We start from the raw sequence: 288,358 nt of genomic DNA, 5'->3' as shown, positions 1-288,358 counted from the left end.
AGTTATGTATTTGGAATATACAATACAACATATATACTTACTTATTAACACATTAAATACCAAGACAACATAATACAGGCAAGTTGGGGTTATATTTATTTTTTAAGAGGCATGGCAATGCAGTCTCTCGTTGAGCATGTAAAATCACACTAAACTCTGGGGTGACCATTGACTGAAGACACGCACAAGAAGTTGGACGTGCAACTAATTTTTTTTGGTTTTTTTTCATGCAACTAACTTTGACTTTTTGTTTTAATGATTACAAATGTTAAAAATTCTTCAGAAAGATACAATATTACAAGTAGAATTAAAGTTTTCATAGCTCACTTCACAAGATCAAGGTGAACTTCTCCCAAGAAGCTCCAAAGTTTGTCAAGGCTGTTTGAAACTTCACCTGTAGTGAGTCTTTGGTCCTATGATCAACATGTCTCTCTTTGGTTTAATCCACACCTTCGATATATTTATATCAGAAAAAGAAGGACTGTGAATCCCTAAATCAGCTGCAGTGCCATCAAGATAGAGATACGTTTTGCAAAACTTCTGAAGAGTTTCCAGGCATCTTCTGATTTTTCAAAGAAACTGACAGAGAATTTTGTATCTCAACTTCATCTTTAAAAAGCAACTCCTCCAGCAGTTGAAAGTTTGCAAGGACACTGGCCTTCGCTTTTTTCCTCTGTATAAGGAGCTAAAGCAAGAAAGTTTTTTCCAATTTTTCAGCAGCATCCACAATGATAACTTTAAGACCCTGAATTCAAGTATTTCTCTTATTTATATAGTTAAACGTATCTGCAAGGTAAGCCAGTTCATGGATAAAATTCTTTCAGAAAGGTTCAAGCATGGGTTTTCTTTTTCTCTGAGAAAAGGTAAAATTCTGGCTTTAGTTTGCTAGCCATGGCCAGAAGGCTCTCCTGCCAGAGACCTCTGTGTAGGAGAAAAGTTCCTCATAGCCTGCTCCCATTTCTGGACAAAATCTTTCTTAAGCACTATGATTCAGAAACCACTCCTGATAAAGTTGATGCCTTTATGGCTGTTTACCAAACTTCTTTCAGGATTGCTGTCAGAATCTAGACATGACATAAACACACGCCTGTGGGAAATGGAGTTAGTGACACAAATGTAAGGAGCTTGCAGCTTCACTATACACCAAAAGCAGATGCACCATCAGGTATTATAGAAGCACCATCTGGGCAGAATCTGAAGCTTTTATTTCTAGGCAAAGTTTTGTTTTTACCGTTTCCAAAATACTGAAGGGCTTTGTAGTTTCCGAAAGGGACTCACAAAATAAGAATTCTTTAAATATTTCAGCGTGCACATAGGGAGCAAAACTGGGGAGCTGGATACTGTGCTAAATGCCTGTTTGCATCTGGCCATGTACTGAGTGCAAACAGCAAAGTTGCCAATTCTCAGTGACAGGCTTCAGAATGTTTTTTTAACAAAATCAACTATTCCAGACCAGATCTCGCCATTTAACAAGGGTGTTACTATCAGCTTCTCTCTTCTGCTCCGGTCCACAAACCAGCCCATGTTTGTCTAGTGTACACTGCTTTACCACCATCTCTCCAATGGCATGGGGCTTCTTTATTTGGCAAATCCAAATGTGGAAGTATCCTACACAGAATTAAGAATTCTCACTTGAACCATCCAGTTTTTCGAACTCTTAGCAACTCTGAAAATGACTATTTTCACAAATTTATCAAACAACTGTAGACAGGAAATACTGAAGAGCATCATAGGTATCCGGAACACCAGAATGAGAACAAGTCTACCTTGACCGGCACCATCACATAAACACACGGATATAGGAAGATTACGATCATGTTTCTTCCAGCAACACGTCTAAGTACTGTTATATTTTCAAAGTACTGATGCATAGATGATATTTTAAGATATCCACAAACTGTACTGTGTTATCAAAGATTGTGTGATTTTCATTCATTACAAAATCACAGGTACTACTAACACTAACATGGGTTATTAACTACATTCATGATCAAAAGAAATTCTAAAATTCAGTTAGATGTTAGTGAAAATGGAGGTTTAATTTTTTCCCCAACCGTGTTCATGAACTCCCTGAAATATATCCATATGCCAAGATTCAGTAACCTGTAGAAGGAGAAACGGCCTGAGGTTCTACTCTGTCTCATGGGAAGTAGACAGGATGGCTGGTCAGAACCAACTTAGGAAAGTGAGAACAGGAAGTCTGAAAGAGAAGTATGGGGACAAGCCCCTCAGAATGGGTAAATAATAGAAAGATACATGTAACTTTAAATGCCCACCAGAGGCATCCACAGTGAAGGCAGCCTTCAATAATAAGGTAGACAAGATGACCAATCCTGTGGATGTCAGGCAGCCCCTTTCCCCAGGTATTTGGTACCTTCTCAATATGCCTGCTCATGTACAAAGTGGCTTTATTTGCAGGGATGAAGACTATGGATATTCTGAACACCACAGTCATATCCTCATCAAGGCTGATCTCGTTACTGCCAGTATTGAGTGTCCAACATGCCATCAGCAAAGACCAATGATGAGTGACACTCATCCCCAGGTGACCAGCCAGCTACCAGGTGGCAAGCTGATTACATTAGATCCTCCTGATCATGGAGTGACCAATGATTTGTCACCATAGGATTAGACACACATTTTACGTACATATTTGCCATTCTTACCCAAACTGGTCCTGCTAAAGCCACTATTGATGGACTTACAGAATATCTTATCCAAGACTGTAGTATGCCATACGATATTGCCTCCAACCAGGGGACATATTTTATAACAAAGGAGGGCCAGACATGGGCTCACACTGAGGAGTTAATCGGACTTAAACTCAGATGCAGCTAGCTGGACAGACGTTGAATAGCCTGCTAAGGGTCTAGTTAAATACCAGCTGGAGAAACACCCTGTGAGGTTAGGCTACCCTCCTGCATGGTGCAGAGCACACCTTGGACCAGCAGCCTCTATATGGTTTCATCTTTACTATAGTCAGGAAACTTGGGTTCAAGAAACTAGGAGCAGAGTTGGGAGTAGTTCTCCTATTTCTTTTTTTTTTTTAATTTATTTATTTTTGGCTGCATTGGGTCTTCATTGCTGCATGTGGGCTTTCTCTAGTTGTGGTAAGTGGGAGCTACTCTTCGTTGCAGTGTGCAGGCTTCTCATTGCAGTGGCTTCTCTTGTTGTGGAGCACGGGCTCTAGGCGTGTGGGCTTCAGTAGTTGTGTCACGTGGGCTCTAGAGCGCAGGCTCAGTAGTTGTGGCACACGGGCTTAGCTGCACTGCGGCATGTGGGATCTTCCTGGACCAGGGCTCAAACCCGTGTCCCCTGCATTGGCAGGCAGATTCTTAACTACTGTGCCACGAGGGAAGCCCCGTTATCCTATTTCTAATAACTCACTTAAAGAATTTCTGCTTCCCATTCCTACAGCTTTGGGCTCAGTGAGTTTGGAAGTCATGGCCCCAATGAATTGGAAGCTGCGATTCCCCTGACCATTTTGAGCTCCTCATACCATTGAACAAAAAGCAGTTTAAAGGGGTTATTCTAATAGCTGGTATTCATGTGCATGATCCCAACTGCTGGGTAGAAAACAGACTGCTGATACCCAATAGAAGCAAAAAGGATTAGGTTTGAAATCCAAAATATTCACTGGAGTGCCTTTTAGTAATCCCTTGCCCAGTGGCCTTGATCAATGGAACACAGTAAAACCAAGACTGCCAAGGCTTTCTAATCTTACAGGAAAAAGGTTTTTGGTAACCTCAGCAATAAAGTAAGTTAAAGAATCCCATCTAACCTATAGGTCTGGAAAAGGGTAAAGGCAACATGGAATTGTGGTGAGAGAAAATAGCTATGATTATCAACGTGGACCTCAAGACTAGTTCAGAAGTAAGGACTGGAACATCTGTGTTTTAGGTTACTTAATATTTATTTTATTTTTTTATATATTTTTCTTTGTTTCAGAAGTTCTTTTTTTAATTAATGAATTTTTGGCTGCCTTGGATCTTCACTGCTGTGCACAGGCTTTATCTAGTTGAGGGGAGCAGGGGCTACTCTTCCTTACGATGCGCGCGCTTCTCATTGCAGTGGCTTCTCTTGTTGCAGAGCACAGGCTCTAAGTGCACGGGCTTCAGTAGTTGTGGCACACGGGCTCAGTCGTTGCGGCACGCAGGTTTGAGGGGGCAGGCTCAGTAGTTGTGGTGCACAGGGTTAGTTGCTCTGCGGCATGTGGGATCTTCCCGGAGCAGGGCTCGAAGCCGTGTACCCTGCATTGGCAGGCAGATTCTTAACCACTGCGCCACCAGGGAAGCCCCAGGTTACTTAATATTTAGTTTCTCCCTCTGCCCCCACCCACAACTACCTTATACAAAGAATATCAGTAGTGGTTAGTGGGTTAAGATTCCCATATAAGTAAAACAACTGATGGAACTTTTGCATTTGCTGCTTGGAGAATATGAACTTTTCATACACACAAAGAATGAATGGATTCTGCATGACAAAAGGGGTGGACTGCACTTAGGATTTTCCATTTCTCCTCCAGATCTACTCTCATTCCTCCTCTACCTGCCCTGCTCTCTGCCCCTAGGCTGATCCACTTGGATCTCAACAAAAAGACTCCCATGCCCTCTGGCATCTGCTTGGGTGTTGGCTAATGAGGAGCTTTAGGAGGAGATCAGAAGGGAAGAGAGAACATCCAGAGTATTTGATTAGCTAGGCCTGATTTCTCTCCAGATAGCCTTTTATGCATAACTCTATGCATACGGGTTTGAGTCCTTCAAACTCCTTCCTTTTGTCATCCTTTTGGATTTAGGGATGCTGATGTGTCTACACAGTGTCCATTCTTCTTTGAATAGTACCTCTATTTTTTCTATTGGTAACTTTCATAAACTCTCCTGGAATTACCCTAATGTGAGTACATCCTTTGTTTCCTCTTGAGTCTTGTCTGATATAGAGATTCCCTGAGGAGGTGAATGTCAAGCTGGATCTTTCCGGACACGTGGAAGATCACCAGGGCAAGGCATGTATCACAGAGAAAAGCATCTATTTCACCAGGATTTCAGTACCTACAGGACTGAGAGAGCCGAATATGTTCTAGAAACCACAAGGTTTGCTGGGGCATGATCTTGGCAGAAACATGATGGAAGATGAAACTGGAAAATGCATAGATCACAAAAAGCCTCAGCGCCAAAGCATAGGATATCATCCCAGGAGGGGCAGGAAACAGAATCCAAAATTGTTTACTTATGTTTGTCATTAAACTGTATTATCTTTCCTTTCTGAAAGCCACTGCCTTACTGGAATTAAATCCACGTAATGATTTTGCCTCCAGTGAGTAAAAAAGATAGTCACTTTAAAAAGTGCAATGACATCCCCTGTACATTTGGCTCAGAAATAACTCTTACCCCGTCAGATGGCAACATGTTACATGGAATCATCACAGCCCTCTCCGGTCTGCACCAAAGGAAAAATTTCCCCTCTTTCATCTTCCCTTCTCCACTGAGCAGCTGAGCAGGCCCCTGAGAGAATCCTGACTCTCTTGACTTGGCAGGGTCTGTGGATGTGTGCAGAATAGCATTTTTGCTTTGTTTAGAAACATCTGTGGGAAATCATGGGCATCAATATGGCATATATGGCAAGAGTTCGGGCTTCTGATACAAAGCCATTTCTTTGGCCTGAGTGGCAGCCCCTATAATCCTCGGGATTCCTCTGGTAGATTGCTGACTATCTCCAACACCAGCTTGTTTCAAAGCACTTAGCTGGCTTTTACAGAGTTCCTGGTCTGATGTTCTTAAGTTCCCACTGTGTTTTCCACGCCAAGCATTTCTGGACTTTTTGAATATCCTTCAAAGTATGTGGACTGTTGAGGAGGCAAAGTGTACCAAGATTTTATTAACTGACTAATCCCCTCTCTTGGTAAAAAAGTGTTTGTTTTTCCAAATACCTAAATGACCATCTGCATTCCATTACCTTAGGCAAATCTGCAGATTCAGGGCCCTCCTTATCACTCACATTACTAATTAGCACAGTTACTCTCTTTGAGATGCTGGACGACAGGATCAGTGTGGCGTCCAGACACTGGAAGCCAAGGCTCTCATCTCTAATGCGTCCTTGGCCTCCTCTGCTGCAGAGTGGGCTTCGGCCCATTAACGGCCCTGTTTCTTAGCTGTCCAAGGACTTGACTTAATTATACTGCAAGTCTCTGTCTTCATTGGAAGTCTCCACACATGCTGTTTGCTCTGTTATTATGGATTGCATTTCCTCTCTGCCGCAATGTCTCATTCTTGTCCTTCCTTGGGCTTTAGTGGCTAACAGACATTTGCATTAATTTTCATTTCTCCTGGTGCTTAATAAACATCCTCTTGGGCACTCATCCTGAAAGTAGGAAACTGTCCAGTTCAACCAAAAAGCTCCAGACTTCCTAGAACCAAAACTTGTCTCTCTATTGGTACTGTCCCCCTATCTCTCACATCCTCCGAGGGACAACTCCAGGGACCTAGCAGAGACTCTGTCCTTGCCTTATGTGCTTACACTTACCTGAGGTTTTCTGGTTGCCCTTCATTAGTGAACCTCGTAAAGTCACACTTACACAGACACACACACGCATGCATATGCATGCAAACACACGTACTCTGTGAATAAAGTCCACTGCTGCATCCAATGACCCAGGAATGGTTAACTATACTATGATTCTCATTCAGTAGAAGAGTGTGCAGTTACTAATATGATGTATATAAAGATTACATAAAATACTATGAAAAAATATTCACGTTGTGCTGTTAGCAGGAAACAAAATGCGACATACAACATTATCACCATTATGTTTTAAAATATACATACATATTTACATCCCCATGGCTAAGAAAAAGACAGGAAGGAGATATACCAAAATATTTACAATGGTTGGGTTGGGAATAGAATTTCTTGGAAAGAATTCTTTTTTTTTCTTTCATTTCAAAGAGAGAATATTTATTTTTAGGACAGAAAATAATAACCTAAAAAATAAAAGAGAATAAGCAAATATATTTTCTCATCATTGGAGATTCCCAAATAATTAAGGTCAACGGATGTAGAGGATAAAACACAGAAAGAGATGTAAACTGGGACCACTGGACAGATAGCCAGAAAATTTAAGAGCAGTGTCTTCGAATCAGGAGGATTCCAAGAACTTTATTTAACCACTAGGTCTGTCTCTTGCAGACACACCACGACTGTGTTAAAACTATCAGTGGAGGGAGCTGGGAGGTTGCTGACCTCACCATTATGTAGAGGAGAATGGGGGTGAAGCTATGGAGAAAACAGTCCCTTTCATAGCCACCAGGCCAGGGGAGATGGAAAGAATGCGACGGAAACTAACATAGATAACAGACACCACCACTCTGACTACTAGATTAAGAATACAAATTTAAGTATTACACAAATGAGTATTCATTTAAAGTCAGAGAAATCACCACAAATTACAAGTAAAAGAAGTTGACAGTGGCGCACTGGTTAAGAATCTGCCTGCCAATGCAGGGTACATGCGTTCGAGCCCTGGTCCAGAAAGATCCCCCATGCCGCGGAGCAACGAAGCCCATGCGCCACAACTACTGAGCCTGCGCCCTAGAGCCCAAGAGCCACAACTACTGAAGCCCGTGCGCCTAGAGTAGAGCCCGTACTCTGCAACAAAAGAAGCCACCGCAACGAGAAGCCCGTGCACCACAGTGAATAGTAGCCCCTGCTCGCTGCAACTAGAGAAAGCCCGAGCGCAGCAACAAAGATCCAACGCAGCCAAAAATAAATAAATAAATTCTTTAAAAAAAAAAAATGCAGGTGGATAAGCCTTTAAAAAAAAAAAGTTGACAAATACAAAGCACCACAAAATCCATAAAAATAACGTTTTGCTTACTTACCTGCCCTAAACATCTCTATAGTATTGTTCCTCCTACAATTTTGACTGTATACTTCATTATTACCACTTCATGTGGCAATTATTTTATAATATTTCCTAACTAAAAATTTTAAAGGTAATTCAGTCTTTCCTCTGGTGTGGTTAATTGAAACCTTAAAATAATTTCTATTTTGAGATAATTTTAGACTTACAGAAGAGTGGCAAAGATAGCACGAAGAGCTCACCCGGCTTCCCCTAATGTAAACATTTTATGTAGCTCTAGGACAATTATAAAACTTAAGAAATTAACATTGGTACAATGCTATGAACAAAACTATGGACTTCACTTGGATTTCACTAGTTTTTCCACTTACGTCCTTTCTCTGTCCCAGGATTCAATCCACATTGCATTTAATTGCAGTTCTTTAGTCTTCTATCTGTGGCAGTTGCTCAGCTTTTCCTTGTCTTTCATGACCTTGACCTTTTCGAAGGGCAATGGTCAGGTACCTTGGAGAAGGTCCCTCAATTTGAATTTCTGGGGTTTTCTCATGATTAAATTGAGCGTATGCATTACTGGAAAGATTTCCATAGAGGTGACATCCCCAGTGCATCATTTCAGGAGGACATGAGTTGCTCTGCCTTATCAAGGTGATGTTAACCTTGATCCTTGGTTAAGGTGGCACGTGCCCAATTTCTCCACTGGAAAGTTACTATTTCTCCATTTGTATTTAATAAACATTGGGGAGAAGACACTTTGAGACTATGCAGAATTCCTGGTTCTACTTAAGCTTTCATCTCAAATTTTATTATCCACTGGTGGAACTTGCTTACAGCAATTATTATTGTGGTAGTACTGTGGTTTTAATGGTGATTTTCTATTTCTCTCATTCCATCTTTATTTATTAAGTGGCATTCTTCCCTATGAAAGAGTTGTCCCTTCTCCAACATTCATTTATCAGTTACTTTTCATATGCGTATGGACTCATGGCTATTTATTTTATTCTTTGGGTTATAATCCAATGCTATCCTAATTACTTTTTGCTCAAATTCTTCTAGCTTTGAGCACAGGGAGTTCTTTGAGATTGATTCCTGTGCTCTTCAACATGCTCCCACTTTTTTTGTTTGTTTTTTTAGGACTTCCGTAATTTTTGTTAGACGCTCAACTTGTCTGTTCCCCATCCCTGCCCTGGAAATCTGCCACTTATCCAAGGAACTCTGGTTCCTTTCCATGGAGAACAGTATTTAGAAACCAAGATGTGGATAGCAGACTTGCTCGTTGCTCCTAAGGCATCACTGCTTCCAGGCCCTCTCCGCGGACTGAGGAAGAAAGTATATGCATGTACATTAACCCTCACATGCGTGCACATCTAATTTCTGTATCTGTGTATTTGCGTATTTACGTGTGTATGTGTATATTATATACACACTAAGAGTTCCTAATAATTTTCTGAATCCAATCCAGCACCACAATATTCATTCTACACTTTCCTGTTTCCGTACTTATAACTTCTTCATCTTACAGTAAGAAAGCTGGCTCTCATTACTGACAATACATTTACTTATTTGTTCAACCCTAATATACACAGGGAGCAGTTTCAGGATTGCTAACCCAAATCCCCATAGGAAAAGTGTGTGTGTGCACAGTACTTTCTGTCTTTAGTTTTATGGTATCAAGTCAAAAACACAGATTTCCAAAAGCACTTAAGTCAGCTCCTTTCTTCTCAACCCCCCTTCAGCGTAGTTATGTCAGTGGTTCTCAAAAAGAGCTATTTTGCCCCCAGGGCACATGTGACAATGTCTGGAGATATTTTAGGTTATCACAACTGGGGAGGTAACACTAATATCTACTGAGTAGAGGCCAAGGATGCTGTTAAACACTCTACAATGCCCAGGGGAGCTACAGGTAAGAATTATCTGGCCTTAAGTGTCGTTAAATTCAAAAATATATCTTTTTTTTCTTAAAGATATTCTCCTTCTAATAGAATGTGAATTTTTTTTGTTCAGTATTCCAACATAAGGAAGTGAAGAATTTTTGTTGATTTAATCATGTATCATTGCTTTCATTTCACAGTCTTAATCTACATCTGAATTTTCTCATAGTTCTTTAATAAATGAAGACAATGAAAGAATATAATCTTCTTATAGGCCCAAATCAGGAATCTGTAAATTCTTACTTATGTATTGATATGTTCCAAATGATCTTTGCAAACTGCAGTCAAACTAGCATATTTCCAGACAACTTTCGTTTAGCAGAATCCCAAAAGTGTTCATGGCCACCTCAGGCTACCTGGACACAAAGGGAAGTGTGATGGAGGAGAAGCTGGATGGAAAGAGACTGTGGTTTTAACCAAATGTTGTTAAAATGTCTTACTTTTGTGAATTTTACAAAAATATGTGAACATGTTGCTAGGGATTCTCCTAGGGCCTTGGATGAGATCGGAGATGAAGGACCTTCAAAGCTTACACTCTATTAGTTTCAAATAATTCTTTTCCACCCAGAAGATGGAGATGGTTACAAAAAATCCAGGCTCTCAAGGACCTTGTGGTTTAGGAAAGAAGGCAGATCTGTGTTCAGAGGTGCCTCAGCAGACAGGAACAGCCAGACATTTAGACCAGAACCTCGTACAGCCCTTCTCACACACCCCGTGAAACTAAACACCTGTGAGATCTTTGTTTCTGCATGTCCACCCATCCTCATCACTCCCCAAGTGATGGCCTTCTCACACTGACCCCTAGGTGGCTCTGGAGGCCAAGGCAAGGCTGACTCCTGAGTTTTCCTTTGCCCTTTCTTTTTTACACAGGAGTGTGGGGTAGAGTAAGAGCTTGAAAGAGGATAAAATACATCAAAAATATCATCATCCTAAACGCTGTGATTTGAAGTCATTTTTCACTGCCAAGAAAGGAAGAAAGAAAAAAAAAACACAGTAGTCATGCTTCTGATGGCAATGTTTACTCTTCCAGGGAGAGGACATATGGGAGAGCTTCTGACAAGACTGTCAAAAGTGTGTTCAGCAATTTAACTAGTAATAATAGTGAAAAACAACAAATAAAGCCTTGAATTAATCCAGCATCTTTCATCTCCATATATCAAAGGGTGTTGCCAGTGTTCCTGATAACAACATGTCTGTGAAACACAGAAGTGGCAGGCACTGTCATTCCCCAGTGACAGATGAAAGAACAGAGAAGCTAAGAAACTCTCCCCCAGTGCATCAGCCAGGGACCTGCGGGGGCAGATCAGCCTCTCTCTGAGGTATCAACAACACCTCCCTGGGCTGATGGAGCACTTGCTCTGAGGAATTTGGGTTTAAGAAGTGCTGGAACATGAGCTACACAGAGCATCTGTGGAAGGCATCGAACCTGCGTTCTCCAGAAATTTGTCAATAAAATGCATCCACCAAGATAGCTCTGCATCTCTGCAGCTGGATCAGCAAGACTCTTTTTAAAGGTCAGCTGTTCACAGACCTTGCTGGATATGCTCTGGGAAGGCACTGGTCCCACAGAGCCTACCATTGGGGAGTTCATAATACATGGAATCAATTAAGGGAAGATACACACAATCCCTTCAAAACCCACACTAAAGTCACAGGAAGCTCCCTTCAGTTTCCCCACATGCAAAAGCATGGGCTTCTGTGCCTTTGTTTATGCTGTTTCCTCTCCTTTGCTTGTCCCCCTCCATGATACTATGGAAGCATCACCTACACTATCAAACCACATACACACACACACACACACACACACATCTTTCCTTCCTTTCTGTACCTTCCAGATTCTATACAGATCTCTTCAAGGGCCCTGTAACTCTACTGCATATACTTGTTTACACATCTGTATTCCCTACCAAATTCTCAGCTCTTTGTCAGGGGAATGTATTACAGTTATCTTTGTATGTCCAACGAAGCTCATACCAGATGTTCAGTAATTGTTTCAGGAAAGAAAGAAGGAAGGAAGGACAGGAGGGAAGGAAAAGGAACTAGTATCTACTGCACAGCTATTTGTTTGCCAGGCCCTGTGCTAGACATATATTTGTTCAGCATTTAGTGTGTGCTTCTCATCTGAGAACTTGTATCTTTTTTCAATTTCAGAATTTTCTCAGCTATTACCTTTTTGAAAACTGCTTTTCTCCTATTCCTTCAAGTCCCTATTTCTGGAAGTCCATCTGTGGAGACTCTCGGTCTGTCCTTCACGTCTCTTTCTTGTTTCCATCTCTTTATCTCTGTGCCACATTCAGGTGACCTCCCCAGTGTTAATTCCCAAATCACTGATGCTCTCTTGGGCACATCAAGTCCAGAGTCGATCTTGTCTCCTGAACCTATTTTTATTCCAATTGCTTGATTTTTCATTTCCAGTGCCTAATTAGTTCGTTTTCACATACACCTGTTCTTGATTTCTACCTGCCTGTTTTTGTTTCATGATTTTACGCTGTTTAGGTGTTATTCCTTCCTTTATATCTTTAGGAATCTCAAACGTACTCATTTTAAAGTAATTTTCAGATTGCTCTATTATTCACTTTCAATGGGAGTGAATGCTACTGATTTTTGAGCTTGTTGACTGTCTTTCTCGGTATTAGTTTTCTTCATGTGCTTTGGGACTTTCGTTGGCAAGTTCATTTGGAATGTTTCCCTCCCACCACCTCTCTCCTCTAATCCTTCCCTGTCTGGAAGTTGATCAGTCTCCCCCTGTTAGGACTCCTAGTCCAGAGTCAGCTCTGATAACGGCTCAGGTTTCCTTTTCCAAGGTGATCTTGGGGGTAGCACAGATCTAGTCACTGGGCCAGCAGTGGCTACTTGAGGTCCTGGCAGTGTGGCTTCCTCTGCTTCTTTCCTCCACCTAGGCATTCAGCTCTGCAACATGCTGCATCTCCAAGCAGTGACTGAAGTTTCTTCTAGCCCTTTCTGAAGACCTGGCAGTGAGCCCTTCAGTTTCACCCATGAGCTTGGGTCCAGTCCCCAGTCATGAGTCCAAAACTTCTGGTCCCTGTCATCTCACAGCAGCTGTATTTCAAGTCCCCTCGCCTATCCCAAGTCCAAGAGCCCAGCAAGTCTACTGTGTTGTTTCTGGCCCACAGAGGTGTTCATCTTGTTGAGTGTGGCTATGTTTGAGTTCTTTTTGAAATATTTCATCTCACATTGCAATGCATTTGACATCAAGGGAACTTCAAGGCATGAACTCCCAACACCATCTTGGCTTCAAGTCCCAGTCTAGACATTTTCACACCATCAGTGACTTCATGAGCAATGCTCCCCAGATGCCCAGAATGTACGCTGTCACCTGCAGGCCCAGCTCTCCAGGCCTTGGTCCTGGGCCAATGAAAGCCAGACCTGGGAACATGCAGAGCCCTGCACATGAGCTAGCATAGTCTGCAAATAGTCTCTAGCTCTCCTGCCTGTGCACCTCAGGGTGGAGCCAGCTCGAGTCCCCACGCAGAACTAAGCTGCAGCTCCCATAAAGCCAGCACCCAGCATCTGAGCGAGCCCACACTGCCCAAGTCTGCCTTGAAGGCTCACTCCCTTTGTCCTCTTGCCTAGCCTTGTCTGGATTTTGTCAAACTCTCACTGAAAAAAACCTAAAGTCCCACCTAAGGCTATCACTTCTCCGACGTCTCAGACCAGACCCCCAGAGCACTGAACTTGAATCGAATATTCCCAGACTTGGTCCAGACTTCAGACTTCTCTCAGGCCCACACCACACTCCTCCTGACCTGGTCCCAGCTGATGCCTTCCCCCTGGCAGCTCTCATCCCCACTAAGCATTCTACGCCCAATTACAATGTGTGTGTGTGTGTGTGTGGAGGGGTGGAAGTTCCCACAAACAATGCTCCCACCAGCTGGGTGCCCTACAATTCAAGTCAATTCTGACGCTGTCTCCCTGGAGATGGGATCAGATCCCACAGGTTAAGGGCTCAGTCCCAACCAGACTGCCCCCACTCCTACTCCAGAAGCCAATCTCAAGAGCAGCTTGTCACCTGTGCTTCCGGCCGACTTTCTGACAGACTAATCAAGGGTTCCAACGACCCCCTCCTTGGGTTTGATTAACTTACGAAAGCAGCTCACAGAACCCAGAGAAATATTTTACCTACTAGATTACCAGTTTGTTATAAAAGGACATAACTCAGGAACAGCCAGATAGAAGAGATGCGTAGGGCACCGTATCAGGAAGCTTCACAGAGCTTCCATGCCCTCTCTAGGCGCACCACTCTGAACTCCATCTTTTGGGGTTTTTATGGAGGCTTCATCACATAGGCACAATTGATTAAATCATTGGCCTTGGCAATTGAACTCAATTTCCAGCCCTTCTTCCCTCCCCAGAGGTTTGGGGGATGGAAGTGAAAATTCCAGCCCTCTAATCACCTGGTTGGTTCCCCTGGCAACCAGCTCCCATCCTTAGGTGCTTTCCAAAAGTCGCCTCATTAACATAACAAAAGATACCTTTATGGGTCTCATCACAAGAAATTCCAAGGGTTTTGGGAGATATGTGCCAGAAAAGGCCACAGAGACCAAATATATACATTTCTTATTACAACTCACAATATCACGCTCACCCATCTGGGGCTGGACAAGAGACAGTGTTCTTGCATGCTCTCACGTAATTCTTAAGTAGATATTGTTACCATTTTTATCTATCATAACTTCAATAGTAATATTTATTCTCTGCTCACAATGTTCCAGGATCTGTGCCTAGTACCTCACTGGCAATAATTCACTCAATCCTTGCAACAGTCCTATGAAGTGGCTACTTTTATCATCTTTCCATTTTATGGATGCAGAAGCTGAGGCTCAGGCTTAGTATCTCTAAGACCCTAGAGATACTAGGTGCTGGAACCAGAATTTGAACCCAGGTTCACCTCACCCCAAGGCCCATGCCCTTAGCCAAATGCTTCACTGCCAAATCCATCCTGGCATTGATCTTGCCAGAACTCTTTGTGGCATTTGACACTATCACCAATGTCTTCCTCCTAAGAAGTGCCTCCTCCTTTACAGGCTTCCAGGTTACTGACCTGGACAGAGTTTCCTCTCACCCCGATCTCTTTCATAGGTGCTCCTTGTTTTGCCCATGAATCCTGGTGTTCCCCAAACTCCCACCTTCTTAGACACAGACTCCTCAATTTCCACATTCAACACGTTCAATTCTGAATTCATTACTTACATCCCCATCTCAGTTCCTGGCAACACCATCCACCCAGGCCCCCAAACCAGAAGCCAGAGTCAGCCCTATACAGCCCTGTCACTTAATCTCACAGCCCATCAATAGATGCGGCAGCAGACTCTCCCTCCTGAACACCCTGAGTCATTCCACCTGACATTCCCAGAGCCTACAGAGGAGAGCCCCAAGCCCCCACCAGGCGCCCAGGGCCCACTTCTCCATCCTCATCATTTACTCCCAGCATCCACGCCTAGAGCCCTGGAGCCCTAGCTGCCTCCAATCACCTGCCACTTTCCACTTTTCTGCCCAAAAGTCTTTCTCTTGGGTTCTGAGCAAGGACAGGGCACTGCTGTCTCTGCCCTCAGCTCTCCGGGGACTCACCAGTGTGGCCTAGTTGGACTTTCTTCCGACCATGCTGCTCCAACAGCCCATGCCAGGCATCAGGACCTCTCCACGAGGGGAGGGAGCACAGGGATCCCCCTCTTCCTTTCTGCCTCCAGCCCCGCCCCACTTCTAGCCTTCATCCAACATTCAGGTAATTAACCAACAACTGGCAACAGATACAAAAAAGCAATTTCTCACCCCAACAGGGGAGTGTAATGTTCAATTCTATTTTTCTAAGGGCAGTGATCAGAAACCTGTGCACACAGAAGAGATGCTTTGATAGAGTCGCCGACATCTGAAGTCAGCAAGGAGGCTTAAATGAAAGAATTGAGAGAAACAGATCTCAGCTGGAGCTCTATGCAGAAGGCTATGATGCTAAAATTTGCATTTAATAGGGACCACATGGCAGAAACGTGACATCATGACTTAGAGTGCCACAGAATGACATCAGTGGTGAGTCCCCAGTTCCCTAAGGCTGTGTCCCCACCTACAAACACACAACCCCCCCCACACCCCACACTGAGTCAGTTCCAAACTTTTGACTGTTTGCCCCCCAACAGGTTGTTAAACTGCATCTACTGCTAATCCCCAGTCTATTCCTTATCAGTTCAAATCCAAATGTTGAAATACTTCAGGTGGAAAAGGCAACCAAAAAAGAAATACAAATGGCGAATAAACATATAAAAAAATTCAACCGTAGGAGTAAAGAAAGAAATACAAATTAAGACATGATATTATTTTTATCTATAAAATTGGCAAAGTTAAAAGCAATGATAAAATTCCTCCCTGCTAGAGAGGATGCTGGTGACCTCAAGGAGCACCCACACCCCAGGGCAAAAGAAACCTCGGCAGTCCCTCAACAGTCTTCAAGAGTTAACTCATCAGTGTCCTTAAACATTTCACCGTTAGCAGAGCCTTGCTGAACATGAGGTGGCTTATGTGCGCGAATGGGGAGGGTGGAGAGAGGAGGGCAGGGAATGACCACACACACACACGCACACACCGACACATCCACACTGTCGGACCATGAACGGGGCCATACTGCACCCCACCCTGCCACACTGGTCTGTTGAGGAGGGCATGACCAATTCTGCCTTTATAGGCTTACAATTTAAAAGTGCAGTGAAGACTCATACCCAAATCTGCAGAAAACAGGCAAACAGAATTAGATGCTGTCAGAGAAGAAGAAGTGCTGGGTGCGTTCAGAAAAGAGGAGATTATTTCCAACTAGGCCATCAGGGTGGAAATGAATTTTGTCAAAGGTATAGGGTGAAAAGTATTCTAGGGGCAAAGGAAAGATTAAGGTCACAGTCAAAGACATTTCAATATGCATTAATTTAATCACGGCGGTCCTTTCCAGCCTTTACATTTTTATAATCTGACACTTCCTCTCATGTTAGTTGGGTGAGTTCCAATGACCCCAGAAAATGGATGGACGCTGCAGTTATATGCCAGGCACTGTCCTTATACACTATACAGATACGCTTGTTTAATTCTCAAAAAACCTTTAGAGTAAGTATCCTTAGGCCTGTTTTACAAATGAGGAATCTGAGGCATAAAGAAGATTTGATTGCCCAAGATCACAGAGCTAGTCAGTGCTGGGAGCTCAGACATGAACTGACGTCCACCTGACTTTGAAACCTCCATCCACTCTTTATTCTATACCATACAGCCTCGCTTCAAGATCACTTTCTTTTTTAAAGGTAAAGCCCCCAAACTGATCTATAAATTTGATGCAATCTTGATCAAATCCCAGTAGGCTTTTTTGGTCAAAGTGAAAAGTTGATCCTAAAATTCATATAATAATTCAAGGGACCCAGAAGAGCCAAAATAATCCTTTAAAAGAACAAAGTTGAAGAACTCACACTTCACAACTTCAAAACTTACTACAAAGCTACAGTAATCAAAACCATGTGGCATAAAGTGCTGACATAAGGATAGAAATAAAGATCAGTGGAACAGAATTAAGAATCCAGAAATAAATCCATACCTTTAAAGGGCAACTGATTTTTGACAAAGATGCCAAGACAATTCAATGGGAGAAAAAAATAGACTTTTGAACAAATGGTGATGGGCCAACCAATACCCACATGCAAAAGAATGAAGTTGGAACCTTACCCTACATCATATAAAAAGTTGACTCAAAACAAATCAAAGATATAAATGTAAGAGCAGAAACTATAAAACTCTTAAAAGAAAACATAGGGATAAATCTCTGTGACCCTGGATTAGGCCATGGTTTCTTACTACCTAAAGAACAAGCAACCAAAGAAAAACAAAAATAGATAAATTGAACTTTTGATAAAAAATCAAAAACTTTTGTGCTTCAAAAGAAATTGTCAAGAAAGTGAAAAAGACAACCTATAGAATCTGAGAAAATATTTGCAAATCATATATCTGATAAGGGTATAGTCTCCAGAATATGTAAAGAACTCTTATAATGCAACAATAGAAAGACAACCCAATTTTAAAATGGACAAAGGATTTGAATAGACATTTCTTCAAAGAAGATATACAAATAGCTAATAATTACATGAAAAAGTACTCAATATCATTAGTCATTAGGGAAATGCAACCTGGAACCACAAGGAGATACCACTTCATACCCAGTAGGATGGCTAGAATAAAAAAGAAACATTACAACAAGTGTTGAGAATATAGGGAGAAACTGGAACCCTCATGCATTTCTGGTGGGAATGTAAAGTGGTGGAGTTGCTGTGGAAAGCAGTCTGGCAGTTCCTCATAAAGTTAAATTTAGAGTTACCATACAATCCAGCAATTCCATACATAGGTATATATACCCAAGACAATTGAAAACATACGTTCACACAGAAACTTATACATCAATGGTCACAGAAGCATTATTCATAACAGCCAGAATTTAGAAACAACCCAAATGTCTATCAACTAATGATGGATAGACAAAATGTGGTATATCCACACAAAGGAATATTATTTAGCCATAAAAAGGAATGACGTACCAATACATGTACAAAATGATGAACCTTGAAAACATGATTTCAAGAAAGAAAAGCCAGTCACAAAAGACCACATATCATGATTCCACTTTTATGAAATGTCCAGAATAGACCAATTTAGAGATACAAAGTAGGATGGAGGTGGAGGGGGAAAGTGGGGAATGACTGCTAATGGGTACAGGACCTCTTTTTTGGGGTAATGCAAGTGTTCTAAAATTGATTGTGGTAATAACTGCACGACTCTATGAATATACTAAAAAAAACTGAGTTGTACACTTTAAATGGATGAATTATATGGCATGTGAGTTATAGCTCAAAAAAGCTGTTTAAAAATAAATAGGCCATTGTAAAGCAATTATATGCCAATAAAGATGTTTAAAAAATAATAATAAAAAATAGAGGTGATAATCAGAAAAATAAAATACATAGACCAAAAAATTAAAAAGGAGCACATGCTCACTAACAGTTGGAGTATATGGAAAAATATAACAAAGGATGGAGAAGTCACTCAAGACCACCAGAGCTAAGTGTTGCCCACATTTTGGTTTCCTTCCTTCCCAAATTTATCTTCAATGGTTATTTTTATGGTTGAAGTTACCCGTGGACACTATTTTACCTGAATTCACTTCTTGTCTCAGAATAACCCCTGGTGATACAGTCTCTAGACACAGGGTCCAACCTTTGTCCCCACCTCCACCCAGCCAGTTCCCAGGGAACGTGCTCTCACCCAGATGGTGTCCTCTGCCTGGAAGGCCCTTCCCCTGATCGCCTGGCTGGAAACTCCCTACTTTTCCCCTCATCGTCTGCCCCGACGCCTCCTCAGTGAAGCCTTCCCAGAGCGCTCAGCATTTGCTGCTATTGATACGTCTGTCACCTATCCACCCTTTGTTCCTATGACTGGCTTCTGCTCCTAAACTGGGCTCCTTGGGTGCAAATTCAGGATTTACTCCCCTTTAGGAGAGAGGGGCCGAAGGGAAAGAGAGCATTTGTGGGAGGATATGGCGTGGGGAGTCTGACCCTCCTCTCCTCAAGAGCTCCTCCTTCCTTGTGACTGATGTCCCTCCATGCACACAAAGGCAGGTGAGGGCCCTGCAGCCTTAGCCTAAGCGCCCCCTCCTCACCCTCTAGCTCTTCCTGGATTTCCTGCCCCGCCCCACCTGGGCGTTGCAGCCAGTGGCTGGCAGGCCCTCCTCCCAGGCTGGCCTCCCCCTTGCCTCCACCCTCTCTCTAAAGCAGATGGATGTCCACCACTGACCCCCAGTGAGGACTGGTTTGGGGGGCCTAGGAAGAAGCCAGGCCGCACGCCTGCTGACCCCACCAACCCCTCAGGTTCCAGGAAAGGGGCCAGGTCAGTCAGACTGAGTCCCTCGTGCGTCTGCTTGACCACAAAAATCTGGATCCAGTGTATTACAACTAACACAAGAAGATCAGTCTCCCCTTCTCTCTCAACAGAGATGGACTTACACTTACATCGCAGAACTCAGGAAATGGAGCCCATCTCCTTGTTATCAATGTAAAAACTGAGCTGAGCTATTTGTGATCTAAATCAAAATAGAACTGTGTCTGGCAAACTCATTTTTCTCAGGCCCCGGCAGCTCCCCAAGATACATTGTCTACTGATGGGGGGGGAGAGGGGGACAGACAATGGCAACTGCCAGGAGCCATTGATCACTTGTTTTATGTGCAGAATGAATCCTTAATCACTGTCGCTTCAGAAAGAAAGGGGAAATTGAGATGGATTCTCAAGTGCCAAAGGCAGGGAGCTTGGTAATTGTAGCTCTTTCATTAAAACTCTGGAGCGTAATAAGTTAGTCAGTGGCTGTGCATCTCCGCATTGGCCTCCGTGGACCCCATCTTGGCTCATTGCTAAGAGGCAACAATGAGGAGCCCTGAGAGCCACAGGGAATATCTCCTCCTGTGAGCTGGGAGGTTCTGAATCTCATGTCACCTGGAATTGGACATCTCAGGCTGGCATTTGAGGACCTAATTACTGGACCCAACTTACCCCTCCAACCCTATCTCTAAGCCTGGGTTTCCTTATTTGTAAATGAGAGCAAAGCCCTGCATTGCCTCATTCACCTATGCTATTCTATTCTTTTGCCTCACTTCTTGCAGTAGTTCTTTCTACTGGTGGTGACATTTATTTACGTATTCATTCGTTTTGCAAATAATGATCAACAGCTTTATTATGGGCTCAATGGTTAGCAAGAAAAGTTTCAACGAGGGGCAATATTGCCCCTTTGGCTCTGGGGAGCAGAAAAAAATCATACTCTTTTTATGTATGAAGTCCAAACATGCATGCAGTACATAAACAGATATGCAACCTATTTTTACATTTCATGAAGAAAGGTCAGAATGATTAGGATAAAGATGTCCGAAAAGGTTCCTTAGGGGAGCAATAATGAAAAGAAAGTCACTTGTCTACACTGGCTTAGAGTGGCTTTCTCTCCCCCTCATCTACCTCATGCATCAGAACTCAATAAATGTCTCCACCTCCAAGAAACTTTCCATGATCAATCCCCCATTCCTCTTTGGCCCTCCTCTTTGCTCCCCTGATGACCTCTACACAGCTAGTTCACAGCACTAATCTCTGCGCACCCAACCATGACTCTGACCCATGGCTTCGTCTCCCATACTAGGCTGGAGGATGCACTCAGACAAGACTCTTGCCTTAGTCTATTTTAAACCTTTAGGGCCTAGGAAGGTACCCTGCATAGTAGCTGCTCAATAAATGTTGAATAGATGAATTAACGAGTGACTGACAATACATATCTCACTTTGTTATTCTCAAGGTAGAGAAAGGCAGAGTTAAGGGAACCAACATATACTAAGACCCTTGGGTGTGCTAGGCACCATGATAATCCATGGCCCATCCTACCACATGCCCATATTTACCACAGCCCTGGAGATTCCAGGGCAGAAATTATTACCTCTGGGGAAATAAAGATTAAACAGCGTTCCAGGCAGAAGTGTACTGAAACCAGTCCCTGTGGCTCACCAGAGCCTACTAAATTTTCAAAAACTTTTCAGGCCAGGTTTTAAATCATTGACAGCTTGAAATCAGCCATGATGAGAGTATTTATACCATGGAAATTGGCAAACATTACAAATCAAGGCTTTCTCTTTCCCCTCTGAGAGCCAGTTTACCAGCCTATCACTGCTTCCATGGCTGGCAAGCGGCTGCCAGGAGAAAGTACAGAGTTTTTCCATTGTACCATGCTGCCTGCCTCCCAGTTGAGGGGGAGTGGTCAAAGGGAGATGTCCATCTTTGCATCCTAAGACTTCATCCAGGATCTCACCTGATACCACTTGTCTTTCATTGAAATGCCTTTCCTTGCCCTTTAGTTAATTATTGTGAGGAAATAATCAAAGAAGACCCTTGAAAACTGCCCTTTTGAAAACTTGGGGTCACCACCGCTTTCTAGGAGGCAGAGGTCAGAGGAGAGAGTTTCAGAACCCTGCTCCATAATTGATGCCCCAAAGCCGAAGTCCAACAGGTCTTCCAGTTACCCTCACAGGGAGCCCTGCAGAAGCCTCACCTAGAACCTACAATCATTTATTCTGCCCATCTCTCTTGAGAGCACAGGTCCTTTAGGGCAGGGACCAAGGGTTTTTGACCTCTGCATCCATCTCTAGAATGCAGCCCAGTCCCTGGCATATAGTTAGCACTCAGTACATGCGTGTGTTGAATAACACCCACCTGACCCAGACGCAGCTCATCAGGGGACTGTCCCATATCAAACCCAGGTATTCCAAGCAATGCCCCAGTGAAATTTAACCCACTGAGTCCACTTCGAAGCTCAAACAACTCTCTTAATTCCTTGACCCTTTTGCATTTCCCGTAAGACTCAAATGAAACTTTAAATGCCTTGAGAACGCTCTAGCTGTATGTTCTAAATGCTAAATGTCTTATTAGACACAGGAGTGTGGGTCTGACTCCTTTAGAGTACAGACCTGCTCGGAGGAGCATCGGCAAAAGCTGGTATTTCACCACGTCACAGTATCATTGACCACCAGAGTTATTCAGTGCATACCTTTTAATGTCAAGTCTCCGTTTTCTGATTGCTTGACAAGCCAGAGAGGATAAATAAAGCAGGCTCCTAGTGCATCTGGTTTTCTCTCACATTAGGTTCTCTGATGGGATCCCTGATTTAAGACCAGGATCCAATTGAGAAGCTGTGCTGACAGCACAATAAATAATAGGAAAACATCAGGCCTGAATTGGTGTTCTGTGTTCATCCAGGACCATGTACTGTGTCATTATTTATATCAAGCAAACCCTTACTTTGGTCTCTAGAAAAGGGCATCACGGAGAGAATTAATATTGAAAAGGAAAGAAAAAGTCATTCATGGGAGGAAGAGTGTTTGTCCTTGTTGGGGAATGAGAGTCAACAGGTAAAGATATTTTCTATGGACGTGTTCAAAATACTTATAAGGGACAGAGAAGGTTCTGTTTTTCCTGGTTGCTTTTGTCATGATCTCTACCTACAGCCTTTTGCAACTGACACTAGCAGAAAAGAATTAAGAGGATTCGTTATCAACAGTGATCAAACAGCGTAGTTTTTTTTTTTTTTGCAGAATTCCAAAGTGCTGTGAGTCTCTGAAACAAAGATTATTCATTAAATTATACCAAAATACAGTTTAATTCTGTCCCTAAGACTTTTCACAGCAATATATTCACAAATCAGAAAAAAAAAAATCCTAAGCCAGTTTTTAAAAAACTATATGGCCTCAGTCTTTTTATTCACCCTTTTATTCTCCCCTCCTTTTAAAATCTGTATGACAACCTGTGGGGTACACGGAGAATCACAAATGCAGGTACGGGGGTGCAGAGGTGTTGAGTTAATTGCACAAAGACTCACGGCCAGCAAGTGCTGGCCCTGGGCTTCAATCCCCAGCCGCTGTCTCCAAGCACGTGACTCCCACCATCCTCACTTCCACCTGCACCCCAGCCCCTGACGCCTTTCAGCCCCACTTGAGGGAACACTAGAGGTGCCCCACAGAGCCAGGGCATTCTGGAGAGCCCCTAGCCTCTTCCTTCGGCGGTGGTCCTGCCACTTCCAGGGAAGCCTGGGACCCATGCGTGTCACCCCAGTTCTTCCTCACGACAAGGCTGTACAGTAAGTGGTATCACCCCTATTTGGTAGATAACGCAAACGAAGCTCACAGGTGTGGAGTCACTTCCCAACGTCACACAGCAAATGGCAGGCAGAGCCAGGACTCAAACCCACACCTTGGATTTCAAACTTCCCCCATTTTTCCGCAATAGTATATAAAAAGTCCCAGTGTGGGCGACTTACGGGCTGGAAGGGCCAATTCTCTACACCTGTGTGGTTAGACCGACTGACTACAGGCTGTGGAGTTACAAGCCCTGAGGCGAATGAATGCTGCTCTGAGGCCTGAGCAAGTTCCTCATCCTCTCTGGGCCTGAGTCCCTCATTTTTCAAGGGAGGCGGTAACACCAGCCGCCAGGGTTGTTGTGAAGCCCTCGGACGACACCCGTGACACCCCAGCAAGGCCATGCACGGGCGCAGAGGGAGGGGTGCTCACGCCATCCCCCTCAGGTCCCCGCCTCCTGCCGGGACGTGGGGTGTGTGCAGCAGCGGCGGAGCCTCAACCCGTCAGAGGCAGCAAGTGGGCACACACTGGCCCTTCTCACCTGCACTGGGTTCCTTCTGAGGGACCTTGTCCAGGTCTGATACGGGGCCGGTCCTCGCAGGAAGATCCCAGCCAGCAGCCGTCTCTCTAACCAAGGAGAGAAAACGAGGGAGCCAGAGCCACGTTGACGCGGGACACCTCGGGGCTGGGGATGTAGCCAGCCGTCGCTTGGGGCTTAATTATCCAGCAGTCAAAGCCCTGGTGACATCTGAGAGCCCTATCAACCCTGAAACACCCTCTGCTGCCTTCCTAGTTTGAGTTCTCTCTTCAGGCATCCAAATGAACGCGGCACGAGGTGGCTACGGTGGCCTCCAGGGGCCAGTTCTAGTGCAAGCGTTGCGGATCGCGGACTCCTAAAGAAGCCGCAGGTTTGGGTCTGCAACAGAGAGGCGCCATCAAGCAGGAAAGACCCAGAAACATAAAACAGGCGCCCAGAGCACATCCAATTAAACCTCCTAATTAACAGGTGAAGAAACTAGGACCGGGAGAGGGAGGTACCTAGTAAGTAAAGCACAGCTTAAAAAGTGGCACAGCTGGTACCAGAGCGCCCAGCCCAGCCCTTCCAGCAGGCCTCCTCCCCTTCTCCACGTTGCCTCTTTGGTACTTAGATCCTGCTCTTGGCAGAAGCCATTGCCAGATTTGCTATCACAAAGACTCACTCTTACCTTATCATCCTCTGCCCAACATTTTCAGTGGCTCTCCCATGAGCTACTCAGTAAAGAACAAAACGCCTAGGCCAGCATTCAGGGGTCTACCTTGGTGGGCTTGATACTGCGTTTCTAGCCTTATTCATTCATTCATTCACTCATTCCACAAGTATTTATTGAGTACCAAATTGAAGCAGGCACCGAAGGATAAAGTATTCAAGAACAAAACTGTTCCTGTCCTTTAAAAGCTAATTTAGTTCCAGAAACAGCCACAGAAACAAAAAATTACCATATAATGTGTTAGGGCAGGGAAACAGACATATTTGCAGATACATGAACCCAGAGAAGGAATGCAATCTGAAGACAGAGGTTACATTTAGGAGAGTCTTACAGGAAGAAAGATGCCTGAGTTGAATTTTAAAGTGAGCAATGGTGAGTTTGCAGGGAAGGAACAGAGGGGCACCATGAGAGGGCATAGCTGAAGTAAGAGAAAGGCACAGAGAACGTAAAGCCCACATCACATTCTTTTTCACCTCTGTGCTTTTGGTGACTCAATCTAAGGAGTTTGGTTCTTCATAAATGGTCACCAGGTGAATAGATGACTCATGTGAGGAGCTTCAGGAAGGTCCATGTCATTGTGACACCAAAGACTGAGCCAGGTGGACATGATTACAGGCAAGGCAAGGCCATGGAGGGCTATGTGTATTATTCAAAAAGGCTTACACTTGACCGTGCAGGTCAAGGATTTTTTTTTTTTCTTGAAGTAGAGTTGATTTACAATGTTGTGTTAATTTCTGCTGCACAGCAAAGTGAGTCAGTTATATATATGTATATTCTTTTTCATACTCTTTTCCATTATGGATTATCACAGGATATTGAATATAGTTCCCCATGTTATACAGTAGGACCCTGTTGTTTATCCATCCTATATATAATAGGTTGCATCTGCTAATCCCAAAGGTCAAGGATTCTTGAAGCCTGGCCTTCAGGGTCCAGCGTCCTCTCCCCTGAAGCTGTCAGCAAAGTTTTCTGTATGAATTCAGCTTTTATCAGATTTTGAAAGGGATTCATGACTGAAAGCATGCAAAGAATAATTGGGATAAGGATTGAAACATGTCAGAAGGTTGTAAGCCAGAGAGGGCCAGTGTGAGATTTATTAGTTATGTGGATCCTGCTGACGTATGAAAATAGGGTCTTTGCCTTTTTCACTGTTGTATCCCTAGCACATATCACCATGCTTGGCACATGATAGGTGTTCGATAGGGAAAGACTGATAGCACTGCGGAGAATGGACTTGAGGGTACAGGAGCAGAGGCAAGGGACCTGTTAGGACACTGCCGAAGTAAACCTCAATGGGAAAAGGGGGAGAGGATGGTTGTCGGTATAGAGTAAAAATGACATATTTGAAAACTGTTTTGGAAGTAAAATTTATGGGACTTGCTGATTTACTGAATATGGTGGGGGGGTGGGGTGAGGGAAACAGAGAAGTCAAGGATGACTCCCACTTTTCCAGCTTGACAGACTACCTAAATGGTGGTGTCATCAAATCAGAGAAATAGGAAACGGAGCATGTTAGGAGTGGTTGGTGTTTGGTTCTGCTGGGATGTGGCCAGCAGGGGGCGCCTGGATGACATCCAAGGGGAGATAAAGTAGACAGTGTCCTTGAGGCTGAAGTTTTGGAGGTGAGATTTGGAGCTGGAGACAGAGGTGTGGGGATCAGGAATATAAAACCGTTGAAACCCTGAGGGTGAGTGAGGTCACCTAGGGAGAGTGTAAAAGGAATAGGGAACAGCCCAAGGACAGAACCCTCAGAAAGAACCAGCATTTGGGAAGTGTGGAGAGGATCAGGGACCTACAAAAGAAACAGTTTCCACGGGAGATACAATGAAATCAAGAGACGGAAGCACTTGATGAAGGAGGAAGAATCCAATTCAGGCAGATGTGGCTGAGGGTTCAGCAGCCTAAGGATAAGAGCTAGACACTGATCTGCCAATAAAGAGGTCATCAGGGGCTTTAAGGAGAAGGATTTCAATGGAGCAGAAATGAAAGTCAAATGGTGTGGGATTAGATGGGTGGTGAAGAAATGGCTACAATTCAAGGAGCCCATCCTTTCACAAAGTTTATATATAGACCAAAGGTGGAGGGAATTAGATTATATCAAGAGTGGGCTTCAGGATAAAGGATGAACCTTCTTCAGATGAGAAAGACTTAACTTCTTGCTGTATTTCTCTCGCTAGATTATCTATTCTTTAAAAGCAAGGATTGTAGTTAATGCTTTTTTTAAATCCTCCCATGGTACCTAGTAGCATCTGCAGAGAAAATGTGAGCGCTCATTCATTCATTCAATATTTATTAAGCATCAACTATATGCCAGGCATATAGTTCTAGGCACTTGGGCTAAGTCAGAAACAAGATAGACTGCCCTCAGGGTGCTTAATTCTAGGGAAATGGGGTGGTGACGGTAGGAAGCAGTGGGCCTCACTGAGAAAGCAAGAGTTAAGCAAAAGCCTGATGGGAATGAAGGGGTTTGGCTGGTAGGAATGTTGGAGAGGCATGTTCCAGAGAGATGTAGGATGATCAACGGCCTCAATTTACCCAGGACCAAGAGGTTTCAGTACAAAAAGCCTAAGACATAAGACTTTCAATACCAAAAGCCTAAGAGAGAGACCAGCTACAGGGCCAAGGCAGGAGTATGGCTGATGAGTCCAAGGCCAGTGTGACTGGAGGAGAGTGAATGGGGGGGAGGGGGGAGGGCAGAGGAAGAGGCAGCACAGATGCTCCAGACCCCCTGGAGTCATTCACGTGCCAGAGCAATTAAGCCCCTGTGCGTGTCCGGTATGTATACTGAGCCCAGAGAATACATCTATTAATAAAACAGAGGAAATACAAGCTTCACACACAAGGGTGAGGGGCTGTGATGACCCTCAGGCAAATACACTCACCTTTCCCAGCAACTTCCAAGTGTGTCGCCCGCATCCCCCCACCCCCACCCCGGGCAGCAACCCCATCCCATCCCCATGGGCTCCACGCACAGTTCTGCCGTCTTAGTGAGACTACTGTTCACCTTCTCATCAGCTCCTTGGGGGAAGGGTCCTGAGCAGCAGGGCCAGCCTGACCCAGAGGCAGAGCAGGACGTCGCCTGTCACACACTTGTACCCTCCCCACCCCACCCTGACAGATCCCACTTTGCTGGGCTGCGTGGTCCTTGGGGGGAGGCATACGTTCTTACAAGGGGTCTCCAGACATCTGGTGACCCATTCAGATGGCACTGAGGAGGATTTATTATGAAATTTTCAAGATTTCAAATAAGGCACAGAAATAACGCCCACAAATTCTCTTTTGTTTCATAAAGTATAAAGATGCACGCATGTGTGGATCCAATTCCCACAAAGTTTGCTTCTTTCAGAAACATCTCATAGAACATGGGGCTGGTAAGGAGAAAGATAGTGAAGGGGATCCCTAGTGTCAGCAGATTAGGAAATTCTGAGTTAAAACTTCAGCTAAAATGAAAGTGTGTTATGTGAGAAAAGCAAACGCATTAGGCTATCATCATTTATTAACATTTGAGTGTAAATTAGCTGGTGAGATTAGCTGTTTACAAATCAAAGATTCAAGTAGCACCAGGAAGGGAGAGGGAGGATGATTGGAGACTGTGAAGAGCCAGGACAATCCCAAACAGGAAACCAGGAGGAGGCATGGACCCAGGGTTCAGAGAACCTGAGGTCAAAGTACCCTAAAAATAATCACACAGGCCACAGAGCAGTTTGACATTCTCTACTTCATTTGCCCCTCACACTCCAGGATGGTGAGAATGATAATTATCCTCCAAGGAGCAGCACAACATGGCAGACCCAGACTGGATCTCAAGGCCCAGCTCTGCCACTCAACTAGCTGTGTTATTTGGGAAACTTACTTAGCCTCTCTGTGTCTCCTACTCCTTACCCTAAAAATGGAGATAATTATACTGCCAATCTTACAGGGCTGCTGTGAAAATTAGATGAGCTAAGTCATGAGACACTCTTAGAACATGCTTGACACATGGTAAGCACTCAATAAACGTTAGCTATTACTTATAAATGAGGATACAAGCCATCACCAGGTGGAGATAGTTGGCCAAGGCCACCAGCAACAAAGCAGCAAAACCTAGATTAGGAGGCTTCACCTTTCCTGGAATAAGAATCATCTGGGAACCTAGTTGTGAATGCATATTCCCAGGCCACATGCTGGACCATCTGTGTGGGCGGGGCAGATGGGCTGGTGGAGCAGGTATGCTATGCCATAGGAGGGCAAGAATCTGCACTTCCTTAAGACAGGTAGTGCCCAGGTGGTTCTGATAGAGAGGCTCAGCAGAGGACAGTCTGGGGAACACCGGCTGGGACTCAGAGACCTCTTCCACCGCACATGCCACCGTCCAGGAGACAGTGGGACTGAGGCCAACCTCCTCCACCCAACCCCTTGACCAACAGCCGGCCCCACTGCTCCTGACTCACTGTGCATTTTTCTTTCTCTAGTTTCTAAAGGGAAAAGTGTTATACGGCCACTGTCGGAGAGAGTGAGAGAGAGAGAGAGAGAGAAAGAGCGTTTTCTCCAAGACCAAGAGCTTTCAAACCAAGCCCCACTTCAGAGTGGATTTCACCACCAGGTTCTGTAATGGAAATGCTGACATAATCTTAATTATGAGAGAGAATGTCTCCCGGCTGGAAATGCGGTGACCTAGAAGACTCCATTTGCAAGTCCTCCTGACCTGTAAGAGAAGATGCCTGCTGGAATATTTTGGGTAATATATTATGCATCTACTTATCCTATGATCCCCATCTGTGGGCTTAGCAAGGTGGTATTTTGAAGACAGGGTGAAAAAACTATCAACACCAGGCTTGAGAACACTCGCCTGGATCACAGACCAGGGTGAGCTTTCTACTCTGCAGTGTTTTTCATTTCATATGAAGTGAAATCTATTTCAGGTGCTGCTGAAAATGCAGGAAAAGTACCAGGGACTAGAGCCCTAGGAATTAAACTGGCCTCAGTTCAGAGACATGGAGTGGTCTCACACCACCTTTTCTGCATGTTCATAATTCGCCAATGTGAAGAGGTCTTTGTTACCAATAAATAAATAAATAAATGAAAAGAAAGAAAGGAAAGGAAAGGAAAAAAATTCCTTGGAAAGCAGCATCTCGTACAAATGAGGTGGTCCCCTTCACCCCAGGCCCAGAGGCTACCACGTGTTATCAGCATCTGTCCTCTAGCATTTGACTCTGTGCTACCCCTGCCCCCTGCCAGTCCCGTCCTTGCCAGGACAGGGATGGTGTGGGCTGCAGGCGGCATATATTTCTCAGAAAGCAAGGCTGCTTCCCCAGAGAGTGGGGCAGTATTTGAGTATTTAGCTCGTGGCTAGGATAACAGGGCAGAGCCCCAAGCTGGGATGGATAGCCACTGTGACTCCATTTCTTAACAGAAAGTGTAAACCCGTGAGGCCATGCTGTCCTGAGAGTGGAGTCATCAGTGGGCATCTGGGGTAGGCTACAACTGCCTGGAAGTCTCTATCGATTGTACATCACCTAAGTAGTATTAAGTCACCGCAAGATTTTTTTTTTTTAAGCATACAGTTCGGTGAATTTGAGCAGATCTACACGTTCATTTACCAACACCCCAATCAGGATAGAGAACATTCCCATCAGCCCGGAATGTTCTCTCATGCCACTTTTCGGTCAATCTCTTCCTCTCCAGAGGTACCACTGTTCTGACATCTATCCCCGTGGATGCATTATGCCTGTTCTGGAAGTGATGTCAGTGGAATGATGTAGCCTGTGCCCTTTGCGTCTGCTTCTCTCATTCAACATGACATTCTGCAGATTCACTGTGCCATGGCATGTGTCAGTGATTGGCTTTGGACTACTTTTTAAATATTGTAGTGGGACTCCACAGTCCCACTGCCCACAGAGGCATCCATGTCCCCAAGCAAACAAAGCCTCGGCTTCCCAGGAGCTCCAGGATCTGTAGCAGCAGCTCTTCTGGTTGCGGAGCTCATGGGGTGAGAGGGATCCCAGCTTTCAGGGAGCCCTTAACTTCCTGCCTCTTCTCCATCCTTCCCACAGCTGTTCCCCAGTTCTGATGTGGAGCAGGGGTTTCCCCAGTATCCCCTTCCAATCCCCAAATAGTTCATGATCTTGACCCGTGCCCCGTGAGTGAGGAGGGCAGGTGCTGACAGGGAAAGGTCTTACTAGATGTGATAAGAAGCCAGCGGTGGGGACCAGGGAGGGCATGCTTTCCAAGGCCTCCAGAGTCTGTGCTAATTTATCCTTCCTCTCAACTTGCCTTCAAACTTCGGTAATAAGCACGCACGTAGTTCACTGATGAAACATATTCTTCCAAAGCAATTTTAAAATAATCGTAGGGTGTGCTAAACCCTAAAAAAAAAAAAAAAAAAAAAAGAAGAAGAAGAAGAAAGAAAGAGAAAACCCTGCAGCCAAGTCATCCTAGACTGAGCGGCAACGACAGAATTTCATAATTAGGAAATGCAATGTCATTTCTGAACGTTATTGCACCTTTGAAAAAACGGTATCAAACTGAGGCCTGCATATTTGATACCCAATTGATTTCAGGTTTCAAGTCAACTGCAGCAAAATAATGAGCTGCCTCTGTCGTGAGCGGCTGAGCTCCAGCTCAGAGGACCTGGGAGGGAAGGCATGAAGGGGTACCGAGCCCCAGGGCCCCAAGGCCTCAGAAACAAAGCTGAAGGGCCACTGGGCTGGCGGGCATGCAGGATCCCACACTGTCTCCTGCGTTAATTTTTTTGCCCGAGGGGCTGATTTTGAACTCTTTCATTGTGCTTCAATTTTGCTCACCAGGGCTGATGCTGGGAATCAGAGGATCAAAGCCCTGGATGGGAATTAGCCTGCAGTTCCCCCGCCTCTTATCCAGGGCTGTGCCCAGCCCAGGGGACAGTGTGCACAGCATGATCTCACAGACCTCCAACCCTTCTCCATCACCACCAGGCTCATCACCCACTACCCATTGCTCCAATGTCCATTAGAATTTCATTCATAAAATGAGAGCATCTTGGACCCAGAAAGGGACAGTGTGTCATTCTTCTCAACACTCAACTCAAAGCCAGAATGTCTTCACATTGTTTCCCAGATCTGGTCCCTCAGGCCCTGCTGCTGGGGGCTGCACTGCCTTGTGATGTCACCAATTCATGGAGCTCCAACTGTTAGAAAAGACCTCTTTCCCTTCACCACACATTTGCTTCCTGTAATTCTCACCCACATCACAGCCCTTCAAACATCTGAGGACAGTTCTGATGCCTGTAGCACATGTGTTGGTACCATGCCCATAGAGCCTTCCTACTATCAGTGTCCCACCTCTGAGTCTGGGGCTCTCTCTGAAGTTGTGGAGAGACCCCTGGACACAGTCCTCAGTCAAAGACAGATGCCCCAGAGCCCCCAGCGCTTAGATGGGATCACTGAGATGTATGTTCTATGCCATTTCCCAGTTTCTCTGCAGAATTAAGCCCCCAGATACCCACAGTGGGAGCTGGCTGGATAACACCCATTACTGGTTGCCTTCCCTTCACTGTCTCCCTTCTCCACTCCCCTTCCAGGGTTTTCTGTACTTCCCAAATAAAGCACGTACACCCAATCCTTGTCTCAGTCTATTCCTGGAGAACCCAACTAAGATGATGCTCTATTTAAGTTCTCTTCCTCAAGCCAAACAGCCCTCATGCCTTCTCCTATTCCTCATGTGATATTGTTCCGAGACCTATAACCTATAACCCTGGCCAAGCTTCTCCCCGGTTATTTCACTTGCAAATTTCTCTCCTACAATGTGGAGCTGGGACGGGACATGAAGCTCCCAGCACATCTATCTAATGCAGTGCAAGTTCTGGGATGTCTCATGCTCTGAGCACACACTTCTCTTCTTAGTCTTGCATGATATCACACTCGTGGTTTATAATCTCCTCCTTGTTGGTGTGAAACTCCCAGACTTTTGACTTGAACTGCTAACAGGCCCAGTCTTACTTTACTTTGGACTAGACGGCCATGCTCTCTGTGTCTTTATCCAATTTGATGTAAATGCTAGCTAGGCTCAAAGACATGACCCCCCGGCACGGTACTAGAGACCTTAGGATGATGGCAACTCATTAACCAAATCCTTCCAAAGCAGTTGATCAGCCAGGACACATATATCTAATTTTTATCATCAAATCCACATTTTCGCTATTAGATTCATAGGATATCATGAGAGACTTTGCAAAGGCCTTACTGAAAGCCAGGCCCATAGTCTAAAAGACTAGAATAAATCCCAGAATGTTCCCTCATGCCACCTGTCTTGTCTTCCTGTGCTCCATGGTGTCACCTCCCTCAAGCTACTCTAATATCAAAAATGCTTTTTATATTTTTGTTCCCAGGTTCTGACATTTTTTTCAATGCATATGCTTTATTTTATTTTATTTTATTTTGGCCATGCCTCTCAGCATGCAGGATCTTAGTTTCCTGATCAGGGATCGAACCCGTGCCTCCTCCAGTGGAAGTTTGCAGTCTTAACCACTGGACCACCAGGGAAGTCCCCCGACATGTTTTCATAGATATTCTCCGGTGGGACAGTAACTGTTAACATAGGAGCCCTAGAAGGACTGACCGAGAGACGGAGAATGGGTGTCAGCACACTTTTTCTGTAAAGGACCAGAGAGTAAATATTTTAGGCTTTGCAGGTCAGGCGGTCTCTGTCACGACTACTCAACTCCACTCTTCTCACCCCAAAGCAGCCATAGACAGTGTATACACAAAGGGCATGGCTGTGTTCCAACAAAACTTTATTTATGGGCACCAAAATTTGAATTTCATATCATTTTCACATGTCGCAAAATATTTCTTTTTCCCAACCATTTAAAAAATCCATTCTTAGCTCACAGAACATACAGAAATAGCCAGGGGGCTGGATTCAGCCCATGGCCAGAGTTTGCCAGCCCTGCTATAGAGTAAGAGAAAGAACACAAGCTCCACTGATGTCCTGGATCCTGTATTTCCAGCTGTGGGATCCTGGGCTCTGACTGTGCCCTTGCCCTCTGACTGTGCTCAGCTCCCAGAAGGGATACCAAGGGGAATAAATGAAGGCAGCCCCGTGCCCAGGGCTGCGGTGAGGAGTCCCTATGCACAGGAGGTGATACATCTCAAACCTATTACCCCAGGCTGGCTCCACCCTCCGCGACCTTTATTTCTAAACACTCAGAATTTCGGTTCTGAGCAATTTGGGTTGTAATTTATTTTAGAATTTGGCTAACAGTTTATATCCAGTATGTTCCCTGCATGAAAAGCCGAATGCTAGCCTGCATCCCTCTCATGCCCTCTGGCTTTCTGTGATCTCTCTAAATTCTCAACAGGAGTTCATCAAACACATCTCCAGAACATTCCAGCACCCTGAGTTGTAGCAGATCTCAGCCTAGAAGCTGGTAGATTTCAAGGTGCTCAGGTCTCTCTTCTTATCTTCAGCCTCAGCTATCTCTCTCTCTCTTTTTTTAAATAACCTGCTTTTTTATTTGACCAAATGTTGTAAACAACATCCGTTCATTAAGAAATCTTCATATCATTTTTAATGGTTGCATAGTATAGTATTCCCTTGTGACAATATCCCATAATTATTCACTTAATATCCTTTTATTGAGATATTTAGGTTCTCTGCCTGTCTTACTATTATACACAATGCTTTGCAGCAAAATCTTCGGACATATCCATGATTACTCCCTTAGGATAAATTCGTGACTGTGTAATATTAGTGAAACATAACTTAAACAAACAAACAAACAAAAAAGGTCCTGTTTCCCAGATCTTCAGTTATCCTTACACACAAGCTGAAGCTGAGGGTTCTCAACTCAACAGTGCATCGGAAATAGATCAGTAACTTTCATCATCTTATGTGGTGTCAGATCTCTCTTATACACTTACGTTTTCCCTATCCAGGTTAGAGATACTTCTCAGCAAAGACAGAAGACAAGCAATCTGCACCCTGCTATACACGGGACCCCCGCCACTGGCCGCCCACTAATTCTCAGTGTCCCCACCATGGCGTCTAGATGGTCCTTCAGCCATTTCCAACTTAGCCTTCCTGGGATTCATCCTGTGGCCGGGCGGTGCTGTTCAATTGGCCCTTGGCTACATGCTCCTTGCTACGGTTACTTATGTGTCAACGGGGCTAAGCTATGGTGCCCCATTGTCTGGTCAAACACCAGTCTCGATGTCACCGGGAAAGTAGTTTTAGATGAGATTAACATTTAAATCAGTACACTTTGAGAAAAGGAGATTCCCCTCCATAATGTATGTGGGCCTCATCCAGTCGGTTGAAGGCTTTAAGGGCAAAGACTGAGGTTCCCCAAAGCAGAAGGGAATTCTCCTCCAGACTGCAACGTAGGAACCTTGCCTGAGTTTCTAACCTGCTGCCCTGCAGAATCTGGACTCAAGACTGCAGAATCAACTCTCACCTGAACTTCCAATCTGCCGGCTTGACCTATGGATTTTGGACTTTCCCGCTCCGCAATCACGTGAGGCAATTCCTTAAGAGAATTACGTGTGTGTATGTATGGAGGTAGGTGAGAGAGTTTGCGTGCACACACGTCTGTCCTATTTGGAGAACTCCAAGACACTCCTCCCCCCCTCTTCCGTGTAGCTGTACTGGTTTCTTTGCGAGCCTTCTCCACCTCTTTTTTTCTGGGTCGCTTACGACTGCACAAGCAGAATGGCCACGTAGAGGCTCCTGCCCTTGTTAACCAGGATCATCTTTTAACACTTTGGGGGGAATCACCCCTCTTCTCTCCGACCCCTTTGCACTGGGTCCTGCTCACATGTGCATGACATACCCAACTCCACTCATTCTCAGCTTCTCTTCCCTCCTAGGTGGATGCCAAGGCTGGGGCCACAGTCCTTTGGGTTCTTGTTTTCTCCCACCCCAAATAGACTCCTTCTGGTCCCAATTACCAGTTTTCCTCTTTGCTTTCTCTCCCTTGGGAGATGAAATTGTCAGCAAGACAAGACAAGACGTTATCTGTTTTTAGCTGCCTGAGACTCCGGCTGATGCCCAGATGGTTGAAGTCTTCCTTCACTCCTGGATCTTGCCTCCATGCCAGCTTTGTGTTAGGCCTTTAAAAAGTATTATCCATAGGCTCCGAAAATAGGACTCCTGTTGCTCTCTCCACCAGTGCCCTCCCTTCAGGTTGGGGTTTGCAGTCCAGTGAAAATTTGCTAGATTCCCACTCCCCTTCTATGATTCCGGTTCTATTACTGTTCAACATATTTTATGATGTCTTTCCCATTAATATATTCGACTGCTGAGTCCCAGAATCAGAGGACGCCAGGGTTAGAAGGGGGCTTACAGTCATCAGACCCTGGGACCCCATCTCCTCTATCAAAACCCCTTCAAGAGGTTTGAGCACCTTCAGTGACTAGAAACTCACCTTCTGCCACCCATTTTTTATGGGTTTTTCTCACCGGGACTTGACAACAGTGGCATAGCCTAGAGGAGGGCAGACAGGGTGTTCACAGTTAGAACAGTCGAGCCACACTTTCCAAAATCAGTCTTTTCAAACCCAAAGATGAACAGAGAAGGTAAGAAAATACTGGAGGGCTTTTTGCATTAAGTTCCCCCCTAACAAAATCTGGCCAGACTTCCATTTGGCAACACCTGTGAAATTTGTTTCTCCTTTGTTACATTCTTTTTCACTTTGTCACTCAATCTCTATTTACTGGTATCTCTGAGGTCCTACAGATTCTTCCTAGCTTTCTGTAGCATTAATTTAAATGTAAGAATATGGGCAAAGAATTCAGCAAGGGTGGTACATTGTATAAAAACTCAGGAACAGAGAAAACTGGAATGAATTAACAGAGTTTACTGAATCAAAATGAAAACCTTATTTGAAAAGTAAAAAATATAGTAAAATAGATTATAATGCTCCAAGTGCTTCTATGTCTTATACAAAAAGATTTGTAATAAATATATAATAAAAGTAATTTATGGAAAAACTAGGTAGAGGATATGAACAGAAGAGGAAATTTAAATGGCCAATAGACAAATGAGCAGATTCTCTAATTCATATCAAAAAGGTAACCAAAAATAATATGGAGGTTCCTTAAAAAACTAAAAATAGAGCTGCCACATGATCCAGCAATCCCATTATTGGGTATATATCTGGAAAAGATGAAAACTCTAATTCAGAAAGATATATGCAGGGCCTCCCTGGTGGTGCAGTGGTTGAGAGTCCGCCTCCCGATGCAGGGGACATGGGTTCATGCCCCGGTCCGGGAAGATCCCACATGCTGTGGAGCGGCTGGGCCCGTAAGCCATGGCCGCTGGGCCTGCACGTCCGGAGCCTGTGCTCCGCAACAGGAGAAGCCACAACAGTGAGAGGCCCGCGTACCGCAAGAAGAAAAAAAAAAGATATATGCACCCCAATATTCATAGCAGCACTATTTACAATAGCCAAGACATGGAAGCAACCCAAGTGGCCATCAATGGATGTTTGCCTTAAGAATGTGTGAGATATATATATCATATTATATTACTATCATATTATATCACATATCATATTACTCAACCATAAAAAAAATAAAATATTGCCATTTGTAGCAACATGGATGGACCTAGAGATTATCATACTAAGTGAAGTCAGAGAAAGACAAATATTTTATGATGTCACTTATCTGTTAATCTAAAAAATAATACGAATGAATCTATATACAAAACAGAAACAGACTCACAGACATAGAAAACAAACTTATGGTTACCAAGGAGGGAGGGGGAGGAGGGATAAGTTAGGAGTTTGGGATTAACAGATACAAACTACTACACATAAAACAGACAAGCAACAAAGACTATATAGCACAGGGAACTATATTCAATATCTTGTAATAACCTATAATGGAAAACAGTCTGAAAGAATATATATATGAATCACTTTGCTGTACACCTGAAACTAACACAATATTGTAAATCAACTATATTTCAATTTTTAAAAAGATGATCAGTGAAACGTATATTTAACAAAATACCACTTTTCACTCATAAGTCCAGCAGATCTTCTTTTTGAAAATGATAACATCCAATAATGTCACAGTCATGGAGAAATAGAATTGCAAATAGAAATTTGTGCCATCCTTTTGGGTGCTAATTCTGCAGTATTTATGAAAATCAAAATGGAGATGAATTCTGGTCCAGACACACCCACTTATAAGAATGTACTCAACAGAAAGATATGTAAAGATTTTTTACATATGTAAAAATATGTAAAAAATGTTTAATGAGGCATTGTAATAGCAAAATGATAATAATAATACCTGAAACAAGCAAATTAATAACGGAGAGGTAGAAAAATTATGTTGCATTCACACACTGGAATGCTAAGCAGAAGTTAAAAGAATCAAGAAGATCAATTCAACGATCTGGAAAGAAGGATGTCTATATATGCTAAAAAGAAAACAAAATAAGACAAAAACAGTTGCAGACCAAATGCGTTTGCAAAGACATGTCTGTTACTGACATAAATACATCTGCGTCACCTGAAAGTCAGGAAGGACGAGTCCAGACTGCTGCCTGAGATCCCTTTGGACCATGAGACACGATGGCCCAGGTGAAGGCAGGGGGCTCTCCTATCTAACTTCACAGAATCATGCCCACTACCCCAGAATAGCAGGGGATTGTAGGACATTTTAATTTTTGGTGTTTTTCTCTATTTTTCAAATAGAAGGGTGGTCGGGAATATTAAAGAAAATAATGGAGGTAAAAATGCCTAGCACAGTGCCTGGCACACGATCAGCACTACGATGTTAGCTCTCAGTCCTCCACTCTACTATGAATGAGTGTGGAACCCTTTCCTGGCAGGTAGTCTTGAAAAGGGAGGGAGAATGAGAAGCCTGTGTGTCTCAGGGAGGGAGCATCCCAACCGGGGAAAGGGCGAAGGAAGGACTGAAGTCCAGCTTTGCTGATGTCATAGGTTTGGCTCACGGATGTCATTTGCACTGATTTGCTTTGTCACCTTTTTGGGTGACCTTGCCTCTCTTGTCCTCTCATTCTGGAGGGTAACAGTTATCCCTGAGGTAGAGAAAATGATGAGAACCAATGTCTTTTCTAAGGAGAATTATCAGCAGGGCTGCATTGGTGGGGGCTTCTCGTTTCTGGTTTGTGAGGTCATTCTTATGGACAGAAACAAGAAACCAGAACTTGGTCTCTGCCAGAAACCTAGAGGCACCAGGCCAGTTCTGAGCTCAGTTTAATTCGACCAGCCACGAATCTTTTTCAATGTTGTCCAACACATTACAGGCACTTGATGAATGTTAAACAATAACAATAACAAATCATTGCCTTCCACCTGCAGAGCCCCCTCTCAGCACCAGAGCTCGGTCCAGCGTTTTTGGAAGGAAATCCTGCTTATCTCCGTGTCCTCCCAGCACGCCACCCAGGGGCAGAGAGCTCCCAGGCTACAGTGATTACGGACCACAGCCTTGGCCCACACTAGACAGGGTCCAGCCCCTGCAGAAGTGGGCAGGCACCCAGGGAGGAAGGAGAAAGAAGTGCAGCAATGGCCCCAAGGGCTGCTACCCACCACCGGAGCCTCTTATTCCTGCTGTCATTCTGCGAACCCCACCACCATCAGCCAGAACGCCTTCATCTGCCCAGCTGCCTTTTGGCCCTGGCTTCCCCACCACCCAGGGCAGCCAGTTCATTTCATCTCACCTGTCAATTCCAATCCATCACTCATGGTTGCCTGGAGAACCGAATCAAGAAAGACTTTGGAAGAAGCTGTTGGTGGTGATTTTTGGGGAGAGGGGAGCAAGATGGCTTGGGAAGCCAGGATGATACCAAGCAGGACCCTGTGGGGCTCCTGGGCACAAAGCCTTTCTGTGTCCCCCATTTCTTTGATTACAGGAAACAGCCTTCATTCAGCCTCCATGACCTTCCCTGAGTTCCAATGGGCAGTTCAAGCAGTTGTTAATTAGGGAAGGGAGGGGATGCAGCCACCAGGGAGAAAGCAACAGTCAAGAGAAACAACAGTGCAGCCTTGGGGCAGGGTCCTGGTTCCCCAACAAGGGACACACACAACAATACCTTTGAGCTGTTTTGAAGACACTGAAACCCCCTCCAGGTGGGAGAAGTTAACGATTAACGATGGTGTGCTGCCCACAAGCACGTAGACCCCAGACTAGTTAGACCTGAAGGTTGATGATGCTGACTCCTACCTACCTCACCACCAACCCATCAGAAGAATGTCCACAAGCTGATCACGCCCTCTTTGAACCAAAACTATAACACTTCTCACTACTCCCTCCAGGTGGGGACAGTTTTGAGGGCATTAGCCCACTGTGGCCCCCTTTGCCTGGCAAAGCAATAAAGCTATTTTTTCTACTTCACCCAAAACTCTGAGATTTAATTCAGTGTTGGGGTACAGAGGTCAGATTCAGCTTCAAGGATGGCAGAAGACCCTCTTCCCACCATGCCTTTTTGCATCTTGTTGAGGTTTGGGTTATATGCCTGTATTATCTATCAAAGAAGCTAAAATTCAAACACTTTAAAGGAAGGATGGAAAAGTTACCTTTAAGAGAGATGGGACAGAGAACTGTGTTCTGTTACGAAGTCAGCCATTGTCAGAGGAGGGGCATGAGTGCAGAGATTCACTGAATTTTATGTTCTTGGTAATGGTTAACCTGAAAAAAAATCCTGGTTGAGTTACAGATGACAACATGTGTTTTATCTTCGATCCCACCCCCTCCATGAGCAGACTTTCAAACCAAGCAGAAATGTCACCTATCACCGTGGATGAGTAATGAAAGCACCCACCTGTGCCCTGTGTTTCTGTTTCTCCCTCCTTGCTCAGGAGAATAAATGATAGCAGAAATAATCCAAGCAGGGAGATTAAAAAATAAAAGGTTCATAAGAGGCAGGAAGCAAGGGAAACCAATGTTCAGAGTTTAGAATATGTCACAAAGGAGCAAAACAAAAACAAAAAAAGCCCAGTGCCTTAAGGCATTGGCCGCATGTAGTGAATTCACTTCTTGCCTCTGCACCCGGCATGGTCCTAGTTATGAACCATCCTGGGCAGAGTTGAGAAAACTGTCACTCAGATCATTTTCTGTGTTCTGTGCTGCCCGTGAGGAACCCCAGGGGAGAGGGGCTGCATGAGAACATCCAAATAAGCAAACGGGGTTCATCCACACAGGACAAACCCAGACCTTCCCAAGAAGCCATGGGGCCACAGGACAGAAGCCAAGATAACAGTTATGGAACTGTCACCACGCTAATGAATATAATCATTATAAAACCATTTCAGGTTTCCTCTGGCCTCCTTTAGACTAGAAGCTCCATGAGGAAATGGCCTTGCTCCCTGCGAATTCCCCCAGCACCCAGCCCAGCACAGGGAACATAGGAAGAGCTAAGTAAACACTCATCAGTGGAGATGAACAGTGGTTTGGCATCGGCAGATCTGAGGAACACGAGAATGGTTGGTGTTGCTCAGCTGAGGAACCCAGAGAAGTCCATTTCATAGATGCGAGAAGAAGGCCAGATGTACAGCAGTCTCTGCCCCACCAACCAGCCAATGAGCACCTTGTAGATGGTGACACATCTCAGTCACAGTTGCATCCCCTAAACCCACCCAGGACCTGGCATCTGCCTGTGTCAGCAGGACCTGTAGGACGTGGGGATCGGGGAAGGAATCTGGGGAGAGGGGTGCGGATGGAGGTGACTGATGGAACCTTGGGCAGCATGGCCAAGGCCAGGGAAGAGCCCTCAGAAGAGTCCAAGGGGTCAGAGGAATTTCTGGCCCCCGTGGCCCTTGCCACAAGCCCCGCATATCTCCCTTTCTGCAGACCTTAAGCTTCGGGCTCTGTAGAAAACGAGCTTTGGGCTGGTTGTGGGTGAGAGAGGCCCCAGGCTCAGGGGCTTCTACCCAGGATGCCCACGCCTCCCAGTCAGCGAGACGGCCAGCACGGGAAACCCGAGGAGTCTGCGAGTTTGGTTGAAGGGAAGGGTGTCAGGGAAGGCGAGGCCCCAGAAGGACCCCCATGTGAGGCAGCAGGACACAGCGAGGGACGGCGGGGGAGGGAGGGGAGATAGCCTGAGAAGTTTGCTGAGATCAGAGTCAGGCAAGTTCAAAACTCACCCGGACTTGACTGCTGAAAGTCACGCCTTGGCTGTGTGATGAGGACAACTTGGGGACACGGCCAGGTGTTCTCGCTCGGGGAGACCAAGAGTCGGAGGCACACAGAGGACATAGCGGGAAGGCCTGGCTGGACCCTGCCAACGAAACAGCCCCACGGGAGAAACCTCTCTTCAAGGATCACGGCAGCCCGGACATACCAGCTGGACTCACTGACACTGACCAGGCCCAGTGAGGGAGGCTGCAGGACAGTTTTTCTCCCCGTTTTACAGATTTGAAAACTGAGGCCCCGAAGGGTGAGACAATCTGCTGAAGGCCGCCTGGCCAACAAAGAGTAACCAGGAACTCAGGCCTGGGGTCCCTGGTACTGGTCCTCCTGCAGGGTCTCCCTGTCCTCTGGGCCTCACTCCCCATACCCCCTCCCCACCTCTCTCCAGCAGACACTTCCAGGGTGCCCCCCTGGTGCCTGGCACCCCCTACCCAGTGGATGGGTCAACTACTGCCCATCAGCCACCGCGGGCCTGGGCTTAGAGCAGCAGGAAGTCTCAGTGGACCTCAGCTCACAGCCCGTTGGAGCCGCCCTGATGGGAGCTGTCCCACCCTCTGCCCAGAGCTTGGGGTCCCTCATGCTCAACCCAGGGAACTCGGGACATGGCTCCTCCCCACACACCTTCAACACCTGGGGCAGGTGTGGCCCCAGGAAACCCTAGCTCAGATGTGTACACAGCGCCCTATCAGGGGCACCTTTGCCCCCATGGGCAGGACCTGTGTCCTGATTACCAGGCCCTGAAAGGCCACATGGGGCTCCCCGACCTGGGGCTCTCCCAGAAATGGGAGCTCAGACCAGCTCTCAAGGGCATCCCTTGACGCCCTATAATCCTGTTGGCAGGAGAAGGGTCCTTCTGTGTTTCTGAAGGTCACACTCTCCTTAAGGGACTGCAGTTTCTGACACAGAAGCAATGCCTCATTGGGTGGCCAGGCTCCCAGCCAGGCCACCCAGTCACAGGCCGGGGCCACAGCCCGTGTCCCTCACCCTCACTCCTTGCCCGGTTGGCCAGAGGGACGGCATCATCTCTGAGCTCACTCTTTCACCACCTACCCCTCCCTGGTGGCCACGATGACATGTCACCTCAGCACTCCCAGCTCCCAGGAGACACTGTCCAGTTCATCTCGGGTCCCCACCTTAGCTGGTCCATAAGAACATGAGGATGCCTGTGAAAGAGGATCCTGGGAGACTTGAGACGACAAAGAGAAGGGAAGACTAGCAAAGCTATGTATTCATTGAGTTCTTTCTACGTACACGACGAAAAGCCCTTTATCCTCGTTCATTTGTCCTGACAACAATTTATTGATGTGGGGACTGCTCTTATCCACGTATTGGGATGAGAGAACCAAGGGAAAGACACACAGATAGGAAGAGCCTGGGCCGGGATTCACAGCCAGGCAGCCTAGCCCCAGCTCACATGCTCAGCCACACGGCATGGCCCTGCTTTTCTGCCAAACAAAGGACAGATTCCCAGGGGTCTGTCTTTTTCTAAAAATAAGCATGACTCTGATTCGTTTTAATTTGCCTGGCACACAGTAGGTGTTCTTTGAACATCTACAAAAGGTTAGTAAATGAATGACATAAACATGGACACAAAAGCAAACACTGGAGGAGGAAAGAAGCTAAATATATGCAGCCTCTGTTCTGAAGCTTTAGCAGCAACGCCTCCCCCATTTTGTGCTCTGTGTGTGTGTTATATACGTGTGTGTGTCTCATACACAAACACAGTCACACACACAAGTCTATGATCTCAAATATGAGAAAATGAATATTAATCACTTCTACAAAAAATGTTAGAGACTCCTCCATCCTTCAAGTTGGGCTTGAAAAATGTTCTCACGGTGAAATTCAACATTGCCTCTGATAATCTTGCTATGAGGATCAGAGCTCATGGCACTAAACCTCTGCTGTCTTTATACAGTGGCATCCAGGGCTTGGCAGAACTGCAGGAGGTAAAAGCCCAGGGCTTCTTCGCCGGCCTCCGTGGGACCTGCCGGGCTCCTGCCCTCTCTATCTACCTGGGGGAGCCCAGTAAGGCCCATAGCATCCGGGGACTGTGGCTCACACCTGCACTGTGATGCTCACAGCAGGCCCCTTCAGGTAGAGGGTCCTCTATGCTCCCATCGTGGGGTGTGTGTGTGTGTGTGTGTGTGTGTGTGTGCGTGTGTGTGCGCAGCGCCTGCATGTCCCAGGGAGTCCAAATTAGTCCCACATTTAAATATTCTCTCACTATTCCCTTAAATACAGCCATGCATATCAGAAACGTATGTCCAAATGTGGGGTTCAGAAATGGATTGTTGTTCCATTGGACTCTGCATTATCCTCCCCCCTCACTTCATACACACTTAAACCTTTAATAAATAATGAGTTTTAAAATGGGGAAAGCAATCTATAAAAGCAGAGTCCCAGGAAAGAAAGTTCAGACAGAGGGGGAGGTGGCAGCTCTGGAATTCTCCAGGACAGAGGTCGCTCAGCATCCTCCAGGTCAAGGGCCATCGGGTGGGTCTGACTTGGCCATTCAGAGCTCCTTCCAAGGACCTCTTCCACTGCTTCGGAATCGAGCACCCCGTCTCCTCGCTCCCTTCCAACACTGATGTTCTGGAAACAGAGATCTTTCTGCTCCCTTTTTAAGAGGTTTATAAACGTGAAGTCCATGTCACTCTGAACAAACCCCTAGTTGCTCCACTTTGCTCCCTTTGACTCGAGCCCAGCTTCCTGTCCTGACACTGAAAGGCGAGTAAGAAGCTTAAGTCAATCCGCCACCCTGTGGCCACTGGGAGAACTGCACCTTCCACACGGGTCAGAAGCCGGCTCCAGAACAATGAAGTCGCAAAGCCGAAAACAATTTTTTAATCTATCATAGAGATGAGCACCTCCTAAAAGGCTCCACGGTGGTTATTAATTGGACTGGAAATTGCCTGTTTTCGTACAATTACCCATAAATGTTCCTGCGTTAAAAGGGACAGATTCGTCTATTTCTGAGTGCTTTGTTCTACAGAACAGTATGGTTAGAAGCCACCTCCAGGGTTTTGTCCAGTTAATCCTCCTGCCTCAAGGAAGGATGCCCTTCAACCTTTCCAGGAAAAAGACATCACTGACATTTTCTGAAGAGTATCTGGAGGAAATGTCACAATCTCCTGCTAACACACACACATGTGAAGGTCAGGGAGTCAGAGGTTTTCTCTGAAGTCAAACCCAAACATGAGCAATCCCTTTCGAATCAGATTATGTGAGTTCAAGTCGGAATGTCAGCACTTACTTGCTCTGAGCCTTGTTTTTCTCATCTGTGAAGTGGGAGGGGTAAAACTCATGCCTGATGGTTGTATCAAATGACATGTGTGCAAAAGTATGCAGTAAGGCACAAAGTGCAGTGGAAACTAGGCTCCTGGTCATTCTCATCAAATGTTTCAAGGTGGCAGAAGTAATTCATACAGGGGTAGGTGGCTCAAAATTAGGTCCTCAAACACAGAGCCAGGAGAAACAAAGAATGGGGGAGACCTTCATCACGTCCTCCTGCTTACAGAGCATGCTGAGAGGGAGCCCACCTATGAACCAGTGACCTGTTAATTAGAATTCTAAGTCAAGAGTGATCACGCTCACCCATAAAATGCCAATGCGGAAGCAACACTGGCAGGGGGCAGGGAGACCCAGGGGCTCTGTGACAGAGAGCTTGCCCTGATCAGGGAAAACATCTATTCTGGATTTTCCTGAGTTTTGGTTTCAAATATTCCAGTCTATTGCTCCCATAAGGACATCTGTGTTTGCAGGGGTCTGGCAATTGGGGTTCAGGAAATACAGTCCCCAAAGCCATGGGATCTGTCGTAAGTCATCCCAGCAGTGCCCCTTTGAAACAAAGAAAGACGATCGAAAATGAGAAACCCTCACTGGGGTTTCTGGGATCCCAGTCCTGAAGTGCAGGGCTCTCACAGTCCCCGCCCTCCCCAGGGAGTTGGAGGGTGACCTCTTGAGGGAGCCCTGAACCCCAGGCTGGACCCAGAATCCTCCCAAGTCTGTAGCTGGCCCCAGCTGTCTCCTTGGACCAGGATGGGAAAAGACCCCTACTTGGAGCACTTGCACAGCTGGTAGCTGGGCGCCCTCTAGTGGAAGATGAGGGAAAGACAGATGCAAAATGAAACCTAACCCCGGCAAGCCAAGTGAGTTTTTCTCCCAGATTTTCTTTCCTCTGCTACATAATTGCCAGCACAAATCCGCTTCCACGTTGACCGGAGAGTAGACCCTGGTGCCTCTTACGATCCAGTCCAGGGAACGACCTTCGATTCATAACAAATCACAGAAACCTTGGAAATTTTTCTGAACAGCAGCTCTCTCCACCTCCAAGAAAAACAATGAAGTTGGGTTTTGGGAAGCCTGGCTCCTGTGATGTGTTTCTCACATGGTTCTCCTGGTTCAGGGAACTTTCAAGTCTGGGCATCAAATCCAGACACAGCTGTTTCAAATAGGAGGTCTGAAAACTGAGACAAATAGTGGCTGTTCTTTTTAAAACGGATCATTTCATTTGCAAAGCGTTTTGGTCTTTTTATTAGTCCTTTTAAAGCATAAAATCCACTCTGCAGCGCACACCCATTCCTGTGAACTAGATTCCAGTAATGCTTCAAGCAGACACACTCTTCCTATTTTGTGGGCATGCACGGAGGTGGGCCTACATTTTCATGTAAGTTTAAAAATTGTCATCAAAATGGAATTATTTAAGCAGTATATAAGGGTTATTAATCTTTGTTTATGATATATTTTTGCATGGTTTTTGATACTGATACAACCTCAATGTAATAACCGTATTTGAATATGGATATTTAATAGGAATATTGGGTCAAATTATAAGACCAAAGACCACTAGGATTTAATTATTAGACGTCTTGTACTTGGTTCCTCTGAGCATTGAGCACCTTGCCAAACACACTGCATACACAATCTCGTTTAATCTCCCCAACACCCCCATGAAGCAGGTATTATTATCTCCATTTTATTGTTAAGGACACTAAACAGAGCCAGTAAATGATCATTCAGGGATTCACACCACACCCATCTTGTGGAAAAGCCTAGGCTCTCCCCACTCTGCTTTACTGCCTCCTGTGTAAATGCTATCAATGCTGGCAAGGACAGCCTACTTCCAAAGTACCCTAAACCAGAGGATGCTGACTGAAGAAAAAATATTTTTTTAAGACAAACAGAATTTCAAATCAGAAAAGTCAAATTAAAGTAAATGCTTAATCTGACCACAATGGCATGAAACTAGAAATCAACCACAGAAAAAGAAATGAGAAAAATATGATTACATGACACTAAACAACATGCTACTAAAAAGCTAATGGGTCAACAATGAAATCAAAGAGGAAATTAAAAAATACCTTGAGACAGGGCTTCCCTGGTGGTGCAGTGGTTGAGAGTCCGCCTGCCGATGCAGGGGACGCCGGTTCGTGCCCCGGTCCGGGAAGATCCCACATGCCGCGGAGCGGCTGGGCCCGTGAGCCATGGCCGCTGAGCCTGCGCGTCTGGAGCCTGTGCTCCGCAACGGGAGAGGCCACAACGGTGAGAGGCCTGCATATCACAAAAAAAAAAAAAAAAAAAAAAAAAAAATACCTTGAGACAAATGACAATGAAAACACAATCATACAAAATCTATGGGACGCAGCAAAACAGTTCTTAGAGGGAAGTTCATAGCAACACAGGCTTTCCTCAAAGAACAAGAAAAATCTCAAATAAACAACCTCACCTACCACCTAAAAGAATTAGAAAAAGAAGAACAAACAAAACCTAAAGTCAGCAGAAGGAAGGAAATAATAAAGATCAGAGAGAAAATAAATAAAATAGAGATTAAAAAAACAATAGAAACAATCAATAAAACCAAGAGATGGTTCTTTGAAAGGATAAACAAAATTGAGAAACCTTGGGCCAAGCTTACCAAGAAGAAAAGAGAGAGGACCCAAATAAACAAAATAAGAAATGAAAAAGGAGAAATAACCACCCATGTTGCAGTAATATAAAGTAAATGCTTAAAAGGAAAAGACTGTAGTAGTAACATTCAGCAGAAAGTTTTCATACAAAGATGTCTTTAGAAATGTCCTAAATAGTGTCTCCAATCCAAATTACACAAATAGACTTGGAACTCTGAAGACCAAAATCAAACTGTACACAAAACAGTGGTGAATATTCCCAGGAGGACACAACATCCAAATTTATCAAAAGCACAGCTTTTGAGTAACAGATTTGAAAACACATTTAGAGATGCTCTTTGCAAAAAGAAGACTTCGGCTTTTCTTTGGAACATTTTCTAAAACATTATAAATAATGTAAAAAGTAACTTAAAATGATTAATTAATCTTAAACTTCACCTTTCCTAAAATTAAATGCCTCCAGTCTAAAGGTTTGGCTGCTTGATCTAGGAGGAATTTCATTAGCATTTATAAACTGTTAGTGTAAATATCTCTTCAAGAGACACATATGATTATTTTAATTCAAGAAGCCAATTCAGCGTTTATAAAAGGTAACTAAATCCGTCAGCATACCCATCCATTTTCTTTTTGCATTTGTAAGACTGTGCTTCCTAATTTAATTCTGAAGTGTACAATTCAAGTGTGTTTAGATTAATGATAATTATGCACATATTAATATATGTTTACTTTATGGCAGTAGAATTAAAATAGGGAAATTTTAATCTCAAAATTTCAAGAGCAGTGAAAATGAGGAAGTTTCCTTAAACCTGATTGTTTCTTCCTTACATTGGTGCCTCCCTAGGCCAAATGGCCCAGATAAGCAGAGACTGGTTACTCCTGGGTCCCCAGCCAGTGCAGGGTTTGACACATGGTTGGTGCTCACTGACTGTTTCTTTAATTGACCTGTACTAACAACTTCTGGGTTGCAGTTCTGATCCCTAGCAAAGTCTCTAAATGTCACCAAGGACAAATGTACCTGCCATTCTTTAGAAGAACTCCAAGCTCACCGCAACCAGGGCTTTTTACTCTTGGGTCAAACCACTCACTGCACTAAAGGGTTGGCGGGGCTTTCAGAACCAATCTGTTAGGTGCCCATCAGGTAGACAGGCTCAGAGAGGTGAGGGCAGCCCTGAGACCCCTACCCAGGCCTTCCCATTGCAAACCGGTGCTCCTTTCTTTTTTTTTTTGCGGTACGCGGGCCCCTCACTGTTGTAGCCTCTCCAGTTGCGGAGCACAGGCTCCAGACGCGCAGGCTCAGCGGCCATGGCTCACGGGCCCAGCCGCTCCGCGGCATGCAGGATCTTCCCAGACCGGGGCATGAACCCGTGTCCCCTGCATCGGCAGGCGGACTCTCAACCACTGCGCCACCGGGGAAGCCCCGGTGCTCCTTTCTTATGCTTGTGCAGCTGGGGCCTCAGGGCATGCCCACATCCCAGCAAAGCAGCATCTTCAAGATAAATCCCAAGAGCTCTTCTCTTCCACAATGGCTAACCAGCTGCCACATTCTCTGAGTGGGGTAGTCCAGGCCGACACAAGAAGCAGTGTGATGGGCCTCGCTTCATGCCGAGGTAGGTGAGTGCAGAGTCTCTTCCGCTCGGCGCCTGGTAACTGGAAAAGGGGGCAGATTACAAAAGGGAATTTGAGGGAACAGAAGTGAAAATCAAAAGGTGCAATCAAATGCAGGTAACAGAGTCGTCGGAGCTGCCCCTAATCATACCCTCCACTACGGTCTGTGTTGGATTGGGTCTCCCGTTTGGACGATCAGCCCCACAAAGACAAGAACCATCCTGGAAGGAGACGTGCAGCACTTCTTTACGCAAAGGCACTCCACATAGTCTGTCCCAGGAAGAGTAAAAGACGTGGCAAGCTTCCTCAAAGAGCAAAGGAGGGGAAGATCATCTTTCTACAGGGGGCCACATTATCCGTGTTTATCGCTGTTTTGACAAAGAGGTTGAATCAAAAACAAACGTTTCTAGAAGCAACAAGCTAACTGGCCAAAGGCCTGGTTTCTTATTAATTCATCAGCTCAGCCCAGACATGTCTGTTTCAAATATGTGCATTCTGCTTTAGAAGGGGGAGATTTCCAATGGAAATGATTAATCGGTGGCTAAATTGAGATACACCTGGGGGCTGGGCTGCCAATGTAAATGCTAACGAGGGCCCGCAGAAGGTCAGAAGCTTTCTGAATTCGAACTAGGTTCCTGTCAGGCACAGTAGATCCAGAAATATTTTCTCACGCAGAAAACCTCCTTAGTGTGGATTGCCAAAGTGATTCAAGCCAGCCTCTGCTCTATCAGTGAAATTAAAAAGTTAGGTAGAGCTAATTAAGAGTGTAAACTATCACTTAACTTACCTTTCAAGCATTCTCAATTACCTTAGAAGCAGCAATTGACAATCACTCGCTATATGAGATATGAATCAACTTTATCTGATTCATTAAAGCAGGTCCCCCAGAGCCCTGGCCAGACCATACTTTGATAGCCTAGTTTAAGTGACTGAACCATTTGTACCTGAAAGCAAAAGAATTGACTTTCTTTAAATATCGCCTTCTGCACTGTTTTTTCGTTCCATTTTACAGCACTTCTCTCTTCCAGGAAACAAGTACCTGCACTATGTGTAGTAGCAGATGTCTGACTTCTTTTCCTTGTTCTCGTGGGCAGGCCCGCCTTCCCTGGGACCGAGTTCCTCGCTCTGTAACACGAGGGGGCCTCGTCTCCCAAGTTCATGGGTCCCCTTTGTTGCAGCTGCCATCCCCGGGTCAGAATCAGACCCAGCCCCTTTGGCTGGGAGACCCTCAAATGTCAGAAATCTCTAATGTCAACATCCCCAAATGTCAGAAATCTCTTGGGAAAATCAGTTTCTCCAGAGGAGAAGAATATCCGTCCTGACGGCCAGTGTCTGGGGAGCGTGAGGAAAGAAGGGGAAGCAGGCGGGGGTCTGCTTCCTAAACATGTTCATTCTTCCTGAGGTGCTCTCCATCTTCAGTGTAGCACCTCAAACTGAGGTCGATCTCTCTGGGGCACTAACTGCCCCATCCATCACACCTCTGAACACCTGTCTCCTTCGAAATCCAGAGAAGGGAGATTAGCTGGCTGTGAGAGGCTAGAGAGATGGGGACCTAATTACTCTTTTCAAGACTTTCAGCGCATCCCCCTCTGTTCACCTCCAACCAAAATACAGCCCTCTTTACGCTATAAGGCTTCCCAAATGCTTCTCAGTGTACTCAGCAGCTCACGACTCTTTGGTATCCTCCCAATCCCCACAGAACCATCTAAGTGTCAGCTCTATCCAGTCTGCTAAACCCGTTACGGTCAAATCTGTCACATCTCCATCCCTGTCCTCCCCTTGCAGGTCTGTTCCTTTTTCTTTGCTTTGCGTTGTCTGCATGGGGGGAGGGAGAGCAGCTCCATGCATGGTTCCATCTTGCTTTGTTTCAGCAGACATCCCCAGCGGAGATCCATTGTGTATTTGGTCCTCCCCCTCTCCCCTGCTTTCCCTCCTTGACATTTGCCAAGACCCAGAGTCACTTCAACATTCGCTGTCTCCCTCCCAGCCTCCCCTCTCACCAGGAGCCACCCCCTTGCAGGTCGGTCCTTTCTTTAGAGAGTGCGTGGAGCTCTGCGGAGAGAAAGCCCTTCCACATTCTGGGCTCCCTTCATCCAAGGATGAGGGCATCCAACTTCCCCGGCTCTGCTAACAGTTCTTCAGTCCAAATATTATCCTGGCCATCAGGCCATGCTTTTCTTCTCTCCCTCTCTCTTTTCTTCCTCCCTCCCTCCCTCCCTCCCTTCCTTTGTTTTAAATGTGACATGTTTTGTGTACATAAAGTGTGAAAAATAATCTTATAAACATTCATGTCCTTATCACCTGGATTGAACAGATACTGACATTTTGCCGTTTTGCTAACGATCTCTTTTACTTGTGAAGAACAAATCATGGCAGATATCACTCTTTGGGTTCAACTTCCTGTTTCTTGAAGGTCATCTTTTAGTAATTTTTAAAAAAAGGATCTGAAAGTGGAAAACTTTTTTTTTTCCTGAAAATGGAGTTATTTAACCCTCATTCTTGAATGATAATTTAGCTGATTAAAGACAAGTAGGCGCACAGTTGGTTTTCTCTCAACAATTTGTAGATATGCCACTGCCTCCAGGGCCCTATTGTTGAGAATTCTGCTAATCATTGATCCTTTGTCAGTCATATGTTTTTATCTGGTTTTCAATTTTTCTCTTTGTATTTGCACTGGTATAGTCTCAATCCAATGTGTGTTAGGTTTGGATTTATTTTTATTTATCCTGCTCTGGGCTCACCTTTTTTCCTGCATTTGTCAAATCAAATCTTTCTTAAACTCTTCTGGAATATATCAACCATTTCTCTATTCTCTCCTTCTAGGACTTAGATTAGAAATACGTTGGATATTCTCAGTCTGTCCTCTATGTTGCTTAACTTCTGTTTTATATTTTCCATCTCTTTTTCTCTACTGCATTCCAGGAAATATAATGAGTCAGTTCTATCTTCCAATTCACTAATTCTTACTTTAGCTATGTTTAATTTACTATGGTCGCTCTGAAACTGTGGCCCTCAGATTGGGACTTGAACCCACAGTCTTTTAACTGAGATCACACACCTGGTCTCAGGACTTAAGCTCAGGTTCTTGATGTTTCGTGGCAGAAAGAATTCAGTGAGAGACAAGGTGATAGGTAAGAAGTGGGTTTATTTAGAGAGAAACACACTCCACAGAGTGTGGGCCATCTCAGAAGGCAAGAGCAGCCCCAGGGAATGGGGTTGTCAGTTTTTATGGGCAAGGTAATTTCATAGGCTAATGAGTGGGAGGAGCATTCCAGTTACTTTGGGGAAGGGGAGGGGATTTCTAAGAATTGGGCCACCACCCACTTTTTGGTCTCTGATGGTTTGGCCTTGGAACTGTCATGGCACCTGTGGGTGTGTCATTTAGCTTACGGATGTGTTACAGTGAGTGCATGCTGAGGCTCAAGGTCTAGTGGTCTGCTATCTTGGACCTATTTGGTCCTAATCAGTTTATGTCATGTCCTTGGGCTACGTCATTCTTTTAAAGGTTGTGCCCTGCCCCCTTCCCTCCTGTTTCAGCTGTCCATTGATTTTTTTTATTTCAATGATATTTTTCATTTCTAGAAGATCTATTTGGTTCTCATTCTAATTTGCCTCTTTCTTTTTTCTTTAATAGTATCTTGTTTTTAATCCTTCTTTTAAAGCACATCCACTTAATATTTTTTATTGGATATTTCTTTTTCTAATTTCTTGATAATTTAATCCAACCCTTTTGCTGATTTGGTAAATTAACCTGTGCAAATTAATCCACACGGGTAATATCTGTAATCCTTTCTCCAAAGCAAGGACTCCAACAAAGTTTCAGATGACAGGGCTGGGCAGCAGGGGAGCCTTCTGAGGGGGTGATTGTCTCAGTCCATTTGGATTGCTATAACAAAAATACCATAAACTGGGTGCCTTATAAGCAATAAACTATTTCCCATAGTTCTGTAGTCTGGAAGTCCAAGATAATGGTGCTAGCAGATATGCTGTCTGGTGAGAGCCCACTTCTTCATAGACAAGATGGTGGTGCCTTCTTGCTGTGTCCTCACATGCAGGAAGGAGGCAAGGGATCTCTTGAGGTCTCTTTCATAAGGGCACTAATCTCATTCATGAGAGCCGCAATCTCATAATCTAATTACCTTCCAAAGGCCCCAACTCCTTAATGCCATCACCTTGTGGCTTGCAATTTCAACAACTGAATTTTGGGGACTGGTCCATTGTAGTGTTATCTCATGGAGAACCTAGGTTGGCCTGGTGTTGCGTGATGACTGCATTACACAGCCTGGATCCCAAGACAATTATAGGGCACTGCTAAGGGTAAAGCTCTGAGAAATAAGATCAGGATTCCATTTTCAGAGCAATAAGCTGGCCCTAGACTAGGCCATTCCTCTTCAGAGGCCATCCAGGGGGCTCTCTATTAGCACTCTGCCCCCTCCACACCAGACCATTCTCACACACGATGACTAGCCACATTACCTCACACTTCCTCTTCTTTTTCTATTAAAGGCTTTGTGGAGGGGAAGCTGGAGCGAAGTGAGAGAGTAGCACTGACATATATACATTACCAAATGTAAAACAGATAGCTAGTGGGAAGAAGCTGCATCGCACAGGGAGATCAGCTCGGTGCTTTGTGACCACCTAGAAGGGTGGGATAGGGAGGGTGGGAAGGAGACGCAAAGAGGGAGGGGATATGGGGCTATATGTATACATATAGCTGATTCACTTTGTTATACAGCAGAAACTAACACAACATTGTAAAGCAGTTATACTCCAATAAAGATGTTTTAAAAAAAAAAACAAAAAGATGTCCCATAGCATACCAAAATGTTCTTGTTTATTAAAATAATGTATTACTGTCATCCAACTTTTCTGGAACACATTTACCATAAAAAATGAGAACTTTCAAAATGCAAAAAAAATAAAGGCTTTGTGGTTTAAAAAAAAAAACCACACACACATACACCTCATTGGTCATTAAAACATAACATATGTCTATGGGGATATTGTGGGAAAGAGGGAATAAGCCCTCCTTGAAGTAACACATCTCACACTTGGAACTAACAATGTTAAAACCCATCACTTTGTCCATAACTGTATAATCCATGCAGAGCACAAAAAGGCAGATCTGGTCCAGAGGTCTTATTTTTCAAATGAAGAAACTGAGACTGAGAGAGGTAAAGGGATTTTTTTCAGGGTCTTTTGATTTTTAAATTTGTAGTAGCACACAAATTCACTCTTACTTTTAGTAAGAGATAAAAGGGATAATAACATTCTTATATAAATAGAAGTTACAAGACTAATAAATTATAATCAAGAGGAAAAGTAGTACAATAGTGAGGACATTTTACTTCATGTAAGTAATTAATCAGTTGGGATACTTATACTATTACTATTAGAAAGGTAGTAGAAAATATGGGATTGCCCAGGTACCAGTCTGCCTAAGTTGTCTCTGGCAACACTCACTCAGATCAGGTACCACATCTGAGAGGGACATGGATGAACTGTTGTATTTAGGGAAGTGCCATCAAGATTATGGGATGACCTGAACTTATGTCTAATCAGGGATGGTTTAGGTAGAAAGAGATGAGAACTTGAAGACTTACATGCTTTACTGAATGACTGGCAGGACATGAGGTCAGCCTTCAATTCTATTACTGAGTGTTTCCATATACAGGCTTCCATTTATATAAGGTCGTTGTTTTAAAGAATCATTCACTAAAGGATGGGTGGTTTTATCCAAGGTCAAGAAGATGGTAATATATAATTTCCTAAAGATTCTGTGATTCCATCATGAAAGGCTTAAAATATCTGTGACTAAAGGGACTTCCAACTACTCTTACAATATAAACAGTTACTAGGTAGGTTCAGTATCCAGAATTTAAAGCCATTGGATTTACAGCTAGAATTAGGTCTTTAATTTGTAATTTACATAGTTGAAGGTTTTCACCTATTATGTGGGACTAAAGGGAGTAAATGGTTTTCAAGTCTTCAGCTGTAAAAATAAAAGTTCTCAGAGTTTAATAAAACATTCCGTCATGTAAAACAAAACCTGTATTTCTTCTCTCTGAACTAGGAATACATGTGTAATGCTGGGGGGAATTCATCCCATGAGAAGGACATCAGCCAGCAGAGGAAAGAACAGTTATAACTGGACTTCATCTGTATAAAAAGTCATTCTTACTCTAATGGCCCCAAGGATTGGGACTGAGTTCAAAGGATGGCAGCCACAGGAAAACAGATCTATGCTTAATATAAGGACCTTCCAACCATGGACTATTATCAGTCTATGAACTGAAGTACAACTAAAACAAAGGCCCCCAAGGGAATTATTTTCTCCAAAAAGTGATAGTACTAATTAAAAATGAATCCACTTGACATAAAAGCATTATTGGTGTTTCTAAAAGAGCCACATTATAATTTAACATTAATTGATTGAGTCATTAGTTTTAAATAGAACAGGCAATATATTCTTATTCACCAGCCTAAGTCATGGGTAATCAGTCTTTATGGCCCTTACAAAACAATGTTTTCAATAGTATCCATTCACCACCTAGATTGTCATAATAGTCATGCAAAATTTCCACTCTGTTCGTTTGGGGTCAGCTCCGAAGGAGCATTTTCTAGGTCTCTAAACTTTAACCAAAGGAATCTTTTACATGGGCAAGCAGTTATTTCCTGCAATGTATTTCCGGTCAATAATTCCAGATATATTAAAATGTCACACAGACCTTTAACTATTCCAGAATCTCTCAGGAGTATGACTCCCTTATCTTGGCTTAAAGAAAAAAAAAAAATCTACTACTTCCATTACACAGCTACTGATATTCCAATCACTGCAGAGTCCAGGAAATCTTTAATGAAAAAGTTAACTCTGTTAATACTCTAATTCATGCCCTCCTCCCCCCCCCCCACTACTTCTGTAAGTGTGAATCACTGTGAATTGAATGAAGTAAGGAAGATTTGATCAGAAGTATCAAAGTAGGTTAAGAATCTCCAAAAGAGCTCTGCAGGGAAGGGAGATATGTCCTGTTCAGGTGTGCTTCTTAATCTAAACCATCAGTAAGTGCTTGCTTATCTCATTTGCAGCACCATCCTCTGGTGAATCTAAAATGTTATATTTTCCACTCAAATTGCAATCTTTGAACACCTGCTCATGTTACATTATTACTCTTTAATATGACCTACTATGCTTAAAAACATGTAACTTCCTCCAGTGAGCCCCTAGCTAGTTGGGATACAGTATGCATCTTGGGCATTTTTCTCATGCCTCTAACAACAGAATTTTCTAATGGCTTGATTATGGTATAACACCATAATCAAGTATTTGATTCTTCGTTCTGACCACGCATTAGAAATAGAGACAAGTTTTAGGTCCTAGCCAAAATTATTTCTTGATGTTTACACCTCAAAAGCTCTATTTTCTAGTAAACTGTCACAGTAATATCAGATCAGGGGTTCCCTGGTGGCACAGTGGTTAGAATCCACCTGCCAATGCAGGGGACACAGGTTTCAGCCCTGGTCCGGGAAGATCCCACATGCCGCGGAGCAACTAAGCCCGTGCGCCACAACTACTGAGCCTGCGCTCTAGAGCCTGTGAGCCACAACTACCGAGCCCATGTGCCACAACTACTGAAGCCTGCGCACCTAAAGCCCGTGCTCCACAACAACAGAAGCCACTGCAATGAGAAGCCTGCGCACCACAACAAAGAGTAGCCCCCGCTCGCCGCAACTAGAGAAAGCCCACACGCAGCAATGAAGACCCAACACAGCCAAAAAAAAAAAAAAAAAAAAATTAGATCATATGTAAGAATTCTCTAAAGAAAAAAAAAATTCAGACAAAGGGCCAGTTTAGATTTCAAGTGCTACTATGGGAAGTGCTTGTGTCACTGTTAGACCTAAAACAGAGTGGGCGAAAATACATAGATAAATTTGGGATAAGGGTATAAGGTTCTAAAAGAAATCCAAGAAGCCAACATCAGTCATGTTCATTCAATATTGACACAAGTATCCTCATTTCTAAGAAAGAAGGGGAAGAGGTGGAGATAAGAAAGAGAAGCTGGTAGGTGATGAATCCTAATTTCTGCTTCTATCTCACCATAGGATTTTGGTTAAATTATTTAGTGTCTTGTTTCTGTCCCATCTCTAAGATTAATTTTATATTGATAGTATAATGTAGAGGTTGATATTCTTCTGTAAAGGTTCAGAGAGTAAATATTTTAAGTTTTGCTGGTCATATTGTCTCTGTCACAACTACCCATTTCTGCCATTGTAGTGTGGGAACAGCATTACCAATGCAAATGAATTACCAATGCAACAGCATTACTAATGTGTTCCAATAAAACTTTACTTACAAGAACAGATTATTTGGGGACTTCCCTGGCAGTCCAGTGGTTAAGACTCCATGCTTCCACTCTAGGGGGCACAGGTTCAATTCCTGGTCGAAGAACTAAGATCCCACACGACGCGCAGGGCACGGCCAAAACAAAAAAACAAAAAACAAAAAAAACACCAGATTATTTGGTCCATGGGCTGCAGTGTGCCAGTCACTGGTATAATATCTATTGATACTTAATAAAGAGAATTCAATAATATCCAGAGAGGTGCCATTAAAAAGATAAAATAATGTATAAAGAAGGAAGGCTTAGAAGATGACAAAAGAGGAAAGCAGTTTGTGACAGAAAAACTAGTATTATAAGGTAAATGTTTTCTACAAAAACAAATAATAAAACCCAAAGACCAAGATCTGAAGTCTTTTTTTGATGAATATTATTTATCATGGAACTTAAACCACAACTGGGGAAATTTAAGCATTATGGTCAATCTCTGGAGAAGTCACTTGGTCATTCTTCCAGATAAAAATACTCCTAAAGAATTAAATCTTCTTTGTAAAGTGTTCACTATTATCTTAGTGGATACTGTCAACCTAGAGGATCATATTATGGCCTATTTCATTACCATTCTAATTATTTTCACACTAGAGGTCAATTCTAAAAACTTTTCATCCACCAGATATTTACTTAATTAATACACTAGGGGATAGAAATCATGACTATGTTCTTCTGTCTTTTTTTCTCCAGAGTTGTCATGAATCTTTATGAAGCACCATCATATGGCAACATTTCAGCCTCCTACATGTCGATGCCAATTACTTTGAATGCTTTATCAAAACAATTTGCCAGCATAACTAAAATAAAACATTGATACGATCTGAAGAGGGAAGAAAATCCTGTTGTTCCTCATGGCTTCTCCTACAGTTTATGACATTTCCAAAATTCGGGAAGCAGCTTTAATAAACTGATAATTTTAAGGTTATACAGATTTACAATTTCTTATCTAACTCCTGGGACCAGATGTGTTTCACAATACAGAATTTTTCAAATTTTAGAAAGGCAATACAGTTCATATACCACATAGCTTGTACCCCTCCAGTGAAGTCTGGAGCAGCACCTCATAATCAAATACATTAATTTTGCTACAGCCAAACTCATTTACACAAATAGAATAAAGACCACAAATAGCCTCATGTCAGTTCAGTTCAGATTTTGCTGTCAAATGTTGCTGTCGCAAACTTACAAAAAACCTTCTGGCTTTCAGGGCTTTTTCAATTTTTGAATTTTGTTAGGGACAGAGGGTCTGCAGTATACAAAAACAAAACAAACAAAAAGTTTTTCCGAAGGCTTTTTCAGTGCAAAGAGATGCTCAATGTTGAGTATTTGAATGATACAGCCTTGTAATGGAAGCATAAATTCAAGAACGATAAGCCTAAATTTCTACTATAGGCACAATTACTGAGAAAAATGGGCTCCCTCTGTTCCAGGGAGTCTCAATTTCTTTTCAGAGTCAATACACACATAGCATAGAATCCTCTTTCATCAGTATTAATCGTCATTCTCACAGGGATTCTCAAACAAAAGGGCTTGTGCCTCAAGGATAGATGATTTTGATATGAGTAATCTCCTATCCCTTAAAAATCTTTGGTTTTCTCCCCAGTAAAAAGATGGTTCTTCTAGCTCTGGCAGTAATTGCAATTCTGTAATTTAACTGCAGAGCTCTTCAAGAGTTTGATTACTTTAAATCCAGAGCATTAACTTTTGGGTCCCAGGTGTACCTTAGAAATATACAGAAACCACTGTGAAAAATACAGATGTCCAGACAACACCACATCAATACATTTAGAGGCCCACAGCACCAAAAGGGTGATAGTCATCTCCCTTATACATAATTCAAAATAAAAACAATACTAAATCATGAAACACGTGTAAAGAAATCCATCCTAGATCAGATTTTTCTTATGAGTCTTTGAATCTTTTGTGCTTTTTTACATTTTGATGCCCCTGTTTTGCTATATTCCTCAGGCTATTCTTCCTAGTGGATAACCCAGTACCGGGAAAGCCTTCAGACTTGTAGTCTGAGTTCCCAGTGGGAGGAGGTGGAGGACGGGAGACAAAAAAACGGAGAGACAGAGACAGATGGGGTGGAAGCCCCCCAAACTGCCGTGCAGTCTAAGAAAGGTTCTGCAAGGCCACTGAGGAGTCTTCAAGCCGAAGTCGGCTGTCAGAGGAGCTCCCTGTCTCCCAGGGGTGGGCCTGCCCAGCATCCTTGCCACCCACAGTCAGCGACTGACAGAAAGCATGGAAGACATGGCAAGTGGGGCCACAAATTCAAAGTGTGGCAGCTGGTCACATCTGTTCTCTGTATTCTCTCAGTATTGAAGATCTGTGCCACTGGTCTCCAGTGTGGTAAAGGGGCTCCACACCCCCAGGAAAAACCTTTTCCTGCCTAGCATCTTTTTTTTTTTTTTTTTTTAATTAATTTTGGCTGCGTTGGGTCTTCATTGCTGTGTGCAGGCTTTCTCTAGTTGTGCGTGAGCAGGGGGCTACTCTTCACTATGGTGCACAGGCTTCTCATTGTGGTGGCTTCTCTTGTTGCAGAGCACGGGCTCTAGGCACACAGGCTCCATTAGTTGTGGCACGCGGGCTCAGTAGTTGTGGCTCGCGGGCTCTAGAGCGCAGGCTCAGTAGCTGTGGCACACGGGCTTAGTTGCTCTGTGGCATGTGGAATCTTCCTGGACCAGGGATTGAACCAGTGTCCCCTGCATTGGCAGGAGGATTCTTAACCACTGCGCCACCAGGGAAGCCCCTGCCTAGTATCTTTTGAAGCTCTTGGGAACTAAATTCGATATCCTGTGACAAACCATAGTGGAAAAGAATACGAAAAAGAATATATATACATACATACATATATATGTATAACAGAGTCACTCTGATGTACAGCAGAAATTAACACAACATTGTAAGTCAACTATACTTCAATAAAAATTTTTTTAAAAAGCTCTCTGTAACTATTAAACTAAGTTCTCACAAAAAGTAAAAGCAAGTATTATTGAGTATGTAACATAAACCCACAAAGTTTTCACACCTGTAAACAACGCACCAAATGTTTTATTTCTCTCATATGCAAGCAGTTGACTCTCAAAGCATTTAAAAAAACACAATAGACATTATTACACTTTATTAATGAATTACTTCTGTCCCAGGGGATTAAATCAAGTAAAAATGGTACAAATATTTGGAATTTTATTTCTGAGCCAACTGAGATGATGAATTTATGGGTTTCTATAAATTACTTTTTCTTAGTTCAATGTTTTGTACATGCCATCAGTACAATATAATTACTTAAATATTTAGGATATTGTCAATAGCTGTGATTCATATGAAAAATATAATCAGATACCTCAAATTCCTGATTAAGTCAGTTTTAAAAGGCACAAAATATTAGTACACTTGAATAAAGTGCAATTAACAGAAATTCTGCTCAAACCTAGAAGTTTTGAATGTAATACTTTCCTTGACAGAAAAAAAAAGTGATGGTGAAAAAGGCAAAGACCACCATAACATATCAAATATTTAGGGCATTAGTTATTATACCCTTTGTTTTGGAGTCTACTGTAAATTTATAACTAGGAAAATTTTTTAAAGTTGTAAGGGCAGCCTTAAAAAACAAGAATAAGGATAGTAGAAACATTACCACACATATCAGCAAAAACAGAGCAAACGAAGTTTGTGCACAACTTCATTTCATCATTAATTCAGTGATTTGAAGTAAATGCCATGTTAAAAACCATGAGCAAATTTAAAGATTCATCCAAGGAAATTAAGTACTTTTGAGCATTTTTTAAAAAGCTTTAATAGGCAGTGCATCTCTGACCAGCACAAATGGGATGCAGAAAGAACAAAAATGAGAGTGTATGGAGCTGATTCTTACAGGCCTGCTCGCTCAAAGGATACTACCAATGATTTTCCTCAGTGTTGTTAGATGCCTTACTTTATTTATATATAAAGCAGCTAGAGCTCTTTCATTATTCCTACTAAGTATTTAAAATACATTTCTACATATGCATTAAAATTAAGTGTTAATTATGATGCCCTTAAAAATCTTTCAACTTATAAAATACAAGTTCTAGAAATATAAAAATATTCATTTTTTTCATGTTTCTGACTCTTGAAAAACTTAAAGTGCAATATTTTCATGCATCAGCACATTGATCATGCCATATAAGTTCATCTCGAAACAGCATGTAAATAATTTCCAAAACTTCCAGAGAACAGAGTATAGATATTTTAAGGTTTGATTTTCCATTTGTCTTTATATTACAGTGCAAGGAGGAAAAATAAGTGCCAAATCAAAACGTGTTTTTATTAGGAGAAAATAATGCTTTCATGAAAAGAAAATAGGAAACATGTCATGTCTCCCTTTAGTGGTTTTTCTTAAGTCAATCACCTGGTTTACCAAAAATGTTGTATCAGTTCAATTATTGAACAAAATATACAACATTTGTTCAAAGACTTGTCCATAAAAGCTCTCACAGAACACTAGTCATTCTAAGCTCCTTTCTTATTTTTCAGTATGGACTTTAATTAAAAACAAGCTATTACCCTTTGTTTCACAATTTTAATGGAAATTTCACTCTGAGTTTAAAGTGATATTTCTTTAAGGGTCTGACCCATCCAGGTGGCAGTGTAGAAGTGGACTACTATCATACACACAGCTACAAAATTAGAGCCAAAACTAAGGGGGAAAAATGGAAAATCCAAAACTAACTACTCTAGAAAAAAACTCCAAAACTAAAGGCTTCCTTGAAGAAGAGTGGTTTACAGACAAGACTGTGATTGGTTTTTCTCCCAGCTGCAGCCCCCTGGGATCTGTGATTAAGATGGTATTTGGGGCCTGAGAAGTTTCAGTGATGATTGCTTCATCAATTTTTGCTGTTGTCTCATTGACCATGCATCCTCAATGGCACGACATGCTCTCTGGAAAACAAAATATTTACCATGAATGGTAAAGACAAGTACAGGCTCACATGGTGGAGGAGAAAGGGACAAAACCAAGGGTATGAGCTCTCCACACAGGTCCAAAGACAAGAATACACAGTTAATACACGTCATGCTAAGACCCTTCTGCCCTGTTAAGCCCACAACATATTATTTTAAGCATATATACCCATCCAAAGCTATAACTAGTAGATCTTTTGGGAAAAGTAATAAGTATTGTTAATTATAACATTTTATTTCAACTTGCAGTGAAAACACTGAGAGGGCATTCTTTAAAATAAATCGTTTACCTCTGCTGTGGTGGTATCCTGCAGGTAAATTTTCTGGACACAGCCTTGATTGGCACTGTCTCTTTTTTGGAACAGACCTTGTTTCTGTTTCAAAACAAACAATGACAGGAAAGAAATTATTATGGGGAAGAAAAAAAATCATAACCTTTAACTGAGTGCTTAAATGTCAACTCTATTTTATAATCACTAGACTAACCAAATACACATATTCGGTATGATAAGAAATAAATCATTTTGGTACAAGGATAGTGGTTCCATATGTGAGTTGTTAGAATTTATGAAATTGGATGAGTATATATCTATCTGCATAAAATGATGGCTTTCTGCAGGCAATGATAAATAGCCTACAGAAATACCACTTGGTAACTCATCACATCTGACAAATCAAAAAACCCTTCCTTCATTTTCTTGGCCGATAGATAAAATTCTTATATAATGTAAAACACACTGAGTCAATTCTCACCACTGATGTGAAAGAAAAGTGATAACTGAGGAAACTGTAATATACATGCATAGTGACACAATCTTTCCTAGTCTAAAAACTATGTTTCATATACCAAGGCATTTCAATTTTGAAACTCTACAATGAGGTAAGGCTGAAATACAAAATGGAATGGTTTCATGGTAGTTTCTTTTACTTGTAAAGTTGTATGAAAAGAAAGTAAATTAAAGGATAATAGTACTTATATCTCTAACTACTGAATTTTATGATAAACATTTTTCAGATAGCTTCAGGAATAGAGATATTGTTTAGGAAATATCCTAAACAATAAAAAATTATTGTTTAGGAAAAAATATAGAAATTACCATCTTTGGAATAGTAATTTCTAGTTTTTTTTAAAGGGGTGAAAATAAGTTTATATCATATATAATAAAAATTATACATTTCAAAGTAAAGTGAGTCTACGAACTAAGCAAAAGATGGGGCATCATTTTTGGTAATTATTTGCTATATAATTAAAAAGTTTTTCCATAGAAAATGTAGAGGAAAGACATGAAAGCATTATTACATAATTAAAATGCATTAGCCTTCTATAAATGTCAGATATTATTAAATGTGAGTGTTTTAGACATAATATTTATAATAATCTCCTAAAAGCCTAAAATGGGGAATCTTTCCAGAAGTATTTAAGATTATAGCAAAATAGTATCCATATGAAGTTAAAAAAAAACCCTTCTACTCAATAATGCTTTATTCTACCAAAAAGTAACCTAATTCTTTCAGTGAACAAATTTAATATTTCACTCAATGCAATCAAGGACTGTCAGAAACTAAAGTACAGAACACAAATACAGCTTTCCTTACTTTTCAGCATATAATAATAATAATACTTCAAACATTTTATTCAGTTAACTATAAAACAGAGTCAGAAAGCACTGGTTTCCATTCATTTAACAAACTCCTGGTTCTAAAGGTGTGATTCATGTTTTCTTACCTCAACTGAAATTTTGAGTAGATTTCCATCAACAATAGGAGACTGTACAAAATCTTCAAATGGATATTGCCAGTCTACGGACACATGGCCTAGGATTTCAACTTCCTTTATACACAACACTCGTCTATTTTGCAAAAGGAAACAAAAACACATAGGCAGTGATAAAGACAGTTAATTACTCTAATATTTCACTCTGCTGGACAGTGTTACTTGCTCAGTAAGCATTATAACCTGGCACACTAAAAAATGTATGCTTCACATTAAAAAAAAAAAAAAGGTAACTGTCAAATAAAGAGCAAACATGGCACAAGTAACAAAGCAGACCTTCAAAAATTCCCCTTCTGCCAATCTTGCAAAATTCAGAAAAGTGTCTTTTTTTAATTTTTTTTAACTGAACAGAAAACTGAAATCATGCTCTTTAAAACACATAAGGAACAGACTATACTCTCATCTGGGAAGCAATAAAGGCAGAAGCCCCTGAAATGTTTTACTTGGAAAATTATTAATTGCTTTTTACTGTCAATCACATATGCCTTTTAATCAAGAAAGAAATGTCACAAACCTCAAATGTCAGCAAAGATTCACGTTAGGCCTACTAATAAATATCAGGTTTGAACACTTTAATACTGATGTACTATATCACAGAGTGAGTATCCCATTTTACTCAAAAGCAATTAAAAAAAAATTCACAGAATCCTTAAAGGGCATCCACATTGATTTCCCAGTGTGTGATTCAGATTTGTTACTGATGTAACTATACTTGATTCTAAAGTTTCTATTACAGAAAGCAAAACTAGGAAAGTAGAACTGTTCATTCTACAAATGTGTATGGTGCTGGAGAAACAAAGAAGACAAGGTTTCCGCTTGAGAGGTACCCATAGGCTATAAGGGGAAATAAACCTGCAAATAAATGCTACAGCACAGTTAGATAAGAACAATAGCAGAGTGTGTAGGAAATTCTTTTGGCACACGGGAGAGAGGGACTGACCGTGGTGACAAAGTAGGTAGTGTTAAGAGCTGATTCTTGAAAGGAAGAAGTTCTCTAGGTAGGAAAGGGAAATTATACTCTAGACAAAGGAAACAGTGCATTAACGTATATAGGAGTACAAAACAGGGAAGATCTGGGACTTCCTTGGTGGCACAGTGGTTAAGAATCCGCCTGCCAATGCAGGGGACATGGGTTTGAGTCCTGGTCTGGGAAGATCCCACATGCCGTGGAGCATCTAAGCCCATGCACCACAACTACTGAGCCTGCGCTCCAGAGTGCGTGAGCCACAACTACTGAACCTGCGTGCTTAGAGTCCGCGCTCCACAACAAGAGAAGCCACCGCAATGAGAAGCCCACGCACCACAATGAAAAGTAGCCCCTGCTCGCCACAAGTAGAGAAAGCCTGCGTGCAGCAACGAAGACCCAATGCAGCCAAAAACAAATAAATAAAATTAATTAATTTAAAAAATGTTTAAAATATATTTCTTAAAAAAAAAAGGGAAGATTTATCTGAGGAATGTGGAGGTCTGTAGCTGGACTACTGGATATATACAGAGGTGAGAAAATTAGCTTAGAGCCAGATCTTGAAGGATTTTTGTTTTTTGGTTTTTTCTGCAGGGGTCGGGGGGTGGGGGAGGCTTTCAAGAAATTTTGACTTTGGCTGTGAGAGGAAGAGCTAGATTCTAGATGTTTATAAGGTAGAGTTGAATGAACTTGGTGACCAATGGGGTGAGGACTGATACAGACCCCTGGCACTGTATTTTTCAGCACAGGTGCTACTGAAATTGCGGGACTGTGTTGTGCACTGTAGGAAGTACAGCAACCCTGGCCCCAGGCTACTAAGCGCCTGCAGGGCCTCTAATCATTGCAACAACTTCCAACACCCCTACACATTCCAAACAGTCTCTAGGAAGTGGACTCCACCCCCCACCTCCTGCCTAGTAGAGAATCAGATGATGGAGCTAAGAGTTAAAGATAGCTATTACAAATCACTGCATCAAACACAATTCACCATTCTGATTGTCTTAAAACTCTACTCTTGACCATCGTACTCTTGAACAATATTATTGTTCTCCTGCCACCATGCCACCTTCAATCTCCTTCACTTTCTTCCTCCTGCACCATGTTTGCCAGAGTGCAAATCTTGGTCTTCTTCTGTTTAACATATTCTCTCAGGATGGTTTCTTAGATCTCAACTCCAGATCTTTACCCAAACTCCAATTATCTGTATACCTATTCCAGGTATAACCTGCATCTATATGTCTCCCTGACTACTGAGGCACCTCTACTTTGATATCTCAAAGCTATGTCAAACTCATTAAGCTCAAAACAGAAACAAAATCATCATCGTTTCCCTCAAATTACTGTAAATGGTACTCAGGCCAAAACAGCAAAGTCATCTTGTATTCCCTTCTCTTCCATATTCAGTCACCCAACCCTGGTCTCTTAAGGCTACCCACTCATATCTAAGGGAGACTGTCATTGCATTGGTCAGGAATATTATTTTTCTAATTGCCTCCTGAAAAGCTCTATAAGGGATTAGATTTCAAATTACTATGATTTTTCAATTTATCTGAAGAAAAAACAGATGTATAATGTACACATTAATATTCCTACCAAATGCCTAAATCAAACAAGCACTAAAGTATTACATATTACCAAAAAAAAAAGAAAACAAAAAACCCCCCACTGATTTCCACTGCTTAGTGCTGAATTACATAAAAAGCATAAAAACTACTTTTTAGATTGTTTTGTGAATATTTTACTTCTTAATTAATGGGCAAATCAGAAGACTAGTTAACTCTCTCTTAGAAACAGCTTGTAGGTTTAAGCCTGAACCCTAATGCTTTCCTTTCTCTCCTTGCCACCTAAATATATTTAAATGCAATAGTAAGGAATCTAATGCAGATGTTACCTACTGTAAGTGCTTTGCTTTAGTCCTACAAAATACATAAATTAGAATGTTTTGAAAATTATTAATCTATAATTAGAATAAGTGATGTAAGGTAAATCTCAGGAAAATAAACTTAGTAGTTTACTCCAAGTTCTTTTATTGGGAAAAATTATCTACCACTCCCAAAATACTTAGAAAAAACTGGAACACAAAGAAATAATACCAGCCTTTTAAAAGGTATGCTAATCATCCAAAATAAAACCTCGTGAGAAAAAGTGATTCATGAGTTCACCCTCCATAACGGGATTTATAATTCACATATAAAGGCATCACTGGTGCACTTATAAAGTCTATTCTAGACTCCGTCTCTCAGAAGTTGTATAACTTGATTAAGCCCCTAAACCATGCTAAGTCTCAGTTTCAGCATCTCCAAAATGAGAGGGTCAGAGTCGATGACCTCAAAGGACCTATCCAGATCTGTATTTCTGTGATTCTATGACAATGAACATTTCGCAGTTGAAGCATAGTTATCTAAATCCTCTGCCATTTTAATCTCCAAAATTCTTATCATCTATATAGTCAGCATTTTAAAAAACGTCACTTGAAGTCAATACCTATTTGTAACCATAAGGTTTGTCCTCTTCCTTCCCAGAATAACACAGTGGTATTGGTAAGTCTCTCCTTCTAACTTTTTGATATGATTCTGAAAAGAAAAGAAGACTCAAGATTTGGGTTGTACATGCATCCAAATAGTATTTCCAATACTCTATATTAGCTAATCATAATAACAGTACCAGTTAGGAAAAAATTGTTAAAACCAAAAGCACAATTCTATAGATTGGCACGTGAAGCTAGAAAAATATTCATAGTATAAATTAACTTTCACTGTGCCTTAAAAGACAAATAAGTATTAAACACTAAGTGATCTTCTAATAAAATACATCTTGTTGCATAACTCAGAAGCTTTTAAATATTTACCAGAAATAATCAGACATTTTCATTAATATGAACCTATACTAAAACTGGACATTAACATTACAGGGGTCTTTACCCTGGGGTCCACGGAAGGACTTTGGGAGGTCTATGAACTACCATAACAGAATATAAAATTTTGAAAATGTATTTCTGAACTTTTTTCAAAGGACAGTTCATACTTTTCATCAGATTTTTAAAAGGGGTCTGTGATCCTTCTCAAAGGTTAAGAACCACTAATTTACAGAGAGGTAGATATACACATAATAAAATTCCAAGATAACTGATATTTAATATTTTTGAATATTTGGTCTTATACATTAAACATGCATGAGAAGTACAAGCGTGTATTGAATTATATTCCTGGTAGAAAAGAAAATTTAATTACAATCTTAATACAAACATGAAGAATTTCTAAGATTTCAAAGAGCTGGCACAACTTATTACTAAAGACAATTACAAGCATAAAATAATTCAAGTATAAATAGTAGCGCATTAAAATACATTTATTTTTTAACTATCTTCAAAACTATTGTGACTTTAGTCAACACACATTAAAATTAATGAAGTTATTTTTATAATTAATGCTAATGAAATATTATTGACATTATATATAATAATTAAAAATCAGATGAGATAATATATATGAAAATATAAAACATAAACATACCTATAAGATATTAACATTTTATAACCAAGAATACAATATCAATATTATCAAAAGGAGAATATGATCAATAATAATCACAAGCAGAGAAAGCACACTTGATTATTATTTCAAATACATATTGTTTTAAAGATCCTTGGTTCCCAGTCATTCCTTGACAATTACAAAAAGCCATGAACAAGGAAGATGAATCCCCAGAGAATGGGGTCTCAACCTTGGAATGAGTCTCAGAGAGAAGTGGAGTTTAATAGTCACTTGTTTCCCATCTTCCCTGTGTGAATTAGCTAAAATCTTTTAACATTTATACCTTAATTCCTTTAAAGAGAATATGGGAAATGAATATAACAATTTAGTGCTTTTACTTTCAGCTTTGAAATTTAAATGTTAAAATATTTAGATTTGAGATGAAATGTGCAAGAAATACTACCCACTTTCCATCTTGTATGCATTTTCATTAGTTATCAGGCTTTGCACTTTAAAAAAACTGAAGCTTTTAAAGTATATTTATCACCATAATACATTATAGAAACTTGGTTTCCAGCACTTCTAAAACCCACTGCACTCTGAGATTCAGTCTTTGTGGCAGATTAGTTTATAAAATATTTACTCTCCCTTCCCAAAATGCAACTTGAAGAATTTACAATATTTAGCAAAACCATTCAATTTTTTCAAGTAAATTCTAAGGAAATAATATAAGATATGAAAAAGCATTATGTTTAATGATGTTTATCACAGCATTCTTACTGTTAGTAAAATAACAGAAACAACTTTAATGTCAAGAACTGGGAATGGTCAAATATACGAGGTAAATTTACCTCAACAGATGGTAACGCAAGAATTAAGAATGAAGCATTTCTAAGAACATGGAAAAATATAATTAAAACAAAAAATCAAGGAACACCATTTAAAATATTATATAATCATAACTATGTGAATCAAGATGAATATTAAATAAAAATTGGCTATATAAATATATATGTCTGTGTGTAAATATATATGTGTGTGTGTGTGTCATGATAATTATCCTAGGAGAACAGAGGATAAGTAAAAGAGTATATCCTATGAAAACATAGTATATAATTCAGTAACTTTCAAAGCTCAGTATTAAATTAAAGAATACAGAGCAATACTCAGGAGAAAAAGAAAATGGGATAAATCAAAAGATTCCCAAATAAATTATTTAGAATGTACCCACATTACACTAAGCACTAGGAGGACATAATTTACCCTCAAGTGCTCTTTAATATTTACACATTTTGTTATACTAGGTCCCTTAAGGACAGAAGTCTCCTTTCTTCTCTATATCAAACACAGTCTAGATTATCAAATACTTTGTACCCAACTAACTGATTACAGCAAAGTGGGCAAGGGATGAAACAGCCTAAATTTCTTAATTATCCATGCCTACCCTTGCTACCCAAGGAAGAAAATTACCAATTCCTGTTCTTAATGTACAATCATTCTATTTCTTCCAGTTCTCATATCTTAACAAAAACTACTAAATCAGATGACTATATTTAGCTAAAATAATAGTTTCTTGAAGCTTTGTGCTTACTGACATGCAGTTGTAAAAAGGGACATCATGAGGAAAAGAATAACATAAAGAGCTAAACAATCAAAAAGTAAACAATAAAGAAAAGAATTTTAACAAGTTATAAGATTTTCCATAAGTCTCATTAAGACTGTAATATATCCAGGAAAATTAAAAATCATTAGTTTTACCTAAGAAGGAAGAATAATTATTAGTGATGATTTAAGACAGAATCTTGAATTAGTTACTGTGCTTGATTCTCACAGAAACTGTACATGAGGCAACATTTTTGCCAACCCTCAATTATTCAGGCACAAGAAAAGTCTGTCAGCTATAGTTTTAGGCTAGTCTTTGAAGGTCATTCTTTCTTCTTGAAAGAGTCCTTGTTTTAAATATGAAGGATTCAATTTATTCTTTTGATAACTATAGTTTAAAAAATATATAATCCAACTGAACAGTTGTGTTCAGTTCACATACATAAAGAACACATAATAGACTGAACATAAGAATTGATTTTTTTCCCCAACTTTACCAGAAATGCACATGATTACCGTAAGAAAAGATGAAATTCTCAAAATGATAGTAAAAGTATCCACTTGTGAGTTCAATAAAGTGTTCCTCCAACTAAATGTAAAAGAGAGTTGATTTCCTATGTCCTTTCATCTTTTATATTGACCTCTTATTCCTGTACAGTATTACCAGGAATATCATAATTTTTATCTGTAGTCAAGCCACTACAATAAAAAGTTCAGATAGAGGTGAGAAATGTAAAGAAAACTTCATTTTAATGGACTCTCACTCTAAATAAATCAGGACAGTCAATTAATACCACAGTTTGTTTTGATTTTTAAGGATGAAATCAAGTAGTAGTATAGAAAACATTTACTCCTGTATTTCCAGTTCTTGCTGTGTAGGCAGAAAAAGAAAGAAAATAAAGTTAGAAGCATGCAGAAAGATAAAATATAATCACATACTATAAAAATCAAAGTCTAAGAAAAATGAAGAGTCATTTTATTTTAAAGTCAAAGTAGGAAAATATTACTAATTTTATTTTGGAGGAAAGCTAGTCATGGGAGAATAGCAATTTACATATGTGTGTATTATTTAAATACAGTAAAATTAAAACTAAAATAAAAGCCAAAAAAATCCTTAAAAAAGTTTTTAAGGTTTAAAAACATTAAATTGTACATAATCTTTTTTTCTCTCCTCCAGCTTCTGTTTACCTGAATAAATCTAGATTTACAATATAGTCTAAATAAATTAATTTGGTTGGGAGAAAAGGAAGCAGTGAAATTCCAATAATTAGCTACAAAGTAGGAGACCAAAGTTAACAATGCAAACTAAAGGAGCTAACATACAAATAGTAATAAAGCCTATGACTTCTTTTAAGATTATCCTTTCTGCACTAAAAAGCTTTGATCCTGTGCAGAAAAAAAATGATGAGTTACTCCCATTTAATACATTATGCTAATATAATAAAACAAATAAATAATCAAATTCTACCCTACCATCATTCCCTGTGTCATCTTTAAAGAAGTTCATGAACCACGAACTTTAGAAACCACCCATGAAATCCTGATCCTAGAAATCTTTAAAATTAAATTTCACTCATGACCATGAAGAATAGAATTTATACCTCAAATAAATCATAGCCCTCAGATTCCTGTCTGTCATAAGGGCGAATGATGCCGTCCTCATGGATCAGGCGAGGGGAACGGAGCCTGGTCACTTCCTCAGTTGATTCTGCCACCCTGTGTAAGGCAGCAGAGTAAGTACATATAAGAAAACATGTGAGAAACTTTCAAAATAATACAAATATATATGTGTTGATTCAACACTGTACTATGTAACACAGTATATCAATATTTGATAAACAGAGTAATTTTAAATAACTTGCCCAAAATAATGTGACAAGTATTAAAACCAAGTAGGTTTAGGGCTTCCCTGGTGGTGCAGTGGTTGAGAATCTGCCTGCCAATGCAGGGGACACGGGTTCGAGCCCTGGTCTGGGAGGATCCCACATGCCACGGAGCACCTAGGCCCATGAGCCACAACTACTGAGCCTGCACGTCTGGAGATTATGCTCCGCAACAAGAGAGGCCGCGATAGTGAGAGGCCCACGCACCGCGATAAAGAGTGGCCCCCGCTTGCCGCAACTAGAGAAAGCCCGCGCACAGAAACGAAGACCCAGCACAGCCAAAAATAAATTAATTAAAACAAACAAACAAACAAACAAAAAAAACAAGTAGGTTTGACTCCAAGATCCCCACCTTTTCTTAAAGAAAAGAAAATGTCAAAATAATAAAGGCAGGGAGTAGGCCATCCACTCTTTGTATCTGTGGTGTCTAGCACACTGCCTGGCATATAGTAGGGACCAATAAACACTTGCTGAATAAAAGAGAAACTGGCTAATAAAAAAAATCTCTTCTTACTCCTTTCTGGGGGCACTCTACCTTGTGAACCTGTCAGAGCTTTCAATTAGACTTTAAGGTCCTCACGCACAGGCAGAGTATTTAACCTACTTATGTATTCCTGGCAACAATTGGCACACAGACACATGGCTTGCATACAGTGCGCACTTAATTACCTCTGGATTCCTTGGAAGGTGCTGCTGGCCATATCTATTATTCCACCAGTTGGACGAGCCACCGCACCCACAAGCCCTTTTCCAATTCCTTTAAAGAATCCAGCAGCTCCTTCCTTTTTGGCACCTTCATAAAACCAAAGACAATGAAAGAATAGAGATTTTAAAATAAGCAACTTTGAACTCAACAAAAGCCTAAGTCAAATACTGAACTGTTTTACCCAGGAAGTTCCTAGAATTTGACTTTCTAAAGAAGTTGAATTTAATCCTAACATGTGATACAACAGCAGTTTTCAAAGTGTGTTAAAAATGCAAATTATTAGCCCCCACTCCCAGCCAGTAATCTGTGCTTTAACAAGTCCCCAAGGTAATCCCAAGGCACACTCAAATTTTACAACTACTGATCCAGGAGTCTAGTCAGTACCTATAACTGGAAGATCTAAGAACTGACCAGAAAATATTGTGGGTTTTTTTTTTTTTGGCCAACAATCAGGAGATTTTTCAAGCAGTGAACTTTTTAAAAAAATATAAGAACTTTATTAAAATATAATTCAAATACTATATAATTCACCCATTAAAGTATACAAGTTAAATGTTTTTTATAGTATATTCAGAGTTGTGCAACTATCACCATAATCAATTTTAGAAAATCTGTTATTATCTCAAAAAGAAACCCCATACCTATCAGCAATCATTCCCCATCATTTCCCCCTAAACCCTCTTCTCAATCCTATGCAATTTACCTCCTTCCTCCCCACCCTGCAGACCTAGGCAACCACTAACGTACTTTCTATCTGTATGGACTGGCCTATTCTGGTCATTTCCTACAAATGGAATCATACAATATGTGGTCTTTTGTGACTGACTTTTTTCACTTAGAATCATGCTTTCAAGGTTCACCCATCTTGTACTTATATCAATACTTGATTTCTTTTTATAACTGCATAATAACTTATTTGTAAGGATATACCACATTTTGTTTATCCATGCATTAGATGATGGACATTTGGGTTGCTATTACATTCTGGCTGTTATGAATAATGCTTCTATAAACATTTATGTACAAGTTTTTAAAGCAAACATAGCTTTTTAATTCCCTTGGGTATATACCTAACAGTGGGATTGCTGGGTCACAATTATAAACTCTATGTTTATATTCAGTTGTCCCAGCACCATTTGTTGAAAAGGCTATTTTTCTCTATGGAATTATCTTGGCACCCCTGTCAAAAATCAATCTACCATAAAAGTAAGGATGTATTTCTGGAATCTGAATTCTATTCCATTGATCTATATGTGTACCTGTATGCCAGCACCACCTGTCTTGGCTACTTTAACTTTATAGTAAGTTTTCAAATTGGACAGTGTAAGTCCTCCAACTTCCTTCTTTTCTTCCAGATTGTTTTGGCTATTCGGGGTTCCCCAGAATTCCTATACAAATTTTAGAATCTGCTTGTCAATTTCTGCAGAAAACCTAACTGCGATTTTGATAGGGACTGTACTGAATAAAGTAATGTCCTTTTTTTTAATAGGATAAAAAAAAAGAGTCAATTGCTATTGATGGTCCAAGGGACTCTAGTCTAACTATGGCCCTGTTAAAAATAGCATCCAAAGTCTGAGACACAGTCTACTACTTAAACTCTTCACATCCTGAGGAAAGTTATGCTCATTAAACAATTTACCATGTATCAACTCCTCAGACTCTGTACAGGAAGGAAACATTCTCAACCTACCTTCCACTGGCTTTGTTATTATTCCAGTCACTCCACCAACGACTCCCTGAGAGAGAAACCAATCAAGTCAAGCCTGAAAGGAAGGTGCTTAATTTTAAACCAACCACTAGAGGTCTCTACAGACATACTAGAAATAACTTTTTTTTAATGAGGACTTGACAGAGAACAACATGCACATGTGAGCACTATGATTTTTAAAATATTACATCATAGCAAATTTTAAACGGAGCACTTTGTAGAACTTAATAATAGACAAAGGAGTAAAGCAGTAAAGGTGAAAATTTTCTACATCTGACTCTGACACCAATTAGCAGTTGATACAATCTCTTTAAGTCTCAGTTTCCATCCATATCAGTATATGAGTAAGCTGAGAAAATTATACATCTAATTATAAGTTCTAATGAGGTTACTCTATAATCTAGTGAAAGTGTGGAAAACTGAAAATGAAGGGACCTCTGAAGGACAGCAAATATCCCGACAAGTAAAGCACTTTAGAGAATACACAAAACATTACAAATCACTGGCACAAACACAGCAGCTACAGTCTCCTGAATTATCTCCAAAATTTAAAAAATAATATTTGTACATTCTTTAAGTAACTGTCAAGTAATGGTAGTAACTAAAAATACCTGCATATTACATAAACACACAGAAAAGGAACTGAAGGATATATACTATATTGAAAAGATTAGACACCTCTCAGAAGAGGTGAGGGGTAATAAAAGAGTACTTTACAGCCTTACCTATGTTTCCATTACTCGTTTAAAAAAAGAACTTATAAGTTCCTATTATTACCTATAAGGAGGACAGTCATATATTACCTGTATAATTAAACAATATTCGTATATAATTTATAATACCTGTACCTAAAAAGTAGTGAAAGGTAGTTCCTGGTTTATAACCTGTAGCTTGTATGCCTCCCTTCCATAGAAACGGTTGACTGACGATGACCTGAAGAATTCCTCCCACTCGTTACCTCCACATTCCTCCGCTCTACCTGCCCCCTCCCCACTAGTGCTAACCTGCCATCATTACAGTTTTCACTCCAGCTGAGCGCCAAACTAAGTCCAGGAATTGGGGGTAGATCTGATGGTGATAAAGGGAAGGAGAATAAAAAAGGAAACAAAGGCCACAATTTATCACTACTGATACTCTGACAGACGTTTACTCACAAGCAGTATTCCAAGTGCCAAACAACCAGTACATATTCTAAAGTGTATATAAAAGTAAGCATTTCTTGAAGATTCGGCAATAGACTTACACGCAAGAAGCCCTTTCCCCCTTTGGCCAGGCTGTCACCAAAATCTTTAGGCTGCCGACCCATCTCTTCTCTTCTTTTTTGCTGATATTCTTTGTCCATTGTAATTGCTGCCAAACCTTTTCCAACGGAACCGGTGATTCGAGATACCACTCCTGCTGCACCACCTATCAGAAGGTCAAGAGAAGTAAGTCACACTGTTTCTTTAAAGAGCATTACCACAACATACAGCATGCGGCTGCTTTAAACTAACAGGTGCTTAAAATTCTGTCTCATATACAAAAATGCATTTATTTCTTCCATTTCCCACTTAGCAAGAAGAGGAATAAAACTATTTAAAGTACATTGATTCAACACAACAAAGACATATTTAAAAAACTCAGCAGGTCAGTGTTAAATTATTTTCCACTTAAGAACAAGGGAACACATCTTTTAAAAGGATTATTATAAAAATAATCCCTCTTTTATTAAACATAATCATTTGTTTTTCATAAACAATGCATTTTATAATAACTATAATTAAAAATACACACACACACACATACACACACACACACACACACACACAAATATGTGATACATACCAACTGTGTGTCCAAAGAGACTTCTTACTCCAATTACTAACCCCTCAGCAAATTCTTCAGGGCCTTGAACAGCACCCTGGCCGGAAAAAAAAAAAAAAGTTTGCTACTTAAAATTTAAATAAGTTTAAGACTTTGAATCTAATATTTCAGGGTTTCCATGAAGATACAGAATCTGTAAAGATACATAAACATTGTGGTGACAGTTTTCACCTTCTAACCCAAATACTGATGGAATACCTATTGTGTTTGAAGATACCTTCAACCCACATGATCTCAGCAAGCCCTTTAAGATGACAAAAATTGGAGAGGAATAAATCACTGGCTTCAGTCACAATCTGAAGTTGGCCTCCCAGGACCAAGTGCCATCTGACTGCTAAAGCAAGCCACAGTGACAACGAGACTAAGAGCCCACAGTTTCAGCTCTCTTGTTCTCCCCATTTATTCTCTTTATTTTGTCCTTCTAAAACCCTCACCACACTAGGCTCCTGGATCCTTTAAATGGAGGAGAACAGGTTAGAGGAAAGCTTGACTATGAAACAAAGTCAGCTTTTAGTGCCCATTAGTCCTTTCCATAGTGGTGAAACAGCCTTGAAATGGGTCTCAAACTACCTAGCACTCTTCCTTACAACTACATTAAATCCTAGAAAACGTGGGGATGTTTTATTACCCAGACACTAGAAGTGCTCAATTAATTCTAAAACAATCTTTTAATGTCATTTCTAGTAATTTAAAAAAATATATAAAATTGATATATGTTATATGAACATTATTCAGTCCCCAGATACAATTAAAATACAAATTACTTGTCATAAAAAATAGAACATCCATTTTTCTGTACTACACTTAAAATAAATGAAAGATCAATACCTGGAAGGGTTCGTAGAATAAAGCTTCAAATCCTTCTGACAGACCTCTAATTAATCCAAATGGGTTTCCAAGCACATCTAAGCCCAATACAAGGACATACATCTGTTTCAAGAACTACAAGGGAAAAAAAATAAATGAAGTCCTTTACAACTACTGTAAGGAACAACATCATGATGCAGTAAAAAAGTGGGATACTGACTAAATTAGGTTTGTTAAAGGAAAGCACTGCAGAATAACCACCACTACGACCATTAATTGATCTTTCACTATGTGCCAGGCATTATGTTAGTACTTTTACATGGGTCTTTCAAACTGGACAGAACTAAGGTTTGAGGCAAAGTCTGCCATTTGGCAGTTATGTAACCTTGGACAAGTCCCTTAGTCTCTGTAGGCCTTCCTCTTTTCATCTATAAAATGGGAGGTCTATTATACTGACCTTGCATGGCTGAGTATGCATATTAAATGAATATATATTTCAATAACTGGTACTTACTTTTGTTATTATCACTATTTCTATGAACTAGATGGGTTAAAAACAAAAACAAAAAAAAAAGAAAAAATATCCTTATTTGAACATGTAAAAAACATAATGTCTATACACCATAAGAGAAAGGACCTGCCAGCAGAGGAAGGAAAGAGGAATGTCACCCTGGAGTTTCACAGTATAGCAATGGAACCCTAGTGCCCCAAAACAACTACTATGTCTCTGTGCATAGAACTCGAAACATGGAGTAACAGGCAAAGGGAGGAATCTGGCTTCCTCACAATTCTACTAGACTATGCTTAGAAACTATAGTCATTGAAGGAATAAAATGTATTGACTCCTAAGTTACTATTCTTTCCCAAAGTGGTAAATGTACAATTGCAAAGGGAAAAAACACTAAGGGAAACTTTTTAAAAAAGTTTATACGGGGCTGGGGAAAAACTAAAGAAACAGAAATTAATCATTCAGGAAAACTAAGTAATGAGATTGAGAACTGCAGTAAATTAGGTAAACGTCACACACTGTACAATCACATACAAATGTTTTGTTTTGTTATTTTATGAAATATATTCCTTATGAGTTACTATGATAGGAAATTACCTGTTCACTGTAATGTCTAACAACACTCCACATGAGCTGATCTCTGTTGTAAAACTGATATCGAATTTCATAATAAGCAAGTCTGGGAGGAGAAAGTGCCAAAAGTACTAAGATTATTTTTGGAAAAAAAAAAAAGAGACTTAAAATTTCAATGATAATCATTGCTAATTCACAATTAGGTTTGTACACATAATTTCAGATCTTAAATATTAGGATAACAAAACTACTATAAAAATAGTGCATTCTCATGCAAACCTTTCATAAACACATAAAGAGTAAAAAGGTTTAAAAAAGTTGACCATAATCCCACCACACAGTGGATTTTTTAAAAAGTTTTTTCTTCTTCTCATTTTCCACTTTGAATTCTTTCTTTTCTGTGCAACTGCAAAATATTACAACATTCTGTATGCATTTTTACACTCAGCATTGTGGATAAATATTCTTCTGTGTTTTCAAAATTCTATGTAACCATTTTAAATAATGCATAGCATTCCATCATGTGAACATGTCATAACAAACGATTCTTCCACAGTCAGCCATTTTTAAATTTTGACATAATAATGCTGCTATGCGCATCTTGAATATAACTTTGGTTGTGTTTCAAGATTATTTTTTGGACCGAATTCCCACCCAAAATAATTAATGAGTGAAAGACTACAAAAACATTTAAGGCTCTTGAATAGATCCCTTTCCACTGATACAAATAGTAAAAAAAAAAAAAAAAAAAAAAATAAGTGCCCATTTCTTAGATCCACCCCTCTCTAGTATTAGGATTTCTCATATTTTGAAAGCTTTGATAACTTGTTTTAATTTGCATATATTCTTTGATAAATAATAAAGCTAACCATTTCTAATATCTATTAGCCACTGTATCTTCCCTTTTGTGAATTATCTCACATTGTCCTCTGGCACCTATGGCATTGGAACTTTTAGGTTAAAAATTAAGATTATTATCTTTTGTTATACTTGTCATCATATTTTTCCAGTCCTTTGTTTTTTAAGTGTTTTCACTGATTTTATTGTAAGAGTTTAATTTTTATGTAGTCAAATCAATCTTGTATTTTTCCATTGGGATTTTTTCATGGCTTTTAAACACAGAAAGGTTTCGTTTTATTCAGAGATTTGATAGCGATTAACTTCTATTTTTCCTTAGTCTTTGTTTTTCTATTTGAATTTTATGTTTAAGCCTTCAATTCCTATGAAATTTGACAGTGTGCAAGTGAGGTGAAAATAATATTAATGAATTTTTTTCTCCAGTACCACTGTTGAATATTCAATTCAATAAACATTCATTGAATTTATATGTCTCTGGCACACACAAATATTCTTATTTTAAATGCAGCAAGGAGCTATTATCTATACTTTGCCATATAATTATACTGAAATCTAATCCTGTTGCTATATATTTCTAAATATAATTCCTTTTAAAACATGCGTCAATTTATAATATACTACTAAACTAATTCAATGTTTATACTATATTCATGTATTATCTAGATACTGATAACTGCAGAAGATATCAGACTCTTTACCTTATCTTTATGAGTAAAATAAGTATACCTAAAGGGCATAATTAGAAAGGGACCAAATTATTCAAGAATAAGTAGTAAGAATTATCATTTTTCGAAGCTAACATTCTAGCACAAATGGAGAGAATTAATATCCAGAAACATCATCCTGATATAAAAACCTCCCCAATACACTTTAACCTAACTCTTACTTGAATATAAGGTCATCCACATCAGTCAGAGTAGCACCTATGCTTTTCAATAGCAGATTGACAGAATGAATTGGAATCATTTCCTTGTTTTCTTGGTTTGACTCTTCATCGCCAGAACCCAAAGACAAACTCAAGTGCAACTAAAAGAAAAATAATGTTCAATAAATGAAAACTAAAAACAAAAATATTTACATACATAGAAGCCAGATCGTCCAGATACAAATGGTGTATCTTTCAATTAGAGTCCTAAAGAAAACTACTATTTATTACTCAGTAAATTACACTGAACAGCTCTGATTCTCATATTTACCCTTTGATAAAATACAAATCAGTCTGTCCCAAAAATTGAACTATAATTTTATTCAAAGCCTATAAATACCATTGTGTTTATATGGAGGAGACCAAAACCCTTTGCAAAAATAGCATCATCATTTTAAGGAGAAAAATGTGTCAACTGGCCCACAAGTAATCTAACACTTGAAATAATGGACAATCATTTATTTTAATCCAATAAAATAAACAACTTATGGTAACAACTAACAATAACAACTGTAGTATCATCATACCATAATAACAAGTAACAAGAACATGACAATTATGGCAACAACTGGCAAGTTCTAAACAAATTTTTAAACGAGTAATAAGTTTTTCAGCTTCCACGGACCCTTCAACTCAGTACTTAGCCATGAGATTTTCACGTTCCCATTTAGCTTCTTCTACTTTGTGCTGCATCATCATTAGTGCAACAGTGCCAGAAGGCAACAGTACCAGAAGACACAGGCGTAAGGTAATTCAACATGTGTAAGTAAAGCAGATAACTCTCCCTTCTCATTCTGCCATTCTCTAGGCATTTTCCCTCATTAACAGAGAGCTCAATAGAGGGGACTTGAGGTAAAGCCAAGAGAGCCTGGTTGTTGAGATTTTTTTCTCTGATGTGGACTTTTGCCCATCTTCAGAGTCACAGACTGCTGTGATCCAGGAAAGGTAATCTTAGGTGAAAAGAGATCCAGCTTTTTCCTAGGGCAAAGTCACCATGGAATAAGAAAATGACCATGGTTCATGATCTTAATTATTCAACTTCATGGCACAATTCCCAGTGCGCCTAAAAATACGTATATGTAAATCATCAATCTTTAATACCCCCGAGATTATAAACTCCGTAAAGTCATTTTACACCTTCCACAGCAACTCTGATAGCAGGCCTTCAGTAAATAATCTGTTGAAGGTACTGCTCAATCTCATAAAGAACTGATTTTCATTTAATAATGAAAAAGAAGTTGTGCATAATACCACATAAAACAATATCAATTTTAAACCTAACACTATGGATATGTCTGATAACACCAAACTAATGTATCAATTTAAAATAATAATTGCATTTTATAAATCTATTCATTTAGCTGAATGGATTGGTGAATGCAACTAAAAATAATGTGCTATAAACAGTTTTGGAGACTGTAAAGGATCACCAATATTTTAAAAGAGTTACTTAATTGTAAATCTGGCCCATTACACAAGTTTAGAGCTTCATGGTTGACAGCATTTGTGAATTCTCTAAGCAGTCACCTTCCCCCATAAAAGCTAAAAAGAATAACAAAAGGAGATAAGGAAATGGGTTCATAAAGTACAAAATCAGGCAAGTGAAAGGTATCCAATTTTCCACTCTCTTAGTTACAATCAAATTTTGGAAGGGTGAAAAACACCACATCAACAGTATAATACCTACTTCAGCATTTTCACATTCTGGTTAGGAAACCCATTATAGCTTTCTATTCAGACAGTGACAGCAGTTACAAAGTGCAACCAAAACATTAAACACTGGTGAGCACTTCTTTGCTTAATTAAGAAATGCTTTTGTCAGCTTTTTCCTTGAAGAAAGGGGTTATTAATTCAAGACTAGAAAGCACGCTCTGGTGGTTTCTCTGTGGGAATTATGGTTGTACATATGTCAGAGAACTGTCTTAATTATTTCAATTAATCAAACAGAATTCCCACCAAATACTTGATGCAACAAATTAAAACCCATATTTGTACACAGATCCTTTAAAAATTCTACAATACTGTCAAATTTGCAAAATAGTAATTATAACAAACCTTAATAGGAGAAATATGGAAATGTTCAAAGAAACTAAGAATGGACGTATCAGTCACTGAGGTCTCCACTAATTCTGTGTTTATAGCATCAGAGTCTTCCTGGATTAACTCTGTCTGAAAAAAATTAATCAAGAATTTCTATTTTAATTTTTTTTCCTATTACAATTAGTGCAAAGAATGGTTGATTTAATTTTTTTACTTTATAATTTTCCCAAGAAATAAAAATTATTACCCATTTTCTTTCGGCTTCAGGGTCAGCTGTTGGGGTAAACAGTGCAGTAATAGCTCCTAGAAACCCCTGATCAACTTTTAAGGCCATTTCCTGAATGAGAACCATAAAATACCTAAGGAAAAAAAAAATTTTAAGTGGAAAAGGTTTTTTTTAAGATGAAAAAGGTTTTCTATCAAACCTTGTAATTTTCCATGTTAAAACTTTGATTTTGGCCAAAAACCACATCTTGTTCCTTGATCTCTAAAAAAAAGTGTTATGTTAACAAGATCAAGGTCTACTTAGATTGAGATTTTTTTTTCATTATAGTGAAGGTTTCACTAGAGGTAATACTGCTGTATTAACACTTAGCATTTAAAGTCCCAAATTCCATATTTAAGGGACAAAAGCAAAGATGATGTAGCATGTATTACTTAATTTTTAAAGTCCACAGGAATTACTTTAAAGAACACACTTCACAAACACACTTATCATTTGTATTTCACTAACTATTTTGTATCCTAATGGAAGTTACAAAGGAGAGAAAGTGGTTGAAGGAATTTTACTTTAAAATATATATTATTAAAATAAGTTTCAATATAGAAAATCACTTAACCAAAAGTAGACTGATTATGTTCAGGTGGATAATAATTTTTATACAGAAGTCACTTTCAAAAGAGTAAAATTTATTTTCAAAGTAGATTCTCATTTTAAATTCCTTTAGATAAATAAGGGAATCTTTACTTACTTGAACTGTAAGACTTTACTGTACTCATTAAATCTTGTGATGACACTCACATCAATGAAAGGTTTGGGCTCTAAAAGGAAGAAAGAAAACAGGAAAAAGACAATCAAGCTTTATAATAGGTCAAAATAATGTCTACTCAACTTTTATATACAGGGTATATCTCAATTTAATTTCTTTTTACCTGAATCCAAAGCAATAGATTTTGGAGGGGCCACAGGATGAAATACAACAGGGAACACTGTACCTGGTAACTGACTATCAACCTGACAAAAAAAAAAAAAGAAAACTGATTCAGCAGGACTTGAAATAATTTAAATTTAAACTTTTGTTTCAGAGACAATATTATAGATGATGCCACTAATTGCATCATAAATAAGTATCTGTATGTATATGTGCTGCTATTAAAAGTTTCACTTTAAATCTAAAATTCTTATAAATCTCACCAAGGGCAAGCTTTTACATAAAGGAGTATATAAACATCCTCATAAATGCATTAAAATTGTGCAGCATGAACACCATTAATGGAAATATTTGTACCTATGGACCATGTGAGATTTCATCTATTATTTAAATAAAAATTTAAGTAGAGACCAGATATGAAATTAGAGGTTAGGTATTAAGAAAAAAATTAAAATGTCCTAAATAGCAGTAATCGGTAGTTAAAAGCAAGAGATGGAGAGACAGAGGAAAGGAGCAAGCAAACAAACAGACAAAAACAGCCTCCAATAAAGCCCCACTCATTCCCATAGAGAAGGACAAAAGAAAATCCTATTTTGGGATCCCACGACAAATACAAAGGAATATTAAAAATAACAATTTCAGTGTAAGAAAACACTCTGGCAGGCTAACTGGTCAAATTAAAGTCTCAACGGTCATTTAGCCTTGGATGGTGAATCTACAGGAATATGTGGAAGAAGGAGAATAAATGTATAAACAAAAAGAAAGATACCAACTATGATGCATGATAGAATCTTGTTAAAAAAAAAAAAAATTCAGACCCAAGATTCCCAAACTGATTAGATATATCTACTGAATAGGATGATAATGTTACCTGAAGCCAATACAATCTGGCCCTTAAACTTCTTTGGTGAGGAGACTGCTTAAATTCAACCTGAATTCCTGATAAAAAATCTCGCTTTATAGGGCACCGAACAGGGAGGCGCATTTCCATTGGGTCTTTGCCAAAATTTACCTGGAAAAAAAGTACACGTGTTTGTGATAAACTGGTAATGAGCAGTGAAGCCCATTTTATATATCCACTTACAAACTGAAAAGGAAAAGTATCTTAATCTCTTGGTCTCATCAAAAGATCTACCTTAAGATGATCTACAGTTGAGATACTGGAAGCAGAATCATCACTTTTCTACCAAGGTTATAAGGAAAACAAGAAAACAATTGGAGAACTTTTCAACTATATAAATTATACTTAAAAAAAAAAGCCATGCTTTTTACATTTTAAAAACCTCAATTGTAATGGATAATTCTAGATAACACTTAAACTTTGTTTTAACAAAGTTAAACAAGGAATAGTTAATAGCTTATTTACGTCTGACACTAATTGTAGAGTGTTTTTTCATTTGAGCATGACCAACACTTACAGGGATGGGCGTGGGGTTGGGGAGCATATCTGATGACAATGCAGACTCAACCATTAAAGACAAAGAGCAGCCCAAATTGTATGACTGAACCTGCAGTCAAGCTTCTGGGGTCTTCTCGGAGCAAAAGTGACTTTCAGTTTCAACAGTGTAGGGGCCTATGTAGAGTACACATTTACATGTGTACATCTACTCATGTCCTACAATCATTCACATTTAATGAATTTAATTAAGTTTTCTATAGAGTTTTCATCACTGATATATACAATTTTGCACAGCCTTTATTTAGCAATATATATTGGTATCATTCAGAATAGGAAAAGTTTCAATAAGCAATCTTAATTTCTCCATAATCTTCCTAAAAACAAGTTACATGAAACTATCTGCTTTACAAATAGAAGAAATTATAAAAATGCAGATAAGAAACGTATTTAGATAATGTTTCATACTATATGATTCAACAATGTACTTTAATTTAAAATGTACTAATAAATTTTACTAGTTATGCCAATCCTACAAATTAATTAGTTTCTGCATACACATTTTTACTTGGATAGTGAAATTTTATTTACCACCACCAGAAGCGACAAAATACATATATAAGAAACAAAACAAAACAATTTTGGTATACCTCAAAATTATCATCTAGTTTAATCCAGCCAAGGTCTCTTGATTCTAGATATTTCTTATAGGACTTTTCCAATAAAATTATCTGCTTTTGACTAAATGGCTTCCATTTCTGTTTTGGTTTCATCTCCCAAACAACACCAGAACTAAAACAATTCACAAAGAAAATTAATTAAATTAAATACATATTTACGTTGTGGAACTGTCATTCAACTCCAGATTGTTGCAACTGTCAACCACCTATGAAAATCACATTTATACATGAGATTTTTTTAAAATACCAAAATATATCTGTGTTATAAAAGTGCATAAGGAAAAGAGGAAGGGGAAAATCTTTTTGTCACACGTTGACATCAATGAGCTAAGGGACCAGCAAACTTTTTTCATATGGGGATATTTTAGGCTTTGTGAGCTGAGACAAAATCAAAGTTATTATGTAGGTACTTAAATAACAAGAGAGATAAAACACTTCCATACATTTTTTAATTGATGAAATTCAAAATGTAAAAATAACAATTGGGTACAATTTTTAAAAACAAGTCTATTAATGAGAAAAACCTTTCCCCCTCCCTCGCTTCCTCCCTTCCTTTTTATTGAGGTATAGTTGACATATAACATTACTTAGTTTCAGATGTACAACATAATGATTTGATATTTGTATATACTGTAAAACTATCACCACAGTAACAGTTAACTTCCATTACCATACATAGTTACCAAAAAATTTTTTTACACTTCTTTTGTGGGGGTGACAACTTTTCACTTAATTAGGGCTCAAAGTTAGTGTTCCCTATTTTCGAAATCTATTGCAAATGTTCATCTGTTAATGCTGATCTGTAATGAGCATCTTTAAAAATGTCCTTTCATGCAGAGATACTGTCAAATACTGATCTCAATCTAAGACAATATTAGCTTAACTAAGCATATGTATCGCTTGTAATACATTTGTAAAATTCTATTCTATATTAGAAAAATTCTAGATCTAATTTTAAATTCTGTTTCCTACTCTATTAGGTTCTTGTCTTGATTGTTGCCTTTTAGCATGTCAATATATTACAAATCAATCACTTACGATTGAAGGTTAGGTAGAAGCTCTTTCATTAATAGTTAAATGAATTTTGAAATGTGGAAATTTTCTTTGTACTTGCCCTGAGGTTGGAAAACATGTTGTTGGAACTGTAGTTGTAGGTCATAGAATATATCCACCAGCTCCAAACTTGTGTGGGGTTGGAGATATCACTTCTTGTTTTAACTTTGGACAGCAGAGGAAATATATAAAATAGACTAACATATTTGTGATTCAAATGTTAGTTGTCATCAAAATGACTTTGCTGTTTTACTTTCTGCTTTTAGGGTGAATTTACTATCAATTCCGCAGCAAAAGCTAACTTCCAAAGCCATTCAGTGTTCAGTAATAGTGGCTGAAGGCTTCCCTGGTGGCGCAGTGGTTGAGAGTCCGTCTGCCGATGCAGGGGACACGGGTTTGTGCGCCAGTCTGGGAAGATTCCACATGCCACAGAGCGGCTGGGCCCGTGAGCCATGGCCGCTGAGCCTGTGCATCCAGAGCTTGTGCTCCACAACGGGAGAGGCCACAACAGTGAGAGGCCCGCGTACCGCAAAAAAAAAAAAAAGAAAGCTGGAGTAGCAATACTCATATCAGATAAAACAGACTTTAAAATAAAGAATGTTACAAGAGACAAGGAAGGACACTACATAATGATCAAGGGAGCAATCCAAAAAGAAGATATAACAATTATAAACATATATGCACCCAACATAGGAGCACTTCAATACATAAGGCAACTGCTAACAGCTATAAAAAAGGAAATCGACAGTAACACAATAATAGTGGGGGACTTTAACACCTCACTTACACCAATGGACAGATCACCCAGACAGAAAAGTAATCAGGACACACGAACCTTAAATGCCACAATAGACCAGACAGACTTAACTGATATTTATAGGACATTCCATCCAAAAACAGCAGACTACACTTACTTCTCAAGTGCACACGGAACATTCTCCCAGATAGATCACATCTTGGGTCACAAATCAAGCCTTGGTAAATTTAAGAAAACTGAAATCATATCAAGCATCTTTTCTGACCACAATGCTATGAGATTAGAAATCAATTAGAGGGAAAAAAACGTAAAAAACACAAACACATGGAGGCTAAACAATATGTTACTAATAACCAAGAGATCACTGAAGAAATCAAAAAATACCTAGAGACAAATGACAATGAAAACACAACAACCCAAAACGTACAGGATGCAGCAAAAGAAGTTCTAAGAGGGAAGTTTATAGCAATACAAGCCTACCTCAAGAAACAAGAAAAATCTCAAATAAACAATCTAATCTTACACCTAAAGGAACTAGAGAAAGAAGAACAAACAAAACCCAAAGTTAGTAGAAGGAAAGAAATCATAAAGATCAGAGCAGAAATAAATGAAATAGAAACAAAGAAAACAACAGCAAAGATCAATAAAACTAAAAGCTGGTTCTGTGAGAAGATAAACAAAATTGATAAATCATTAGCCAGACTCATCAAAAAAAGAGGAAGAGGACTCAAATCAATAATATAGAAATGAAAAAGGAGAAGTTACAACAGATACCACAGAAATACAAAGCATCCTAAGAGACTACTACAAGCAAATCTATGCCAATAAAATGGACAACCTGGAAGAAATGGGCAAAGTTTTAGAAAGGTATAACCTTCCAAGACTGAACCAAAAAATTGCAGAGGAAGGAACTCTTCCAAAAAATTGCAGTGGAAGGAACACTCCCAAATTCATTCTATGAGGCCACCATCATCCTGATACCAAAACCGGACAAAGATACTACAAAAAAAGAAAATTACAGACCAATATCACTGACAAATATAGATGCAAAAATTTTCAACAAAATACTGGCAAACAGAATCCAACAACACATTTAAAGGATCATACACCATGATCAAGTTGGATTTGTCCCAGGGATGCAAGGATTCTTCAATATACGCAAATCAATCAATGTGATACACCATATTAACAAATTGAGGAATAAAAACCATATGATCATCTCAATAGATGCAGAAAAAGCTTTTGACAATATTCAACACCCATTTATGATAAAAACTCTCCAGAAAGTGGGCATAGAGGGAACCTACGTCAACACAACAAAGGCCATATACAACAAACCCACAGCAAACATCATTCTCAATGGTGAAAAACTGAAAGCATTTCCTCTAAGACCAGGAACAAGAAAAGGATGTCCACTCTCGCCACTATTATTCAAAATAGTTTTGGAAGTCCTAGCCATGGCAATCAGAGAAGAAAAAGAAATAAAAGGAATACAAATTGGAAAAGAAGAAGTAAGGCTGTCACTGTTTGCAGATGACATGATACTATATAGAGAATCCTAAAGATGCCACCAGAAAACTACTAGAATTAATCAATGAATTTGGTAAAGTTGCAGGATACAAAATTAATGCACAGAAATCTCTTGCATTCCTATACACTAACAATGACAAATCTGTAAGAGAAATTAAGGAAACACTCCCATTTACTACTGCAACAAAAAGAATAAAATACCTAGGAATAAACCTACCTAGGGAGACAAAAGATCTGATCTGTATTCAGAATCTATAAGACACTGATGAAAGAAATTAAAGATGATACAAACAGATGGAGAGATATACCGTGTTCTTGGATTGGAAGAATCAATATTGTGAAAATGACTATATTACCCAAAGCAATCTACAGATTCAATGTAGTCCCTATCAAATTACCAATGGCATTTTTTACAGAACTAGAACAAAAAATCTTAAAATCTGTAGGGAGACACAAAAGACCCCAAATAGCCAAAGAAGTCTTGAGGGAAAAAAACAGAGCTGGAGGAATCAGACTCCCTGACTTCAGACTATACTACAAAGCTACAGTACAAAGCTACAGTAATCAAGACAATATGGTACTGGCACAAAAACAGAAACACAGACCTATGGAACAGGAAAGCCCAGAGATAAACCCATGCACCTATGGTCAACTAATCTATGACAAAGGAGGCAAGAATATACAATGGAGAAAAGACAGCCTCTTCAATAAGTGGTGCTGGGGAAACTGGACAGCTACATGTAAAAGAATGAAATTAGAACACTCCCTAACACCATACACAAAAATAAACTCAAAATGGATTACAGACCTAAATGTAAGACCGGACACTATAAAACTCTTAGAGGAAAACAGAGGAAGAACACTCTTTGACATAAATCACAGCAAGATCTTTTTTGATCCACCTCCTAGAGTAATAGAAATAAAAACAAAAATAAATGGGACCTAGTGAAACTTAAAAGCTTTTGCAAAGCAAAGGAAACTACAAACAAGACGAAACGACAACCCTCAGAATGGGAGAAAATATTTGCAAAGGAATCGACAATGGATTAATCTCCAAAATATATAAACAGCTCATGCAGCTCAATATTAAAAAAACAAACAACCCAATCAAAAAATGGGCAGAAGACCTAAACAGACATTTTTCCAAATAAGACAAACAGATGGCCAAGAGGCACATGAAAAGCTGCTCAACATCACTAATTATTACAGAAATGCAAATCAAAACTACAATGAGGTATCACCTCACACCAGTTAGAATGGGCAACATCAGAAAATCTACAAACAACAAATGCTAGAGAGGGTGTGGAGAAAAGGGAACCCTCTTGCACTGTTGGTGGGAATGTAAATTGATACAGCCACTATAGAGAACTGTATGGAGGTTCCTTAAAAAAACAAAAATAGAATTACCACATGACCCAGCAATCCCACTACTGGGCATATACCCAGAGAAAACCGTAATTCAAAAAGACACATGTACCCCAACGTTCATTGCAGCACTATTTACAATAACCAGGTCATGGAAGCAACCTAAATGCCCATTGACAGACGAATGGATAAAGAAGATGTGGTACATATACACAATGGAATATTACTCATCATAAAAAGGAACGAAATTGGGTCATTTGTTGAAATGTGGATGGATCTAGAGAGTGTCATAAAGAGTGAAGTAAGTCAGAAAGAGAAAAACAAGTATCGTATATTAACACATATATATGGAACCTAGAAAAATGGTACAGATGAACCGGTTTGCAGGGCAGAAATAGAGACACAGATGTAGAGAACAAACATGGACACCAAGGGGGGAAAGCGGTGGGGGGCTGCAGTAGTGGTGTGATGAACTGGGAGATTGGGATTGACATGTATACACTAATATGTATAAAATGCATAACTAATAAGAACCTGCTGTATAAAAAAATAAAATTCTAAAAATAAAAAAGATTTTCATATTTAGTTAAAAATACTATACAATAATGAAACACATAGCCAAGAGAATATATCAGTCATATATACATAAATGTACTAATATTACATTAATGGTATGTATAATACCATTTATTGAACCCTTAATCTGTCAGGTGTTGCACAAAGAGCATGACATACATGATCTCTTTATTTCCTTAATTTTATACTTCACTGAACAAACACATGATTATCGATAGACCCTATGCTTGTTATACTTGGTAACCATTCCCCCCAAGAGTCTCCAAAGAAGAATGAGTCTTTTACTAAAGTTAGTGTGATTGAAACACCAAAACAGTTAAATTCAAATATTTTTCTTAGATAGGTATAAGCACAATCAGAGGAAATACCTGGCTCCATCATTATTAAAAAGTTCTAAATGAGTAGCCAATAAAGATTATGTACACACGTCCACTACTGCCTGCCTGCTCTATAAATAACCCTTTCTACCGGTGTACACAACTTGTCGTTGGCATCCCCCACCCACACCAGTTTCTCCAGCCTCTACAGCACCACTGCACGTGCACATACTTCTTTGTAGCTTTTCCTGGTGTTTTTATAATTCGTTCCAAAAATGTACAAACAACAAAGAAAGAAGCAAACCTCTTTCTTCCCCCACCAACTGATGAGTATTATAAGGGCAAAGACATGATCTTAGTCATCTTTCTATCCTAGGGGCTTTTCAACCAGCAGTGAAAACACTTGTTCAGTAAGTTTTGCTGAAAGAATTGCATAGTAAGCAAATTCAGAACAGGTATCTGTCCATACTCATCAAACCTGATATTACGAACTCAATGCCTTTTCAAGATTTCTGATACCTTACCCTTCTTTCATACCTGGTTATCCCAATATATGAAACTTCCTGCTTGTTTTCATTGTTAACCAGTGAAAGCCCAAGACTATGGAGAGAAAAAGTTATTTCATGATTGGCCTGCTCCATTTCTTCTGCCTGCAGTGCTTTGGAAACCAAGGCAACATCATCAGTGAAAAGCAAAACTCTCTGGCGCCCATCTAGAAATGATACCCAGTGTATCTGGATGTTTGCATCATATGGAAACTGTCCACATTCATCCTGTGGGAAAGAGAGACTTCATATTAAAACCACAAACAGTAAGCTTTTATTACATAAAGTTGAACTGTAGTAGCTGAGAAAGCATGACTATAAATCAGAAAATTATCAAAAAAACAAATTAAAGTTATAATCTGTTTTAAAACATACTCACCAATTTTTTCAAACAGTAACGAAGATTAATAGTGCTTAATTTTTTTAAACCTTAGTTTGAGTTACCTCGTTAGTGCTCAAAGGTCACTTAGCAGGGACAAGAGTATCCTTCAATGGCACCAATGCCGTAAGATGCTTACTTGTCTCCCAGATGGAAAACAGAATGGTTTAGAAATGTATTGGAAAAGTAACCTCAGATAAAACTAACCTGGTTTAATTTTAGGTTTTAATAATGTATAACACTGCAAATACATATATAAATCACATTGTTAAATAGTCAAACTATGGTGATCAGTTTGTACTAAGTTTCAATAAGAAGAGCCTTCTTGGCTGACAGTCTCACATAGCATTTAAAAATACGAGGCTTGATTTGGTGAGTGTCTTCAGAGATTTAGATAACGATTTTTCTCTCATTCTGGACATAACATAAATATAACACCAGTTTGTTTCAGCAGGCAGTATAAGTTCCTAATATGTGCTTTTCATTTCATGCTTTCTTGGAAAACAAAAACCAAAACCAAATAAATAAAGGATGTTACCAAAAGCATAGGAATGGTTGGTATTTGTTGTTATCTACAATTTACCTATTGCTTTTAACATATGTCAAAGTAGGCTGTGTAATTTTTTTACTCTAATATGATCAAATTTTGTAAATGTTCCAGAGATACCTACTAAGAAGGTGAATTCTCTCCTTGTAAACTACAAAATTTGATACATAGCTTGGTTCAGTCTTAGTTATTCAAATACTCTCTAATCCCATTTGTTTTTCATCTATTTGATCTGTTAAAAATTAAATGAGGTGTGTTAAAATATCCTCAGGTAACTGTGTTTCAGTTCACTTCCAACACTTTAAGTTTCACATTTTGATTCAATATTCACTGCATGAAGGTTTATGGCTATCATGCCTTCTTTGTCACATTATCATATTCTATTTAATGACTTTGAATGCTTTGAATTATAGTTGCTCAGAAATTAAAATCAACAATTTTTATTTTTGTTTGTTAAATCTTTACCATGTCTTCTGCTTTCAACTTTTTGTATTAGTTCAGTTAAAACAGATCTCATGTAAGTAGCATTTGGTTAGAAACTAATTTTTAACTTAATCTGAATGTGGTCTTTTAATAGGAGAATTTAAACCATTTTCATTTACTGGCATAACTGATGGGAAGCATGGTTTAGTGGGGAAAGTCCATGAACTGTGAAGTCAGACAGACCTGGTTTTGAATTCTAACCAGCAGCTCTAAGTTCCAATCATAAGAATTAATGATACTATATGACAAGCATTATAACACACGATATACATTCAATAAAAGGTATTTGCCACTTTCTATATACTTCCTTAGGTTTCCTTCTTTTACTATAAGGGCAAATTTTTCTTTATTTTCATTTTCTCAATTAATTGTTTTAGAATTCTTTTATCACTGGTTTTGGTTCTACTAATTGGTATCTTTAAAAAAAAACCCATCATCTTTGATCTATATCTCCTAAAATTTAGGATTAAAATGGTGTTAATACAGTATGTTCAGAATATACTGTTTCCCTGCTCCCCTTTCACTTTATTTTGTTGTCTTTGTCTTTTATTTCACCATCTTTCTCCTTTTTCATAGTTGTCATATCTTTATAACTTTGGGGATCTCAGGCATACATTCTGAAATTTTTCTCTGGTTCTCCTGTAGTAAAAAAATTTTCAGAAGTATAATCAGCCTCTGACTCTTTAGGATAATGTTATGTTTTTCTCCTGAACTATTTTTTTCATAAACTCCATGGTTTTTTTTATCTGTTTATTCACACTTAATGAGGAAAGTGCTTTCCAATACTGTAAGGATTTTCTCTGAATTCCCACCTGGGCCTTAGCAGAATTCCCCTCTCAGATCAACCCAGGAGACAAGGAAATGGGTAACTGCCTTGTTTCTAGCTCAAGTTTCATAATCTGGCAGATTACCTGCTGACTGAGGCACACTTATCTACTTTTCTTACTGCCTGGCTAACACCAAACAGAATAGAGACATGTAAAACCACAATCCCGTGAATACACTATTACCAGGATTCTTCGTGATTTTGCCTTCATTTACAGACCTGGATATCCTCCTTCAGGATGGCATTACCACTTCCTCTCCAGGGCCTGTATACCACTTTCTGGGAGTTGTGGTTGCTGAGGAGCATGAAATGTGAGGAGAAGGAAAATAACACCAGCATAGTACAGGGACCCCTGGTTGAGCTACCATGTCTCTGAGCCAGAGACCTAAGAGTAACAGGGAATTTAAGCTCCTCTCTACCACTTATAAACCTTGAAGGTTTTTCTATTGTAGAAAGTAAAGCATAATAAGCAGGCAATAGAGCTCCATCAAACTGTCATGGCAAAAATCACTCCAAGAATCTCATAACTATCAGTCTGATTTTTCAAAGGTGGGTAAGTCTATCTCTTTTATGGGTATTTCAGAGGGAATATAGGAGAGGATAATTCAGTCACTGTTGGCCAATTACTATTTTAAATAACCAAGAAAGCTTTTCTAACAACTGGCATTATCAGACAATGGAATATGACACTGTATGAACTTTTCAGGATAGAACACATTCCTACAGAAACTAGGTGCTCATGGAAGAGCAATGGCTATATTAGAGGGAGGCTGGCAGATGAATTCTTAAGCCCTTCCCAAAGTCTAAGACTCTAGGAAATAACATATTTAATTAATTTAGCTACCTAAATATTGTTTCAATAAATATTTTATTAAATTTCTTATATGGGATAATTTGCATACTGTCAGACTCCTTTAATTAACAAAACATATGGCTTTGATAGGGAAAACATGCCTAAAAATTCTCACAGCTAACAGTGGTACGCACATGTTCAAGATAAAGTTGTTTTTCACTTACGCTCAAAATTCCTTTCTTTAAAAAAAAGTAAATAAAAAAGTACTTTCCTGGTCTTAGGCAAGCTGAAACAGGCCTATGTTTAAAAACTGTAAATAAAGTATTGGACTGATCTAGGACAAAATATTGGTATGAACTCTTTGCAAAGCCAAAAAGTAACTTATTTTGAAAATACTTTCAATTCATTTTTAGTTCAGTAAAGACAAAGATGACTGCGTGAAGCTAACTTGTCTACTTCCTTTGTTATCAGGTAATTCATACAGCACTCATTCACATCAAATGGTACCTTTAACAGATCATGTTCCCCAGCATTTGCTGCATAACTCCATATAAGTTTTCTGGTACCAGTGGGATCTGCCCAGGCAAAGAGTCGAACTTGTCTTGGCAGCAATACCATTTCTTCCTGTGACCCACTGAAATGCAAGCAACAGAGGGAAGATTAAAACATCCTGGCCTTGAGAAACCTAGACCCGTGGTTTATTGAGGAAAGGACTGGCACAAACATCTTATAAAATTGCCTTTGTTAATAAAACACAACTCTGCCTAAAAATAAGTACCCTAAAATGTCCAATTAACTAACGATTTTGAAGCTTGAGGGAACAGAATACTGCCCTTTCTGAAGTTGCAGTATACTCTGAACTGATTTAGGCAAGATCACACTAATGAAATTCATCAGAGTTCATCTACAGAAAAGGCTGTAAATAGTAAAAATTTTTTTTTAATTAAAAAGAAAATTTATTTGGCTGTGCTGGTCTTAGTTGTAGCATGCAGGATCTTCATTGCCGTGTGTAGGATCTTCATTAGGGCATGTGGAATCTTTAGTTGCGGCATCTGGAATCTTTAGTTGCGGCATGTGGGATCTAGTTCCCTGACCAGGGATCAAACCCGGGACCCCTGCATTGGGAGCACAGAGTCTTAACCACTGGACCACAAGGGAAGTCCCAACAGTAAATTTTTTAGTAGCAGAAGAACTTTACTTGGTGCTCAAATTTAAGATTTTAATCAAATGCAACGCATAAGAAATAAGCTCAGAGGAAAAAAAATTGGGTCCACGTACCACTGCTACTCAAAGCTTGGTCTGTGGACCAGCAGCATTAGTATTACCTGGAGGCTTGCTGGAAAGTGCAAAATTCTGGGCCCCACTTAAAACCTACTAAATCAGAACCTACATTTTAACAAGATTTCTAAGGGATCTTAATATTGATACTTAAGTTTAGAAGTATTGGTCTGGATAATACAAAAGACTTTCCAGAGAACTAAAATAAAAAGTAACCCAATTAGGGTTTAATCCCAATGTATGCTTTTAAATCTCTCATCAGATTCAAGCCATGAGAGTTATGAATATGTTAAATCTGCAAGGCATTATTTTATATATATACATATATAATGTATATTACTATTTTATATATACATATAAAATAATGCCTTGAAGATTTATAATAATAATTCTTTGCAAATATATATTACATATTTTAAGGATTTAAAGCTATCTGTTATATCATTATTTACTGGCATTACCCAAGCCAAATGATAGCACAGACAAGAACAACAAAATTCCTATCAGCCTGTACTATAATACATTCAACACCACTACTTAATCTTCTACTTTAATCTTTCTTTAATCTTCTGCCCTCTTATTTAATCTTCTACTATTCCTACCAAAAAACTAGATACAAATTTACAGGGAGAGGTTCACTGAGCATCACCAGACTACAAAAGAATGATAATACTTAAACAGGTTCACAATTCCTTATGTGCAATTCTGAAGTTTAAAAAGCTCCAAAACTCCAAATATTTTTCTCTAAGTTTGGTGTCAAACGTCATGTGGCAGCAAAACTTGATCTGAACTGATGTGAAACTGTTAACGGTTTCATTTATCCCACTTACTGTGAAGGTTCACAACTTTTGCTACAGGAATACTAATGTGTTTGGTTATAGAGTACTGTCTCAAAACCTGCTATGGGTATTAGCAATAAACATCATGTATCCCTATTACCTTTCTAAAATCTGAAAATATGTAGAATGTGAAACACACCTAGCTCCAAGTATTTCCTAGAAGGGACTATGGACCAGTAAAAGCAAATCAGATTTTCCAAGAACCCTTTTTTTTCATACCTCTGTTTATATGTGAGGATGTTCCATGGTGTGTGGTTTACTATTAGGGCAGGTGCGGATCCCTCATGGTAATCAGAAAAGCTTATGACAGTTGAATGTGGAGCGGTATCTACATCCACCAAGATACCCCCATTCTATTGTAGAAAAAAAAAAGAGTATGTTTGAGGTATTGGTTTAAACTGCACATGGTACATTTAGAGTTTCAATCACTTATACAGATATTACAAAGTTGGTTTTCCTAAGTTCTTACTGAAAAGCACACTGGCTCTGATCTCTTACAAATATATGTACTGCATTATATATTGATATTTTAGTATACCTTCAATTAATTATCAGTATATTTTATAGCATGTCTTAATAAAATGTTTTAAAGCAAACTTTAAAAATCAAAGACATTTTATTTTAAAACAGGAAAACTTACCAGATCTTCTAAGCTCAATAAAGTGCCATTATCCTGTTGGTTATAAAAGAATGGCTTGGAGGATCCTTCATAGCCCACCACTCTCACACAAAGTTTGCCTGAAAATTTTTCAGGCCAAAATGGAAGGTACTGAAAATATAAAAGTTAATATCAGTCTTAAAACAATACTACAGTATAAATAAAACAGTGGCTAATAAAGTTTCCAATTCTAATTCAGATCATGATCCAATTATTACTAAGTTTCTTAAAATAGCCCCTCTCCATCTAACATTAAGATTACTGACAATATAATGATTATTTATGAAGCCAAAGAAACTCCATCAGAAGAATTGTTATATTAGTCTTTTCATACTTACAGAATAATTACAATGTGAGAAACTGAAGTGCTATTAAGAACATCTCAAGTATCTTGAATATTTAAAGATTATAATCTTAATAACATTTGCTTTTATGTATAACCCATTTTAATTCCTTAATCACCATGAATTCTTTCACAGAGTATCTTATCCTAGATAAACCAGAAGACAACTGAAGGCAGAGGACCTTGCTGGAAGTCCTGACACTATCCTCCAGGCTGTCTGATCTTAATCAAATCATGCACCTTTTTGAGCCTGTTTCCTTATCTGTAAAACTGAGATCTTAGTTCCTAAAAAGAAAGTTCCCTCTGTTGTAGAATACTGGGTAAATTCTATTTCTAAAAAAAAATACTACTGCTATCAAACTCACATCAAAGATAAAAAGATAAGGAGCATTTATTTGCTACCAAGTCTATGGAGATCATTCCAAGTGCCTTGGAAAGGCCATGCCTCTTAGAGGTCTGTGTTTGTAGTGTAACTGGAATCCTTCTCTTAACCTTTTGCTAAATATTTTTTTAATAATTTTAGAATTCTTTTGAGATGTACAGAAGAACAGTCCTATCCTTAAGTCAGGTGGCTTGGTTGAAAATTCGGGCAAATTCAAGCAACTAACACTTGTCTTTGCATCTGTCCTCTCCCCACTCTTTCCTTATTCTCTTCACCTTTCTTCTTGTTGAGTCTGCAAAAGTTTAGTTCAAATGCCAGCTCTTCTATGAAACTTTTCCTTTTGATCTAGACCACAATGATCTCAACCTCCAATAACTTTACTGACCTAAAAAAGTAAGATTCAATTTCTTTCTCTGTAAAGCAAGGTGGTTGAATTTTTGGAATTTTTCAAGGAAACTTCCAGCTCATCTATTCAGAGATCCTATAACCACCTATAACTTACCATATACTATCTTCTTCTCCATGTATTAATTTATATGAGTCTTAAGCCCTCCAACAAGATTAGATGCTTCTTGAATACAAAGACGTTACCTTGCTATTGACACAATACATAGTACTTTATGTACATTTTACAGTACATACCCATGTTTATACATATAGGAAGAACTAGAGAATGAGTGTTAACAGTCTAGACTGAGCTAGTGGTAAATATTATCCACAATTTTTTTCTTCTTTTTTAACATATGCTTATAGTATGAAATAAAAGTCTTTCAAAGCTGGCTGTCATATTTTAACCCACAAATATGGTAGCAAAGTGAGTATGACAAAGAGATATACATAATTCTTATTTATATGTCTATATTTATTTGTACATTTTAGGAGCCAGTTGTATTAAAGGAAAATATTACCTCTGAAGAAGCAATATAGTTCCATTTATTAGTTGGCATTGAGCCATCAGGTGCAATTTCACCAACTTCTAGTTCTAGTGATGACTTGTTCACAATAGTATAAAAGGGAGTCAAAGTAACTATTCGTGTGAGATTAAAACTGCTCATTTTGATGCTAACACCAACCTGTAAAAAGCAAACAAGCTTATCATTTCCCAGTACTTTACATAGCTTGAAATACACACACACACACACACACACACACACACCCTATTCACATACAGGCTTCTTAAAATATTTTAAAATAAGATTTCTTAAATAAAGTAACTGCTAAGAGCCATATTCCATGACTGATTATCTTCTCACTAAGAAGAAAAATTTTGGTTCCTTAGTTTGGCTCCATCAGAAACAAATTGAAGAAATATCACTCAGTAATTTAACTAACGATGACTTATAATAACAAACTTAATTTTAAAAAAATCCTTTACTTTTTAACATTCCAAAATAAATTGTTTTAAAATTAGTGTACAGGCTCAATTTTTGCTGCTTTATTAACTCTGCTATCAATAAAATAAAATAAAAATTTCAAAGTGGTAATAAAACAAGTCAACTTGTATCAGATTATTCAAATTTTCGCAGTCAAACTTAAGATTTAAGAAACATTTGGCAGGGAGTGGTATGGAATGCAGATTCTAGTATATTCTGAATATTTACCAAGTTGCTTACTTATATGGATTCAACTCACTGCCTTAAACTTTGACAAATTTAGGTTTTGCTTTGATACTAGTGGCCCTAGAAATTAGTAGAGAGATATAACAGTCCTCCACGTAATACTCTGAATTCACATTTCTGTACCCCTTAGGATCCAGCTCATTTACTGATGAAAATGTGAATGAAATCAAAAGTAAATAAGCAAGCAAAATCTTACCAGGTATTCCATATTGTTGGCAGGACACTTCACACATCCATAATTTCCCACTGTATCCAATGAAAAACCACTGGACCATGAACTAGTTGAAATTTTTAACTGTACCTACACCAGAGAACACAATCATATAAGAAATCTAAAACACTATATTAATTTTATTTGATGGAATGCTGCTAGACCACTAGAAATTTATTTAGTAACATGAGACAGAAAAATATAACCAAAGGCATGCTGCAAATGGGTAACAGAACCACAGAAACTCTAGGGGACAATGTAATATTTAAAAGCAGAGCTCTGACCTTCCCATTCACCTATGCAATGAGTACAGTGAATTTAAAGATGTATACCAATGCGACCTTCTGTTATTTGAAAAGGAATTATAATGTAAAATGATATTTTCCAGTGTTAGACTTTTGATACAGAGCTAACGAATTCTTAAAGTTTTAGCACACAGAGAATTTATGCTTTTAACATTATTCAGCAAACAATAAAGGAAAAGTGTTGTGATAAGCAGAATGGAAGACACAATTCCTGTCTTCAATGAGCTTCCAACTAAACAAAGAGATAGGAAATACATACTAATAATTATGATGCGAGACTCAATGTGATAACAACTATATAAAAGGGATAATATGCGATCAAGGTGAGAGGGTAAAAAGTTTACTCCTGGCTATGGGATTCAGATAAAGTTGTACAGAAGAGATCTAATTCTGCTCCTGTATTAACCTCCACCTACCCAATAGATTATAAAATACCTGAGTACAACCAGAGGTCAGACACATAAACAGGTACAATATCAAGTATTAATCAAAACAATAAGACAGGGGTTCTCAAAGTGTGGTCCCTGGACCAGCACCATCAGCAACACCTGGCAATCTGTGGAAAGTGCAAATTCTCAGACCCTACGCAGACCTACTGAATCAAACTATAGGGGTCTGACCCAGCAAATTGTTTTCAAAGCCCTCCAGGTGATTCTAACACACACTGAGATTTGAGAAGCACTTCTCTAAGAGAACATGGATGGAATATCTAGCCCCACTTTAGATGGTCAGAAAATCCTTCACACATGTCAGCCTGGAGCAGACTGCCAAAGGATGAACAGCGGATAACCAGAAAACATGAGGCAGACAGGCAAAGCACAGGGCAAGAGGCATTCTAGGCAGAGACTGCAGCCATACAAAGGCATAGGTAAACTATACCAAGATGTGACTCTGAAAAGGAAAGAAGGGACCAGAGCATAAAGGATCAGGCCTTATGCATTAGGTTTCTCTCACGAAGGCCTGCTTTAGTGCTTCACACATAGGAGGGTTCAGTTAAAATAAACCAAATTCAACTGTTCTATCTTTTGAAATGCCATTGCATCACTGGTAACCTACATAAAATCAAGGTTTCTACTTGACACTATGTCAAAAACAGAAGTAATTCTAGGGGCACCAGAGAAAAAGGTAACTCAGCCTTGGGACACTATTGTCGTTAGTCCCTAATATGCCACTTAACCGTGTATTCCTTGAAAGTCCTCTTGGACCTAATTCATACCTGTGACACTGAGCAAAGAGGTAAGCATGGCATTAGATAAACAATAAACAGGTAATTTGTTTTATCAACAAAAACACACCTTATTTTTACTAAAAATGTTCTTCTTCTTGAAAGAGAATAAAATAATATCCCTAAAATCAGCTGGATGTTTCACATGAATTTCTTCTGAACGATACTGGAGAACTCGAGAAGTCTTGTTGATTAGCCAATAGGGACTAAAGATGGATAGCTCCATCTGGCTGCCAATTCGCTTGACATGTATTGACAGGTCAACTGTCATCGCTTCTGTGGAGTCAGAAGAAAAATACACAAGAAAGAATTCGGGAAGTGTATCACATATACGGAAATGTCCGTTCCAGTTTTTGCCCTGATATTTCACCAGAACTAATTCCATTATTTCTCCACTGATTCTCGAATGTAGAACATTGGCAGCACTGCCTTCTGCTAGCTCATGAGTTTCTGCTGTTCCCTAAAAACAAACAAACAAAAACTAAATTTGCTTACCAATTTTTTAAAAACCTCTGCAATAACGTCCATATTTTATACAAATACTAAGTAACCTACCAGATTCACATTAACTGACAAGTCTTCAAGGTACCATCTTTACATATTATGAATATCCAACAATTACTAATGATTAAAAATAAAACACTATATCATAGCCAAAGTCAGAAACTGTCTTTTGGTCATCAGCAGGCCAATGGTTATAAATTTTGAGAAAAAGACCTGTGCCAAGAATCAAAGGCTGGATTCCAGAACACTGGCTGTTTTCCATTAACAGCTATGTCATTAAATGAGCCACTTAATTGCCTGGACTTCAGCTTCATCCTTTATTCACATACTACACCTAATGGTTCTCATACAAATAGAATAAGAAAAGTGATATCAAGCTATGCTGACAAGCTATCTAAGGTGGAACTACTTTAAAAATGAGTAACAGCAACATAATAAATTTGGCTTCCTTACTGAAAACATCTCTTGTCTAAACACTACTTAGTTCATCTAATTAATTTTATTCTCCGCAACTCAGGGATGGCTCATTGTCAGAAAAAGAAAATAAATTTAGGTTCCAAATACTTTCCAGATTTTTGTATTTTGATATGTTGTGGCATGTACAAATTTAAAAATATTTATCATACTTCATTACTAGAAAATGTTCCCCAATATTTTTTAAGACAGTAATTATTTTTCAGTTCAACAGAAACTTGAACCAAATAATCATCACTTTAAAACAAAAAACTTTAAAATTAACTTCATAATAAATTAAGATGAAGTATTTTCTCACTGGCATTTTCCCATACTTTAGCTAAGAGAATTATACTCAGATAATAAAGAGACTATTATAATTATTAATTTAGAGCAGATGCAGCAGAGTTCAGTGGTGGAGAACAAGGAACCAAATTCCCTAGGTTCAAATTCCAGCTCTACTATTCATTAGCTGTGGGATCCTGGACCTGTCACTTAACCCGTCTGTGACTCAGTTTCCTCATCTGTAAAATGGGTCTAATAACAGTACCTTCTTCAGGAAGTTATTGTAAGGATTAATATGTTAATACATGTAAAATACATGACATAGTGGCTGGCACAAAGTAGATGTTATACCAGTTTTTGCTATTATTAAAGCATTACAAGTAGATGAATGTAAAACACTGACCTCAACTAAAAATACCATTAAAAAAAAACAAACTAGAATTCACTCCATGTAATAATAAAAGTCAAACAAAATGCAAGAGGCATACCTCAAGTAAATATCTTAGAGAATATGGGAGAAAATTCCGCAAAGTGACAGTAGGGTAAAGATGAATGATGTAAGCTGGATCCCAGTCTTCCCTGTGTGTACATATATAGGTTAATTCATCAGGCACAGCAATTGTATTGACTATAAGAGGTAAGAAGTTGACTTCTGTTGACGGACACTGCAGCATGCATCTGACTTCCCTGCTCCGATGAAGTTCTTCCTTCCAGGAAATATATGTGGTGGATTCTTTGTACTGATTCTCTAAAATACCAGCTGGCTGAATGAACAACTGACATCTACAGAAGAAGAAAATAGAGTGGGAAAAACGTTTTTATTGAGAACGTAAGAAAAAGAATCTCATTAATTCTTCTTGATAACTCTACAAGATAAGTACTATTATTCCTATTTTTACAGATGAGAAAAACAAGGCTAAGAAAGTTTAAGAAACTTGCCCAAAGTCACACAGCTGACTCATGGAGGCACCTTCTGGGAAAAAATACTCTGTAAAAAATGACAACTTAAAAAAAAAAGTCATTTCAAATACAAAGGCAATCTAATAAAAATAAGTCTCAGAGGGCTTCTCTGGTGGCACAGTGGTTGAGAGTCTGCCTGCCACGGGTTCGTGCCCTGGTCTGGGAGGATCCCACATGCCTCGGAGCAGCTGGGCCCGTGAGCCATGGCCACTGGGCCTGCGCGTCCAGAGCCTGTGCTCTGCAGCGGGAGAGGCCGCAGCAGTGAGAGGCTCGCGTACAGCAGAAAAAAAAAAAAAGAAAAAGAAAAAAAAAGCCTCAGAAAATTCTAAAACATCAAGTATACAACAGGAAATTTCATCTGGTAAATTCAACAATATAAATGTATTTCTCTATATGTCTCAAAACTGGCTTTTACAGATCTTTAGATAATAAGAATTATTATTATGTAGAATATAGATATTTTACTCTTTTCTAGAATAAAGATTCTAATTCACAGAATTAAAAATATATACTATGAACCTTTTATATCAACATATTCAAGGAAGTATCTACCTATATGAATCTAAAGGAACATGGAACTCCTCTTCAGGTCTGGCTACTCCAATGCGCTCCAATAACTTCACATTCTTAACATATTTATAGATGATGAAAGCAATGGAGAAATGGTTTTTAATCTGTTGGACAAAAAAACATACAAGTTGTTTAAAAAGATGTAGACGTTCAAAAGAAAAATGTGAGCCACACACAATCACTTTTGGAACTAAAAAATTTCAAGCCCAATATTGGAAGATATTTTTATGGTAACTGAAAAGTTTTAAGATATTTAAGGAGCTATATATATGAAACTTGATGGTTAAACAGAAATCAAAAATTATTAGGATATTCACATGTTCATATATTACAGACTGAATTTTTTAGTGTGTATTATTATCTTTCAAATACGTATTAATCTTTGAGGATTTCAGTCATAATATTTTCCTCATTACAACCTTTTCTCAATGCACCATACAACTAAACAGAAAAGGATAGTAAAGGAAACATGAGGTAAATAAATACAGTACAATCCTTCCTTAACTACAGTGTAATATAGGTTGGAGCTAATAGTAAACTGAGAGACAATGACCAAAATTGGAAATCCTTTCATTTTTATCTGATGTTATAGGTAGGAAGAAATATTCTTCTGCTGACCATATGCTGAAATCTGTAATAATGCAGAGAAAAAGAAAAATCGATAAAGCCTTAAAGGTGGAAAAAAATATTTATACAGATTAATATGCTAAAATTTTTTTCTGGGGAGACCATTTCAATATTCCTTCATACATACTTGAAAAATACAATACAAAGAGAATGGAATGTTATCCTATTTGACAACCAGCTATTACTGCAATATTCCTCAGTTCTGAATCTTTAAAGGAATAGACAAAAAGTTTCATTAAAATCATAAGTAACCCAGGAGACAACAAAAATGGGCTTTAAATTAACAACAGCATTTCATGAGACATTTAAAATGAAGAATATTACAAAAGTAAGTTGGACAGGAAATACCCAGTTCAAACTATTACTTATTTCTGAACAATCAGTACTAACCTAATGAAGTTTTATTATATTTCTATATTCAGCCAAATGATTTAATATTTCTTGATATACTTAAAGGAACACAATTCACTTTAATGCATTACCTGCAGAGGAGAACGAAGGGTAATTACTTTGTTCCCTTCAGTTGCATCAATTTGTACCACAAGTGAGTCAAAATGACTGGCATTGGGATTCCATACATTATACAATCGCCGTCCAGGTCTGGCAACAGGGACTTTTGTAACTTCTGTATATCCATGAGGTGCTAAGTCAGAGCATAAGTGAGAAACATTCCAAATACTAATTTACCTAAATTTTTATAAGACAGATCAGGAGCAGCACCTCAGAATAATGACAAGAGTATTCTTCCTCATGACTAGAAATGCAGACTACACAAAATTCTTTTCTAAGACACAGGAGCTAACAAAGAAAGGAAACTAGTTATTATAAAATTTTTTTGACCCCAAACAACTTCTCTTGGGGTTTTAAATGTATTAAAACAAAAAAAATCCAACTTGTTCCTTATTTTCTCAACTATATAACAATAAAAATCGCTTTTTTTTTGAAATGGTGATAACTACTGTCAACATTTTAAGACTTCTGAATATAGTTATTTTCTCTTCTCACTGAACTCCAGTCCTTTTGAAGCATACTACATACTGTACTATTTAATATTTAAGCACATAGAAATAATCTAGGGCTTCCCTGGTGGCGCAGTGGTTGGGAGTCCATCTGCCGATGCAGGGGACACGGGTTCGTGCCCTGGTCCAGGAAGATCCCACATGCCGTGGAGCGGCTGGGCCCGTGAGCCATGGCCGCTGAGCCTGTGCATCCGGAGCCTGTGCTCCGCAACCGGAGAGGCCACAACAGTGAGAGGCCCACGTACAGAAAAAAAAAAAAAAAGAAATAATCTAGTTTTCTAAGGTAATTCTTAAATTAATCAAGTTTAATTTTCTCAAGTTTAGAGGAAGAAAACAAAAGTTTATCAACTATTTGTTTCAAGCCTTTAAAAATGTTGTCTCTCAAGGTTATCTACAGCAAGTATTTTTCCATATTTTATCAAAAATAAGCTGACACCAGTAATTACAAAGATACCCTTAAAAATAGCATAAATATAGCATACCAAAGGTCAGAGAGAAGAGGGAGCTCTCCTGACGGCTCAGTGTAGATAGCTTCCCTTGACATGAAAGTTCCATGCTGGCATATTCCAATTCCAATTTCTGACCGGCATCAACATCACACACATCACTTTTCTCAAGGGAGCCCATCACTCTGAGATTATCATTGGGCTGCACCTTAATGGGAACACCTACAGAATTTGTTACTGTAAAAGGTGCCCTGTCTTTTAAAGAGTAGTCAAAAGTAGAAGCAGTGCCCTCTGAAAAACCCTGAAAAGGAACACAACAGCACAATAAAATTTTTGCAAAATTCAAATTTTTTTTCAAAAACTAAATTTCAACTACACATTTTTTAGAAACGAATGTTGATGACAAACAAAAATAATGCATACGTTTCAATTTAAAATTCCATTTGAAATAGTCCAAGCAAGAACCAAACTATGAAATAGTCCAAGCAAGAACCAAACATACTTTTGCTAAATTGTTGAAAACATTAAGACAGCTTTTGGATATTGTTATATTCATTGTATCTCCTGAAGAAATATCAACTTCTGTTTCTGGCTCAGGAAGTAGAATAAAATAATCTCCTGGCATCAAACTTTTATCCTGGACTGGATTCTTCTTTACCTACGAGGATAAATACATAGCAAATTTATTAGCCAATGAATAATAAAATTAAAATACTCTCGATAGAGTCAAGGTTAAATTCTCCTAACCTTGTCACTTTGTATTACGGCTCCTCAAAAGTCTCATTTTCAAAAATATTCACTGCTTCACCCTGACTTAGCACAAATCAGCATTCTTTCTTTCAGTGTGTAGTCCACGCATAGGGAAATGTTTAGAATTGTGCCATGGAAGGACTCCAAGTGAGTTACAATATTTGTCTTTTGTGCATTCACCAGTGAAAGCTATTTACCCAGTGGCACCTAATTGGTCATTTTACTTTGATGAGCACTCTAAGAGGACCCTGAAGTCTAAACTGATCCTTATTGGAAGTAACATCTGGAATTCCTTCTACTTTTTACCAGTAACACCTATAAATAAGCAATATGATAAGCTTTCAACCAGCCATCAGATTCCATCATAGTTTTCATTCTAAAGGCATTTCAAAAGTCTTGTAAAACATTCTTTGTTAGCCTGCCTACTCCAAAGAGAGGTAGGTCAGAAATATTACTTCTACTTTACTGAGAGGAAATTAGGACACAGGTTAAGTGACAGCTCATCTTTAAAATAAGAATCTGCTAAGTCAATTTCAATGCCTCACACTTGAGTCAAGTTGCCCCAGAGAAGTGTGCTGTGATAATTTGTGAAGGGTATAAAACTTGTGTTCCTGTTAATCTAGGAAGATGTGTTTCAGTATGTAGGACTCTGCAGTGTTCTCAGGAAGTACCATGAAGAGATGACACAAAGAATTCATGAACCAGAATAGCAGTTCTTGGATTTTTTGGTCTCTTAAAATGATTGAGGATCCCAAAGAGCTTCACTTATGTGGGTTATTATCTATCAGTATGTACTCTATGCGAAACTAAAACTGAGAAAATTTAAAATATTCACTTAAAACCAACAGTTACACGTTAACATAAATAATATTTTAATGAAAAATAACCATTAAAAATACATAGTGAGAAGACGAGTATTTACAAATCTCTTTAGTGCAAGCCTTAAGAGAAGACAGGTGGACTCATTTCTAATTTTGTATTCAATCTGCTGCAAAATTGCATAGTCTCTGGAAAATTCCACTGTATGCCCATGAGAGCATGAGAATGAAAATGATATATAATGTCTGAATATTATTATGAAAAGAATTTTGATCCCATGATCCTCTAAAAGGGCCTCAAGGATCCTGGACTACATCTTGAGAATCTCTGAACTAAAATATATATATAAATGAATATACACAATGATATTATTTTATTATGATTTCCTTACAGCAAGCCTTAAATTCCATGGTCTCTTCCCCTCCACTCTCTCAATCAGTGGCTCCCATACAGCATGGGTCTCATTGTAATAATGAACCTGGAAAGGCACAGAATTATGAGAGTCTTTAAACATTAACTACATATTTCTATAACCAGTAGGAAAAAATATTAAGTAATGTTATATGCCAATAGCCATTTTAACAACATACCTAAGGACACAAAGGATATTTATAAAGAGGGTGCATTTTATTTTACTCTTACTTTGCTCCATAAACCAATTATTTAGCAAAAGAACCCTTAAAAAGTAATGACCAAATAAATAATACTATACATGAATAAATTAAATGTTAGAATGTATTATCTATTCATATATATACTTGCTATGGTCATGCACACAAAAAAGCTCAGTTTAATTCCTCCATTGTACTTTTAAGGAAGCTGCCTCTGAAGGTGGGTAATAATTCATGTGGTCATACCTCTAGTGTCATGTCAGCAGAAGCAGCCATTAGGGAAGTCCAATTTTTAATGCTTCCTGAAAACTTAGACTCCGCCAATAATAGAGGTACAGTTCGATGGCCGAGACCACATTCTAAGGTAACTTGAACTGACTGGACAACAACAGCACAATTTTCCTCTATCAGTGGAGTTTCAATGTCTCTGAAATTTTCTGTTATTTCTGTGGCCATGTCAACACCAAGAAACCAAGAGTTAAAATCACTAATAGATTTGACACCCCAAAGATGTTCCGTTTCCTTAGATATATCTTTGGATTCATCTTCTTTTGTCTTTGGAGACAGAGCAGCCATTATTGTCATCACAGTATTAAGAATTATGGGTGAAATCTTCAAAAAAGAAAGGAGAAGAAGATTTAGAATAAATTATTTCCCAGATGAGAAGAATTAATATATAACACACAAAATTTAAAGTAACTAATTAAAATTTTATATATATTAAATTAATAACTGAGGAAAACAAAAGAGAACACACAAAATCATGTGCCAAGTCAACTAACCTCAAAACAGTGATTTCTGCCCAGGTTATTCTGGAATTAAGTGACTAATGTACATGTCAATTGTCGAAACCTACAGTTAAATCAGTTAATTCAGAGTGAAACAGTGTCATGCGAACAGAAAAATGTAGAAGCGTAACTGAATTTTTCATTTTTCAACCAGCTGCATTAACTAAACCAAAGTATGTGATCCTCATCAAGATATACACACATGGTTTTCATTTGTCTTACCGACATAGGAAACTTGAGAATCACCATGGACCCCCTTTCACCCTAAGATCTGAAAATTCCACCTCCTATTATCTTTGGAGAGTATCTTTGCTCACCTCTTCATTCCAATCACTGTGCCTTAGTTCTTAGCAACGATGATGTCTTCCATGTCCTGTCAGCACCATCTCGGGCCACCCACCACATGGTTTTTCTAAAACCCAAATCTGAGCATGTCATTCCTATGTTTAAAATCTTCAACAATTCCCCATAACTTTCAGGGTAAGATTAAAACTCTCTTTAGCGTAGGACACGAACTTCTTTGTGACCTGATGCCTAATCAGTTAAGCTACCCATGGTTTCCCAAAGTTTCAGCAATACTGGGTTAAAGAAATTAAGTGGATTCCTCTACTGTTCACTTCTCACAACCCTTACTTGTTTAATATGCTAAGGAGATATGATTACATCACCAAAAGAAGGTGATGTATCTGTCAAATGAATCCTTCTCTTCGTTGCCTTATTAATGTCACCTATAATTACTGTTCTCAGTCCTATGGCTCCACCACACCGTTCTCCCCATCCACATGGGATCACCCCTCCAAGTCCTTAAAGAATTTTTCAAGCCTTTGCCTTTATGCACATTGTTGGTTCTGTCTAGGTAACCCTTTCCCTCTCTCTCCATCTAACCGCCCTCAGATGTTCAAAGCTCAGTTCAAGTAGCCCCACTTCCAGACAGCTTCCCCCGATATCCTAGTCTGAGCTGGAGGCTCCTGCCTGCACCCCCAAGAGCACCTCATGCATGCCTCTAGCACTGAAAGCTGAAAGTAATCACTCATTTACTTCTTTCTCTCACATATATCACTAAGTTTTTTGAATGTAGGGACCAGGTACCCTCAGTGCCTTGTACAGGACATTCTTCATAAACAGTAAAGCCTCAAAAAACGTGTGCTCAATAAATAAGTAGAGTGATATACAAAGAAAGACATGGAAAAACAATTCCTCAGCACCTTAACCCAGTGTCGCAGACAAAATGCATGCAAATCCAAGTTTTCTCCCCATTTTGCATTTTAAGTCTGTAGAACACCATCTAAGACAAACCGGTAATTTAAAATATTGAGAGAAAAGTGCTTTGGAGAGCAATTGCTTTTTCAATACTACCAATGTAAGAGATAAAAAAAATTCTAATAATTTATTTCTGGCATACATCTGTCATTATAAATATTTTATAAGAGAAATAAAACATTTAATCACATAATTATTAAATTCAACCAAACTACACCTCAAATAAAAGCTTAAAAATAACATTGCAAATAAAATAAGAGCAACCTCATTTTTCCATCCTTCCTTTCCTTCTCTTCCCACTTCATCTCTGCTCTCCCCACCCAAACTCAATCTCCAACACACACACAAATATACTAGATAAAAACTATGCTGATCATTTAAAAGTGCAGTTCACCCTGAGCAACATGGATTTGAACTGCGGGGGTTCACTTATATGTGGATTTTTTTTCACTAGTAAACACTATGGTACTACACAAGCCACAGCTGTTTGAATCCACAGATGTAGAACCTCAGACATGGAGGAATGCAGATTCTGAGGAACCGCCTATACCGAGGTCTGACTATAAAGTTAAAGCACTGCTAATCCCCGCGTTGCTCAAGACTCACCTGTACTCTTTCAAAGAAAACAGAAACAAACATTTGCATTAAAGAAAAGTGTATTTTAATATTAGAGGTTTTTATTGATTACTAAATATGTGACTAGCATAATGCTCTAGATGTGAGAGTCATCAAAAGATAAGAAAAATAAGAATTGATTGTGGGACTTCCCTGGTGGCACAGTGATTAAGAACCCGCCTGCCAATGCAAGGGACACGGGTTCGAGCCCTGGTCCAGGAAGATCCCACATGCTGCAGAGCAACTAAGCCCATGTGCCACAACTGCTGAGCCGGTGCTCTAGAGCCCCTGAGCCACTACTGAGCCCGTGTGCCACAACTACTGAAGCCCGCACGCCTAGAGCCCATGCTCTGCAACAAGAGAAGCCACTGCAATGAGAAGCCCGCACATCGCAACGAAGAGTAGCCCCCACTCGCTGCAACTAGAGGAAGCCCGTGTGCAGCAACGAAGACCCAACGCAGCCAAAAATAAATTAATTAATTAATTTTAAAAAAGGATTGATCTTCACCCAAATAATATGATAGGCACTAACCTTAATTATAAATTCTTCAACTTCAATATTTATATCTTCTTTTCCTGAAGCCCATGTACATTTTTTCATAAATAGAGAACAGGGCTGTAAGATCTAGAAACAAATAAATGAAATTTACTTATGAACATGTCTTACTTAATTTGAGATCTTTAACTATAGTCTACAACTAAAAGCAAAAAGGCAAATTAAATTAGCTGAGAATCTCTTGTGAGGGCTCCTCCAAACTATAACAAGTCTATGGCCACTGGAAAGGACTTTAAGCGGTTCTGATGAATTCCTTTATGCCAAATTCTTAAGTAGTAATGCACATTTACTATTAGAAGTTTAAAATGTTTCCTTTTGCTAAAATGTCTTTTACATGATGCCCTATGTAAAATACTCTTTTAAGATATCTACAAAAATGAGCTAAGGACTATGGTAAGGTCTTACATTTGCAAAGAGGTAAATGAGGAAATGGAAATGGTATTTCATTATAATTTTTATGGTCACTAAATCACTTGAAAATGTTATTCTAAACAAATAGTTCTGTTAACTCCTTTTAAAAAAAGACTATAGTAAGGTAGGTAAATGAACAGCTTCCAGATGATGAACAACAGGTCAGTCTTGAATTTCCTGTAAGGTCCTTATTAGAAAAGATTTCAAATCTTCAAACTCGACGATTTATTAAAACCATGAAGGCTATGTTATTAAATATCATTAAAGAAACAAATAAAATGCACCTGAACTGAATGGGGGAACTAGTATGCATAACTTTCATTTTTAAAAAAGTAGGATGAGCTTTAAATAGAATGATTAATATAAGCTTTCCGTGACATGTCAAAAGAAGATGATCCTGGGACTTCCCCTGTGGCGCAGTGGATAGGACTCTGCACTCCCAACGCAGGGGGCCCCCGGTCAGGGAACTAGATCCCACATGCATGCCACAACTAAGACCCGGTGCAACCAAAAAAAAAAATAGAAGATGATCCTGCTAAAAAGAATGTTTCATGATACAGTATAGATTAAGCTTAGCACTGCACTTCTTTATTCAAGTCACTTTGTCCATGAATTTTTTTAAATTTAAAATAACACTGCAAATGAGTCACATTATATAATGATGCTCTTTAACATAAAATTATCAATTTAACATTAAAAAACATTTGGTACAGTAATAAATTTAATTAACTAAAACCATATTTTTCAACTATAATATGAAAGCACAACTGAAGTTAATTTGTAATAAAGCAAAACATAATCTCTTTTGGGCACATGACTAATGAATTTTTTGGTTCATTCATCCACTCACTCATTGGATATACTGTGGTGAACAAAAGCAACAGCTGAAAAGGAATGTTGATTCAAACACTGTTCAGCAAAAGACAGTATAATGAAAATGAGTCTGGAGACAGCCTACAGTTCTGTCACTACAGACATGGCTAAATCATTTAACATCTTTGGAATTTAACAGCCTTATTTGTAAAATCTCAAGCTGGAGTAAATACTCTCTGAAGTCCTACAGAGCTCTCACATTCTGGGATTCTATGAATCAACCACATCTGCCATCCTTCAATCCAAGTTTAGAATATAAGGTAATTCTTACTGTGGTAATGTTTTCTCCTCTCTTTTCTCTGAGAAAAGGGCAAGCAAGCACTTTAAGATCTCTCACAGAAGCTTTCATTATCTGTTCGAGTTTGGATGTCGATAGACAGAGGTTACACCTGAATGAGGCTGTCAGAGCGGGAGCATCAGCCTTTGCCAGGCTGGCAACAAACACCACTTCTGGATCGGTGATCTTGGCGTTTAAAGTCATATTTGGTCTTACAGAGTCATCTGAAGAAACAAAAATAGGAACCATAAAAGTTCTAGTAAAGTAAATCTTGTCACTTGGGTACATGTTATCTGTAAGTTGCTAAGTTGCTTGTAATATCCTGCTATTATAGATATGGTGAAAGTAACAATATTAATAACTGATCGGTAAAGACAAACGATAAATGATTATTAACAAATGCTGATTACGTGGGATAATGCAATCTTGATCCCTGTTGTTAAGAAGATCATTCTCACTTTGACCTAGCAAAAATCATCTTGTTTTGAAGTTCTTTTTGTCAGAATTAACGCATATATGTGATGCATGTGTGTATACGTCTGAGTGTCCTATGTTATGCTGCAGGAGCAAGGAAGGGAAAACAGGCGAGGGGAGTATCAGGAAGAGGACAGGAGACCCTGATAAGTACACAGGCCATTATTACTTGTCTGCCTTGATTTCACCCTTAAGTCTACAGTTAGTGTCATACAATCTATAATATAAATACATTACATGCATATATGAATACAGAGATATCACATGATTACCGTTTAAGAAAGGTAAATGGAAAAATAAAATTCTGACCTTGCCAGTAAACGGCAGTTTTTCAATCTTCCTGAGTTGCACATTAGAGAGAAAAATGCCTGACCTTAGACAATCACAATTTAACAGAGAAAATCACTGATCTACTTGGCAATGCTGGAATAAATGGTTTATGGGTCAGGGAGTGGCACCAGCATACACGGAGACCAAACCTGCACAAACCCTCTGCTAACTTTAAGGAATCTAAGGTGATGTCCAGGGGTGTCATGTTGGGTCCTCCAATACTCCCACCCTCTGCTTTCAGCTGTTTAATTGCTCTTCAATATGATTTAATTCTTCCAAATATTTTCTTTGAATAAAAGATTCCCTTTTTATAAAACAGGCTGTACTTCTGGATGGGTAAAGAAATGTTAATGGCAGAGTTGGAACCAGAGCAGAGGTTTCCTGGTGCCTGATCCGATACATATTTTTACTCCACCTCTCTCTTAAAAAAATCTATGCTTGGGCTTCCCTGGTGGCGCAGTGGTTGAGAGTCCGCCTGCCGATGCAGAGGACACGGGTTCATGCCCCGGTCTGGGAAGATCCCACACGCCGCGGAGCGGCTGGGCCCGTGAGCCATGGCCGCTGAGCCTGCACGTCCGCCAACGGGAGAGGCCACAACAGTGAGAGGCCTGCATACCGCAAAAAAAAAAAAAAAATCTATGCTTACTAAGGTTTTTCTGCTGAATACATTTAAATTTGAAAGAGTAATTTTACATTCTTAAGTTCTCCAGTTCTCTTTTTTCCAGTTTGTAATTTTGGTAAAATATACAAGGTGACAGATAAATTCTGCTAACCTTTCTCCATCTTGATTTTTGCTAAGGCAGTCTGTCGCAGTGGAATCTGTGATTCTTTAGCCATATTTTCTGGACTCTGAGGTACAGCTTTGATAAAGAAATCTGCCACAGTCATCAGAAATTCCACACTGGCACAAACATACAGCTTGTCAAGAACAGCATCAATATGACTTCCATTCTTGTCTTGTGTGTAACTTATGTCAATCATAGAACTGTTGTTATCTTGGCCAATCTTCTTATCAATCATTCTGAAAAAATATATACATTCATTATTTTATTTCTGCTAAAAGAATTAAACAGATTAAAAATTTCCTATACATTTTAATAATTTTTCTTTCACCTTTCAGTTTCCAATCTGTGAATAGAAAACAGATCAGTGTTAACTCGAGTCTAATTAGCTAATCAGCAACCAAGACACGGTCTCCTAATCTCCACAGCAAGGTTCATGATAATAAGTAATTATAGAATATTTTATAATTATAATGCAATACTAGAAAAACAATGCTGAAAGGAAGTTTGGCAATTAACAAAACACATTAATGTGGTCCCACAAAATTTAAAAGACAACCTCTTTATATTATTTTACAAAATAAAACCTCCCTGAAAGAATTTGTCTCCAAAGATCATCCTATACAACTGACTCCCAAATTATTCAATGTAATTCAAATCAGGCAGTGTTCATCAAGCGTCTGCAATGATATAATAATTCCCACACATCCTCATGTGCACTGCAAAGAGCAGGCTATGAAACAGAAGGATGGCCTTTATCACCCTTGCCTAGATTGCTACCCCAAGACATGAAATTTGCAAATCAGAAAAGCTGGTTGCATGATAGCACTCTTTCCTCATTTATTCATCTCTTAGAAAAACAAAGGGCTCAGAAGTATTCAATACATATTCAACGGGTCCAACTTCAAGTAGCAGAATAGTTTTTCTCCAAAAAACAAGGACAAAAATATTATGCATCTCATTATTTGGGAAAGGAATAAAAATATAATTAGGCTATTAAAGTTGCATGTTTCTCACTTTATAGTAGGGTGATATAAATTAATCTTTCAAAAATGAGTTGATAATGTGAAAATTAGGGATTTTTTTTTTTAACCCTGTAGGGTCTTTTTTTAAGTATAGTTGATCTACTATAACTTTTAAAGAAATTTCACAAAACTGTTTTAAAATATATAGACAAAATAAAACAAAAGAAAGATCCATAACTTTAAGGCTTTTTTGAAAAAAAGATTCTGCCTACTGTAAACAATTTAGAAAAATATATCACCAATCAACCACCCCATGTGGATTTAACTATTAAAATTCTTACAGTTTCTTAGTTCCCACATTTAAGACAATACTCTATTATTAAACTCCCTTTCATTCAAACTTTAAAGCAACTGAGCCTGAAATTAGCACTACTTCTTGATGCACTTCAAACTGAAATATGACCAAAGACGTCTTTTGATAATCCCAAGGAACAGAATCCTAAAAAAGATGATCAAAAGACCCCTTCTGACAATCCTAAGCTGAGCAATCAATGCCTGGTAGCAATGCCAAGTGCAACGTCAACCTTATATAATGTGCGGCAAATTCAGAGATGACAAACCTTGATGTTGCTCTCTCAATTCCTTCTCTGAGATCATCAAGGGTGCATGTCTTAAGTTTAATATTGACATTCATTGAGCCATCCTTAAACATCTTCCCTGAAGAGGCCATAAGATGTAGTCTGAGTTCACCAAGCCGGAAACTGTCATTATGAAATGAAAGTTTGGATTCCTGTGGTATATTTTTCAAGCAAAAGAATCAATTATCTTCAGGTGTTATGTAATTACTTTTAAACATATTTCTTAACTCAGAGGTTAAAAGCAAATCCAACGCAAGAGGGAAGAGATATGGGAACATATGTATATGTATAACTGATTCACTTTGTTATAAAGCAGAAACTAACACACCATTGTAAAGCAATTATACTCCAATAAAGATGTAAGAAAAAAAAAAAAGCAAATCCATACCACAAATTTTTAAAGTATGGGTGTTAAAACTGGAACAAAGAATAATATGCATGTTTGTGACTGTATGTGCATATACAAATAAATATATAAGTGTGGGTGCTGATCTTCAACAAGGGTTAATACATAAAAATTTCTAATGTACAATTCAATGCAAATTAAAAAAACCCCAGGAAACTGTCAATCAATTACGCTAACTTACAAATATTGGGTTGGCCAAAATGTTCATTTGGTTAATGAATACATTGTTCAATAAACTTCTTGGTGAAAATGAAAAAGGTCTTTTATTTTTACTTAAAACCAAGTGAACTTTTTGGCCAACCCAATATTTAATGAGCTCTTCTGTAAAACACTCTGTGAGAGGAACTAAAGGCTTTATGAGAAAGGATAAGGCATGGTAGGTGATCTCAGTGAGCTTATACTCTAATTGAAAAAATACAATAGAAATACATTACGAGGAACATCCCAAGGAGATGCTGTAAGTTGTAAATAATTAAAAAATTATATATCGTCACTTATTTATTCATACTTATATCTTCCCATATTCCACAAAGGATATTAAGTGATTAGGTAAAGAATATAAACAGCAAAAGCTCATAGGGTCAAAGAGATCATTGTGGGCTGGGAAAAATTCATGAAGAAGGTTGAGAACTAACTGAGCTTGAGAGACTGAGTGGAATGAGATAGGCTATGAGGGGTAGAAGACATTCTAGATGGGAAAAAAACATGAGCAAACAATTCAAGATGCTCTGAGGGCACAAGGTACACACTGGCATCTTAGGCTTAAATATTCCAATAAAAGAAAGGTAGGGAATGATGTCTGGAAAGAAATGTGGAGGTCTAATCGTGGTCCCAGATCCTAAGCCAAATATTTAAACTTTAAGGAAAAAGGACCTCAATCTTTATAACCAACCAAAAAAAAAAACCAAAAATTCGGGGAAGATGATCAGTTCAGTCATAATTGCTCACTACAGACCATGGCATTGATAAAAGGGTACCGGTGATGCACAGTTCTTGGCACACTGGTTATAACTCCCTATCTTCTCTCACTCAAAAGAGTACAATGCATGTAAGTGGGTCAGAATGAAATTATTATTGGAAAACTTGGAATGCCTTTAATTTATAAAAATGTAAATAGTTCACAAACTTGTGATCTGTAACTATTAATAGAAATGACCAGTGACACGTCTACTGATCACAATATAATAGTGTTTGTGATATGGTTACTGATGTAGACAATTTGGAGCCAATGAATTTTTCTAATAAGTTAAAATTCACATAACATAACACTGAATGCTTTCTAAGTAGAATGGGAAGTTGTAAACGGCTACATAAGATTAATTGAGGAAACTGACTTGTGCCAATGTCTAGGATGCATGAAAGGAAAAGGAGCAACAAACAAGGAAGCCACTGCAGTACTGTGGAAGCTAAGAAGTTTCAAATAAAGCAGCAGTGAAAACTGCCAGGAAAGAACAAATGTTCACTCAAAGAAAAAAATGACAGTACTCTATCTAAATGAATAAAGAAGGTCTACAAAGAAGGAAGTAAAAGAAGACACAAAGATTCTAAGGCTGAGAAACCAGTAGAACGATAGTACCTTAACTGAAATGAAGAATCCATTTAACTGTTCATTTTCCATTACGTCATTTTCTGATCTTTTTCTTAACATTAAACATTAGAAATTAAGGCAGTCAACTCACACCAGTCAGAATGGCCAACGTTAAAATGTCTACAAATAACAAATGCTGGAGGGGGTGTGGAGAAAAGGGAACCCTCCTACACTGTTAGTGGGAATAGAAATTGGCGCAGCCACTATGGAAAACAGTATAGATGTTCCTCAAAAAACTAAAAATAGAGTTGCCATATGATCCAGCAATCCCACTCCTGGGCATATATTCAGACAAAAATGTAATTCGAAAAGATACATGCACCCCTATGTTCACAGCAGCACTATTCACAATAGCCAAGACAAGGAAACAACCTCAATGTCCATCAACAGATGAATGGATAAAGAAGATGTAGTACATGTATACAATGGAATACTCCTCAGCCATAAAAAGAAGGAAATAATGCCATTTGCAGCAACATGGATAGACCTGCAGATTATCATATTAAGCAAAGTAAGTCAGGAAGAGAAAGACAAATACCATATGATATCACTTATATGTGGAATCTAAAGTATGACACAAATGAACATATCTATGAAACACAAACAGACTCATAGATAAAGAGAACACACTTCTGGTTGTCAAGGGGGAGGGAAGGATTGGGAGTTTGGGATTAGCAGATGCAAACTATTATATACAGGATGGATAAACAACAAGGTCCTACTGTATAGCACAAGGAACTATATTCAATATCCTGTGATATACTATAATGGAAAAGAATATAAAAAAGAATATATATATGTATAACTGAATCACTTTGATACACAGCAGAAATTAACACAATACTGTAAATCATCTATACTTCAATAAAATTTGGAAAAAAAAATGAAATTAAGGCAGTCCATTGCACAAATGACAGACACTAGCCCAAGGCCCAACAATAACAATGTATGAATATTGTATAACATTTAGAAAATATGAAACATAAGAAAACATATAAATGGACATAAACAACAGATATAATACTTACAATCAGTGCATATTATGGGTACCATATGTATGAGTATTATGAGATATTAATTGATATAATCAAAAACATTTATTAGAAGATACTACCTATATAATAAAAAAATAGCTTTCTAAAATATCAATTACACATTATGTGGTTCAAATCATAATGGCACTAGACCCTGGTTCCTCAATTCACTCATCAGTATCCTTAATATGTATCTACTACATATAAAATTTATTCAAGAGAAATATAATTAATGCTTATATATCATGGATAATCACGAATTTAAAAATAATCCTCTAAGGTTCCAAAGCCACTACTAAATTATTTTCCTTAGTTAAATATGCATATATATCTAGCTATGTAATAAAACTGTACATATAATTAATTACTCATATATAAAATTCTTCTCCTAGAGATAGGTTGTGTTTTAGTGCTGATATTACTTGGAAAAAAGTAAGAACTTTTCCTTGGCCTAGTAAGATTAAAAACACTGGGACTTCCCTGGTGGTCCAGTGGTAAAGAATCTGCCTTCCAATGCAGGAGAGGCAGGTTCGATCCCTGGTCGGGGAACTAAGATCCCACATGCCACAGGGCACCTAAGCCCACGCGCCTCAACTACTGAGCCCACACGCCTCAACGAAACAGCCCGCATGCAGGGCTTCCCTGGTGGCGCAGTGGTTGAGAGTCCGCCTGCCGATGCAGGGGATATGGGTTTGTGCCCCGGTCCGGGAAGATGCCACATGCTGCGGAGCGGCTGGGCCCGTGAGCCATGGCCGCTGAGCCTGCACGTCCGGAGCCTGTGCTCCACAATGGGAGAGGCCACAACAGTGAGAGGCCCGTGTACCGCAAAAAAAAAAAAAAGAGCGAGCCCGCATGCCGCAAACTACAGAGCCCATGCGCTCTGGACCCCGTGTGCCACAACTACAGAGCCCACGTTCCCTGGAGCCTGTGCGCCACAACTAGAGAAGAGAAAACCCCCATACCACAACTAGAGAGAAGCCTACGCGCTGCAAGAGCCCGTGTGCTGCAACAAAAAGATCCTGCATGCCACAACGAAGACCCAACACAGCCAAAAATAAAAATAAACAAATAAAATAAATATTTAAAAAAATAAAAAATAAAAACACTACAAAATGAAAGCAGAAAGCAAGATCAAATACATATTCTCTAAGCCAAATAGAATTTAATAGACATAAATTTTGAGAAGAAAAGTCACATAAAAAAATGTGGGCTTCCCTGGTGGCGCAGTGGTTGAGAGTCCGCCTGCCGATGCAGGGGACGCGGGTTCGTGCCCCGGTCTGGGAAGATCCCACGTGCCGCGAAGCGGCTGGGACCGTGAGCCACGGCCACTGAGCCTGTGCGTCCAGAGCCTGTGCTTCGCAACGGGAGAGGCCACAACAGTGAGAGGCCCGCATACCACAAAAGAAAAAAAAAAGAAAGAAAAAAATGACAACATTCTAAAATTGAATATCAAGAGCTAAAGACATATTCCTAGATGCAGACATTAACTACATACCTGGTGGGGATCACTGTTATAAAGTATAATAGAAAGAGATTCAAAGTGAAAGTCAAACTGGAGAGTGACATTCTGGTCCAAAGAAAGCTTTGAGTCTGTCCCATCTTCTTGTTCTGAGGGTTCAAACATAAATATGAAAATTAAAAAGCTTTTAAGTATGTATATGATTTTATACATATTTTAAAAGCTAAGATTCTAAATTTATATCATATTTTCAAGGATTCTTTAAATCATTATGAGACAATTAACAAAAATGGCATGTATTCCATATATATTTAATACAAGGCAAAGTGATAGAGCCAGACTATCTACATTAAAAATAAAAAGAGAGGGGCTTCCCTGGTGGTGCAGTGGTTGAGAGTCTGCCTGCCGATGCAGGGGACACGGGTTCGTGCCCCGGTCCGGGAAGATCCCACATGCCGTAGAGCAGCTGGGCCCGTGAGCCATGGCCGCTGAGCCTGCGCGTCCGGAGCCTGTGCTCCGCAACGGGAGAGGCCACAGCAGTGAGAGGCCCGCGTACCGCAAAAAATATATATATAAATTAAAAAATTAAAATAAAGAGAGAGGGCCTTGCAAAGAGTATCGAGACAACTTTTTTTAAAAAGCCCATCCAGAGCAAGACTACTTCATTATAGTTTATAATTATCAAAGCATTTCACATAACTGGTTACAAGCCATTCTCAAGAGATTATGAAATTGGAGGTAGAGAAAAGTAAAATACTTTGTCCTACAACAGACAGCCAGTCAGTAAAAGATCTTCTGCTAGTGTAGTTCACTCTCACTATCTTTAATTACCTATATCACCCAATCCATTACCTTTACAAGAAGAACAGAATGTAATTCAAAAGCAGAGTCGAGGAGAGCTCAAATATAATTTGGGACAGAGAGCCTTCAGAATTCTGAGGTGAAAGAGACTTCGACAAATAATTCAGTCTCTCCCCTCATCTTTAGGCAGAAACTTTTTAGACAAAGAACAATACATATTGCTTTCAATCACTCTTACAAAGTGATTCTGCAATCTCTTTTGGAGATTGATTCTATTCTTTTGGTCACTTATAGGAAAGTCTATTCTTACTGTACAAGTTACTGGAAGAGCAAACACCGCAAAACTTTAACCAGATAAAGGCTTCTCCAAGTTGGAAAGCTCTAGGGTTTTTTCCTTTACCTTTCCTGAAAATAATTTAATTCCAATCTTCATCATCTTTGTAGCTTTTCCATCTGAACTCACAAGTTTTCCCAAGTACCACATTAACTGTATAGCCTGAACCAGAGACACGAATTGACCACAGCTGAACATAACGAGATCCGTAATCACATAAAGCTTGCCTGCTACAGTTTATTCATGTGTACATAGTTCCTGTCTAACGGGAGCTACAGCCTACTTATCTAGCATTTGTCTATACAGTGGCATGAACGTAACCTGGGAGAAGATGCTGACCTCGCTAAACTCATGTAGTACTCATAACTATCCTGAACGAAAAACCTTATTTTTCACACTGCTCTAGTCATTTGTTTTGTGATTTCAAAACACACCAGACCTAACTATAGGTGAAGCAGTGCTGGTACAGTGTTATTAACTGGCGGTTTTACCGACTGTTGTCATAAGTAACAGCTGATGACCTGAGCATTATAAAAGCACAGCAGTCTGGGGCCATTTATTATATGGAAAAGGAACACTTCATCTCTTTTTAGCCATGGAAATATTAACCTATTCACAGTCTAAAATAAAACATATGATATTCACATAACGATTTTAAATGATGAAAAGAGTGCAATTATAAAATTATTCGATATAATTGTTCAAGAAAGCAAAAGGAAACCTTATATTTTAGAAAAATTATCTTTTAAAAATGGCTGAATTTGAAAGGTTCAGAGCTTTTGAAAGATTCAATTTTAATAATCTGGGAAACTCCCTTATGTATCTGACTATCACACTCCCCAGTGAAGCCAGATAAGTAATGCTGTTACTAAACAAGAATACCTTCCTTTTTTATGGACCAGTCATCTGAGTATGACACCAAGGTCCTTTTCTCTCAATTAATTTGGGACCTTACTATGCCACATGCCTACTTTGCTTTTTCTCAAAGTACACCCCCTCAGTGTCCCTTGAATTGGACAAATTCACCTTTCACAAATACAGGGCAAATATGTACCATGCAGGCGATAAGAGGTGGGCCCTCCATTTAGAGCAATGAGCCTATCTCCTTCCCCTGGGAGCTTCAAGGCAGCCCCAGCTGATTTTCCACAGTAAATAATACAGTGCTGGATCATTCACACCACATTATGCTGGACAACTAAAAACAACACTAAATATGGCATTAATACTGATTTTTCTCTATAATCAAAGCAAAAATCTCCATCAATTTATACCTTTGAGGTGGTCAGGTCTACTGGAAACGTCTTTTCTTACTCTTATAGCCTCCTGGGTAGACTGTGTAGGGCTTGGCTGTGAAGAAGCTTCTCCAAGATTCTCTACCAAAATTTTCATTAAAACTGTTAAGTCATCTTTACTGAGAGCAACCTAGAAAGCAACAACAGGCTGTTGTTAATACAAAGTAATAAAAAATGCAAAATATAATATCTATGTCTTAATTTATGGTCCCTCAAATTAACTAATTGTACATCTAACTAAAAAAAAAAAAAAAGCAAGTTGTGGCCATGAATACCAGGATACAAGTATTTCATCTTGTACAGTATTAGACATTACTCCTGTGTGTAAACACGCATCTGCCTCCACTCATATCCAAGCCCCTACTTCTGGTACTCCCTTCTTCCTGCCTTAACTGCTACTATCTATCTTGTCCTGTTCCTGGACCTGTGTCCCTCTCCCCTCTCCCTAGTTCCTCATCTCCATTCTGCTTCTCTCTCTTTACATCCACTCCTGGATTTTTCCTCCACATTATTTACTCTCCTCCAAACTCAATACCGGAAGAATGCTGTTCAGTTTCCAGTCTCTACCAAGAAGAAAAAAGATGCTCTCCTGCAATGCAGCTTTTTTTTTTTAGATTTATTTATTTTTGGCTGCATTGGGTCTTCTTTGCTGCACACGGGCCTTCCCTAGTTGGGGTGAGCGGAGGCTACTCTTCATCGCGGTGCGTGGGCTTCTCATTGCGGTGGCTTCTCTTGTTGCAGAGCACCAGCTCCAGGCGCACAGGCTTCAGTGGTTGCAGCTCACAGGCTCTAGAGTGCAGGCTCAGTAGTTGTGGCACACGGGCTTAGTTGCTCCGCGGCATGTGGGATCTTCCCGGACCAGGGCTTGAACCCGTGTCCCCTGTATTGGCAGGCAGACTCTTAACCACTTTGCCACCAGGGAAGTCCCTAACTCAAGTTTCTTAATCTTTAAAATAGGAATAATATCATCTACCTCATGGGTGGCTGCATAACAACATGAAGCTGCTAGAACAAACAAAGATGCTACTGGCTGCTAAGATCCATTAAACCTTTTAATCCTTCCATCTCTTGTACACTTCCCCTACACATAGCGTGGTCCAAAAGGCCTTTTTCAAGTACCTAAACACAAATTCACACAGACACATTCATAGCACCTTTTCTTCTGAACATCAGAGTACCCTATGTCCCCCAAATTAGGTCCCTATCACCAAGGAAATTGCCTGATTCCCAGCCTAAATGAAACTGGGGAGATATTTTAGCAAGAGACAATGACCAGGGATTTCTTATTTGCTCCAAGCCCTAGTCCTTAGATAACAGATGTCACTTTAACTCCCTAGGACTTCTTTGTATATTCATTCCCACCTGTGACACCAACCAAGATATCACAGCTGCCTGAAGAACAGCTAACTTCACCACCTCCTAATATTTGAAAAGGATCAAATATTAGCTCTGAGAGCTAATCTTAGCAAGGGAGAATTTAAGAGAACAGTCTTATATTCCAGAATAGAAAAGTCTCTATCAATACCCTGAACAGATGTTCTTCTTCATATATCATATCTACTCATACTACAGATAGGGATCTTTCATTCCTACAACAAACTTCAATTTTAACATCTTCCCTAGTAGGACTCTGCTCCTTTGACCCTTCTTGTTTAAGCTTAGAACTAACTCTGAAATAATCACAGACATCAAAAACCACTAAACTACTAAATTTTTATTTGTCTTTCACACATTCTGTTTAGCCACTCCCTCCCTTTCCCTATCCCCTACTGTTTGGCTTCAACAGTTTCACCCACAGGCGCACTAGAACCGTAAGATTCCTACACTTCCATGACCATCTTCGACCAGTATCATCTCTTCCTGTGAGCCTACATATGACCTTCTAACTACAGTATTAAAAATATTGCTGTTTCCTTGGTGCTTTGTGACCACCTTGGGGGGGATAGGGAAGGTAGGAGGGAGACACAAGAGGGAGGAGATAGGGGGATGTATGTATATGTATAGCTGATTCACTTTGTTATAAAGCAGAAACTAATACAGCATTGTAAAGCAATTATACTCCAATAAAGATGTTAAAAAAAGTATTGCTGTTTATATGCTTACCAAATAAACATATTCACCTATTGAAAATGTCCACTTTTCTATAAAAGAGTGCTTCTATACATTAAAAATACTACTAAGGTGCTTTGAATGTGGTATCTAAATATCACTTTACCGTGTCTTATAATTTAACTGCCTTAAAACTTTAATAGAATTTTCTAAAATTACTAATAATATTAGTAATATTTTCTGTAGACTCCATAGCTTTTAACCTCAGAGTTCTTGCTTGGTTTTACCAAACATCCAATTAATGTGAAATAAAGAAAAGTGTGGGAAACTAGGATAACTTCATTTCTAGTTAACAAAGCATTCCCTTTAAATGTATTATCACTTCTGATGTCCACTTGAACTACACTGTGATCAATGATAAAAGCCTATCTAGCAATTTTCATGTATTTTATACATATACTTACCTGCATAGGTTTTAGTTTTCCTTTTATCTCCATCCCTGGAATTTTCACATACCATGATGCTGCTAAATTTCGCTGTATGGATAAAAGCATGTTGACTGGTTTTAAAATTTCAATGTCATGCTGTGGTAAGCCAGCCTGCAAAATTGTTCTGAAAGATAAATAAGAATTTATTTTACATTTCTAAAATCTACATTTTAAAATGAAGACTATCATACTGTGTAACAGTTTCCACGGAGCATTTTTCTAAACACTAAAGGCTGCTATCAGAGTTCTTTTAGAACATGTTTCTTTTCACAAATCAATCTGCATCAGAATAATTCAAGTTTATATGCAGAGCTATGTAAAACAAACCCTATGTAATGCTGATTTCAAAGAGACAAATTTCATGAAGTATGACTATTGCACTATTTACTATCTTTCACAAGGATATTTAATAGCAACTAGTCCAGCGTCATACAAACAAATGTTACATCCTCCTAAAATTGGAGGACAAAGAAAGTGATACTCTACTTAGCCCTTAGGTTTATGTTATTAATACTTCTCCAAACTCAAAGGGAAAAACTCACCAAACCTAGAAGTTAAACAAGCATATTATAACAGTTATATCTAGCCTGCCTACCAACAAACATTTGAACCACCAAATAAGTTACTCTTGTCATTCAACAGAGCGAACACTTTCCCATTTGGATTTGATAATCCATTAGATATCTTACTGAGAATTCCTAAATGTGACAAGGTTTGGAAATGAGAAATAAATCTTAAATTTTATTAAATTTTAAGAAGTCTTTGTCTCTGTACAGAAATGAAAATAGGTACGTGCAGAGAAAATAAATCTAAATTAAGTATTATTGAGTAAACTATAATTTTATAATAGGAAATTTTTATAAAGTGAAAAAAAACACGTTATAAATTTAGTAAGACAAAATGTAGATTCTATGAGATCCACCATTATAAACCACTAACCAAAAACCAACAGTCAAGGTTTCATAATTAGAAGAAATAAGGAATAAGAACCAACACTCACTAGAGTGTTTTACCCCTGGCAAAGATTTTATGAAAATTCTATTTCTAGTAAGTAATTTGCCATTGGATTATATATTTATACCTGGACAGCTTCAGCTGAGTGAGTTGGATGTTCATTTTATCAATGACTGGGGGAAGAGAATACTGTTCCACAGAAACTACACTAAATTGGTTTTCAACTTTGATTAAACCCAGATCTGCTATAACAGCATTAGGCGATACTGAAGACTGAGGAATGATAATAACTGGTGCTTTCAAATTGATATCCATCAAAAGGCGGAAGCTCTTTTCAGCCAAGTCTTTCATGCTGGAAGCAGCTCTTTCTGCAGCCTGGACTGTAGCTGTGCTCAAAGCTTCTTTGGCAGTTTGAAAATTGTTGAGGAAGTTCTGTTGGAAAATACTGATATTTAGAGTTCCCCCAAAACAGGATTTATTTTTAAAAGGAAAAACTTTAAAAAAGAAAAACTGAATAAAAGAGGTGATATAAAAGAAACGTTATTTATGACTGTGTACATGGAGTAAAGTCTAGAAAGATACACTCTGTGATAATTAACAAGTGGAAGAAAGAATCCTTTAACTTTCACTTTATGTATTTCAGAATTATTTGTTTTTTGACAAATTTTGGTAACAATACTTTTTAAAATATCCCTTTTACTCATGAATGTTGTCATCTTAATTCAAATTTAAATAAAAAGACGAAGGAGAACTCTTTACATCTCCCAAAGTTGCTTTAATTCTGTACCTCTAGGTCATAGGAATAAAGTCTATTAGTTTTAGTCCTTAGTTTTAGAAACTAAGGTTTTGCCCGCTTATTTCTAAAGGTTATTTTCTTAAGTGTACTCTAACATGAGCAAAGGTGCTGAAGTGTTTACAATCTTGCAATCATTAATAAGAGTCAAAAATTCTTTATTTAGAGTGAGATCTTTCACCTCAATTTCAACTAAAAGCAGAAAGATTTTTCCCAATGGAGAAGAGAACTGGAAGCAATATTCTTCCATTAATAATGTAAATGGTTTATTTAGTTTATTAAACTAACACCCCTCCAAATAAATTGCTTTCCAGAAAAATAAAACATGATGGTTTAGGTAGAAATCCATAACTTAAAAGCTTTGATTAACAGCCCTGCTAAGAGGCATAGGCAAATTAAACTCTTCAGCCCATGACACTTACATGGAAATAAATAATTAAAAGAATTTTATGGCCTTGATCATAATTATAATCAAAAGCTGTAAGCTCCAGTATTAGTCCTTCAAATGCCTGATGACCTCCTTAAAAGATTCTTTTCGCTAAGTACCTTTTAAGGGTCTCTCATAAAACAAATAACATTGAAAAGCCTAATTAAAACATCAGAAAGTACTTTCAAAATATATAACTATGGAAATGTTAAAGAATGATCATTCAAAGGTTCAAAACAATGATAATAAAATTCATTTAGTTATCCATGATGTAAAGGATTTCCTTAATTGTAATATTCTATTCAGCAATTGGGACTTTATCACACAGCCCCATTAGTAAAGATTTTGACTACCTAGGTTCAGATGTATAGGCAAAGATACTTAGGTGTCAATAAGAAATAAATATATTTAAAAAATAAACTTACCAGAAGAGACATGAAGAATTTATGAACATAAACAATTTGAATACAACCCACTTTGAGAGTAAGCTTGCCATCTACTTTAGACATATCAGCATAGGCCTTTCCTTCTGTGGCGTCTGGATAAAGAGTCATTTGGAACCTAAAGACTTCATCTCCCAAAATAGAGACAGCCTAAAAGTATTAAATTAACTGGTTATTATATCAAAAGAGCTGTATCACTGTATTATAAATAAGTTTCCTTATTACAGAACCCTTGATATATAAAGAAGCGTCACTTAAATTCAACCTTCAACAAATTAGTTAAAAACATTTAACTTGACAATAACTTTTTCCTATATCTATAAAAAAAGTTTTATCAATGGAGATATCATCACTTAATTGGTTAGAAATAACTTACAAATCACCTAGTCTATACACACTGTGAAAGCAGATGATGACCATATTCATGCTTACTCCCTAACAAAATGCCTGAACAAATGATTAAAGGCAACTCAAGCCCGCCCCCAAAAAATAAATTTCAATATAGAAACGTATCTTTTAATTACCTTTTTGTGAATGGAAGTCGAATCAACATTCATAACTATGATATCCTTAAGTCTGGCAAACATGTCGGTCTGCTTTGGCCTCACAGAAATAGAGGCATCCATTCCTGTGGGAAACACAACACTTTTCACCTAATCCAAGTGAACTAATTTAGTGGTTTTTAATTCAATAATATACTACCAAGATAGAGAATAGATAAAAATTACTCACTATTAGACATATTAAAGGTAACAACTTCTTTTTTTTTTTTTTTTGGGCCACACCAAGTGGCATGTGGGAATGTGGGATCTTAGTTCCCCGATACAACCCATGCCCCTTGCACTGGAAGTGCAAAGTCTTAACCACTGGACCACCAGGGAAGTCCCAAAGGTAACTACTTCTATGTATGAGATACCTAAGAAAGATTATAATATCTTTAAGTTCTAGAAGCATCTCATACATAAACTTTGTGGAAATTTTAAAACAAAAGAAATCAAATGTCAAAGAAAATTAATCACAGATCTCCAAACACAAGTATCCTGTGCATTATTAGTAAGATCAGAATCGGTCATTTATGGTGACACCTAACATTTGTTAAACAGTTATTTTACAAACATTATATAATGAAACTATTACTCTGAAAACTAAAGAATTGGAATTATAATTAAATATAATTTGATGAATAAATACTATTCTTTCTACAGTAAACTGTATCTAAAACACAATCTTTTAACATTTCTCTCCAAAAAAATATTTGTCATTCTCATAATTTCTAAAGGAATGATTTCTAAAACCACTCCTCAGAGTGAATGAGAGAATGCCTACAGCTAAGCCCCAAGAATGAACCTAAATCATTACCATGCTATGCATAAACAGATGCTCAGTAACATCTGTTGAATGGAACTGATTTTCTAACCCCTTGTTAACTGCTTATTATGTACGTACCAGGCACTTTTCTTAATACGTGTAAATTTGTAAACTTAATCCTCATAACAATCCCATGAATAATTACTATAACTATCTCCATTTTACAGAAGAGGGAACTCAGGCACGGAAACATTAATTAATTTGCTCAAGGTCAGCCAGTAAGTGTTAGAGCCAAAATTTGAACCTTGGCAGGCTGGCTCCAGAACCCATGGTATAATATGAACTCATCTTTATATGAGGCTGATGATGAGTAAAGCTTATAAAATTTCTTTTAGAAACTTCTCTTCCTGATGCTATATAAGCACAAAAGACAAGGGAAACAGGATAATGACATTTTCTTTACTCAGTGAGATGTTATAATGTTCATTTCTCAGTTTAAAGTTATATTATTCTGAAAATGCAAACAGAACATGAGATTAAGCCTTAGACTTATTCTGAAAAATTTTTTAAACATAAGGAATGTCTCACATCAGTCATGAATCATACCAAATTTACTTCTAACACTTCAAAGCACATCTTTGAGAAGTTTGCAAGAATCTTCAATATAAGTAAACCAAAAGACGACTCATGAGAAATCTACCGTGCAACAAGCTCATTCTTCCTGAAGGTCTATGTAAAGAAACAGAAATACCTACAGCAGGAAAAAGTTACTTACCATGTATTCTAATATCTGCAATATTATACTTCTGATCACAGACAAAGACATTAAATGCATTTAATTCAGCTATGACCTTTAAATCAAACACATCATCTTGAGAAGTGTTGCTGGATACTGAAAAGTAATAGAATCCTAGTGATTAGCAAAGTGCAAAGATGATATAAGATAAAATAATCCCAAAATTTCTAAAATAAAAGTACATTATGAACTATGAAGAACCAAAAAGGTCTCCATTAAGATTACATATAATTAATATTATTTTTAAATGTCAATCAGACATAAGTAGCATATTTCCATCCAAATTAAAAATAAAGGCAACGTTTACTAGCACCTTATAAGTGTAATTTTGCTAGATGGAAACTTTACTATAATTTTTCTTGTGGGCAAAAAGGAAACCCCCTATATTAGAATTCTAAGATTCCATTAGAGCTAAATTTTGATTTGGAACTCCTTTTCATATCATATATTAGATCAAAGAAAAATATTTCATGAAAAATTGAAATAGTGATGACAGTAAAATATGTATTATTAACTATGACACATACATGTTATTAACTATAGAGACAACTTCCCTAGATTATATTATGTTTCTCCATGAAGAATCCTAAAAAAAGTTCTATAAGAGATGAACATAAAGGGCTAAAGTTAAGGAAAAACAAAAAATTATTTTATAACGTGTATTTGTGTCTGTGCACGTGTATAAAAATCACAATCAAATGGATTCTCTTAATCTATTTTAGTCTAGGTCCTGATTGATAAATTTAAGACATAATTTCCTAGAGATTTGTCTTGACTGGAGGAAACACTTTTTCCTATAAAACTGTAAAAGTATGGGGACATCAGTCCTTAATCACCGAGATGATAAAAGGGTTTTTTTTTTTCCTTTAAGATTTAAAGTAGCAAAATCAAACCATAAAAAATAGCTATTTGGCATAACTAGAAGAATTGTTTCTTTGGATTACTATTTTTTGTAGTTTATTGTGAGCTTAAACATTGCTTTTTCATTTATTCAACTGTGTGCATGTGCGTGTGTATGTATGTATATGTTATGTAAGTATTTCCGTGGATATTAATGTAACAAGTACATTAAAGATGAAGAAGGTAAAACTCTTTTACTCTAGTTTAATGCAAAAATACTGCTCTGCTCCCTGGTTAAAAAAAAAAAAATCTCATCCTTGTATCAGATCTAATATTACTAACAGTTTTCACTTTAAAGATGCCAGTAATATAGATATAATACAACTAGGTAATGGTCTGAAAATTAAATTACCAGATGTTAGATACTCACATCATATGACATGAAAGAAAAATAATTAAAATGATATTTGGCTTAAAAACAGGCACATGTTCACTCACGCTATACCACATCTAATATTTCACGGCACAAATCGTGGCATGTGCCCATATCTCTATGTGACTTAAATACAGTTTTGGTTAGAAACCAAAGTGAGTCTGTCTCTTCCATGAGATTGTTCCTTTTGTGCTTTGCAAAGCTGAAAACTGTTGAGCACCAGGTAGTTTTAACTGACTGACTGAAATGGGCCTTTGTTACTATGCATGATTGTGTTCATATTTTAATTACTTCCTTCCTCACTTTCACTGGAGTGAAGGTTACAGAGACATCAATGCAAAGTATATACAACTTTATTTTACATAAAAGCTAGGCAGTGAAATCAAATATAAATACGTGATAAATATTAAACACTTATTTAAAATCTCTCACTAAATTACTCTATTATACCATAGGGATAAAATCTGCTTTCTTTTGAAACCAACCTCATCTGTCAAAGCAGCTAAAACATTAAGGTGATAAACAGTTATCTTAGCTTGAAAATACATGTTATTATATGATTATTAAAGTTCAGACAGAAAGTATTAAACCATGACTCAAAAGTTAATACCAGTTTTGGCAATGATACTTCTGGACTCCCCCATCAGTGGCTTCAGCTCCAATTCCTTCTTAGAAGGTTCAGAGGATGGAAAAGCAGATGATAAAAAATCCATGAAGGACAGTAAAGCTTCCAAATGAAGAACTAAGTTTAAGGATGAAAATGAAACCTAAGATAATGAACAATTAGAGAGGCAGATTTCAGATATGGAAACATTTTTATGTCAAACCTCAACATATACAAGTAGCACAAGAGTAGTTCAACTAAGGACTTCTTTTTTGAGAAGGAACTCACTATTACTTTGTTAACCTTTACCAGACAATAAACCAACACTGCCCACTCCCACACCCAACAATAATTCTAACCTCAATGGAACTTGATAGGTTTTAAGTAAAGACAGAAGAAGTATTATCAGCCTTAGGTTGGTCGGTCCCCTTACAGATGGTCCCAAGACAGACTATGCATGCTCAAATGGATGGTGACCAATGTCTGTACTGAGCCATACTTTTAGCCTTACCCTTAATTTTTTCCTAATCCTAAAGCCAATTCATTCAAATGCTTAATGCTTCCATCAACTCTACGCCAAATAACCATAGTGAACAAAATTTCCTTAAAAAATATTTCATTTGTGTACAACAAGGAATCATTAATTTATATCTGGGAAACAAGGAGTCTTTTAGGAAATCAAATCAACTTTTGTAATAACTTTATTTCAACTCTCCATCCATTTCTTTTATCTACAAAATTAAACCTATTATTATTACCACCCTTATTCTAATTTTAGGGCTCACAATCTCACAACTGAAGATGGCTTTGAAGCTAGATTTAATCATTACTATAATCTAACCTTATAGTGAATTAGAAAAGATTTACCTGAAGTCTTTGTTTGGTACTGTCATGGATGGTTTTAAATTCTGGTCCATCACTGTCCGCCTACAAATAATGGAGGATAAAGCCACTGGGTTGCAAACACTAAAAATTCACACACTGAAAAAATATATATATATTCTTTACTTTGCAAAGTATGCTATGAAAACACTATAAACATATTTCTTAAAGGCAAAGAAGAACATGACAAAAACATGACCACATAAGCATTTCTTATATTCTACAGAAGCAAAAACCCGAACTCCTTATCCTACCTGGGAGGAAATGCTAAAGGTAGGGGAAACTGTCAGTGTAGTTAGATTATAATAGATTTTGCTTCAAATTACAATGGAACTTTGTATACATCTACTTATTCAAAAACATAGGATTAACTCAGAAGTTTACTGAAATTATCCAGGATTGTCAGATGCTTGCATAAATCACTATAATTAACCAGTTTTAGGATGAAAAATTTTAGGGGAGAAAACCAAGATATTATATACAGGGGGATGACATAATTTCATATATGCAAATATTAAAGAATCCTAGAAATGAAACTACCTTTTTCAATAACATTTTCAGAAGGGGTTCATCTGTTACATTAGAAGAGTTAATAATGTGAAGAGGTTCTCCTTTAGAGTCTAAAAGAGAAAAAAGAGAGGCTAGATTCATTATTAAGTCGTTTAGACATTTCAAATGTATTTAAAAATAGACCAGCCAGTTACACAAATATATGTTTGTCAAAACTAAGAGTTGTGTGCTAAAAAGGCTGAATTTACTGTATATAAATCGTATCTCAATAAAGCTGGCTTTGAAAAAAAAATTAAAGAAACTCCAAAAAACACAAAAAAACCAGCACTGGCCAATTATAAACGCTATAACATTTGGTACTACTGGTATTACTTATTTGAGCAAATCATAATAAAGGACAAAGCTATAAAATACTTAAACTAGTGATTATTCTCAATACAAGTTTGCTTTACTTAAAGTTACCCCACAGAGTTCCTATAACTTTAAACACCCATACCACCTTTAAAAGTTGGCTTGGTGCAATTTAGAAAGTGAATTTGAAAGGCTGAAGAGACTACAAGGTGATGTTAAATTTTTCCTCTATATATTTCTGGGTTGTTTAATTTTTATTTTTCACAAGTATATATTAATGTCATTAAACACAAATAAAAAACTTATGTAATTTTAAAATAAATAAAAAACCAAAGAAAAAAAGTTACTTCCTAGTAAATTAACTCACCTTTCAAAAAGGGTCCCTGGGCTCTATACCTGGGTATTGTTCTCAGAGCACAGTTATAATGTTATGTTGCTTTTCATAAGTACTGAAGTGTTATGTACTGAAGACATATGCCTCATTTTTCTTTTAGATATATTCTACTTTCTGCTAAATATTTAGATATAGACTTACTTTATGATAAATAACTACATAAAGAATTTTAACTATCAAATTACTTCATATTAATGTAATAAATTTAAACTAAATAATTATGGTGGCACTAATAAATATGCTTCATGTTGATAAAAAGGTAGTGACCATCTGCCTATTACATGCACAATTTACAGAGACTATACTTCACACTTACCAGTGAACTCAAAGCATTGCATACTAATTTTTTTTAGATAAGCTTCAGCAGTCAGGTCGTAGGCTTTAACTCTAGCTTCCAGTCCAAGCTGCAGGACATTTAGTTCACATAAAGGCCTTCCTCTCTTTTCTGCTTTTTCCATCAAAGTAATCACGACCTAGAAAAAGGTACCATTATTACCACAAACTATTTCACTAATATACACTGAAGTTAATTTAATAATCATCCGGAATGATATTATCAAAATATTCACACAGCGTAAAGATGTTCACTTCTATTTGTGCCTGGAAATTACCTAGGGTTATTTACTTTGGAAGGCCCACTTACTTGTTCAGACTTTTAAAGCACTGTCACTGTATTTTAATGGATTTCAAGATAGTTATGAAAAAAAAAAGTTGTTCTGCCTAATTCCCGGAAGTCCTAGTCTGATGGATGGTGTCAGACTAGATCTGAAAGTCTGAGATAAACAGTCAATTTTTAAACTACTCCTAAGGCAAGGTTTCTCAACCTTGGCACCACTGACATCTGGGGCTGGATAATTCTTTCCAGTGGGAAGTAGTCCCATGCGCTGTAGGCTGTTTAGTGGCATCACTGGCCTCTACCCACTGGTTGCCAGTAGCCCACTCTCTCTCTGGATAGTGACAACCAAAAATGTCTTCAGACAATGCTAATTATCAGCTTGAGGGGAGGATGCAAATTGCTTCCCCCCACCCTAATCACTGTCCTAAGGGAAGGGAACTGTAATTGTATGTATTACAAATAATATTAAAAAGGACTTACAGGTTTTATATGTACATATGTTAATGAAACCCATTTGCAAATAGAATTATTCATTTATCAATGTTTCAATTATCAAAGCCTAAAAATCTTCAATAACTGTAACATTAACCAGAAAAACAGCAGAGGTTTAGCATGAAGGAAGTTAGTTTCAAAACATGTATTTCAGATCAAAAAAGTAGCACTCATTTGTTTAAAAGTTTATTATTTTTGACTCAAAGATAGAACATAACCTCTGCGTAGCTATTTAACAATGAAGGGATTTTGGAGAAATTCTTCTAAGTCCCTGTATCCGCGATGCTTTCCCACATACACACGTGTGTGCCTGTCCCTCTTTCTACCCTGTCCCAGCCCCTTTCCTAAACTCCTTTCCTCCGACTGTATCTTCTTCTTCTTTAAAAATTCAACTAAATCTCACTTCTTCCAGGTTATCTTCCCTGACTCTTTCAGACTGCTTAGATGCCCTCTTCCTACCATCACTGCCACAAGCTCCCTCGGCACATTTTTAATGGAAGTAATTAACAAAAATTTTAATTGTTTTCTTGTTTGAGTTCAGAGTTTATGTCTTTTACTTCTGTATCCTTAGCACTTAGTACATGCAATGAATATCTGTTATGTGTGTGAACACAGAAGAGGAAAATTCATTTAACCTTACCTTAAGAATCTGCATATGGAAAGCAGGTAATGGTAATATAACGTTTTTTAAATGTAGGCATATTGTGTTTTATTCTATTAATGGTTTCTAAAATTTGCAAAGAATTTCTCTGTCATTTTTCCCTTTCCTGCCTTCCCTATATAAAATCCAAAGCAGGCCACATTCCAACTGTCCTAAAATCATTTGAAAAGCCTGTTACAGGGCATATTACCATTTTCTCTGTAAATATTATATCCCCCAAATATAACTCATCTTTAGCAAACTCTCAAATTTTTAAACATTTCTACATACAAATTACAAACAGTCTTTGTAAGCTTTTTCTATCCATATCAATAATCTACAAGTTTACTTTATTAGAGGTAATTCCAAATATCCATTATTTATCCACCTCATTTTATAAAAACAGATGAAAATTACACACCTCTTTGATTTCAAATTTCAGCAGCATATTAATGATGTCTACAGATCTAATTTCTTCCACTCCAGCTGTTAAACTCTCTTGTGAAACATGCATATCTTGTTTTAATGTAGAGATTTCAAGTGGCTCTTTAGTTTCACCTAAAGATGTTTAAAAGAAATTCATTCACTTCTATTCACACATTTCTTACATGAATACTCAACAAGGACTTATACAAGTACTCTGGACTTGGTTCAGGCATTGAAAATCCACAAATCAGTCATACACAGCTCTAGCCCTTAGAAAGCTCATGGCTTAGTAGAAGAAACATATATACTTAAAATACAAACAAAATAAGAAGGCCCCACCTAGTCACATTAAATGGACAAATGTTAATAGTCTCTAGATAAAGTATGTAGAAAGCACAGAACTAAGCATGACACTGTCATGAGAAGGTCAAGAAAGTCTTAATAGGAGAGTTATAATTCAAGTAGAACTGAAGGAGCTCCTCACACAGAGAAGAATAAAATAAGAGGTAGTAGAAAACCACAGAGAGAGAACACATCAGGATAGGTTTTGCAAACAGAATGGAGTTTGATATGGTTACATCATAAGGAGGATAATAAGAGCTAAGGCTTGATATGAAAGAAGCGGGGGGAGGGGGAGTTAAAGCCTCTTACGCCATACCAAGAATCAAAAGTAAAACCATATGAATATGACCCTGTTGTCCTGAAATTCACGCATCCTGAAATGCAGTAAAATTGCTTTCTAAACTGTAATACACAACACTAATAATAGCTATCACTTGCAAAGTACTTAATCTCTGTGTTGGATGTTGTGCTAACAGACATTCACAGACTATCTCATTTAACTCTTATAACAACACTTTAAGGTAAAACCTTTACATTGTCCTTATTTCACATATGAGCAAATTGTGGTCCAGACAGATTCAGTACCTTGTCTAGTGTTTTCCATATGGAAAACCACTGCTGTTAATTATTACCTTTGAGAAAGCAATGCATAGGGCAAGGTTTCTTAACTATCACCTTATTTCAGCGCTGTTCCAAACATAATGTGATTGAGGGAAAATAATTCTACCAAATATTTTGCTTCTAGAAAACAATTCCTGGAACAGGCAAAGATTTCTTAAATAGGAAATAAAAAGCACTGATCATTTTTTAAAATTGTGTATTAGAATTCATTAAAATTAACTAATTCTATTAAAAGAAAACCTATTAAGAGAGTGAAAAGGTAAAGCACAGATAGGGAGTAGATATTTCTACACATACACTAACATGTATACATATAACCAGCAAAGGGCTCCTAACCAGAATGAATAAACAACTCCTATACACCAATTAGAAAAAAGACCATATCTCAGTAAAAATAATGGTCAACAGACTTGAATGATCATGTCATAAAAGAGGACATCCAAATGGCATATGAAAAGGTTTTTAATTTCATTAGTTACCAGGGAACAAATAAAAAACATAGAGATACTACTATATAACCACCAGGATGGCTACATTTTACAAGACTGAGGATAGCAAGTACTGGTGAGAATGTGAAACAACTGGAACTCTCATACATTGCTAGTAGGAAAGTAAACTGGTTCAACCACTTGGAAAACTGTTCAATATAGCCTGGCGTAAGTTACTGAAGCGAAATGTAAGCTAACATATGACCCGGTAATTCTACTCCTAGCTATATGTCCAAAAGAAAACAGTATATAAGTGTGCCTAAAGACTACAATGACATTCATAGCAATTTTACTCATGACAGTCAAATACTGGAAACAGGAATAAAAAGAACAAACTAGCGCTATAGACATCAACATGGATGAATCCCACAAAATGTTGAAAGAAGCCAAGGGATCCGCGCGTGGCAGCGCTGCAGCCGCACAGCTCTCTGCTGAGCCCCAGAAAGGCCGCGCCGACCCCGCCGCGCTCGTGGTCACGCTGCTCCCCTCGCCGCGAGGGGGGAGATGGCTCGGGGCGGCGTGGGTGCCTACCGCCCTCCGAGGGGGCCGTGGGGACGGGGCGCGGGGGCTCTGCCCCCGGCCCGTGCCCACCCCCCCACCCCGCCGGAAGCCGCGTGCGGCCCTCAAGCCCCGGACCCTGAGGTCGTCACGCGAAGCTCCGAAAACCCCGGCAAGGCTCTGCGGAGGCACGAGCTCGGGCCCGCTCTCACGGAGGTACAAATGATGCAAAATGGATACCTCGCCCCAGAGACAGATGAAGATGATCTTTAGTCTAGCTATAATGACTACAATCCAACCTATGATACCGAGGAACTGGAGAATGACACAGCTTTTCAGCAAGGTGTGAGAACTAGTCATGGCAGAAGACCTCCCGTAACTGCTAAAATACCAAGCACAGCGGTTGCTAGACCTGTAGCTACTGGGTATGGGTCCAAGACATCCCTGGCATCAGCAGTGGGAAGACCAATGCAGGGGCTCTTCAGGATGGAGTTACTAGACCCATGACAGCAGTGAGGGCAGCTAGTTTTACCAAAGCAGCTTTGAGAGGCTCTGCATTCGACCCCCTCGGTCAGTCGTGGGGCCCTGCCCCGCCCCTGGAGGCCAGGAACGAAGACAGCCGAGAAGAAAAGATGAGACAAGTGGAGAAGAAAGTAAATGAGTCAGTAGAAGAAAGCTGTATTGCTAACTGTCGTGGAGACTTAAAATTGGCCTTAGAAAAGGCAAAAGATGCAGGAAGAAAAGAGAGAGTCCTGGTGAAACAAGGAGAACAAGTTACAAGTCCAGAAAACATCAATTTGGATTTAACTTAATCAGTTCTTTTCAACTTGGCCAGTCAATATTCAGCTAATGAAATGTATGCTGAAGCACCAAACACCTATCAAGTTATAGTGAAAAATACGATGTTTAGCAATGCAGGACGGTTGAAAGTGAATATGGGAAATATTTATTTAAAGCAAAGAAATTATTCCAAAGCCATTAAATTCTACCAAATAGCCTTAGATCAAATTCCAAGTGTCCATAAAGAAATGAGGATTAAAATTATGTAGAACATTGGAGTTAACATTTATTAAAACTGGGCAGGGCTTCCCTGGTGGCGCAGTGGTTGAGAGTCCACCTGCCGATGCAGGGGACACGGGTTCGTGTCCCAGTCCGGGAGGATCCCACGTGCCGCAGAGCGGCTGGGCCTGTGGGCCATGGCCGCTGAGCCTGCGCATCCAGAGCCTGTGCTCTGCAGCAGGAGAGGCCACGGTAGTGAGAGGCTCACGTACCGCAAAAAAAAACACACACACAAAAACCTGGGCAGTATTCAGATGCCATTAATTTATTTGAGCACATAATGAGTATGGCACCAGATCTGAAGGCAGGCTTCAACCTAATTCTTAGTTACTTTGCTGTTGGAGATCGAGAAAAAAAGAAGGCATTCCAAAACTTGATGGCTGTTCCATTAGAAACTGATGAAGATGATAAATACATTTTACCAAGTGATGACCCACATACTAATTTAGTGATTGAATCTATAAAAAATGATCATCTAAGGCAAATGGAATGTGAAAGGAAAGACATGCAGAAAAATACATCATGACAGTTGCAAAACTCATTGCTCCTGTAATTGAAACATCTTTTGCTGTAGGTTATGATTGGTGTGTTGAAGTTGTGAAAGCTTCTCAGTATGTAGAGCTGGCAAATGATCTGGAAATAACGCAATTACATACCTGAGACAAAAGCATTTTAATCAAGCTGTAGAGACCTTTAAAATGTTTGAAAAAAAGGACAGTAGAGTGAAGAGTGCAGCTGCACCCAACCTCTCATTCCTGTATTATTTGGAAAATGAATTTGCAGAAGCCGGTAGCTATGCAGATTTAGCTGTGAACTCTGACAGATATAATCCGTCAGCTCTTACTCATAAAGGGAATACAGTTTTTGCAAATGGTGATTATGAGAAGGCAGCTGAATTCTAAAATGAGGCTCTAAGAAATGATTCTTCTTGTACTAAAGCACTTTATAATATTGGCCTTACCTATAAGAAGCTAAACCAGCTTGATGAAGCTTTGGACTGCTTCCTGAAACTTCACGCAATCCTAAGAGACAGCACCCAAGTCCTTTACCAGATAGCAAGTGTATACGAATCAATGGAAGATCCCAATCAAGCTAATGGTTAATGCAGCTGATGGTTAATGCAGCTGATCAGTGGTTGGTTATGGTTAATGGAATGGTTAATGGAATGGTTAATGCAGCTGATTAATGGTTAATGGTTAATGCAGCTGATCAGTGTTGTTCCAACTGACTCCAGAGCTTTGTCTAAACTGGGAGGATTATATGACACTGAGGGGGATAAATCCCAAGCATCCCAATATTACTATGAGTCATATAGGTATTTCCCGTCCAACACTGAAGTCAACAAGCGGTTCGCAGCCTATTACACTGAAACCCAGTTTTGTGAAAAAGCCATTCAGTACTTTGAAAGAGCTTCTCTTATACAGCCTACACAGGTGAAATGGCAGCTGATGGTAGCTAGTTGTTTTAGAAGAAGTGGTAACTACCAAAAAGCGTTAGATACTTACAAAGATATTCACAGAAATTTTCCAGAAAATGTTGAATGTCTATGTTTCTTGGTACATCTCTGCACAGATACTCGATTAAAAGAAGTTCAAGAATATGCAACAATACTCAAGAGATTGGAAAAAATGAAAGAAATCAGGGAACAGCGCATCAAGTCTGGCAGGGATGGCAGCGGGGGTCCCCATGGCAGAAGAGACAGGAGCGCTGGCAGTGACAGTGGCCAGAACTGTGGCTCTGGTAGCAGAGGCAAGCGGCTCAACGCCCAGCTCTGAGCCCTGCCTGGGACAGGTCTCAGAGCCTCATAATGAGAGCAGCAGTAACAAGGAGCTAGATGCCTCCTATGTGGATCCGCTTGGCCCGCAAATAGAAAGACCCAAAACCACAGCCAAAAAGAGAGTCAACGAGGAAGATTCTGCTGATGAACAGGAGATGATTTGCTTCCAGAATAATATATATTTTAATATATTATTTATTAAAGGAAAGAAATCACCTTACAAGAGAATACTCATGTTAAAGTTTGGATTAATTATCCAAACTTTAATTTTGCACACTGTCAAAACTTTAAATAAGTGTATTCTGTTCTATGAGTATGCATTTAGATTTTGTTTCGCTTTTAATGGAATAAAAACATGAAAATTAAAAAAAAAAAGAAAGAAGCCAAAAATGAAAGTAAATTCTCTATGATTCCATTTATATGAAATTCAAAAAGAGGCAAAACTAATGCATGATATTACAAATCAGAATGGTACTTAATTCTGGGTGGATTCAGGGTCAGGGTGGGTGTTTGGTATTGATAGGTAAAGGCATAGGGAGAGCTCTAGGGTGCAGTGCTGGAAATGTTCTATATCTTAATCATGGTGATTACACTGGTGTAGCCATATATAAAAATCCACTGAATTGTACACTGAAGATTTGCACACTTTACTATATGTATTAACATACTGTAAAAAAGGTTTTTCCCCCCCGGAAAAAAGCCTGTGCTCCGTGACAGGAGAGGCCACGGCAGTGACAGGCCCGCGTACCGCAAAAAATAAAAAAAAAAAAAGTCAGATCAAGTATGCTACATAGCCTAGTGCCAACTTAAAATGTTTTTTTCTCTATACATGCCAAGTTCAAAAATTTTTCCAGAATTCACCTTCTTTATGGCCTCCACCTAACTCATGCAACTTAGAAATAACTGACTTTACTCAACTTAAAAGCAAACTATGGTTTTATTCAATAGCATCTTATTTGTTTTCTTGGTAATACAAATCGCAATTTGTAAATATCTGTTTGTTTACTTCATTTTTATTGTTTGTCTCCCCTACAAAATTGTAAAAAGACTTTTATTACACCACCTACTGTCAACCTCTTACCTGTCTCTTGCACTCTTGGTTTCACTTTACTCAAGTCTTCAGTAGCCTCACCAAGATTTTCTGCTAGTATTCGAAATAAAAGATTAAGATCTTCTTGATTTAGATTAACCTGTGAAATATGATGTTCCAAGAAAAGATAAAGATATTTCATTTTAAAATGAAACAATTTTAATATGGAAAACAAATCCTTAGTAACAAAACACTAAGGACAGGATACTCTTAACATTGACTAAAAAATTATATAATCACTGTACACTCAAGTATTCCACTACTTATGTTAAAAATTTCATTTTCAAATATAAGACAGTGTTTGGAGAAAAACAATGTGATTTACAAGTCAATATTAGTTTCATCTACTTAACCAATATGACCCTTAGTGAAAGTTAATAATTATTAAAGAAATCAGATCACTTTTTTTAATAAGTGACTTTCAGAACACACATAAATTCTACTTTTTAAACAATAACAATTTCAACGTAATAAAAATGCCACCTTCAATATGAAAAATCGGCATTTCACTCAATGCTATAATTATCTGAGGGGTACTCAGATATCCCTAAAATAAAAGAGTATGTATATAATATATAGAATGAGCTATAATTATAATACACTAATAAATAATTTACAAACAGATCACTGCTAACGTGTACACATAACAAATTTAAAAGCTAAGTAACATTTAACTGAAGATTAAATTCTACTAAAATTAATAAAGATCCTGTTGGACAGTATCACACTGAAATTTTCCTTACAACAATCAGTAAAAATTCCACATTTCATTTAGATTTATAATGAGAAAGTCTTCAGAGTCTGAACTTTCAATAAGAAAGTTTTTTTCTGGGACTTCCCTGGTGGCGCAGTGGTTAAGAATCTGCGTGCCAATGCAGGGGACACGGGTTCGAGCCCTGGTCCGGGAAGATCCCACATGCCGCGGAGCAACTAAGTCTGTGAGCCACAACTACTGAGCCTGCGCTCTAGAGCCTGTGAGCCACAACTACCGAAGCCCGCGTGCCTAGAGCCCGTGCTCCACTACAAGAGAAGCCACCACAATGAGAAGCCCACGCACCGCAACTAGAGAAAGCCCGCGCGCAGCAATGAAGACCCAGTGCAGCCAAAAATAAATAAATTTTTTAAAAAAAAGTTTTTTTCACTCATATACTCACATTCATTGACTCAAGATGACCTTTAATTTCCACAACAGGCACCTTGTGGTACCAAGATGCAGCTAGATTCCGATTTACATAAAACTCCAAATTAATTGGATGCAACAGCTGAATATCAGGATGGGAGATGCCTGGCTGGATCACTGTCCTAATGAAAAATATAATTGATATATATGCATAAACATAGGGGTAAATGCAACATATCATTAAAAAAAACACAAAGCCCAAAGTTGCTGCTCTAAACGTTGATTTGAAACAACGCTGTTTTAGTGTTTTCTAAACTTGGTCAATAATTAATTTAATCTACAATATACTAGCATGGACAGATTAAAACACAGCTGTCCCTTGAACAACACGGGGGACTAGGATGACAACCCCTCCATGCAATCATGTAACTTATAGTTTGCCCTTCATATTTCGGTTCCTCTGTATATGTGATTCCTCCATAACCACAGTTCTAAACAACCACAGGTTGTATAATACTGTGTTATTTACCACTAGAAAAAAATACCTGCGCGTAAGCAGAACCATGCAGTTCAAACCCGTGCTGTTCAAGGGTCAACTGTGTATGACATACAATTAGCCTTTAAGAAAACTTTTTTCTTTAAACAGAAGATAGATGACAACCTGAGTAAATTTTTAAAAGAAACTGATATTTTTGAAGCTATGGGGGAAATCATCAATACAGTTGTTCAAGGACTGGTATGTGTGCTGGTACAGAGATTAGAGGAAAAAATGGCAAGATGAAAAGTAAGCTATTTCTAAGTTTATAAAGCTCTTCAACCAGGATTCTTTTCTGGACTTGTCTTATAATCATTCCTTTTGTATTTAAGATAATTAAATCTCCTTGGACGGGGTAGAAAATGATTTCAAAATGAACATACACACTTTCAAATGTCCTCTGGTGTGAGCCCTAGAGATACATCATTACTTACACAGCATTCCTGCCAAAAATGTATAAGCTCGATTAAATCATGAGAAATCACTCAGACAAAACTAAATTGAGAGTCATTCTATGAAACAACTAGACTGAACTCTTCAAAACTGTCATCATCATGAAAAACAAAGAAAGGCTGAAGAACTATCCCAGAATAAATGTCTATCAGTACAGAAATCTCCCTCACTAATATAGAATACAATTAAATGCCACATGTTATCCTGGATTGAGGGGAAAATTCTTGGAATAACTGGTAAAATCTGAATATTGAATGCATATTAGATAATAGATTATATCAATGTTAAATTTCCAGAATTTAATAATTGTGGTTATTATGTAAGAGGATTAATGTCCTTGTTCTTAGGAGACACATGCTAAAGCACTCTGGGGCAAAGCGTTAAGATATCTATTCTCAAATGGTTTAGCAAAAAATGTTTTAATTTCCAATTATAAAATAAATCTTGGGGATGTAACATATGGGATGGTGACTATAGTTAATAAGACTGTACTGTATATTTGAAAGTTGCTAAGAGCATATATCTTAAAAGTTCTCATAACAAGAAAAAAATTTTCTGTAAATATGTGTGGTGATGGATGTTAACTAGACTTACTATGGTGACCATTTAGCAATACATACGACTATCAAATCATTATGTTGTATACCTGAAACTAATATGTCATTCATACCTGAATAAAAATAAAATTTTAAATTTTTAAATATTTTAAATGATAATATGTATATACAGAGTTAAAGCAAATGTAAATAATTGGTGAATCTATTTGAAAAATTATAGGTACTATTTTTGCAATTTGTCTGTAGGCTTGAGATTTTTCAAAATAAAAAGCTGATTAAAAGACAGTTCTGTGCAACAGAAGTATGTTGAGCATGGATTTCAATAGTCATAAAATTTCATAGACAATGTTAAATAATACTTAAATATCAATACATAATTATTGAAAGAGCATACCTAGAAAGCTTAAGCTTTGTTAGCTGCACATCCATTCTATCAATTACTGGAGGGTCTGAGTAGTCTTCACCAGATATCAGACTGAACTGATTGTGAACTCTGATTAACCCAAGATCTACCACTACTGCATTGGTGGAAATGGAAGACTGTGGGATGACTATAACTGGTGCTTTCAAATCAATATTGATAGAAACACGAAAGCTCCTCTGGGCAAAATCTTTCACACTTGTGGCAGCCTTTTCTGCAGCCTGAGCAGTGGCAGCACTCAGAGCCTCTTTGGCTGTCTGGAAATTGTTCAGGAAGTTCTGTGGACACAAAATAAAAGGAGTAATTCAAACAGGAGGACAAGCACATCATTTCTAACACCATCTTCTTTTTATTTATGTGCTAATTTTTTTCAAATAAATAACTTTCAGTTTAGTCCTATCTTTCTAGTTAGGAAAGAATTACTGATTATCCATCCATATTTATGAGCTACCTGACAAGGGCTAATTATAATTAGACTTACATGGCTGAGGAACAGAGAAAAAAACAGTTTTAATAGTTTTTGCACTTGAGAATTTGGATTCATTATATTCCAGCAAAAATAATTCCAGTTCTAGACAATGCTAGACAAAAATCATTATATGATTCAGATTTCAACTGTTAAAGAAAGGTTTTGACCTCTACATTAATCCATAAATACCATCAATAATCAAATCAAAGCACAACCTGACATTCAAAGTTTTAAGATTTGCAATAATCATAATTATCAGACTTATTTTAAGTATTTCTAAGCCAAAAAATCTATATATAAATAGTGATTTTACCAGAAGTGACATGAGGAATTTATGGAGATAGACAATCTGAATACAGCCAACGTTCAGTGACACCACACTATCCACTTTGGACATGTCAGTATAGGAATCCCCCTCAGTAGCATCTGGATACAAATCCAAGTTAAAATGAAAGACTTCATTTCCCATTATTGACACAGCCTGAAAAGCAGAGATTTGAATGCACTCCATCCAATCGACAATGACAAAATAAAATCCCAATTTAAAAGGGTTTATAATCATTATAGAAACATTTTTCTATCAAAATATATTTTATTAGTATTTTAAAAAATAAAATATTTTAAAATAAAATCTCACATTCAATCATCAAAAAATATTAATGATTTACTATCACCTACTTTTTTATGAACTGTCTTAGGATCAACATCTGTGACAATAATATTTTCCAATCTGGCAAATAGTGACTGTTTTCTTGACTGAAGAGAAAGGGAAGAATCAAGTCCTGGAAAAGAAATTATATTATTATAATTTCTATAGATACCATAATAAGATCTGAAGATTTTTCTTCCATTGCATAACTTTATTCTGTAGGTGATATTCTTTATAAATTTAGCAATGTTTGAACTCACAATTGATAAATAAGTGCAATATTAGATATTTTTAGTTTTATGAACAATGAAACCTATAAACTCATTAAAAAATAATTATTTGAATTTTCAACCCTGTGAAAAAACTACATCTAGTGCAAATAGATTATCTTAGGATTTTAGTAAATTCTTTACACCTTATATCCAGTCATTTACATGGAGACTATAAGAGTTTCATGAATCAAATTCAGACTAGTAGATGCACTGCCAGTTTAGAAAGAACAAAGAAAAACCCTAGTTTTCTGGGTTTTAAGTTCTTCAAGAATTGTCTTAAACATATTCTTTACCTTTACCAGATCACAATGAGCTGGTAAAGACAGAGTCAGAGAAAAAAACTACATTCATTTTAGCAGATTTTGCCTAAAAGAACATAATGGACTCATAGGATTTGTTCTTCATGATAAGGTTGCTTTGCATTTGTACCAAGATAAAGTGTATTCACAGACCTTAAACTGAATTCTGGGTTGACACTTAGCTCATCAACAGCATCCCTACAATGACATTAGTATTCCTTTCACCTCTGAAACAACTCTCAAAAGGGTCCAAAACACCAGTATGTGTGGTTCAACTCTCAAAGAGTTAAGAAAACATGCAATCCAATTATGTCATAAAATAAAATAATCCAGTTTTCACAGCTCAGAGCCTTCCATTTTATATATATTTTAGCATTGCAAAAAACAAAAAAGCTTATCTTTTGAACAATTTTTAATATCATGAGAACTTTTACCTTGAATCTTGATTTCAGCAATATTGTTCTTCTCATCACAAACAATAACACAGAAAGCATTCAACTTGGCAAACAGCCTGAAGTGAATAATGTCACTCTCCTTAGAGGATACAATCACTGCATATAAACAAAGCAATTCTATCACAGTGGATTCTGGTAATATACACTCTATTAAGGTTTCTTCCGTATATTAAGTGAACCATGGTTCTGCTTAAAATAATTTTAAAATTCTCAAATTCTTAAGTATTTCAAATGCTTTTTTTTGCTTTATATATTCTTTATATATAGTTTGCATTTTTAATAGTGAGATGTACTACTTTGATAATGTAAAAGCAAGAAAAAACTTAAAATACATAAAGATAACAACACTGAAACTCAAGGAAGTTACTGAATATTAAATAACATGCCTATGGTCCCATAGTTTAAGTAGCAGAGTCAGGATTTGAACTGAGTTCTTTCTGATCCAAAAGCTGGGCTCTTATCCAATTCGATGCTATCCCTGAACCCTGGCCCTCATGTCTCTGGGTCTTGATTTCCTTATCTGTAAAATGTTAGGGAAGACTAACCCTCTATGGAGTCCTTTCAGGAGCCTCTGAGAGGAGGAAGAGCTCAGAACAAGTACAGGTCTTCTTCCCCTAATACTCATATAAAGGCATCCCCCATCACCACCAGAATAAGAACAAAAACATTTTTTTTTAAACAACAGTATTAACTACATTTATCTTACATATCAGGCACCCATGTATGACTCAGTTTGAAGGAAAGAACAAAGGTAGGCAAAATGGCATGTACATGACTAACCAGATGGCCTCTCATAAGATTCCCCATTTAGCTCTACAATTCTAAAACTCTTACTAACAAGAAACAAAACAGTGTTTTTCATACTTTTCTGCAGAGCTGAATTTTTTTGTTGCTTTTCAGTAGAAACTTGTACTTCCTTGGTATCACCCATGTTTTGGCCATCTGATGGAATTATGGTTGTCAGGTAATTAAGAGAAGAGAGAAGAGCTTGTGTATGCAGCAACAGGTTTAAAGATGAAAAAGCCACCTAGAAATATTTTAAAAAGAAAATTAGTTCCCAGGCCAATTATACCAGTAGTCTGCATGATGTATACAAAAGGCTCCTAACTAGGCTTGCATCACTGCTGTACACCACTTAAAAGGAAGAGAGAAGAGAGGAAGACTCACAACTCACAGTCCTTAAACAGGCAATATATGGAGAGTAAATTATACTTACACATTTTGGGGGTTCATTTGAGTATCAAGGTAACCTAATTACTCCATTTCCCAATCCTAATTACCATAGAGCCTACAATCTGCCTGTCATGGCCATTCCAAGATTGAATATACATATCACTTTTTTGAATCTTCAATGACAATTATTATGATTATATAAAACATATAAGTTAGAACATGAAACTCCAGAATCACCATGTATTACCACCATGTTAAGAAATGATTTCAGGCTCTGCAAATGGCTCTGCACATGGCCATTGAAGCTACAGTGTCAGCAGAAGCCGGTTCGCACTAGGAACTCTGGTGTGAAGGGCTGGGCGTGAGGCCTCTGCATGCAGCACCCTATGAGCAAGTGCATCTACACTAAGCACAAAGGAAAAAGAAAAAGCTTGTGGGACCTTGATTCCCAGGCTGGAGGTCAGGCCTGAGCTCCTGTGGTGGGAGCACGGAGTCCAAACTGCTGGACTAACAGAGAACCTCAGGCCCCAGGGAATATCAATCAGAGGGAGGCCTCCCAGAGGTCCTCGTCTCAGCACCGAGACCCAGCTCTACCCAACTGCCTGCAAACTCCAGTGCCGGACGTCTCAGGCCAAACAACCAGTAAGACAGGAACAGAGCACCACACATCAAAAAAAAAAAAAAAAAAAAAGAAACGACAAAAAAATATGTTACAGACGAAGGAGCAAGGTAAAAACCGACAAGACCAAATAAATGAAGACGAAATAGGCAACTTAACCTGAGAAAAAATTCAGAGTAATAACGATAGTAAAGATGATCCAAAATCTCGGAAACAGAATGGAGAAATACAAGAAACATTTAACAAGGATCTAGAAGAACTAAAGAGCAAACAAACAATGATGAACAACACAATTACTGAAATTAAAAATACTCTAGAAGGAATCAAGAACAGAATAACTGAGGCAGAAGAACAGATAAGTGAGCTGGAAGATAAAATAGTGGAAATAACTGCCAGGGAGCAGAAATAAAGAAAAAAGAATGAAAAGAACTGAGGACAGTCTCAGAGACCTCTGGGACAACATTAAATGCACCAACATTCGAATTATAGGGGTCCCAGAAGAAGAGGAGAAAAAGAAAGGGTCTAAGAAAATATTTGAAGAGATTATAGTCGAAAACTTCCTTAACGTGGGAGAGGAATTAGTCAATCAAGTCCAGAAAGCACATTGAGTACCATACAGGATAAACCCAAAGAAACACACTGAGACACATACTAATCCAACTATCAAAAATTAAATACAAAGAAAAAATATTAAAAGCAGCAAGGGAAAAGCAACAAATAACATACAAGGGAATCCCCATAAGGTATGGGGATATGGGGATATACGTATGCATACAGCTGATTCCCTCTGTTATACAGCAGAAACTAACACAACACTGTAAAGCAATTATACTCTAATAAAGATGTTAAAAAAACAAAGATTTCAAATGTGACATTCATGAGATTTAAATATAAAATATGCAATTAAGAGTGAGTTCTCAGTCACTAAATAATCTTCTAAAACCACAATTATGGTCCTATCATTTAAAAATAAAGAATATATAGCTTATAGGAGAAAATATATTTTTAAAAACAGTAACTCCAGAAACCTAAAATAGCAACACAAATTGCTTTAAAGAATATATGATTTTCTAATAGTGAACTGAAATTTTTTAATAATCACTTTTTATACAAAAGGACTTCTTTTCATTGCTTCAAGACACTAAGTGGATACAAAAATTATTAAAAGGAAGATTCAATATTCAACAGATTTTCCCATCTCTCAAAAGTATAATCTGGGGCTTCCCTGGTGGCGCAGTGGTTGAGAGTCCGCCTGCCGATGCAGGGGACACGGGTTCGTGCCCCGGTCCGGGAAGATCCCACATGCCGCGGAGCGGCTGGGCCCGTGAGCCATGGCCGCTGAGCCTGCGCATCCGGAGCCTGTGCTCCACAACGGGGGAGGCCACAACAGTGAGAGGCCCGCGTAGAGCAAAAAAAAAAAAAAAAAAGTATAATCTGAAACTCATTTCTCTCATTTCCTTTTTACTGTATCCTAAAATTACATTTTGCCTCTTCTTCCTCTACTTGAGTACCTTAGTATAGCTCCAGAAGTACTCAACATCTCTCCTTATATTTCACATACTTTCTGAGCCCTGCATTAAAAGACAGTATCTAGTTTGGTTTGTTCAGAATCCTGTTGGTTCTTTGTAAATCAAAGTTCCCTCATCTACAGCATTCCCTCCTTTAGAAATAATTAGGATGTGATACAATGAGTTAAATAACAGTATTATTATCCTGAATCATAAACACAGAGCATGGTAGACATTTATGAGGCTAATTTATAACTTTTAATGGTTCCTCAAAGGATACTGAAGACTTACAGAGTAGGTTATTTTCAAACAGGATCTATTCTTTTAACAGAATTTCTTACCTTAAGTGTTTGTTCAGTTTTTTCAAAACTAGTTTGAAAACTGGGTCCATTCTTATCAGCCTAAAAAAAACAAAAAAAAGAAAGAAAAAAAAAGTTCTAAAGAAGGAATTAAGACCAAAGTAAATGAATCATTTACTTATAATCTGTACTTAATTTATTTATATTTAGTTATAACTATTTTAAAATACATTATATACTTAATTTTATTATCATTATTATAAAGTTACATCCAAATCTATTTATTTATCATAAGAGTAAAAACTTGTCCTCCTCTTCAAACAGAGGAGAGCATGGCATCATTCACTTTTGGGAAACTGCAGCTAGGGATCAGAATGATAAACTCTGAGGGTTAGAAGGTTTAAAGGTAGTCTAGCCCATCTATCACCTAATGTTTAAATACCTTTAGAAAGTCTTCAGCAAGTCTATTTTAGGATATCTCCAGTGAAAGAAACCTCATTTTCTTAGAAATCCAAACTTTAGAGAAGTTTGATTTAATGAGGTCTTCACACTGAATCAAAAATCTGTCTCCTGGGACTTCCCTGGTGGTCCAGTGGGTAAGACTCCGTGCTCCCAATGCAGGGGGCCCGGGTTCAATGCCTGGTCGGGGAACTAGATCCCACATGCATGCCGCAACTAAAGATCCCACATGCCGAAATGAAGATCCTCCGTGCCACAACTAAGACCCGGTGCAGCCAAAAAAAATAAAATAAATAATCAATCGATAAATAAATACATATTTTTAAAAATCTATCTCCTATCATAATAACCAATTGGTTCAAGTTATGTCCCTTGGGAACATACACAGTAAATTCAAAGTTTTACCTCCTGTGAGAAGCCTTCTGGCTAGATCAATATCCCTGCCTCCCTGCTCCCATAATGTTTTGTGTTCTTCCTTATTAAAGAATAAACACATTATATATTTTTTGAATTTTATTTTATTTTTTTATACAGCAGGTTCTTATTAGTTATCCATTTGATACACATCAGTGTATACATTCCAATCATAATCTCCCAATTCATCACACCACCCACCCCCTGCCACTTTCCCCCCTTGGCATCCATGAAACACATTATATTTTAATTGTTGTTTACCTATCTCCCTACTGGTCTACAAATTCCTTGAGAACAAAGAATGTTTTTCATCTCTGTATCCTAACACAACCTGACACAAAAGACGTTCAACAGTTATTGAATAATTAAATAAATCAACTAATCTTGAATGAAGCTGAATACCATCAGTTCATATAACATTCTTCAACATTCTTCATATAACATATTTTTGAGTCCTTCTGGATCCAGGCAATTCTCTTCTGAACCAAATTCAATTTGACTTTATCCCTTTTGATGTAGGATACTTAGCCAAATATCACCTACACATACAATGAATGTAGGTAGGTGAATGTGCCCCAGAAGACAGTAGTAGGACCTACTTTACCCCAGGCTTCCATCTTTGTGGACAAGAAGTGTGACTTTGTAAAATCCTAGTCCTTACTTGAGTGAAAGAGAAAGAGGTGTGCGAATGGAAAGAGAAACAGTAGATATCCCTAGGATTCAAACCTATGATACACAAGAGCCTTTAATAATCTACTGTCATCTTTTTCCTTCCAGAGGATAGTTTAGAGTATATAATAAATATATAAACATTCTGTGACCCTTACCTTAATGTACTCCGCTTTTAAGAGATCTAATCCAGGTTTGTCAGAAGAGCTAATCAAGTGAAGGGGCTTCTTTTTGGACCCTAGATTAAAGAAAAAGAAAAAAAAAGTGTTTCAAATAAATTGCTCTTTTTTACATTTGGAATTTCCAACATGTCCTTTTATTCTTAAAAAATTTTATTAATTAAGCTTTAAAAAACTACCTGCACATATTTTCATGGTTATTAAATATTAAGGTCATCACTGGTAAAGAAATAAGCCAATCCAAATCCTTACCTTACCTCTGACATCCAACTTACTTAAAAACATGCATACTGTATTTATTTTCTCTGATCGTACATCTGTGTTCAAAAGTAATCAAAACTTCTCTAGATATTTTTAAGACCATACGTGCATTCGTAAGGCAGTAGAAGACTACGGGTGTTAAGAATCAGGAAATATGAATTCTAATTCATGTCTACCTTTACCAAAAGCTATTTAACTTCAGCTTTCTCAACTACATAACAATGAGGTTGAACTAGAAAAACATGTAGTATTCTGTTGAACTCTAAAATTTCATTCATATTAAAGAAATTTAAATAATTTTCCTTTGTTTAGACTAAGAGAAGGCTTACACAGAAGAGGAAATAGTTTTTTGAAGGGAGGGGAATTGTTAAATTTCTTTAAATTTAAAAACAACAGGTACCACCAGATGTCCTCTATATCCTCATGTACATGTCCCAAGGAACTACCTCCAGAAGCCATGGAGGGATAAGTGATTTATCCACTCTTTTATCCATCTTTTATTATTTGCAGTTTTATAACTCCTGTTTCTGAGATATCTCAGAATTTTCCACTGAAATAACCTTCTCTAAAGGAAAAAATAGCGTAGAAAATTTACTATTTTTATTTTTCCCCTTAAGACAATAATGTAAACTCCATCTCTCCACAGTGCTTATAGGAGCTTACTAATACATAAAACATTTTTCTTCTAAGCTGAGGTTAATTTTAGTTAGAGCTGTTTAAAAAATAACAAAAAAATAGGTCTTTATATTTGATTAAAATACTTGGCAAATATTAGGTAACCTTAATTACTGTAGATTCATCCATTCCTTCATTCCTCATCCAATGAGTATACAAGATGTACACTGAAATGCATAAACCATAAAAGCTTCTGAAAGAATTAATTTTATGTCCCACCATTTTCATAACCTGATGCTGCTTCTGATATATGAACACTACTGAATCAAAAGAATAAGAACTTCAATATTATAAGACCAGAGATAAATTCTAGGTTTTGCTATTAGTAAGATGCATGATCTTGAGTAACTCACTTAATCTCTCTTTATTTAACCTTCCTTTGTTTGTAAAATGGGAATAATACTCCCTATATAAAGGGGATTTATATGGACTCTCTGAGTAGATCATAGTAGTTAAGAATACAGACCCTAGGGGCAGATTTCTAGGGTTTTAATCATGGTTCAGCCACTAACTAACTAGCAGTGTGACCCTGGGTAAATTATGTAACCAATTTATGACTTTGTTTCCTCTTGTGTAAGTTGGAGATAATAGCATTGCCTATCTTATAGCATTGTTACAAGGATTAAATGAGTTATTATTTATAAAATGCTTAGAACACTGCTATTATTTATTATAATTATTACTATATAAATGAATGTGTTTCAGATACTCAAAAGTAATACTAAATCTGTTACTGTCTATTATTTCTAATTTTATGGCTATTACCTTGAATTTCATAGTAATCCAAGCTGATTTTCTTTAAGTAAGTTACCGCAGTTAAATCAAATGTTCTCATTGTAGACTCTGTTCCTAACTGAGTAACATTAAACACTAGAATTGTATCCTCTTCCTTCTGTTGTTTGGTAAATTCCAAAATCACCTAAAACAATCAGGACAGCCAATGAAAGGCAGATAAGTACTTTGAATCATACTTAAAAATACAAAATCCTTCTTCATATATACAGTCATGACCATAGTAGAAATTTTGCTCATACTCTTCTATTACCATCAAGTTATTTACCATGATTGAAAGTTATCATCTTTTTGGGTTTTTTTTTTTTTTGTGATATGCGGGGCTCTCACTGTTGTGGCCTCTCCCGCTGCGGAGCACAGGCTCCGGACGCACAGCCTCAGCGGCCATGGCCCACGGGCCCAGCCGCTCCGCGGCATGTGGGATCTTCCCGGACCGGGGTACGAACCCGCGTACCCTGCATCGGCAGGCGGACTCTCAACCACTGCGCCACCAGGGCAGCCCGGAAGTTATCATCTTAAATTCTATTATTAAGAATATAACTACATCTATCTAAAAATCATGATGAAATTTTATATCCTTATTGATTTACCTTTTTAATTTAGTAAAAATAGGCATGTATGAATTCTTCCTGAATATGATTTTTTTTTTTTTTTTTTTTTGCAGTACGCGGGCCTCTCACCGTGGTGGCCTCTCCCGTTGCGGGGCACAGACTCCCGACACACAGGCCCAGCGGCCATGGCTCACGGGCCCAGCTGCTCCACGGCATGCAGGATCCTCCCAGACCAGGGCACGAACCCGTGTCCCCTGCATCGTCAGGCGAACTCTCAACCACTGTGCCACCAGGTAAGCCCCTGAATATGATTTTTTAAAATCTTTATCTCAAAACTAAAAGTCATGTCTGGTGATATAAGAATCATCTCCATTAAGTCAAAAGGTATGACGACATTTACTATTACACTACTATTCAAATTTATTGTAGAAATGATAGCCAGTATATTTAAACAATGAAAAATAAAACATATATGTTGCCATTTTTAAAACATCCAAGTTCTTTGATCTCCGTCAAGAGATGGAGGTCTTTGCCCCACCCCCACAGAATTTGGGCAGGGTTGTGACTGCTTCAATCAACAGAGTACAGGGCTTCCCTGGTGGCGCAGTGGTTGAGAGTCCGCCTGCCTATGCAGGGGATACGGGTTCCTGGCCTGGTCTGGGAGGATCCCGCATGCCGTGGAGCGGCTGGGCCTGTGAGCCATGGCCGCTGGGCCTGCACGTCCGGAGCCTGTGCCCCGCAATGGGACAGGCCATAGCAGTGAGAGGCCCGCATACCGCAAAAAAAGGCCATGAAACTTCCACCTGGGATTTCTCATTCTGGGGGAAGCTAGTTGCCATGTAAAAAGTTCAACTACCTTGAAGCTGCCATGGTCAGGAGGCCGTGAGTTGGTACTGTGGTCAAAAGTCCCAGCCGAGGTCCCAGCCAACATCCAGCATCAACTGCCAGCCTCCTGAGTGAGCCACGAGGCCCACTGAGAGCTCAGGTCACTGCTACTCTAGTCAAATGTGACTGAAGGCATGTGAAAGACTACATGCAAAAATGACTAAGCTGGGCCCTTCCAGAATTCCTAACCCACAAAACTATTAGCAAGATAAAATAGCTGTTTTGATAAAAATAGTTGTTTTGAACTATCAGATTTTGGGGAAACCTATAAGCCAGCCACAATAACTGGAAAAATATAAATGCTAAAAAAAAAAGCAAAAACTAATATTATTAGCAGTGATATAATCATATACCTAAGAAAAATCAGGAGCGTCAACTGAAAAACAAACAATAAAACAGCACAGTAAGATATTCAGTACTGAATTGATATACAAAAATAAATTTCAAATAAATCAATGATTTAAATGAAAGCATTAAAATCATAAAATAATAAATAAAATCATGGGTAAATATTTTTGTAATGAAGGATAATTTTCTAAACACACACTAAAACTAGAATATAAAGAAAAAATTAGATTTCACCACAGAAATATTTAAAACTTCGGAATGGCAAAAAAAGGTCAAATTGGGAAAAATATTTCAAACAGCACTATTTTTTCTTAGATGATTTTGATGTTTATGACTTTAGTTCATTCATTCAATACTCAATAAAATATTTATTGAGCATCATCTTCCATGTATGAGGGTGTGCCAGCTACTAAGAACATCAAAATGACCAGGACAGACAAAGTCCTTGTCTTCAAGAAGCTTACATTCTAGGGAGGATGGGGAAAAGCAAAGGTTGCTATTTTGTGTTGTGTGGTCAGGCCTTTCCAATAAGATGGCATTTCTAAAGGAAGTAAAGAAGCAAGTCATGCAAGAAAAGTTTTCCAGGCAAAGGAAACAGCAAGCACAAAGAATATGCTTTGGTATACAAGAAAGTACAAAAGGCAAGTGTAAGCTCCATGTGGAAGAACTCTGCTTACTGCTGTAGCTCTAGTATCTAAAACAATGCCTGGTACATGACAACACTTGATAAACATTTATGGAAGGAATAAATGAAATATGGCTGAAGCAAAATGAGCAAGGAAGAAGAGAACAGCAGATGAAGCCAAAGAAGTCACATGGTGTGACTTGTAGGCCATGGGAAGAATTTAGCCCTTTACTGTGAGTGAGATGGGAAGCCTGTGTAGGGTTATGAGCAAAGCAATGGCATGAACTGACTTTGCCTCTAAAACAATCACTCTAGGGACTTCCCTGGTGGTCCAGTGGTGAAGAGTCCACCTTCCAATGCAAGGCACACAGCTCGATCCCTGGTCGGGGAACTGAAATCCCACATGGCATGGGGCAACTAAGACCACATGCCTCAACTAGAAAGAGAAAACCTGCACACCACTAGAGAGAAGCCTGCGTGTCACAACAAAAGATCCGGCATAACACAACTAAGACCCAATGCAGTCAAAAAGATAAATATTTTTTTAAGAAAAGATTAAAAATAGTATCACTCTAGCTACAGAACAGAGTACATGATGGAAGCAGAGAGACAAGAGGCTACTGCAATAGTCCAATCAAGATATGATGGTGACATGGACAGTGCAATAGCTGTGGAAGGGAAGAGCAATCATTTGAATACATTTTGAAGGTAAAGTCAAGGGGTTTTCTGATATGTTAGATGGGAGTATGAGAGAAAGACAGAAGTCAAAGAAGTCTAAACATGGAGAACATATCTTTCTTTAAACAAATACCAATAATACTTAGATATAAAGCAGTCAGTAAGAAATACCTCCTTTTTATACCTTTTGTGTTTTATTTCAAAGCAATGCATATTCATTTAAAAATTTTTTAATATATATAAAAGCAAACAGGCAGGAATGAAAAACTATAATCCCACCACACAGAGATGAACACTGTCATTTATTTTAAAAAAAAGTGTGTGTGTATGTGTGTGTTTATTTTCTAAATGGAATCATAATATCCTTGGAATTGTAATCGCTTTTTTTTTTCCCCAAATAAAGATATGCGTTGACCATCTCTCGATGTCGATGTTTTCTTTTATTACTACCAGACTTTCAATGGCTGTAAAAGCCGTGTTGCAAATTTAGGTTGTTTACATTTTTCTAAATTATAAACATGACAATAAACTATATTATTTGGCTTAAAAGTTGAAAAATATTAAAGTAAACATGTCACAGAAATTTTCTACAGAAAAGAAAATCCTAACTAAGAGTCTCGAGCTTTTCCAGAATAGATCAGATGTACCACAGATCATACTTGTATCAGTTTTTACAAAATAACATTTCATTTTCTTAGAAGTATATGTGTGTGTGGGGGGGGGGGTGGCAGTAGGGAAGATAGAGTACCACATTTTAAATATACTTAATGTTTGGGTCTAGCATTAGACAGTTTATAAGGACAGCAGTAACAAGAATATATTTGTTTATGGACAAAACAAATATACATACTTCTTTAACTTCAAACTTCAGTAGAAGATTAATGAGCTCCTCATTTGGGGCCTCAGCAACCTTTTTTATGTCTGACCCTTTCATACTTTTACCAGTCTGTGTGTCTCCATCCTCAGCATCAAAATACTCATCATCAGACTCTAAAGGAAGAAGACAATTGACTTGAGAGAATGTCCATCGAAAACTGCATAAAACACTCAAACTGAAATCTCTCAAAAGTAAAATTCATTTATTAGACATAACCTTCATATTCAGAATCAGAATATAGCTTCTTTCTAAGTCCCACAGAGTGACTCAACCTGGCATGGGATAATCATATATAAAATCAAACAGCCCTTCTATTTTCTTCTTCAACACTTCTGATTGTTTTTCACTTTAGTTTATTTATTCAATTTTCAATAAAATATTTACTGGGTATCATCTATCACATATCCATCTGTACCAGCCACTAAGGACACCAGGGTGACCAAGACAGACATTATCCTTGTCCTCATAAAGTTTACATTCTAGTTCAAAATGAAAAAAGATCAGTTAGACCAGAGATAGAGAAAAGAATCAAGTAGAGATCAGGGCAAAAAAAAGCAGCTTATTTAGAATCTTAAACACTGTCAATCACAAAAATACTTTTATTCAAACAAAGAAACTTGGCCTTAAATAAAAATAAATGACTCGAAGTCTCACTGTTGGTTAGTAGCACAACTGGAAATAAAGCCAGTAAACTACTATAACACTTTCACAATTCCTTTATTTTCTGAAAAGTTTATCTCTAGGTTTGGTTTAATAAAGAACATTTTACCTTCCTCCCCTGATTCCACTCCATCTAGCAACAGTGGCGTACCAAGTAGGCCTTTTGTACTAGCTGTTGTTATAGGAATTGAGGATACCTAGAAAATAATACAAAAAGTTTTCTAAACATACTAATTTAGCAGGATTAAATGTACATAAATGAGAGAAATACTGAAAAAGTAATAGAGAATAGAGAGAGATGGAAAGACACATACACAGCACACAAATCTTCCAACAAAGAACGTTATGCAATCAACTAATGGCTGGCTGGAGTTTACTTATTATTAAGACCACCACCTGCATTTACAAGGGCAGAACCATGTATAACTCTAGTAGATAAGTCTACCTATCATTGTGTGGCATTCAGTTGCTGTCTATTACAATATTAATTATACGTCTTTTTGACAGGTCCCTCGAAAATGGTATCGACATTAGTTGGCTCTCAAATTTCATTTCAAAGTAAATGGAAGTCCAACATTTATGTTGTAAAGATCAATTCCAAGTAAAGTGATCTAGAACTTTTCAGTCTAACATATAAGAAAATTTTATAATGATCATTTTATTTTGCAACATTTTAAAGAAGATTTCTATATTTAGCTTTATTTAAAACACATTTCCTAAATTTGAAAAACATTTTTCCTTTCATTTATGTATCTTTCTTTCCGTTATTCCCTATAACAGACTTTCTACCACCACTCCAAAATGAAAATAGGCTACAGTCTTTATTTATTCAATGCCATATGCAGTTCTGTACAGAATCAACCACATTAAACCTCAAAAATGTATCAAATAAAGGAAACTGGCCCTAAACAATACTGAAAAACAAAACAGCTCACAAAAAGATGGAAAAAAATCACCATATATACAAATATAAAGATATTTAGCATTTTTATTATCTCCATTTACCTGTCTCTCTGGAGACTGTGCAGATGATTTCTGTGGCAAGGGTATACTGTTAATCAAATGTAGCATGTCTTTCATCTTCTGATCAGAAATTCTCACGTGCATCAGAGGAAGCCCTCCAGATACTTTAAATCTAAAAACATAATTAATTCAACTATAAGGTATCAAGGTCCAGCTTCTCTATACTATGGAGGTGGGGAAGGGAATGGAGAAGAGACTACATTCTGGGGTCAAAGTTACTTTGGATATGTTTTAATCTAATTATATTAATGCCTCAACATTGCCAGGGAATGGGAAGCTCTATGTAAGCCAAGTTTTGTATCCTTCTTAAGCAGCCAAACCTTAAGTTAACTAATTTTTAGGAAGACATTTTCAAATACAAATTATCTATGTTTTAAAACCTAAAACACTATACAAAACATTTCCTGGTATCAAAAATTTCTCATTCTGAACATCAAAGAGTATCTACCCCATCATTCTCTATCCCTTCACCTCCCATTATTTCCTTTCATAGCATTTATCAGCACCTGACATAGCATATGTATACTTGTTTATGTCTCCTCTGGTTAAAATATAAGCTCCATGAGAAGGCTATCTGTTTTACTTACTGCTGAATCACTGTTGTGCTTTCATCAGGTGCTTACTTTTCAGCACGTGCTTCTCTTCTGCTTCCCTATTACACCTAACTGCCTGGGTTTGCTTGTCCTAATAACTTTGTGGCAGCTATCTGCTGCTCATAAAGCTCTTTCAGGTTGTTTATCTTTGACTTCGTAACTAAGCTTGAACAGCTCAAGCTGACAGATGCCTAACTACTAAACGAAGAATGATTTTTCTGTATAATGCAACCACTAATGTTCAAGAGAGGCCAGTTAGCTGTTCCTACCTCAAAGGATTGAACTTTCTGTGAAAGTACTCTGTAAATTGAAAAGCACTGTAAAAATGTGAGATGCTTCTTTATTATTTCTGAAACATTGCATAAAACTAATATCATCCCAAATAGAGGGACTAGATAAACCCTCCCTACTAAAATAACTAAAAAAATGGACAAAATATGTGAAACAACTGTTTCAAAGACACTGGACATCAGTCAACAAAGGAAAGTTGAAAGATGGGAAACAAATGACTAAAGTTGTACAAATACCCAGTCTACTGACTGAAGAGTTTCAAAATGTGTAGGGTACAGTTAAGCAGCATTTCAAGGAAAATTTGAAGCACTAAATGCCTGTATTAGAAAAGAAGAAAGGTCTCCATTGAATGGTCTCAGCTTCCATCTTAAGAAACTATGAGAGTAAAACATATGAAACCCAAAGTAAGCAAAACAAAAAAAGCAATACTGTATGTGAGAGTGGAAATCAATGAAATAAAAAACAAATACAATAGAGAAAATATTTGAAACCAAAAGCTGATTCTTTCAGAAGATCAACAAAATTGATAAACCTCTAACCAGACTGATCAGAAAAAAAAGAGAAAAGGTACAAGTTACTAATATCAAGAGTGAGAGAAACAGCAACACTACAAATTCTCCAGGTATTAAAAATGTAAGATGGAAATATTATAAACAATTTTAAAACAATAAACTCAACAACTAAGACATGAAAGACAAACTTTTTCATTGCAACGCAAGCTATCAAAGATCACTCAAAAAAACAGATAATCTGAACAGCCGTATATCTATTAAAGAAATTGAATTTAAGTTAAAGAAACTTAATTTGTAGTTAAAAACCCTCCCCTAAAAAAAAAACTCCAGGCCCAGGTGGCTTCACGGGTGAATTCTACCAAACATATAAGAAGGAAAAAATACCAATTCTACACAACTTCCCTCTATGAAGCCTGATACATTGATGCCAAAACAATAAAAGCACAGATCAATATCCCTCATAAACAGAAATGTAAGGTTTTAAAACTTCATAACAAAATTTTAGCAAGCCAAGTCCAACATTTTAAAAGAATAATACATTACTACTAAAAGAGCTTTATCTAGTAATGCACAGTTGGTTTAACCTCCAACTGATAAAGAGTATCAATGAACTAAAGATACACATACGAATAAATCTCTAATCAATTATACTGAATGAAAGAAGTCAAAAAAAAAGAATTACAACTCTATGATTTTATTTATATAAAATTCTAGAAAACTCTAACAAACCTTTAGAGTCAGAAAGATCAGTGTTGCCTGGGGATTGAGGGGAGAGGAGTTAGCAGGTAAGGATATGAGGGAGAAAATACAATGGGACACAAGGACTTTTGAGGATGATGGATGTGTTCATTATCTTGACGATGGTGATGGTTTCATAGATAAACACGTCAAAACTTATCAAAATGTACACTTTAAACAAACATAGTGTATTAAACGTCAGTAATACTTCAACAAAGCTGTTTTTAAGAAGGCAGCAGATAATTTCATAATTATCTACTTAAATTCAAAATTCAGTTTCTACTTTCCATTCCCTTAGATTATTCTCAAGATTTTATATGGTTCCATAATCAAAAGAGCCTATAATTTTTGAAGATTTTATATTTCAATATTGAACCTTGAATTCGATCCATTCAAAAAACAGGGATAACCAACTTTCACAAAATGTAAAAGCCCAAGTACTTCTGAAATAAGAGAGGTGATATATAATTCAAATAAACATTTCCTTAAAAATGCATTTCTGTTGTAAGATAATCATTATTTTTTTCTGTCCTTCAGAAATCTAGCTTTGCTTTATTAAAATTCAGTAACTGATGCAGATATATTTCACCTTGTTGATTTTATAATATGAAGGAAACTCATACATTACCTAGCCATTCTAATGTCTTTTTCCACCATTGCCTTGGCCAACTCAACATGAATATCCATGGGTTGCAATATATGCATAGTTGATGGATGCTGAAATCGACACTTTTTCCAGTTTTCATCTGAAAAAAATTTTTTTAATTAAATGACTAGTTTTTATTTATTAATTAGTTTTAGATTATCAGATTTTCTATGGAAAAGTAATCTATTAGAAAATAATTAACAAATATATTCAATGATGACTTTTACTTCTTTCAACATACAAGCTAAATGACCTATATTTTTTAACACAGATTGACAAAAGTCAAAGACTATGATATAAAAATAATTTTAAACATTTATTTGAAGAATGTTTTCTAATAACATCTTACATTTTAAAGCAAACAGGGAAAAAAACCTAAGAATTTACTGCCTTGATTCCAGAATTAGAGATCAAGGTTGGGGAGTTGCAGTGAAAAAAGGAAGATACAGGGAAAGAAAGACAAGAAAAAAAGAGGTTTCTGGGGGTCCTAAGTGCAATAATTCTAAAGCAAAAATGAGTTTTATCAAGCAAGATTTTATGACAAAATCTTCCAAATAAGAAGGTTCCAAAGACAGTCTTCCAATAACTGAAAGAACTCTACACAGATCTTAACTGATGGCAATGAATGAACATCTTTTATTGCTTATAATTCAAACAATTATTATTAAGTACATACAAAAGAAAAGGCAGCTTTAATGGTCTGTGTAGGTACTTCTCTTCAAGGAATTAATAGGCTCAATCTATAAAACTAAGTAGAGCATTATATATTTACATTTTAATAAATCTTATTACTCCCACTATAGTATACACTCTGCACACAGAAACTACATCCTTTCCTTCAGTGACCTACCACAGAGTGATATACTCAAGGATATTTTGCAAATACTTACTATTGCTTCTAGAAACTAAAGAAATACAGAGAACCAACAATCTTCATTTAAGCAGTAGAAACCACCAAAGCTTTTGGAAAATAATTAAATTCACTACTTTTAGGGTTTAAAGACTATATCCATACTTCTCAGGTATCTACAAAAGTAAAAAACATACTACCACTCAAATAAAGACTAGGCTAATAGTAAAATATTTAAAAATAAAGGCAGCAAGGGAAAACAACATTGAGACATCCCAAACACACTGGGACAGAGGAACATAAGCCAACTGCAACTTCTATTCCATATTCTGGGCAGTTTTATGTCACTTTAAAAAAAAACAGGCAATGACTGGACTTAGATTCAAATGGTACTAAGTACCCTAAGATGAACAGCCACATCTCTGTAATTGTGACAAACCTTTTCACTGATGGGCTCCTATTTGGTTCCCTTAAGTGACCAACAGTATATGTGTTCAAAATGTTATCAGGGTTGATATACACGTAAACATGCATATCTATTTACCAATGCTACTCAACATAATTTCAAGATCCTGAAAACTGAGCAACAGTTTACCTGCTCTTGCAAAGAGTAGTTGCACACTTTTTATTTCCACATCAAACTTGTCATATGCCTTATCCATTATTTCTTCCAGAGAGGAATTACTAGTCTTCTGCAAACCTTGATCTTTACTGTTAAGCTGAAATGGAGAAAAACCTTCAATTTTTTTAACAGAAATATCTTTATATCAACATACTTTAGTTGTGTTTTCTTAAAGCCTAAATAAAATTAAAACATTGCCCTTAATGAATTCACATTTTGCTTAATTTTCTAATAATTATTAGCAAATATTTTATTAGGAATATACCATTTCAGCATACATCTCTATTACATTTGGGTAACAGGTGCGCAGCACATTTATTTTATTTTATTTTTTGTGGTACATGGGCCTCTCACTGTTGTGGCCTCTCCCGCTGTGGAGCACAGGCTCCGGACGCGCAGGCCCAGCGGCCATGGCTCACGGGCCCAGCCGCTCTGCGGCACGCGGGATACTCCCGGACCGGGGCACGAACCCGCGCCCCCTCCATCGGCAGGCGGACTCTCAACCACTGCGCCACCAGGGAAACCCCTCAGCACATTTAAATTGATGACAAGATGAGTTACACAGCTGTCTATCTCAAATAACCCGTCTAGACACGCGACTCTTCCTGGTTCTCAGGAGTTCTCACCACTTGTGGCTCAAGCTTCCCTGCCAGCTATGCTAAACTCTTCACCATGAAACAGAAGGTTTTATTCCTTCCTCTCCCCACTATATAACTAGAATAATTAGGCCATTAGAATTCAGCTCCAATCTCGATTTGCTTTTCCCTCTTCCTAAAGGAAACAAGGATCAATTCAGGACTACATTTTTTGAAATCTTCAGTTTTTCTCAGAAGATTGGATTTCTAGGAGGTTCAACACCCAAACCCTTACAGTTCTCAAACTCTCGTACTCATCAACTCTTAGTTGATGTCAGTGATTTAACAAACATATATTCATATCTGTATAATTTTCTATTCTCAAGACATATAAATTAACAAAGAAAACTATGTAATTAGATTCTGGAAACCTAGGAGTGCTTGAAAACTAGGAGTGCTTCTCTCTAATTAGGAAAAGACAGCAGTAAGCCAGTCCTCAATGTCAAATCATCCACCATTTCAGGAAATGTTAGCTGTTGTTTTTTTAATAGCGGTAAGATACATACAAACTACACAATCTAAGCTAGGCTTGACAAAATGCTAACAAGAAATAAGTCTAGGCTTAGTTTAAGTGAACTCTGAGGGAAAAACAGCATACTGTCAGACAGCTAGCTGCTAAACTGAGCAAAAATGGGCAGACAGAAATGCATATACACCTACCTGAAATGTACCAAAATCTAAGATGAGAAGATCTGACTTTTCATGGTGGAAACCTGTCTGTGGAACTATTAGATACGAGGGCTTCAGATTTATCCTTAAATCAAGAACTTTTCGGGTTTCAATAATATGTGTAAGTCCTAAAAGAAGAAAAAGAAATGATGAAAGATTATGCAGTCAATTTGAAATATGTAATCATATTATTAACAACGAGAATAAGAAGATCACTTGAAAAGTATGTTGGAGAAGTTCTTTTCACAGATTAGATTCTCCATTCAGCATGTAAGGTGAAATTGCATATGGTCAATGAGAAACAATCATATTGCATAATATAATAAACCCAACACAGCTAGTATTTTAGCCAGAGATAGAAAAATTCATTATTTCTTTAGTTAAGTAACCATATACAGTAGGTGGCTTAAGATTAGAGGCCATAATGCACAAAAGTATGTATCTTTAAAACTCGATTCACACACAGTACGGTGAACAGTCGCTTAAGAACTGAGACAGGGATGTTTTCCAGCTCGAGTTCACTCTGCAGCACAGGTTCCTGAAGGTAACAGCAGACGGAATCCCCTGTGCCCCATATTATTCTCTTTCTCACCCAGTCTGGCAGGTATAGTTGACAAAAAACTACCTACACTATTTTAAACATAGTATTTACATTAGAACAGCAAAAAACTTTGAGAGTTTAGATGACATTTATGCAAATTCTTTACCTGTAGCTGTTCTCTCTTTAATTTCTTCCAGCTTCATCAATGTAGCTGATGTTATTTGCTCAAGATCTAATCCCCTATTTGACTGAAAGAATTCAACCACTGCATTGATGGTTTTCTGTGAAATCATTTAAAATATAAACAAGTTATACAGAGTACTTTGTATATTACAAAATTTAAAGTTTCAGTTTAATTCTAATCAACTCTGGCTCTGAACTGAGGTGGTACCTCCAAAGACAATCTACCCTACTACATCTCCCTCTGGAGTGAAAGGGAACCTGAAAAAAGGTATAGCCCACTTCACCTTATTGGAAAGGCAACAAATGTGTGCATATCGTTAAGGTGACCTTAAGTATGTTCTACGGTATCACATTGATGTAGCAATGGGGCATTACTTCTAGACTTAGCCTCCAGATTAGAAGGTGAAACTCCACCTCTCTATACTGCAACTGGATTCTCCTGCACTTTGAAGTTTAGAGAGAAAATAAGAAAGCTGTTCAGTCCTTACCTACACCCAAAACTTGAACTTAAATTCAGACATTTTGCAAGAAAGAATGAGTTCTGGGCATTGGATGTAAAATGGTGTGAATGTACTTAACCCTACTGAACTATACACTTAAAAAATGGCTAAGATGGGAAATTATGTTCTATGTATTTTACCACAATTTAAATTTTTTTTAATTTAAAAAAAAAATCACAGAATACAGTAAGTTCTGCCTCCCACCCACACTGTGAATTTACTTCTAAACTGTACAGTAAAAATAAGTCAGGGATCTCAATGACAGAGTGGGGCCAACCTACAAGTGATGGAACGAGTGATGCTCAAGATGAGTTAAGAGAGTCTGAATAAAGATGGAGCTACAGATACAGAACTGGAGCCAGCATTTTCAACAGCAAAGAAATGGCAATGATTTTTTCTCACGTGAACAGTATCTAAAATTCTTTCATTTGCTGCTAAAGCTTTTTAAATTGGTTCCAAACATTGAAGAGAAAGGGAAAATAAGCAAAAAGAAACTGGGGTAGGAAACTGGTGTGTAGTTATTTGTGAGTAGTTAGCCAGTATAATAAACACAGACTTCTTTAAGGGTATATTACTTTTTTAAAAAATTTAACATAAGCATACAGTACAAAAAAATCTGTAGCATATGAAAAATCAAAATTAACTGCTAAACATGTACTGCTCTTTAATCAAGAAAAAAGTGTCAGTAAACTGAACTACTAAGTAAATTAAGGTTAAATATGAAAAGGAAAAAAGAAGAAAACCATATGTCAGAAGCATAAGACGTGTTTAATAAGGATTCACTTTCTCCTTGTACTCACAGCATCGTAGATGACCTCCACAGGCTGAGACTGAACAACCAAAGTCTGGTCAGCAGTACTATTCTCTGGATTGGTTTCAAATTCAATTTTAAGCAAGGATGATGCAGTATCACCAATTGAAGCCACAAGTGATGGTACAATATCTTGCTGTCTCAGACCTGTTATATACCAGTGTTCTAATTTTGCTTCCACCCTACAATCCAGTGCAGAAAAAAGAAGTATTACAAATAAGATCCTTCTAATATAATAGGTTAAAATACAAATTTCCCTTTTAAAAAACTCCTTTGAGAGCCAGGACCATGCCCATCACCCAGAGTTGAAGTCCAAACTCCGTAGCCTAGAATTTAATTACCCACACAGTCTGGGGCTTTTTTCTCTGATTTGGTTTATTTTTTTATTTTCCTTTTCCTCATGAAAAATCCACTTTGGCCAACTTCAGAACACTGCCAAACTGCCGCACGAATACATGCTATATGGAATACATGCTCATGGAATTCATCTCCCTATTTCATGACACCCTGCACACTCTGCTCCCTCATCCCTGCATCTGTTGGTCCCTTCCATTCAGTTAGCCTAAGCCCCAGATCTCCAAGTCCAAGTTATTCCCTTCTACAACTGAGCTTGTGTAGCATTAACCCTAAGGTATTTCACATTACAGTACCTTCTTACTTATGAGCTCTCAAATATTATACAGATCTTAAATTAACTTTTTATTTCCTCTCTTATCAACTACAGCATAAACACCTTGAAAACAGAAAGTTACTGTTTCTATGCATAGCCTTCATAGTAACAAATCTATGAATTAAACAGTATACAAGAAATATTTGTGAAGGAAAAAAGGAAGGGGAGAACAAATGATGAGCTCCTCATATAGTTCTGTAATATAAAATGACTATCTTCACACACAAAAGGAAAAGAAATTAGAGACAAACTACTATTAATCAGGTTTTTTTATGCTAAGTAACACTATATTTTTTTTGGCCTGAAGTCAAACATAGAAATAAAAATTAAAATAATAAGTTTTTGAAACTTACTTAAGTGCTTGTGCTCCTGGTCGCTGAGATACTTGGGTGCCAAGGCCAATTATCTGAATTTTCAGTATTTCTGGAATATTTCTGTTTTCTCTTATTGTAACAGAGGTGCTTACTAACTTCAGTGCCACAATATAAGCAACATACTAAATGAAAGAATGAATGAAAATGGTTAAATTTTAAGTAATTCTTTCATTTCTTCATATTTAAATCTGCTAAATTATAAAATGATCTAAAAAAAGTATGTTCATTGTAAAAAAAGAACATTAGAAAACTCAATACAAAATTGCTTGCTCAAATAGGACATTTACAAAAGATTCAAAATTAATTTCTCTTAGTTTTAAAGGTAATAAAAATGAAATGTGATAAAATATTTTGTGGCCTAAAGATTCAATTCAGCAGCTTTCACTAAAGCAAATTAATTCAAACCAATCCTCTAGCTCAAAAACTGAACAAAATAAAAAGAGTATCTGCTTGATGACTTTGGAGAGTTAGTAAGACACTGAGAAAAAAATATTCTGCCCCCAAAATTGATAGGTCAAGAATACAGGTAGGACAGATAACTAAAGAGATGATTCTCATCAAACCACACCAGAAGAGAGGAAGTAAGGAACAAAGAATCTATGAAAGAGTCAGAAAACAATTAACAAAATGTAAATAGTAAACCCTTATATCTCAGTAGTTACTTTAAATGTAAATGAATTAAATTCTCCAATCAAAAGACAGAGACTGAAAGAATGGATTTTTTTTAAAAAAAAGATACAATGATCTGCTACCTACAAGAGACTCACTATAGCTTTAAGGCCACACACAGACTGAGAGTGAAGGGATGGAAAAATATTTCAAGCAAACATTAACCAAAAAAGACAGAGTAGCTATATTTACATCAGAAAAAAAAAATAGACTTTAAGTTAAAAATAGTCAGAAGAGACAAAGAAGGTCATTATGTAATGATAAAGGGGTCAATCCATCAAGAAGAGGTAACAACTGTAAATATGCTATGTACCCACTGGAGCACCTAAACATATATCAAATACTAACAGAACCAAAAGAAATAGACAGCAATAAAACATTAGTTGGGGACTCCATTCTCAACAAAAGAGATATCATCCAGACAGAATCAATAAGGAAACAATGGATTTGAGTAACACTACATGCTAAATGGACCTAAGAGACATAGAGAGAAATTCCACCAAACAGTAGCAGAATAAATACTCTTCTGGAATAAATGGAATATTTTCTAGGATAGATCATACATTAGACCACAAAAAAGTCTCAAAATATTCAAGAAGATACACATTATATCAAGTGTCTTTCCAATCACAATGAAATGAAACTAGAAATCAGTAATAATAATAAAAGTACAAAATTCACAAATACACGTAAATTAAACAATATACTCCTGAACACACTCCTGGATCAAGGAAGAAATCAAAAGGGAAAACAGTATCATGAGACAAACAAAAATGGGAACAGGGCTTCCCTGGTGGCACAGTGGTTGAGAGTCCACCTGCCGATGCAGGGGACACGGGTTCGTGCCCCTATCTGGGAAGATCCCACATGCCATGCAGCAGCTGGGCCCGTGAGCCATGGCCACAGAGCCTGCCTGTCCGGAGCCTGTGCTCCACAACAGGAGAGGCCACAACAGTGAGAGGCCCGCGTATTGCAAAAAAAAAAAAAAAAAGGGGGGGGAACACAACATACCAAACTTACTGGATACGGGAAAAACATTTTTAAGAGGAAAGTTTATAGTGATGAACGCCTACATCAAGAAAAAAGAAAGATCTCAAGTAAACAACCTAAATTTACACCTCAAAGAACTATGAAAGAACAAACTAGGCCCAAAGTTAGAAGAATAAAGGAAATAAACATTACAGCAGAAATAAATGAAAAAGAGAATACAGCAGAAAAACAGAAACACAATGGAGAGTAACAAAACCAACAGTTCTTTGAAACAAAAAGCAAAACTGACAAACCTTTAGATAGACTAACAAAGAAAAAGAGACAACACATATAAATAAAATTATAAATTAAAGAAGAAACATTACAACTGATACCACAAAAATACCAAAGATCATAAGAGTGATTACTATGAACAGCTATCCACCAACAAATTGGAAAACCTAGAAGAAATTGATAAATTCTGAGAAACATAATCTACCAAGAATGAATCATGAACAGAAAATCTGAATAAACCAATAATGAAGGAGATTGAATGAGTAATTAAAAATATCCCAAGAAAAAAAGCCCAGGACCAAATGTTTTCACTGGTGAATTCTATCATTTAAAGAATCTACACCAATCCTCTCAAACTCCTCAAAAAAACAGAAGAGTAGGAATACTCCCAAACTCATTTTACAAGTCCAGTATTATCCTGATATCAAAGCCAGAAAAGGACACTATGAGAAAAAAAAACTGCAGGCCAATATCACTTATAAGCACAGATACAAAAACTCTCAACAAAATACTATCAAACCAAATTCAGCAGCACAGTAAAAAGATCATATACCATCATCAACTAGGATTTATCTCTGGGATGTAAGGATCGTTCAACATACGAAAAGAAATTAATGTAATATATCACATGAATAAAAAGATAAAAATCACATGACTATCTCAATAGATTCAGAAAAAGCATTTGACAAAATTCTACATCCATTCACCATAAAAACTCTCAATAAATTGGGTATAGAAGGAATGTACTTCAACATAATAAAGGCCATATATGACAAGCCCACAGCTAACACCATACTCAATGTTGAAAGGTAAAATGTTCTTCCCCAAGATCACGAACAAGACAAGGGTGCCCACTCTCACCACTACCATTAAACATAGCATTTGAAGTCCTAGCCAGAGAAATAAAGCAAAAAAAGAAACAAAATGCATCCAAATTGGAAAGGAAGAAGGAAAATTGCCTCTCTATGCACATGATATGTCTTACGTAGAGAAAATCCTAAAGGCTCCACCAAAAAAAGTTAGAACTAATGAAAAAATTCAGTAAAGTTGCAGGATACAAAATTAGCATACAAAAATCATTTGTGTTTCTATACGCTAATTTGAAGAAAAGTTTTAAGCAATCCCATTTACAACAGCAAAAAAACAATAAAATAATTAGGAATAAATTTAACAAAGGAGGTGAAAGATCTCTACACTTCAAACTATAAGACACTCATGAAAGAAACTGAAGAAAACATAAACAGAAAAGCTATGCTCTGTTTATTGATTGGAAAAATTAATGCTTTTAACATTGTACATACTACCCAAAGTAATCTATAGATTCAATGCAATCCCTACAAACTCCAATGGCATTTTGCATGGAACCACAAAAGACCCTGAATAGCAAAAGCAATCCTGAAAGGAAAAAAAAAACCCACAAAGCTAGACTAGGCATAACACTTCCTAATTTCAAACTATATTACAAAGCTATAGAAATCAAAACAATATAGTCCTGGCATTAAAACAGACACACAGACCAACAGAACATAATCGAGAGCACACACATAAATCCATGCACATATGGTTAACTAATACTTGAAAAAAAACCCAAGTATACCCAATGGAGAAAAGACAGTCTCTTCGTTAAATGGTGCGAGAAAAGCTGGATATTCACATGCAAAAGAATGAAACTGGTCCCCTAACTATTTTTTTAAATTCATTTATTTATGGCTGTGTTGGGTTTTCATTGCTGCACACAGGCTTTCACTTGTTGTGGCAAGTGGGGGCTACTCTTCCTTGCAGTGCGCAGGTTTCTTATTGCGATGGTTTCTCTCTGTTGCAGAGCATGGACTCTAGGCACGCAGGCTTCAGTAGTTGTGGCACGTGGGCTCAGTAATTGTGGCTCACAGGCTCTAGAGCATAGGATCAATAGCACTGGCGCACGGGTTTAGTTGCTCCGCAGCATGTGGGATCTTCCCGGACCAGGGATCGAATCTGTGTCCCCTGCATTGGCAGGTGGATTCTTAACCACTGCACCACCAGGGAAGTCCCTGGTCCCCTATCTTACACCACTCACAAAAATTAACTAGAAATGGGTTAACAACTTAAATGTAAGACCTGAAGCCATAACTCCTAGAAGGAAATGAAAAACCTCCTTGACAGCAGTCTTGGCAATGATTTTATAGATGTGACACTGAAAGCAGAAGCAAGAAAAGCAAAAATAAATAAGCAGGACAACATCAAACTAAAATGCTTCTGCAAAGAATAAGAAGCAACAAAATGAAAAGGCAACATACAGAATGGGAGAAAATATTTGCAAACCACATATCTGATAAGGAGTTAATAAGAAAAATATAAAAGGAACTCATACAACTCAATAGCAAAAAAAATAATAATCCAATTAAAAATGGGTGAAGGACCTGAATAGACATTTTTCCAAAGAGGATATTCAAATGGCCAACAGGTATATAAAAAGATGCTCAACATCACTAATCATCAGGGAAATGCAATTCAAAACCACAATGAGGGAGAAGATCAAGATGGCAGAGTAGGAGGATGTGAAATGAACTCAACTACCCAACATGAACATATCAAAATATGTCTACAGGGCTTCCCTGGTGGCACAGTGGCTGAGAGTCCGCCTGCCGATGCAGGGGACCCAAGTTCGTTCCCCAGTCCAGTAAGATTCCACATGCCGCGGAGCGGCTAGGCCCGTGAGCCATGGCTGCTGAGCCTGCGTGTCCGGAGCCTGTGCTCTGCAATGGGAGAGGCCACAACAGTGAGAGGTCCACGTACAGCAAAAAAAAAAAAAAAAAAATGTCTACATGTGAACAATTCTCATTGAAAACTAACTGCAGACTGGCAAAAAGACTCCTGCAAAACTAAGGCTTTAAGAAAGACCCACATAGAATCAGGTAGTAAGGGAAGTCCACTAGTAAAGGCAAATACATAGTAAAGGCTGAGGATCAATCAATTAAGCTATCATGGAGATGAAAAGAAAAAAATTATAAAATCAACTATAACTACAACAATCAGTAAAGGGATAAACATGAAGATGTAAAATACGACATCAAAACACAAAATGTGAAGGAGGGGAGAAAAAAATGTGTATCACTTAGAATGTGCTTGAGCTTAAATGACTTCCTATTTTGAACAAGTAAATATAGTTATAGGTCAACAAACATGAACCTTGCGGTAACCAAAAATCAAAAACCTACAATAGATATACAAAAAATACAGAGTAAGAACACAAGCACAGCACTAAAGAAAATCATCAAACCAAAAGGGAAGAAACTAAAAGAAGAAGAACAGGGAAGAACTACAAAAACACTGGAAAACAAGTAACAAAAAGGCAATAAGTACACACCTATCAATAATTACTTTAAATGTTAACAGACTAAATGCTCCAATCAAAGACAAAGCATGGCTGGTTGGATAAGAGAACAAGACCCATCTTTATGCTGCTTACAAGAAACTCACTTCAGAGCTAAAGACACACACAGACTGAAAGTGAGGGGATGGTAAAAGATATTTCACGCAAATGGAAATGACAAGATATCGAGGGGAGCAATACTCATTTCAGAAAAAACAGACTTTGAAACAAAGTCTATTTAAAAAAGACAAAGAAAAGCATTATATAATGAAAAAGAGATCAATACAAAAATAGAATATAACACTCATTAACATATATACACCAAATACAGGAGCACCGAGATACATAAAGCAAATATTAACAGACATAAAGGGAGAAACTGACAATAATACAGTAATAGTAGGGGACTTTAACACTCCACTTACATAAATGGACAGATCATCTAGACAGAAAATCAATGAGGAAACAGTGGTCTTAAATGACACAACAGACCAGATGGACTTAACAGATATCTATAGGACATTCCATCCAAAAACAGAAAAATACACATTGTTTTCAAATGCACATGGAATGTTCTCCATGATATATCATATGCTAGCCCACAAAACAAGTCTCAACAAATTTAAGAGGACAGAAATCATATCAAGCAATTCTTCCAAGCACAGTGGTATGAAACTAGAAATCAACTACAGGAAGTAAAGGGGGACAAGCATGAACACATGGAGACTAAACAATATGCTATTAAAAAAACAAAAAGTCAATGAAGAAATCAAAGAGGAAGTCATAAAATATCTCCAGACAAACGAAAACGGAAACACAACTCTCCAAAATCTATGGCATGCAGTGAAAGCAGTTCTGAGAGAGGTTCATATCAATACAGGCCTACCTTAAGAAATAAGAAAAATCTCAAATTACAAAACTTACCATCTAAAGTAATAAGAAAAAGAAGACACAAAGACCAAAGTCAGCAGAAGGAAGAACACAATAAAGATCAGAGAGGAAATAAATAAAATAGAGACCAATAACTAGGCTCACCAAGGTGAAAAGAGAGAACCCACACAAACAAAACAAGAAATGCAAGAGGAGAAATAACAACCATTACCACAGAAATGCAAAAAATCATAAGAGAATACTATGAACAGTTATATGCCAACAAATTGGACAACTTTTCTAGAAGAAATGGACAAATTTCTAGAAACATACAACCTTCCAAGACTGAATCAAGAAGAAACAGACAATCTGAACAGACTGACCATTAGTAGTAAAATTGAGTTAGTAATCAGAAATCTCCCAGCAAACAAAAGTACAGAACAAAACAGCTTCATAGCGAAATTCTACTAAACATATAAAGAAGAGTTATCATCTATCCTTCTCAAACTATTCCAAAAAACTGAAGAGGAAAGAACACTCCCAAATTCATTCTCTGAGGCCACCAATACCCTGATACCAAAACCAGACCAAGACACTACAAAAAAAAAAAACTACAGGCCAGTATCTCTGATGAATATTGTTGCAAAAGTCCTCAACAATATATTCGCAAACTGAATTCAACAATATATAAAAAGGGTCATACACCATGATCAAGTAGGATTTATTCCAAGGATGTAAGGATGGTTCAATATTCACAAATCAATCAATATGTTACACCACATTAACAAAAGGAAGGATAAGAATCACATAATCATCTCAATAGATGCAGAAAAAGCATTTGACAAAATTCAACATCCATTCATGACAAAAGTCTCATCAGTTGGTACAGTCGGAACATATCTTAACATAATAAAGAGCATTTATGACAAACCCACAGCTAACATCATACTCAATGCCAAAAAGCTAAAAGCTTTTCCTCTAAAATCAGGAACAAGACAGGAATGCCCACTCTCACCACTTCTATTTAACATACCATTGGAAGTCCTAACCACAGCCATCAGACGAGAAAAAGAAATAAAAGGTATCTAAATTGGAAGGGAAGAAGTAAAACCATCACTGTTTTCAGATGACATTACACTACGTACAGAAAAGCCTAAAGCCTCTGCCTAAAAACTCTTAGAACTAATAAATGAATTCAGTAAAGTTGCAGGATAGACGATTAATAAACAGAAATCTATTGCTTTTTTATACACTAGTAATGAATGATCAGGAACAGAATGCAAGGTAACAATCGCATTTAAAATCACATCAAAAAGAATAAAATAGCTTAGGAATAAACTTAACCAAGAAGGTGAAAGACCTATACTCTGAAAATTATATAATGCCGATAATGGAAATTGAAGATGGTACAAAGAAATGAAAAGATAACCCATGTTCTTAACTTGGAAGAATTAATATTGTTAAAATGGCCATACTACCCAAAGCAATCTACCGATTTAATGTCATCCCTATCAAAGTACCCATGATATTTTTCACAGATCTAGAACAAATAATTCTAAAATTTATATGGAACCATAAATGACTCCAAATTACCAAAGTAATTTTGAGAAAAAAGAACAAAGCTAGAGGTATCACGCTACCTGATTTCAGAGTATACTACAAAGCTACAGTAATCAAAACGGTATGGTACCTGCATAAAAAGAGATACAGAGATCAACAGAACACAATAGAGAGCCCAGAAATAAACCCACACACTTACGGTCAATTAATCTATGACAAAAGAGGGAAGAATAAACAACAGAGAAAAGACAATCTCTTCAATAAGTGATGCTGGGAAAACTGGGCAGTACATGTAAAAGAATGAAATTAGAACATTTCCTCACCCCACATACAAAAATAAACTCAAAATGGACCGAAGACCTAAATGTAAGCATCTGAAACCATAAAACTCACAGAAGAATATTCACAGGCAGAATATTCTCTGACACAAATCGCAGCAATATTTTTTTGATCTGTCTCCTAAGGCAAAAGAAACAGAAGCAAAAATAAATAAACAGGCCCTATTAAACTTAAAAGTTTTTGCAGAGCAAAGGAAACCACTGACAACATGGAAAGGCAACCTACCATATAAAGGAAAATATTTTCAGGTGATATTACCAATAAGGGGTTAATATCCAAAATATATAAACAACTTATACAACTCAATATCAAAAGACAACTAACCTGATTAAAAAAATGGGAAGAACACTTGAGTAAACATTTTTTTCACTGAAGATAGAGATGGCCAAAAGACACATGAAAAAATTTCAACATGGCTAATCATCAGAGAAATGCAAGTCAAAACTGAAATATCACCTCACGCCTGTCAAAATGGTTATTATCAAAAAGTCCACAAATAACAAACAAATGTTGAAGAGGGTGTGGAGAAAAGGGAACCCTCCTACACTATTGGTGGTAATGTAAATTGGTGCAGCCACTATGGAAAACAGTATAGCCATTCCTCAGAAAACTGAAAGTAGAATTGTCATATGATCCAGCAATTCCACTCCTGGGTGTGTATCTGAAGAAAACGAAAACACTAATTCAAAAAGATACATGCACCCCAATGTTCACAGCAGCAATACATACAACAGCTAGGATATGGAAGCAACCTAAATGTCCATCAACAGATATAGAGAACAAACTAGTGGTTACCAGATGGGCAAGGGAAAGGGGGATTGGCACAAAAGGTGTTTGGAAATTACAAGGTACAAACTATTATATAGAAAATAATAAGCAACAAGGATATATTGTACATCACAGGGAAATATAGTCATTATTTTGTAAGAACTTTAAATGGAGCATAATCTATAAAAAAACTGAATCACCATGATGTAAACCTGAAACTAATATAATATTGTAAATCAACTATACTTCAACTAAAAAACATTAATAACTTCATATGGAGAACATTTGCCAATGTTCTTTAGAAAAAAAAATAACAAACCACAATGAGATATCACCTCACACCTGTTAGAATGGCTATTATGCTGTACCAATTTATATTCCCATGCTTGTACACTGTGGGTGGGAATGTAAATTGGTATAGTCACTATAAGAACCAGTGAGGAGGCTCCTCAAAAAACTAGATAGAGAAGTACCTTATGATCCAGCAATTCCACTTCTGGATATTTATCTGAAGGAAATGAAATCAATACCTCAAAGAGATATATGCACTCCCATGTTCACTGAAGCATTATTCACAACAGCCAAGACATTATAACAACCTAGGTGTCCACTGGCTGATGAAAAAATAAAGAAAATGTGGTGTGGATATACACAATGGAATATTATTTAACCATAAAAAGGAAGGAAATCCTGCAACAACATGGATGTAGCTTGAGGACATTATGCTAAGTAAAGTAAGTCGAACAGAGAAAGACAAATACTGTACGGTCTCACTTATATGTGGAATCTAAAAAGACCAGAGAATAGACTGGTGGTTTCCAGGAACAGGGAGCAGGGTATGGGGGAAATTGGTGAAGGCAGTCAAAGGTACAAACTTCCAGTTATAAAATGACTAATTTCTAGGGATGTAATGTAATTTAACAAACACATAAAAGACTCCTACAAACCAATAAGAAAAAGACAACCCAATAATGAACAAGAGACTCAAAAGCTACTTCACAAAAGAGGATATCTATCAGGCCTACAACAGTACAAGAAAGTGAAAAACCTCTTCAGTCATCCAGAAAACACAAATTGAAACCACAATGAAATACTACATACTAACCATTTAGAATGGATAAATTTAAAAGACTGATGATGGTAAGAGTTGGTAAAGATGTGGAACAATAAGAATCCTCATATACCAATGATGGAAATGTTTTTCACATTGGAAAAGTATTTAGCAGAATCTATTAAAGTTAAACATACTCATATCCTATGATACACCAATTCTACTCCTAAGGATATACTGAGCAGAAAATCTCATATGCCCACTAAAAGATATTTACAAGAAGTTAACAGCAGCATAACAACCAAAAAACAAAAACAACCCAAATGCCCATAAACAAAAGTATGAATAAATAAGTTGTGGTATTTTCAAATGAAAATACCTACACAACAATGAAAGTGAGCAAAATACACACAGTGAAAGAACAGAGATAGATCTCACAGTAATGCCCTATCTATTGCACAGTCTATAATTTAACCGATAGTAATTACACAGCTGTTCTTTATGACACATCAAATGAGCAATACATTTTGGTTTTGATGACTCTTTTATACATGAGTTACATTTCACACACACAGATTTTTTAAGATAAAATTTTTAAAAGACAATTTACCTCTATAATAAGTACTTTTTATCAGGTTATTCTCACATTCATTAAAGCAACTAAATCTAAAGTTGGAGACAGTTTTAATTGGTAAGGTCTGACTGAAACATTTAACAAAAAGTAAAGCAGAAACAAACTGTAACGTATTTTTATTAGTTACTTTAAAAATCAATAACTTGTTTAACCCAATTAAAGATAACACAGAAAAACGAAACCACCTAAATAATTACCACCTAAACAATTACCTGCTTGGGTAAAGTTAGGTTGTGGGTGCTCTCACTATAACCAATAGCCGTGAAGAGCTTATCTTTTTCCTCTGGTGTCATAAGGTCATCAATAGCTACAAAAAGATAATATTTTAAGAAATCAATTGCTTCAGTCTTACAGATACAATAAAAAAAATCAAACCAAACTAACGAGTGGCCTAAAATCAATAGACACAAATGCTAAAGCAAAAGCAGCAAAGTAATTTCCTCTAATATACTATTTTGACTTGTTAAACATCATGTATTTGCTTATTTAGGTGAAGAAAATGCAAAGAGACACCATTAAGGGAATTCAGATGTCACATAACAATTTTATAATTCCCTAAGTATTTTAAAAATTAAGTGAAACATCTAATTAAATATCCATGTAAAAAAGTAACAATAAGGAATGCTACCTGTGAGATTTCTGAATTTCAAGTTTTAAAATTTCACACAAATAACTTTTCTCAAAAATTCGAAGTTTTATTTTAGTTAAATAAACATGGGAATGTTCCATCCTGATGTATTTGTTTATATGTTTACTATACTAAGCTACTTTTATTTCAAAAATATTATGAAATAAAATTCCACTGACTGGTTAAAACATAATTTATATATTTTTTCCTTATCAGTGTACAATAAACTATCTGACTTGGAACTTACTTTCAGGAATCAAAGATTCTTCATCTTTTTTCTTAGATTCCTTCTTACCCCAAAACCCACTAAACCAGCCTCCACGTTTCTCGCCTCTGTCAGTAGACTTTTTCCTTAATTTTTGCCCAGATCGAATCACCTAAAAAATAAAAATTAAAAAATTTAATTAAAGAATAAATGCCCTCTTCACTTTCAGGTGTAGCCAGGTAAGAACAATGGTTAATTTTTTTAACACTAAATTAAGTTAAAAGCAGTCAATAAAGCTAGTTCCTTCTGAAACGATTCTCAACATTATTTGGTTAATACAGTCTATTAATTTATATACTTGTCACACCTACTGACAGCTTTCTGACGAAGTTGCATTTTGTAAGTTAAGGTTTCAAGTAAAATTCTTCTGAGCAATGTGTCTTCCAAATTTACAAGGTAAGGAGCTACTATGACAGGAGATTTTTAAAATGAAAAGTTCCCTGAAAGGAAGACACTTCCACACTCAAAAATAAAATTTAAGAATCCTATTTCATAATTCACATACACTGTTGACTTGCTAACTATGAACATGTTTGGGGGACAGAATATAAATAAAATTAGAAAGTCCTCAAATCTCATTTCATCCTGTTTCTCAACAAATCCTGGCTTGATTATCTGCTGCTTCTTGTCTTTACCCACTTTTCAGTAAAACACAGACAAATAACTCAAAAGTGGAAAACAAAAGGATGAAAACAATATAGGGCTTAAATAATTTAGACTCTATCTTCTCATTTCCTGAATAAGTAAATAATTTTCCCACTTTAACTTTAAAATATTTTAAATTGGTAGTAAATTGGTAACATACTGCAAGCTTCTGTGTGTACCAAAAAGTGAAATAATCCAAAAGACAAGTTAAAGAGCTGAATTCTATAGTAAAGAGAATAAGTTTGATTAACAACTCAGTTTATACTAAGTAAGTTATCTTTAACAAGTAGACATTAAACAAATAATAGGGGAATAGGTCTATATCTGGCCACAAAATCATTGATGGTCCCAGTTATATCTCAGCTCTAACTTTTGTCAAGCTTAATCTATTTTCAGCAGTCAGAAATGTAATGGGTAAAAAAATATATAGCTGATTAGTTTATATTTTATATGAAATAATATTTAACTTCTTTATTCTCCTAGCATAGAAGATTAGTATGCATTTTTATTTTTCACAGTAAAATATATCTATGAGACCATAAATTTTTAAATGTGTATAAAATTTAATATGAAGAGGTATGCAAAACCCTTTCACTTTTTCCTAAATACCACCTCTGTTGCCTTCACTTCCCTTCCCTGTCCAGCTAAGAGGCCAAGGTAAATAACTTCATCCAATCCTCTACCTACATTTTAAACTCTCTGGCCCTGCAGATTTTCCACTATAATGAAAAAACATCAATCTTGGATGAATCTAATTGCCTTCTCTTCATCTATATCCCATCCTTCTTTAGCCACAGCATCCAATAATTTATCTTCTTCCCTCAATGTTGAAGCAACTGATAAGTAGTATTAAGAACACCCAATTAAACTGAAGCAACTTAATTTAGGGAGGATTAGAATTATCTGTTTCTTCTGGCAAAATGTTTCTCTAATTCATAGGAACAAATCCACAGTAGCAGCAAATACCTTTTAAAATATTCACACTCTCTGCCCCACCTTGGGGAATTTGTCCTTAAGAAAATAAGAGACGTTTGAGAAAATGTAAAGACAAGGCTCCTCATTGTAGTGTCATTTATAATCAAATATAACCAGTGGGAAATAGTAAGCAAATTCTGGTATACGAACAGAATTGAATACTAGTCAGTTATTTAAAATTATGTTGGATAAACAATTCTATGGAATACTATATAAAACAGAACACTAACTTTTTTTTTAAAGAAAGAAAAGCAACTTACAAAACCTTTTCTTGACTCCACAATCGCCACAAGTTGCCACTCCCTTTATCTTGCTTTCCACTTACAGTGAAGTATCATGACTGTCTGTACTTAGTCTCTCCAATTCCTCATCTTCCACTCCCTCTCATTCCTATCAAATTTCTACCCATACTATTCTATAAAACTTGCTCTTTAAATGATTTCTTTAAGGCTAAATCCAATGATGAACTTTCAGTTCCATGATGGCCTACCTAAGCCCTCTACAACACATCCTTCATTGCTTATTACAACAACAAATTCTGGACAAAACATAAAAAGTATCTACCACAGACTCTGAAAAGTTAGCAAAAGTGGAGGGAAGTCAACACTTGGAGAAGTGACCTTTTCAATAGTGAGTTTCCTCACTTTTTTTTTTCACATGTTGTACTCATCCCCCACCTGCCCTAAAACTTCTCCCTCCTGGTGTTCTTACCCTTGGACAGTCCCCTTCCCTTGAGTGTGGGCATGACCTGTGACTCATTTCTAACCAATAAAATACGGCAAGGGTGATGAGATGTACATAATTATGTGCATAGCATTGTGCCAGGCACATAACAGTCTAAGTGGTTTATATAGTTTATCAGGTACTCCACACAATAACCCTATGATGTAGGTACTGTGAATTAATATAGTTTTACAAATGAGGAAACTGAGGCACTGGCAGGTTAAATAGTCAACCCAAGGTCAAACAAGTAGCGGATAGCAAAGCTGGGATTAGAATCCAGACCATCTGACTCCCAAGTCTACACTCTTAACTATTATGCTAGTACAACAGGCACTCAATGAGCACTTACTAAGTATATGAATGAACAAGTGCATATGCTTTAGTCCCATTTAAAAAAATGAGTATGTGTATAAAGATCTATGACTATAAAAAAGACTGGAAGAATACACAAAAAGTTATTAACAGTAGTTATCTTTAGTGTGTGAGATAAAGGGTATTTCTATTTTCTTTTTTTGTGGATCTTTATTTTCTAACTTTTCTACAATGAGTTTATTGCACTTATAATTTATTTTTTCATTTACCAAAAAAGTCACGTTACAGAATAATAGAAATGACATGGAACAATGAGGACAAGGTACCAAGTGGGATAAGTCAGCAATTACAAAACATTACAAACAGACTGAGTCCAATTTTAGAAAAAAAAGAAAGGAAGAGAAGAGGGAGAGAAGAAGGGAAGGAGGGAAAAAAAGAAAATGTGTTAAAGAAAGGAGGAAGGAAGGGAGGGAAGAGAAAATAAAGGGAAAGAAATGGGGGATACAAAAGCATAAATAACTAGGTACATATGCATGAGAGAAAAACTAGAAGCCTACATATCAAAATGTTAACACCAGCATTCTGTGTTAGTAGGATTATGGATGACTTTTACTTACTTGCTTTTGGGGGGGTTAGCAAATTTTTAGTTATAAAATTAGAAAATTTGCCCCTTCATATTAGTAGGGTTTTCTCCTCCAATATTCCAATTAATTTTCTCCTGAGACTAAATTAAGACATGAAAACTCAACCTTTATTCTCACGTGAGTAAATCTAAACAACTTCCTATGAAACTTAAATTTCTTGATCCCAGGTTTAAAGGAGTAGTATTAACATGTTTAAAACATAAAATCAGCTAATAAAAATGATTGACATATATACACTACCATGGGTGAAATACATAGATAGTGGGAACCTGCTGTATAGCACAGGGAGCTCGGCTCAGTGCTCTGTGGTGACCTAGATGGGTGGGATGGGGGGATAGGAGGGAGGTCCAAGAGGGAGGGGATGTATGTACACATATAGCTGATTCATTTTGTCGTACAGGAGAAACTAACCCAATACTGTAAAGCAAATATACTCCAGTTTAAAAAAAAAAAATTATCATGAAGAAAAAAAAAAGAAAAAAAGATTACCTCAACTTGTGCTTGTTGCCTTGCTAAAATTATGTTAAAAACATCTAGTGGCCTCTCCAAATCCTAAAAAACAAAGAGACACTTGTAAACAAAGAAAATGGTCATTAGATTAAAAACATTTTTTTCTTCTATGATTTCTAGGATTATTCTAGTCCGTGAACAAACAGCAATTTGTGATCTATTGAAAGTATAATATATATAAATTTGAATGTACACTTGGCTTTTACATTTTTACGTTTTTGCAATGTGAGAAACAATTTTCCAAGAAAGTAAATGCTTGTTAAATACAATATGAAAATAAGAATTTTAATGAGACCACTATAATACAGAGATAGCCATACATGCAAGTGGAAACAAAAATATTTAGGACGGGGACCTGTTTTAGGTATTAGCCTTATGGTTGTTACTTCTGACTCCCCCTTTTCTGTGTTATTTCACAATCATCGTACCAAAGGCACCTTAATAAAACACAAAATTTAAGAATGTAAAATTCTTCAAATCAAGTACACTAAAGCAGAAACCAACTTGGGGAATTTATGTAAGAGGAATCTAACATGTAGTGGGTGACCTGTGTGTCACATGCTCTATGTGTTATTTCATGCAATTCTCACAACTCTGTAAGACAGATACTGTTTCCATTTTATACATGAGTATACCAGATCTAAGATACTGAGAAACTTGATGCTTTTTCTAATATATAATATTAGTGATTGTTATATATTTCAGAATAACAATTTGATTAACTCTTTATGTTATGAATTTGTAGCAAAAACAGTGATATAATCAAGATCAGATGATATTAAGCAAATTATGTGTTTTTCTATATGTCAGAAGGGGGTAAATAAGACTCCTATCTTGAGGATAAGAACTATTTTTTACAAATAATACTTTGAACTCTTAAAAAAAAAGCCACTAACAAAACTAACAATACACATCTAGCTAATATTAAACACATATGTGAACAGCTCTGATATTGATTTTCTAAACATTATTATAAAAACCAAACACATTTCTCCAAATAGTTTACAAGTACCCTGATATTAGGAAGCTTTTTTTCAAAGGAAATAACAGGGGAAAAAATACTCTGCATTTTCCATACAATTCTCTCAAAAAGAGCTCAGTTCTGTTGTTTCTAAAATTATATTTAAATTTAAGTTAAATTAAATTAACATTAAAGGATGATTTAACAAATAATAGCTCTCACCAATATATACAAGATATACCTGAATTTGTTTCTGTATTTCTTCTGGGACTTTAGTCTGTGTTAGCTTATTTTTGTAGGCACTTTTATAACTCTTGAGCAATTGCCTGTGTTTTTTTATGTTACTCCATGACCACATCCGTGTATACCTTCTTATGTGAACTTCAAGAACAGAATCAATTGCATATTTCCACCTGCAAATCAAATTTTGTTAATGCACATTTGAATACGAAGGTTTAAGAAACAGGAGGAAAATAGCTTTGACATTTTAGAGCTACACTGTTACTCTTTTTGTTCTTATTAACTGTATTCCTATAAAAGCTCAGCGATAACATTTCTATTCCCCAGTACTTCAATTCTCTGACTTAAATAGATTATGAATGGAACAAACCACTCCAGGAAGAGGATATGCCAAAGCAAAATCATAAAGACACAAAATGACATGTTGTGTGAAATTAACAGTATCCCAATATGGTTGCCACACTGGAGTTCATATCCATTACTGAAGGGCAATAAGATCAAAAAAAAGTTGAAAGTCTTGAATACTGAGTTAAGAATTTGGGAATAATCTAGGAGCAGGAGTACAAGAGAACGTGTTTATTAAAAAAAAAGAGTAACAAGAACATAATATAAAAGATATCCCTCTCATGTCTCTAAAAAATTAAGTGGCTTCATTACATGGCTTTAAAGGTCTCTTAGCTCTGAGAGTCCCTAACTATATGATTACATGGTTCTCATAAAATATTTTTTTAAAAATTCTAACTTACCATTGTCGACCATTGGTATGAAGTGGTAAATAAGGCTTATATTTCCTGTAAGGAGCATTTCTAACCATATAATCCACTGATTCCAAAAGGTCAATCATACTTAAGTACTATTAAAACAAAAACCAAGTTAACGTTTGTTACATCACACACATGAATAAACACCAAATTCTGTTATATTTTCATTATAGTGAGACTTCAAACTCTCTGAACAATGAATATCATAGTTGTCTGGTAATTCAATAATATATTTCATCAGATTTAAGACAACAATGATTATAAGTTGTAAGATAATTTTAAGTTCTACTACAAAAAAAAAACAGTACTGCCAATTAAACTGTCATACCACCAATAATAATATACATCCTATTTTCAAATATATTAAAGTGTGAAATAAATGTAAATCTTAGAACCAATGAAATATGGTATCTGTAACTACTAACATGAAACATGCCGATTCCTAAAACTACATATTTTTCTCTGGACCATCATTTCAAGCAGTTGTTATCTATAAGCTGAATTTCAAATTGCTCCAGAAAATTATTGCATAACTAAAGCAAGATAAAGCTATTTAACCACCCATCTTAACCACCAATACAACAACTCTGTGTGTATCTGGTAAACAGCTCAAATGGAGGGAAACACACACACACAACTATAGGCAAAATAAAGAAGGGAAGTCCAGCCTCTTCTCCATTTTTTCTTAACGCAACTCTACCTAAGAGTTACCACACGGCTATTCAGTACTTAACATGCAGATAGTCTGAATTTAAATGTATTTGTAAGTATAAAATAAACCCCAGATTTTGAAGACTTAAGAAAAAAATAAAAATATAAAATATTGTAACAATTTTTAATTTTGATTACATGTTGAAATGATATTTTGGGTATGTTAAATAAAATGTTATTCATTTTAGTAATTGTTTTCCTCTTTTCTTTATTTTGCTAATGCAGCTACTAGAAAATTTAAAATTACCCATATGACTTGCATTATATTTGTACTGGACTGCACTGGGCTAAAAGCTCAGTTAGCTAAATCTCCCATCCTCCTTTCACTTCCAGTTCTCCAGATGTCTTATCCAAACTCCTTAGGCACATAACCAAACTTGAGAAACAAGTGAAGGAAAAGAAGCTTGCCAACATAGCTATTCTAAAAATTAAGTGAACAATATTTAATGTAAGAGTGTCTGCTATTAAAATCTGAGGAAGAAAAAAACTATTAAAACCCTCCATCAAGGACTGGGAATTAAATGGGAATCATGTCATTCACTATAATTTGGTAAGATTCTCCACCAAGAAGGGAAAAATCAGATAAAATGAAGGAAAACTATTTCTTATATATGGTATTTATTTTCTTTTAAAAATACACATATAATCTATTTTTAGGAGATATATCAAATCTCAACATAACAAACCAAAACAACCACCAGAGCACTGGAGAAGGAATAATCACAGAGGACAAAAGCCACTGAAATTCAAGGTTAATCAAAGCTATAAATACCCAAATGAATCTTACCTGAGGTTTGGTCAATTCAATGGCAATATTTTGTACTTCTATGTTCCAATCAAGTTTAGGTGTTTTGAGCTCTGTTTCTGCATAAGGATTCATGTAGAGTTTTGCAGAGGCTGATATTGGCTGGAAAACTTATATAACATGGGAAGACGTAAGATATGTTTACATGCCCTTACATATGAGCAACTGTAAATAATTATGAGAACACTGTTACTTTGAAAGTAGAGAAAAATGACCAAAAATATGTAAAAAAAATCACTACCAAAAACTATGTAAGCATCTACTTATCTGCATAATACAAACTGTCAGACTCAATGTAAAAGTGGACTCTCCAAAGAGGAAACTGGCGCTTTATGCTTCTAAGTAAGAAATGTACAAAATATAGACAATCTAATCTTGGTTATTCACAGTCTGTGTAAAATTATGTTTCCCTTCCTTGCTACAAGACATTTAATGATTTTAGTATTCATTAAAAATAATAATACAGGGGGAGGGATAAATTGGGAGATTAGGATTGACATATACACACTACTATATATAAAACAGATCACTAATAAGAACCTACTGTATAGCACAGGGAACTCTACTCAATACTCTGTAATGGCCTATATGGGAAAAGAATCTAAAAAAGAGTGGATATCTGTATATGTATAGCTGATTCACTTTGCTGTACACCTAAAACTAACACAACATTGTAAATCAACTACATTCCAATAAAAATTTAAAAAATAATTACAAAGTATTGCCTGACATGGCCCCCCCCCAAAAAAAAATACTAATACAATGTAGGAAACAAAATTTGATTACTTTCCATATTATTTAATCATAGTCAGAATTTAGGAACAGAATCATGAATGAAATTCATATTACCCAGAAAAAAAATTGCCTACTACTTTATAATTTTCAAAATGATCATTACATACATAATCTTAGACTCAACTAAAGGCAATATTTTTGAAGTTGAGAAGTAGTATGAAAAAGCATATTAGGGAAGATGACAGAGCAAAGTAATGTAATAAATTTTAATTGCAAATAGTATTAAAATTATATAAATTGTGGTATCTTACAGTAGTTACAATTTGCATAAGACTGTATAAAAATTTTAACTTATTTAGAGGTTATTTATAAATGAAACATGTCTCAGAAAAAAGTTGTAGATTTTTCTGAACAAGTTCTTTCATGAGTGAAACTAAATGCTCTCACGAACTAACAGTATCCAAAAACTCTGTCATCGTTTAATAGAGAGGTTTGTGGACATAAAGAGGAAGTGCCAGCCAGCTCTCATATAAAGGCAATTAGCTATAAAAGAATAAGAAGAAAACAACAGTGAATGAGAGTAGTATGGAGTATAGAAGAACACTGGCATGAAAGCTGAGAACAAACATCAAGTGGTACACTAAATAAAAACAAAAGAATAGCATCTTTAGAACAAAACTGAAATGGAGAAAATGAATGGGATAAATACAGAGGCAGCTTTGTTAGAGATCTATTTAAAAATAAGTAAAGGTGAGGCTGCCAAGAGATAGAAAAGCTTACTGAAAAAAGATCTCTGGAGAAATATGAATCAAAACAACAATGAGGTGCCCCCTCACACCTGTCAGAATGGATACCATCAAAAAGTCTGCAAATAGCAAATGCTGGAGAGGATGTGAAGAAAGGGGAACCCTTGTGCACTGTCGGTGGGAAATGTAAATTGGTGCAGCCACCATGGAAAACAATATGAAGGTTCCTCAAAAAAAACAAAAATAGAACTACCATATGACCCAGCAATTCCACTTCTGGGTATATATCCTGAAAAAATAAAAACACTAATTTGAAAAGATACATGCACCCCAATGTTAACAGCAGCACTATTTACAATAGCCAAGACATGGAAGCAACCCAAGTGCCCATCAACAGACGAATGGATTAAGATGCGGTACATATATACAATGGAATATTACTCAGCCATAAAAAAGAATCAAATACTGCCATTTACAGCAATGTGGATGAACCTAGAGAATATTATGCTTAGTAAAATAAAACAGAAAAAGACAAATATATGATATCACTTATATGTGTAATCTAAAAAATAATACAAATGAATGTATATGCAAAAGAGAAACAACTCACAGATGTAGAAAACAAACTTGTGATTACCAAAGAGGAGAGGGAAGGAGAAGGGACAAATTAGGGTTATGGGATTAACAGATACAAACTGCTATACATAAAATAGATAAGCAATAAGGATTTACTGTATAGCACAGGGAATTATACCCACTATCTTATAATAATCCATGATGAAGTATAATCTGTAAAAATACAGAATCGCTAGGCTGTACACCTGAAACTAACATAATATTGTAAATCAACTATACTTCATTAAAAAAAAAAATCTCTGGAGTAGTCAGTCTGTCTTAATACTGCAATAGTGACATGCTCAGATCCTGAATATCAAGATCTCAGAGATTTCGTTATTAAACAAAGAAAAGAAAACCTAATTCCTAAAACAAAGTAGACAATAACAAGGTAGAAGAAAACATGGAGGTCAAGGGGGTTAACTGTTGGAAGTGAACTACAGCCACAGTGCCCTTCGCACTCTCCAGTGGTGTGTTATAATCTATTTCTAAATACTAAATTATATACCAAATATGCTGTATCATAAAACTAACATAAAAAATTAATACTTTCTCTTTGTCAAAATAACTTTATCAGAAAAAGTAGTTTAAAATAAAGTATTTAATCCCATGCTTCTTATAACATGAAATAAACTTTTACCATTACTTACTGTATTGATGGTTCGGGGGTATACTGTTACTTGTAAGAATTTCACTTTTCAGCTGACCCTAAATAAAAATTTGAATTATATGAGAATGAAAAAGAAAATGCATACATATTCAGACACACACACAAACACAAACACACACAAACACACACACACACAAATTTGGTCCTAAATCAATATCTTTATTCCCATCTTCACAATTATTAGTCTATAAGAAAAACACACTGAGCACTATTTACAGATATATTTCTTTAGAATATTACTTTAGTAGATAATTTTTATAAATTCTAAATATCTGGAAACAAGATTTTAAGACTGTGTTCCCCTTTGACTTAAAATGCGTATATGTGTACATACTTATATACACATATATATATATACATACACACACACACACACACACACATCCATGAATTAGGATCTCAAACACTTTCTAGACAAAGGCAAATTAACCTAATGTTACAATATCTTTCTGAGAAATAAAAGATAGAATCTTGGAATTAATTCAATTCAGAAAATTCAACTGTTCTTCCTTTCTCTAAGTAAATAAACATGACTAAGACTGGCTTAGCACGCTTAGTTTTGAAGCAATCGTTCACTATTCAAGAATGCATCATCACAAATGCTTAAAACATTTGCTAAGAACACATTTTTTAGATCTGAAAGGTATCACCTTTCTTTACAATACTCTTCAAGTAATCATTCTCATATGAAACTCCACAACGCAACCAGAATACCATCAAAATGAGAATGTAAAAAACCATAAACACAGTTTTAACGTGATAGTATAGGTTCTCATCTCACTGTCAAGAGAATGATTTCACAAAGATCTTCAAAATCAAAAGTGCTTTTTTTTAAAGATAGAGTGATTCCAAAAACTGTGTTGCACACTTCTGACTTAGTTACATACAACTTAAACAAAAGACTGATATCCTGTCCTCATTAAAGACCGCTATGTAAAACAAATCTATGGAGTGTGGTTAGCTCTTCAAGGTACGAACTGAAATTACCAAGATGTGTTCCCTTGACTCCGGGTACGACATTACGCAGTTAACATTCCAGTAGGCACTGAGACTATCAAGCCGTATAAGCTATAGAAGAAAATGGAAAAGGTCAGGTAACTAACACACTGAAATTATGAATCAATATTAAGAGATTATTCTCATGTTCACTACCCCAAAATTCTCCAGTTGCCATTTTGAACTTTTAAAGGAAAGGAGATATTGCAAAAATGGAGGAAAATATATGTATGTTATACACAGACTTTATTATTAATCTAGAATTTGCTAAATTGTGCTTCCAGAAACACTATTCCCAAGGGGATTCATTCATTCAGTGATCAAATATTTATTGAGAATTTAGTATTTAACAGACTGTAAATATTTCACTGAATAAGAAATACATAATTCAGGACTTCCCTGGTGGCGCAGTGGTTAAGAATCTGCCTGCCAATGCAGGGGACATGGGTTCAAGCCCTGCTCCAGGAAGATCCCACATGTCGTGGAGCAACTAAGCCTGTGCGCCACAACTGCTGAGCCTGCGCTCTAGAGCCTGTGTGCCACATCTACTGAAGCCTGCGCGCCTACAGCCTGTGCTCTGCAATGAGAGACGCCACTGCAATAAGAAGCCCGTGCACCTCAAGGAAGAGTAGCCCCCGCTTGCTGCAACTAGAGAAAGCCCACGTGCAGCAACAAAGACCCAATGCAGCCAAAAATAAATAAATTTATTAAAAAAAAAAAAAAAGAAAGAAAGACATGATTCCTCCAGTGGTTACAAATGGCTGTTTCAAGGGAGGGGTGAGGGGAAAGGATTCTATGATGAACAAAGGTGGGGAAAGCTACATACTAAATATCCTTCTTAAAGATTCACAATGTTTATTAGCATATTTAAAGTACTGTGAAGTCCTGGAGTTTAAAACAAAATAAAATGTACCTGTTTAACTATGTACAGCTTTCTACTTTAGTCAGTAATCTTACTTGACCAGAGAATATTTTTTCAACAAATCTGATAATATCTTAATTACCTAATGCTCCATGAAGTACAAAGTGGGAAACATTAATTTTATTCAGTTTCTTTATATTCCAGGTGAAGAATCTAAACCTCAGAATAGGTAAGTTATTACAGAAGGTTGTCACATAGTAAGTAGCAGAGCCAAAACTGGACCCAAAACTTTTAACCCACATTCCAATGGTATATTATGCTCCATGAATACAATTTGGGAAACATTAATTTTATCCGGTTTCTTTATATTCTAGGTGAAGAATCTAAACCTCAGAATAGGTTAAGTGATTACAGAAGGTCACATAGTAAGTAGCAGAGCCAAAGCTGGACCCAAACCTTTTAACTCATATTCCAATGGCATATTCTGCTCCATCAAGGTTTCTTGAAGAAAATACATTAAGTGTTTGTACTTAGGAAAATAAATGGATTAAAAAGTCTAGTCTAATACCTTGTATATAATTTTTTCTGCTTCATTTAATATGCATGGAGTCCAGTATTCATTTGCAGTCTAAAAGAAAAAAAAAGAGTAACTTTCAAATGAAGTATATGTATCAACAAAACAGTGCTCTAATAACCGTAACAAAATAAATTGGGAATAAAAAGACATTTAGCTAATGATTGCTAATGTTAGTTACCTGTTTCTTTACATATTTGTATTACAAAATCAAAGGAACAGTGAAAATGGAATTGAGGAGGTTCTAATTTAACTGAGTTCATTCATTCAGAAAATAATTACTGAGCTACTCTGTGTCTGTGTGTGGAAGGAATTGGGTATGAATAAAAACAGAGAGCCAGCCTATAAACTATTGAAGAAGGTCCACATTCTTGTAAAAATTAAATAAATAAATAATTATTGCGAAGTAGGAAGAAAACCAGGAGAATATGGAAATCACAGCATGACCATGTTTCTACAAAGTCAGTATGGTCAGCAATGCCAAAAGCTGCTGTGAGATAAACTAAAATAAGCTTACTTAAGCGGCCAGGGCATTACCAATGAACTTGTTAAGAGCAGTTTCAGTGGAGCAGTAGAATAAGAGTATAGTGGGTAGGGAGTCATTAGGAGGTGGGGAAATAAAGATAGCAAAGGTAGAGAATTTTCTCACAAACTTAGAAAGAAGAGAAGGAGAAGGCAATAGTTAGATGGGGCCTGGGTGCAGTGGGAGAAGATTAAGGAGAGGCTTTTTAATTTTAATATAAAAGAGACGCTTGAATGTATTTAAATGCTTAGAAGAAGGAGGTAGGGAAGGGAGAAGAGGGAAGAAGAAGGGTTGAAGATTTAGGAAAGAGAAGGAAATTGACAGAAATAAGGAAGAAAAGGCAAAAGGTAGGAGGGGGTGAGAGAAAAGGGGGAAAAAGTCTCCTAAGGACATGGGGGATGACGGGATCCAGATCAGAGGTGGGAAGATTATCTTAGATATAAAAGTTAGTTTGTAAGTGGAAAGATGGAAAGAAGGAATGGTATAGATACAGAAAGAGTTAAGTTTGCTATTATTGTTGTTATAATAGTCAATGTAGTAGCTGAAGCAGAAACTGAGCCAGACAATGTACCAAATGCTTTACACAAACTATCTAATTTAATCATCACAAAAACACTAAAATATAGGTACTATTGTATCAATGAATGAAGGCTGGATAGAAAGAAACCAACATGATAACCAGTTCAGTAATGTGTCACAGGTGCTTTGATAAAATATAATGGGGAACATAAAAGAAGGAATGGTAACTTCTAAAAGTGAAGTAAAAAAAAAGAATGAGAAAGACGGTAGTATCGGAAGGAACTATTAAAGCCTGAATAGAATCACCAGGCAGATTAAGGGAAAAGAATAACGCAGGCAAAGAAAACCATAATGAACAATCTGAGCAAAGATACAGAGGATCAAACAACAGCACACACTAAGGAAACTACACACCATCCTTAGAATGCCTGTTATCAGTCAATGGGAACTGTGTGACTATTTTGTATTTTTCATTTGGTCTTCTAGAATCTCAACATTAAACAGTGAGTTCACTTATGACTAATATTGCTGGTCTCATTTTTCTGGAACAATTCTCTCTCTGCCTTTCAGAACACAGATTCTGGTTTCTTTAGAAGTGTTATAGTATTATTTTTTTTATTGAAAGCTACTTCAAATTCATTTTGGAAACAAGCAGAGGATAAACAGTGTATTAAACACTAGCTTCCTTGACTCCCTTTCCTTTGTTTCTCCAGTACCTTTTCTTTCATTTTTCTGCTTTGATCTTCAACTGATGTATACCTCTACTTCTCTGCATGCATGTATCTTCTTAAGGCCTCCATGTAACAATGTCCTTTTTCTGTTTAATAGTCTACTTCTCTTTCTTTTTTTCTTCGTCTTCTTTCCCTACTAAGGCCCTCTTCATATAACTAATCAAAGGCAAAAATGTACCCAGTATGATCTACTGCTCACTGTCCTTAACTTTAAAACATGTTTCCTACCACTTAGTTGTCCATAATAGTAAAAAAATGTCCAACCTGGATATACACACTCTATATCCTTAAAGACCTTTAAGAGGAAAACCAAACTGCATTATAAAATACTTAATCAAAATAAATTAGCTTATGTACATTTCAATATAATAAACAGATACAATGTATAAACTATTTGGAAATTATACTATGGACAATAACATGACTCTATAGAAATCTATCTTCCCCTAATTTACTAAAGATTTAAGATACAGCTTTTAATACTTTCAAAACACTTGTTCTTGATATTTTGAAATCTGTTAAATTCAAAGGTAAATCAAAATAATTAGAGACTATAATAAAAGTATCACTAAAAGTTGTAAATTCCTAGAAAAGCTGTAGAAAGATTACACGTAAAAATAAAACAGCTATTTGTAGTAATAGCTGATTTTAGGAAATTCACCCCGTGACTTGAGAATGATATTTCACAGGTTCCACAGAAATTTTAAATAAGGTAACTTTACCAATAGACTAAGTTCTCCCAGTGTGACACCAAATGAAAGAGGCCGCTTTGGATCTGTTACCTATCAAAGACAAAAGGGTGACATTAAAATATACTGACAGTGAGGGTAAATCCATTCTCCACTCTACAATAGGCAACATAGGACAATGAGTTTAAAAGTAACGCAACCAAACGGATTTGTGTAAAAGAAAGGGAAGGAAGACAGTAACATGGCTGGGATTTTCCATATTTTGTAGGCATGACACTAACATGATACTTTCCTAGTGGAACTATTTTCTTACTAGAAGTGAGAAGATTCACTCACTAGGACTAAACAGACTCTTGTCTACATAGTTTAAAAGAGACAGTCTCTTTATGTATATACCGTTAAAGATGTTCTCCATAGATAAATAAAACAAGGAGTTGCAGGTAAAACCATGCCACTAAATTATTTTTAAAACATTTAAGATTTTCACATTTAGAAATGTGAACTGTCTATTTAAGCCTTTAATTTCCCGGACACTTTAAAAATGGTTTGTTAGAAGATGCTTCAAGATTCTTAACGTTTAATTTCCTCAATCCCTTAACTCAAAATATGCCAATGTTAAACTTCTATTTCTCATCTTCAATACCCAAATTATATTTATACACAGTGCTTAAACTGTGCCATGGTGTGTACGATGTCATTGTTTTCGACATCTCAAAGATGTCCAAAAGTCAGTGTTTTTTGGTCATGAAAGAAAATAGGGAAACTAGAGAGAGGAGAAAAATCATGTTCTAAATCATCCACCACAGACTTGAGTTTAGTCACCTAAATGCATGCTCTGGTACAGCTGCAAAGCACAAACAGCTTTGTGAGCTTTGTTTTTAATATTAGATATATTATGATTTGTGGCAAAATGTATTTCCCCTCATTCCCATATTCATCTTTTTATACCTATGGATATCAAGCTCAAAATAACTTGCAGTTATTTCAGAAGGAACTTTAATAAAACACAACTCCTCAGCTGCTAATGCACTACCCATAAATTACTGCTATCATACAAAGAACATCTTTATGATAATCATACTTTTCCTCCCCCCATTTCTATATTTTTCACTATCCTTCTAGACACAATAATTAAGGTAATCACATTGAAAGAGGCAATAGAAGGAAGATCCCTTTGTGCTTTTAATTTTTTTCCTTTAGGTTATTTTAATATATTTTGTCGCTGACACCAATTTAATGTAATTGATACTACTTGTCCCACTCCTATGCATCTCTGTATTTCTTCATTAAAGAGAAAGAAATAATGTACCTTTTGAATTGTATTTGCTCAATAAAAAAGCTTAGTTTAAGTTTAAACTGAGATTATCATTCACCAACATGCCATTAGCTTTAAGAATAATTCTTTTACTTCCAAGATGGGGTGAGTCAATTTTATTTTCCTAAGTTTGTTTTAAACAAGGAGATTTATTATTTTGGTTTTTAGACATTATTTGTTAGCAAAATTCAGTGTAATGACTACAGAAAAACCAAAACATAAAAGTCAGTGTAAGATAGAGATGGTGTATCTTGAAAAACCACAGGTGTGTCTTACTGAATATTAAGTTACAAAAGGAACTTATCAGGAAAGTAAAATAAATTCTATACATGGCAGTATGACTTTAATTCAATCCAAACTTAAAGCAAACTAAAAACAAAAAAGAAAGCAAACTCATTTTTGGAAAAGATGAAAAAGCATTTCCAATTTGTTAGGTAAATGAAAAATATTCAAGGCTTCTCATGTATGTTTCGAACTTTAAGACAAAGCAGTGCCTATTAAGTTCAAAATATTTGTTACATTTTAACTAAAATTAATCAGTAAAATAGTTCTTAATCAACAAATGTTAAACTGTTGCTTATAAGTGAAGTGTGGTTTCTAAATATTGCTACACATGTGTGTGAGTAGCTGTGGGTGTTAAAATCCAACATGGTGGAAAGTAAAGTGAATGAGACTAGCAGCCAACTGACCCAAATTTTAGTCCCCTCTCTACCAACTACCATTATAAACGATTACTTCATCACCTCTGGAAACTAATTTTTTGTTATTAATAAAAAAAATTAGTTCCTTAAAGTTATATTAGTCTAAGTCTTTAAACAAAATTCAAAATAAATGATAGAGAAAAATCCAAAAATCTCTTAAATTAGCTTTAGAAAGGAACATATGGAAGTTTTATGATATATGTACACACATTAATGCCGGATGAAAAAAGCCTAACACAAGGAAGGAGATATGGTAGTGTACTAATCAGGAAAAAAAATCTATCTTGGATTCAAAATTGCTATTTATGGGCAAATCAAGAATTAGTGTCATAAAATACACACTTAATTACTAACTTAAACCAAGTAAACTAAGTTACTTACATCATCTTCATATTTAATGTGAATGTCTGTGATTTTTACTTGTACATTTTTAATTACTTGAGTTGCCAATTTTTCCAACAATGTATCCTTTTTGGCTTCTTTTGGTTTATCTATAAAAAACAGGAAAATACAAGTTCAAGACTTGAAATTCTCCAACAGAGGGCAGAGAGCAGAAGCAAGAAGAACTACAATTCTCCAGCCTGTGGAAGGAAAACCACATTCACAGAAAGATAGACAAAATGAAAAGGCAAAAGACTTTGTACCACATGAAGGAACAAGATAAAACCCAAGAAATGAAGTGGAGATAGGCAACCTTCCAGAACAAGAATTCAGAATAATAATAGTGAAGATGATCCAGGACCTCAGAAAAAGAATAGAGGCAAAGATCGAGAAGATGCAAGAAATGTTTAACAAAGACCTAGAAGAATTAAAGAACAGACACCTAGAAGAGTTAAAGAACAAACAATCAGAGATGAACAATATAATAACTGAAATGAAAAATACACTAGAAGGAATCAACAGCAGAATAACTGAGGCAGAAGAATGGATAAGTGACCCGGAAGACAATGGTGGAATTCACTGCCACAGAAGAGAATAAAGAAAAAAGAATGAAAAGAAATCAAGACAGCCTAAGAGATCTCTGGGACAACATTAAACACAACAACATTCACATTATAGGGGTCCCAGAAGAAGAAGAGAGACAGAAAAGACTTGAGAAAATACTTTAAGACATTATAGTCAAAAACTTCCCTAACATAGGAAACGAAATAGCTACCCAAGTCCCAGAAGCACAGAGAGTCCAGGCAGGATAAACCCAAGGAGAAACAAGCTGACACACATAGTAATAAAACTGACAAAAATCAAAGAAAAATTATTGAAAGCCACAAGGGAAAAACGACAAATAACATACAAGGGAACTCTCATACGGTTAACAGCTGATTTCTCAGCAGAAACTCTACAAGCCAGAAGGGAGTGGCATGATACATTTAAAGTGATGAAACGGAAGAACCTACCACCCAGATTACTCTACCCAGAAAGGATCTCATTCAGATTCGACAGAGAAATCAAAAGCTTTACAGACAAGCAAAAGCTAAGAGAAATCACCACCACCACACCAGCTCTACATATAAATATATATGCACCCAAAATAGGAGCACTTCAATACATAAGGCAACTGCTAACAGCTATAAAAGAGGAAATCAACAGTAACATAGTAATAGTGGGGGACTTTAACACCTCACTTACACCAGTGGACAGATCATCCAGACAGAAAATTAACCAGGAAACACAAGCTTTAAATGACACAATTGACCAGAGAGGATTAATTAATATTTATAGGACATTCCATCCAAAAACAGCAGATTACACTTTCTTCTCAAGTGCACAAGGAACATTCTCCCAGATAGCAATCTTGAGGAAAAAAAATGGAGCTGGAGGACTGAGACTCCCTGACTTCAGACTATACTACAAAGCTACAGTAATCAAGACAATATGGTACTGGCACAAAAACAGAAATATAGATCCATGGAACAGGAGAGAAAGCCCAGAGATAATCCCACACACCTATGGTCAACTAATCTATGACAAAGGAGGCAAGGATATACAATGGAGAAAAGACAGTCTCTTCAATAAGTGGTGCTGGGAAAACTGGACAGCTACAGGTAATAGAATGAAATTAGAACACTCCGTAACACCACACACAAAAATAAACTCAAAATGGATTACAGACCTAAATGTAAGACAGGACACTATAAAACCCTTAGAGGAAAACATAGGAAGAACACTCTTTGACATAAATCACAGCAAGATCTTTTTTGATCCACCTCCTACAGTAATGGAAATAAAAACAAAAATAAACAAATGGGACCTAGTGAAACTTAAAAGCTTTTGCAAAGCAAAGCAAACTACAAACAAGACGAAAAGACAAACCTCAGAATGGGAGAAAATGTTTGCAAACAAATCAACGGACAAACGATTAATCTCCAAAATATATAAACCGCTCAAGCAGCTCAATATTAAAAAAACAAACCAAATCAAAAAATGGTCAGAAGGCCTTCCCTGGTGGCACAGTGGTTGACAGTCCGCCTGCCGATGCAGGGTTCACGGGTTCGTGCCCCGGTTTGAGAAGATCCCACATGCCGCGGAGCGGCTAGGCCTGTGACCCATGGCCGCTGAGCCTGCGCGTCAGGAGCCTGTGCTACGCAACGGGAGAGGCCACAACAGTGAGAGGCGTGCGTACCGCAAAAACAAAACAAAACAAAACAAAACAAAAAATGGTCAGAAGACCAATCAAAATATGGACAGAAGACCTAAATAGACATTTCTCCAAAGAAGACATACAGATGGCCAAGAAGCACAAGAAAAGCTGCTCAACATCACTAATTATTACAGAAATGCAAATCAAAACTACAGTGAGGTATCACCTCACACCAGTTACAACAGGCAACATCAGAAAATCTACAAACAACAAATGCTGGAGAGGGTGTGGAGAAAAGGGAACCCTCTTGCACTGCTGGTAGGAATGTAAATTGATACAGCCACTATGGAGAACAACAGTATGGAGGTTCCTTAAAAAACTAAAAATAGAATTACCATATGACCCAGCAATCCCACTACTGGGCATATACCCAGAGAAAACCATAATTCAAAAAGACACATGCACCCCAATGTTCACTGCAGTACTATTCACAATAGCCAGGTCATGGAAGCAACCTAAATGCCCATCGACAGACGAATGGATAAAGAAGATGTGGTACATATATATGAGGGAATATTACTCATCCATAAAAAGGAACAAAAGTAGGTCATTTACAGAGACATGGATGGATCTAGAGATTGTCATACAGAGTGAAGTAAGTCAGAAAGAGAAAAACAAATATCATATATTAATGCATATATGTGGAACCTAGAAAAATGGTACAGATAAACCGGTCTGCGGGGCAGAAATAGAGACACACGTGTAGAGAACAAACGTATGGACACCAAGGCGGGGAAGTGGCGGGGGTTGGTGGTGGTGTGATAAATTGGGAGATTGGGATTGACATATATACACTAATCTGTATAAAACAGATAACTAATAAGAACCTGCTGTATAAAAAATAAATAAGATTCAAAAAAAAAAAGAGTTGAAATTCTCACATAGTTCATAATCAATGACCAAACGATAGCTAAGGCATTACTCAATGGAAATTACAACCTATTCCAGTGTCCTTCTTTTATTTTAGATTTTAATATGCATTTCCAAATTAAAACTTATTTTTGAAGTTACATTGTAATCTAACATTCATTTGACCTTTGAAGACAGAAATTAAGTGGCAATGTGTATAAATAACACGTGGCATAAAAACTACTTTTACCTACCTTTTGAGCGATCAAGACCTTTAAAAGGTTTCTTAAAATGTTTTTTGTGCTTTTTACGTTTACGTCCTTCTCAGTGGAAGCATTTTAGTGAGAAAAGGATAAAATTCAAGTTAGCAGATGAGAGGACAGAAAAGAAAACAAGAGACTTCTTCCTGACAGCAAATTTTGGTACAACTCACCTTACTTTATTCTAAACTGATCTGTTATTTCAATACAAGCAGAAATTCACAAACCTTCTTTAGTCTAGAATAACCTTCTTTAATCTAGAAAATAACTTGGCAGGTGCAATTATACAAAAATTGGGTAAAGTAGCCATACAGAATGCCCTTTATAATATTTATGACTGCCTACAGTATGAAGTTTAATTTCAGCATTACCAAAATATTGGAAATGTAATAATGACAGGATAAAAAGACTTTCAGAGAAAGGTTTTGATAAGTGTGTGGTAGGAACACAGGAACACAAATGAAATGAATGGGTAGGCTGCCGACAGATGACTTCCTCTGGATGATACACCTCACAAGCAGAATACTTTAATAACTTGAGGACATAAAGAATACAAAAAGGGCAAAAAAAGTACATGGACTTGTACACTGAAATTAGCTTAATAATTCCTTTAACACCTCATCCACTTTTATTTGGCACTGCCTCACTTCATGGCATTAACCCAAACCTATCTTACCCAACTTACAAATCGTTACATTCAACTGCCTATTACACATCAACTCCAGTCCACGCTCTTGGGGCAGCCTCTGTATGGTCTCCCCTGCGTCCAGTCTCCACTGTTACCGCCAACCTAACATCCTTCTATACCGCCACCAGACTTGCATCTTCTAAAATACTATTCAGGCCTGTTAATTCCCTGCTCAAAATTCTTTTAAAGGCTCTCTGCAGCCTGCCAGATAAAATGAGAAAGTGTTTGCATGACACAAAGGTCCTTTCATGATCCGACTCCTATCACCCTGTCCTGTTCTATCTTCTGCCACTCATCCTTGCACTGGATACTTCAGGAATACTACTTACACTTTCCAAAACAAACCGTAACTTTCTAACGCCTAATGCCTCTACATGTTTCATTCCCTGAACTTGGTTTCCTCTCCCTGAAGTTCTTTACCAGGCAAATTCCTAGGAGGCTTCCAAATCTCAGGTCCAGCACTACAGCCTGTGTGAAGCCTTCTTTGACTCTTCCAAGCATCTCCAAGGCCATCTACCCCTGCACCTTATATAGACTTCCATTAAGCAGTGATTACACTGTATTTGAAGTGTTTGCACAACTGTCTTGTTACCAGGAAGGAGTCTTCATTAGGACAGGAATTATCCTAACATCCAGGCACAAAGCACATGATACGTATCTGTTCAAATGAATCAAAAAAATCCACATCTGAACATTATAATAAAAATATAAGCTCAGTTAATGTTACATATATTTGAGAGAATATACATGATATTTAGCTTAAAATTTTAAATTCGTTCTTCCTTGATATTTTAAAGCAAATGGTCCTGTCACTACAAAAAACTAAGAATCAAATCCTGGGTTTTAAGAATAAAACCCTAAGTTTCAAGAAGAAAATATTTAATAAACGTATAACAAAATCTGGACTTTGCTATTACCAGTAGTTCTTGTCACAGTGATGTTCCCTCAGCCTTTTTCATTTATAAATTAAACATTCAGAAAAAGACTAAGTTCTCAACGAAATACCATTTGAAAAGAAACAGCTAAGAAAGCCAGAGTAGCCCTGAAAACCATCCCACTTAAGTAGAAAGCTTTTGGAGACAGGAGTTCAGCTGCCTGGGTTTAGAATCTACCATAACTCACTCTTCTCACCTGACCTCCTATTATCTCTCTGGTTTCACATTTGTTCTAGCACCTTGTTCTGTCTTTGATCTCAGTGTTAGATGCACCACGTTTAAACATCTTCAAATAGTTGCAAAATCTAATCTGAGTACTACATATTTCTTAAGAGAGAGTTTCTGTTTAATCGGATGGACAATAAATTCATGATCCCCAGTCACTGTCTAAAGCCGTTCTCAAATGTTTTGGTCTCAGGGTTCCTTTAACACACTTACAATTTAAGAACCTTAAATAGCTTTTCATTAGTGTGGGTTACAGCTATTGATATTTACCATATTGGAAATCAACACTGAAAATCTTTTTAATATTAACTCATTAAAAAACCCATTATGTGATAGTACAGTTAACATGTATTTATGAAAAATAACTATATTTTCCAAACAAAAAGTTGTAGTGAGAAGGGTGGCATGGTTTTACAATCTTACAAATGTCTTTAATGTCTGGCTTAGTAGAAGACTGCTGGATTCAAATATCTGCTTCTGCCTTTGCTCTTTTGGTATATGTTGTTTAGATTGAAGTATGTGAAGAAAATCTGACCTAACTACAGATATGTAATACGAAAAGGAAGGAACATCTTCACGGTCTTTTCATGCAATTATGGATACTACACCAAACTCAACTACTGATAGCTTCTTAAAGTTGCACCTTGGAAACTGAAACTCTATCAGTGTATCTTTCGTCTGAATTAAAATCAGTCTACCTTGCTCTTTTATACATTCATAATTTTTTACCACCCACTGATAATATGGAAATATTACTTCACTGAATTATGCAGATCTTACAAACACTGAGTCACTTTATTATTTAATATCAAAAATCACATTGTTAACACCACCACAACTCTCATCAGAAAAGTCTTTTAAGTATGGGAAGCCATCAAGCTCAAAGTGGCAAATACAAATTCCCCAAAATTCTAATTTTTGTTCAGACACTCAAATCTTTCTGCTGGCAACAAACACTGTCAGTTGTTTTTTCTTAAAGTTGTATTGTTGAAATGTCTACCAAACACCCTAATCTGAGTAATAATAGTCTGTCAGCCGTTCTTCCAAATAAAATGGCTTTCCATGAAAAAAGCAACTGGTTTCACTGACAACCCGAACAACTGCACAAGTATTTTTCCTTGAGACAATTATCCTGCTTCAGTCTGCAGAAGTACCTTGTGTATGCTTCCTCTTTTGTCACGAAACTTCAAAGACACATATGCTCAAGAGCTGTAATTTATTAAAATTAAAATTTTTCTATTTCATCAATGAAATTCTTAAGTAAAATTGGTGCTTTTTCCATTTTATTTTGTTTTTTACTGTGAGTGATTGGTAAGGAACAATACAATGGCTCCTAATAGTATAGTTCAGTGCCACTGCCTCGATTCATTTAAGGCAGCCAGCAATTTTACACAACATTACTTTTGCACCATCAGCACCAATGTCAACATAGTGAAACATCAAATAATGTCTTAGCATTATTATGAAAATAGTTTTGACTTTTTGAAAACCACTGCTCTAGAAGTTTTGGGTTGGTTGGTTGGTTGTTTTTTAACGCGGAAGGAATATACACTCAAACTGAAAACAACGAAAGGATTATAAAGTACACACAAAGTCCTGGACAACTAAAGATATCATCAACAAACTTATTCTCATTTCAGAATCATCAAATTCTAGGCCTAGGTTTTTATCCAGGCTAATATACCGTTTTGGAATAAAAGGAAACTCTGAATCAATGAGGTTTTACTTTATAGTGACCTCTGTCTGTTTTGTTTTGTTTTTAGCAATGCTGCCCAATGATTTTGTTACAAGTTTGAATGGGCCAGTGGAATTCATTTGTATCCTGGAGGCAGGTTGCTCCTAGTAGGATCAGAAAACACGGCCCCTGGCAGACTACAGAAAGCTGGTTCAATTACAACCTACAAAACTGGACAGTGAACCATGAGTATCCCCATGCTATCTTTTATATTAAACAAAGTGACTCAAAGACAAATTAACATAGTCAGCCACACTTACTCAAGGGGCAAATTTGTACAAAGAGAAACTCCTTTCAGGGTAATTTCATTCAATGCTGTGAAATCTGCATGCAACTTATTCTTCCATTTGTCATAATGAACCTAAACATTAAAGAAGTTTCTAGCAGCAAAAGTAATTATATCAGGGCTTCCCTGGTGGCGCAGTGGTTGAGAGTCCGCCTGCCGATGCAGGGGACACGGGTTCATGCCCCAGTCCGGGAAGATCCCACAAGCTACTACAGAGGTGAAGCAAATCAGGGAGGACATGAGAAGAAAGTCACAGAAACATCTCTTATCAAGGTTCTAAATAAAGTCTCACTCAAAAAATAAAAGGTTCCAATTTATTGCTTTTTAAAAGTCTGAAAACCACTGCTATAGGAGAGGAATTGCTTAATTGAGAAACTACTATTCTACAGAACTAAAGTCAAAAAGGCAGTCCAGATCTGAAAGTTATCTATAGATCAAACTGTAAGCTTCATAAGGGCAGTGGATTGTGTCTGTTTCACCTCATGAATATTCAGCATCCAGCATAGTGCTTGCTACTAGAAGACATTAAGTATTTGGTGAATGAATAAAATGCTGAAGGTAGAGAAAAGGAAATGATGGTAAAGGGGAAAAACATGAATTACATTTCCATATTTTCTAAAAGGATGACACGTCATATGAACTCCATTAAAAGCACAAGCATGGATAAGAATATAATTTTGTATGTAGCTGAATATAATTAACCATGCATACCCACCAGGCTTGATGTCCTTGTAAACAAAGTTTTCCAAGCCATATATGAACTCCCCTGAATGTGCGCCTGCATCCGCATGGCAGCGATAACCAAAATGCAAAGCGTTTAAAAGACACCTTTAATTTTACACATAAAATATGTCTAAACTTAGTTCAAAGAATTAGAAATCATGTAACAGAACAAGTAAAATCCAGTGACACCAAAACAACTTACTTCTAAGGAAATATTTTCAGTGACACCATTTTCATTCTTTCAACATATAAACTTTGTTTTCATAACATTAAAACAAAAATTCTTAATAATTAAAATAATAATTTCAAATTAAGCAAAATAGACAAATATCAATTATGGCTAATGTCTCATTGATTTGCCAAATTTTCCAAGAAAGCAAAAATCTGCTGTTTTGGTTCCCTTTTTCCCCACCATTTTGCACATTTTCAGAATGAAATATTGCTGTGATATTCATGCTAATTTTAGAGTCAGCTGAAATGAATTCATCTTACTTTAGTGTATGTTCCCTTTCAGACACATTGTCTGAATCCCTTCTATCCATTTTTGTCAGTGATGGCTAGGTAGCACCATCTTCCCTTTCCCTCCTCAAATCTAGCCTAAACACCACTACAAGCTTACCTTCCTAAAACACAGCTGTGATCACATCACTCTCCGGATTTCTTTTAAAAAAGTAAAACTTACTTTCTCACTGACTACCAATTAAAGTCCATTATAAACCAGAGTCAAGAGCCAGACTGAGTTCAAATTCTAGCTCTGTCATTTTCCAGCAGCATAACCTAGAACAAGTTATTTAACTTCCAGCTTTCTCAACTATGTAATGGGAACAATAAAAGCCTTTATATCATAGAATTACGACTATTAAATGAGTAAGCTGACATAAAGCATTTTGAAGAGTGACCCGCAAATAGTAAATTCTCAATAATTATTGTCATCACCATCATGGCATTCAAATCTCTCAAAACTGACCTAAACTTAGCTTTCCAACTCACGTCCGGCTGTGCTATCAAACTTCCAAATTCTTAGCTGCTCCCCATACATGCTCTACATTTTTTCTTTTCACTGTCCCCTTTACCATCGCTGTCCCCTTTACCTAGAATGCCCTCTCTCCTTTCTGCATACTCATCCTTTAGACTCAGCTGAAATATATACCTTCAGTGTCCACCCTGATCTCTGGCTGAACGTAATATGCCCATTATGAACTCCCGTAACACTCTTAGCTATACCTCTTTGATAAGACTCAACACTCTCTCCTATTTATCACTATACATGAAGTCTTTCAACAGTAGGCTCCAGGAATTTTCTAATTTTTGTGTTTCCAACAATCTGTTGAACAGAATAGCATCAGACTTCTCAAAAGTACCTGGAAGTTAGAAGATTTTGCCTTCAAAATTCTAATTTTAAACCCAGCATTCTATCCCCAGCCAAATCAAACAAGTATGGAAGTAAATTACAAATCTTTCAGACTTGAAAGGATTTTTAAAATTATATCCAGTGTATCCTTTCTTAAAAGTTATTAGAAATGTTCTAGCAAAACAAAGGAACAAACTAAAAAAGAACAAAAGGCAAGGGACCCAATGAATTAAAACAGAAGAGCAGTGAAGACCAGTTCCAGGATGACAATTATGCAGCAGAACTAAAAAAACAACCAGTTCAGAGAAAGATCTCCAAGAGGGACAGGGGAACAGGGAGAGGACCAACAAATGGGTTTGGCCAATTGGAAAATAACACTGATAGTCATATGATAAATAGATTTCATGTAGTACACAAAAAGAATTGAAGATAAATTTACAAAGAAGACCAAGCAAGAAGCATTTACAAATTCAAGAAAAACAAAAGGCTACATAGCAAAGGAAATATAATCACAATACATTATTTGACCTATGCAGTGAATAATAATTATATTGTCATAGTAATGTAAATTTTGACTCGTAATTGGACAAAAATTATGATATAACCATTTTGTGAGAAGACAGAAAGGGGAATTTAGGGTGAAAAAATTGTAGGAGAGGTGAACTCCTTAACTACTATAAAAGGAAATCCAAAATAGTGCCTTACATTAATACATTAGACAACAAAGAAAGTTAATATTTCTAAAATAGATGGTTCCCTCTAAGGAGTGGGTCTAGAGGGTAGAGAATGGTGGAATACGAAACTGACATTTTTCATCATAAGTCTTTTTGGAAAAACTATTTGATTTTAGAGTTAATGTTAACTCTAAAATTTTAGAGTTTTTGATAAAATTAACATTTTAAAATACAGAATCTATACAGCATTTAAAAATCTTTTGGCCTCACTAGGAATTTAATATTTCCCTTTACTTTACAATAGCCTTTCCAGGAAAATAAGCTCACTACAATGAAATAAAAGAAGAAAAATATCAAGAAAGTTTATTTTTACAGTTAAGCAAGCTCTCTAGAAATGAATTTATATTTCAATTTTCTTTTTTCCCCACATAATAGTGGGCAGTACTTTATTTTAACAAATGAAAGAAATTAAGTAAAAATAATTTTTTAAAGCAGATCAGCCTGAGGACTCTATTTTCATTTTTATCATCTGGTGCTTATAATTGAATCACTTCCTCTCCTTACCTCCTAGTCTCTATACATACACGACAGTGCTTTTAAAATCAAGAAATAAGTGGAAAAATAATAAGTATGAAAAATAAAGTATGGTAATCAAGTCAAAACTATTAATTAATAATGGTGAAATAGAAAGCACCTAAAGGCCAGGGTTGTCTTATCATTCGTACGAATAACATTACATGAACGTAGGATCCATATTCACACAAACTAGAAAAAATACTTATATGCAGTCAAGATAATTAAATGTATTTCTTGACAATTAAAGGAAAAAACCTCTATCAACATATTTCCCAATTCCTGAATTCATCTTTTATACTCAGAAAAACATTTTTCTGACAAATCTAATGTAATAATGTTAAAACTGAGTTTCACTTTCTGAATTTTAGTTCTACCCAAAAAAACCTAAATTTTATCATCCAAGAAGCTACAATGTAATGATTATATATTATATAAGCCTAACAGCCCCATTTACACAAGCTTAATACTACAGATGTTCATCCCCTATATATTTATCAGATCATCCTTAATAGCCTCTCTGCCAGACACAAACATATAAGTTTCCCTAAGTATTGAAAACCCAGGAGTCAAAATTTCATAGGCACTTAATACAAAATGTATAGCAGGTTATCATTTTGCTGATTGTCAACTACTAAAACAGGAGAGAGTATATACCATGCTTTTTCTTATAGTTCACTGGAAACACTAAAATATTTTTTAAGCAATCACAGCTATTTCCATTCCAAATAAAAAAAATAATGAGTTTGGGGTTTGTTTCTCAAGAGGGAAAATATAACTTAATTATACATATTATAAATTATTATAAGTGTATAACTACATCTTATAGCAATATATCCAAGCATATATAAATACACCTATTGATGACTACATATAATTATATATATTTGTGTTAAGAAAACAGATTTAATCTGAATTGATTCAAGAAAGAAAGAAATAAAATTTTAGTGCTCTCCAAGCCTTTTTCCTCATTTTTATAAAACTACTTCTAATTAACCAAAATTGAATAAAAAGAAATACTCACACTGAACTGTCATAAAACAAAACCACTACCACCTTGCTTTATCTGGTACATAAAAGTACTAGAAATGAAGAAAACTGTTTTCATGGAAATATAGATCCTTAAGTTTCAGCAGAAACATAAAATATGGTTAAATATGAAAAGCGAAAGGAAAAAACATGTTTAGGCTTTTAAAAAATTCTACCATTAAGACAGCCTCTGTATTTTAAGTATTTAGTACTTTTTTGTAAAAGAATCAGTAATTCTGAGTAAGAGAAAAACACTTGTGGCAAAAAGAATTCGAATCATTAATAAAGAATTTTAATCAGCAAGCTATTTTTAAGAGAGATTTCTTATTGATTTAAATAAATATCAGCAGCTTAAGCTAGGAAAGATAACTTATTATAATATCTAAACATAATTTTTGTCATTTCTAACTCAACATTTGCCATATTTTTTAAGAGAGACCAAAGAGAAATGCCTTAACATTTTTAGTACCATCTTCTTTCATCACAGAAATATATAAACATGCTACCGAATGACACAAAAATGATGTAAAATGCTATAACTCTCACACCCCAATCTGCAATTGGGGTATGATTTGACTTGAAAGAGAAAACCAAACTTGGAAAGGCTTGTAAAACTCCTTCAACTCACCATCCTACAGACTACTCTTTTTCATCCTATCCTTATTGTTGCTCCATAAAGCAAATTAAAATACTCACCAGATTTATTTTTAGATAAAAACAAAACATTGAAACTTGAGACAAGATGTTAAAATGCTGAAATCTGAAAATTCAAGTTTTTAAAACTATCATGTATAATATAAACAGATAGCTAGGAAAAGAATTACAGCACCATTTCCTCTAAACATTATTTCACTATATTAATATACCAAACCTTATTATCTTTCAACAACACGTGTGAAAATGCAGACAAAGAAACCATTAACCTTTGGGAAAAACAAACAGGCTTGCAAGAACTCAAAGAATTTGGGAAGTCTCCATTAAGTAGCACAGTAGAAATGACTGGTAAGAAAAGTAAAAAAATTTAACTGGCAGTGAGATAAAATAATCACAAAGGCAGTGATTCCCAAGTGTGTGTCATTAAAATCTTTACAATCAATATTGTGAGAGATGATTTTAAAAGAAGATTCTTTCTTTGGAACTACAACTTATGAAGGCCTATGAAAGAACCCTCTTTACAGAGCATTAAATATATCTAAAATATAGGTATATGTACATTTATCTAAAACATAAACTTATTGTACCTTTCTCCGCTGCTTTTTGAAGGGCTTCTTCAATTCGGCATAACTCTTTCTGTTTAATATCTTGCAAGGATTTTTCTTCCTTTTCAGCATCATATTTAATACCTAAAAATGTATAGTTAATTCACACATCAAGAAAGGCAATTAATAAATAAATAAGAAAAGTTCAGGCTCATTATAATATTGTATTGTGTGTGTAATAAGTAATTTTTTGTAAGTCAAAAAACATTTATATTCTTTAGATTGGTTTTACAAAAAGCTTAAACATAAATGATTCTTATTTATTTACAAAGCTTACATCAAAAGGAAAAGGACAGAAGGAAAGGAATTAAAGGGAGAAAGAAGATAGGAAAAAGGATATTCGGGGAAAAGGGTGAGTAGAAAGGTGAAAGGGAGGAACAAAGAGAAAGCTGAATGTATACCAAAAAATTTCCAGTTATTATATCTGAGCGGTAAAATTTTGAGTAACTACAAAAAACATGTAATATTCAATACCCGCTGGTATCAATGTAAGATTGATAAAAAGACTTTCAGAAAGTAATTCAAGAACATGTATCAACAATCATAAAACATATATATCCTTTTAATCTAGTAATCTCATTTCTGATCATGTATCCTAAGGAAGTAACACAAAATGAGTAAGATATCTATAAGAAGGAGGAGTTTATAATGTTCCCTATAATAGCAAAAAACAGTTGGCAGACCATAATGGAATATCATATAGCCTTTCAAAATTGTCACTATCACCATGAAAACTGTGAAACATATCAAAAATATATATATTAACCAAAAAAGCCAGATCCAGTTGTATATATGATAAATGCTACATCAAATCAAGCATGTATACAGTAAAGACTGGAAAACAAAAGGTAAAAATAAAAATTGTTTCTTTTATGGTTGAGAAAATATAAGTAATTTTCCCCTAAAATACCCAAACTTTTCTTAACAATATATTGTACTCAAACTGGAAAAACATTAATAATGAAAGATATCACTTTAAAAAACATCAGTACTTTAAAAATTAAAATACTATACTTTATAATGAAAAAAATTATCTACTTTACACACATTTTTGAAAGAACATTCACTCAAAATCAGAAGCAACAAAATGGGAAAAAAAATTTTTCCAGTCTGTAGATTAACACATTTTTAAAAACTTATTTACTTTTATTCCCAAAAGTAAAAGTCTAATGTATCTCAACTTAATAGGAAGCCTTAGTTGTAGAATAATTATTCGTTGACAATAGAATAAATTTCAAAAATGGTTGAAATTATTCTTTCCAACAATAGCATAAAAATACTTTATATAAAATGTGGCAATATATGTGTATCTGTAAAATGTATGTATTGTATATGTGTACATATATGAATATGATTAGTTTATTTCTATTATCTTCTTTTTTACTAAACATATTAAAATACTTAACGTAGGTAACAATTTTATTTTACTATGATGCTATATAATTTTACTATGATGTTTACTATAATGCTTATAAACCTAAAATAACATACTTGCCCCAGGGACAACAAGCAGGTATAATCCCTCTAGGGTCGCAACAACAGCTTCTCCATAAAGGTTCTTCCAAGGAATCTTCAAAGTTAATTTATCTAAAGGAACATAATTTCAACCTTCTTATTTGGATGCTCAAGAAGATATACATTTCTCACTTTTCATTAAGAGAAAAAGTACACAAAACCCTTCACACATACAGTATGTACATCACTCAGAAAAAAAAAAAAAAAAAACCCAACACAGTTTAAAACATCTTTTCCATATTATATTACCATTAAGGTGACTATTCACATTGTGCTTTATATTTTTCAAACTTTTTGATAACTATTAATTCATTTAATATTCCCAAACCGTAAGAAAAATGAGGCAACTATTACTTAAGTTTTGAAAAAAAAGGAAACTCAGTCCCAGACAGGTTAAATTATATGCTTAAGTGCACCCAAGTCATCAATGGAACCAGAACTGATGGTCTGAATATTGTACATGCTGTTCTAGCCATACCTACAACTTCATCTCTTCAGCATTAGTATAAAAAAAAAAAATCTGTTCAAGATCTCAGGAATTGAAGCAGCAACACAGAGAAGAGTACCAAAGGAATAGAACTTTGACAGTATGCCAAATTGCTACAACTGGAAGAGGCCAACCCTAAAGACAAGGTATACTGTTTTATGGTTACTAGTATTATGAGTTACAGGAGTTCAGACCAGTTATATTCCAAATATCTACTTATAAATCTCATGAAAGGCAGAACGCATCTTCTCTCTTAGAAACAATGGGATTAATATCAGGTTCTGCAGAAATTTACCTACAGAAACTTTCTCACCCGTAATAATAGATGAACTATGGCCCTAACTGTCACTAAGCCAAGTTTGGAGTTTTACGGAAAAAAGCTACGCAAAGCAGGAGAGAAGACAAAAAGGGCATATTCTCAGCTAAATTTTGAAATGGGCAAAATCTGTCTTTGGTATCTTTCCACATTTATTTCTTTACTCTCTTCCCAATCTTCACTATGCCCTCTTTCCAGGTCTCCAGGTAGCCAATGTCCCAATCTGCCCTCAACTGTATTAGAACAATTCTATCCAAACATTTTCTACCCCACAGTTTTCCATGTTCCAAAATTAAATACCTTCTCTCATCACAATTTAAAAAACAATGACCCTACAGTCATTATACTGAGAGCTATAGTTCTCTCAGTGCTGCCAATCAGACTCTTAAGACAAAGAATCTGATTCAACTAACTCATGCTGATATGTGAATGACTAAGCTACTTATACCACCAGAATCATTGGCACTTTTAAATAAAGATGCTGAAAGCTCAAAAAATTGTCAAACAGGATAAAAAGCTGAAGAGGAAATAAAATAATGCAATGCAAAGGGAGGATATCTTGATTCACCTGAATGGCTATGGACACAAGCCAGTTTTAGCTGGGAATCTCATACCAAGGTTAAAATCTCGAATTATTTCTCCATCTAAATTTTTATTTTTCTCCAGCTTATAAAACTGATGAGTTTCTTAAATGGTTCCCACTTCAGAGGACCTAGAGGTAATGCCTAGAGGTAGTCATTTCTAAGTCTGTTGATCTTACAGTGAGTACCACATATATTTATAATGGATAGTGTTTTATTTGTAGTTATCTCACCAACTCGTAAAAACTGATTTGATTGCCTTCTTGGTGAGCATGAGACTGAAAAAGTGGGAAATGCCCCTTTAATATACCAAAAAGAGATTACCTGTTCTCTACACCTTTTCTTCTTTCCTTTTACCCTAACTCGTTATCCTCCCATCCTTAATTACTCTGTATTCCACTGAAATTATGTTACTGCCTTCCTTTTATAGATCACAAAATTTTTTTAATTTTTAAGTAAAAGGAGTATCCACAAATATGTCTAGCTCTTAGAAAACCAAAACATCCTTGAGCCCACTTAGCCACACTAACTCTACAGGTTAGGTGTAATATTTTAACCTAACAGTAATTTAATAACTAATATAAATGCCCCATAAACCCAAAAGCAGGGATAAGTAGAAAGAAAATATGCTTTGCATCCTTACATGTAAAGGGTCTCTCATAATTCAGTGAGCAACCTTGAAGGAAGCCATTGAATTCTTATAATACTTTAAAAGCAAACAGAAAAAATTCTGAACCATTAGAAAATCTCTTCCAAAATATGTCTAGTGGTAATAGTATAATGAATAACATATAAGTTCTTTAGTCAAATAACTCATCCAATACCCTGGAAATGACACTGCAATATTTTGTACTAATTTTAGATCTCTATAACTTCTTTAAGGACAAAGATATATTTAGCCTTGCTTCTCCCACAGCAATGTATCTCAAAAGGAAAAGAATGAATGAATGGCTATAACTTCACTCAAGGATTTCGATTAAGCATGTAGGGCTACAACAATACTTCTAGAACATTGCTAAACATCACCGCCTCACAAAGCACAAGGCTCTGTGTAATAGACAAACAAAAAATCTAATGCGAGCCCTAGGGATACTTTCGATCGAAGGGAAATTTTTTCAAGGAAAAAAAAAAGGAAAATTTTTTAATTTTTATAAAACGAACACATATATATAATGTAGATTCACAGAAGTATTCAAGTAATTACTAAGAGATACTAGAACAGTAAAAGACAAAGCCTCCTTTGAATACAAAATAATGAATGAAGAAGGAAAGTGATGTGGTGAAGTAGCAGGGTGATGGGGATAGAAGGACGGATGGTGGCATAAGTGAAAATTCTAAAGTAAGGGTAAGTCATGTAGGGTGGTAATTTATATTTTTTAAAAAAGTAAAAACCAAGTAGTATGGACTAGTTGAAAGGACTTGATATATTAAACTTCCTATTAAAAAATTTCTCGAACAAAGATGTATGCTTAGTTATGGCTGATCTTGGTGTGAAAGTTTAGCTGCAAAGGAAGACTTTCTGCTTAACAAAACATATCCTCTATGCCACACTGCTGCACAATGTATCAAGTGAAATGGCTGAACAAAATATGAGGGAAATAAGCTACACTTAAATTCTCTTTACTAGAGTTTGCAAATTACACTACTTTGACATATGAAGAAAAATCACACAAAATTTGCATTTCGATTTTGAAAATGAAGATATTTTTGTGTGGTGGAACCAAGCCTGAAAAACATCATTGCAGTTCAAATGTCCTTCCACTTTAGAGTGTAATTTCCTAAACTTTTGTCAAAAACTTTGATGTATATACTAGGTATAGTATACATTAGGCTCAGAACTCAGAAAGCTCTAATCAACATAAACCAAAAACCTCTCACATTTTTTTCAAGCTAAAAATGATGTTTGAGATTAAATAACAGGAACAATAAAAAACTAAAAGGACGAAGAAAAATTCAAATGAAGAGTGAAGTACTTACCAATTTGGCCAGCCCTGACTTTAAAAGGAACATCCAATTCACTCTTCAGAAGAAAGAAAAAAGATTAAAGAACATCTTAAATTATTAAGCTCCCACCCAAATCACCTTTCTATCATAATTTAAATACACAATCATCTCTAAGGAAAAACAAAATAAATTTTCTATATTTGAGTAACTCATAAAGGATATGTTTCTCAGCTGAAAAAAAGTTTTTATTAACTTACACTTGACTTTAAAGAAAGAATTCATAAGAGAAGCAAAATTATAAATAAGAACAACAGAAAAAGAGTTTGTAGTTAAAGAAAGTAATTGTGTAAACTAGTTAGTTGTTTTAATAAACCAAACCAAGCCAGATGGAAATTCCATGAATTTTTAAAGTAACAGGTGGACACTGCTTATGTGAAATACTAAAAGGAAGGAAAAGGAAGATTCTTTTCACTTAAATAAGTTGAAAACAATCTTCTTCAAGTAAAATATTCAGTAAATGAATAAACAAATCTTAAAAGGCAGATTCCCAACATATTATCTACCATATTAGCATTTACTTTAGATAAGTTACTAACAGGTACCAATCAATAACGATGAACTTTCACTTATCTAGATTCCAAATCACTAGGAAGTTCAAATAACTTTTTTATTCACAGAGTACTAAACAATAACTGATATTCACAATGTTCGCTTGAGTCTTTAAAATAATTTAAAATTCAACCAGTCAGAATAGCCTTTCTGTTAGGTGTACCTTACATGCCAATACTATGGAAATCTGGCAACTTAAATACATACTTTAGGTAAGAATTAACCAATCAATTAAAATTTAACTAAAAAATAAATAAATAAATAATTAACTAAAGAATCAATTTACCCACTCATCTGATTACTCAACTATTCTAAGTGAACAGAAACTGAACAAAACGCTAACAGATTTTGACAATAAACCTTGTTTTAGACCCAAACAAAAAATCCTCACTGGTAATGAGAGAGCAGCTCTACCCTCCAGGGGTTGGGCAGGGGAAGGGGACAAATAAATTCAAGGGTCTTCATATCATACAGGATACCAATGGAAAACTATACACTTCTATGAGTGTGGTCTCACACACATTTTAATCCTCCTGAAATAATTTTTCACACAAAATAAATGTAAAGAACCCATATCAAAGTAAAACCTCACCAAGCTGGATTAACTAAGGAAAGGAGGCTAGTTTGAATTAATGGAGAATATAAATTACAAAATAATTTATTGATTTAATCATAACCAAAATTCAAATTAGGCTAACAGAGTGCAATCTGTCATCTAAGTATATTAGATACTTATACCCTGCAACCACAATTCTATTTACACTTATTATCTTCCAAAATATTTTCATAAGTAGAGTAAAAATAGCCTTATTCCAATCTCTAGCAATGGAATCTTAAGTTCTAAAATTTTGCATAAAATTTTTAAAATTATAGCATCCTATATAAAGGGAGGGAAAGAAAATTTAAATATTTTGAGAGTCCACTACTTGCCAGGCTCTACTTTTTATTTTATTCAAGCCACAAAGGTACACAAATATTATACTGTTTTGTATTATTAACTTCGTTCTAAAGATGATTAAACTGATGCTCAAAGAAATTGAGAAACTTCCCAAAAGTCACACAGCTGGTCAAAGCCAGAGCTACCACTCAAACCCACGTCGGCCAGAGTACAAGGTCCATGACCTTTCCACTATGCCAGTAACAAAATAAACTGTTACTTCTTGAGTTCTACTCCTAGATCTTCAACATTCAAAATTGGCTTCCATGAGCCCAGTCATGGGAGAACTTTGTGTATAAGGCTCTCCTTAATTACACAGTTCATCATGTAGAAATTCAACCAGAGGTCAAAGCTAGGACTATAAAACATAATGTACGTTAATTATAAATCTGACCTATTGATTAAAGAATAAACTCATTCTTAAGACATTTCATAAACTCAAATTAAGTCCAAGAGGCTAAAAACAAAGGGGGGTAGGGGTCTTGGAAGATGGGGAGAGTTTTGTTTTTAGCTCAATAGTAAATGACCCAAATTACTGTCTAGAGCTAGATTCCAAAAAAATCTATTTTACCTCTTAAAATTACCACAGTATTATAAGGCTGGACTGCCAATATATTTCAAAAAAATACAATTATTTATTAGATACATTGTTAAAATAAAGCCCTTATTTACCTGTAAAACATTTAAAGATAATTCTGAAGAAAACTATTTCATTAAGACAAATGTCTACTACAAAGCTATACAGTCAAATATATAAAAGGGAAAAACATTATTATTTTCCAAGAGATACTATTTCTATCATCAGTAAAAAAATTTTTTTCCTAAATCTTTAATCTCAGATTTTCCTAGAGCAAACAGTTAAAAAAGTAATCCTTCTCTGAGCGACTCAATCACTTCATCTGGCACCTGGTACCAGATACCTAGTAACCAGGGTTTCTAAGAGCTTACTGAATTAACTGAGTACTCAACATAGTTAAAAAAAAAAAAAAAAAAAACTTACCAGAGCATTTTCTTTTATTTGTAGATTATCTAAAGCCACATTACCTTTAAAAAATAAAAGACAAAAATATGAAGTTAATACACCAAATAGTATACCCTGTCTTAATGCAAAACCAAACACTATGACACTATGCTAAATGCTAAGTGAGCGAAGCAAACTTCAAGAACTTAAGAAGCTACTGGCACAAAAGAGTTGCTACTTATAAGAAGTATTAGTTGTAAATATTTTAGGTTAGCCCAATGCAAAACAAATTACAAACCAGTTAATCAGGCTAACATTTAATGAGAAAGAAGTTGAAACACACCATTGTAAAGCAATTATACTCTAATAAAGATGTTAAAAAAAAAAAGAAAGAAGTTGAAGATTTTCAGACTAAAGAACTTTAGAACCAAAGAAAGTATCCATCATTTTTAATGATTAAGCCAAAATCTCAAAAGAAGGAAGTAAAGAGGTGACTATTATAACAGATCAATTATCCTGTAATCCAGGATTCTTTCCTTAATCATGGTGTCAGTGAATACTTTCTACAAGACCACAGTGTTAATCTTTTAAAACTTCAAACATCCTACTTTCCCAGTAATTATTGTTTATGGTTCTAATATTCTTTTATTAGTCCAATTTTTTAAAAGTCTATTCAGATATTAAGTTATAAAAAACTAAAGCCACAATAACACAATTACATGACTCAAATTTTAAACACTGCACTTACATGTTGATACACAATATGTAAGTATTCTTACTTACATAAAAACTTAAGCAAAAGAAAAAGGTTTTCATTTCACTTAAATTCTCTAAAGATTACTAAAACTAAAGTTTCAACACTAAATACAAGTATAAATTATGCAGTTATGCATTTTCTAAATCACTCATGACACATTTATTTTTTAAAAAATATTATGCTTCCTATGCACAGATAACAACTACAAGACTAGATACTAAAATAATCACAGCTGTGATTGCCATGTAATAAAGTTCATTTCCTTTGTATAAGCATATTGTAAATTCCTAAGATAAACTTAAAAACTTCAAAAGGAAAGTAAGAGGTAAGAAGCCTCACAAACGTGAAGAAAATACTACAGCATGATAATAGGAAGAAAGCGTCTACAATATACTGCAGAAAAATTAAAACCTGAAGTAGGCAGTAACTTCAGAGTCAAAGAGATAGATTAAAAAGTTATGTTGGGGCTTCCCCGGTGGCGCAGTGGTTGGGGGTCCACCCGCCGATGCGGGGGACGCGGGTTCGTGCCCCGGTCCAGGAGGATCCCACGTGCCGCGGAGCAGCCCGTGGGCCATGGCCGCTAGGCCTGCGCGTCCGGAGCCTGTGCTCCGCAGTGGGAGAGGCCACAGAAGTGAGAGGCCCGCATACCGCAAAAAAAAAAAAAAAAAAGTTATGTTGGAGATAGCCACATCCACCACAGGGCAGACAGCAGAACCAAAAAGAACTACAATCCTGCAGCCTGTGGAACGAAAACCACATTCACAGAAAGACAGACAAAATGAAAAGACAGAGGACTGTGTACCAGATGAAGGAACAAGAAAAAAAAACCAGAAAAACAACTAAATGAAATGGAGATAGGCAACCTTCCAGGAAAAGAATTCAGAATAATGATAGTGAAGATGATCCAGAATCTCAGAAAAAGAATGGAGGCAAAGATTGAGAAGATGCAAGAAATAACAAAGACCTAGAAGAATTAAAGAACAAACACTTAGAAGAATTAAAGAGCAAACAGAGATAAACAATACAATAACTGAAATGAAAAATACACTAGAAGGAATCAACAGCAGAATAACTGAGGCAGAAGAACAGATAAGTGACCTAGAAGACAGAATGGTGGAATTCACTGCCACAGAAGAGAATAAAGAAAAAGAATGAAAAGAAATGATGACGGCCTAAGAGACCTCTGGGACAACATTAAACGCACCAACATTCACATTATAGGGGTCCCAGATGGAGAAGAGAGAAAGGACCTGAGAAAATATTTGAAAAGATTAAAGTCGAAAACTTCCCTAACATAGGAAACGAAATAGCAACCCAAGTCCAGGAAGCACAGAGACTCCCAGGCAGGATAAACCCAAGGAGAAACATGCTGACCCACATGTTAATCAAACTAACAAAAATTAAAGACAAAGAAAAATTATTAAAAGCAACAAGGGAAAAATGACAAATAACTTACAAGGGAACTCCCATAAGGTTAACAGCTGATTTCTCAGCAGAAACTCTACAAGCCAGAATGGAATGGTACTATATATTTAAAGTGTTGAAAGAGAACCTACAACCAAGATTACTCTACCTGGCAAGGGTCTCATTCAGATTCGACAGAGAAATCAAAAGCTTTACAAACAAGCAAAAGCTAAGAGAATTCAGCACCACCAAAGCAGCTCTACAACAAATGCTAATGGAACTTCTCTAAGTGAGAAACCCAAGAGAAGAAAAGGACCTACAAAAACAAACCCAAAACAATTAAGAAAATGGCAACAGGAACATACGTATCGATAATTACCTTAAATGTGAATAGGTTAAATGCTCCTACCAAAAGACACAGGCTGGCTGAATGGATACAAAAACAAGACCCATATATGTGCTGTCTACAAGAGACCCACTTCAGACCTACAGACACATACAGACTGAAAGTGAGGGGATGGAAAAAGATTTTCCATGCCAATGTAAATCAAAAGAAAGCTGGAGTACCAATACTCATATCAGATAAAATAGACTTTAAAATAAAGAATGTTACAAGAGACAAGGAAGGACACTACATAATGATCAAGGGATCAATCCAAAAAGAAGATATAACAGTTATAAATATATATGCACCCAACATAGGAGCATCTCAATACATAAGGCAACTGCTAACGGCTATAAAAGAGGAAGTCGATAGTAACACAATAATGGTGGGGGACTTTAACACCTCACTTACATCAATGGACAGATCACCCAGACAGAAAAGTAATCAGGACACACGATCCTTAAATGACACAACAGACCAGATAGACTTAACTGATATTTATAGGACATTCCATCCAAAAACAGCAGATTACACTTACTTCTCAAGTGCACACAGAACATTCTCCTGGATAGATCACATCTTGGGTCACAAAGCAAGCCTCAGTAAATTTAATAAAATTGAAATCATATCAAACATCTTTTCCAACCACAACACTATGAGATTAAAAGTCAAGTACAGCAGGAAAAAACGTAAAGAACACAAACACATGGACGCTAAACAATACATTACTAAGCAACCATGAGATCACTGAAGAAATCAAAGAGGAAATCAAAAAACACCTAGAGACAAATTACAATGAAAACACGACAATCCAAAACATATGGAATGCAGCAAAAGAAGTTCTAAGAGGGAAGTTTATAGTAATAAAATCCTACCTCAAGAAACAACAAAAATCTCAAACAATCTAATCTTACACCTAAAGGAACGAGAGAAAGAAGAATAATAAAAACCCAAAATTAGCAGAAGGAAAGAAATCATAAAGATCAGAGCAGAAATAAATGAAATAGAAACAAAGAAAACAATAACAAAGATCAATAAAACGAAAAGCTGGTTCTGTGAGTAGATAAACAAAATTGATAAACCTTTTACCAGACTCATCAAGAAAAAGAGGGAGAGGACTCAAATCAATAAAATTAGAAATGAAAAAGAAGTTACAAAGAACACTACAGAAATACAGTGTCATAAGAGACTACTACAAGCAACTCTATGCCAATAAAATGGACAACCTGGAAGAAATGGACAAATTCTTAGGAAGGTATAACCTTCCAAGACTGAACCAGGAAGAAACAGAAAATATGAACAGACCAATCACAAGTAATGAAATTGAAACTGTGATTAAAAATCTTCCAACAAACAAAAGTCCAGGACCAGATGGCTTCACAGGTGAATTCTATCAAACATTTAGAGAAGAGTAACACCCATCCTTCTCAAACTCTTCCAAAACATTGCAGAGGAAGGAACACTCCCAAACTCATTCTACGAGGTCACCATCACCCTGATACCAAAACCAGACAAAGATACTACAAAAAAAGAAAACTACAGACCAATATCACTGATGAATATAGATACAAAAATTCCCAAAAAAATACTGGCAAACAGAATCCAACAACACATTAAAAGGATCATAGGGCTTCCCTGGTGGCGCAGTGGTTGAGAGTCCGCCTGCTGATGCAGGGGACACGGGTTCGTGCTCCGGTCCGGGAAGATCCCACATGCCATGGAGCGGCTGGGCCCGTGAGCCATGGCCACTGAGCGTCCAGAGCCTGTGATCTGCAACGGGAGAGGCCACAAGAGTGAGAGGCCCGCGTACCGCAAAAAAAAAAGGATCATAGACCATGATCAAGTGGGATTTATCCCAGGGATGCAAGGATTCTTCAATATATGCAAATCAATCAATGTGATACACCATATTAACAAACTGAAGGAGTAAAAACCATATGATCATCTCAATAGATGCAGAAAAAGCTTCTGACAAAATTCAACACCCATTTATGATAAAAACTGTCCAGAAAGTGGGCATAGAGAGAACCTACCTCAACGTAATAAAGGCCATATATGACAAGCCCACAGCAAACATTATTCTCAATTGTGAAAAACTGAAAGCATTTCCTCTAAGATCAGGAACAAGACAAGGATGTCCACTCTCGCCACTATTATTCAGCATAGTTTTGGCAGTCCTAGCCACGGCAATCAGAGAAGAAAAAGAAATAAAAGGAATCCAAATCAGAAAAGAAGAAGTAAAACCGTCACTGTTTGCAGATGACATGATACTATACATGGATAATCCTAAAGATGCCACCAGAAAACTACTAGAGCTAATCAATGAATTTGGTAAAGTTGCTGGATAAAAAATTAATGCATAGAAATCTCTTGCATGCCTATACACTAACAACAAAATATCAGAAAGAGAAATTAAGGAAACAATCCTATTCACCACTGCAACAAAAAAATAAAATACCTAGGAATAAATCTACCTAAGGAGGTAAAAGACCTATACTCAGAAAAGTAAGACACTGATGAAAGAAATCAAAGATGACACAAACAGATGGAGAGATATACCATGTTCTTGGATTGGAAGAATCAATATTGTGAAAATGACTATACGACCCCAAGCAATCTACAGATTTAATGCAATCCCTATCAAATTACCAATGGCATTTTCTATAGAACTAGAACAAAAAATCTTAAATTTGTATGGAGACACAAAAGAGCCCGAATAGCCAAAGCAATCTGGAGGGTAAAAAACAGAGCTGGAAGACTCAGACTCCCTGACTTCAGACTATACTACAAAGCTACAGTAATCAAGACAATATGGTACTGGCACAAAAACAGAAATATAGATCCATGGAACAGGAGAGAAAGCCCAGAGATAATCCCACACACCTATGGTCAACTAATCTATGATAAAGGCGGCAAGGATATACAATGGAGAAAAGACAGTCTCTTCAATAAGTGGTGCTGGGAAAACTGGACAGCTACATGTGATTGAATGAAATTGGAACACTCCCTAAAACCATATACGAAAATAAACTCAAAATGGATTACAGACCTAAATGTAAGACCGGACACTATAAAACCCTTACAGGAAAACATAGGAAGAACACTCTTTGACATAAATCACAGCAAGATCTTTTTTGATCCACCTCCTAGAGTAATGGAAATAAAAATAAACAAATGGGACCTAATGAAACTTAAAAGCTTTTTCACAGCAAAGGAAACTATAAACAACAGAAAAAGCAACCCTCAGAATGGGAAAAAATATTTGCAAATGAATCGACAATGGATTAATCTCCAAAATATATACACAGCTCATGCAGTTCAATATTAAAAAAACAAACCACCCAATCAAAAAATGGGCAGAAGACCTAAACAGACATTTCTCCAAAGAAGACATACAGATGGCCAAGAGGCATATGAAAAGCTGCTCAACATCACTAATAATTAGAGAAATGCAAATCAAAACTACAATGAGGTATCACCTCACACGGTCAGAATGGCCATCATCAAAAAGTCTACAAACAACAAATGCTGGAGAGGCAGTGGAAAAAAGGGAACCCTTTTATCCCATTGGTGGGAATGTAAATTGATACAGCCACTATGGAGAACAGTATGGAGGTTCCTTTAAAAACTAAAAACAGAGCTACCATATGGTCCAGCAATCCCCCTCCTGGGCATATACCAGGGAAAACCATAATTCGAAAGGATACATGCACCCCAACGTTCATTGCAGCACTATTTACAATAGCTAGGACATGGAAGCAACCTAAATGCCCATCGACAGACGAATGGATAAAGAAAATGTGGTACATATATACAATGGAATATTACTGAGCCATTAAAAGGAACGAAACTGGGTCATTTGTTGAGACGTGGATGGATCTAGAGACTGTCAAACAGAGTGAAGTAAGTCAGAAAGAGAAAAATATCGTATACTAACACATATATGTGGAATCTAGAAAAATGGTACAGATGAACCAGTTTACAAGGCAGAAATAGAGACACAGATGTAGAGAACAAACGTACAGACCCCAAGGTGGTGGTGTTCGTGGGAGGAACTGGGAGATTGGGATTGACATATATACACTAGTATGTATAAAATAGATAACTAATAAGAACCTGTGGTATAAAAAAAATAAATAATTTTTTTAAAAAAAGAAGTAAAAATAAAAACCAATACAACAACACCAACAAGTTACTCTGGAGGCAGAACTGACAAGATGTCATCACTGATCAAATATAGGGATAATACAGTAGTCATGGAAAACTGACATGTTCGAGAATTGGGAAAAAATCCTTAAAACGCATTACATGTATAAAAATTATATAAAGTGGAAAAATATTCCTGGGTTTAATTCTGTCTGATGGCGAATTACAAAAAATTACAAGTGGGAATTCTACTCAGGCCAAAAGAATTGATCTGCACAGAAGCTAGTGCATATTTGAAGGAACCCAAACCAATTTAACACGATCTAAGACCATATGGAGACTTGTAAACTTGCTCATGAATTTTGATTGTCCTACCCATTAATTTTCAACTAGTGGGTCAAGGGTCACCAGGAGTGCTCACAAGTAACCTGCAGTAGATATGAGGCATTTTCTAATAATTATTAAGGCACTAACATAATAAGCGCCCTCATAAAAAGCACACTTTCTACTGCAGTGACATTCTCACTCTTTAATGAAGTAATAGATGGTATTTAACATGTGAAATACTGAAAACTACCAATATGGCTAACAGAGCTAAACAAGTATATTTAGAAAGGCAGATAAAAAACGGTAATGGCAATTATTGCTAGGAGGTAGAATTAAGGACTTTTTATTAATGTTCTTCAGTATTTTCTAGTTTTTACAATAAACATGTATTACTTTTAATGTTAAAAACTATTATACAAATTGTAATATGAAATGGGGAACAAAACAAGGTAAATTCTAATGTCAATATGACCTCAATATATTTTATACAAATTCTTTCTATATTTACTATTTACCGTCTCTACAGACACATAAAAAAGATCTATTTCTACTACTTAGAGTCCAGCAAACAAATGCATACTTCCTCTCTGAAAAATGTGAATGTTACCTAACAAACAGTAAATATAACAATGAAATAAGAATGATACAGTCTATGAATTATTTGCACTGAAGGAGGAGCCACTAGTCCTAACACAAAGAAAAGGGGAGGAACAGCAGTGTATTTCTGCACCAGGGTAAAAGTGCATTCATTCATTCAACCAGTAGATGCATGCCTTATCTAAGTAAGGCACTGTGCTAAGAAGTACTCTTCCACTAAAATACACGCTTTTCTGCAGATACAGAAAGCAGACTCCCTCCTAAATATCAACCATCTTATATTTAACTCAATAGTAAGGAAAAAGTTAAGTTTAGCTTTCCATTTCTATTCAAGATAACATAATTTTATACACATGCAAATAACTTGAATAACTGTAATCAGATCACCCTGGGCTAAGAACACACAGAGGCCATAGGAAGTTCCTGAAAACCTAGAGGAAGGGTAAATATGTGTCTAATCTTTTAACAATAACCAAAACAAAAAAGGCACGGGGAGAATGACTAATCATTGGAGATGGATAGACTTAACTCTGCCAACAAGGAAGGCACTAACGCCAATCCCACAATCAAGTGTCCCTAATCCCATGAATTTCTAAAGAAACCAAGGTGAGAGACAAGTAGAGAAATTCTGTGAAATGATTTCCTTCTATGATGGATTGGCAACCCTAAAGGATGACAGCAAGCAATAAGTGTAGTCTGGCTTCAGAAGACAAAATTTCTAATTTTTAACCCTGTATGATACTCATAAATAAACAGAAACATTTTGGATGAGCATATCTGACTAGAGTCACATATACAGTTTCAAAGCTAATCTTGCAGGATATTTTAAGAAGTATCTTACAAAAGTAAATCCTGGATCAAAATTTATCTAATAATCTTTACAAATGAACCAGAAGAGGGGAATGAAAGTAAATCCATTAAATTAGCAAATAAAACCAAGGCAAGCAGAGTTGGAGCCATCTCAGAAAAGTTCAATAGAAAAAGAAATGGTTGCTAAATTACAGAAAATAACAAGGTTAGTATATTTATGAATAAGAATCAAATGGTACTGGCATAATTTGGAACAAGCCCACCTCAGTCGAAGAATGGCTTTTAAAACACAAAATGACCTACAAAATAAATGCAAGAAATATAGTGCTGATGTTAAATACCTCCAGTCAGAAATAACCTATCTGAACTTTCACAGACGTTTCACTACACCTGTCTTATGGCACTTAACACTTAACTATTTAAATCCCCAACCTGATCATAAACTCCTTATTGATTCTCCTCATAGTAGGTACTCAATAAGTCTTGACTCAATTAATTAGAATGCATATTGTACTGAAATAGGAATGAATACAATAAGAACATAAACCTTTCTATTTTAGAAAACACTTTCAGAGCTATTACATTACTTGATCCTCACAGCCTCCTGGTGAAGGAGGCAGGACACGGAAAGAAACTGGGGCTTGGAGAGCTTAAGTGACTGGCCTAAGACTACTGTGTCAATGTAGTAAATGGTTATCCTGATGGAAGATTATGCTGTTTCTGTTAACTAATTCTGGACGCTTTTTGTCGAGTGCTGCTTTCAGTTGGTCTAATTGGGAGCAATACTTGTTGAAATTAACCGTTTGGTTTTCCAGAAGGAGCTCATAATAGAGGACTTCTTCCAATCCCACCATTACACAACATCACCTTCTTTGGACAAAGACCGGCCTCTGGTGTGGTTGGTGGTGGTTCATTTCGCTTGCCCCACGATCTCTTCAGTTCCATATTACTATACAGTATCCACTTTTCATCGCACGTCACAATTTGTTTTAAAAACGGAACGTTTTCATTACGTTTCAGAAGAGTATCTCACACAGAAATATGGTCAAGAAGGTTTTTTTCACTTAACTTAGGTGGAACCCAAATATCAAAGCGATTCACATAACCAAGCTGGTGTAAATGATTTTCAACGCTTGATTTGGATATTCTGAGTATGTTGGCTATCTCCTGTGCAGTATAACGTTGGACGTTCTCAATTATTGTTTCGATTTGATCGCTATCAACTTCAACTGGTCTACCAGACTATGGAGCATTGTCCAGGGAGAAATCTCCAGAACAAAACTTCGCACACCACTTTTGACACGTTCGATCAGTCACAGCACCTTCTCCATACACTGCACAACTTCTTGTGCATTTCAGTTTCGTTTTTACCTTTCTTGAAATAATAAAGCATAATATGCCGAAAATGCTGCTTTTTTCTTCCATCTTCAATATTAAAACGGCTACACAAAAATTCACCAATTTTGAAAAAACATTTTTTAAATGCATGCTGATGTGAGAGCTGTCACATACAATCTAACAAAATGTTTTCGAATGAAGTTAAAGAACTAAGTGCTACTAGAGCCATCTTACAGAAAAAAACGAACAAACCTTTTGGATCACTCAATATTTAACCCAAATTAACCCATCCAGACTCATTTTAATAGTAGTTCACAGTAACTTTATCTTGGGAGGGGAAGCTAAGGGAAGGAGAAGAAACAACTGACTCTCACTCTTCCATTTCCCTATTGAAACAGGAAGTTTTGGCAAAGAAAGGTGGAAAGCTGCCATGTCACCACTGAACTTTCTCCTTTTCAAGTACATTTCAGGGCTTTCATAAGAATGAGTAGTATGGCAGAGCCTCCTAGCAGAATGGTTACCCAAGTACCACCTTCCAGCTCTATTTGTAGAAAAGAGGTGAAGTTTTTATTTATGATACTATTCAAGTATGTGGAAAGTTGTTTTCAATAAAATTTTAAAGTGTTGTTTTAAATAATGATAACTAAGCCTAAGTACATTATAATATTGAACTTTTTGTTGTTCATTTTACATACTATAGGACAAGCTAATAAGAAATGTGGCTTTCACTACACCAAGTGCTGGCTGGGTGGAAAGGAATAAAAAAAAATTCCTCAACAGGTTTAGAAACACTTAGATACTGCTATGTTTTATGGATCAAGGTAAAAAGAAGCAAAGAGGCCTGTTTTTTCTTGCATTCTCAAGCTGCCCTTTGACTACCTGTTAAGACTATATATATACATTTGGATTCTCAAATAATCAGCATGAGGCTGAAACTTTATTTTTCTTGTCGTATTTCATGACTGTGGCTCTCTGCTCACTGGTACCGAGTGAAGAACAGAAAGGAAAGAAACATGATCTGACTACCATTTCTCACCATGAATGCAGAGCAAGTGGCACTACAACTTAATGAAGGAGCTCACGCTGCTCTGGCCTTATTCAAGTCACAGAAGTTCAAAGCGAGAAGAAATGACCTTGTCTACAGATAAGAAGCTAGTGGTCACTGGTCAGTGACTGCCAAAAGCCAATGAACCAGGAAGTACTGGATACGTAATTAGATCCCAGGTTTCCACCTTCCTTATCCTGTTGCTCCGACAACATCTGGCAGCTGATGGAGAAGTGTCAGGGGTGGAGTGTAGGACAATAGGGTAATAAGCATGGGCTCAGCCTGGTTTGCAGAGCTACAAACTCTGAAGGCACTCCACCTGGCTCCTAATCCTACTGGTGGGCAGCAGGTCACCATAGGCAACTCTTGCACCCAACACATCACAGCCTCTATGTATATTCTACCTGTCAAATGGAAGTGAGAGCAGCAGAATTCTGAACGGACATCTTCTGATGACTTTTCACAGTAAATGACTTTGAAAAATCAAACTGACAAAGGTTCTACATTGCAACAATCCTACTTAAACTGAATTGCAAAAGATCTGATGTTTCAACATACCTTTTCAAATATATGTTACTCTTAAAACAATTAAATCCTGGACACTCCAAAAATAGCTAAGAGCTGTGCAATTTATCTCCTGGTACCAGTCTGTGGAGAACAAAAATCTAGATAAACCTTCTGACCTGCATAGGCAGCAACATGCCCACCAGGCATTTTTCTGAACCTCTGAAAATCTGACTGACAAAATAACTGGCAGATAGTATAAGTACTGTAAGTGTAAACTCGTATGCAAATAGTTTTTTTTTTCTTTAAAGAACAAATTTTGGAAAATAAGATATTTTTAGATATGTGGTGTTTAGACACGTGGTGTTAACTCTACACAAAATTATCACGCTGCAGAATGTGAAAACCCTGGAAGAAATATACTTAGGAAAATACAGGCATGCCTCATTTTACTGCACTTCACTGAGCTTCACACGTACTGTTTTTTACAAATTAAAGGTTTGTGGCAACCCTGTCAAGCAAGTCTATTGGTGCCATTTTTCCAACAGCAATTGCTCACTTCACGTCTCTGTGTCACATTTTGGTAATTCTTGCAATATTTCAAACTTTTTCATTATTATTATATTTATTATGGTGATCAGTGATCTTTGATGTTCCTATTGCAAAAAGATCACGACTCATCAAAGCCTCAGATGATGGTTAGCATTTTTTAGCAATAAAGTATTTTTTAATTAGGTATGTACATATTTTTAGACATAATGCTCTTGTACACTAAAGAGACTATAGTACAGTATAAACATTAACTTTAATATGCACTAGGAAACCAGAAAATTCATGTGACTTGCTTTATTTTGATATTCACTTTATTGCAGTGGTCTGGAACCAAACCCACAAAATCTCCAAGGTATGCCTGTAAAATAAAACAAGCAGGCTGGTTTCCAACACTTGGCTAGGTTTGTGTATCGTCACTACTCCTGTCAGTATTAACCATTTAACAATTATAATTACAAAGAATTTTCACATGACTTATTTTACAAACACAGAATGTTATTTCCCCATTTTAAAAGGGGGATAAGGAAACTGAGGCTTAAACAATTAAAATTTTTCTCCCATGTCCCACAGCTAGTAAATAATTTTTCATTTTTCTACAACAGCAAGAATTTTTAAAAAATCATTATGCTTAAATCACCTTTAAAAATACATAGGAGGGCTTCTCTGGTGGCACAGAGGTTGAGAGTCCGCCTGCCGATGCAGGGGACACGGGTTCGTGCCCCGGTCCGGGAAGATCCCACATGCCGCGGAGCGGCTGGGCCCGTGAGCCATGGCCGCTGAGCCTGCGAGTCCACAGCCTGTGCTCCGCAATGGGAGAGGCCACAACAGTGAGAGGCCACAACAGTGAGAGGCCTGCGTACTGCAAATAAAAAAAATAAATAAAAATACATAGGAATTTCTTCGCATTAAAAAAAATCTTTAAAAGAATAAAAACAAGAAAAATGATAAAGTTTTCTTTATTTTTCTTCTCCAATTTAAGGCAATATCGACAGTATACTTCCTGATTCTAGACATTCCAATAATTTGCCCCATCCTTCTCACTCTGTAATTTTTTGTTTATTGTGGATTTCATTGTGAATGCCTATATATATATATGAATATATGCACAGCACGTTTTTCAACTTATGTCAACACATTTTGATTTCTAAAACTTCCTGATATCATCCAAGCAAAGACTATGCATTTTTACTGACATGATACCAAGTCACTTCTTAAGACTTCTGTTTCTCTCTTAAGTTATAAATTTCATGAAGCATATAATTCCTCTAAGTCCTTTTTTACTTCCTACTACAACCTGTTCAGCACCAGGAGGTCTCCTATAAATGCAGAATACAATCTCAATATTCCCCTTCGACTAGGGTTTCTCAACAAACATTTTGGGCTGGTAATTCCTTTCTGTGGGGAGCTGTCCTGTGCACTGTAGAATGTAACAGCATTCAGGAGTTCGCCCACCAGATACCACAAGCACACCTCTCCCCACTACGTGACAATCAAAAGTGTCTCAGACATAACCAAATATCCTCTTAGGGGCAAACTCATTCCTGCTTGAAAACCACTGTCATAGGCTAGGCAAAAAAGTATCCATTTATCCCTTGTTTGGAAAGAATAGTAAGATCAGCTGTGTGAAATTTTTGCAGGTTGAAGTATTCCCCTCCTCAAGATATGAAAATTTAACAAGAAAAAAACCTGAAAAAGCCAAACTCTATGACTCATAAACCTTATCTGCTAAAGCAAATAGTTTTCAAGTAAGGTCATATAAAATTTTAAATTCTTTATAAAACTTGTCACCGTCATAGATGTCACAAATATCAGCTGTTTTCTTAAATAACTTAATAATCCCACTTGTTTACTATAAAAAGTTTAAGATAAATTTCTTCAAAACACAGAAATAGTCAACTCGGGGCTTCTCTGGTGGCACAGTGGTTGAGAGTCCGCCTGCCGATGCGGGGGACACGGGTTCGTGCCCCAGTCCAGGAAGATCCCACATGCCGCGGAGCGGCTAGGCCCGTGAGCCATGGCCGCTGAGCCTGCTCTCCGCGGCGGGAGAGGCCACAACGGTGAGAGGCCCGCGTACCAAAAAAAAAAAAAAAAAAAAAAAAGAAATAGTCAACTCACATTTTGCCTTTCTATTTTAATGAGGGAATTAGGGTTACAAAGAAAATATTTGAGCAATAACTATAAAAGCTCATGACTTATTCCCTCCTTTATGACTATCACAAAAATAAAAGGCAGCAAAACTTTACAGACGCATAGCTATGGGCTAATAAACCTGATTGGACTTCCACTGGAGGCATTTCCTAAAAGAAATGGGTTTATTTGCTCTGGCCTGTTATAAAGTTGATGTTGGCCATGGGCAGAATACCTTATTGTAAAAAAACAAAATAAATTGTAAGAAAAGAAAGTTTCCTTTCCTACACTTCACCAAAAAAGAGGGGAAGAATGATGTAAAATTATTATGGCATTTTAATTTCTAACATGAAAAAATTCAAAAGCCTCAGGCAGTATACTTCACAATTTCACAGTATGTTTACAATTAGAATCACAGAGTATTGGCACTGGAAGGACCCTTAGGTGTTACCTAGTCCAACCCCTAAGTCTTAAAGAAAAAGAAAAAGAAAAATAAGATATGGGAGGGAAGGAATCTTCGAATGTATCCATAAACTTTAATTTTTAAAAATCTGAGATAAATAGGGCAAAACATTTTAACTTGGGTAAGCAATTCTTAGTGATTACATAGGAATATTATATTTTCTCGTATTTTTTTTCTATTAAAGGTGAAATTAAGATGAAGAAATTAAGGACCAGTGAGGTAAATGGATTGTCGAACACACCAACCTCAAACCCAGGTTTTTCCTAAATGCTAGCCCAGAGACTTTTCAGATTTCAAATAGTGTTTACAAACTACAAGAAATAATTTGTTATTATTAGACAGTAGCCTGAAGAAACACTTGATCCCTGCAGAAGGCACTGGCCATTTAATTCCTTAAATGTCTCCTTTACTTCTCTTTCTCTTGCACTAAGTGTGAGGGGAGGGCATGTAAATAAAGTATGTTATTGCTGGGCAAACCACACAGAACCAATAAAAAGATCAGTAAACTACTAAAAGCAGGCTCCTCCGTAATTCAGGGCAGCACAATTGCGCCCTCTCTCTCTCTCTCTCTCTCTCTCTCTCTCTCTCTCTCTCTCTCTATATGTATGTATGGTCCATATATGTAATTATAAATTTTAGGAATCAGATTTTTTTAAAAAGTAAAAAGAAACAGGGGAATGAATTTTAATGATATATTTTATTTAACCCAATGTATTCAAATATTATTATTTCACCATGTAATCAACATAAAAATTGTTGAGATATTACACTCTTTCTCCTACTAAGTATTTTCAAAACTCAGTGTGTACTTTATACTTCTAGCACACCTCAATTTGCACTAACTAACTAGGCTGCAAGTGCTCCTATAGTGGCTACTGTATAGGACAGATGGGGCTAGGACTACTTGTTGACTGAATTAAAAGCAGTTCCATCCACTTGAGTAGTTCTTTAGATTTCCCTCCAAAGCTGACAAAATGCCCAAAAGTCTTCTGCAGAATGCAAAGGTATCCCCAGTGTCCCCAAAGCTTAACATGTAAATGGTGCAAATAATTAATCTTTTTGAAGAATGGAGAAGCACACTACAATCTACTTCTATACACAACCCCTAGGGTAGAAGCATTGGTGTAAATTCTTCGGCGTGCAACCAAGCAGCACCTAATGATGATGCTGTTCGTGGCCTGAATTTCTCTCTATCGCTCCAAAGCAAAATTGAAATTCCTCTTCCTATTGAGAGAATAAGCAATATTAAGGGAAGCTGTCACTTTCTCAGAAGCTCAGAAGTATTATGAGTTTGAATCCCTACCGACAAGCCTTTCGTAATGATCCTCCCCTGCCTGCCGATCCTTTCCCAAACCCTGCAATCTTAAAGAGAAGCCAGCTCCCGCTCGCTATCAACTGCCAAAAAGATCACTGCAAAACACAATTTCTTTTTTCTTCTTCCTTGGTGCCACTTTGAACGTGTGAGGCCACGCAGCCATCCTCGCTCCACGCGAGATGCAGGGAGGGGTTCTTTATGCTTCGGGGCCAGAGGGGCCAGGCTGAGGGCAGGGAGAGGCCGCCCAGGGTGAGCAGGTGGGACGGGGCAAGGGCTTCGACCTCAGGGTCGCGAAACCTGGGAATCCTGGCAGCCCGGGCGGACACCCCGTGGCGGCGGAGGCCAGCGCAGACCTCCCCACGCCCCGCACCTGCGGCCCAGGGAGGGGGCCCAGCCCAGCGCCCTCCCCGGAGGCGGAGTCGCGGGCGGCGAAGGGAGTACGGCCCGGGCTGGAGCCAGGAAAGGAGCAGCCCGCGGAGTGGGCCCCTCGGCCAGCGCCGACAACCCCAGACAGCCCGCGGCCACGCCCTCTTGCTTACCGCCCCAGATCCCCAGCTTCAGCTGGGACTTGTTCAGGTTCTCCACATAGTCCCCCAGGAAGCGGTTCAGCAAGTCCGCGACCACCGACTCCAGCACCATGGTGGTCTGAAGCGCGGGAGAGGGAGAACCCGGAACCGCCCGGCGCAGCTGAGGGCGGCGACCAGCGCAGCGAATGACAGCCCCCCCCGGGCGCCGACCCGCCCCCGCGGCGCGCCGCACCGCGCGTGACTCGGCCTGTGCGCAGGCGCACCGCCGCCGCCGCTGCTGCCGGGAGCGGGAGGTGCGTGCACTCGCTGCCGACTCGCGGCCTCGTGGTAGCCGCTTCCCCGGCAACCGAGGGTGGGCGGCGGAGCCGGTTTGGGGCCTGCCCCAGAGGAAAGGGATGTTAGAGAAAGAAAAGGGGAAGCCGGAGTTGCTGTGCACGGAGACATCTCTGTGGCCGCTGTGCTTCCCTGCTGTCGCGTTCTGTTGACCTCGGGTCCGCAGGGCTCAATCGTTCCCGCAGGAAGCAGCTCTGCGGCCTCGGAGCCGACCCTATGGGTGCCCGGCGCTTCCCAGGCCTCCAGTGCACCCTGAGCGCCTCCTAAGTTACCACCCCTTCAGGAGGGAAAAAAAGGAGACGCTGCACCCTCCTCCTGCTACATATCAGCTCCGCCTAGCACCATCTCTCCGCTTACTTTTGCTTCCTGAAAACACACTAATAATTCACAAGTGGGAGGAGGAGGAACAGAGCCGCATCATAAGATGGCAGATAGAATGGGAACTGAATGTGCATTTCGTTAACTCGTTCTTTTACTCCCTTCTGTTGCTAAGTGGCTCTTAGTTAACTCATAAGCCACTTCTTAGTTACATACCTCGGTAGGGAAATAAAACGACGTAGTACTTCCTTTTTTTCCTTTAGGTGTAGGTGTATTTATCTCTTTCATGCAATCATTGAACTGTTTCTGGTGTGGCAAAGCTTTGAAAGTGGGGCTTTTATAATGCAAGGACTTTCACGTTAGTAAAGTTTAGCCGCTCATTGACAAGCCAATCCTCTTTAGAGAACAGGACTTCTTTTTCTAAAATTTGTTTCAAAAAACTGTTGAGATACTGTAAACAGACATGAACCTAAGAAATAAGATCATTTGTAGTCACAAGTTTATTAAATGCTTTGCTACACATAATGTCTGAAAAACTATGTGTGAATTGCTCTTAAACAACCTGCTATGGACATTGTGTACCCCCAAAATTCATATGTTGAAATTCTAACCCCTGTTGTCATGGTAATAGGAGGTGAGGCCTTTGGGAGATCATTAGGTAATTAAGCAGAGCCCTCATGGATGGGATTCGTACCCTTATAAAAGAGACCCCAGAGAGCTCCCTCACCCCTTCGGCCGTGTGAAGATACAGCAAGGAGACAGATATCTATGAACCAGGAAGTGGGCCCTCACCAGACACTGAATCAACTGGCACCTTGATCTTGGACTTCCTAGCCTCCAGAACTGTGAAAAATAAATTATTGTTTTTAAACCACCCACTCTGTGGTATTTTGTAATAGCAGCCTGAATGGACGAAGAGGCTCAAAAAGAAAAATCATTCCTTAAATACAAAATCCATTGGAGAAGAAAAAAAGTCAAAATGTCTACAATTGGTATTATGTAAAATGGATGTAAAAGAAAAAACCAATACTAACCAGTACTGGTGCTATCAGTAACCACCTGCATCCTTCGCTTCAGCACACAGAATATAAAACCTTAACCGTTTGTTTTTCCGAGCTTAGTCACCCTGACAAAATACCTAGGATGTATTTTGAAGCACGTCATACTTCCCTCCACCATCCACAAACAATTAACAGCCAAACCTGGCTATTCTGCTTTGGCCATATTTCCTAAATTCTCTTTATATCTCATCCGAACCATGCAATCACCCTCTAACTGGCCTCCTGGCCTCCAGTTTTTCCCTTCTCCATCCATCTTCACATTGTCACCACAGCTAATTTCCCAAAGCACAGGTGAGCTCAGGTTAGTCCCCTGCTCAAAAAGACCCAATAACTTTCCAGTGTTCAGAAACCCCTCTTCAACCTGTACCAAACTTGTTTCTAATCTACCCACAACAACCTCTCTCTCCTTGTACATGCACACCAACTATGTACTGAGGAGAATGCAGAAATATATATATATATGTATATGTGTATATATGTGTATTTGTAAATATATATATATATATATATATATATATATATATATATATATATTCTTGTTGGGAAAGGCATGCACCAGAAAAAGATAAAAAGTAAACAATGCAAAGATGTATGAATAACACAGCAAGATGATATGAAAGATGCCACGGGCAGAAGAGTATAGTCAAGCAAATGGCACAGAGGAGTAATCTGCTGGGGAAAAGTGGGCAGTACTGATCCTTGTGTAATAATTTCTTGTACTTCTTTTTTTTTTTTTTGCAGTACTCGGGCCTCTCACTGTCGTGGCCTCTCCCATTGCGGAGCACAGGCTCCGGATGCGCAGGCTCAGCTGCCATGGCTCAGGGGCCCAGCTGCTCCGCGGCATGTGGGATCTTCGCGGACCGGGGCACGAACCCGTGTTCCCTGCATCGGCAGGTGGACTCTCAACCACTGCGCCACCAGGGAAGCCCTAATCTCTTGTACTTCTATGGTACTTTACACTTTTGAAAGAATAATGCATGTGCCTGCCTTTATAAGCATTATTCCATCTTATTAATACTTCTCCAGTTATACCTCATGAGCTATCATGCCATTATTATGCCAAGGCATGCATTTTCAAATAAGCCTCATGAAAGATCTGTGAGACAAGTAATGCAGGTCGTGGTATTGTCTTCATTTATAGGAAAATTAAAGTCAGTGATTTACATTAAATTAAATGATTTACATAAAACTACACAGCAAGTGTTTCTTTCCTTCAGTTCCCTGAGCCCTGACACTTTTTCTCTTTTAATAAGTAGAGTTAAATCACCACTAGGTGATTTCTTGCTCTGAAAGGTTGATGACAGAATGGAAACTCTCATGGTGGAAAAATTCAGCTCAAAATTGTCAGTACAAATAATGCTATTACCATAGAAGATAAAAAGCTTTTAAGTTTTAATATTTTACTTTTTAAGTATGTTTTGAGGGATTGGTTATTATGTACACAGAGTAATGCCCCAAATATCCCATACTTCTTGAAAAACTCCTAATCCAAAACAAACCATAACCAATGTTAAGAAACACCATTAGGGCTTCCCTGGTGGCTCAGTGGTTAAGAATTCGCCTGCCAATGCAGGGGACAGAGGTTCGAGCCCTCATCCAGGAAGATCGCACATGCTGCGGAGCAACTAAGCCCGTGTGCCACAACTACTGAGCCTGCACTCTAGCGCCCACGAGCCACAACTACCAAAGCCTGCGCGCCTAGAGCCCGTACTCCGCAACAAGACGCCACCGCATTGAGAAGCCTGCGCACCACAATGAAGAGTAGTCCCCGCTCGCCACAACTAGAGAAAGCCTGTGCTCAGCAACAAAGACCCAACGCAGCCTAAAATAAAATAAAATTAAAAAGAAACACCATTAGCACTCTAACGCACAGATACCAAAAGGAATTTGGATACAAAGGTTAACTAAAGGAAATGAACATTCTAGTAATTATGGCTCTTGCTTCAGAACAATGAGAAGGTTTGCAAAGCTAAACTGCAAGGAGGGACTGAGCAATAAAAACAAATGAGCAAAATATTCTTCCTGTTAAAAACAAAAGTCAAAATTAGGGACACTTTTTAAAAATTAACACTCTTGCTTAAAAATTGAAAAATAAGAAATTCCAATGTCACACTACTACCTCATACCCACACCCCATTCCCCAGCCCTGGAGTTTGCTGAGAAAAGCAAAAGGGATTTGGGGGGAAAAGGAAATGGAGGGGAAAGCTAGAGAATAAGCGTGACAGCATGGGTTTTCAGAAAAGTTAGGAAGTTTAACTGGGAGAAAGCACAGGAGTGGATTGCAGAATGTCAGAGACAGAGGCAATCAAATATCATTTGGTTAATCCAACCTTCTTCTTTGATGGAGGGGACACTGACTGCGAGAGAGAATTAAGTGACTTGCCAGGGTCCCACAAGAAGTTAGTGACTATCAGTGCTAAACTCCAGGTGTCCCAACTCCGTTATCTGTTTACTTTCCATTACTCCACCCTCCAATTCTGTTGAATGAGATGGATGAGTCAGAACACCGGTATTTTATTGGGTTATAAACTCTCTTCTTCTTGCTTTCCTTGACACCCAACCTCCTATATATTATTTTGCAGTTCTCCTTTAAGTGGTTCCATATCCTTCTACTCCAAGAGCACCTCTGACCTCGATGGTGTGTGATCTATTTATGCTTACTTTGCAGAATTTTTTCAGCTCCATCAGTGAATGTTCCCATAGCTGTGATGAAGCTATGATAACAGTCTCCCTCTGAGTAGATTTGGGTGTTCCAGGCTCAGGGCCTCATCCTGTTACACCATCCTCCCAAGTACTGCATGGCCCACGCTTCCAAGGTAAGTAAAACATAAGGCTTAATGTGGTCACAGGGGACCAGCCATGCGAGGGCATGTCTCTGCTGTTTCAAGAAACCTTATATAGAAAATGCTTCCAAAGTGTTATTAAAGAAGGTGAATGATGAATAAAAACAAAGCAATGCTGCTTGGCTTGGCCAGAAAGAGAAATGTTTTTAAGGGAATCCATGTGTGAATCACCTAATTCCTAGCCACGCAGACCTGTATAATAATAACAGCTAAGTGATAGCCACACTTACTGTATGCCAGGCATTTCATGCATTTTTAACCCTCACAACAATCTTGTGTGGTAGGTATTATAACCCCCATTATACAACTTCAGCTCAAAGAAATTAATTAACTTGCTCACAGTTCCATAGTTAAAAAGTTGCATAACATTTGAACCTAGGATAGATCAACTCCAAAGTTTATGTTTCTTTACCCCTAAATCATCTCTCCCTTCACGACACAGCTCTGCTTAACAACTTCTCAGACAACTTCTCAGATTGTGAGCCTCACCATTTTAACCTAGGGGTTTCTGGGCTCTCATTTGCTGAGCTAACAGCATCTTGTCTCCTGAGAAAAGATGAGTCAAAACACATTCACGTCACCCTCAAGTATATAATTTGGTAATCATTCTGCAACAGATTTGGCACTGGACCAAGAATTTTGGCCAGGAGTGGAGCTCATATAAAGACAAACAAGTAGCTAGTCAAGGGCATGGCAAACCCAGGGACACATCAACCCTGCCCCCAGACTAAATATATAAATAGTGTGCAATAGTCTCTTCTCATTTCTGCCTCAGCCAGATGGAGTTCAAATATGTCATCCTCATCATTTCATTTCTCCTCTGACAGATGTACATAGTTGATATGATCTTGTACAGCCTGGACCTACCTGCCTAGCACAGTGGCTGAAACCCAGGAGGCATTCAGTAAATATTGCTTTGAATGAATAAATGGACTAACGAACATTTGCTCTCTTCTGTAGTAACAATAACTATCTGACATTGTGTATATCAGGCTCTATGCTAAAGTTTTCACCTGCATTATCTTATTTTATAGATAGATAGATACTATTATTATCAGAAGGGGCAAGGGAGCTCTCCTGGGTCTCTTTTATAAGGTCATTAATCTCATTACCTCCCAAAGTCCCCACCTCCTAATTTTACATTTGATACTGTGGCTTGGAAAGGTTAAGTAACTTGCTCATGGTCACATAGTGAGCGGCCATTCTAGAGTCAAAACCACTGATTTCGGACTTAATTTTCTTTTCTTTCCTTTTCTTTTTCCTATTTATTTTATTTATTTATTTATTTAGGCTGTGTTGGGTCTTCGTTGCTGCACGTGGGCTTTCTTTAGTTGTGTGGAGCGGGGGCTTCTCTTCGTTGCGGTGCGCGTCTCATTGCGGTGGCTTCTCTTGTTGCGGAGCACGGGCTCTAGGTGCGCGGGCTTCAGTAGTTGAAGCACGTGGGCTCAGTAGTTGTGGCTTGCGGGGTCTAGAGCGCAGGCTCAGTAGTTGTGGTGCACGGGCTTAGTTGCTCCGCAGCATGTGGGATCTTCTTGGACCAGGGCACGAACCCGTGTCCCCTGCATTGGGAGTGCAGAGTTTTAACCACTGCACCACCAGAGAAGTCCCTCCCTTCTATTTTTATTAATGATAATAATAATCACAGTTTATATGTATTTAGCACTTACCATGTTCCAAGCACAGCGCTAAGTATTTTACCTTATTAGAGTTGTTTAATCCCCAAAACAACTCATTTATGCCCATCAGTATGTATTTTTCTTCCATTTCCCATCATTATGTGAACTTGGATACCTTACTAGGAATAATCATAATTTGCAGGGTTTATGTGACTATTCCAGAGACTATATGTAAATCATCAAGTACAGTGGCTGTGTACGTATATATCCTGGAAACAAAATGCACATGCTCCATCCTAAAATCACCTTTGCATGAGTTCAGTTTAATTTACTGAACATCATTTGGATAAGCAATTAATTTGCAAGGCGGTATCTTAGGCAGAAATAGTGTACACCCAAACGCTGAACAAAATGCCTCAGATCTCTTTCAACCTAAGCTAGTTGGAAGCAGGTCTCTTACAAAGTGAACACAGGTCAGTTTTCAAAAGAGAGGAAAAGGATGTCTCAGGTGGGCACAGCCTACAAACGTGCCGTCAAAGGATGGTTCCAACAGCCCAGTTGTATGCAGGAGTATATTTTCCCAATTAAAACATCAGCACACAAGGTTTAAGAAGTGAGTTGTTATTTTTTAAATTGAGGTATAAGACACAATCTTATATCTAATCTTAAGTGTATGCTAGATCATTTTTTTTACATATGGATACACCCCAGTAACCCCACCCAGATCAAGATACAGAATATTTACAGCAGCCCATAAGGTTCCCTGTATCCAGAGTGGTTTGTAATCAACAAACAAAAACGATTTAAAATCAGAACAGAAAACCAGAAGGTAGGTAAGGAACTTCGAAAGCTGGGCAAACTAAGGGCTGGATTTGGGGGAGGATATTAAGTAAGAATAAGACAGATTCGACTTCTATCTCCTCTTATTGGTGGGTGTAGAGTGCTTCTGTGATTCACACTCATTATGTCCATCGATCCTCACAATGACTCTGCCGTATAGTAAAGACTTTTTGCACGTGAGTAAACAGAAACATCCCTACCTGAAGCAGGAGAGAAAGCGGATCCAGCCACGTGGCAGAGGGAAAGTTGGAAGGCCTGTCGTCAGGTTACCTATCAGTGCCAATCCGGCCAGCCCACTGGCGGGCGTCCCAGGCCCCAGGTATAAAGGCTCAAGCCGACTGCCTTTAAGCTGTACAGAACTCCGCCACACGAGCTTTGATCTTCCCAGAGGCTGTATGCCTGTAGAGGTTGGTGCCACAGGCGGATCGGTGCGGAGACCTATATGACGCTGGACCCCAGGTACATTATGAGAGACCTATAGCCTTGCTTAACTCCCTCAGGGACTCGTTTGAGGCTCTTTGCACTTTAAGCGGGGAGCAAGCCGAATATCCTGGAAAGGATAATAATTATTTTAATTCTCTCTGAGGATTTGAGTGCAATAATCCAAGGATTCAGGAAACTATTGCACAAGCATAGTGCCACTTGGCACCGAGGACAGCACGAGGCAAACATTTTGAGAATCTCCTCCTGAGGCCAGCGAGGACAGGTCTAGATTAAGGCAACAAACCCAAAGTGTACACTACTACAGAAGAGAGAAGAACGATTGTTTTACCGTCAGGGAAATACTTAAAGATTTGCAACAGCAGCGTGAGGGGCAATTTGCCTGGTCTGGGGGAGGCAGGAGGAAGCACCCAATGAGTAGAAGAGACGGGCATTGCTGCGCCCAGCAGGGCTCACTATGAAGATCCGTGTGTGCTTGTGCATTGCAGGCTGACCAGCTCCAGCAGAGGTTCCTCTGCAACCGGCACCTGCTGCCTGATGTGGTGCCTGGAGCGGCTCCGCTTGGGACCCGAGCACCTCCTGCGGGGCAGAAACCGGCTTTTCCAGGATCAGGCCGGCCGAGCCACTGCTCTCAGGCCCTCCCGGTGCGCAAACGTGCTCACCCCGGACCGCATCCCCGAGTTCTGCATCCCCCCGCGACTCGCGCCCTGCCCGACCCTGGCTGCAATCCAAGACAACAGAGGCGAAAAAGCAGGGACAGGCGACGGCGCGGGGCGCACGGACTGGGACCCACGATCGCAGGCTGCGCTCTCGCTGCCTCACCTGCCCCGGGCACGTACAGCCTATGGCTTCTGCGCGCTGCTCGAGAGCCCGCACACCCGCCGCAGGGAGTCGCTCTTCCTCCGGGGCCCGGGGGCCGCCCCGCTCCTGCCCGTGCTCCGCCCCCGGGCGCGCACCTTCGGAGGCGGCGTCGGAGACGCCCCCCTCGTGCCCCCGGGAAGAGTCCCTGCTGTGCCCCCGGCGGCCCTCGGCGGCTCCCGCCCGCACCTGGACACGCTCACTTTCCGACCCCGCGGCAGCCGCCTCCTGCGCGCTCCCCAGGGGCTGCTGCGCTGCGCGCAGAGGAGCAGCGGCCTGGCCAGTGCCCGCTCCGTCGCCAGCGGGGACGGGGACGACGACGACGACGACGAGCGCGGCGCCGGCTCCCTGTCCCCGGCTCAGGCCCCCGCCACGTCCCCTCCGCCGCCCCCCGACCCGCGGCCCGAGCGCCTGGAGGCCGAGGGCACCGTGACTCTGGACCGCGCCGGCGGCGCCCTGCGCCTGGGCGCCGAGTACAGTCGGGACAGCGGGCGCCTCCGCGTCCGGCTGCTCCACGCCGAGGGCCCGGCCGGTGGGGCCGCCGAGCCCCGCGCCCCCGTCGGCTGCCACGTCAGCTTCGTCCTGCAGCCGCCGGGCCAGACGCGCCGGCTGCGGGGCGCCGTGTTCCGGCGGAGACGCCGGGCGGTCTTGGAGCAGGACTTGTGCTTGGACGGGCTCTCGGAAGACGAGGTGCGCCGCCTGGCCGTGCGCGTCAAGGCCGAGAACCGGGGCCGCGGGCTGGAGCGGGGTCGCCTGCTGGGCCAGGGCGAGCTGCTGCTGGGCCCCGTCCAGCTCCTGTGAGGGCGCGCCCTGCCCCAGCTCTGTCCCTCGGACACAGCCGATTTGTACAAAATAAACGTGTTTTTATTATTCTACTCTGGCCTTTGTTTCAGTCTAGTGTTGGCAGAGATAATACTGTATTAATTACCACTGTAAAGGGTGTTATATTTTGTGTACATACTGTCAATATTCTTTTTAAGTAAACGGTATGCTGTTTTGCAGTGGTGTTTCCCAATGTTGATAGCCAATGGCATTGCAGGTGTTCCCCACGGTACTCTTGAGAGATAATGAATCACATGAAGTATTAAAATTAGAGGGTTTCTTGGTGATCTATTTGCTCCAATATCCTCATTTTGAAGTTTGTTCATTCCACAACATCCATTGAGACAATGTTAGAACATGTATTACTTTTGAAACATTGTTTTAGATCCTGAATAAGAAAAATGAGGCCGAGAGGAAGTGACTTGTTCAAGGTCAACAGTGAATTATGAGTAGGAGCTCCAATCTGATACTCTTCGCTACATCTTGTTGGAAGAGCACAGGAAGAAGTGAAACCATTTTAATATTTATAAGCTTAAATAATTATTATAATAGTTTTACCAGTGTCAACTTATTTCTTTTTTTTTTTTTTTGCAGTACGCGGGCCTCTCACTGTTGTGGCCTCTCCCATTGCGGAGCACAGGCTCCGGATGCGCAGGCTCAGTGGCCATGGCTCACAGGCCCAGCCGCTCCGCAGCATGTGGGATCTTCCCGGACTGGGGCACGAACCTCTGTCCCCTGCATCGGCAAGCGGACTCTCAACCACTGCACCACCAGGGAAGCCCATTATCAACTTATTTCTTAAAACGACCCACAAAATTGGTACAGCTATCCCCATTTAACAGATGAGGATATGGAGGCACAGAATAAAGGCAGATGCAGGATTTGCACCTAGGTGATCAGTATTTTACTCTTTACTCTGTATTAGTAACACTGCAATGTCGGAAAGGCTCATCTTACTAGAGTCGTGAAACTGCAACTTATATCTGAAATTGCTGACTCTGGGGTTGAGGTCTCTAAACATTTCTCACCCTCTAATAGAAAAGCAAATAGATTAAAATGAGTGATTTATCATCTCAAGCTACTGACTTCAGGCATTGAGATAAGCTGGGTCTACGACTGACTGAGGCAGAAGCTAAAGACTTCAGAGTCCTAGAAAAACGGGTACCAGCCTTATCGGCACCAGATGAGCTAATGTACCAGGGCAGAGTCAAGAGTACCTGTAACATTGTTCTACCTCCTCTGGCTTCTGATAGTAATAATAGGTTTACTATGTTTTAAAGGATGATTTTCCTTCATCCCTCAAATTCATTGCCAGCCAGGCATATTTCTTCCTTTCTTAGGCATATAGGAGGGAAATGTGTCCTAAATGAGGGTTGAAAATATTTAAATATGTGGTGCACTGTTAAATATGACTACTTCATCAGTCTGGGTTCAGAAATGGTTTCTGCTTTCACTAAACTGCTGACAGTTTTATCCATTGGTGCTTGTGAAAAATGCTACTTAGAAAAGAGTTTCAGTTTTAATAACAGCTCAAGCATAAACTGAAAGTGGGTTATTGTGGTAGATATTTATAATGACATTCATTGAACAAATGCGAAGAGTAACTGAATTAACTGACTGTCAAAATCAATCACATCCAGAAGCTCAAAATGGTTGACCAAATGAATGATGACATCACAGTAGTTCAGATCTTTAAGATGCTCTTTTATCTACGCTCAGTCACAGTTTCCTTGGTCTTCAAGCCAACGATTTTTAAAAATATATATATATATACACACACACACACACACATACATACATATAACCTTCCTAATGATTTTAGAAGTTTGGTAGAGTAACTAATACTGAGTTCACATGTGTAGTGCTTTAAAAGGAAAATAAATGGAGAGTGAGAACAACCTGGGTATGCACAAGATCATTGTGGGGTTTTTTGTTTGTTTGTTTGTTTTAATAAAAACAGATTGTATTGATAGCTTAAACCATAAAATTTATTGCAGAAAACACTGCAACCACTATTGTCACTAGATTATATACAAGTAATGGGAAACATGAGAACTCCTAAAGCTCTTAAACATGAGAGATCTTAAAGTTTGGGGGCAGAAGTGGCATTTTACTAAGAAGGAAAATCAATGCATATCAGGGACCTAAGTTTTCCATGAAATAACGGTGGGTATTTCCAAACAGAATCTCCACTAATGTCAAGTTATGGTTGATTGACTAATGCAATAGCCTAATCAACAAGATTTTAAATGACTTAAATAGAATCATTAATCATAAAACCATGGAACTTCAGAGTTGAAAAGAATGCTAAGAATCATTTTGTACAAATCCACATATCATAGAAGGGGACCAGAGAGGCAAACTGTAGATTGCCCCGTATCATGCAGTTAGTGAAAGAGCTGGGACTGAAACCAATTCTATTTTCATTTTGCTCTTGGACCACTACTTCCAAGAAAGGAGAAATACTTGTGCATCAATTATTTTACATCACTGATCTAATCTGAATTTTTTGCATTTAAGAAATCTTACTTGCAGTACAAATTTTTGTGATAATACAGTAGCAGCCTTTCTGGGGGCAAATTTAAATTTGATTTGCATTTTGCTGCCCTCTAGTGGATCCCTCATGTGTTTTGTCAGTGGGTCTATCTTCTTCCTATTAGACCATCTCAACCAATCTAATGCCAGGACCCAAGGACCTTGAAGATGTGTGCTAATATCAGATTACAGGAAGAAGTAGTAATAACTACTTCTAAATATAACTAAATATAAAAATACTTCTAAACTAACTAAACTGCTTCTAAAAATAACTAAATATAGCTATCTGAGCAAAGAAGGTGCCAAAATACTTTAGATTTAAAAAAAAAACAACTTTTGCCAGTAATAATGAAGCTGGGAGTGTGTGGCAAACAGCATGTTGGTTGCAGAAAACTGCTTTAAGAGTTCTCATGTTTCCCATTGGGCTTTAGGTACCCATATCTTTTCCACAAATGACACAGCCCAATCTTGTCTCTTTGAGGTTTAAATATCTGAACATATTCAAAGAAAAACCCTATACAACAACGGGAAATATGTCAGTTTAAATAGTGTTAAGTACAAATTTAAAATCAAATCATTTTTGTCACTTAGTCTTACAAAGATAATTCATTCTATACCTAAAATACTAGCGTTAATATGACTGAAATCTGCCTAGAAGATTGTTTCTTTAGAATCTAATTTTCTTTTACCCACACTCAACAATTCTAAACATTTTCCCCATATCCATCCCCAAGACCTAGGTAAAAATACTCTTTTGGTCAAAGATATTTGAAAGACAGAGCAAAACGTGGGTACTATGTGATCTCTATAACATTAAAGCAATAAAAATATATAAGTGGATAGAAAGGTATCCAAAAGGTTAATTTAGAACACCTATCATATTCAAGGTTCTAGATTTATAGCTGTAAATAAGACACAAAAGGTCCTTGCTCATATGGAATTAAGTTTTCATATGGAATTAAGTTTTCTGCAGGGGAGCAGATAGACAACAAACAAATAATTTTAGTAGTGCTTCAGAAAATTAAATGTGCTAATGGGAAAGAGTGTGACTAGGGTGAAGGGGCACCTTAGATTGGATGGTTAAGAAAGACCTGTATGAGGACCCAACACTGAGCCTCTTTTCTATGGTCATGTACATACTGCTATCATATTTTAATCCAGTGTGCTGATCTGGGGACTTCTGACCTCCCAGAGGAACCTGACAACGGTTTTCCTAGGAATTCTGCTAGTATGTTATCACTAGTGAGAAATACTTCCTGTGGGGTTCAGCCCTGCTATGTAGAAGATTTTCTGCCTCCAAGTTTACTAGTTCAACAGATGGAATTGACCTGAGACAGCCCATGGGGTTTACAAACCCAGTTTTCACTACCGTGCATCCCATAGCTAAGAATTTTATTATGGTGCCATGATGGCTCTGGCATTAATTTGAGAGGATTACAAACTCTGGTCAGATTAGGCCTTCAGGACATTAGGAAGCAAATAGCAACATGTTTTTTGTTTTGTTTTGTTTTGTTTGCAATGTTGTAGTTTTCAAGCAAATTTTTAATTCTGTATATGCTTAAATCTTCTCAACGACAGTGTGGGCTAGTTACTCTTATTGTACCTGGGGTAGATGCTGTAGGTTGGCTCCTTCAACGCACAATCCAACCCCTTATTGCTTTCTTTTCTGTGCTATAGAGGCTAGAGAACAAATACTTGCCTTCCCCAGGCCCCTTTTCCAGCTAAGGATAGCCATGCGACTCATCTATGGCCAATGAAAGATGGGGAGAAGTCACTTGATGGTGCCTCTTCCCCTTTCTCCCTCTCCCTGCTGGGATACACAAGTTGCCTGAGGAATGGCAGCCAGCACTAAGGACAGTAAAATGATCTTGGTTCACTAGTAACATCACTGATCCTCCATGCCAGCGTTGGACAGCCTACACCCAAATTTCATGTCCATGAGACAAATACATCCTTTACTTGTTTCAGCCATTGCTAAGTTTTCAGATATATATGAACACAATCTTAACTGACAGAGACAGTGTCGATTTTACAGAGAAGGACACTTCTATTCAGAAGAATTAAATAAGTTGCCTGAGATCATGCAAGTAAATCATGAATTTAATTACAGACCTCTCAAAACTCCATGCTCACTGCTTTTTTCACCTCACCATCTTTCCTCATGTAAGCTATTTTAAAAAAACTTTTTTGGGGCTTCCATGGTGGTGGAGCAGTGGTTGAGAGTCCGCCTGCCGATGCAGGGTACACAGGTTTGTGCCCCGGTCCGGGAAGATCCCACATGCCGCGGAGCGGCTGGGCCCGTGAGCCAGGGCCCGTGAGCCATGGCCGCTGAGCCTGCGCGTTCAGAGCCTGTGCTCCGCAACGGGAGAGGCCACAACAGCGAGAGAACCGCGTACCGCAAAAAAAAAAAAAAAAAAAAAAAAAAAATTTTGAAGTACATTGAATCTGTAGATTGCTTTGGGTAGTAGAGTCATATTCACAATGTTGATTCTTCCAATCCAAGAACATGGTATATCTCTCCATCTGTTTGTATCATCTTTAATTTCTTTCATTAGTGTCTTATAATTTTCTGCATACAGGTCTTTTGTCTCCTTAGGCAGGTTTATTCCTAGATATTTTATTCTTTTTGTTGCAATGGTAAATGGGAGTGTTTTCTTAATTTCACTTTCAGATTTTTCATCCTTAGTGTATAGCAATGCCAGAGATTTCTGTGCATTAATTTTGTATCCTGCTACTTTACCGAATTCACTGATGTACAGCTGACATACAATAAATTGCACTTATTTCGAGTATACAATTTCATGAGTTTTGACATACACATGCACCCATGAAACCAATACCTCAATCAAGATAATGAACACAGTCATGATTCCTAATAGTTTCTTCATGTTCCTTTGTAATCCCTCTCTCCTGTCCCCTTCACGTCCCCTCTCTGGTCCCCAGGGAACCATCTGCTTTCTTCATTTATATATATATATATATATATATATATATATATATATAACTAAATCACTTTACTGTACAGCAGAAATTAACACAACTTTGTAAACCAACTATGCTTCAATAAAATACATTTAAAAAAAAGAAAATCTGACCCCATTTAGGAAGCTAGACTTCCAGAATCAGCATCCATTCTCCTATAGATGGAGATTCAGATGGTTTCCAGTCTTTTACTATTCTGAATAAAGCTGCTGTGACTATTCATGTACAAGACTTTGTGTGAGCATATGCTTCCATTTCTCTTGGGTAAATACCTAGAGTAGATGGGTGAATCATCATGTGATAACTTTTTAAGAAACTGACAAAATGGTCGTATCATTTAACTTTCCCACCACCAACATGTGAGAGTTCTGTTTGCCCTACACCTTGCCAAAACTTGCACATAGGAGGACCTTTTGAAGGAAACATATACTCAAAGTTTCTATTTTTTTTTCTTTTTTTACCTTTTACAAAGTTTCAATTCTGTTACCTATGTGTTATTACAACCATGTACCTCAGTCCTCTCGAGAATATTGATGACAGTTTTACTTTAATAATTAAAAAGTAGCAATAACAATTAGGCAAAATCCCCATTTAGGGCAGAATTTCAAAGTAATGTAACCATTATTATCTCGGTATAAGATATCTATAAAATATCTGGGTTCATTAAAAAAATCCTAGAACATCAGAATTTTAAAAATATTCAGTGCCAATTCAACAGTTTTCAAGTTTCATTGAGTTTCTTTCCCAAAGCGATTAATTTAGTCATTTAAAATCAATTTGGATAAAAGAGATCTATCATAGATCAGGATCAAATTTTGTGAGAGTCAGTTGAAGGAAATAACAATTATACCACTAGAGAAAAGTCTGAATCGAGATGGGGATTAGAGACACTCTTGCTTTTCTTCTAGGTAGGTTAATAGAAATCACCTTTGTCGAAGAATTGACAATCTCTTCTTTCCTATCTGTAACACCCTGAAGCTTGGGGAGCAGAAATAGGAGCTATCTGGTGACATCAGAGCTAGAATACTGCTGCAGAGCCGGTTTCTGACACTCATTATTCCAAGGTGCCACTCAACATTCAAATCTGGGCCTGGATATTCTGCAGCAACTCTCCAAGTGTTGGTTGCTGATAGCAAATTCATTTTTTCAAAGAGGAGTTTATATTCAAAATCAGAGGAATGTAGGTTCCAGATCTCAGCTGCTGTTTTCTATCCGTGTCTCTCAGTCATGTCAATTAGCCTTTCTAAATGTCACTTCTTCCTAAGTAAAGAGGTAGTAATATTACCTACCACATGGGATTTGTGTAAGGATTAAAGGAGGTAATGAATTCAGTGTCTTCCACACAGGGCCTGGTATGTAGAATCACTCAATAAATCCTAGTTCTATTTTTGGCTTCTTCATAATGGATGATGTTTCTGGACTTACCCGCCACGCTTTTAGCATGTTCAATAGGTGCTTATCCTATAGGTGGGACCCTACATCTAAGGGATTTAGGAGATAAGTTATACACATATGAGTCATTTCAGGAACAATACAAAGTGTCAAAGCAAGCAGACAAGGATTCTTTAAAAAGGGTATTGGGAAATGAGAAAGGCTCTGCCATTTATTTAATATTGATGTTCCAGACATTATACTAGACACACATTCAGTATTAGACATCTTTGTGCCACTGCCGAGTGAGGAAAGAGTTTAAAAGTAGATTTTGATGCTCAGAGAAGATGCATGGTCATATGGCTGGTAAAGGGGAAGACATGGATTTGGAACGGCTGGGATACATATGACCACACAGCCTTTGCTCAAGGTGGGCTGGATTTAGGTTTAAAGAGAAAAGGGAGAAGAGCAGCCTTAGAAAAGGAACTAAGTTTTGGATCAAGATAAGAATTAATAAACTGTGTTGTGGAAACACGGCTTCTTAGATCCTCAGCAGCCCCTGGGATCATCTTTGGTGATCCTGTCCCACCTGTGGAGAACTTTGACTTGCCGACTTGCTGGCACATAAAAGTAAAGTATAGATATCACTGTGCCTTGCAACAATTAGAAGAGAACAGCTCATCCTATGTTAGCAGTCATGATTTATTCACTCATAATATCACATCGCCCTTGGACAACACTATTTCTCCATCTTTTAAAGGTATTTTACTGCATGATTAACTATGTATTCAGCAGTAGGTTCTAAGTATGAGCTTTTCTGAAAAATGGATAAGTCACAGCTTTTTGCTTAAGAAAAAATGACTGGTTTTGAGCCAAGACAGATATATTACTTTTTATTTTAGGTAACCCAGTTCTCTAAGCTTGAGTGAGGCTTGAAAGTTTCTTTTTTGGACCAAGGCCCTAAAATTTGACATGTATCTACCATCCTTAAACATTTTAAAACACTTTATTTTTAAATTAAAAAAAATTTTATTGGAGTATAGTTGATTTACAATGTTATGTTACTTTCAGCTGTACAGCGAAGTGAATCAGTTATACATATACATATATCCACTTTTTTGTAAGATTCTTTTCCCATATAGGTCATTACAGAGTATTGAGTAGAGTCCCTGTGCTATACAGTAGGTCCTTATTAGTTATCTATTTTATACATAGTAGTAAAAGCTTTCAAATTTCAATTTAAATAAAGAAGAAGGTGAGTCCATGAAGATAATAGAATTTAGATCAACTAAGAAAAAAGTTGCTCAGTGTCTTCATTTTCTTTTTTTTTTTTTTCCGGTATGCGGGGCTCTCGCTGCTGTGGCCTCTCCCGTTGCGGAGCACAGGCTCCGGATGCGCAGGCTCAGCGGCCATGGCTCACGGGCCCAGCCGCTCACGCGGCATATGGGATCTTCCCGGACCGGGGCACGAACCCGTGTCCCCTGCATCGGCAGGCGGACCCCCAACCACTGCGCCACCAGGGAAGCCCCAGTGTCTTCATTTTATAGATGACAGAAGTGAGATCAAACAGTGAAAGCATTTTGCAGGGTCATATTGCCAGTTAGTGACATATCCTGACTCCCAAATTAGAGCCCCTTCTTCCTTCATCTGCCATAATACTAACTACACTGGTGAACTCTCAATTTTTTGTATTATTAAAGAACATTTTAAAAAATGATCACCATCAAAACACAAACATTCCCCTGCCACTCTGATGTAAATTATTTTTGTCTTTATTCACTACTTTCCAGTCTTTGTTCATAAGTATACCAGTACTTATACAGCTTCAAGAATAATGTATATACACACAGCATTTTTTTCTATTTTTTATTTATGATTATAATTTGAGTTGTTCATGTTGCCATTGGCCTTTGGTATCATAGCCCTTGAAGTAGATATATAATAATAAATATCACTGTCCCTATTGTTGAACACTTTTCACACTTCCCAATTTTTTTTCTTCTTTTGATTTTTTTTCTTGAATAAATTCTAAGTGATGTGATTTCAGGATCAAAGGCTATGAACAAGGTTATGTCTCCTAATACACCTTAATAAACTGCCTTTTCCAGTTTGTTAATATTTTCTTTTACAAAGTGAAATGGGGAAGAGAAGTACTGTGAGGAAGGGAGAGAAAAACCCCAAAATTTAATAGGTTTGTAACTACAGAACTGAACATGTTTGTAGAAGGCACAGTGTTTCCAGAGATAAAATAGCAAGTGAAAAGGAATGAGTATGGCTTGGTTGCTATGGTAAGTAACACTATTGTTACATATTAATTATTGATATTAAAGACTCTTTCGCAAAGGATTTGCTGGCCTGGGCTGCTTCTGAGCAAGGGTCCCCTTCCTCTCCAGTCTCCTTTTTCCTGTATCAGGGTCTAGTTTGCAGCAAGAGCCTCCAAAGCACAAAAATGTTATTTCTGTTGGGATTTTAAAAACCCTACTCTCTTTAATTACTGTTTTGTTAAGAGCCTTTCTAAGTGCCTGGAGAAAGAACCGAGAAGAACAATTTGCTCAGATGCATCCATCTTAAATAACTTGGAGGAGAGTAAACTGATTTCATGCAAATATGTTTTTAGACTTATGTTTTTTAAATCTAATTTTCATTATGAATGTGATTGATGTATTTTTTTTTATATCTAACCTGCCATATTTAACCAGGAAGGTTTTGTACAACTACAGACTCTTTCCATGTGTATGACTGGTATAGACTATTGCAAGTGGTGAGAGGGGCATATACTTTAATAGGTTTGGGATATCCTCTGTGGATCTCATTACAGAAGGAAAAGAGTTTGAAAACTACAAATTTGAACTGAAATGTCAGATAATTCACAGTCATGAATTAAGCTGCCACCCCAGGCAGACCCAATGATATTAAATTACAATGTCAATAGCATTGTGAAATACTCTGCTTTCCAAATACCTGAGTAAACTCAGCCCTAAGAAAGATGGTCATAGTGTTTGTTGAGCACCCAGTATGAACCCAGCAACTGTGTCGGGCACCCTTGGGGATATTAACAACACAGCATGCTTAGTGATGCTGAAGAAAGAAGATGACAAGAAATAGGAGACACTGGTTCTAGTTCTGGCTCTGCACACCATGAGTAAGTCACTCCCTCTTTGGGCCCTAATTTCCTCATTTGGAAAGTGAGAGGCTTGGAGTAGATCCAGAATAGCAAGTAGATTTTATCTCAGGTGTAAGCTCCACTGAACTTATAGTGGTGGCCTGGAGTGCTATAGTGAAAAGAATGCTAAGACAACATCTGGGCTTAGGGGGAGAGAGCTCTGTGATTGATTAGCTATGTCTGTATAGGTTCACTGATTAGCTATGTCTGTATAGGTTCACACTGAAGTACGGATACATGTGCTACTACTTATTGACCCTGGGCTCATGAGCTCTCCAACTCTGATATTCTTTGATGTTAATGAAGATAAGATTCTTGCCCTAAGTAACTTAAAATCTGTTTGCAGAAGTAAGACCAGCAACCAGAAATTAAATAAATTGAATAAATCGAGGTGGAATAATTATGAGGGCTAATTTGTGTGGCACAGATGATAAAGGTCAAAATTCAGAGACAACAAAGATCAGTTTATCAATTCAGACTTGGGTAGTTATGGATATTTTCTTGGAGGAAAGAACACTTGAATTGGGTCCTGAACAGGGAAAGATAATACTAACATAAATACTAAAAAAGATCATATATTTATGATTATAGCACTTTAGAATTTACACATCACCTTGGCATATATTATCAAATTTTGAGAAGATTTCAAGTGTGTTTCATATTTTCAGGATGCTTGATAATTTACAGAGTTTTCACAACCATTGTAACATTTAATCTTCACAATAATCCTAGAAGTAGGTATCATTAGCCATCTTGCAAATGAGGAGTCTGACATTTAGTAAAGTTAAGTGACTTTTCAAGAAATGTCACACAGTTAATAAGGGGTATAGTGGGAAACAAACCTACCTTACCCACAGTTTAGAACTAGGCTAAGGGAGGTGTACGGATTAGGGTTGAGCATTAAAAAAAAAAAGTCCCCCTTAACTTAGGAAAAGACTGGTATGTAACTACGGTAATGAGAAATCGCAAAAACTTCTTTTTTGGAAGCAACATGCCTCACTGAACATGCTTCTACAAGCCAACCAATCAGTGACAACCTTCACTTCTGGAAGCCAGCCAATGAGAGATGGACTCACCTAAGCCTACCTCTGAGCGACAGCCAATCAACAACAGTCTCAGCTGAGTAACCAAGCTGCTGCGGAGAACGTCACCAGTTTTGGCTCTAAAATTCCTCCAATTCCTGAGCTCTGTGCTTCCCCAAACCCCTAAAAGATATTAGCAGACTTCTCAGCTCAAAATGAATGTGCCTGACCAGCGTATCCCTCCCTTACTATAGTAAGCAATAATCTCAGCTTTGGTTTGTTTGTTTATTTATTTATAGCAGTGTTGGATCTTTGTTGCTGCATGTGGGCTTTCTCTAGTTGTGGCGAGTGGGGGGCCACTCTTCGTTGCGGCACGCAGGCTTCTCATTGCGGCGGCTTCTCTTGTTGTGGCTCACAGGCTCTAGAGCGCAGGCTCAGTAGTTGTGGCGCACGGGCTTAGTTGCTCCACGGCATGTGGGATCTTCCCGGACCAGGGCTCGAACCTGTCCCCTGCATTGGCAGGCAGATTCTTAACCACTGTGCCACCAGGGAAGCCCTCAGCTTTGTTCTTTATTTCAGATACTGAGTGGTGGTCTCATCACTTGTTGACGAGGTCCATTCAAAACAAAGCCGCTTTGGATATTTCAAACAAAGGTAAGAAAATACAGAGGATTGCTTCCACGGGGTGGGAAGGATTGTGTCTGCAAAAAGGGATGTTGAGATGACCCAGAGATGAATAAGAGGTACAAGCTTCTAAAAGATTTGTTACATGAATGTAACTCATGCCAACCCTTCTTCCAGGCACTGGAATACAGAAAGGAGCAAAGAAGAGAGATCCCAGCTCCCATGGGATTGAGAACGAACAGTGAATGAGTTTTTAAAAATAGCTAAACAAGGTACGGGAAGTAACATGAAATGACGCAACAGAGTGATGTGATAGATTGGGGTCAGGGAAACCCTGTCTCAGATGAAGGTGATAATACAGAGGCTGAGGTAGCTTAGGCCAACCCTACTACCATTATAATGCTGTGCCACCAGCAGCATAATGTTGTCCCTCTGGGTCAAATTATTCACTCCAAAACGTCAAAATCTCACTGAGATAAGCATTAACAATTCCTTTGTGGATTTTTTTTTTCTTTTTCTTTAAAGTTGGACACAGGACAAAGCCTGGGAAGTGTCTGCCTGGCTGATTAGTCAACTGTTTTTCCCATAAGATACCATAAAGGAGAAGAGAAGGGGAAAAAAAAAAAAAGCAACCAAAAAAATCCTGGGGAGGAAAATACAGAACAGATGGTGATGTTTATTACTTCATTAACCTTTGCATATGTGAGAAGTGCTTGCGAAATTTCTGGGAACCGGGCATTGCCAGAAGAAAAAAATATATATAAGCTAATTGCTAGTACTAACAGCATCAATAAACCTAACCACACCTGAGGTGCTTGAGCTGGAAGCAGAAAACCCAGCTATCACATACTTGTAAACCTGTCACTTGTGGTAACCAGAGCTTAAAAAAGAAGGTGGGGGAAGGCGAAAGCTTTTCAGAGAGCAGCTCCTGTTACTACTTCTTAGCAGTGAAACTCTTGATTGTAATAACTGTGAAATGATTCTTCTTTCAAAGCAGGGGTAAAAATTTAAGGAAGAAGTAGGGAAGGCTTTAGGCGGGCATGATGAGGGTGAAAGAGACTGAAGAAGGCTGAGATCATAAATCAGGGGAGATGATTCCTCTTCTGGTTCTGCTCCAGCTGGATGTGTGCGTCCTCTGGGCCCAGGCCCCCTAATATACATAAATGGAGCATTGGACCAGAGCAGTGGTCTCTAAATGGTCTTTTTAGCTGCTGAATCTTTTTTTCAAATACAACCTTATGCAGAAACTTAACATCAATGCTAATTTTAAAGATGAAGTTGCTCTGGTTGATGAAGAAGTGATGGACCCAGAAACCCATTCATTCATGCAGACACTAATTCAACAGATATTTTTTGAAATCCTATTATGTGTCAGGCAGTGTTCTAGCTGCCTGGAAAACATCAGTGAGCAAAACAGATAAATATCCCTGCCCTTATGAAACTTACTTTTTAACAAGGGGAGTAAATTGTTTAGACAATAAACAGAGTAAATCAACATATAGTAAATATGTATGGTATGTTAGAAGGTGATAAATATAACAGGAAACAGAAAAGTATACCAGAGGAAGGGGAATCCAGAGTGCCCAGCTGATATGGGGAAAACTGCAATAGAGGAGGTAGTCGGGGAAGTTCTCACAGAGAAAGTGAGGTTTGAACAAAGATTTGAGAAGGGAGCGAGGAAACCACCAAGCAGGTGTCTGGGAGAAGAGCATCCAGGAGAGAGAGCGGCCTGAGCAAAGGCCCTGCATGGAAGCACACCTGCACAGTGGAGCAGCAACAAAGATGCCAGGGTGGCAGGAGGGCAGCGAGTGATGAGCAGAGGAGCAGGAGAAGAGATTGGAGAGATAAAGGGGACTAGACTGTGCAAGGCCTTGAAGAGTCTGGCCAGGAATCTGGCTTTTACACTGAGTGAAATGGGGAACCACAGCAGGGTTTTGAGCTGAGGAATTGCCTAATGTGACCTCTGTTTTAACAGGCTCACTGTAGCTGTTGCATTGAAAATAAGCTAGATGGCAATGAGGATGAAAGCCAAGAGACTAATTCAGGGCAGAAATGAGGTGGCCCAGATCAGGGCGGTAGCATTGGAGATGGTGAGAAATATGTCCAGGGTCTGGACATAGTTTCAAGGCCCTACCCCTTGCCTCCTACTCACTCCCTTAGCTGATTCTGGGGTCCTCCTGGAATCCCTTGGACTTCTAGAGCACAGTTTGCAAATCCATGGGCATCTTGACCTGCCAGCTTCCCTACTGGCCCTGGTTCCTATCTCCAATAGAGCCAGAGCACTAATCACGAATGTTCAAAGCGCTGCCCAGGGAATGGTATGATCTGCTGAACCTAACTTTTTCTCTAGCCCAAACATTTAAATTTTGGGTAGTGAGAAATATTTTGGCTTATAAGTCATCACCGGAGTCTACCTCAAGCCTGCACACCAGCCGTTCTGGCTTGGAGGACAGCCTCGTGTGCCTCACTGCAGGCAATAATTCCAATGAGGGCCTCAAATGTGCAGTAGGCCCTCATGTACATGTTCCATCCTTCCTCCTCCTGTGAATGACAGAAAGGGACCAGCATGCACTCAAGACCCAGATCCCTCCGCAGACGGCCTCTGGGCTTTCTGCACTGTCATATTGGTAATAACTCCATGTATTACATACAGAAAGTTCTCAAAGGAAATAGGTTGTGTTGATTCAAACCCGTACCAGTAGCTCCATATAAAAACAACATTATAAGCAGCAAAATTGCAGAGTCATAAAGGAGGATGGAGTTTTGGTTTCTGTCCACTTTAGTCGAACCTTATAAGCTGCTTGTGAATTGATCTGAGGGGCACATAGGGCCCACCTGGCTAAATTATTTATCCCATAGGCTTCTATTATTTCTACAATTATCCAAATTTAAGCCAGGATGACAGATAGAATTTATCTCCAATATCAAATGTGATCAATTAGTAAAGGCTATCTGGAGCAATGTGTTGAGAAGGATAGTGAAGCCACATCCAGGTTCAACAACAAGAAATAAAAAAGAACTGTAACTGATTAATAGTGTCTGCCATGGACGTGGTAAGAAGGTACTGTTACATATTTTATTCCTATTTTAAGCCTTTCTCTTATGTTCAAAAGCCCTATATTTAGAAGGTACCATTTAAAATAGAAATGGGCAGAAAATAATTACTAGTAATGAAACCTGTTGAACATCCATTCACATGTTATGTATGTTTTGAGGCGTAAACTCCATTTCTTAAGTATGTATCTGAATCCTTAAATTGGATGTAGCCTGGCCCAAATCTGCTTGATTAGGAAATAATTGTTGAATGCAAATCTGATAACATTCAACCCAGCTGTTTTGTCTATTGCCTTTTGGTATCATATCTTTCACGGAAGTTACTTTTTGAGCACCCAGTGTTTTCAAGGCACGATTTAGGTACTTTCCATATATTATCTCAAATTCTCACCACAATCCAGCAAAGTAGATGTGACTTATGTCTGTTTTACAGAGAAGACTCTGGATTGTCACACAGGTACAGGTGGCAGATAAAGGCTCTGAACCCACCTCCAATGCTTTGCTCTTTCTTTTCAAATTTGAAATTGGCGCTATGAGCTCATGCACATAATTTGCAGAGGTAAATTATCTACTAATGGATGTCTCCAGCTGACAAAATGACGAAGTTGTTCATCTCAAAGATGACTCTAGTAGCATAAGCCTGATGATCTTTGTGATTTCACTAAGTAAAGCCCCAAGGGCTATTAACACTGATTCAATAAACGCTGAAGCCCTTACCCAATCATTTGTTTGCATCCTTCAATAAAATGGAAATGTCAGCTGGATGTGACGCACCTCATTCTGCTAGTGATATTTTGAAAGAGATGACTGTTTTCTCAGAGCTCATATTTCCTCTCCGGTCCCCTCCCTTCCCCACTCCTCCCCAAGCCACCACCTGTTAGATGGTTCCTGGGAAGAAGGTCAGGGTTCCAGATGCTGACCCAGGACTGGGAAATTTCCCAGAAAGTGTGACTGATATTCATGTCTACAGTTCTGATTTTATAAGGCAGAAACATTTAATTGCAGATTTCCACTGTCACAGATAATATGAATTTAGGGCATAAAAAGCAAAATTCCAAATGGGTACTTTTGCCTTATACATCTTTAATAAAGCTTGTGAGAGGGGTCACCGAGTCAAAACATAGCAGGCTTCACCCACAAGCATTTAACCCATAAATGCCTACTATGTGCTCTTCCTCACACACTGTGTGATGTAGTCATCAGCCTCTTTAGAGGTTGCAAGGGGGACAAAGGACCCAGGATTCACAGACCTTAAACTCTACCCGGAGAGGCAACATGGACACCGAAAACACTTGGAAAACATCAGGTTGATAACAACTAACACTATACAGTAAGCGACAGATTCTGCTCTAAATGCCTTACATATATTAACATGTTAATACATGCAACAACATCAAGAGCTAGGTACTATTTTTTATCCCCATTTTACAAACAAGGAAACTGAGGCTGAGGTCACATTGCTAGCAGAGGTCAAGCTAGAATTTGAACCCAGACTCTTAACCACACTTTGTGTTGCCTCTTATGTTACCTGCTTGGTGAAGTGGCCAGAAGGGTAAATAAAGCTGAGACAATGGGGAATTTAATGTAGCCTGTGTAATGCAGGAGGGCTTCAAGGAGGAGGCATGAATTCCTATGTCTGCATCTCTCATATTGGAATCCTGGAAACCTGACTGAGACTCTGGGGTGCAACTTCCTAACTTCGAATGTCAGCTCTACCTCTTACTAGCTTTGTGACCTTGGACACATTTCTGAACTTCTCTGTGTCTGTTTCCTCAACTATAAACTGGGGGTAGTATTTCTATTAGGCTATACAAATTCTGGAGTGGTTGTAAAAACAAAATGTGACACTGGGAGTAAAGGGCTTAGCATAGCTTTAAACATCATACAAGCTTAGTGAGTATTCACTGTTATTGCTATTACTATTATTGTTTACAGTTAGGTACAGGGTTCAGATAACTTTTGCCTTATGCTGGCAAGAAGGGTGCACAGGGTACTGTCAAGCAGGATGGGAACTTGGATCTTCAAAAGATATTTGGCCACAGCAACCACAGTCTGTGGTTCTCTCTCTCTCTCCATCTCCAACTCTCCTACTGTGATCAGGTTTCTTCCATGGAGTGGAGAAAACGATGGGTGGAGGCCATGGATGCCAACATTTTCAGCATATATTCAACTAGCCTAATGACCCCAGAGGAAAGAAGAGCAACATGGTCCCCAAGGAAGCCTCTGATTGGCTCGGCATAGTCATGGGACCCTCCCTGGGCCAATCACCATGGCCAAGGAAGGGTACCACTGTTGGCAGTAGAACCAAGAACTTCACGGAGTAGTGGAGGGGCAGTTCCTCCAAGGAAGGGGGTGTTATATCAGGAGAGAGAGCACAGGGATGCGAAGCAAAAACAACAGATGTTAGTCCTCCAACACCCACCCCTAGTACCTAAAAATAGGCTTACTTTGCCACACGTGGGAACATAACTTTATTAATAACCAAATATCATTATTTGTGGTGAAGGAAAAATTACTACGTTTGTCAACTTGGAAGCTTGAAACCAACAGCAGCAAAAAGTAAAGAAGATATTCTGTCAATACAAAACAAACTTTAAAATGTGAATCAGATCATTGATAATTTTATAACTTCCTTTTTTTCAGCTGCCTAGCTTTTAATTCTAAGTTGAGGTAACTTGTTAAATTTTCTTGTCCTCCAGAGTTCCTTAAAGAGTTTTTATTTGGGAAGAAAGAAACTATTCTGCTAGTAATGCAAGTTGTCAAAAATAAAACTTGCAAAGAATATGCTTCAAAAAGCCTTGCCCTCGTTTCATGGTAGGTAATGCTATCGTAGCACATTTACAGATAATTTCAATTTCTCTTTTTGATGATCTTGGGTAAATGATAATGATGTGCAGGTTATTTGAAATATATCTCTGAGATACACCAGAAATACATCTACGCGTGGAACAACTCCTACGGAGCACCTACTGAACGCTGGCAGAAGACCTCAGACCTCCCAAAAGGCAAGGAACCCCCCACGTACCTGGTTAGGGCAAAAGAAAAAAAATAAACAGAGACAAAAGGATAGGGACGGGTCCTGCACCAGCGGGAGGGAGCTGTGAAGGAGGAAAGGTGTCCACACACTAGGAAGCCCCTTCGCGGGCGGAGACTGCGGGTGGCGAGGTGGGGGAGCTTCGGAGGCGGAGACTGCGGGTGGCGGAGTGGGGGAGCTTCGGAGCCGTGGAGGAGAGCACAGCAACAGGGGTACGGAGGGCAAAGCGGAGAGATTCCAGCGCAGAGGATCGGGGCCGACTGGCACTCACCACCCGAGAGGCTTGTCTGCTCACCCGATGGGACGGGCGGGGCTGGGAGCTGAGGCTCCGGCTTCTGTCGGAGCGCCCGGAGAGGACTGAGGTTGGCCGCAGGAACACAGCCTGCAGGGCGTTAGTGCACCTCGGCTAGCCGGGAGGGAGTCCGGGGAAAAGTCTGGACCTGCCGAAGAGGCAAGAGACTTTTTCTTCCCTCTTTGTTTCCTGGTGCACGAGGAGAGGGGATTAAGAACGCTGCTTAAGAGAGCTCCAGAGACGGGCGCGAGCCGCGGCTAAAAGTGCGGAGCCCAGAGACAGACATGAGACGCTAAGGCCGCTGCTGCCGCCACCAAGAAGCCTGTGTGCGAACACAGGTCACTATCCACACCCCCTTCCGGGGAGCCTGTGCAGCCCGCCACTGCCAGGGTGCCGGGATCCAGGGACAACTCCCCCGGGAGAACGCACGGCGCGCCTCAGGCTAGCAACGTCACGCCGGCCTCTGCCGCAGCAGGCCCGCCCCACACTCCGTGACCCTCCCTACCCCACGGCCTGAGTGAGCCAGAGCCTCTGAATCAGCGGCTCCTTTAACCCCGTTCTGTCTGAGCAAAGAACAGACGCCCTCCGGCAACCTACACGCACAGGCGGGGCCAAATCCAAAGCTGAGCCCCTGGGAGCTGTGAGAACAAAGAAGAGAAAGGGAAATCTCTCCCAGCAGCCTCAGAGGCAGCAGATTAAAGCTCCACAATCAACTTGATGTACCCTGAATCTGCGGAATACATGAATAGACAACGAATCATCCCAAATTAAGGAGCCATGTGGATGAAAGGCTCTTGGTGCTGCAGCCAGGAGTCAGTGCTGTGCCTCTGAGGTGGGAGAGCCAACTTCAGGACACTGGTCCACAAGAGGCCTCCCAGCTGCACATAAGATCAAACGGCGAAAATCTCCCAGAGATCTCCATCTCAATGCCAGCACCCAGCTTCACTCAACGACCAGCAAGCTACAGTGCTGGACATCCTATGCCAAACAACTAGCAAGACAGGAACACAACCGCACCCATTAGCAGAGAGGCTGCCCAAAATCATAATAGGTCTACAGACACCCCAAAACACACCACCAGATGTGGATCTGCCCACCAGAAAGACAAGATCCAGCCTCATCCACCACAACACAGGCACTAGTACCCTCCACCAGGAAGCCTACACAACCCACTGAACCAACCTTAGCCACTGGGGACAGACACAAAAAACAACAGGAACTACGAACCTTCAGCCTGCAAAAAGGAGACCCCAAACACAGTAAGATAAGCAAAATGAAAAGACAGAAAAACACACAGCAGATGAAGGAGCAAGATAAAAACCCACCAGACCTAACAAATGAAGAGGAAATAGGCAGTCTACCTGAAAAGCAATTCAGAATAATGATAGTAAAGATGATCCAAAATCTTGGAAATAGAATAGACAAAATGCAAGAATCAGTTAACAAGGACCTAGAAGAACTAAAGATGAAACAAACAATGATGAACAACACAATAAATGAAATGAAAAATACTCTAGATGGGATCAATAGCAGAATAACTGAGGCAGAAGAACGGATAAGTGACCTGGAAGATAAAATAGTGGAAATAACTACTGCAGAGCAGAATAAAGAAAAAAGAATAAAAAGAACTGAGGACAGTCTCAGAGACCTCTGGGACAACATCAAACGCACAAACATTCGAATTATAGGGGTTCCACAAGAAGAAGAGAAAAAGAAAGGGACTGAGAAAATATTTGAAGAGATTATACTTGAAAACTTCCCTAATATGGGAAAGGAAATAGTTAATCAAGTCCAGGAAGCACAGAGAGTCCCATACAGGATAAATCCAAGAAGAAATACGCCAAGACACATATTAATCAAACTGTCAAAAATTAAATACAAAGAAAACATATTAAATGCAGCAAGGGAAAAACAACAAATAACACACAAGGGAATCCCCATAAGGTTAACAGCTGATCTTTCAGCAGAAACTCTCCAAGCCAGAAGGCAGTGGCAGGACATATTGAAAGTGTTGAAGGAGAAAAACGTGCAACCAAGATTACTCTACCCAGCAAGGATCTCATTCAGATTTGATGGAGAAATTAAAACCTTTACAGACAAGCAAAAGCTGAGAGAGTTCAGCACCACCAAACCAGCTCTACAACAACTGCTAAAGGAACTTCTCTAGGCAAGAAACACAAGAGGAGGAAAAGACCTACAATAACGAACCCAAAACAATTACGAAAATGGGAATTGAAACACACACATTGATAATTACCTTAAATGTAAATGGACTAAATGCTCCCACCAAAAGACACAGATTGGCTGAATGGATACAAAAACAAGACCCATATATTTGCTGTCTACAACAGACCCACTTCAGACCTAGAGACACATACAGACTGAAAGTAAGGGGATGGAAAAAGATATTTCATGCAAATGGAAACCAAAAGAAAGCTGGAGTAGCAATTCTCATATCAGAAAAAGTAGACTTTAAAACAAAGACTATTAGAAGAGACAAAGAAGGACACTACATAATGATCAAGGGATCAATCCAAGAAGAAGATATAACAATTGTAAATATTTATGCACCCAACATAGGAGCACCTCAATACATAAGGCAAATACTGACAGCCATAAAAGGGGAAATCAACAGTAACAAATTCATAGTAGGGGACTTTAACACCGCACTTTCACCAATGGACAGATCATCCAAAATGAAAATAAATAAGGAAACACAAGCTTTAAATGATACATTAAACAAGATGGACTTAATTGATATTTATAGGACATTCCATCCAAAAACAACAGAATACACATTTTTCTCAAGTGCTCATGGACCATTCTCCAGGATAGATCATATCTTGGGTCACAAATCAAGCCTTGGTAAATTTAAGAAAATTGAAATTGTATCAAGTATCTTTTCCAACCACAACGCTATGAGACTAGATATCAATTACAGGAAAAGATCTGTAAAAAGTACAAACACATGGAGGCTAAACAATACACTACTTAATAACTAAGTGATCACTGAATAAATCAAAGAGGAAATCAAAAAATACCTAGAAACAAATGACAATGGAGACACGACGACTCAAAATCTATGGGATGCAGCAAAAGCAGTTCTAAGAGGGAAGTTTATAGCAATACAATCCTACCTTAAGGAACAGGAAACATCTCGAATAAACAACCTAACCTTGCACCTAAAGCAATTAGAGAAAGAAGAACAAAAAACCCCCAAAGTCAGCAGAAGGAAAGAAATCATAAAAATCAGATCAGAAATAAATGAAAAAGAAATGAAGGAAATGATAGCAAAGATCAATAAAACTAAAAGCTGGTTCTTTGAAAGGATAAACAAAATTGATAAACCATTAGCCAGACTCATCAAGAAAAAAAGGGAGAAGACTCAAATCAATAGAATTAGAAATGAAAAAGGAGAAGTATCAACTGACACTGCAGAAATACAAAAGATCATGAGAGATTACTACAAGCAACTCTATGCCAATAAAATGGACAACCTGGAAGAAATGGACAAATTCTTAGAAAGGCAAAACCTGCCAAGACTGAATCAGGAAGAAATAGAAAATATGAACAGACAAATCACAAGCACTGAAATTGAAACTGTGATTAAAAATCTTCCAACAAGCAAAAGCCCAGGACCAGATGGCTTCACAGGCGAATTCTATCAAACATTTAGAGAAGAGCTAACACCTATGCTTCTCAAACTCTTCCAAAATATAGCAGAGGGAGGAACACTCCCCAACTCATTCTACGAGGCCACCATCACCCTGATACCAAAATCAGACAAGGATGTCACAAAGAAAGAAAACTACAGGCCAATATCACTGATGAACATAGATGCAAAAATCCTCAACAAAATACTAGCAAACAGAATCCAACAGCACATTAAATGGATCATACACCATGATCAAGTGGGGTTTATTCCAGGAATGCAAGGATTCTTCAATATACACAAATCAATCAACGTGATACACCATATTAACAAATTGAAGGAGAAAAACCATATGATCATCACAATAGATGCAGAGAAAGCTTTTGACAAAATGTAACACCCATTTATGATAAAAACCCTGCAGAAAGTAGGCATAGAGGGAACTTTCCTCAACATAATAAAGGCCATATATGACAAACCCACAGCCAACATCGTCCTCAATGGTGAAAAACTGAAAGCATTTCCACTAAGATCAGGAACAAGACAAGGTTGCCCACTCTCACCACTCTTATTCAACATAGTTTTGGAAGTTTTAGCCACAGCAATCAGAGAAGGAAAGGAAATAAAAGGAATCCAAATCAGAAAAGAAGAAGTAAAGCTGTCACTGTTTGCAGATGACATGATACTATACATAGAGAATCCTAAAGATGCTACCAGAAAACTACTAGAGCTAATCAATGAATTTGGTAAAGTAGCAGGATACAAAATTAATGCACAGAAATCTCTGGCATTCCTATACACTAAGGATGAAAAATCTGAAAGTGAAATCAAGAAAACACTCCCATTTACCATTGCAACAAAATGAATAAAATATCTAGGAATAAACCTACCTAAGGAGACAAAAGACCTGTATGCAGAAAATTATAAGACACTGATGAAAGAAATTAAAGATGATACAAATAGATGGAGAGATATACCATGTTCTTGGATTGGAAGAATCAACATTGTGAAAATGACTCTACTACCCAAAGCAATCTACAGATTCAATGCAATCCCTATCAAACTACCACTGGCATTTTTCACAGAACTAGAACAAAAAATTTCACAATTTGTATGGAAACACAAAAGACCCCGAATAGCCAAAGCAATCTTGAGAACAAAAAACGGAGCTGGAGGAATCAGGCTTCCTGACTTCAGACTATACTACAAAGCTACAGTAATCAAGACAGTATGGTACTGGCACAAAAACAGAAATATAGATCCATGGAACAGGATAGAAAGCCCAGAGATAAACCCACGCACATATGGTCACCTTATCTTTGACAAAGGAGGCAGGAATGTACAGTGGAGAAAGGACAGCCTCTTCAATAAGTGGTGCTGGGAAAATTGGACAGGTACATGTAAAAGTATGAGATTAGATCACTCCCTAACACCATACACAAAAATAAGCTCAAAATGGATTAAAGACCTAAATGTAAGGCCAGGAACTATCAAACTCTCAGAGGAAAACATAGGCAGGACACTCTATGACATAAATCACAGCAAGATCCTTTTTGACCCACCTCCTAGAGAAATGGAAATAAAAACAAAAGTAAACAAATGGGACCTAATGAAACTTAAAAGCTTTTGTGCAGCAAAGGAAACCATAAAGAACAAAAGACAACCCTCAGAATGGGAGAAAATATTTGCAAATGAAGCAACTGACAAAGGATTAATCTCCAAAATTTATAAGCAGCTCATGCAGCTCAATAACAAAAAAACAAAAACCCAATCCAAAAATGGGCAGAAGACCGAAATAGACATTTCTCCAAAGAAGATATACAGAGTGCCAACAAACACATGAAAGGATGCTCAACATCACTAATCATTAGAGAAATGCAAATCAAAACTACAATGAGATATCATCTCACACCAGTCAGAATGGCCATCATCAAAAATTCTAGAAACAATAAATGCTGGAGAGGGTGTGGAGAAAAGGGAACCCTCTTACACTGTTGGTGGGAATGTAAATTGATACAGCCACTGTGGAGAACAGTATGGAGGTTCCTTAAAAAACTACAAATAGAACTACCATATGACCCAGCAATCCCACTACTGGGCATATACCCTGAGAAAACCATAATTCAAAAAGAGTCATGTACCAAAATGTTCATTGCAGCTCTATTTACAATAGCCCAGAGATGGAAACAACCTAAGTGTCCATCATCGGATGACTGGATAAAGAAGATGTGGCACATATATACAATGGAATATTACTCAGCCATAAAAAGAAACGAAATTGAGCTATTTGTAATGAGGTGGATAGACCTAGAGTCTGTCATACAGAGTGAAGTAAGTCAGAAAGAGAGAGACAAATACCGTATGCTAACACATATATATGGAATTTAAGAAAAAAAATGTCATGAAAAACCTAGGGGTGAAACAGGAATAAAGACACAGACTTACTAGAGAATGGACTTGAGGCTATGGGGAGGGGGAAGGGTAAACGGTGACAAAGCGAGAGAGAGGCATGGACATATATACACTACCAAACGTAAGGTAGATAGCTAGTGGAAAGCAGCTGCATAGCACGGGGAGATCAGCTCGGTGCTTTGTGACCGCCTGGAGGGGTGGGATAGGGAGGGTGGGAGGGAGGGAGACGCAAGCGGGAAGAGATATGGGAACATATGTATATATATAACTGATTGATTTTGTTGTGAAGCTGAAACTAACATACCATTGTAAAGCAATTATACTCCAATAAAGATGTTAAAAGGAAAAAAAAAAAAGAAATATATCTCTTACACCTTTTGTCGAATTTGTATTGCTTGATTCAATACATTTTTTCTTGAAGTTATACTACGTTGTTTTCACCAATTTAAATGACATCATTTGGAGTCTGGAATGCGAACAAGTCAGTACTGTTCTAACCCTTGAACTCTTATGACTTTCTGAGTGGTCCTTTGACTTTATTAGTGCACTTTAATCATGAGAACAGTATTGAAGTGCTTCTAAAGGAAAATATGATTGTTGTATTTATGTCAAAGAACTAATTAAAGCCATAGTTTTTTTTCTTAGTTTCTGAGAAGGTCACATCCTATGTGCATTGTCAGCTGAAAAATAAAAGCAGCTCACCAGGAAATCACTAGAAAAAAAATGCTCAGTCCTCACTCTAAAAAGTGATATATCTTTCAACTGGCTGCAAGATAAAATCAAGTCTCTTTCAAGGCAAGAGGTTACACTTTCCAGCAAGATTCTAATTCCAAAGCAGTCATGTTTATGTAGGAGAAAAATCATGTAAGCCCCAATTTTTCAAGTGTCTAAGGTGCGTGCATCTTTCTCCAAAGCCTCATATCTCACATGATTACTATGATATTGGTAGGAGACCAGTTGAATCCCTATTGGAAAACCATATGCAATAAAGTTAAGTAAATTATCTACAACAAGTTGCTAATCCAAAAGCAGCAGACAGGGAAATACACAGCACACTTTCTTTTCACAAACTTAAACTATGAGTGTCTCAAGGGGACATGTCCTAATCCCTTTTATATTTCCCTCCTTACACATAGTAGGTGATTAATAGTTGTTTGCTGATTTATTTATTTATTTATCTGGCTGCACCGGGTCTTCATTGCAGCACTCAGGATCTACTTCCCCGACCAGGGATCAAACCTGGGCCCCCTGTATTGGGAGCGTGTAGTCTTAACCACTGGACCACCAGGGAAGTCCTGGCATTTGCTGATTTAATTCAGAGTCAGAATGATTACAATCAGCAGTGACCAGGAGGTAGCTATGGCCTGAATCATCCAGACCAAAAAGTCCAGGACTGCCTCTAGGTTTGTGTACTATTGTGTACTGGGGGTGGGGGAGGGGAACATTCACATTGTAGACAGTACAGATCTGTGGATTTATTATGACAAAAGCAGCATGTTACGGCATTTTCCTACAGAAGTGTCTAGCAGGTGCCTATTAGTAATTTACAGGAAGGCACCATCATCTCCATCGTATGGGTTAGCAAGGCCCTGGACAGAGGAATTGATGGATGGGCATTCAACCTTGAAGAGATCTTGAATCTTTAAATCACTGCAAGTGGGAGGAACAGCAAGAGGAATCCTGCTGAATAAGCAGTTGTTACACTTGCGGTGATAAGTTTAGGAGTCAATCAATATGCATCCTCTCGTGGGGTACATAATAGAAACCTGTGCTCCTCCCTCTCCCTGGCTCACATCCCAGTCAGTGGACTCTGCCACTTGCCTCTAGAAGGAGGGGGTAGGTGAGAGAGTGGGATGTTAATGACGCTCAGAACCACAGCAGCTGGGTCACGGCCCAGGAAAGCCACATCAGCCGGGCAGGCGCTGGTTAACAGCCTTCAGCTCAGGCCCTGAGGTCGCACCCGCATCAGAGTGGGGAGGGAAGAAGGGCTCTTGACAGAACAGCTGGGGAACAGGCAGATTAGATCATTTCATGGCTTAAAGCAGTGGTTCTTAATGGGGTGATATATCTCAGGGGGCATTCTGGTAATTTGAAGAAGGGCTTTTGGTCAGCACGATGATTATAGGAACACTGTCCACATGTGGTGGATAAACTGGGGATACTAAATGACCTGCAATTTGACAGTCCCAGACAACGAAGAATTTTCCCAAGTCTGGCATGACGTTTGAATGTTCCACTAGGTATTCACATACTGGAAAAACCTCTTTATCATTATCCAAGCCTAGAACCTACCTCTGTTTTTACATATAACATGAAGTAGGTTTTTTGTTTGTTTGTTTTTTATCCTTTTTCTTTTCCCATTTAGGTTTTTACATAATACTGAGCAGAGTTCCCTGTGCTACACACAGTAGTTCCTTGTTGGTTATCCATTTTAAATACAGCAGTGTGTACATGTCAATCCCCAATTCCCTAACTAACCCTCCCTCCACCCTTCCCTCTGGTAGCTGTAAGTTCCTCCTCTAAGCCTGTGAGTCTGTTTCTGTTTTGTAAATAAGTTCATTTGTATCATTTCTTTTTAGATTCCGCATATAAGTGATATCAGACAGTATTTCTCTTTCTCTGTCTGACTTACTTCACTCAGTATGACAAACTCTAGGTCCATCCAACATGAAGTAGGTTTTGCTTTGTTTTAATAGAAACACTGATTTTTCCAAGAGTACAACTACCATGCAAATCAGTACTTTGTTTTGCTTGGAAATATATCAAAAGTTGTTCATCACTGTGGAGAATCACTCCACTTGCTGGCTTTGTACTGCACACACCTGTGTTAGTTTGTACTTAAAACTGTCTCATGTAAAAATGTAACAGAAGACATTTGAGACTCCCTTTTGCAGAATTTAGTAGATTCTTAAGCAGATTTAGATCCAAATATTATTGAAATATGCATATATATTAAATGCATAAACATCATGGAATTTCCTTAATAAAAGTTTTTCTTAATATTTACAAGTTTACTATCAATTATTTATAATTTTTTAGAACAATGATAAGAAACCTAGTATTGCAATTATACATTTAGGGTTGCCTGGATTCTTTTCCATCTTACTCTACAAGGACCTTCAATGTCTGCCCTTGAATGACTGTTCTTCTTCCAGTCTATCTTTTACCCTCCAACACTATTGAAGTATATCGTCCCCAAAGTTGTTCTCACGTACCAGAGATGGAATTTATATAAAAAAAAAACAAACTCACCATGTGGCAGGATTTCAAAATAGGAAGGTTTCCATAAAACTCTGTCCCTCCTCAGTTCATCTCATAACAAAAGCAACAATTGATGCTACGTTTATGAATAAGTCCCAGCTTATTAGGGAGATGGTGTCACACTTCCTCATTTTCTCCACTATATTAGTATGTAGTTTATCTTGGCATGTTATCCCTACTTCAGTTAAGGTTACCTCCTGCTTTCTCTTATCACAGACAAATGACTCTGGTCTGCTACTGTGTATCCTCACACTAGTTCCTCCTTCAGCGTCCTGCCCAGCTACTATTGCTCTTTCATTCTCCCTTATATCCTGTATATTGGGTGTTATCTTATCTGTTTCCTTCTCTTAAAGCCTGACTCATTTATCAAGCATAGGTGCAACCATCTGACCAATTCACTATGTCTTTTAGTGAAATTGTTCCTTACCATTTCAATGTTGAAATAAATTTTATCATTATTACATTTATTTCTCCATTATAGTTGTGGTAGTATATTACTTTTTTAAAGTTATAACTATAGGTAGGTCTTATTATTTATGAATTTTATTTCGGGACCTATTTAAAAGAATTTTTAATTTTTTTTAATTTTTGGCGGTGTTGGGTCTTCGTTGCTGCGCGTGGGCTTTCTCTAGTTGCAGTGAGCGGAGGCTACTCTTAGTTGCGGTGCGCGGGCTTCTCATTGCGGTGGCTTCTCTTGTTGTGGAGCATGGGCTCTAGGCGCGCGGGCTCAGTAGTTGTGGCTCGTGGGCTCTAGAGCGCAGGCTCATTAGTTGTGCCACAGGGGCTTAGTTGCTCCGCAGCATGTGGGATCCTCCCAGACCAGGGATCGAACCTGTGTCAAGGTATCTCTTTGCATGTGTTGATAAGCATTGGAAGAAGAAGATCTGGTAGGGAGAGGAAGAGAGGTTAGAACTAGAGATGACAGTTTATCAACCCTCTAAATTTAAGGATGTCTGAGCCAGGGACCAGGGATACTACTAGGATTTTCCATGACTTAGTACTACTTTCTCAGTAAACAGAGCTGTGACTCGGCCCTGGATGATTACATGTGACAGAAATTCCTCCAAGCTGACAATACAGAGGACACTTTCTGTGGTTTCAGAGTTGATGCAGAGTGTCTTCTATTTTTATCTTCCTTAGATCATCTGAGTCAGTTTCTAGGAAGGTAGGCAGCTGGACACGCATTCTTTTTTTTTTTTTTTCTGCAGTATGCAGGCCTCTCACTGTTGTGGCCTCTCCCGTTGTGGAGCACAGGCTCCGGACACGCAGGCTTAGCGGCCATGGCTCACGGGCCCAGCCACTCTGTGGCATGTGGGATCTTCCCGGACCGGGGCACAAACCCGTGTCCCCTGCATCAGCAGGTGGACTCTCAACCACTGCGCCAGTAGGGAAGCCCCTGGACATCCATTCTTTTGCCTCTCTCTTTCCCAGTATTCTCCCAACAGATCCAGATTTTGTGTGTGCAGGGCAAATTCCCAAACAACTGCATCCAAAGAGTTTCAGATCTCTTCCAAACCCAAATTAACAGATTTTTAGAGCACTTTAACTATTCTTCTATTATTTTTTCATTAAAATGCTATGCATAAGCAAAAGGAGGTGAGTCCTAAAGTGAGATATCTGCAAGTGGTGTGATGGTGGGCACACCAATGAATAGCTTTAAACCTTAGATTCCTCAGTGCTAAAATAGGAATATTAAAGCTTACCTTGCAAATAAGTTATGGGAAGCAACTTCTACAATGTCAGGGATGTAGTGGGTATCCAACAAATAGTAGATGTCATTACCAAAATGATCTGTGACAGTACTTAATTTTCACTGAAAGATTTGTGGCACTAGATGAAAACAAATATTTGGTAAAACCATCTTAAAAACAGAAGAGTCCTGGGACTTCCCTGGCGGTCCAGTGGTTAAGCCGCCACACTTCCACTGCAGCTGAGACGGGTTCAATCCCTGGTCGGGGACCTAAGATCCCACATTGTCAAACCCAGTGGCTTTCAATTTTTTTTTTCTTATCATGACTCACAATAAATAATACACTTATATCATAATATATTTCATGCATGAAAACTAAAATAAATACTACATGGAACATTCCTACTCTTACTACATGTGAAGGATGCTGATGTTTTCTATTCTATGCATTCTTTTTAAAAAAATGTGTTTAGAAGGAAGTCTGCCTAATTCATTGACGTCAGAGGAAGTCAAGCAGCCACGGACAACTCAAAAGGAAGTTATTGCTCGCCAGAGGCTTAACATGAATGTAAACCCCAACCTTAGCTACATTCACTGGGTTTTACTACCAGAATAAAAGTTCTAAATCATACTTTACAACTGCTTGTCATATAACATTTGAGCAAGCTTGGAGGAGTCCCATTGACAGGGACTTGTCTCTGGCTGAGTCATTAAACATGGCATATGCCCCAACATCTCTATTTGCATCCACCAGGAGAGTGTTAGTGATTTTTCTGTTTTAAGCAGTGAAGGATTTGCCTTTGCATTCAAGGTGATTTCTGAGCCCTCTAATTGCCAATAGGTTTGGTGCGATAAGTACGCACTTAGTGAAGTCACATTATAAAATGAGTTGCTCAAATATTTAATCAGCTGTGCATAAAGCCCAGCCACATGGTTCCTTCTGTATAGCATTCTATCCACTATGGCGAGGAGTTGCTATGGGTTACAGCTCTCCTGTCAAACATGAAAAAGCTGGATTTGGGAGGTGAGTTCCAGCAATGGCTTCCTCTTATCTGAAGAAAGATTCGCAGGTAAGACTCTTGGGCCAAGAGTACAAAAGTCATGGATTCTTGTCACACATATCCTTAATGGTTTTCTGGGAATCATCAGTTTCTTCCTCAGCTTCATTCATTCAGAGGGAAGAGCATATATTCTGCACCAAGCATGTGCTGAGAGCTTACATAAAGGTTAAAATAATTTCTCCAAGGATATCTAGTCAGCCAGTGAAAGAACTGAGATTCTAAGTCTGTCTTGCTTATTTTGAGTCCCCATTATGTGGCCAGGCATTGTTGGGGAACATGCAATATAAAAAGAACTTTTGAAGGACCTTGAAAGTCTAGTGGAGGAGGAGGTAGGTCCATAAACACACTGACATGGACTAAAAAAAGAGCTCTCATGAATGGAATGAGCAAAGTAGTGTGGGAGATCAAAAGGCTGAATGACTAATTCTGTCGTGAGTTTTTGTGCTCTCTCTCTTTCTCTCTGTCTCTCTCTATTTATATATAGGGATTCTGGGTGTCGTGGGAGGTTTGAGAAGCAAGATTAATAAAAATTACAAGCCAGGGCTTCCCTGGTGGCGCAGTGGTTAAGAGTCCGCCTGCCGATGCAGGGGGCACGGGTTCGTGCCCCAGTCCGGGAAGATCCCTCATGCTGCGGAGCGGCTGGGCCCGTGAGCCATGGCCGCTGAGCCTGCGCGTCTGGAGCCTGTGCTCCACAACGGGAGAGGCCCGCGTACCAAAAAAAAAAAAAAAAAAAAAAAGTGAAAAATTACAAGCCAGACTCCTATTGAATATGAACTTTATTTTTTAGTAATGAAATCCTAGTATTTCCGAGCCTTGCCTCATAAGAAGGGCCCTCCCAACTCAAACATTCTACGTATTAAATGTGACTCGAAATAGATGGGTCACTGGGTTAAGGTTTATGAACCTATTTTGCTATAAAGAGACTGGCTTGTCTTGCCCTTGGCTGGGCTCATTCTTTACCCTTAAAGGTTAAGAAGCTGGATGTCTTCCCCTTTTTAAGAGAATCAGATTCAGTTTTTTATTCACACAGTGTTGCAATCTCTTGGACACTTTTAATACTTTATCAGACCTCACACCTACATCTCTTTCCCAAAAGTTTCAACAAAAGACTAATTGAATATCATGAATTCTGACTGAGTCTCATGCCCATCCCAGAGCCAAAGGTGGTGGCCAGGAGGTCTTGGATATGGGACAGGTGCTCCAACCCTGAATTTTGGAGGTAGGTCCCATTCCACTATACAGACTAATAAAGGGAGAAGAGAGGAAAGACCAAAAATACTGTCACTAGACATAGGGTGAATAGATGTTGGGCTACCCTAAAATAACTGCCATGAGTATAGAAGAACCTACCCAGGAATTGTAGAAATCTTGGGGAGGGCATTATATTTTTTAACAAAGCCTGGAATAGGAATTTGCTAAGTCTTACAGAGATCTTAAGAGGCAGGGGAATATCATCTAATACGTAGTTTGCATCGGGGAAAAGAATGAGATAAGAGTAGATCTACCGTGAAGCTAATGAAGCTTAAACTTTCATATTTGACAGCAATCCTAAAAATGTTATATGACACTACCATTAATGAACCATGACGCTGAAACAAACTTTTCTAAGCCATCAGTAATAAAATATTTAAATCACCCATACTAAAGGAAAGACTATCTTTCTTTCCTCACTATAAAAAATTTACACTGTTAAATTACTGTACTATAAAGAGGTGATCAAATAGTATGTAGGCTAAGACATGGGGAAAGTACTTCCAAGGTGTGTCAGATGTTGATTAAATAAAATGTGCTGTTTACCCGGATTTTGTGATGTTTGTGGTATTTGTCAGGTCTTTCCAGTTTGTAATTTGTGATGACTTTTCTCATTCTAATTAAATGTTCACATTAGTACTTATGTATTTGTAATTATTGTTCATTTTCCTAAAGAGAGCACCAAAATCGTGTAAGCTACAGATCCCACAGGACCTGCATCTATTCCTGGATTCTTCCTTCGGCAGGGCCCAGAGGGTGGCTCAGAGCTGCAAGCTCACTTCCAGGTGTCTCAGCAATTTCTGGCCAGACATCCTCACACCACAAACCCAAGGAGGAGAAAGTGTCTGTGGCCCTGCATTCCCAGCTTAATTCCCAAGGTCACTCTTCTTGGACAAGTGTAATTGCCCTCCCTCCCCTTGAACCAACCATCATATGGGGAAGGGATAAGTTGACTGGTTTAAGCCAATCACAGCCCATTCCTGGGTTGGGGGTGAAGTCAATCCCACCCAAACCACACAAATAAGAATAGAGACAGAGGGGTAATTTTCCAAAGGAACTAGGTGTCCTGGTATCAGGGAGGAAGGGACTAAATGCTGGACAGAAAGCAGTAAGTATCCCAGAGCTGGGACTTTCCGTGGGAGTGAAATTTAAGAGGGCACCAAAAATTCAGCAAGTTAAATAATATTTTAATGCACTATTTTTTTTTTTTTTTTTTGCGGTAGGCGGGCCTCTCACTGTTGTGGCCTCTCCCGTTGCGGAGCACAGGCTCCGGACGCGCAGGCTCAGCGGCCATGGCTCACGGGCCCAGCCGCTCCGCAGGATGAGGGATCTTCCCGGACTGGGGCACGAACCTGTGTCCCTTACATTGGCACGTGGACTCTCAGCCACTGCGCCACCAGAGAAGCCCTAATGCACTGTTTTTAAAAACTGAACTAGCAAGCTGCAGCCTGAAAGCTGGTTGCCTTTTTCTAAAAAATATGGAACTCTTCACAAATTTGTGTGTCATCCTTGCACAGGGGCCAGGCTAACCTTCTCTGTATTGTTTCAATCTGAGTATATGTGCTGCCAAAGTGAGCACCTGGCTGCCTGTTTTTATTAGTGGCTGGGCTACCTCCTTTGGGAGTTAGGCTCTGCCTCACGACTGCCTGCAAAATCGTTGATGTTTAAGAAGAAACTGTCTGGTCCCTGAGGCTTCTTGGAACCCAGGAATTGTGAGATGCTCTTTTCCTATGACAACTCTAAATTGGCCTCCTGATTCAGAGTGGTGTGGGAAAGCAGAGGATGCCCCATTTCCCTAACAATTAAGATCAAACTCCATATTAACAGCACAAGCCATTCAGTAGATTTTGAAGAAAGAATGCTGGGAGGCCTTGGATTCAAGCTAAGCCTCTGCCTAATATCTCTAGCCCCTCACTCAGGCTCCTCCACCCCAAGCTGACGAGGGCAGGCTCAGCCAGCTTGCTGGCAATACGTCGTGAAATCTGCTGGGAACAAATGGAGGAAGAGGCAGACCCTATCCACTTTGCTGCCAGACCAAGGCAGGCCTTCCTATTCTGTGTGGGCATGTTATGGCTTCAGTTACTGAGCCAGGCTTTATCCTCTGTGACAGCTCATAAAAAATCAACACAGTCTTCAATGCTATCAGAAGCCTGTGCCTAGAAACAGCTAGTGTTGATGAAAGGGAGAAAGGCATCTTTCTTTCTAATCGCATGTGTGACTAGAAAGCCAGTATTTCATTAACAGGACCACAGGTAACCAGTAGAAGTGACTAGTAACCACAGGGAAGCCAAACATGTCACTTTAAATAACAATCTCTATTTACTTCTAAGAAACACATTCCTGGAAACGTCAATAAGAGCCATTTGTCAGCTCTATGACCCTGGTGAGTCAACTGGACACTTAACATTTGGGTGCTCAGTCTCTCCAGGTGTGAGGTGAAGGACAGGACTTGAGTGATCATCTCTGAGGTCCTTTCCAGCTCTGGCATGCTACAGTCCTACCAGATGGGGGGTCATTTCCCTTCCCTCCCTTCCCAAGCAGTGGTAGGCAGCCCCATAACAGCTGTGGCGCCAGAGGACCAGGGCAGGAAACATGGTCAGGGCATAAAACCTGTATATACTGGCAAGTAGGACTGATGTGCTAAATAAATTTGCACTGTCACCTACTATTAGAACTTAGTTTAAAATAATCTCAGGGGGACTTCTCTGGTGGCGCAGTGGATAATACTCCACGTTCCCAATGCAGGGGGCCCAGGTTCGATCCCTGGTCAGGGAACTAGATTCCACATGCATATGCCGCAACTAAGAATTCACATGCCACAACTAAGGAACCCATGTGCTGCAACTAAGGAGCTGGTGAGCTGCAACTAAGACCCGGTGCAACCAAATAAATAAATAATAAAAAGTATAAAATAAAATAATCTCAGGAATGCATTACATTCCCAAATAATTTTTTCTCTACACACTTGTGATAGTTTGGGTCCTCTGAGAAGCAGATGCCAAGAGGGGAGGGAAACACCTGTGAGGGAAAAGGAGCAGGGGGAACTGGGGGAGGTGGAGAGAACCTCCAGGACCCAATGCAGGTCTGTCAGCTGGGAAGGGAGAGGGGGACACAAAAAGGCTGGGGAGGAAGGGTCTCAAACCTACAGCACCATTCTAAGAATGTTTCAGATAGACTGAATTCATTTTCTTAGGGCTGCCAGAACAAAACACCGTGGACTGGGTGGCTTAAAGAATGGAAATTTTCCCACAGTTCTGGAGGCTACAAGTCTGAGATCGAGGTGTTGGCAGGATTGGTTTTATTCCGAGGGCTTTCTTCTTGGCTTGTAGATGGCTGTCCTCTCCCTGTGTCTGCACTTCATCTTCCGTCTGTATAGTCCTGTACCCTAATCTCCTCTTCTGATAAGAACACCAGTCATATTTGGTTAGGGCCCACCATCATGATCTCATTTTAATTTAATTACCTCTTAACAAGTCACATTCTGAGGTACTGGGGTTAGGACTTCAACACATGAATTTGGGGGGACACAATTCACTCTGCAACAGACAGGTAGGGTGTCCTCAAGCCAAAGTTGCCCATTAGAGGAGCCATGCTTCTCACAGCCACGGGACTCCATGAATATCCCCGCCATGTTCTGTTCTTGGCTGGAAGCAGCCCACAGGAAGCTTGGCCTTGTGCAAACACCATGGTGGATTCAAAGAGGCTGCAGCTGGAGCCATCAGTTAAATATCCCCCTGCTGGCAGGAGATCTGTGGCACATTTCCATGGTCACCACGACCTTCAATCTTCATTTACTAAATTGCTCAAGAAAAATAAATTGACCACCTATTAGGTACTAGGTGAGTGAGTCTCAACCCTGATTACATGACAACAAAATTAGCAGTGGAGAGTTTGTTTTCCAGTACATTTTTCTGGGCCCCATCTCTGCAGGGGGTCACTGAGCTTGAGAGCTGGTGTGCCACGGGCTTGGGTGGGGAGGGTGGTGAATGTACAGCCTTTGCCCACTAGGAGCTCCGGGCCAGTGGATGAAAGTGACATCTTTAAAAGCTTCCTGCACAGAATAGCAGCCACATTACCATGCCCTGGTTAAATCAGTAACTAGAATCAGCTGGATGCAAGAAAGACTTGTTATGACTTATCAATCAGTAACAAATATAAAGTCCCACGAGGATAAGTTCAGCCACTCACGCTCATCCTGCTTTCTCCCTCAGTTCTCCTTTGCCGGGAGCTTAATCTATACTTCTTCCAGCTGAAACCAGGAGAAATGACTCAACTCAGATTGCCGTGTGATTCCCTGCAAAGGCGAAACCCCAGTACCAACATGTTCATTCCTACAGTGCGTCCCCAGCTGCCCTCCAGCTTCATCTGGTGGCTACCATCTTGGCCGTGTTCACACATCTCCAATGTCATGGAAGCACATTCCCCTCCTATTTACAGCAAAGGGAAGAAAGGCTACAGGCTCTAGCCTCTGCCCTGACGTGGAACGTGAAGGAAACACCAGGCTTTTCAGTCCCGTTTTGCCTTTTACCAGGCAGATCCCTTGGAGCAAATTATTTGCTCTCTCAACATCTCAATTTCTTCACCTGTAATTTGGAAGTAATAGTAACTACCCTGCAAAGTTGTTGTTGTGAGGATTAAAGAGATCACACAGGTAAGAATGTCTCCTACCACAGTGAGTTCATAGTTGGTACTTTATGAATAATACTGAGCCCCCCACCCCAATCATCAGAAAATTATTTTCTCTAGAGTTAGAACAAAAATTCTCTTGTCAAAACCACTGGGGAAATCAGAAAACTCCAGTTTCCACTGTCCTTGAAATTATCCCCTTTTTACCCCATTTATATAGCTGGGAGATTTCACAGCAGCCAAAACCTACTCTCTGGGAAGGTCCTAATGTTGATCTTTTCAACCTCATGTGAATTTCTACTTCTCTGGACATTCCTTCCAGAAGCATGGCAATGATAACTATTCAGCCTCATCAGAGAAAAGAAAGGCTTTACCTCTTGGTAAAGAAAACCACATCAATAGCAAGGACCTTTCTGGTGGCCTCAGATCACACCAGATAGGTGTCCCCCTCATACAAGGGTGGCCACAGCTGGAATGGCAGTAGAAATAGGAAGGGTCATCACCCCAGGGGACTGCAAACATTTCCAGTAGGAAACATCTCTCTTCTTTCAAACTAAATCGTACCCTAGATACTGATATTTGTGAAACAGAAATGTATCCTATTTCATTAATATAAAAAATTTCAGTGAAAATGTATAACCTTTGCTCATTATAACCCAAAAATGTATGAACAGGAGACTGTGTTGAAATTAGGACATTAGATGACAGTTACATTTTCTATCATCTTCAGTAACTTGTTGTTTGGGTTGCTCAGTATCAAGGAAACCCTGCTGCACACTGTTAATGGTCCCAGGCTCTTAACAGCTCTTCTGGCAATCTTGGGAGACCCTTTGAGAAAACTGTCCCTAAAGCTTGAAGACATAAATACCTATATAGCAAAAAGCACCCAGAAAGCACAATCATTGCTTAAATTATCTATAACATAATATTTTCCCATTGCCACATGTTTGCAATTCACTAGTTATCCCACAAGTGAGAATTACTCTGTAATGATGCATCTGAGCTCGGCCCAGCCTTGAATCCAGCATGGTCCATGGGGCTGTGCTAAGACACATACATAGCCTTGACTTTCACACAAGACCAGTGAGGAGTGGCTGGTCAATATACAATTCCAGATCAGTACACATCGACAAGAGATTTAAATATATGCGCAGCCGAGGGGACTTCCCTGGTGGAGCAGTGGTTAAGGATCCACCTGCCAATGCAGGAGACACGGGTTCAATCCCTGGTCCGGGAAGATCCCACATGCCGCAGAGCAACTAAGCCCATGCACCACAACTACTGAGCCTGCGCTCTAGAGTGCACGAGCTACAACTACTGAGCCTGCACACCACAGCTACTGAACCCCACGCGCCTAGAGCCCATGCTCTGCAACAAGAGAAGCCACCGCAATGGGAAGCCCGTGCACCACAGGGAAGAGTAGCCCCCCTGCTAGCAGCAACTAGAGAAAGTCCGTGCGCAGCAACAAAGACCCAACACAGCCAAAAAAAAAAAAAATATATATATATATATGTATATATAAAAATATATGCACAGCGGAGATGTTCCAACAAGATTTTTCCAAGGCCACAGAAGAAGTTCACATGGAACTATAAATTAATGTGCTCATACCTCCTATGGTTAAAATTACAATAAATCTGTTTGATTGTTGTCTTTTATTACTGTTTAAAGGCACTTTAATTTTTTAATGAAATTTGACTCAAGAGTTTGCAGAAGCATCTCTGCAGGACCCCAATCCCGGCCCAAGCTGAGCCCAATACAGTTGGAGGAACCAGGCCCAGAGAAGCACAGGGTGTTGCCCGGCTCACACAGCCCATTAGTAGCACAACTACGATGAGAACCTGAAATTTCAGCCTCCTTGGCGGTCAGTGCTCTTAGCACGACACCAGAGTCCTGGGAGGCTCCCTGTGTCCCACAGTAAGGCCAGCGGTAGACAACAGCATATAGCCAAGCGTGAAATCCTTTCCCACAGGGGAGAGAAAATTCTCGAAATGACCAGTGGCTTTTATGACTCAGCCTGTGCTGTGGAGTATTGGAAAAAGCATGGTTTGTTTGGTTTTTTTTTTTTTTGCGGTACGCGGGCCTCTCACTGCTGTGGCCTCTCCCATTGCGGAGCACAGGCTCCAGACGCGCAGGCTCAGTAGCCGTGGCTCACGGGTACAGCCGCTCCGCGGCATGTGGGATCTTCCCGGACCGGGGCACGAACCCGTGTCCCCTACATCAGCAGGCGGACTCTCAACCACTGCGCCACCAGAGAAGCCCTGGTTTAGTTTTTGAGAAAGAGAGGGAGCCAAGCTACATCATGCCAAGGTGTGGTCATGCTGGGTCTGCGCTGGGCCCCTCAGTAAATGTGGGGAGGGGATGCAACCACTGTGGACTGGAGCGGAAGGTGGGGGGTGGGGGCGGGCTTTGAGTTTGGGCCAACAGAAGGGCAAGCCCAGGAGGCCTGGGGCAGCAATCTCTCCATCTGCCAGACAGTTGCAACAGCTATTCTAAGCACTGGCCTGAGGCCAGCCTTGATTGATTTCAGCAATAAAATAACATGTTCCAAAGCTCATCTGTTTTGGACCATAAATGACAAAGAGAGCTATTACAGAATGTCACATTTGTCCCTCTGTTTGGGACACATCTCTGTATTAATACTTGTTTGGCCTCTACAAGTGATTCATGTGGGGCAGCAGAATGACTAAGTCACTGTCAGAATAATTTACTCACATCTCTCTCATCATTATTGTACGTTCTCTCCTGGAGCCAAACATTATTCATGTGTCTCTTTGACCATGTGAATATGAATGTCACCAATGGGCTCTGGTTTCTCTCGGCTGAGCTGAGACATGATAAACATGAGAATAAAATGCAAAGTGTTTCCAACAATGATTATGAAGCCCTGTGGTTAAAGGGTCAACCTACATTTTCTAATCATGGAACAAAGGAACGATGACCAAACTTGGAATTAATAAAGAAATTCCACCTCTGTCCACACCTCAACTATTTCAAAGGCCTTTCTAGTGCTGCCTCAGCGAAGCCAATTTTCCCTCCTACACAAAGGCATCTTCTCACTGCCCCAGGCTCAGGAAGCAACTGGGCATCTTCCACTTTGTTCAGACTCTCCTTCCTTCAGGCAAAAAGAACAGAAACCCTCTCCAACTAGCTCAACAAAAACCAGGGACTGTGTTGGAAGGAAACTGGAGTTCTCTCGGGAAGCTGAGCTCATGAGAAGACAGGGCATACCTGGGGGAGCAAGAGGTCCTTCTCTAAAGAGGTACATTTTCAACAATTTAAGGAGACATGTTGGTAGGAGGGTCACTGAGCTTGTGTTGGAAGGTTAGAGGAAAAAGTGTGATATCAAGAAAGAGTTTAACAAGAAGTACAACCCCACCTGGCACTGCATCATGGGGAGGTAGTTATGTGACACGTGAAATCAACACTTCATCTACTTCTACCTGTGCCATGTGGCCATTCTTCTGTTCAAATCTGGTTAAAAGCATGGACTGTGCCACACACCCAGTGATCCATCCAAACACAAGGACTGCAGCCTAAATTCCAAATACCAGAGACTGAAATCTTCAGCTTTGCCTAAGAGAACAAACAGCTCGATCCTCGAACCTTTATTGTGGTTTGGTTTGGTTTTTTTTTTAATTTATTTGGCTGCATCGGGTCTTAGTTGCGGCACACGGGATCTTCGTTGAGGCATGTGGGATGTTTCGTTGTGGTGCACAGGCTTCTCTCTAGTTGTGGCGTGTGGGTTTTCTCTCTCTAGTTGTGGCGCGCAGGCTCCAGGGCGTGTGGGCTCTGTAGTTTGCGGCACGTGGGCTCTCTAGTTGAGGTGCGTGGGCTCAGGAGTTATGGCGTGTGAGCTTAGTTGCCCCATGGCATGTGGGACCTTAGTTCCCTGACCAACGATCGAACCTGTGTCCGCTGCATTGGAAGGCAGATTCTTTACCACTGGACCACCATGGAAGTCCCTATTGTGTTGCTTTGTACAAGGCATTCTCTGTACTAATTTGCTGTGGTTATAAAGCAATTAACAAAACAGCTTACATTTGTATTTATTTTCTATTCTATACTTTTCTGACACACGTTTTTTTCTCTTCAAAACCCATTACTTAAAAGGAAAAGAAAATCTGTTGCAGAAGTTTGTGTTAAAAAAAGACCAAAAACAACACCAAAACCAAAATACTGTCTAACAACTGACATGCCAATGGTCAAACCTGTGGCTTGTAGAGAAGGTGGTCAAACAGTGATATACAAGGTACCTACGTCCACCCACCAGCACTTCAGGGCCCACCCTCAGTCAGGCCCCAAGCTCACCATCAGACACTCAGGGCCAGGCTTATTGATGTTTCAGTGCTCCCCAGGGTTAGAGTGTGGCTACACTCTGGTCCCCAGAAACCCCCAAACTGCCTAGAATCCAGTTAGCTTCTCTCTTTACTTTTCTCAATTGTTTCTTAATAGCTTGCCATGTCCTGCTCATTTTGGGGGGCAATTTTATGACTTCATGTACAAGTAGTCTTGCTCTATGACTGCCCCCAAAATGGAAGACCTAAGGCTGCTATAGGATGAAAAGGAAGCTTTCCATCATTAATGCAGCACACACCAGTGCTGTTGTGGTGTGTTCCCTCATGCTTGGAGGGATACCCCATGTGCACATTTGGATTGCAGGTTTTGTTTCTTCAAAAGATGGGTGCCTTTTTCCAAGATACTACTAACAATATAAATGGAGAATGTTCATGAGTGGAGGAGAGTGGAGTAGTTGCCTAGATGTCTGATGGGCGAGGGATACGGGGGTAGTTTGAAAAGAAAGGGGACCTGGGAAGAGCAAGAAATTTGGCTTAAATGGTTGCCGCCACAAAGAAGATGGCTAGTGTCTAAGCACGACTTGCCATGTGAATAGGAAAGACGGACACATCTCACTTGAACTAACACCCCTGGAGCTCCAGGTGGTTTCCTTGAGGGGTAGGGGGCTTGTTAGGTACAACCACCATGTTGCTGGAGATGGTATTTCATCTCTTGCACAAGGGAATATTCTATTGAAGTAATGGCCCTGGAAGGACAACTGGTGGCCTTGACCCGCCAGCCATGGAGCTGTCAACCTTGGACCCACCCTCTTTGTCAGGTTTTCACAGGAGTGTTTGCCCCAACCCTGCTTAGAAATGGGGCACTGCATCTGGCTTTGGCCAGCCTATCATTGTTAAGAAAAGTAAATGAAAAAGAAAAGAAAAGGAGAACAAAGAAGCCAGGGAAAGGAGAAGAGCGTAGATGAACTTCCTTTCAAGACTCCCTTTGTGACAGGCACATGCTTCCCATCGGGCACCTGAGAATCCACTACTGTCTGGACAACATGGGAGTTGGTATTACTCTGCCCTTCAGACCAGAGAGGAAAGAGAGGCTCAAGGAGTCAAATGACTTGCCCAGGGACACACAGTTGACTAGTGGCAGTGCCAGGATTCCACCCTGAGGCTCTCTGACTTTAAAGCTCGTGAACACTCATCACTGTCCCCACTCCTGGGGATTATCTCATTTTTCTTGTCTGGCTGTCCAGGAGACCTTGCAATTCCCTCACGTCTCATTCTTTCCATTACGATCACCCTCACACGGCAACACAGATCAGGCTCTGCCAGCCCATGTTCAGCAGTCACCCCCTGCCGATGGCTGCCCCACTATTGGTCCTTTAGGCCACCACACCACCTGCGCAGCCCATCCATTCCACCCATAAGATGACCCAGGCCAACCCCATGACCTCCTGCTCCCATTCAATTTTGCTCTGGTCCCACCTCCACTGGACTCCCGATAGCCAAAGAAGACAGCTAAAGGGACAAGAAATACACAGTGAACAAAATTGTCAGCATCCCAGAAATCCGTGGGAACTAAGAGGCACGCCCATGGCGGGACAGCACCTACTTTGAGGAGAGGGCCTGGAGCCCAAGAAGTCTGTCTTCCCAGCTTCCTCTGCTGACTTCCTCCCACATGGCTGGGGCCCACTCAGCCTGTGTGGGAGAGGACCCCCTGTCTATAGAGCCTGGCCCTGGCGCCCCTTAGAGGCCACAGAGCACAACTCCTATTCAGTCCAGGAAATCACTTTGCCATATCATCTGTAAGGGGTTCTTCAGCCTTGTTGATCTGATAGCTCCAGTGAAAGGGAGCTTACTACCTCTTTCCACTGCCAGACAACTCTCACCATCAGAACGACCACACCAACGTTCTCACTCATCTGTAGTCCTGACCTTCTTACCTAGATTTATGAAAATGACTTCATTTTCCCATAGGTCTTCTCCTTTAGAAGCTAAGCATTCCCGGGACCTTCAGTATCCCCTCGTAGGGTGTTTTCAGGGCACTAGGACATCCCAGTGTCTGTTCTGAGATATCCTGCAGTGTATCGAAGTCCCTTTTTTAACTTTCAGCACCCAAAACTGAACCCTGTGTCCAGACGTTGTTTGCCCTGCAAACGAAGGATGGAATATTTTTCATCCAAACACCATACTCCTATTTTTAAAAAAATATATTATCGATTATTTTCTGGTTATTGGATACAAATACTTCCAACAAGATTCCAAGGCTTGTATTCAGTCTTCTGGTATCCGGAACATACTGCTGGCTCTCACAGAGCCACTCATCAATCAGTGCAAAACTTTACATTTCCATCCATGACATTCCTCCTTGTTGACGTCAGGCTGCTGTTCCACCTTGCTGAGATTATTTTGGGTCCTAATTCTACCGTTAAACTCACTATCATTGATCTTTATATAAACCTCAAATTTGATAAGACATACTGTGTGCACCCGAGTCATTGATATGAACATTGAACATGACTGTTCAAGATCAAAGCTCTACAGAGTGTATTTAGAAACCTTCTTCCAGTCTGTCACTCATTCTTCAATCAATAATGCCTTAGGTTCCATCTTTCAAAAAAGTCACAGATTAACTCTCTCATAACTCAATCAGCATTTCTTCATCTTGTCCATTTAATGCCTCCTTACAATCCAGATATACCATACCTGTTGCACACCCCCAATTTGACTGGCCAGTAGTTCTTTTGAAAGGGGAAATGATCACTGGGCATGATTTACAGCGAGCCACTGCTGTCTCTTGGTGAATTTCTACCAAGAATTCACAGAACATTCATTTAACAATTACCTAGAGACTTTCTAGATTCCACCTTCTTTCCTTTTTTGACAATTAGGGCACTGTTTTCTTACCTTCAGTCTTTTAGTACTTTCCTGTTTTCCATAATTCCTCAGAGATGACTGACAGGCATTCTAGTCCATTTACCCGCAATTTGCCTGAAGGAGGATATGAACTTATTCAAAACAGTTAGGTTTTTTTTTTTCCCCATTCCTTCCCCTATCTTGGGCTTCCATTTCCTGGTCTCCATGTTTTTCACTGTGTTGATCATTAACCTTGATACAATGGCAAAGTTAAAAAACAGTTGCATTTTCTCTTTGTCATCTGTAAACATGACATCATCTACCCCAAACAATAGGCTCATGCCTTCGTAGTTCTTCCTGCTCTGAACCAAATAAAAACAGTCATTATTCTAGTTCTTCAAGCCAAAGTTTACCCTGCACTTTATTCGTCCTGTCTCTATCTTTACAAATTTATTCATTCATTCATCCATTGGATGAACTTTTATTAGGAAATCTATATCTTGCCCTCAAGTAAGATAGTTAAAGTAATTACATCCTAGTGACACATTCTCCTTTTGCCAAATTTTGGTATTTGCATTATTTGCTTCTACACACTTTCTCAGCACCCAGAATATCACATGTCACTCCTATGGATATAATTAGAGGGAAAAAAGGTTGCTGGAGAAAAAAAGAAGTATAGTCCATATGGCAGGGCAGGAGCAAAGGTATTTACAATGGCTCCTGGGGAGAGATTAAGAATGACAAGGAAAGTAAACTCTAGCATTTAAACCACATTCCCCCATTCGTGAGAAGGAAGAGAGTTAAAGCAGGCATTGAGTGGATTTCTTTCTTTACATGCATGTAAAGTAAATGCATACACAAGCTTCTCACTGAAACTGCAATAGAGGTAGATTCTGAAACATTTCTAAGGAATTATTACTTAATATGTACAAAAATATTACCGATGGTTTAGTAATAATATTAGTTCTTGTTATTTTGGTTAGTTAACCATAAAAATTAAGGGTGTCATATAGATCTGTGACCTCAGTGTCTCCAATTCTACGTTTCACTTAAGGCCTTAAGTTATTTAACAGCAAAACTGTCCCATCCTATCCCATCCCAGGGGTTTCAGGCCCTAGTCCTTGGGTGTAAGGAGTCACTGATGCATCGAAGCCATGTGGGCACGGGAGTTGGAGGAAACGATGAGAGCCCAGTGAATGAAGAAGCTTCTCGTGGCAGCAGCATTCAAAATGGACCTTCACGGGTGAGCGGGAGATGAAGGGCTGATCTGGGCAGAGGCCCTGGCCGGTGCTAAGGCATGTAGGGTAACCCACATGGCACGGAAACGCCAAGAGCTGACCCAGGGAAGGAGCAGCCCAAGGGAAGGCCAGGCAGTGGAACTGGG

The 288,358-nt window shown here is 38.2% G+C and overlaps 2 protein-coding genes, 1 non-coding gene and 1 pseudogene across 4 annotated transcripts; 2 read left to right on the top strand and 2 right to left on the bottom strand.

The window, feature by feature from the left end:
- Positions 1–60,177: 60,177 nt before the first annotated feature.
- On the bottom strand, positions 60,178–234,853 carry VPS13C (vacuolar protein sorting 13 homolog C). 2 transcript variants are annotated; one of them, XM_060005858.1, is made up of 83 exons: positions 234,680–234,852; positions 218,410–218,453; positions 215,897–215,939; positions 212,512–212,607; positions 211,003–211,104; positions 198,177–198,286; positions 195,813–195,872; positions 193,312–193,371; positions 191,873–191,953; positions 190,866–190,923; positions 188,102–188,229; positions 186,589–186,695; positions 185,844–186,015; positions 184,621–184,683; positions 180,815–180,944; positions 180,152–180,246; positions 169,413–169,555; positions 168,379–168,571; positions 167,062–167,176; positions 166,346–166,482; positions 165,024–165,147; positions 163,561–163,678; positions 160,781–160,910; positions 159,885–159,972; positions 159,089–159,228; positions 155,125–155,278; positions 153,403–153,482; positions 151,745–151,804; positions 148,968–149,130; positions 148,083–148,199; positions 147,107–147,210; positions 146,742–146,909; positions 145,933–146,237; positions 144,028–144,175; positions 142,865–142,973; positions 136,994–137,130; positions 135,141–135,297; positions 134,110–134,189; positions 133,555–133,614; positions 132,694–132,850; positions 130,790–130,906; positions 129,231–129,334; positions 128,689–128,856; positions 127,171–127,475; positions 126,066–126,213; positions 123,532–123,682; positions 121,162–121,274; positions 116,621–116,790; positions 115,027–115,274; positions 113,444–113,673; positions 111,865–111,957; positions 108,916–109,281; positions 108,450–108,536; positions 106,992–107,147; positions 106,526–106,790; positions 105,507–105,667; positions 104,380–104,501; positions 103,356–103,650; positions 101,696–102,085; positions 100,081–100,185; positions 99,174–99,338; positions 97,523–97,651; positions 97,102–97,235; positions 95,273–95,399; positions 91,730–91,965; positions 85,565–85,706; positions 84,390–84,530; positions 83,520–83,601; positions 83,339–83,408; positions 82,615–82,726; positions 82,383–82,496; positions 80,289–80,428; positions 78,569–78,650; positions 77,485–77,598; positions 76,618–76,693; positions 76,037–76,200; positions 74,776–74,821; positions 73,049–73,172; positions 72,098–72,212; positions 67,906–67,994; positions 64,410–64,533; positions 62,974–63,057; positions 60,178–62,662 (listed from the first exon to the last, which is right to left on the bottom strand). In XM_060005858.1, exons 1-83 carry the CDS (start codon positions 234,777–234,779, stop codon positions 62,561–62,563), a joined length of 11,142 nt encoding a protein of 3,713 aa, XP_059861841.1. In that variant the 5' UTR covers positions 234,780–234,852; the 3' UTR covers positions 60,178–62,560. The 2 variants fall into 2 exon arrangements, 1 of the variants encoding a protein (XP_059861841.1); XR_009518476.1 differs by lacking the exons at positions 60,178–62,662; positions 62,974–63,057; positions 64,410–64,533; positions 67,906–67,994; positions 72,098–72,212 and having other exon boundaries at positions 73,154–73,172; positions 74,776–74,848; positions 234,680–234,853.
- Positions 138,286–141,958, top strand: LOC132420943 (intraflagellar transport protein 88 homolog; annotated as a pseudogene).
- A 7,186-nt stretch (positions 234,854–242,039) lies between the features above and the next one.
- LOC132419844 (C2 calcium-dependent domain-containing protein 4A-like) lies at positions 242,040–243,852 on the top strand. The gene is made up of 2 exons (XM_060003736.1): positions 242,040–242,137; positions 242,608–243,852. The coding sequence occupies exons 1-2, from the start codon at positions 242,121–242,123 to the stop codon at positions 243,776–243,778; spliced, it is 1,188 nt and encodes a 395-aa protein (XP_059859719.1). The 5' UTR covers positions 242,040–242,120; the 3' UTR covers positions 243,779–243,852.
- A 32,823-nt stretch (positions 243,853–276,675) lies between these two features.
- On the bottom strand, positions 276,676–276,782 carry LOC132421226 (U6 spliceosomal RNA). Its single transcript, XR_009518517.1, has one exon. It is a non-coding gene; the product is annotated as a U6 spliceosomal RNA (small nuclear RNA).
- Positions 276,783–288,358: the final 11,576 nt, after the last annotated feature.

Source organism: Delphinus delphis, chromosome 2 (assembly GCF_949987515.2).
Source record: "Delphinus delphis chromosome 2, mDelDel1.2, whole genome shotgun sequence".
NCBI classification, from domain to species: Eukaryota; Metazoa; Chordata; class Mammalia; order Artiodactyla; family Delphinidae; genus Delphinus; species Delphinus delphis.
The sequence above is the reverse complement of the archived record's forward strand: the minus strand, read 5'-3'. Positions and strand labels throughout refer to the sequence as shown.

Excerpts from the sequence above, each read along its gene's own strand:
- VPS13C (XM_060005858.1), bottom strand. The coding sequence starts at position 234,779 with ATGGTGCTGGAGTCGGTGGTCGCGGACTTGCTGAACCGCTTCCTGGGG. Across the intron at positions 180,945-184,620 it reads GGCAACAAGCACAAGTTGAG|GTGATTCGATCTGGGCAAAA; the intron begins GTAATCTTTTTT and ends TTTATTTTTTAG. Across the intron at positions 144,176-145,932 it reads ACAAAGCTTAAGCTTTCTAG|GACAGTGATCCAGCCAGGCA; the intron begins GTATGCTCTTTC and ends ATTTTTCATTAG.